At 46.4% G+C, this 284,513-nt stretch overlaps 12 protein-coding genes, 1 long non-coding RNA gene, 1 other non-coding gene and 1 pseudogene across 25 annotated transcripts in view; 4 read left to right on the top strand and 11 right to left on the bottom strand.

Annotated features, from left to right (window-relative positions):
• Positions 1 to 7,058, bottom strand: part of LOC125133307 (zinc finger protein 850-like) — a gene marked incomplete at its 3' end in the record, with an annotated part of 20,196 nt that extends 13,138 nt beyond the window's left edge. The window contains exons 1-2 of the mRNA XM_047791415.1: positions 6,695 to 7,058; positions 4,734 to 4,860 (exon numbers count right to left, since the gene is read on the bottom strand). Of these exons, the coding sequence (XP_047647371.1) occupies positions 4,734 to 4,860; positions 6,695 to 6,727 (160 nt within the window). The remainder of the gene's footprint in view (positions 1 to 4,733; positions 4,861 to 6,694) is intronic.
• An 18,615-nt stretch (positions 7,059 to 25,673) lies between these two features.
• On the bottom strand, positions 25,674 to 38,240 carry LOC125132956 (zinc finger protein 671-like). Its single transcript, XM_047790840.1, has 3 exons — positions 37,985 to 38,240; positions 29,462 to 29,588; positions 25,674 to 27,623 (listed from the first exon to the last, which is right to left on the bottom strand). Exons 1-3 carry the CDS (start codon positions 38,015 to 38,017, stop codon positions 26,398 to 26,400), a joined length of 1,386 nt encoding a protein of 461 aa, XP_047646796.1. The 5' UTR covers positions 38,018 to 38,240; the 3' UTR covers positions 25,674 to 26,397.
• LOC125133306 (thymidylate synthase-like) lies at positions 38,236 to 40,432 on the bottom strand (annotated as a pseudogene).
• Positions 40,433 to 43,143: 2,711 nt separating this feature from the next.
• LOC125133305 (protein BTG3-like) lies at positions 43,144 to 44,937 on the bottom strand. Its single transcript, XM_047791413.1, has 2 exons — positions 44,915 to 44,937; positions 43,144 to 43,660 (listed from the first exon to the last, which is right to left on the bottom strand). The coding sequence occupies exons 1-2, from the start codon at positions 44,935 to 44,937 to the stop codon at positions 43,144 to 43,146; spliced, it is 540 nt and encodes a 179-aa protein (XP_047647369.1).
• Positions 44,938 to 47,814: 2,877 nt separating this feature from the next.
• LOC125133434 (zinc finger protein 850-like) lies at positions 47,815 to 67,657 on the top strand. Of its 3 annotated transcripts, none has more exons than XM_047791553.1 (3): positions 47,815 to 47,992; positions 51,079 to 51,205; positions 63,629 to 67,657. In XM_047791553.1, exons 1-3 carry the CDS (start codon positions 47,960 to 47,962, stop codon positions 66,454 to 66,456), a joined length of 2,988 nt encoding a protein of 995 aa, XP_047647509.1. In that variant the 5' UTR covers positions 47,815 to 47,959; the 3' UTR covers positions 66,457 to 67,657. The 3 variants fall into 3 exon arrangements, with proteins under 3 accessions (XP_047647509.1, XP_047647508.1, XP_047647506.1); XM_047791552.1 differs by having other exon boundaries at positions 51,076 to 51,205; XM_047791550.1 differs by having other exon boundaries at positions 47,815 to 48,118; positions 51,076 to 51,205.
• Positions 67,658 to 77,652: 9,995 nt separating this feature from the next.
• On the top strand, positions 77,653 to 91,747 carry LOC125133614 (zinc finger protein 814-like). Of its 2 annotated transcripts, XM_047791945.1 has the most exons (3): positions 77,653 to 77,877; positions 81,809 to 81,935; positions 88,699 to 91,747. In XM_047791945.1, the coding sequence occupies exons 1-3, from the start codon at positions 77,848 to 77,850 to the stop codon at positions 91,128 to 91,130; spliced, it is 2,589 nt and encodes an 862-aa protein (XP_047647901.1). In that variant the 5' UTR covers positions 77,653 to 77,847; the 3' UTR covers positions 91,131 to 91,747. The 2 variants fall into 2 exon arrangements, with proteins under 2 accessions (XP_047647901.1, XP_047647902.1); XM_047791946.1 differs by lacking the exon at positions 81,809 to 81,935.
• Positions 91,748 to 116,179: 24,432 nt separating this feature from the next.
• LOC125134780 (small nucleolar RNA SNORA70) lies at positions 116,180 to 116,311 on the bottom strand. The gene has a single exon (XR_007136781.1). It is a non-coding gene; the product is annotated as a small nucleolar RNA SNORA70 (small nucleolar RNA).
• A 571-nt stretch (positions 116,312 to 116,882) lies between these two features.
• Positions 116,883 to 161,245, top strand: LOC125132948 (zinc finger protein 551-like). The gene is made up of 5 exons (XM_047790835.1): positions 116,883 to 117,157; positions 149,506 to 149,596; positions 154,774 to 155,094; positions 157,501 to 157,627; positions 158,392 to 161,245. Exons 3-5 carry the CDS (start codon positions 155,062 to 155,064, stop codon positions 159,696 to 159,698), a joined length of 1,467 nt encoding a protein of 488 aa, XP_047646791.1. The 5' UTR covers positions 116,883 to 117,157; positions 149,506 to 149,596; positions 154,774 to 155,061; the 3' UTR covers positions 159,699 to 161,245.
• Positions 161,246 to 167,893: 6,648 nt separating this feature from the next.
• Positions 167,894 to 200,690, bottom strand: LOC125133013 (zinc finger protein 154-like). 7 transcript variants are annotated; one of them, XM_047790965.1, is made up of 5 exons: positions 200,472 to 200,690; positions 177,824 to 177,950; positions 174,266 to 176,064; positions 173,409 to 173,499; positions 167,894 to 167,949 (listed from the first exon to the last, which is right to left on the bottom strand). In XM_047790965.1, exons 1-3 carry the CDS (start codon positions 200,673 to 200,675, stop codon positions 174,719 to 174,721), a joined length of 1,677 nt encoding a protein of 558 aa, XP_047646921.1. In that variant the 5' UTR covers positions 200,676 to 200,690; the 3' UTR covers positions 167,894 to 167,949; positions 173,409 to 173,499; positions 174,266 to 174,718. The 7 variants fall into 7 exon arrangements, with proteins under 7 accessions (XP_047646921.1, XP_047646924.1, XP_047646920.1 ...); XM_047790968.1 differs by lacking the exon at positions 167,894 to 167,949 and adding an exon at positions 191,119 to 191,241 and having other exon boundaries at positions 173,001 to 173,499; positions 200,472 to 200,534; XM_047790964.1 differs by lacking the exon at positions 167,894 to 167,949 and having other exon boundaries at positions 173,001 to 173,499.
• On the bottom strand, positions 180,938 to 187,662 carry LOC125132165 (zinc finger protein 883-like). The gene is made up of 2 exons (XM_047789069.1): positions 185,708 to 187,662; positions 180,938 to 181,054 (listed from the first exon to the last, which is right to left on the bottom strand). Exons 1-2 carry the CDS (start codon positions 186,221 to 186,223, stop codon positions 180,938 to 180,940), a joined length of 633 nt encoding a protein of 210 aa, XP_047645025.1. The 5' UTR covers positions 186,224 to 187,662.
• Positions 200,691 to 207,046: 6,356 nt separating the features above from the next.
• LOC125132793 (uncharacterized) lies at positions 207,047 to 209,346 on the bottom strand. Its single transcript, XR_007136323.1, has 2 exons — positions 208,766 to 209,346; positions 207,047 to 207,746 (listed from the first exon to the last, which is right to left on the bottom strand). It is a non-coding gene; the product is annotated as an uncharacterized LOC125132793 (long non-coding RNA).
• A 3,600-nt stretch (positions 209,347 to 212,946) lies between these two features.
• ZSCAN4 (zinc finger and SCAN domain containing 4) lies at positions 212,947 to 231,986 on the bottom strand. The gene is made up of 4 exons (XM_047792429.1): positions 231,923 to 231,986; positions 214,148 to 214,656; positions 213,857 to 214,022; positions 212,947 to 213,765 (listed from the first exon to the last, which is right to left on the bottom strand). Exons 2-4 carry the CDS (start codon positions 214,541 to 214,543, stop codon positions 213,008 to 213,010), a joined length of 1,320 nt encoding a protein of 439 aa, XP_047648385.1. The 5' UTR covers positions 214,544 to 214,656; positions 231,923 to 231,986; the 3' UTR covers positions 212,947 to 213,007.
• A 250-nt stretch (positions 231,987 to 232,236) lies between these two features.
• Positions 232,237 to 237,336, bottom strand: LOC125133837 (zinc finger protein 211-like). 2 transcript variants are annotated; one of them, XM_047792430.1, is made up of 2 exons: positions 237,002 to 237,336; positions 232,237 to 233,619 (listed from the first exon to the last, which is right to left on the bottom strand). In XM_047792430.1, exon 2 carries the CDS (start codon positions 233,286 to 233,288, stop codon positions 232,272 to 232,274), a length of 1,017 nt encoding a protein of 338 aa, XP_047648386.1. In that variant the 5' UTR covers positions 233,289 to 233,619; positions 237,002 to 237,336; the 3' UTR covers positions 232,237 to 232,271. The 2 variants fall into 2 exon arrangements, with proteins under 2 accessions (XP_047648386.1, XP_047648387.1); XM_047792431.1 differs by having other exon boundaries at positions 233,296 to 233,619.
• On the bottom strand, positions 237,288 to 241,962 carry LOC125133304 (vomeronasal type-1 receptor 1-like). The gene is given in 4 exon segments (XM_047791412.1): positions 237,288 to 237,386; positions 240,541 to 240,760; positions 240,762 to 240,867; positions 241,716 to 241,962. Coding segments are annotated over 4 exon segments (672 nt in total).
• A 14,778-nt stretch (positions 241,963 to 256,740) lies between these two features.
• LOC125133557 (zinc finger protein 211-like) lies at positions 256,741 to 272,497 on the top strand. 2 transcript variants are annotated; one of them, XM_047791821.1, is made up of 4 exons: positions 256,741 to 257,164; positions 257,723 to 257,761; positions 258,345 to 258,471; positions 270,463 to 272,497. In XM_047791821.1, exons 2-4 carry the CDS (start codon positions 257,729 to 257,731, stop codon positions 271,845 to 271,847), a joined length of 1,545 nt encoding a protein of 514 aa, XP_047647777.1. In that variant the 5' UTR covers positions 256,741 to 257,164; positions 257,723 to 257,728; the 3' UTR covers positions 271,848 to 272,497. The 2 variants fall into 2 exon arrangements, with proteins under 2 accessions (XP_047647777.1, XP_047647776.1); XM_047791820.1 differs by having other exon boundaries at positions 256,830 to 256,958.
• Positions 272,498 to 284,513: the final 12,016 nt, after the last annotated feature.

Genomic DNA, 284,513 nt, shown 5'->3' with positions numbered 1-284,513 from the left:
CTGTATGATCTTCGAAATAGACTCAGAAAAAGCACTCCCAAAAGTTCAGCATATTTTCATTCTGAAAACTCTCAACAAATTAGGTACAGAAGGAAATGAACTTGACCATGATATATGTCCTACATGACACCTCACGGCCTACTCCATATTCATGGTAAAAGCTAAAAGGTTCTTGATCCTCTGCAACCAAGGACAAAGACCAGCACTCTCTCATCACTTTTATTCAACACGGTACTCAAGTCTACCCAGACGAACTAGGCAACAATAAGAAAGAAAAGGCACCTAAATCCAAAAGGAGGAAGCAAAATCTTCTCTGCAGGCAACATAATTTTATGTACAGAAGACTAAAAGACTCCCACAGAGTCCTCTTGTGGAGCACTGGGTTCGGATCTGGCGTTTTCACTATGGCGGCTTGGGTTGCTGCTGAGATGCCAGTTTGATCGCTGGCCCAAGAACTTACGCAAGCTGTGGGCGAGGCCAAAAAATTAGGATTTCCCATTGTGGCTCAGAGGTAAGAAACCTGACTAGTATGCATGAGGATTTGGGTTCAATGCCTGGCCTCGCTCATGGGTTAAGTATCTGGCATTGCCATGTAGGTCACAGACGCAGATGGGATCTGGTGCCGCTGTGGCTGTGGTGTAGGCCAGCAGCTGCAGCTCCAATTTAACCCTTAGCCTAGGAACTTCCAAATGCTGCATGAGACGCCCTAAAAATTTTTTTTTATTTAAAAAATAAGAGTTGCCACTGTGGCACAGTGGGTTAAGAATCCAACTGCAGGAGCTCAGGTCACTGTGGAAGTGTGGGTTCAATCCCCAGCCTGATGCAGTGAGTTAAAGGATCCTGTGTTACTGCATCTGCAACTCAGATTCAATTCCTGGTCTAGCAACTTCTATATGCCATGGGTTCACGACACACACACACACACACACACACACACAAAGACTCTAACATCACACTGTTAGAATGAATAATCAAAACCAGAAAGTTGGAAGTTCCCATCGTGTCTCAGTGGTTAATGAATCCAACTAGGAACCATAAGGTTGTGGGTTCGATTCCTGGCCTTGTTCAGTGGGTTAAGGATCCGGTGTTACCGTGAGCTGTGGTATAGGTCGCAGACGTGGCTCGGATCCCTAATTGCTGTGGCTCTGGTGCAGGCTGGCGGCTACAGCTCCGATTCGACTCCTGGCCTGGGAACCTCCACATGAAGCAGGAGCGGTCCTAGAAAAGGCAAAAAAAAAAAACAAAAAAAACCCCAAAAAACCAAAAAAAACCCCAGAAGGTTGTAGAATACAAAATCAACACTTATAAAACACTTGCATTTCAGCACAATAACAATGGACTATCTAGAGAGAAAGGAAGAAAGCAATTGCACTAATAGAATCAAGACCAATAAAAAGGAAGCAAATTAACCAGGGAGTAGAAAAATGTGTACACTGAAAATGATAAAACAATAATAAAAGAAATTAAAGATGGAAACAAAGAGTTCCCCGGTGGCTCAGCAGATTAAGGATCTGGCCTTATCACTGCTGTGTGCACGGCCAAAAAAGAAAAAAAAAAAAAGTATGGTACTGGCATAAAAATAGACCAATGGAACAGACAGCTCAGAAGCAAACTCACACAAAGGCCGTCAACTAATCTTTGACAAGTGCACAGAAAATATGCAATAGAAAAAGGCAGTCTCTTTCACAAATAAGGTTGAGAAAACGGGATATCCACAAGCAAAAGAATGAAAGTGGATCCCCAGAGTACAGAACCAATGAAAATGAAATTGACGTGGATTAAAGAATTAAATGTAGGACCTAAAACCCTAAAACTCCGAGCAGAAAACACAGGAAAAAGGCTCTGTGTGCATCCCTGGTAATAATTTTTTAAAGGAGTTCCCATCGTGGCTCAGTGTAAATGAACCTGACTCAGCATCCTTGAGGTTGCGGGTTCGGTCCCTGCCCTTGCTCAGTGGGTTGACGATCCGGCGTTGCCGTGAGCTGTGGTGTAGGTTGCAGATGCGGCTCGGATCCCGTGCTGCTATGACTATGGCACAGGCCAGTGGCTATAGCTCCGATTGGACCCCTAGCCTGGGAACCTCCATATGCCATGGATATGGCCCTAAAAAGAAAAAAAAAAAAAAAAGAATTTGAAAATAGAACAACCATTTGATCTACCACATCCACTTCTGGGTATATAGCCCGAGGAAACAAAAATCCGTATCTGCATATTCACTGCAGCATTATTTACAGAGACAATATATGAAAACATTCTAAGGTGTGGATGAAGTAATAAAGAAAACGTAGACATATTCAGCCATAAAAGCAGGACTCACAACAACATAAGAAAACCTGGAGGACACAGTGCTAAGTGAAATAGTTCACTCCGAAAAAGACATATCTTACAGCAAAGGAAACCATAAACAGAATGGAAAGACAACATACAGAGTAGGAGAAAATATCTGCACATACCGCAACCAACAAGGGCTCAGTCTCCAAAATATACAGACAACTCATACAACCCAACAACAAAAAAAATAACTCAATGGAAAAATGGGCAGAAGACCTAAACAGACATTTCTCCAAAGAAGACATACACAAGGCCGGTAGGCAAATGGAAAGATACTAAACATCACTAGTTGTTATAGAAATGCAAATCAAAACTACCAAGAGGTACCACCTCACACCTATCAGAATGGCCATTATTAACAAGTCAAAAAATAACAAATGCTGGAGAGGGTGTGGAGAAAATGTATCCTCCTACACTCTTGGTGGGAATGTAAATTAGTACAACGACTATGGAAGACAGTATGGCAGTTCCTTAGAAAACTAAATATAAAACTTCCAATATGATTCATCGATCCCACTCCTGGACATATATAGACAAAACTACAATTCAAAAAGATACATGCACCCCTATGTTCACAGCCACACTATTCACTTTCTTTTTTTTTTTTTTGCTTTTTTAGGGCAGCACCTGTGGCATATGGAAGTTCTCAGGCTAGGGAATGAATCGGAGCTGCAGCTTGCAGCCTATGCCACAGCCACAGAAATGCCAGATTCGAGCCCCATCTGTGATCTACACCACAGCTCACAGCAACGCTGGATCCTTAACCCACTGAGCAAGGCCAGGGATCAAATCTGCATCCTTCAGGATACTAGTTGGGTTCATTACCGCTGAGCCACAACGGGAAATTCCAGCACTATTTAAACTAGCCAAAACATGGAAACAACCTAAATGTCCATCAACAGATGAATGGGTTAAAATGTGGTACATATATACAATGGAATACTACGCAATCATAAAAAAACAATAAAATAATAACATTTGCAGCAACACGGATGCAACTAGAGATTGTCATACTAAGTAGAGTGAGTGAGAAAGAGGACAAATACCATCTATCACTTACATGTGGAATCTATACATATGGCACAAATGAACCTATTTACAAAGCAGAATCAGTCTCACAGACATGAAGAACAGTTAAGGTTGCTAAGGGGGAGAGTGGAGGGAGTGGGATGGACGGGAATTGGGGATTAATAGGTGCATATGCAGGTTCCCAGGCTAGGGCTCAAATCAGAGCTACAGCTGCCGGCTTACACAACAGCCACGGCAACACAGGATCTGAGCTGCGTCTGCGACCTAAGCCACAGCTCACAGCAATGCCGGATCCTTAATCCACTGAGCAAGGCAAGGGATAGAACCTGCATTCTTATGGATACCAGTTGGGTTCGTTAACCACTGAGCCATGACAGGAACACCAATACTTTCATTATTAACTCATGAATTTCATTATATTTATAGTTAAACAATGGTCATCACAAACCAATTTTACAGCGTTTCCATCCCAAATACCCAGCCCATCCCCCCTTTAAAAAAAAGTTGTCTTTTTTTGTCTTTTCTAGGGCCACACCCATGGCACGTGGAGGTTCCCAAGCTAGGGGTCTAATCGGAGCTGTAGCCACCAGCCCACACCACAGCCACAGCAACATGGGATCCCAGCCGCATCTTCGACCTACACCACAGCTCAGGGCAACGCCGGTTCCTTAACCCACTGACCCACTGAGCAAGGCCAGGGATCAAACCCGAAACCTCATAGTTCCTAGTCAGATTCGTTAACTACCGAGCCACAACAGGAACTCCAAAAAAGTTTTATTTATTTTATTTTTGCTTTTTAGGGCCACACTCAAGGCATATGGAAGTTCCCAGGCCAGAGGTCGAATCTGAGCTGCATGTACCAACTACACCACAGCTCACCGCAATGCCAGACCCTTTAACTCACCGAGTGAGGCCAGATATTGAACCCGAGTCCTCATGGATGTTAGTTGGGTTCATTACTGCTGAGCCACAATGGGAATTCCTTAAATACTTTAAATACATAGAATTTTCCTCGTCACGTATACCTCAAAGCTAGGGTGGGAAGGAACAGGGAGAAAACACCATCAACACCATAAAAAGAACTAGAGGACAGAGTTGAATAATAGCCCATACAAGTATTCATCATAACAATGACGGCAACTCCATCAACAAGCACAAGGAAAAGGAGGGGCCGTAGAAATGGAACCAATCTGGAAACCTTGACCTATTCCAGGGAAAGGGCAAGCCAGCTTCTAGTTATAACTGCAGAGAAAACTGTGGGAGCAAGCAGTGCCTACCCCACGTGTGAGAAGGACAGAGAACCTCCTTTGGAAAGAGTGGTAAGGCAGCATACAGAGCCTCGTCCAGGTCACTGGGACAGGTGGGGGTCTTACCCAGGGAGGATATAAGTGTATAGTTGTCCAGCATCACATCGAGGTACAGGCGTCTTTGAGCCTCATCAAGGAGCCTCCATTCCCCACAGGAGAAGCGCACGGCAACGTCTGCGAAGGTCACACCACCCTGTCACGAAGAGGACAAATGAAAGCTTCAACCATCCCCCCAAGAATATACAATCCATCTCCTCACACACCTATTCCACAGTCAGGTGAGGAGCTCTGGTGGAGGATGACTGTGGAATAGATGTGTGAGATGCCTGCTGTCTCTTCACGGACTCATTACTGTGTACAGTCCTCAGTAATAACAGGCAGGAAGGCAGATGTCATCAAAGCTTAGGGCCTGGCCTGAAAGCCCCCATCCCTCCTGACAAGCAATTCCTCTGGGTCTCCCAAATGATACCTCCAAGACACAAGCTCATCTTTACTTGTAAGATTTCAAGACTGGGGCCCAGGAGCCATAACCTCACACTTCCTCTCTACATGCACAGAAGGCGGTACTACCTCATTCACATCTTCAGAGCCTAACTTGCTTTCTCGCAGCCCTGCCAACTTCCTGCTCCACTGCAGCCCTGCCAACTTCCTGCTCCACTCCGTAGGATTCTCCCTGGACACACCTATGTGCTTCAGATGAGGCTTGTACAGAGCTTGCAAAATTCAAACAGAATTCAGCACAACCAATTCTCTAATGGATCTCAATGCCAGGGAAAGCCTCAGATGCTGTTTAAGGGGAGTTCCTGTTGTGGCTCAGCGATAATGAATCCAGCTGGTACCCATGAGGATGCAGGTTCGATCCCTGGCCTCGCTCAGAGGGTTAGGATCCAGCGTTGCCGTGAGCAGTGGTATAGGTCGAAGATGTCCTGCATTGCTGTGGCTGTGGTGTAGGTCGGCAGCTTCGGCTCCAATTCGACCCCTGGCCTGGGAACGTCCATGTGCCGAGGGTGCGGCCCTAAAAAGGCAAAACAATCAAAATTAAAAAATAAAATGCTGGGAGTTCCCGTTGTGGCCCAGTGGTTAACAAATCCGACTAGGAACCATGAGGTTGCGGGTTCGGTCCCTGCCCTTGCTCAGTGGGTTAACGATCCGGCGTTGCCGTGAGCTGTGGTGTAGGTTGCAGATGCGGCTCGGATCCCGCGTTGCTGTGGCTCTGGCGTAGGCCGGTGGCTACAGCTCCGATTCAACCCCTAGCCTGGGAACCTCCATATGCCTCGGGAGCGGCCCAAGAAATAGCAGCAGCAACAACAACAAAAAAGACAAAAAGACAAAAAAAAATAATAATAAAATAAAATAAAATGCTGTTTAGGAGACCTCCCACCTGCCCCTATTCCCTGATTTAATTTTGTCCACACCCAGCCCCAGAAATGAATTTCAGATTCCCAGGACCCTCTTCCACTTCTGGGCAAAAAAAAAAAAGCCTGGAGGTCATTTCTGTCTACTTACTTTCTCTTGCCACCGGCAACACCCACAGTCTGGCTTATCCCTTCTCCAAAAATGGATCCAGAATTCAACCACTTCTTGTATATCAAAGGCAGTTATTCTGGTTGACCTACATTCACCTAGGCAATTAATCCTCTTGTGTTTCCTGCTTCCTCCCTTACCCCTCACAGACTATTTTCCTATCTGCAACTAGTTGGAGCTTCTTTTGGACGGGGTAAAATAGGTACCAACTTCTCAGGCAGCAACACTGCAGGCCTGATTCTGGCTCAGCTGCATCTTCCTTCTAACAGAAAGGAGAGTTGCTGTACTCAGTCCCGGCTCAATCCGACCTCCAAGCCTTTGCATCTCCGGGTCCCTGCACCTGTAACCTCTCCCACGCAGCATCAAACTGTTACAAACAGGTTCCCACTCACGACCATCTCACCGGCCTGCACACCGGGGCCTGGGCTGCAGGCAAGTGAGCAGGCGAGACTCTAGCGTCTGAAGGGGTGAGGGGCGGGGAGGAGCTGAGGACAAGCACTTACCTGAGGCGGGTCCCTCAGCGCGACCACCGCCATTGGAGTCTGTGGTCTGAGAGGGCCAGGAGCAGCGGTCCTCTTGCCAGGCTGCGTCTCAGAACCGCTGACACGCCTGGGTGCAGCGGGGAGAGCCTCCTCTCGGACCTTCCCGTTACCGACCCCAGGAGACAACAGGAGTGACGCTAAAATGAGGGCGACAGATGTGAGTATCTTCCTCCTCTCTCACTCTTTCATCAGGACATCGATCCAGAACTGAGGTCAACGTTACCACAACAGCGAACCCTACTCCGTGGCAGCCAAATAAAATGACGGCTGGAGAGGATGCCGGAAGTCCCGCCCCTGACGCATGCTCCTCCGGGGAAAGCCCGCGTTCCAGACCCGTCATTGGTTCATCACGGTGTCTCTCCGCCTATGCTCTTCCGAGTAATGTAGTTCCTAGAGCTTTGAGACCTCAAGAACGTGGCCTCCATCCGGTCCACCAAAGCTTTGGCTGCGAGGTACCCGGAGGAAGGCGGAGAAAACGGTGCTCCGACCCAGCGGGAGGGGCTTTGGTCGTTGTTAAAGGCGTGAAGAGACGTTATTCCAGACTCCTTCAAGCCTAGCCTGCTCTCAAAGGACAAAGACATTATTTTATATGTTTACGAATTCTATTAGTGTGTAGGCGGGGAAGGTTGCGAGCCATTCCAGTTCTAAGAGGAACGGGCCCCTGCTGCCATCCCCATAAGGTGTGCCTTGAGGGGAATTCAGGATCTAGAAAAATAGGAAGTAAGTCCATGCTTTGGACAATGGCCCTAGAGAGTTAAGATGCATATCTAAGGGCTGATTTCTTTCTTTTTTTGGCCTGCCTGGGGGGGAATGGAAGTTCCAGAACAGCAGGAGTTCCCACCCCCTTAGTGGCTCAGAGAAGCGAGTCTGACTAACTCCATTGAGGACACACGTTGGATCCCTGGCCTCACTCAGTGGGGCAGATGCTCTGATCTGGCATTGCTGTGGATGTGGTGTAGGCCAGCGGCTACAGCTCTGATTGGACCCCTAGCCTGGGAACTTCCATATGGTGCTTGTGCAGCCCTAAAAAAAAAAAAAAGTTCCACACAGGGATCAAACCTACATCACAGCATTGACCCAAGCCACTGTAGTGAATAAGGCAGGATCTTGGCCTGCTGCATCTCAGGAGAGCTCCAGAACTAATTTCCTATTTTCAAGGAGCCTAAGTTCTTGTATCTTCCCATACACAGAAAAGCAATGAAATCTTTAACTTGAGTTGTTTGTTCTTTGTGATCACCAGCAATCTTGTTGTTCAGCTACACTTTTTCCCCCCACCATAAACACTAGTCTATATCCTGGCTCCTCATTACCTCTAATGGAGCAGTTCCTTAGAGCTATCTGAGAGGCTGTCTCCAGAGCTATAGTCATGAGTAAGCTCCCTGAATAAAGGACACCTCAAAACTTTTAAGTTGTGCATTTTCTTCAGTCCACAACTGAGGTAAGTGGCACATCATTCTATAGAGCCATTCAGACATAAGTGAATCCATGAATATCTGGAAACTTGACGTTATTGCTCTTCCAATATTGTAGCCTGAAGCATTAGAGTCATTTTATGAGTTTCAGTGTGATCAGTTAGGAACAATAGAAAAGATCCCATACAGGTCCTGATCGGAAAGGAAGAAGAGGGACATGTTAAAAAAATTAAAAATCTGAGTTCCCATCGTGGCTCAGCGGAAAGAATCTGACTAGTATCCATGAGGACGCAGGTTTGATCTCTGGCTTCGCTCAGGGGTTAAGGATCTGGCGTTAACCTGAGCTGTGGTATAGGTCACTGACGCAGCTTGGATCCCTCGTTGCTGTGGTGATAGGCTGGTGGCTACAGCTCCAATTCGACCGCTAGCCTAGGAACCTCCATACGTCTTGGGTGCAGCCCTAAAAATGCAAAAAAAAAATTTGAGAGTTAGTGCTCTGGCATGCAGCAGGTTAAGGATCCGGTGTTATCTCTGCAGTAGTGTGGGTTCAATCCCCAGCTAGGTGCAGTGGGTTAATGATCCAGCATTGCCACAGTTGTGGCATAGGTCACAGCTGTGGCTCGGATTTCATCCCTAGACCAGTAACTTACGTGTGCTGCGGGCAAGGACAACAAACAGAAAAAAAGAAAAGAAATAACACACCCCAAACATACTCATTTAACCCTCGTGGCAGCAAACCACAACTTAATAGCATTTCAACCTTCTGAAGAAACCTAGTCAAGCAGTCTGGAATTATCTGGTTAGCATCTGCGTGGTAATTGGTCACCCAGGCCCTCTCCATCCCCCCCCCCACACACACAGGAAGAAGAGCAATCTACATGACAAAACCGTAGCCATTCCCTTTCTCCACCCCAAAGATGTTCTGGCTTTAAAAATAACTGTCTTTTGCTAATAGTTGCCTTGCCCAACGCCTTCCAATGAAAACCCTCCATTTGTACTAACCATCAGAGTGCTCCTCTAGTTGCCACATGGGGTGCTTCCATAGTAATTGCCTAATAAAGCCAGTTAGTTGAAGTTTGTTTATTAATACATGTAATAAGACGTTCCATCCTCTCCTGTATCATCACTTATCACTGCTGTGAATGAGGTCACTGCTGGGGGGCAGGTTCAGTCTCTGGCCCAGGAAATTCCACATGCCACAGGCTTAGCCAAAAAGAAAAGAAAAGAAAAGAAAAGAAAAGAAAAGAAAAATAAATGTGTAGAATGTTGAATTTTCTATTGTTTATTAATGGATTATACTCCTTTATAACCATAGAAGGTGAAAAGCCTCTAATCATTACACCTGGTACAGAAAAACTGTTTGCAGTATCTTTTAGAATTCCTTTTGCACATGGATGAATTGTTGTAGGTGTGTCAGTGTGTTCAAATATGTTCCCATACATATTATTTTTCTTAGTACAACAGTCATACTTTACCAATCTGCATTGTAATTTTCTCCATTATCCATATATCTTGGATAACCCAGTTGCTAATGAGTTTGGTCCTGATGTCTGCATGCTGCCACCAGAAGAGCCCAAGCAGCTGGACCTACGCTGCTCCAGTCTAACTATGGGGCAAGTGGGACTCAGGGCAGCAAGCTGTACCCTCGGAGGAGCCTGCAGACCATGAAGACTGTGCTGCTTTCCTCAAGGGCCTCCCCAGAGAACAGCAGCCCAGAACTCTTGGCAGGGCATCCCCTTCTATCAGTAGAAACTTCACCTCCAGAGGGAAAGGGAGAACTCAGCCCAGAGGGGCTGACCTAAATCACTTGGGCAGGGAGTTCCTGTTGTGGCACAGCAGAAACGAATCTGATTAGTATCCATGAGGATGATGGTTTGATCCCTGGCCTCGCTCAGTAGGTTAAGGATTCTACACTGCCGTGAGCTGTGGTATAGGTCACAGACCCGGCCTGGATCCCATGTAGCTGTGGCTGTGGTGTAGGCCAGCAGCTGTGGTGTAGGCTGCAATTTGACCCCTAGCTTGAGAACTTCCATATGCTGCTAATGCGGCCCTAAAAACCAAAACAAACAAAAAAATCATGGGCAAGGCACACACATTTCTATGTATCTACCTGTCCCCAGGCCACCACTGCCCTCATGCTCCACCAAGTTCTGCCTTAACCCTGCTCTGTGCCCCACCTGGCTTGCCCTTCCTCCTGTCCCCTGTGAGATTTGAACTCAGATCACACATGGCCCAGTGGCTTGGAACACATGGATCTCAGAAGATAAGGTCTCACCAGATTCACTCAGAAAGCTTCCTGTGTGGCCGTGGCTGCCGGAGGACCTTCCACCTCGTGTTCCTGGGCACCAGCCTTCACGAGTCCAGTTGGGATAGGAAGGCCCACAGAGACCCTGCCACCAGATTAGGGTGTCTGGAAAAGCAGCCCCAAGTGGTGGTGAACTCCATGAAGGGTAAATACCTATTGGAAGAGCTCCAGCTGTGGTGCAATGGGAATGGCAGTGCCTTGGGAGTACTGGGGTTCAATCCCTAGCTGGGCACAGTGGGTTAAGGATCTGGTGTCGCCACAGCTGCAGCTTAGATCATGGCTGTGGTATGGATCTGATCCCTGGCCCAGGAGCTCCATATGCCTGGGGCAGCCAAAAAATATAAAATAAACAAGGAAAAAACAAACAAACAAAAAAACCAAACCTATTGGAGACCATCAGTTAATAATTACAGAGTCAGTGTCGGAAAGTGAGACATGTGGACAAGGAGAAATCTCGACAAGGCTCTTTACTTGGAGTTCCCGTTGTGGCTCAGCTGTTAACAAATCTGACTAGGAACCATGAGGTTTCAGATTTGAACCCTGGCCTTGCTCAGTGGGTTAAGGATCTGGTGTTGCCATGACCTGTGGTGTAGGTTGCAGACGAGACTCAGATCCCGCGTTGCTGTGACTCTGGTGTAGGCCGGTGGCTACAGCTCCGATTGGACCCCTAGCCTGGGAACCTCCATGTGCCGCAGGAGCAAACCTAGAAAAGGCAAAAAGACAATAATTAGTAATAATTATTAGTAATAATTACAGAAAGGGGAAAAGAAAAGAATTTTGAAGAGCGTGTTCAGAGAGAGAACCTCTTACAAGGAATTTGATGAGCCCAGAGTGAAGGGGGTTGTGCAGGAGGTCTTTCCAGCCCCCTGGTTCCTCGCAACCCCCCTCCCGCTGTCTCTGTGGGGAGCTTGCTCCAGCACCAGATCACTACTAAGGCAAGGCCCTCAAGGTTTCTACCGACCCTCCCAGAGTGTTGAGAGAGGTCCCACCCCTCTGGCTGGGCAGGACTGTCTCCAGTCTATGAGGCCTCTGGAACCGCCAAACAGCCCGCAGCCCTGGAAGCTGCAGGTGACCTGATCTTGTAAAGGCTCTTCTAGCACGTGCCACGTTCAGTTTTCCACCAGACAGTCAAGGGACCCCAAGTGGAATTTTTCTGCTCCTTCTCTGAGCACAGCCCATTTTCATGGTGGGACAATTTATAAGTTAGAAACCGGCAGACACTACAAGCCATGGCTAGATTTATGATATTACTTAATACTTGGACTTAAGACAGTGATATCCATTATGCGAATGATGCAGACTAAACCTAAACATGTGTGATGTTTCTGTCTATAATATTGTACATGACGTAAAAAGTACAAGGGAAAAAAGGAAATACATTCGCAGTATTTAGTCCTGTTTTGGTTTGGTTTAGTTTTGCTGAACCCGAAACATGCAGAAGTTCCCAACCCAAGCTGCTGCACTGACAATGCCAGATCCTTACCCAACGGTTCCACAAGAGAACTTCATCTTCCCAGTATTTCAAAACAATTTTTCAGAGTTCCCACTGTGGCTCAGTGGGTTAACAACCTGACTAGTATCCATGAGGATGTGAGTTCAATCCTTGGCCTTGCTCAGTGGGTTAAGGGTCTGGTGCTGCTGCAAGCTGCAGCATAGGTTGCAGATGCAGCTCGAATGTGGTGTTGTTGTGGCTGTGGATAGGCCCGCAGCTGCAGCTCCTATTCAACCCCTAGCCAGGGAACTTCCATATGCTGCAGGTACAGTCCTACAAAAGAAGAAAAAAAAAGAACGAGTAAAATTCCAGAGTTCCCATTGTGGGTCAGGGGGTTAAGGACCCAACACAGTCTCGGTGAGGCTGTGGGTTTGATCCATGGCCCAGGAACTTGTATATGCCATAGGCATAGCCAAAATTAAAACCACACTGAGGAGTTCCCGTCGTGGCGCAGTGGTTAACGAATCCGACTAGGAACCATGAGGTTGCGGGTTCGGTCCCTGCCCTTGCTCAGTGGGTTAACGATCCGGCATTGCCGTGAGCTGTGGTGTAGGTTGCAGACACGGCTCGGATCCAGCGTTGCTGTGGCTCTGGCATAGGCCAGCGGCTACAGCTCCAATTCGACCCCTAGCCTGGGAACCTCCATATGCCGCGGGATCGGCCCAAGAAATAGCAAAAAAAGACAAAAAAAAAACCAATACACTGAGAGAGTTCCCACTGTGTTGCAGTGGGTCTGACACATCTCAGTCGTGTTGCTGCAAGCAATACTTGTGGCCTGGGATCACTGGCCTGGGGACTTCCATATGCTGTGGGTGTGGCCGGAAAAGGAAAAAACAAACAAACAAACCTCTGAGACAGCACTACACACTTAACTAAAAGGGCCAACATTAATGACTGACCATATCAAGTACTGGCACAGATGTAGAACTGGAACTCTCATATGCTGAAGGCAGAAATGCACAAGGGAAACTATTTTATTTTATTTTATTTTATTTTATTCTTTTCTTTTTAAGGCCACACCCACGACATATGGATGTTTCCAGGTTAGGGGTCGAATCAGAGCTGTAGCTGCCGGCCTATGCCACAGCCACAGCAACACAGGATTGGAACCATGTCTGTGACCTACACCACAGTTGAGGACAACGCCGAATTCTTAACCCCTGAGGAAGGCCAGGGATTGAAGCTGCTTCTTCACGGATCCTAGTTGGGTTCGTTAACTGCTGAGCCACGACGGGAACTCCCCATCATTTTATTTTTTACTTTATTTTTTTATGGCAGTACCTGAGGCATATGGATGTTCAGAGGGCCAGGGGTGATATCCAAGCCAGAGCTCTAATCTACCCCTCAGCCGCAGCAATGCTGAATCCTTTAACCTACTGCATCAGGCCCGGGGATCAAACCATGACCTCCTCAGTGACCTGAGCCGCTGCAGTCAGGTTGGTAACCCACTGTGTCACAGCAGGAACTCCAGAAGAATCATTTTAGATCAGTTGGTCTGTTTCTTAAACATTTTAATACTCACCCTACCCTGTGACTTAGGTATTGAGCTCTCAGATATGACAGAGGAGACATGAAACATCTGTCTTAACCACCTGAAGAATTTTTTTTTTTGGCCACAACTTCAGCATGCAGAAGTTCCAAGGCCAAGGATCAAGCCTCGCCACAGCAGTGACCAGAGTTACTGCAATGACAACACTGGATGCTTAATCTGCTGACCCACAAGGGAACTCCCACATGAAGAATTATAATGAAATGTTTGGAGCAGCTTTACTTTCAATAGGAAAAACTAGAAATAACCCAAATGCTCCAAATGTGAGGAATGGATAAGTAGTCACAGGTAAGTAATGGCATATATCCAGAGAATAAAACAGTTCCCAGCAATAAAACAGGTGAACTAGGAGTTTCCATTGTGGCTCAATAGTATCTATGACGATGTGAGTTCAACCCCTGGCCTCACTCAGTGGTTTAAAGATGTGGCGTTGCCTCAAGCTGTGATGTAGGTCACAAATTCAGCTCAAATCTGGCATTGCTGTGGCTGTGGAGTAGAATGGCAGCTGCACTCTGATGTGACCCTTAGCCTGGGAACTTCCATATGCTGTGGATGTGGCCCAAAAAAGAAAGAAAGAAAAAAAGAAACGTCTACAAAATGCAAACTAATCTGCTGTAAAGAAAGTAAATTGAGGAGTTCCTATCATGGTGCAGTGGTTAATGAATCCGACTAGGAACCATGAGGTGGCGGGTTTGATCCCTGGCCTTGCTCAGTGGGTTAAGGATCTGGCATTGCTGTGAGCTGTGGTTTAGGCCGGCGGCTACAGATCCGATTCGACCCCTAGCCTGGGAACCTCCATATGCCGCAAGAGTGGCCCTAAAAAAGGCAAAAAAAAAAAAGTAAATTGAGGAGGTTCTGCCATGGTGCAATAGGATCTGTGTCTATGGAGGTGGGACACAGATTTGATCCCCAACCTGGCAGTGGGTTAAGAATCTGGCATTGACTCAGCTGTGGCATAGGTCACAACTGTGACTGGGAGCAGATCCCTGGCCAAGGAACTTCATATGTTGAGGGAAGGCAAAAAAAGTGGAAAAAAAATTAACCAACAAGAGCATGAAGAGAGACTATAAAAGCACATGATGGGGAGTTCCCGTCGTGGCGCAGTGGTGAACGAATCCAACTAGGAACCATGAGGTTGCGGGTTCGGTCCCTGCCCTTGCTCAGTGGGTTAACGATCCGGCGTTGCCGTGAGCTGTGGTGTAGGTTGCAGACGCGGCTCGGATCCCGAGTTGCTGTGGCTCTGGCATAGGCTGGCAGCTACAGCTCCGATTGAACCCCTAGGCTGGGAACCTCCATATGCTGCGGGAGCGGCCCAAGAAATAGCAAAAAGACAAAAAAAAAAAAGCACATGATGGCCTAACTGTTAAGGATCCAGTGTTGTCACTGCTGTGGCACAGGATCAGTCCCTGGCCCAGGAGTGGCCAAAATATAAATAAGTAAAAATGAGTTAAAAAAAAAGGATAGAAGGTAAATATGCAAGTAACAGGTATGATAATCTAGTTTCACAGGCCCATATGTATGGTAAAACATCAAATTTTAAACACATGTACTTCAATTATACCTTATAATCAGAGGTATAATTATATACAATTACATAATATGACTTCCATATGCCAAAGGTGCAGCACTAAAAAGAAAAAAAAAATAGACCCCCCATTATTTTCATAAAATAAGTTTTGGAAACTGTATATTGACTCTGTAACCCACCCCACCTCCATTCTAGCCAGGTCAGTTTGTGTCCATTCCTAGAGTTCCTATTGTGGCTCAGCGGAGATGAACCTGACTAGTATCCATGAGGACGAAAGTTTGATCCCTGGCCTCGATCAGTGGGTTAAGGATCCGCTGTTGCCGTGAGCTATGGTGTAGGTTGCAGACGTGGCTTGGATGCAGCTTGGATTCCGAGTTGCTGTGGCTGTGGTATAGGCTGGCAGCTACAGCTCCGATTGAACTCTTAGCCTGGGAACTTTCATATGTCTTCGGTGCAGCCCCAAAAAGACAAAAAACGAAAAAATAAACAAAAGAAATCGATAACGGAGACTGCAAGATGCAGAGCCTGGATCCTTCCACGTAAGGCTCAAGGATAGCAGGGGTTAGGCATGTTCAAAGAGAGGCAGCGCACACACCTCAGCCCAGCCAACCACAGCACCCACCTAGGGAGCTGGGAAGGAAGCAGAGCCCATGGTCTTGATGTGAGAAGGACAGGCTTGTCTTGGGAGAGGAAAAGGGCAGAGACACTAGCTCAGGGCATGGTGATGGGTATGACGACCTTATCCAGGGAGGTTAGAAGTGTGAGATCTCCCATATCACAGAAACCATACAGGCATCTCTGAGCCTCATCAAGGAGTCCCCATTCCTCCCAGGAGTAATACACAGCCACATCTTCAAAAGTCATAACAGGGGACATGGAGTTCCTGTCATGGCTCAGCAGAAACCAATCTAACTAGCATCCATGAGGATGTAGGTTCAATCCCTGGCCTTGATCAGTGGGTTAAACATCTCGTGTTGCAATGAGCTGTGGTGTAGGTTGTAGACACGGCTTGGATCTGGCGTTGCTGTGGCTGCGGTGTAGGACAGTGACTGTGCTGTGGTGATCCCTAGCGTGGGAACCTCCATATGCCGTGGGTGCAGCCCTAAAGACACACAAACACAAAAATGTCATAAGAGGGGACAGACAAAATCCAGATCAGTCCCTCCCCAAGGCCCTACAATCCCTTTCCCCATATATCTGGCCCCATGGCCCATTCTCCCCCCAAGCTCTCCAGCTCAGAGGAAAAACCAGGCCATGGTGCCAATGGCCCCATGGTCTCCTCATGGATTCACTGGTCATGAAGTCCAGCCATCAGTAACAAGAGGCAGCTGGACATATCTAGGCTGTGGGCCTAGCACTGAGGATTCCACCACTCCCACCAGGCAATTCCCCTGGCCCAGGTCATGTAAGAGTCAACACCAGGGGACTGGGGCTGTCAGACAAACTCCTCCTCCAAGCGCACATTGTTTTTTTTTTTTTTCTCTCAGCGTAATTTTCATTACCAGCAAGTTATGAATAGCAGTCCTAAAGTTTAGGAAAAAGACCTGTGATTTACAATTTCAATAGATCTTTAGTTTCTTTCATTCCAATACTGGTGACAACTCTTTGCATGGCAAATATAGTTTCGTTTCTTAATATTAAGGAAACCTAGATACATTCCTCATAACAATCCTTTTGTGAACCATAAGAAAGTGCACATTCTTTAGAATGAACATCCATCACAGCACAGCCACAGGCCATGGCCGCTACTTTCTCACTGCCCTAAACCACAGGTCTTTCCCTGGCCTTTGTGTGTGTTGCAGTAATTTAGTCACCTCTCCACCCCACTGGTTAGGGTTGGATTCTGCCTAAGGTATGGAGACAGTCAAACATACAGCACCTGACACTGGACAGAGGAGACTGACAGCAGTTTAACGAATCTTGTATCTTCAGGGCTTAGGACAGGAGGATACCGCACACCACACAGGGCTATATGGGCGTTGAACTCTGCACAAGAGTGAAAAAACATTATTCTGTGGGACACAGACTTTGTAGTTATCAGCAGGGTGAGATGCCCCTGGATTCCAGTGAGAGGATGCAATGGCTGGTCTGAATAAATCATGGGCTGGTAGAGAACTGAAACCTAGAACAAAGGGATAAGGAGGAACCGTGTCTGGTATCCTCAATAAAAAGGTTTGGCCTGCAGTTCCCTGGTGGCCTAGCAGCTAAGGACCCAGCATTGTCACTGCTGTGTCCTGGGTTTGAGCCCTGGCCCAGGAACTTCACCCTGCCATAAACACAGCCAAAAAAAGTTATTTTTTAAAAATGTATTTAATGATCTTTATTTTTTCCATTATAGTTGGTTTACAGAGTTCTGTCCATTTTTATTGTACAGCAAAGCGACCCAGCCACGCACATATATACATACACTCTTTTTCCCACACTATCCTCCATCATATTCCATCATAAGTGACCAGATATAGTTCCCAGTGCTATACAGCAGGATCTCACTGCTTATCTACTCCAAATGCAATAGTTTGCATCTATTGATCTCAGGCTCTCTGTACATCCCACTCCCTTCCCCTCTCCCTTGGCAACCACAAGTCTGTTCTCCAAGTCCATGAGTTTGTTTTCTGTGGAAAGGCTCATTTGTGCCATATATTAGATTCCAGATATAAGTGACATCATATGGTATTTGTCTTTCTCTTTCTGACTTCACTTAGTTTGAAAATCTCTAGTTCCATCCATGTTGCAGCAAAGGGCATTATTTTGTTCTTTTTATGATTGCATTGTGTGTACGTACCACTTCTTCTTAATCCATTCTTCTGTTGATGGACATTTAGGTTGTCTCCATGTCTTGGCGATTGTGAACAGTGCTGCAAGGAACATACGGGTGCATGTATCTTTTTCAAGGAAAGTTTTGTCCCAATGTATGCCCAAGAGTGGGATTGCTGGGTCATATGGTAGTTCTATATTTATTTTTCTGTGGTGCCTGCATACTGTTTTCCATAGTGGTTGTACCAATTTACATTCCCACCAACAGTGTAGGAGGGTTCCCTTTTCTCCACACCCCCTCCAGCATTTGTTATTTTTTGACTTATTAATGATGGCCATTCTGACAGGTGTGAGGTGGTACCTCTTGGTAGTTTTGATTTGCATTTCTCTAATAACTAGTGATGTTGAGCATTTTTTCATGTGCCTGTTGGCCATCTGTATATCTTCTTTGGAGAAATGTCCATTTAGGTATTTTGCCCATTTTTCAATTGGGTTGTTGGTTTTTTTGCCGTTGCATAAGTTTGAGTTTGTGTAAGCTGTATGAGTTTGTATTAAAAAAAAAAAAAGTTTAGCTATCAGACCTTATTCCCAGTGTGGGAAGGGAATGATAATTGTCCTCAGGCTATCTCAGGCCCTCTACGTTTCACCAGCAGTCAATGCAGCACACAATAATGGCACTTAATGTTAGGCCTTACCCTATAACTTGGCAGAGAGCAACCAGAGCATGCCTGGCAAATTCAAATAGGATCCAAAATAACCAGATTTCTTGTTGCTCCCACTGGTGCTGACAGTGCTAAGTACTCCTACAAAGGCCTCCCTGACTGTTCCTTGCCTCAGACTGAAGCACACAGAACCCCACTGATCTGATCCCCGTGGCCCTCTTCCACTTGCGGGCTGCATTTGGTGTATCCTCCTCAGCAGTCTTAGCTTCCTCTGTTCACCTAACCTCATTCAAAGCCCAGCCCTAATGTCACCCACCTCAGGTCTAGTGACCCTCAGATGACCATGTGTCCCTGAACGAGTCCTTTAGGATGAACAAAACACCCCAGATCCCATCAAAACTGCTACAAAATTCTGGTAGGTGAACAGGATGGATAATAAGCATCAGCTCTGTGAGTTCCCATTGTGGCTCAGTAGAAATGAATCTGACTAGTATCCATGAGGATGTAGTTTCAATCCCTGGCCTCACTCAGTGGGATTTTTTTTTTTTCTCCTTTTCACCACTGCACCTGCAGCACATGGAAGTTCCCAGACTAAGGGTCCAATGCAAGCTGCAGCTGTGGTCTAATCTACGCCACAGCCATAGCAATACAGGATCCCAGCTGCATATGCGACCTGACCTTTGGGGCAGCTTGAGGCAATGTAGGATCCTTAACCCACTGGGCGAGGCCAGGGATGGAACCTGCACCCTCACAGAGACAACATCCTGTCCTTAACCTGCTAAGCCACAATGGGAAGGCCTAGCTGTGGCAATCTTGAACAAGGATTCAACCTCCTAGTGTCTCAATGTCCTCATCATTCATCAGGTGCCTGGCACTCGGGTCTTTAGTGTCTGGTACGGTGAGGGTGGTGAGGGCCCAGAAAACGAGCACTTTCCTGAGGCTTGTCCCTCAGATGGGCCATTGGACTCTGTGGGCAGAGCGAGGCCAGGAGAGGAGCGGGACAAGACCCTGGTGGTCTCTAGCCTGGGAGGCCAAGTGTGGGGCACCTGGGCAGCATCGCCCAATCTCAGACCTGCCTCTGTGCCCCAGGGACAGTGCCTACTCTCAGACATTCTTGGTCCTGTCACCTCGACAACCATAGAGGCTCAGAAACCTGAGACCACGTGAACGCACTTATGGCTCAGTGGTAACAAACCCAACTAGGATCTATGAGGACATGGGTTGCACCCCTCAGTAGGTTAAGGATCCGGCGTTGCCATGAGCTGTAGTGAAAGTCCCAGATATGGCTTGGATCTGGCATTGCTGTGGCTATGGTGTGGGCCAGCAGCTGCAGCTCTGATTCAACCCCTAGCCTGGGAACTTTCATATGTCGTGGGTGCAGCCCTCTAAAGAAAAGAAAAGAAAAAAAGAACTAAGGAAGAGGAGTTCCCTCTGTGGTGCAACAGGATTGGAGGTGTCTTGGGAGCACTGGGACATTGGTTCAATCCCCCGCTGGGCACCATGGGTTAAGGCTCCTGTGTTGCTGCAACTGGCCCCAGAACTCCACATACAGTGGGGCAGCCAAAAAAAAAAAAAAAAACCTAAGGTTGACTTTATGGAAGGTAAAGCCCCTGGGAAAAACAACTGGGGCACAACATTGTAAATCAACTATACTCTAATTAAATTGGAGGGAAAAAACTCAATTTGGTGTCTGCTTAGAGGGTTCACTGACAGCCTTTCCGGGTAAATATCGCCACCTCCTGACAGATATTTTGGCACCTTGAGAAAAGAATTCACCCAAATGTATAGATATTACTGGCAAAAATCTGATAGCAACCCCTTTGTGTGGCTTTCATTGCCTTGAAAAGTCCTAAAAGTTCAATCTGAGATTCTTTTTTTTCCCGTCTTTTGTCTTCTTAGGACCCCACTCATGGCACGCAGAGGTTCCCAAGCTAGAGGTCCAATTGGAGCCATAGCTGCCACAGCCACAGCCACAGCCACAGCCACAAGATCTGAGCCGCATCTGCGACCTACACCACAGCTCACGGCTACGCCGGATCCTTAACCCACTGATCGAGGCCAGGGATCGAACCTGCAACCTCACGGTTCCTAGTCAGATTCGTTTCCGCCGCACCATGAGGGGAACTCCCAATCTGAGATTCTTTATGAAAAGTTTCAGCAAAGCCAAATTTAAGAGTGTGTATTGGAGCCTCCACTTGGCTCAGTGGGTTAAGGATTGGCATGGTCAGTGCGGTGCCTCTGGTTACAACTGTGGAGCAAGTTTGATCCCTGGCTGTGGAACTTGTGTGTGCCATAGGCGTGGCCAGTAAAAAAAGAGCTTATATTAGCAATTATACACTTACGTATAATCAAGCCAAGTTTGTTGAAATCAAGACTTATCTTACAAACAAGTTAGTTGTGACTTGGCTGTATTTGGTGGAAATGAGGGTAATTTTAGGGAGAAAAAATACATTTCAGGGAGTTCCCATAGTGGCTCAGTGACAACAAACTCAACTAGGATCTATGAGGATGTGGGTTCCACCCCTGGTCTCTCTCAGTGAGTTAAGGATCTGGCATTGTGATGAGCTGTGGTGTAGGTTGCAGGTGTGATTCAGATCCCATGTTGCTGTGGCTGCGGTGTAGCCTGGGAACTTTCATGTGCTGTGGGTGCAGCCCTTGAAAGAACAGAAAAAAAAGAACTAAGGAAGAGGAGTTCCCTCTGTGGCACAACAGGATTGGCAGTGTCTTGGGAGCACTGGGACACTGGTTCAATTTGACCCCTCGTCTGATTTAACCCCTAGTCTAGGACCTTCCATATGCTGCGGGTGTGGCCCTAAACAAAACCAAATCAAAAAAGACAGCTGGTCTCTTGCCCTCCCTACATCCACATTGATCAGGCCCTGCTACATTCGCAAGGCTATCCAGTCCTCTTAATTATAAGGCTTAATCAGTAACTGCCTACGCGCCTGCCCCCACTTCAGCTGCTGGTTTCCCTGGTAACTGGTGAGCCAACCTGACATCAATCCCTCCTGTAAAAGGTACGCTCCTCCCCCAGCGGGTGAAGACTGCTGTCTGTATACTGTGGGGTGTTGTTGCTCCAGGACCCTTTGCTTCAAATCTGTGAGATCCCCTACCCAATAAACCATTGATGTCTGTCACAATCTCTAGGCTCTTTTTTCAGTCTCAAAGGTGAGCAACTATGAGGCTGGCAGGCCTCTGGAGCACAGCCCCACACATGGCAAGCCAGTCAGGAGGCTGGGCCAAGCCCTGTCAGTGCTGAGATGTTGAGAAATAAGGATGAATAGAAAGTGGCAGCAGTAATCCTGACACAGCCATCCACTAGCTAGCACGTGGGGCCCTGCGGCAGCTGACTACCAGAAGGGATGTCTTTCTTTTCCATTATAATAATGACATTTCATTACCTGCAAAGTGTCTTTTCAGTTTAAAAGCAGCAGCCCCATGCTTGTGGCTCATCTGACTGCCTGGAGATGGATGGTTAACACAGATAAAATGAAAGGACCTGAATTATCTATTAAATATTTGGGTTTTGGAGTTCCCATTGTGGCCCAGCGGAAATGAATTTTACTAGGAGACATGAGGTTGGGAGTTTGATCCCTGGCCTCACTCAGTGGGTTAAGGATCTGGCGTTGCCATGCGCTGTGGAGTATGTTGCAGACATGGCTCAGATCTGGTGTTGCTGTGGCTGTGGTGTAGACCAGCAGCTGTAGCCCTGATAAGAACCCTAGCCTGGGAACCTCCATAGGCCACATGTGTGGCCCTGAAAAGCCATAAATCCATCCATCCATCCATCCATACTTGGGTGGTACCTGGCCAGGTAAGACAAGCTTACCCCTGACATACCATCCTTAAACAATTACAGACGCAGTTTCAGGGGTATTAACTCAGGGAAAGGCTTGTGAGTTAGATGTGGCCAGTTACCTGGAAGGGTTTGGTTGGGTCTGAGGCAATGGCAGAATAAGAGGAGTACCCTTTGGCCTCTGCTATGGAAGGGGGCAGGCAGAGCGCTGATACCAGGTGATGGACCAACAGCTCTACGTCGTCCATGACGAATTTCGGCAAGTGGAAGACATTACAAAAGGCCTAGGTGAGCCACAGAGCATCAAGGAAAACCACTCTTCAGGGTGTGGCATAGCTGCATACAATATACAGGACCCCTGTGGGCACTGCTAGCGACAAGGGAACCCACTTTACTAGCCATGAAGTTCAGGAATGGGCTGGTAAGAATGACAGACTGGCATTTCTACGTGTCTCATATTCCCGCTGCGGCTAACTGAAAGGGTGACTGGCCTACGTAACAACAGTTGAGGCTCTCAACAAGCGGACACATCCCAGGAGCTGCCATCCCAGTGCCCACACCATGTTGACCCATAGGCACCAAGTCAACACAACCTGACTTCAACTGTTGACCACCAAACAACCACTGCCAGCTATCGGTCAAGACAGTAACTCTTCCCTTGCCACAAGGTCTAACCCCAGGGGAACATTAAAATGTGGCCCCGAGACTGGCAGGTAAATCCCTGGTAATTTGGCTTTGCTGCCTCAGTAGGGATGGGATTAGAAAGGAATTTAGGAGTTCCCGTCGTGGCACAGTGGAAACGAATCCGACTAGGAACCATGAGGTGGGGGGTTCGATCCCTGGCCTCGCTCAGTGGGTTAAGGATCCAGTGTTGCTGTGAGCTGTGGTGTAGCTCGCAGACACAGCTCAGATCTGGCATTGCTGTGGCTCTGGCGTAGGCCAGCAGCAACAGCTCCAATTAGACCCCTAGCCTGGGAACCTCCATATGCCACAAAGACATAAGACCAAAAAAAAAAAAAAAAAAGGGAATTTAGATCTCACTTGTTTTCTACAAGGCCCCACCTAAGACTATTAAGTTAGGAGTCCCCTTTGTGGCTCAGTGGTTAATGAACCCGACTAGGATCCATGAAGATGTGGGCTTCATCCCTGGCCTCACTCAGTGGGTTAAGGATCTGGAATTGCTGTGAGCTGTGGTGTAGGTCGCAGACACGGCTCGGATTCCCCATTGCTGTGACTATGGCAAAGGCCAGCAGCTGTAGCTCTGATTTGACCCCTACCCCGGGAACTTCCTTATGCCTCGGGTGCAGCCCTAAAAAGCAAAAACAAACAAAGAAACAAACAAAAAGACAAAAAAAAGACTATTAAGGTAATTAATCCAGGCCCCTTCCTGGACCCATTATGGAGCCTCTCCAATATTCAGCACCAGCTGTGGGGGCTGAGGGTGGACAGAGGGTGCAGCACTGCAGGGCAAGACAGAAAACATAGGCAGGGGTGGTTATTATCTCACAATGCAGTTACTGGTTGTATTTTGTTGAACAGTCACCCTCTTCCTTATACTGTGCCTGTTAAACATCTTATATTCTGTCCCTAGTCTAACTGGAGGGGCTATATTCTCAGACTGGGTGAGTGATGGCCTCACTGAGAAATGAGTTTGATCGCTGAGTCTACAGTGAGATACTGATGTCGCCGTCCTCGACTTCCATGAGAAACTGACCTGGTAAGTGCCTGGCTCCACGTTTGCCTACCTCTTGGGCTCTGTTGTGTGCTGTATTTGTGGTATTTGATTGCAGGACACCTCCACGTACCTGACCCCAGAGATGCTGTGGAAGAGCGGTGGACCTGCTGTCCTTATCTTAGCAAAGTGTCAAAGCCACAAGTCCCCAGAGAAAAAGCGAGAACTTTTCCAGCCTAGTTTTAAACAAATTCTATCTTCCATGAAAAAAATGCACAATATATCAAAATTTGTGGGATGCAGAGAAAATTACAGAATAAATGGCTACAGAAGGGAGTTCTCAAATGACACAGTCCACCTTAAGACAACAGAAAGGACCAATTAAATCCTATAGGCAGCCCCGTGTTTACTCCACTCTCTCTCCTCATGCCCTAGGAAACAGGGCAGCAAAAATGGGTAACCAACCAAAGTGCTCAAAACATGAGTCACCAAAAACACTGGATAAATCACAAAACTCACATCTCTGGGACCACAAATCTCCATTCTCTCAACCCCCATTTTCCTCCCTGCACAGCAACAGGCTTGACCTGAACCATCTAGAGTCTAAAGGAATCCACAAAGTGTTTTTTAGTTTGTTTGGTTTTAGGGTCACGCTTGTGGCAAATGGAAATTCCTGGGCTAGGGGTCAAATTGGAGCTGCAGCTGCCAGCCCATACCACAGCCACACAACGCCAGATCTGAGCCACATCTGCGACCTACATGGCAGTTTACAGCAATGCTGGATCCGGATACTTTTTTTGGTTTGTTTTTGTTTTTTGTCTTTTTAGGTCTGCACCCATGGCATATGGAGGTTCCTGGGCTAGGGGTCGAATTGGAGCTATAGCTGCCGGCCTATGCCACAGCCACAGCAACACCAGTTCTAAGCCGTGTCTGTGACCTACACCACAGCTCATGGCAACACCAGATCCTTAACCCACTGACTAAGGCCAAGGATCGAACCTGCGTCCTCGTGGATGCTAGTCAGATTCCTTAACCACTGAGCCACAATGGGAACTCCAACAATGCCAGATTCTTAACCCACTGAGTGAGTCCAGGGATCAAACCTGTATCCTCATGGATACTAGTTGGGTTCTTAACCTGCTGAGCCGCAATGGGAACTCCCACAAAATGTTTCGATCATCCTGCAAGTGACCCCGACATAGCTCTGGAGGTCCTGACAACTTTTGTACACTCTCGTCCTGCACAGCCATAATATGGGAGTATCTGGGCAGGTCCCTTTAGCAGGTATATCCCTCTAGGCTGTTGTAATCTCGCCAACTAATTATTATTCGCACCTGGTGTTTCTGTACCAAGATGGTTTCCACTTGGCTCCTGTAGGTCTTCCAGCCAGCGACACCTGCCTATTAAATTCTGAACTCAGGCTCCTCGGCAGGTACCAGAGGCCAACTGCCTCTTAATGATGCTTGGGAATATGAAGGATTCTATGGGAACAAGGCAATGACTGCCCCTCTTCATACTTACTTATGGACCCACAAGTAACACTAGCATGCAGACCACACGGTATGTCTTACAGAGCTCGACGTCTTTCCTAGAAGGCTTTGGGTAGCAATGCAAATTAGGCCAAAAGTGGACAGCTATTCAGTGCCATCATACTGTCCTTTCTGGGGCACAGAAAACTGGGACTCCCCATCAAATCTGTTTATCTTTCCCTACTGGCAGAACACAACTGTGTCCTCAACACACTCCACACAGTGAACAGAACCTTCAAGATCAATGGTGGCCCAAAGAACAAGGACTTTTTAATTGTCAAAACATGAGCGTATGTGGGGCATGCAGTCCATGGATGGGTGACCTGGAGACTGTACACATCCATAATGAGACCAAGAAACCCATGAAGGTAAATCTCTGCAACTATCTGGAGAACCCATCTTATGTGCTGATTTATTCCATGTCTAAACCAGTCAACAGTGTGAAAATAAGACCCTCTGTAGGCCACGAAGGCCAGTCATGCCTCCTTCCATGGGCTGGGGAGACAGCAGAGGTCTGCCTGCCGGAGCATGCTGGCCTAACTGCCACACACGGTGGGACTCTGCCAGAGGGAAAAGGAAGATGGCTTCTGCCACTGGCAAAGGCAACCAACAGTTCAGAATGTGCACCACAGCCCCTGAAAGCACCTCACATATGTGGCATTCGTGGGGAAGCTTTCTGCTGTGGAGATTTATGTGTATGAGGTTTCATTGCTGGCTGATGGCTCTCCCACAAAGCCTACACTCAGAGCTTCACTCTGGGGAGAGGTGTTAGGTTGAACAAGGAGACAGGACATTCCCTGTACTCTAAAACCTTTGTCCAGTGTGGACTAGGTGTGCCGAAGAGGCTTCGATCTTTGGGTAAGAGCTGTCCGGGGTCTGCTGCACTCACAAGCACTGCTAGGAATTCTCGAGTGTATGATAAGTTGGGAGCATTGGCTAAAAAATTTCGCACATTCACTGTACTCTTACGGCTTTTCTCCAATGTGAATCTTCTGGTGGAGAACAAGTGTGTGCTTGCGGTTGAACTCTTTCCCACAATCACTGCATACATAAGGCCTCTCTCCAGTATGAACCTTCCAGTGCCGAATAAGGTTTGGCCTCTGGGTGAAGGCTTTCCCACACTTGCTGCACTCGTAAGGCTTTTCTCCAGAGTGAACTTTCTGGTGCTGAATGAGTTTAGAGATGCAGCTAAAGGCCTTCCCACATCTGCTGCACTCATAATCACTGCTATGAATTCGCCAGTGTACATTAAGGTGGGAGCTTTGGCTAAAGCATTTTCCACATTCACTGCACTCATAAGGCCTTTCCCCAGTGTGAGTTCTCTGGTGCAGGATCAGCGTGTGTTTGCGGTTGAACTCTTTTCCACATTCATTGCATACATAAGGCCTTGCTCCTGTGTGAACTTCCTGGTGTCGAATGAGATTAGACTTGCTGCTAAAGAATTTTCCACAATTACTGCACTGATAGAGCCTCTCACCTGTGTGAACGCGCCTGTGTTCAATAAGGCCAGAGATCTGCCTAAAGAACTTCCCACATTCATTGCACTCATAAGGCCTTTCACCAGTGTGTATTGTCTGGTGTTTGAAAAGGTCACAGCTTTGGCTAAAGAATTTCCCACATTTGCTACACTCATAGGGCCTTTCTCCAGTGTGAATTCTCTGGTGCCTAGCAAGTGTGTCTTTTCGGGTGAATACTTTCCCACATTCACTACATTTGTGATGCTTCTGTCCAGTGCTAAGGGTTTCCCCAAACTCAGTGCTCTTATGGGGCTTTATCCTGCTGTGAGGGACCCAGTGGTGAAGGCCAGAGGTGGCTGGCAAGTCCATTCTGCTCTCACCGTGTATGCAGGTCTTGTCTGGCACAGAGGTTCTGCAGCTTTTCACGGAATCCCTGCCCTCATCCGTCCTGAAGAATTTCTCTCCACTCTGCTGCTTCTGGTGCCGGTGAAGGTCTGCACTGAACCAGAACGGCTTCCCACATGCCTCACACGTACGTGGTTCTGGACTGGCTTTTCCCCCCTGGTTTTCAGTCAGGTGCCTGATGTCTTTGAATACTGGGTCAGATGGGTCAGACACGTCACATGAGTAGGTCTTTAGATGTGCCATAGGAGTCCTGTGACACTGCGACACTCTTTCTAAAGAATCATTGTGTTCAGAGGATATAACCTCACCCTCAACTCCACACCAACAACCTGAAAGCAGAGAAGTGCCTCGTGAGATGCACGCTGACTTTGGTGGAAGGGCAACCCCATTATACATGTGTCTGGCACACCCACGATAAGTCCACGAGACAAGGACATGAGGAAAGAATGCAGCTTCCAGTAGGATGGTAGCTGCTGTGACAGGTGAGTGCCATGCGGAGGTACATGCCCAGGCCCAGGAATATCCAATTATAACTGAGGAGCTAGTGTTTAAAAACTATTTAAGGACACGCGCACATCTCCTGACACTTTCAGTGCAGGCCAGTGCTACAGAAGAGTGAGGACTGGACAGTAAAGAGGAATGGGTAGAAGGTAGACGCCAGGGCTAGAAGTCAGACAAAAATAAGTCACAGTGTCCAGAACAGAAGGAGAGGTACAGACCTATCCTTGTGTGGCGACAGGCCTTGAAACCAAACACTGGTGGGAATGGTCAGCATTTCTGGATTTGAACCCAGCCTTGACATCGTGCCCTTCCCTGGTGTCCATTCACCAGGTCCAGGTCCCTGCTGAGCCTCTTTCTCTGCAGCTGGAGTCACAGCCACCTGGGTAGGTATCCAGGGCCCTCCCCCTTGCTGCAGCTGCACGACTAAGTGTGATCTGGAGGATGCGATTCCTGGGGGAAACCCAGGATGGGTGAGTACTGGCTCAGAGCAACCCATCCTATGACAGACCACAGGATAAACAATATTACAGGAGCTCCTGCTGTGATACAAAGGGATTGGCGGCATCTCTGGAATGCTGGAATGCAGGTTCAATCCCCGGCCTGGCACAGTGGGTTAAAGATCTGGTGTTGCGGAGTTCCCGTCGTGGCGCAGTGGTTAACAAATCCGACTAAGAACCATGAGGTTGCGGGTTCGATCCCTGCCCTTGCTCAGTGGGTTAACGATCCGGCGTTGCCGTGAGCTGTGGTGTAGGTTGCAGACGCGGCTCGGATCCCGCGTTACTGTGGCTCTGGCGTAGGCCGGTGGCTACAGTTCCGATTGGACCCCTAGCCTGGGAACCTCCATAATGCCGAGGGAGCAGCCCAAGAAATATCAAAAAAAAAAGACAAAAAAAAAAAAGATCTGGTGTTGCCACACCTGTGGCATAGGTTGCAACTGTGGCTGGGATCTGATCCCTGGCCAGGAAATCCATATGCCACAGGATAATCAAATAAGAACAACAACAATAATATCACAAAAAGAACCTTAAAGGTAGGTAATACAGCAACTGTCCAAAGGTCTCCATAAGTAGTGACTATGTGAGTGCCTGTAACTCCTAATACAACTGGGCCCCGGAAAATGTCACGTAGAGGAAGGAGGCTGAATGTTGAGCACAGAGGTGTCACAATTCTGGACAGAGTCACCAGGCCAGAAAAGTGGTCAGGACCAGTGGGATCCATTCTTGCGACCCCCTAGATCTCTGGCTTGCAAAGCTTTGGGGCTGATCAGAAAGAGGTGAGGAGACCCTACAGAGCTTAGCCCTGGCAGCGAAGGCACCTATTTCAAGAAAGCAGTGTCCAGAGCTCCCATTGTGGCTCAGCGGAAACGAATCTGACTAGAGATTGTGAGGATGTGGGTTCAATCCCTGGCCTCACTCAGTGGGTCAGAGATCTGGCATTGCAGCGAGCTGTGGTGTAGGTCGCAGACATGGCTCGGATCCCAAGTCGCTGTGGCTGTGGCTGGTAGCTGTAGCTCCAATTTGACCCCTAGCCTGGGAACTTTCATAGGCCATGGCTGTGGCCCTAAAAAGCAGAAAAAGAAAGCAAGGCCCATGATCTGACTGTGGGAAGGACAGAGTCCTTCCTGGGGGAAAGGAGAAAGGAGATGGGGGTGGTGTGAGGCTCTTACCCAGGGAAGCTAAAAGTGCCAAGTTCTCCAGCATCACATCCCGGTACAGGCGTCTCTGAGCCTCGTCGAGTAGCTTCCATTCTTCCAGGGAGAAGTACACAAACACGCCCTCAGAAATTACACAGCCCTGCCAAAGGGGGACAGCAAGGGCGATGAAAAGTGTCCTGACGGAGGAGCCCCAGTCTACCTGCCCACAACCATGTCCTGCTCAGCCACGTCCCCAAGTCAAAGGAAGTTCCAGGCAAAGGAAGACCACTGGTCCTTGCTCTCTCCCCATTACACCCAGTGATGGCGGCGCCAGCCCACAGCCACAACGAGCACCTTGGGATGCCATTTAAGCTCTGAGCCTGGCCCTGTTCCCCGTGGGTACCGCATCTCAACTTCCTCCGCAGAAGCCCGGGCTCACTCTTTTCCCTTAAGCCCCGATAACAGGGTCCTAGACAATCAGTTTTCGCTCCTTCTTCTCACGCACGTCACTCCGGACCCTCACAGCTACCTACCCATCGGCAGCCTTCCGGCCCCCACCAGACATCACCCTGGCCTCCCCACAGGGCACCCTACACAGAGCAGGGAGAGGACACCTGAATGCTATTGGAGGCATGAATATGCGACGTGACACAGAATGGAAAGAAAAGGCTGGCACCACAGAGTGGCTGTAGAGGTCACTCTCTACAAAGTCTTGTGACTCTCTCGTGACCCTTGAGGCAAAACAAACGAGAACAACATCAAAGAACAGCATCTTGAAGACAAGACTGCAGAAGTACTGACGCTGCTGAGGGAAAACCATCAGCTCTGACTCTCCCAGGACTGGAGCCTTGGGGGATTTGTGGGAGAGGCCATAGATGGCTTGAAGCAGACAACACATTACTGCCTGGGAGGGCTCAAACATTTATGATTGCTTTATGCGCTTAGGAATGGCTGTCCTAGCGTATCTTGCTTCCAATCTGTTTGAAGTAAAATACCCATGTATCCCCTGCTCGTACAAGGAAGTAGAAAATCGTAAATAAAAACCATGAGTTGGCTCAGAGGGTTGCTATTGCCTCTTGAAGGCGGTAGCCCCCCCTCCCCACGCTATCGCTTTGTGTCTTTCTTCTTATTTCTGCGGCACCGCTGACATCGGGACCTGGGCTGGCGAGCAGGCCCCGTCAGGATGCCATCTTGTCCTACACTTGTCCTCAGTGCCCCCCATTGCCAAAGCCCCCGTTCCTGCTCCGAAGGCCTCCCAATCGGGCCCTTCTCCTTTCTTCAGTCGCAGGCACCCACAACCACATGCTGCCAGTTACTCTCAGCTGCCTTCCATTTCTTTTTCTTTCTTTTTTTTTTTTTTGTCTTTTTGGCTATTTCTTTGGGCTGCTCCCACGGCATATGGAGGTTCCCAGGCTAGGGGTTGAATCGGAGCTGTAGCCACTGGCCTACGCCAGAGCCACAGCAACACAGGATCCGAGCCGCGTCTGCAACCTACACCACAGCTCACGGCAACGCTGGATCGTTAACCCACTGAGCAAGGGCAGGGACCGAACCCGCAACCTCATGGTTCCTAGTCGGATTCGTTAACCACTGCGCCACGACGGGAACTCCTTGCCTTCCATTTCTCAGGTGCGCAGTGAATTAGTTTCTATGACTGCTCTAACAGGATACTCTAGCCTGCTGGCTTCAATCAAAACAAATTTATCTCTGGACATTTTAAGTCCCAAAGGGGCTTCGCCAGGCTAACATCAAGATGTCAGCAGGATATTCACTTCGGCAGTTCCCCAGAAGAAACTGCTTGTTCATCTTTAGCTTCTGAGAACCTCCTGCCTTCCTCGACTCTTTGCCCCTTCCTCTGTCTTCAAAGCCAGCAGCTAGCTCATTCCGACCTCTGTGTCCATCCTCAAATCTCAGATTCTGATCCTCCTGTGCTTACACTGGGCCCACTGGATATGCCCGGATAATCTGTCCATCTCCAGACCCTCAACTCAATCACACAATAAAGCCCCTGTCACAATGTGAGATAACAGATCCCAAGGTTCCAGGAGGTAGGAAACGGGCATCTCTGGGAGGCCCTTATTCTGCTTGGCACATGGTGCTGTCTCCACACCAGTCACAACTTGGCTACACGTAATCTTCTGAAAATAAACTTTTTTTGGTCTTTTTCAGGTCACACCTCAGCATATGGAGGTTCCGAGGCTAGGGGTCGAATCAGAGCTGTAGCTGCCAGCCTACGCCACAGCCACAGCAACTTGGGATCCGACCTTCGAGGCTAGGGATTGAACCTGTGTCCTCATGGATGTTAGATTCACTTCCACTGAGCCGCGATGGGAATTCCAAGACAAGTGTTGGTGGAAAGGAGGAAATCCTGTGTTCAGGAAGCCAGCAACCCGGGAAGGTGGGGGACTAACATGCGGAGACCATTTCCAAGTTGCCGGTTAGGAGACAAAGATCTTAAAGGCAGCGGGGGCGGGGGGGGGGCACCTGCGCTCGATGCTCACAGCAATTTTCATCTGGGCGGGCAGTGGGGGGGGGGGTGTCTACTTCTCTTAAAATCTCCAGCAGGATCTCTGTATCGTGAGCATGACACACTGGCCCTGGTTGTTTGGGAGGGTCATGGACTATAAATCCCAGCCTCGTCCCTCTGAATTTGAGACCCGAGGCCAGCACTTCACCTCCAGCATGGGAAATGTAAAAAACCTCCCTCACAGACCTCTGGGAAATTATTTCAACATTCCTTGAATGTAAACATCCATTAACTAAAATGGCAGAAAAAAAGAGTGCCCAGAGCTTGGTGAAGTTAAGTATCGCGTGTTGAAAACAGTGCAAGGTGTGCGATTAGTGCTGGACACATGGTAGTCACCACAAGCCTGGGCTCGCAGGTACTCATGTGGTGGGAGGTGAGTGAAGGCAGCCTACTCGTGGAGTTACAGGCAGTATCGGTCAAAATGCACATACACACAACTTGGACCTACGAGCAGCCTTAACAGGAATGATTAAAAATTTTACAAATGGGAGTTCCCGTTGTGGCTTAGCAATAACAAACCCGACTAGTATCCACGAGGATGTGGGTTCGATCCCTGGCCCCACTCAGTGGGTTAAGGATCCTTCGTCACTGTGAGAGATGGTGTAGGTCGCAGACATGGCTCAGACCCTGCATTGCTGTGGCTGTGGTGTAGGCAGGCAGCAAAGACTCTGATTCGACCTCTAGCCTGGGACCTTCCACATGCTGTGGGTTTGGCCCCCCCAATCATTTAAAAAAAAAAGGAAAAAAATTTTTCAAGATGACAGTGTGTACAATCTATGCTATTTAAACTTGTTCAAAGGAGTTCCCTGGTGGCTCAGTGAGTTAAGGATCTGGCACCGTCACTGCTACTGCTCAGGTTGCCGCTGTGGTGTGAGTTCAATCCCTGCCCGGAGAACTTTCACATGCCATTGGCACAGCCAAAAAATAATAAATAAGTAGGAGTTCCCATTGTGGCTCAGCAGTAACAAACCCGACTAGTATCCATGAGGACGCAGGTTCGATCTTAGCCCTGCTCAGTGGGTTAAGGATCCGGTGCTCCCGTAAGCTGTGGTGTAGGTCAGACTCAGCTCAGACATAGTGTTGCTGTGGCCAGCAGATACAGCTCTGATTTGACCCCTAGCCCGGGAACTTCCATATGCCTCAGGTGCAGCCCTAAAAAGGAAAAAAGAAAAGAAATAAGAAAAAGCATTTCAAGAAAAAACAATCTCACACACACAGCCTGACTTTATCAATTTCAAGTAGCCTGTTGCACACAGATACGTTCTCCCAGGCAAGATGATTCAAGATTTACAATTTAAGGAGTTTTCGGCATGGCTCAGCAGTTAGTGAACCTGACTAGCATCCATGAGGATGAGGGTTCGATCCCTGGACTTGATGAGTGAGTTAAGGATCCAGCATTGCCATGAGTTGTGGTGTAGGCTGCAGACACAGCTTGGATCCCACGTTGCTGTGGCTCTGATGTAGGCCAGCGGCTACAGCTCTGGTTGGACCCCTTGCCTGGGAACCTCCATATGCTGCGATGCAGCCATAAAAAGACAAAAAGACCAAATAAATAAATAAATAAATAACACCAATAAGTTTAACTTAAAAAAAAAAAAAAAAGATTTACAATTTGAGAAACCTTTTCCCTAAGGAGGAAGTACAACATAGGACTGTAGCACAATGCTTCACCTTACTTTCAAATTCGCAGACTTTGAACTTGCATTAGAACCAAGCACGTGACATTTGACTTCAAACTGGCAACAGGATCTACCACATGGTGTCTACCGCCTGACTTCAGGGCCTGAGCTCTAGGGGGAGGCTCACCTGGGTTTGCAGCTAGTAGCCCCATTATTGATTATGGCACCTCGGGCAGAAAGCCTCACTTCTCTAAACCTCAATTTCCTCCTTTTTATTATTATTTTTTTTGTCTTTTGTCTTTTTTAGGGCTGCACCTACGGCATATAGTTTCCCAGGCTAGGGATCTAATCGGAGCTACAGCTGCTGGCCGATACCACAGCCACAGCAACACAGGATCCAAGCCGAGTCTGTGACCTACACCACAGCTCACGGCAACGCCGGATCCTTAACCCTCTGAGCGAGGCCAGGGATCGAATCTGCAACCTCATGGTTCCTGTTCGGATTCGTTTCCTCTGCACCCCGACGGGAACTCCAATTTCCTCATTTTTGAAATGGGGACATGACAGCAGTCACAGCACATAGTTATTGAGATTATTACCTGGTGAATCAACTATGCCATCCTATAGTCATTCTCCCAAAAGCGTAGAGAGAAAATGTCTCCTGACCAAACGCGTTCTTTCTTTAATTTTTTTGCCACACCCATGCAAAATTACTCCGGGCTAGGGATCAGACCCAAGCCACAGCAGTGACAAGGCTGAATCCTAACCACTAGGCCACCAGGGAACTCCCGTATTCGCTCAACTTGAACCCTTAATTCAGAGGATTCCAGGTGCTCACCTCCTCCAGGAATCAGAACTTTACCCCCACAAGGCCTCCCCAACTATCCTGAGGAAACTGGCCCTCGGTAGATCTATATAGTAAATGGAAGCTCAGCCTAAATCCCGTGACTCCAGCTTACCAGGTTTATTTATCTATTTATTTTGTCTTTTTAGGGCTTCATCTGCCACATATACAGGTTCCTGGACCAGGAGTGGAATTGGAGCTGTAGCCGCCGGCCTGTGCCACAGCCACAGAAATGCGAGATCTGAGCCAAGTCTGTGACCAACACCACAGCTCACAGCAATGCTGAATCCTTAACCCACTGAGTGAGGCCAGGTTTGGAACCCGAATCCTCATGGATACTATTCAGGTTCACTACTGATAAGCCACAACAGGAACTCCTAAAATCACCAAATTCCATTGAAAAGACTGTACTATGTATTTAGATCGTCTTTCATTTCTCTCAGAAGAGGGTTTTATAGATCTCAACTAAACTTTGAAGTTTTCAGTACAACTGAAAACGTACTTTTGGGATTATGCCTGTGGTGCAGAGGGTTAAGGATCCGACTGCAGCAGCTTGGGTCACAGTGGAAGTGTGGGCTGGATCCCTGGCCCAGCACAGGGAATTAAGTATCCAGAGCTGCTGCAGCTACATTGTAGGTTGCAGCTTTGGCATGGGTTCACTCCCTAGCCTGGAATGTCTACATGCCATGGGTGCAGAAAAAAAAAAAAAGAAAGAAAGTTGGGAGTTGTATTTCTTGTCCTAATTAATACTATTTCAGAGTTCCCTTTGTGGCTCAGTGGTTAACAAACCCAACTAGGATCCACAAGAACTCGGATTCGATCCCTGGCCTTGCTCAGTGGGTTCAGTGGGTTAAGGATTCGATGTTGCTGTGAGCTATGGTGTTGGTTGCAGACCCAGCTCGGATCCCAAGTTGCTGTGGCTGTCATCTACAGCTCCAATTTGACCCCTAGCCTGGGAACCTCCATATGCCGAGGGTGGGGCCCCAAAACAGCAAAAAAAAAAAAAAAAAAAGAAAAGTATTATTTCCTTGCTTTTCTTTTGCCTGTCATTTTACTACAAATGTATTGCTCTTTGTTGAAGATGCTATATAAACTAGAAATCTAAGCCGCCAATTGGAGTTACTTTTGGTTTAGGTTTCTCCCATGTGTGGTGTGATACACATGTTATAAACTGTTTTTCGCCCATTGTCTTTTTTTTTCCATAAAGTCCCAGCTGAAAGCCTAAGATAGGAAGGGGCTGAGTTTTGCTTCCCTTACATGCATTAAAATCACAGATAATTTGGAGTTTTCATTGTGGCTCAGTGGGTTAAGGACCCAACATTGTCTCTGTGAGGATGTGGGTTTGATAGCTGGTCTCGCTCAGTGGGTTAAAGGAGCCAGCATTGCCACACGCTGCAGAGTAGGTCACAGATGTGGCTCAGATCGGGTGTTGCTGAGATGTAGGCTGGCAGCTGCAGTTCTGATTCAACCCCTGGCCTGGGAACTTCCCTATGCTGCAGATGGGGCCATAAAAAGAAAAAAAAATCACAGATAATTTATAGAAGTGGCGGGAGAATCACTTCCGGTGTGGGAATAACTCACATTAGAGGAATTCTTTGGTAGAAACTTCCTGGGAGGCAAGAAGCCTGTTTTCCCCGGAACATTTATTTTAGTCAAAAACACAAGGAGGCTGGGACACTATCATATGGCATTTGAGGTATTTTTGTGGTTTTCAAAAGACTACATTGGAATCACTCTTGGCACTGGAGGAGCTTTTCAGTGTGTGTTTCTCTTAGAACAGTCTGTTCAAAAGCAAGGATGACATCGTCAGAAAGCGACTTTACAGCACCCCCTCTGCTGGGCCAGGCTCTTCACACCCTCCCTACACAGCATTCTCCTCTTGCAGACACTGGATGGACAGAATATCCCTCCTCTCTGAGGGAAGTCTCAGAAATGCCCACCCTTTCTCCTCTGCCCACGGCCACAGCCCTCCCCTCTCACCCTAAGGGCCATCTGAAACAATACACTTAAGACTGCTATCCCGAAATCTGATCTCCAGGCCTTGACCTAGCTCAGACCACTCTCTACACGCTGTGGACATCTCCAGCCCAGACTCTTCTCCACAACCCCAGACCTTCTGTTCAGCTGCCCATGTGACACCTCCACCCTTGAGATGTCAGAATCAACCATGTTCATGCTGAAACCTGCCCCCTAGTTTGAATGCCTAATTTCCATTTTCAAGACATCCATGAAAAAAAAAATTAACTTGGTTTTTCACTCACTAGCAATCACAGCCACATCCAATGAAGCAGGAAGTACTGTTAGTTTTATCTTCAAAATCTATCCAGAATCTGCTCACTTCTTCCCCATCTCCTGTCACTACTCTGGTCCATCTACCATTAGAACATTCCTGTAAGCCGCTACAGTAACAGTAGTAGACTCTTTTTTTTTTTTTTTTGTCTTTTCGCCTTTTCTAGGGGGCTGCTCCCGCAGCATATGGAGGTTCCCAGGTGAAGGGTCGAATTGGAGCCATAGCCGCAGGCCTAAGGCCACAGCCACAGCAACGCTGGATCTGAGCCGCGTCTGCGACCTGCACCACAGCTTACAGCCACGCCGGATCCTTAACCCACTGAGCAAGACCAGGGATCGAACCTGCCACCTCGTGGTTCCTAATCAGATTCGTTAACCAGTGCGCCACGATGGGAACTCCACTAGCAGCCTTTTTACTGGTCTCCATCCTCACCGTCTGTGGCCCCCAACGGAATCTTTTTTTGTAGTTGTTTTTGTTTGTTTGTTTGTCTGTTGGCCATTCCAACGGCACGTGGAAGTTCCCCGGCGAGGGATGGAATCCGAGACACAGCAGTGATAACCGCAGATCCTTCACCCGCTGAGCCACCAGGGAACTACAATCTAATCTGTTTTGGCCGCCACAAAATGTGGGCTAATTTTAAACTCTCCACCCAGATCAAGTAGTTCTATTCAAAATCCTTATGGCTTCCGAGTTCCCGTCGTGGCTCAGTGGTTAACGAATCCGACTAGGAACCACTGAGGTTGCGACCCCTGCCCTTGCTCAGTGGGTTAAGGATCCGGTGTTGCCGTGAGCTGAGGTGTAGGTTGCAGACGCGGCTCGGATCCCGCGCGGCTGTGGCTCTGTGGCGGTCACAGCTCCGATTCGACCCCTAGCCTGGGAATCTCCATATGCCGCGGGAGCGGCCCAAGAAATGGCAAAAAGACAAAAAGAAAAACAAAATCCTTATGGCTTCCAGAGCCCTCAAAATGAAAGTACAACTCCTAAACCCAGGTGTGACTCTTCACCCCCTGCTCCGTGCTGACATGACGTGCATCCCAGGATCTCCAGAAAGCCTCTGGCTCAGCCCGACCTCCAAGCCTTTGCACCTGCGGGTCCCTCCCCTGTAGCCTCTCCCACGCGCCATCACACCGTCCGTCAGAAATAAGACCCCACCCACGACGGCCCCACCGCCCTAGACACCGGGGCCCGGGCTGTAGGCACGGGAGCAGGCGCCCCGCACTCGGGGCTTCAGTGTCTGGCGGGGGAGGGCGGGGAGGGCCTGCGGACGAGCGTTTACCTGAAGCGGGTCCCTCGGCTCGGCCGCCGCCATCGGGCTCTGCGGGCGGAGCGCGGCGAGAGAGGCCGACGTCCAGGTTGCGGACGCGAAGACCACTTTCCCGAGCACCACCCTGGCACCGAACAGCCGGGACGATGCCTCCTCACGCACTTCCCGAGTCCTCAACCAAGCAAAGAAGCGCCCAGGCGCCAGCAGATCCTCCCAGGAACCAACACAACGTCCGCTGGCGCGGAGGATGCCGGAAGTGCCGCTCAGACGTCTTCTGCACGCAGAGAAACTCCCCTCTCGTGGGCCTGCGCTGGACTACGGCGCACAGTCTTCTGGGTAATGTAGTTCGGGTAGTGTCCCCTTAGCGAGAGATTCAGGTTCTGGGCCTGGGCTCCTGGGGAAAGGGTGACTTACACCCTGACAGGGTTTGTAAGTGGTACCTCTAATCCGAAGGAATTAAATCTAATCCGATATCATCTTAAATCGACCACCAAGATTCCATGAAGTGTAGTCTGCACCACTTACAGAAATATTTGCAGATATTCCAGAAAGCCGCAAAACCAAAAGGACACTCCACACCGCTAACGTCTCTCTGTGTCTGTTTATACCTGTGAGCTAGTAACCATTAACCTGTTTTTTAAATACATATGAACTGAAGCTTTAGGCTCAGTGTTGTTACCTTCAGTTCTGGTCAGGGACAAGAGAGGAAAAATTCTAGACTGCGCCGTGGAATGGAAGCAGAAAGAGAAATGTTGAGCCACCCTGAAGCCAGTGGATAGATTTCCTCAGAAAACGTTTTTCCTGCCTGTATAATCAGTGATTATATTGAATCCAAGAATTAAAATATATGAGTGATATCATATGGTATCGCTTTACCTGGAATCTAATAAAAAATAACACGGAAGGAGTTCCCATTGTGGCACAGCGGAAATGAATTTGACTAGGAACCATGAGGTTGCGGGTTTGATCCCTGGCCTTGCTCACTGAGTTGAGGGTTCATGAGCTGTGGTGTAGATTGAAGATGCAGCTTGGACCCAGTATTGCTGTGGCTCTGACGTAGGCCAGCAGCAACAGCTCCAATTAGACCCCTAGGCTGGGAACCTCCATAAGCTGTGGGTGGAGCCCTGAAAAGACAAAGGACCAAAAAAAAAAAAATATATATATATATATATATATATATATATATATATATATATATATAGTTTGCCTTTTTAGGGCCACGCCTGTGACATATGGAAGTCCCCAGGCACAGCCACAGCCACAGCAATGCCAGATCTGAGCCATGTTGGCAACCTACACCGCAACTCACTACAATGCCAGATCCTTAACCCACTTGGCAAGGCTAGGGATTGAACCTGTGTTCTCATGGATACTGGTCAGATTCGTTTCCACTGAGGTACTACGGGAACTCCCCTTCCTCCTGTAAAGCAAAATGAACTTTTACCTAGGTGTAAATATCCGTAGACTGGCAGCTACAGCTCCGATTGGACCCATAGCCTGGGAAACTCCATATGTGCAGGTGTGGCCCTAAAAAAGACAAAAGACTAAATAAATAAATACTCTCTAAATTAGTCATTTCTATTTTAATAGTTGGATACGGTTGTAGCCTTCAATATAAAAGTCTTCAGTCTTGAAGTCATTGATTTTCTCAACTTTTCAAAGGATTTTGAGCTTTGGGAAAGGCCTTGGTCCTCACTGAAGCTCTATTTTCAGTGGTTCAATGCGATTTAGGCCAATGCGGGCATGTCCCGAAGTGTGTTCAAAGTCTATGGCTTCAGGCCTGTGATGTGTGGGATCATGTAGGTGAGCAAGGGGTAGCTGGCAATGTTGAAGTGCACGCCCAGACCCATGTCCCCCGACTCCTGGTACAGCAGGCAGGACAGCTCCCTGTTCAGTAGAACTTGCAAAGGGTGTGGCACAGGGCAGGGGGCTTGAGAGGGAGCTCTTTGGGATCCCAAGCACACAGGATGATTCTTCTGTCCTCAGAGTTGCTTTTGATTGTGTCCATACTTTTTGCAGTTGGTCTACTCCTTGGCCTGAGTAATCTGAATTCATATCTTTGTATGCAGCCCAAAATGCCTCCACTGAAAAGCCATAATCTGAAGGAGAATCTCAGGTTGTCCAAGAGGTCTAGGACCCATTTTCACTCCTTTGGAGGACAGTTCTTTAGCATTTGTGGATCCCTTGTTTGATAAACCAACAGCAACTCCTCCAAAATGCCGTTCCAGAAAACATGTTTGGTTGTCAGCAGAGGAAATTCATCTCTTGGGGTGTAGCAGGCCTGCATGCCAGACACAGTAGGGTGCCAGTGCCCATGCCCTCATCCTTCTGGAAGCTGCAGCGGAGGATCTGCCCTAGGTACTGCAGCTCTCCGTGGGGCAGCGGCCTTGGCTCAGGGCCCTGCTCCTGCCCTATGGGTGGTGACCTTGGGCGCTGCATCTTGGAGCAGGTGGTAGGCATGGCGTGGAAACCTGATGGCGGTGGCAGCAGTGGGCAAGGTAAGGCGGAACCTTGCAGCATATGATCTGGGCCAGGGATCAAACCCACATCTTCATGGATACTAGTTGTGTTCTTAACCCTCTGAGCCACAACAGGAACTTCCTGTTTGCTTGATCTTTCACAAGATTAGTAATGTTACTAACTTTCAAAAGCAAAGTACTGGAAAAAGGCTGAAATTAACAGGCTGATTTCCAGAGTGATGTGTATTGATGCATAGTTACCTCAAATAAAATGTGATTTTTAGGATTTTGTTAAAAGGCATTTTTTTTCCTTTCCTGAATTGAAAAAATAAGATTTTTTTTTTTGGTCTTTTCTAGGGCCTCACCCCTGGCATATGGAGGTTCCCAGGCTAGGCATCTAATCGGAGCTGTAGCTGCCGGCCTATGCCAGAGCCACAGCAACACCAGATTCAAGCCTCGTCTGCAATCTACACCATAGCTCACAGCAACGCCAGATCCTTAACGCACTGAGCAAGGCCAGGGATAGAACCTGCAACCTCATGGTTCCTCATCAGATTTGTTTCTGCTGTGCCATCATGGGAACTCCCAAAACCACTTTATTTATTTATTTATTTTTATTTTTTATTTTATTTTTTGCTATTTCTTGGGCCGCTCCCGCGGCATATGGATGGTCCCAGGCTAGGGGTCGAATTGGAACTGTAGCCGCTGGCCTACACCAGAGCCACAGCAACGCTGGATCCGAGCCGCATCTGCGACCTACACCACAGCTCATGGCAACGCCGGATGGTTAACCCACTGAGCAAGGGCAGGGATCAAATCCGCAACCTCATGGTTCCTAGTCGGATTCGTTAACCACTGCGCCACGACGGTAACTCCTGAAACCCCTTTTTAAGGCTTTATTAAGATTTAGCAATAGTGGAGTTACATCTGCAGGTTCGCTCCCTGGCCTGGCCCAGTGGGTTAACAATCCATCGTTGCTATGAGCTATGGTGTAGGGCATAGTCTTGGCTCGGAGCCCACATTGCTGTGGCTGTGGTGTAGGCTGGCAGCTGCAGGTCTGATTCAACTCCCAGTGGGGGAACTTCCATTAGCCGCTTGGATGGCTGTAAAAAGAAAAAAAAAAAAATTGCAGGAGTACCTTGATGGCTCGATAGCTTAAGGATTTAGCATTTCATAACTGGAGCATGCAGGAAATTACTCATACCATGGGCTGAGCAAAAAAAAAAAAAAAAAAGAAGAAGAATTGCATATTCATGCCAGCATCCCTTCCCACCCCACCCACCCCTGACCCCAGATTCACCAGAAAAATAGAGAAATCTGTCCTGTGGGGCCGCTGCTTTAGCCCCACTCATGTTCATGTAATAGGTGAACAAACACAAATGAAGCCACGTAAGCCTTATTTTTCACAATTTCTTTTTTTTTCTTTTTAAGATTTTTGTCCTTTATAGTTGATTTAGTATTTTTCACATTTTAGATATTTTATGTATTTATTTAATCTCTCTCTCCTTTTTTTTTATGGCCACACTCATAGCATATGGAAGTTCCCAGGTCAGGGATTAAATCTGGGCTGAAGCTGCAGCAACATTGGATCCTTTATAACCCACTGTGCCAGGCTGGGGATCTAACCTGAGCCTCCACAGCAACCCTAGCCATGGCAGTCAGATTCTTAACCCACTGTGCCACAGTGGGAACTCCTTTAATCTCTTTTTAAAATATATCTTAATTTAATTTTAACTGAAGTATAAATGATTTACAATGTTATGTTAGTTTTAGTTACGCAGCAAAGTGAGTCAGTTTTAGCAAAAATTATATATATGCATATATCATTCTTATTCAGATTCTTGTCCAATATAAATTATTAGAGACTATTGAGTAGACTTCCCTGTGCTATACAGTAGGTGTTTGTTGAGTATCTATTTTATATATAGTAGTATATATATATGTTCATCCCAAATTCCTAATTTACCCCTTCCACACACACACATTTCCCCTTTGGTAATCATAAGTTTGTTTTTGAAGTCAGTGGGTATGTTTCTAGTTGTTTTTGTTGTTTCTTTCTTTCTTTTTTGCCTCAAACTACTTTTTATTTGCACCTACGTGATTTCACGCAATTCTAAACAATGACATAAAATGGATTTCCTTGTGTATAAATAACTTACATACTCTCCATAGAGTAAATGCTCGAAGGTGCTAGAACATATCGCCCACTCCTATGGTGTTCTCATATCCAACAGAGTTGATGCACAATATATAAATATTCAAGTCCAATATGAAAAACTCAGGCACTTGACTAACTTTAATAAAGTTTCTCAAACTATATCAATATACCTAAGGTGCATGTATATATATATATATATTTTTTTTTGTCTTTTTGCTATTTCTTGGGCCGCTCCCGCGGCATATGGAGGTTCCCAGGCTAGGGATCTAATCGGAGCTATAGCCACCAACCTACGCCAGAGCCACAGCAACTCGGGATCTGATCCGCGTCTGCAACCTACACCACAGCTCACGGCAACGCCAGATCGTTAACCCACTGAGCAAGGGCAGGGACCGAACCCGCAACCTCATGGTTCCTAGTTGGATTCGTTAACCACTGCGCCACGACGGGAACTCCTAAGGTGCATGTATATTTCTAAAGAAAGATTATTTTCAATAACTTCTCTATGAAAATAAGTTTGATGGTTTGGCCTTTGAGACTTATTCTACCCTCTCTCAACATGACACCAACAGAATCCAAAGCGGCTGGTCGGGTGCTAACATGTGAGGATTAATCCAGTGCATTCCAGGAGGAGGTACCCATGTTACTGGAATTGGGCAATATGGTTTATTCTTCCTTCCCTGATTTGGATAACTAAATGGAGCAGGACGAGGGTAGTGACTTTGATGACCATTCCCTTGGGACATTCCTGGCTTTTTTCTGGGCAAAGGGTGCCACATTGGAAGAGGTGGGAATATCAGTTCTGAAATCTGTGACACAGGGCTAGTGGTCGAAGTCACTGAACGGGGTTTCATTTCTACTTCCTTACTTGTTTCTTCATCTGAAGAAGAGGATCCTGAATGATAATCAGAGGTAACCTCATCAAGGGCCCTGGTAACTTTCTTGGAAATCTCATCCTTGTTCTTGTCCTCGAAGCTGGCAGCAATGAATGCATTGTTTTTCTCTCCATAAGGACGGCAGACCTCATGCGGGTCCCCCCACAGGGTAAGTTTCTTTGGCGAGCCCAGGTCACTTATAAGACGCAGCTGTTCTTTTTCTTTCTTTCTTTCTTTTTTTTCTTTCTTTTTTTTTTTTTTTTTGGTCTCTTTGCCTTTTCTAGGGCCGCTCCTGCAGCATATGGATGTTCCCAGGCTAGGGGTCTAACCAGAGCTGAAGCCTCCCAGGCTAAGGGTCTAACCAGAGCTGTAGCCACCAGACTACAATACAGCCACAGCAACGTATGATCAGAGCCACGTCTGCAACCCACACTACAGCTCATGACAACACCAGATCCTTAACCCACTGAGCAAGGCCAGGGATCAAACCTGGGTCCTCATGGATACTACCCAGGTTCGTTTTTGATGAGCCACGACAGGAAGTCCAGTTTTGGGGTTTTTTTCTTTCGGAACTCTGGTTTTTTTGTGTGTTTTTTTTTCAGGGGGGGGTGGGTCTTTTTTGTCTTTTTAGGGCTGTACCCGCGACATATGGAGGTTCCCAGGCTAGGAGTCTAATAGGAGTTATAGATGCCAGCCTATGCCACAGCCACATCGATGCCAGATCCAAGCTGTGTCTGTGACCTACACCACAGATCACAGCAATGCCAGATACTTAACCCACTGAGCAAGGCCAGGAATCGAACCCGCAACCTCATGGTTACTAGTCAGATTTGTTTCCACTGTGCCACAAGGGGAACTCCAAACTATAACTTTTAATAAGTAATATCCTGTAACCTGCTTTCACTGACTAAGCTTGCTTTAATCATTCTTGCATATTACATACCCTCCAAGCTTCACCTAGTTTAGACAATATGTCAAAAAACCTTACAGATAACATCTCAAAATGGATTAAAGACCTAATACGATAAAACTATAGACAAAAACATAGGCTGAATACTCTCTGACATAACCTACAGCAATGTCTTCTCAGATTCACCTCCTAGAGTAATGACAATAAACACAAAAATAAATAAATGAGACCTAATTAAACTTATACATTTTTTTGCACAGCAAAGGAAACCCTAAACAAAATGAAAAGAGAACCCACATAATAGGAGAAAATATTTGCAAATAAAGTGGCTGACAGGGGACTAATCTCCAAAATGTATAAACACCTCCTGCTGCTCAATACAAAACAAACAAACAAACCACCCCATCAAAAAATGAGCAGAAGATCTAAACAGACAATTCTCCAAAGACGCACAGATGGCAAAAAAAAAAAAAAGATGTTCAACATCACTAATTTTATTAAAGAAATGCAAATCAAAACTACTGTGAGTTACCACACAACCTTATACCAGCTAGAATGGCCATCGTCAAAAAGTCTACAAACAAGGGAGTTCCCATCATGGCTCAGTGGTTAACAAAGCAGACTAGCATTCATGAGGTTGCAGGTTTGATCCCTGGCCTTGCTCGGTAAGTGGGTTAACGATCCAGTGTTGCCGTGAGCTATGGTGTAGTTCACAGCTGCAGCTCAGATCCCACATTGCTGTGGCTGTGGGGTAGGCTTGCAGCTGCAGTTCTGATTCAATCCCTAACCTGGGAATTTCCATATGCCATGGGTATAGCACTAAATAAAGACAAAAGACACAAAAAAAATATATGAGAGAAAAGTCTACAAACAGTAAGTGCTGGAGTTCCCGTTGTGGCGCAGTGGTTAACGAATCCGACTAGGAACCATGAGGTTGTGGGTTCGGTCCCTGCCCTTGCTCAGTGGATTAACGATCCGGCGTTGCCTTGAGCTGTGGTGTAGGTTGCAGATGTGGCTCAGATCCTGCATTGCTGTGGCTCTGGCGTAGGCCGGGGGCGACAGCTCCGATTGGACCCCTAGCCTGGGAACCTCCATATGCCGCGGGAGCAGTCCAAAGAAATAGCAAAAAGACAAAAATAAATAAATAAATAAATAAATAAATGCTGCAGAGGGTGTGGGAAAAAAGAGAAGGAACCCGATTACATTGTTGGTGGGATTATAAATTGCTGCAACCACTGTGGAAATCAGTATGGAGATGCCTTAAAAACTAAAAATAGAATTACCATAGGATGCAGCAATCCCACTCCTGGGCATCTATCCAGAGAAAACCATGAGTTGAAAACACATATGTACCCAATGTTCATTGCAGCACTATATACAATAGCCAAGACATGGAAGCAACCTAAATATGTATCAGCGGGGTAGTGAATAAAGAAAATGTGGTACATACACACAATGGAATATTACTCAGTCATAAAAAAGAGTGAAATAATGCCATTTGCAGCAACTTACATGGACCGAGAAATTATTATGCTAAGTGAAGTTAGTCAGATAGAGAGACACAAACTACCACTTATATGCGGAATCTAAAAAAACAGATACAATGTACTTATTTGCAGAACAGAATCCTGTTATTATGAAGGAGAGAAGAAAATACAGTCAACTGGAGCAGTGAGGTCCCAAGAAGCTTTTATTAACCAGAGAGATGGCCAGGAACACAGAGAGAGCCCCCACTTCCCCACTTTTTAGGGAGAGTTAGGTTTTATAGGGAAGGAGTTGTGTGTTGAGTCACAGAGTCATGGGATGGTGGCTGGAGTCTGTTCCAGGTGGTAGGATTAATCTTTAGCTGGCCAGAAGACTATCTTTATTCTAGGAAACTCAACCATCCAGATGGAAATGTCCAACAATATTCTGAAGCGTCGTAAGTTTGGGCTGGAGCAGATCTATACCTCATGATGACACTTTTATGGCTGCTTTTTTTTTTTTTTTTTGTCTTTTTGCTATTTCTTTGGGCCGCTCCCGCAGCATATGGAGGTTCCCAGGCTAGGGGTCGAATCGGAGCTGTAGCCACCGGCCTACACCAGAGCCACAGCAACGTGGGATCCGAGCCGCGTCTGCAACCTACACCACAGCTCACGGCAATGCCAGATCGTTAACCCACTGAGCAAGGGCAGGGACCGAACCCGCGATCTCATGGTTCCTAGTCGGATTCGTTAACCACTGTGCCACGATGGGAACTCCTATGGCTGCTTTGGTGTTCAGTGTTACCACCTAAGAAAATTGACTCAGATTCTGAAAAACTTATGTTTACCAAAGGAGACAGGTTTGGAAGGGAAGGATGGGCTGGGAGTTTGCAGTGGGAACGTTGTAAAATTAGGTTGTGATGATGGTTGTACAACTATAAATATAATAAAATTCATTGAATTTTTTTTAAGAGAAAGAAACTTGGAGACGGAGTTTCGGGTGAAGTAGAAAGGAGTAGATTTTAGACCACAGCAGGATAATGTCATGAAGATGATACCCTCATTTGGGAGAGAAGATGAAGTGGTCTCATAGTTTTGGGAGTAGAAAATGGACCACAGATAAGGATCAGGGTAGATGCAAGCTCTCATTCTTCTTGAAAGCTGGTGTCAGGCAGTCCAGCGACACATTCTGGTGGTCCTTGAGATTACCGCACAGTGACTTTCTTTCCGGATTAAAAAATGCTTAATCAAGTAGTAACATTTTCCATTCTTTGGGGATTTGAGTTCAGTAGAAAACCTCAAAGATGTTGTCATGCGCATCCCTTAAGGTGGAATCAGGACCCGACCCAGGAATGTACTCTTGTTTCTCAGCTGCTCCTCCCTTGTCTCTGCATCCCCCTCCTTTCCCTGATTAAACACTATTTGAATTTACCCTTTGAAACACAGGGACTGCCATGGAGGCTGAATGAAGCCTGTTTCCTACAAACCAAAATGGGGGACACCGGAACGCTTTTGTGGTCAGGAGCCCCATAGGGTCCTGCTGGGTTTCATTACTCTGTGCAGTGATGGAGCATTGAGATCAGTCCATTTGGGCATATCTCAAATAACAATTTTATTTCCTGGGCTGGCCTCCACGGAGTATGAAACTATGTCTTTCTCCTGCAATTCACAAGGAAAGCCCCTCCCTTGTTAGACGTAGGATGACCAGCCTCAAGCACTCCCTACGGTAGTGCAGGGAGGATGCTCTTGTAGTCAAGATGGAGCACACCCGTGCGCGGGAGAGGGGGGTGGTCTTCTCTGGAGCTCTAGGAACTACTTTACCCAGAAGATCAAGCACCGAGTTGAGCCAATGAAAGATCAGATGAAGGTATTTTTGTGCGTGCGCATGTCGTCGGGGCGGGACTTCCGGCGTCCTCTTCCAGGCGGCCATTTTTATTGCTTTCGTGTGTTTTCTGGCTCCGGGGCTCTCGGCACCGGGTTTCGGGACCGAGGAGTCTGAGTGGCGGCGCAGTCTCCGCTTCTCAGAGGCGGGCCTCAGGCTCGGTGACGCCGCCTGGAGGGCCCCGCATCAGGCCGGTACCCGCGCCCCCCTCCGCTCCCGCCGCTCTGTCCACAGAGTCAGATGGCGGCGGCCGCCCTGAGGGACAAGCCTCAGGTAAACGCTGGTCCTCCGGGCCCTCACCGCCCTCACCCCGCCAGACCCTATAGCCCCGAGTGCGGGGCGTCTTCTCACGTGCCTGACGTCCAGGCCCCGGTGTCCGGGACGGCGAGGCGGTCGTGGGTGAGGCCCTCTTTCTGATCAAGTCTGTGATGGCGCGTGGGAAAGGGTACGGGTGGAGGGAGCCGCAGGTGCAAAGGCTTGGAGATCGGGCAGAGCCCCGAGGATTCGGGAAACCTGGGGCCCATCTGATGTCTGCAGTAAATGCAGCGTGTGGGGTAGAGTGACGCCTGGATTGGCTGACAGGTTCTTTTATTCTGAGGGTCCTGGAAGCTGTGGAGGGTAGGCAACAGAAGAGTTTAAGAACCTGTATTAGGTTTCAAAAGTTTTCAAAAAGCCGATCAAAAAGAATTAACTGAAATGGTGAAAAGGACTGCGGCACAGAGAGCTGTAGGAAGCAGCACCGAAGACTGAGGCTTGGAGGTTAGTCGGTTAGCCCAAGGCCACCAGGATTCAGGGCTGGGCTTCGAAACAGGGGAGGCCTGACCTTACCTGTAGCCAAGCCTTAGTTGCTTTCCCCATTCCACAGGTTCTGAACGCGGGAAAGCACGTAGGAAATCTACACAAGGAGAGTGTCCCAGTCCTTCAGTGGCCTTGCACCACCCACACGTTGTCTGGGGCTGTGGTGTCTTGAACCTCTTCCCTTGCCGTTTTCCCTCCTTTTGGGTGGAGTGACCATTGGGATACCTCAAGCCCAGGGCCTTGAGTGCAGGCCAAGGGTCAGTGGAGGTGTTCTTCTTTCTGTCAGGCAGTGTAAACACATGTGAAAGGTTATGTCTCGAAGAGATACCCACATGTGCCAATGCTTGGAATCATGATTCTGGTGGAGACAGGGTACAACCAGTCTCCATTCTTTTTATTAGGAACAAAGAGCTGAGGGTTAAGAATCAGGCCCGTAATGTGCCTGTGCAGAATTTGGGCATTTGTTTTGGAGGTAATGAGAAGTTTGGATGAGAAGAGGTTATTCTTACCCATGTGTTAGTAGGTTCCATGGCTGCAGAGAAGAGACTGTGGGAGCAAGACAGGAGGCAGGGAGCCCAGGAGGGGGAATTTACAATAATCCAAATGAAGAGTTCCTCCGGTGGCTCAGTGGGTTAAGGATCTGGCATTGTCACTGCTGCTGTTCAGGTCTCTGCAGAGGCAAGTGTTTGTTCCCTGGCCCAGCACAGTGGGTTAAAGGATCCGACATTTCTACAGCTGTGGCCTACATTCAGTCCCTAGCCTGAGTGAGAACGTCCATTTAAAAAAAAAAAAAAAAAAGAGTTCCCACTGTGGCTCAGCAGGTTAAGAACCTGACTGGTATCCATGAGGATGCAGGTTCAATCCTCAGTGGGTTAAGGATTAGATGTTGCTGCAAACTTTGGTGTAGATCACGGATGCAGCTCGGATCTGGCATTGCTGTGGTTGTGACTCCTTTTCTACCTGTAGCCTGGGAACCTCCATATGCAGCGGGTGGGCCCTTAAAGAAAGAAAAAAATGGGGTCAAGTAAATTTTTGAATGTTGTGCATGAGGGAGAGAAAGGGAAGAGTCAGAGATGGCCCCAGTGTTTTTGATGTTAGGAGCTGATGGGATAGAATCTCCATCAACTGGGATGGGAAAGTTTTGTTTAATTTTTAGGGCTACCTGCAGTATTATGGAAGTTCCCAGGCTAGGGTTCAAATCAAAGCTGGAGCTGCTGACCTACACCATAGCCACGGCAGCACCAGATGTGAGCTCCATCTGTGACCTAGGCTGCAGCTGGCAGCAGTGCCAGATCCTTAACCCATTAAACAAGGCCAGGGATCGAACCCGCAGTCTCATGGATGCTAGTCAGGTTCTTACCCCACTGAGCCACCATGGGAACTCCTAGGATGGGGAAGTTTATGGTAGGTTAATTTTCTTTGGGGATATCAGATGTTTTGTTTTGGTCCTGTTAAGAGTCTGAGGTGTTTCAGAGAAGGAGAGTGGACACAGCAGACGGGTGTCCAGATAGCTAGGGAGGAAGGGGGCTGTGGTGCGGAACAGGGAGTTGTGGTCCCATGGGGGGAGGGGAATGCAGGTCATCCTGGCAGTGCTGTTCACTGCTCCGAAAGAGGAGGGTCCGTGATGAGTGGTTTCCCTGCTCCACACCTGAGTAGCCTTGCTGAGCACACAAATGTAGGTGAAGGACAGACGTGCACAGAGTAACCATATGGAAGAGATGGTATGACAGGTGCTAAAGGCTTTCCTGAGAGTAGTGGACATGTGGTGGCTCTAGAGACCTAGAAATAATTGAATCAAATGACAAGAAGGCCTGGACTCTTATTTATCTGTGAATGTACAACTTCACTGGAATTTTGTGGTGACGCTTGGTGGGTTCTGGGGTGTTTAGTCTTGATGGTGGATAGGTCTGGGGTAGATGTCATTTGTGAAAGTCACTGTGCCTTGTCCAGAGACCGTCAGGGCCAGGCTTCCAAGGAAGGTTAAGGGGAGAGGAGACAGTTGTGGCTGAGGGGACAGGGAGTGCATCACAGAAGTGGAAGTGGGTTTTCGGCATCTATAATTACATGTGCCTCTGGGCGGCTAAAATCGAACCAGGGATCAGTAAAGGAGTCCTTCAAAGCTGCATTTGGCTTTCCCCAAGTGCTTAGTTGTGGGAGCCAAAGATGTGAGAGAGGTGCAGTCTACCAGAATGCTGTGCACGTTTAAAGGAAGTGCTGGCTCATGGCCCCAGGGCATGGTCCTAGGGACTGATGGGGGAAGCGGGGAAGCCTCCGTCTGTTTCACAAGCCCCAGGGAAGTGGGAAACGGGGTGGATGGTACCCTGCAGGCCAGGACCAGAGCTTGGATGACATCTCTGTACTGTCCTGCCCGATGTTGCCAAAAGCTGAATGCAGTGACTAAAGGGACCCTGAGGATGGGGTGAGCATGAGGGGCACCTAGGCCTGGAATTCCTGTGAGGTGGTGAGCTCTGGAGGAGGATGAGGGTGGCAGAGCTTTGTGATGAGTTGGATTGTGGGATTGCAGAGAATGTTCACAGCTGACTCTGTCTCTGTCACAGCAGTGTAGTATGACCTTTGAGGACATTGCCGTGTACTTCTCTTGGGAAGAATGGAGGCTCCTTGATGAGACTCAGAGACGCCTGTACCTCGATGTGATGCTGGACAACTATGCCCTTATATCCTCCCTGGGTAAGACTCTCACAGCCGTCCCAGTGACTGGGACAAGGCTCTGTCCCCAGAGGGTGCTCTGCTCTCACATGTGCACTGTGGGCACTTCTTGCTTCCCGAACTTTCTGTGTAGTTGCTGCGGTAGATGGGGCTGGATTGTTTGCACTGCCCATTTCTTACCACTGCAACCCTGGTACCTGCTGCCCTGAATGGTTGTTAGGAAAAGGATTCAAAGCGACTCATATTGCAGTGAGCTTAATAGATTCTATGTGACTTGTTTTTTTTCTGGGTCGGTGTGTCCAGATCTATCTCATCTCTGTGTCCCAGGTTGTTTTTTTTGTTGTTTTTTGTTTTTTGCCTCTTTACGGCCACACCCTCAGCACGAGGAAGTTCCTAGGCTAGGGGTCCAATTGGAACTATAGCCGCCACAGCCACGGCAACTTGGGATCCGAGTCTTGTCTGTGACCTACACCACAGCTCATGGCTACTCCAGATCCTTAACCCACTGAGTGAGGCCAGGGATCGATCTTGTGTCCTCATGGATGTTAGTCAGGTTCATTAACTGCTAAGCCACAACGGGAACTCCTGTGTCCCAGGTTTTGATCCCTTTTAGCTGACATGTCCTTGTGCCATGCATGCAGGCATTGCCACGGTCATTACTTACTTGAACCACGAGGTACTTTTCAGGGCCCTTTTGCAGGGTTTGTAGTATTTAGATCTGTTTTCTTTCTTTCCTTTTCTTTTGTAGGATTTTTATTTTTTTCTGTTATAGTTGATTTACAATGTTCTGTCAGTTTCTGCTGTACAGCAGAATGACCCAGTCGTACATACACACATATATATATTCTTTTTCTCATATTATCCATCATGTTCCATCACACTTGACTAGATATAGTTCCCTGTGCTGTATAGCAGGATCTCGTTGCTTATCCACTCCAAATGCAATAGTTTGCATCTACTAACCCCAAACTTTGAGTCCATCCCACTCCTTCCCCCTCTTCCTTGGCAAGTCTGTTCTCCAAGTCCATGAGTTTGTTTCTTTTCTGTAGATGGGTTCATTGTGCCATTTATTAGATTCCAGATATGTGATATCATATGGTATTTGTTTTTCTCTTTCTGACTTATTTCGCTTAGTATGAGAGTCTCTAGTTCCATCCATGTTGCTGCAAATGGCATTATTTTGTACTTTGTTATGGCTGAGTAGTATTCCATTGTGTATACATACTGCATCTTCTTAATTCATTCATCTGTCAGTGGACCTTTAGCTTGTCTGCATGTCTTGGTTATTGTGAATAGTGCTGCAGTGAACATAGGAGTGCGTGTATTTTTTGTTTTTATTTATTTGCTTTTGAGGGCCAAACCTGCAGCACATGGAAATTCGCAGGCCAGGGATTGAATCTGCATCTTCATGGATACTAGTCCGGTTCATTACCACTGAGTCACAACAGGAACTCATGCATGTATCTTTTTCAATGAAAGCTTTGTCTTGATATGTGCCCAGGAATGGGATTGCTGAATCATATGGTAGTTATATATTTAGTTTTCTGAGGTACCTCGGTACTGTTTTTCACAGTGGTTGTACCAATTTACATTCCCACCAACAGTAAAGAAGGGTACCCTTTTCTCCACACCTACTCCAGCATTTATTATTTTTGTTTTGTTAATGATGGCCACCCTGACTGGTATGAGGTGATAACTCACTTTAGTTTTTTTTTTTGTCTTTTTTTGCTATTTCTTGGGCCGCTCCCACAGCATATCGAAGTTCCCAGGCTAGGGGTCGAATTGGAGCCTACGCCAGAGCCACAGCAACTCGGGATCCGAGCCACGTCTGCAGCCTACACCACAGCTCACGGCAACGCCGGATCGTTAACCCACTGAGCAAGGGCAGGGACCGAACCCGCAACCTCATGGTTCCTAGTTGGATTCGTTAACCACTGAGCCATGACAGGAACTCCTCACTTTAGTTTTGATTTTCATAGCGATGCTGAGCATTTTTTCATTGGCCTGTCGGCCGTCCATATGTCTTCTTTGGAGAAACGTCTGTTCAGGTCTTCTGCCCATTTTTCAATTGGGTTGTTTTTTTTGTTGTTGTTGTTGCAGAGTTGTATAAGTTGTTTGTATATTTTAGAGATTAAGCTCTTAGTAGTTGCATCATTTGAAACTATTTTCTCCCATTCTGTAGGTTTTTCTTTTTTTTGCGCTGTGCAAAAGCTTGTGAGTTTGGTTAGGTCTCATTGGTTTATTTTTGTTTTTATTTCTGTTGCTGTGGGAGACCTAAGAAAACATTAGTACGGTTGATGTCAGAGAATGTTTTGCCCATATTCTCTTCTAGGAGTTTTATGGTGTCTTGTCTTATGTTTAAGTCTTTAAGCCATTTTGAGTTTATTTTTGTGTAGATCTGCTTTTCCTTTTTTCCCCATTCTTTCTTTTCTTGCAGCCTTGTCAAGGTATAAAATTGTATATGTTAATGTTTATAAGTGATGACTTGGTATCTGTATACATTGTGAAGTAATTGCCACAGTGGAGTTAAACACCTATTACCTCATAAAGTTACATCATTATGAGTGTTGGTGTTATTGTTATTATTATTTTGGTAAGAATGCTTAAGATCTCTCAGTAAATTTATTTATTTTATTTATTTATTTATTTATTTATTTATTTATTTATTTATTTATTTTGTCCTTTAAGGGCCACACCCGCGGCATATGGAGGTTCCCAGGCTAGGGGTCCAATCAGAGCTATAGCCGCTGGCCTACGCCAGAGCCACAGGAACTCGGGATCCGAGCCGTGACTGCGACCTACACCACAGCTCATGGCAACGCCAGATCCTTAACCCACTGAGCAAGGCCAGGGATCAAACCCAAAAACTCAGTGGTTTCTAGTCGGATTTGTAAACCACTGAAACACGAAACCACGACAGGAACTCCTCTGAGTAAATTTGAAGTGTACAACGTCATTGTTAACATCATGGTGCATATTACATCCTCAGAACGTATTAACCTTATAACTGAACATTTGTACCTTTTGACAAACATCTCCCCATTTCCACTATTCCCCAACTCCTGTCACTTTACTTTCTGTTTCTGTGATTTAACCCTCCCCCCACCTTTTTTTTACACACATGTGGCATGTGGAAATTCCTGGGCTGGGATCGAACCCACTGCAGTGACAATGCGAGATCCTTAATTCATTGTACCACAAGGCAGCTCCTGATTTTGCCTATTGACAAAAACTTTTTATTTATTTTATTTTTTTAGGTTTTATTTTTTTCCTTTTTTAAAAGTTTTATTGAAGTATAGTTGATTTACAAGGTGGTGATAATTTCTGCTGTACAATAAAGTGATTCAGTTATACGTGTACACACATCCATTCTCTTTCAGATTGTTTCCCCGAATAGATTATCACAGAACATTGGGTAGATTTCTTTGCGGTACAGCAGGTCCTCATTGGTCAGTCATTCCACATACCTCATTGTGCACATGCAGATCCCCAGCTCATCCCCTCACTCCCAAACTATCCCCTTTGGTAACCCCAAGTGTTTCTGTGAGCCTTTTTCTTTTATGCAAATAAGTTCATTTTCACCAGGTTACGGCAGTTCAATGTAATGAAATGAAATGTTCATGGTCGACATTGTTGCAGAACTAGGTTGGGACTCCAGGTTTCCTAATGCCGAAATTGGGGTTCTTTTCATTGTATTGCACTAAATGCCTCAACGGGAACTCCCCCAATGCCATTTATTTTATTTTACTTTTACTTTTTTAAATTTTATTTTTTACTTTTATTTTTTGTCTTTTTTGACTTTTCTAGGGCCACTCCCATGGCATATGGAGGTTCCCAGGCTAGGGGTCTAATCAGAGCTATAGACGCCAGCCTATGCCAGAGCCACAGCAACTCGGGATCCGAGCCGCGTCTGCAACCTACACCACAGCTCACGGCAACACCGGATCCTTAACTCACTGAGCAAGACCAGGGATTGAACCCGCAACCTCATGGTTCCTAGTTGGATTTGTTAACCACTGAGCCACGACGGGAACTCCTTTATTACTTTATTTTTATTGTATTTTGTTTTATTTGCTTTTTTGCACCCACAGCATATGGACGTTCCCAGGCTAGGGGTCAAATCAGCGCTACAGCTGCTGGCCTGTGCCACAGCCACCGCCACAGCCATGCAGGGTCTGAGCCGAGTCTGCGACCTACACCACAGCTCACAGCAATGCCAGATCCCCAAACCACTGAGCAAGACCAGGGATCAAACCCACAACCTCATGGTTCCTAGTCAGATTCGTTCACCACTGAGCCACGACGGGAACTCCGAACTTTGATATTCTTGATCCAGTTGGTTTGGCTATTAAAGGACAGAGTCACAGCAGTGACAATGCTGGATCCTTAACCTACTAAGCTACTTTCCGGAACTATTTTGAATAGCAATGTTGTCTTATTCCCAGTCTTGTAAGATTTCACCTTTTTGTTGTACAACAGAAATTATCACAACCTTGTAAATCAACTATACTTCAATAAAACTTTAAAAAATGTGTTAAAAAAAATGTTTACGGAGTTCCCATCGTGGCGCAGTGGTTAACGAATCCAACTAGGAACCATGAGGTTGCGGGTTCGGTCCCTGCCCTTGCTCAGTGGGTTAACGATCCGGCGTTGCCGTGAGCTGTGGTGTAGGTTGCAGACGCGGCTCGGATCCCACGTTGCTGTGGCTCTGGTGTAGGCCGGTGGCTACAGCTCCGATTCGACCCCTAGCCTGGGAACCTCCATATGCTGCGGGAGCGGCCCAAAGAAATAGCAAAAAGACAAAAAAAAAAATGTTTACCTTTACACTGTTGGATATGCTGGTTGCTATGGGCTTATCATATATGACCTTTTTTTTTCTTTTTTTTTTTTTTTTGTCTTTTTGCCATTTCTTGGGCCGCTCTCGCGGCATATGGAGGTTCCCAGGCTAGGGGTCCAGTCGGAGCTGTAGCCACCGGCCTACGCCAGAGCCACAGCAACGCGGGATCCAACCACATCTGCAACCTACAGCACAGCTCACGGCAACGCTGGATCCCCAACCCACCGAGTAAGGGCGGGGCTCGAACCTGCAACCTCATGGTTCCTAGTTGGGCTCATCAACCACTGCGCCACGACAGGAACCCCCCATATGACCTTTTTGATAGAGGTCTATTCCTTCTTTTTGTAAGTTTTTGAGAAATTTTATCTTGGAAGTATTCTGAATTTTGTCAAATGCTTTTTCTGCATCTGTTAAGATAATCATGTATATTTTTCACCTTTATTCTGTTAAAGTGGGATAGCAGCCCATTTGTTGATTTGCTTATAATAGAACATTCTTGAATCCCAGGGATAAATTCACATGATCACTGTTATTGTTCTTTTCAAATACTGATGAGTGTCAAAAAAATTTTTTTTAAAAGTTAGGGAGTTCTCTGATGGCCAGTGAGTGGATTGAGGTTCCTGCATTCTCACTGCTGCAGCTCTGGTTGCTGATGCGTAGCACAGGTTACTTCTGCATACTATCTGTGTGGCAAAAAGGAAAAAACAAAACAAAAAAATAAAAGACCATGAGAGAACCTGAAATACACATTGCAACTTTCATTAAAAAAAAGTTAAAAAGAGGAGTTCCCGTCGTGGCGCAGTGGTTAACGAATCCGACTAGGAACCATGAGGTTGTGGGTTCGGTCCCTGCCCTTGCTCAGTGGGTTAACGATCCGGCGTTGCCGTGAGCTGTGGTGTAGGTTGCAGACGCGGCTCGGATCCCGCGTTGCTGTGGCTCTAGTGTAGGCCGGTGGCTACAGCTCCGATTCAACCCCTAGCCTGGGAACCTCCATATGCCACGGGAGCGGCCCAAGAAATAACAACAACAACAACAACAACAACAAAAGACCAAAAAAAAAAAAAAAAAGTTAAAAAGAGAAAAGAATAGACTGATAACAAGTAAGGAAATTACATCAGTAATCAGAAATCTCCCAGCAGCAATAATAGGCCATTACCAGATAGATTTCATTGGTGAAATCTAAGTTTTAGAAGGCATTAATGTTTTCCAAAAATTTGAAGAGGAAAGAGCATTTCCAAACTAATTGTAGAAGGCCAGTATATTACCTGACTCCAAATTCAGACAAGGACTGTGCAAGAAAAGTACAGGCCAGTATCCCTAATCATAGATGTAGAAAGGAAAACAACAAAATACTAACTAAAACCCTCCCCCCAAACAGTTTTTAGTGTTGTTAATCTTTTCATTGTTTTTAATAGTTTCTATTTCATTTGTTTCTGCTCTGATCTTTATTTTATTCTATATTCTGCTAACTTTATTCTTTCTCTCATTCCTCAAGGGGTAAAATTAGGTTGTTAATTTGAGATGTTTCTTTTTTCTTTTCCATTTATTTATTTATTTATTTATTTATTCATACATACATACTAGACCAGTGTCATTTGGAAGTTCCTGGCTCAGGGATTGAACCTGCACCAGAGTGATCCTCAGCTGCTGCAGTGACAGCCCTAGATCTTTAACCCACTGCACTACAAAGGAACTCTGCATTCTATATGTCCTACCTCCATTTTTGTCTCAAGATATGTTTTGATTTTCCTTTTGGTTTTTCCTTTGAAAGTCAGGAATGTATTAATGTTCACATCTCTCTAAAGTTTTTAGCTTCCCCCCATTGATGATTTCTAATTTTCTCCCTTGTGTTAGGAAAAGTTACTTGATATGGTTTCAGTTTTCTGAAATTTGTTGTCTTGTTTGACATAATATGATCTATCCTATGAATATTCTTTTTTTTTTTTCCCCTTTCCTTTTGACCACCCCATGGCATATGGAGTTCCCAGGCCAGGGATCAGATCCAAGCTACAGTTTTGATCTACACCTAAGCTTTTCCAACACCAGATCCTCTAACCCACTGTGCCAGACAGGGGATCAAACTTTTGTCCCAGTGCTTCAGAGATGCTGCCAATCCTGTCTCGCCAAAGTGGGAACTCTCTCTTATGAATATTCTTTGATCTATTCTAGAGAATATGCTTTGTGCACTTGAGAAGAGTGCATTCTGCTGTTGTAGGTTGGAATGTCCTGTATACTTCTGTTAGATCCATTTGGACTAAAGTGTTGTTTATTTCAAATATACCTTTACTTTCTTTTTCTTTTTTTCCTTTTTACAGCTGCACCTGTGACATATGAAAGTTCCCAGGCTAGGGGTTGGGTTAGGGCTGCAGCAGCCAGCCACAGCCACACCAGATCTGAGCTGTGTCTGTGACCTACACCACAGCTCACGGCAACGACTGATCCTTAACCCACTGAGCAAGGCCAGGGATCAAATCCACATCTTCATGGATAATAGTTGGATTTGTTTCTGCTGTGCCACAATGGGAACTCTGAATATACCCCTACTTTCTGTCTAGATACCCCATGCTGCAAGGATGATACTGGGGAGTTCTTGTTGTGGCTCAGCGGTTAACGAACCCAATTAGTATCTATGAGGACACGGGTTCGATCCCTGGCCTTGCTCAGTGTGTAAGGATCCTGCGTTGCCGTTAGCTGTGGTGTAGGTCACAGATTTGGCTCAGATCCTGTGTAGCTGTGTCTGTGGTGTAGGCCAGCAACTGCAGCTCCTATTCAATCCATAGCCTGGGAACCTCCATACGCCACATCTGTGGCCCTAAAAAGCAGAAAATAAATTAAAAAAGGAGGATACTGAACTTCTCTGTTAATATTGCTGTCTTTTCTGCCTTCAGATCTTGTCATATTTGTTTAATAGTTGATGTATGGTGAGTATGTATGTATAGTTATATATACATCCTCTTGGTAAATCAACTCCTTTATCATTATATAATGACTTTTGTCTCTTGTGAGTATTTTTGATTTAAAGTGTATTTTGTCTCAGTTAAGTATAGCTTACTGCTTCTCTTCCAGTTTCCATTTAAGTAGAATAGCTCTTTCAGTTTTTACACAATTAGCCTGTGTGTTAAAGCTGAACTTACTCTACTTTAGGCAGCATATAGTTAAGACTTGTTTTTCTGTTTTTGCTTTGCTGTTCAGCCAGTGTATGTTATTTGATTGGAGAATTATTTTAGGACCTTCTGTTGCCATCTTGTTAATTATTATCTGACTGTTTTGTAACTTCTTCTCTTTTTGCTATCTTCCTTTGTGATTTGATGATTTTCTGTGATGATATAATTTTATTCCTTTCTTCTTGTCTTTTGTGTGTCTGTTATAGATTTTGCTTTGTGGTTACCTTAAGGCTTACATAAAAGCCTTTTTATTGTGCATTATGTAACAATTAACAAGTTATTGTGGGTATAGTTACTTTTAATACTCTTTTGTGTTTTGGAGTTCCTGTCATGGTGCAGTGGAAACGAATCCGACTAGGAACCATGAGGTTGCGGGTTTGACCCCTGGCCTCAATCAGTGGGTTAATGATCCAGCGTTGCTGTGAGCTGTGGTGTAGGTTGCAGATGCTGCTTGGATCTGGCGTTGCTGTGGCTGTGGTGTAGGCTGGCAGCTACTGTTCCAATTAGACCCCTAGCCTGGGAACCTCCATGTGCCGCAGGTGCGACCCTCAAAAAAGACAAAAACAAAAAACACTCTTGTGTTTTGTTGGTTTTGACCATGCCCACAGCGTGTGGAAACCCCAGGGCCAGGAATTGAACCCACACCACAGCAACCCGAGCCACCACAGTGACAATAATGGATCCTCAACCTGCTGCACTGCAAGAGAATGCCAATACTCTTTTCTTTTAGCCTTTATAGTTGAATAATTAACACAGTGTTACCATGTTAGAGAATTCCGAATTTGACTGAATATTTACCTTTACCAGTGTATTTTATATTCTAGTTAGCATGTTTTTTGTTCTAGCTTGAGGAACTCTAGTCTTTTTTTTTTGTCTTTTGTTGGGCTGCACCCCCAGCATATGGAGGGTCCCAGGCTTGGGGTCCAGTTGGAGCAGTAGTCAATGGCCTATACCACAGCCACAGCAACTTGGGATCCAAGCCGCGTCTGCGACCTACACCATAGCTCATGGCAACGCTGGATCCTTAACCCACTGAGCGAGGCTAGGGATCGAACCTGCAATCTCATGGTTCCTAGTCAGATTTGTTAACCACTGAGCCACAGTGGGAACTCCAGAACTTTTTAGTCTTTGTCATTTCTTGTAGGATAGGTCATGTGGTCATAAATTTTCTCAGATTCCACTTGCCTGAGAAAGTGTTTCTCTTTCATTACTGAAGGACAGCTTTGCTGGTATTCTTTTTTTTTTTTGTCTTTTTGCTATTTCTTTGGGCCGCTTCTGCGGCCTATGGAGGTTCCCAGGCTAGGGGTCTAATCGGAGCCGTAGCCACCGGCCTACGCCAGAGCCACAGCAACGTGGGATCAGAGCCGCATCTGCAACCTACACCACAGCTCACGGCAACGCCGGATCGTCAACCCACTGAGCAGGCGCAGGGACTGAACCCGCAACCTCATGGTTCCTAGTCGGATTCGTTAACCACTGCGCCACGATGGGAACTCCTGGTATTCTTATTTATAGGGTTCCCCCCCACCAGCATTTAGAACATACCTCACCCTCATAGTATTCAGTGTTTCAGCTGAGAAAACCACTTGTATCTTTATGAAGATTCCCTTGTATGAGTGGATTTTCTTTTTCTCTTGAGTTTCGTGTTTTTTATGAAGTCCTCTGTAGATTGACTCTATTTGGGGATTTATGAGCATCATGTATCTGAATGTACACTTCTTTTACCAGATTTGCAAAGTTTTCATCCATTATTTCTGTAAGTAAACTTTTGCCCCTTCCTCTTTCTCTTCTCCTTCTAGGACCTCCATAATGCAAATATTGTTTTGTTTCATGATGTCCCACAATTCATGTAGACTTTCTTTAATCTTTTTAGTTGTATTGCCTTTTTTTTCTTTTGACTGGATGATTTCAAAAAACCTGCCCTCAGTTTCATATTCATTGTTTGATGCTCTATTGCATTTTTCATTTCATTCGTCATCTTCACCAAAATTTCTGTTTGGTTCTTCTTCATACTTTCGGTCTTTTGGTTTAAAACCTTATTTTTTTGTATATTGTTTTTGTTATTTTGTTGAATCATTGGTCTGTTTTCTAGGAGCTTACTGAGCTTCCTTGAAACAAATATCATGGATTCTTTTTTTTTTTTCTTTATTTATTTTTCCCCACTGTACAGCATGGAGACCCAGTTACACATACATGTATACACAATTTTTTCTCACATTGTCCTTCTGCATTGTAAGTATCTAGACATAGCTCTTAGTGCAGTACAGCAGGATCTCATTGTAAGTCCATTCCAAGAGCAATAGTTTGCATCCATTAACCACAAGTTCCCACTCCCTTCTCCCTCATGAATTCTTTAACACCTTGTAGATCTGCATTTCTTTGGGCTGACAAATAAATTGTGTTCCTTTGGGAGTGTCATATTTCCTTGATTTCATTTGTTTGTGTTTCCTGAAGCCTTGCACTGATATTAGTACATTTCACGAAGCAGTCATTTCTTCCAATCTTTTTTTTTGTCTTTTTTTTTTTTTTTTTTTTTTTTTGCTATTCCTTTGGGCCGCTTCTGCGGCATATGGAGGTTCCCAGGCTAGGGGTCTAATCGGAGCCGTAGCCACCGGCCTACGCCAGAGCCACAGCAACGCGGGATCCGAGCCGCGTCTGCAACCTACACCACAGCTCAAGGCAACGCCGGATCGTTAACCCACTGAGCAAGGGCAGGGATGGAACCCGCAACCTCATGGTTCCTAGTCGGATTCGTTAACCACTGCGCCACGACGGGAACTCCTCTTCCAATCTTGATATAAGGTTTTGCTGGGGAAGAGCTTCACCTGTGTGTGTGTATGTGAGCTAGCTTGGTGGGTAGTGGCTTACTGCCGGGCTTAGCAGTTCAGCATGTTCTCTGGCAGGTCCCCCTTGGTGATGACTGCTGTTTACTTTAGGGCAAGAGCTGCCAGACCCCTCTGCAGAGGAGGCAGCTGGGGTCCACACCTGTAAACAGTTCCCCTCCTCTCCTCTGCACACTTGGCTCTGCAGGGGTGGCACAGCCTGTTGAGGTTCTCTGAAGCAAAGGCTGCTGCTGCGTTCCTCACCAGAGCAGGCCATTAGGGAATGCGATGGCATCCTCCAGTTGGTTGATTCACATAGCCCCAGCTCTTCATTTTATTTCCTCTCCATGTCCAGGTGTCTGCTAAATTAATGTCTCCAACAGTCCTTTCTGTGTGATTATTTCTACTTTTGAATTTCTACTGTGTTACTACAGTAGCTTAATTGGATTCCAAAGCTCTCCTAGGGCCAATTTTGTTTGTAGTTAGTGGTCCAATTTTTGTTGGTGGTGAAGGCTAGTGTCCCTTGCTTTTATGCTGACATCACTGTCCTAGATCTCTTTTCTGGGTCTGTTGTCGGCTTCATTTCTCTGGAACAGTGCAGGCTGTTCATCTCTTTTGTTTTTCCCTTAGGATTTGTGTGCTGCATGTCCCATTTAGTTGCTCAACTAGGACTTAACGTATGTCCCAGGATGGAGAGGACTCCAGCCCATGGCAAATTGGGCTCAGAGTATACCTGGTCCTTGTGAATGGCAGCTGAGGAGAGTGTAACGTTAGATCTGTGTTCAGATCATAGCAGGAACCTATCTTTGTTGAGCCAGGGTTTTGGTGCCATTTCCAGTGGCCCTCCCTTATTTCTGTCATTCCTTTTCCACTGTTAACACTTTGCTGACCGTCAGTTCAATTGCTTGTCATTCTCACTGTGACTTCCAGCCCAGGGATAATTTCCACTTCTCTGGACTCCACATCTCACCCATTTTTCTCACCTGTCTTTAGGTAATACTTGCTAACATTGGTTGTGCTATGATCACATTCCCTTAAATTGGTTTTGAAAGGCAGGTAATTATTTTATTTAAGTACAGTTGACTTACAATGTTGTGTTAATGTCTACTATACAGCAAGGTGACTTGGTTGTACACACAAACATATATATTCATTTTCATATTCTTTTCCATTATGGTTTATCATGGGATATTGGATACAGTACTCTGTGCTGTACAATAGGATCTTGTTTCAGCTAATAGTTTCAGCTAATATGTCATAGTGGAATTTTTTTTTTTTATAGTGGAATTTTAATGAGCTTGGGTATACCCTTCTATGCAGTCCCAAATCAGCAGAAAAGACGCTTAGGAAACTGTTGGGAGAGAAATAAGTTGTAGACCCTGCCGTTATTTCTTGTGTCACACACCCTATCTCATATCCTTCCCCTGGTTAGGTCTCCACTGTTCTGTGACCTTGAGGCCCAGGAATGCACAACAGTCTGCTATTCCTTCCTCGGAATTCCCACTCTCCTGTGAGAAGCCTTCCATAGAACCCAAACCTGGATAAGACAGATGCACATTTGTGATGAGCTTGCCCTTCCCTATAGTCAGCATGTGCTTGACCAGCATTTCTTTCTGTCCAGGTTGCTGCTGTGGAGCAGAGGGTTCAGAGGCATCTTTTGAACAGATTGATTCTTTAGGAGCGTCAGAGGCCAGGACACCCAAGGCAGCTTTGTCTTCCCAGAAGACCCACCCCTGCGGGATGTGTGGTCCAGTCTTGAGAGACATTTTCCACTTGGCTGAGTCCCAGGAGGCAGAACACCACCAAAAACTGTTGAGGTGTGGAGCATGTGCAAAACAATTTTATTTTGATGCAAGTTTTGAACAGAACCAGGAGCAGCACATGGGAAAGGAAACCCTCAGAAACAGTGTGGGAAAGGCCTCATTTGTGAAGAGCAGCAGATTCCATGTGTCACAGAAGCCATTTATCTCTAGGGAGTTTGAAAAGGACTTCCCGATCATCATGGGACATCTGCAGCAACAGGCCACTCATGCTGTGGAGAAGCCAAACATAGTCACCCAGTGCGCATCAAGTTTACAAAGCAGGAAGAGTCATCACACCTGGGAAGGGTGCAAGAAAGCCCTCAGCCCTGAACACAGACTTGTTCAGGACCAAGGTGTCCACACTGGAAGACAGTGTTTTGTGTGCAGTGAATGTGGGAAAACATTCAGATACAAATCCTCATTTGTTGTTCACCAGAGAGTCCACACTGGAAAAAAGCTTCATGTGTGTGGTGAATGTGGAAAATCCTTTAGGCGAAGCTCAACCCTCAGTCAACATCAAAGAATTCATACTGGGACAAGGAAGTACAAGTGCAGCAAATGTGGGAAATCCTTAAGTCACAAATCTGTCATCATTTCTTCCCACACGTGGCGCAAAGGAGAAAACAGTTACATGTGCAGTGAATGTTCAGAATCTTTTAGCTATAGCCCACTGTTCATTCCACATAGAAGAGTTCAAACTGGAGAAAGGCCTTATAAGTGTAGTGACTGTGTGAAATCTTTTACTTCTTTGTCTGCACTTGGTTATCATCAGAGATCTCACACAGGAGAACGACCTTATGCATGCAGTGATTGTGGAAAATCTTTTATCTCTAGCTCTGACCTTCGTTATCATCAGAGAGTTCATTCTGGAGAAAGGCCTCATGAGTGCAGTGAATGTGGGAAATCTTTTATTACTCGTACTGCTCTTCGTTATCATCACAGAGTTCACACTGGAGAAAGGCCTTATGAGTGTAGTGAATGTGGGAAGTCTTTTACCCGAAAAAATAACCTAATTATACACCTAAGAGTACACTCTGGAGAAAGGCCTTATGAGTGTAATGAATGTGGAAAATCTTTTACCTTTAGCTCCAGCCTTCGTTATCATCACAGAGTTCACAGTGGAGAAAGACCTTATGAGTGCACTGAGTGTGGGAAATCTTTTAACAATAGGTGGACTCTCATTCGACACCGGAGAATTCACACAGGAGAAAAGCCTTATGTGTGCAATAAGTGCGGGAAGTCTTTTTCCTGTAGCTCCACCCTCCAATATCATGAGCGAGGTCACCTTGGAGAAAGGCCTTATGGGTGCAGTGAATGTGGGAGATCTTTTACCACTAGCTCTGCCCTCCGTTATCATCAGAGGATTCACACAGGAGAAAGGCCTTATGAGTGCAGTGAGTGTGAGAAATCTTTTATCTCTAGGTCTGACCTTCATTATCATCAGAGAGTTCATTCTGGAGAAAGGCCTTTTGAGTGTAGCGAATGTGGGAAATCCTTTATCCGAAGAAATAATCTCATTATACACCAGAGAGTTCACACAGGAGAAAGGCCTTACCAGTGTAGTGAGTGTGGGAAGTCTTTTAATAATAGGTGTACACTTATTCAACACCAGAGAGTTCACACAGGAGAAAAGCCTTATGTGTGCAGTGAATGTGGGAAATCTTTTACCTCTAGCTCCACCCTCTGTTATCATCAGAGAGTTCATGCAGGGAAAAGGCCTTATGAATGCAGTGAATGTGGGAAATCTTTTACCTCTAGCTCCACCCTCCGTTATCATCAAAGAGTTCATACAGGAGAAAGGCCTTATGAATGCAGTGAATGTGGGAAGTCTTTTACTTTTAGTGCCAGCCTCCGTTATCATCACAGAGTTCACACAGGAGAAAGGCCTTATGAGTGCAGTGAATGTGGGAAGTCCTTTAAGGACAGATCACAATTCAATAAACACCGGAGAGCTCACACTGGAGAAAGACCTTATGAGTGTAGTGAATGTGGGAAATCTTTCAGCCAAAAATCTTCCCTCTCAACGCACCAGAGAATTCATAATAAAGAACGATCTTATGAGTGTAGTGCATGTGGCAAGTCTTTTACCTCTATCTCTGGCCTTGGGTATCATCAGAGAGTTCACAGGGGAGAAAAGCCTTATCAGTGCAGTGAATGTGGGAAATCTTTTACCAATAGCTCTATACTGATTCGACACCACAGAGTTCACACAGGAGAAAGACCTTATGTGTGCAGTGAATGTGGGAAATCTTTTACTAGTAGTGCCACTCTCTCTTACCATCAGAGAGTTCATGCAGGGAAAAGGCCTTATGAATGCAGCAAATGTGGGAAATCGTTTACCTCTAGTTCCACCCTTCGTTATCATCAGAGAGTTCATGCAGGAGATAGGCCTTATGAGTGCAGAGAGTGTGGGAAATCTTTTATCTCTAGCTCCAAGCTTCGTTACCATCAGAGAGTTCACACAGGAGAAAGGCCTTATGTGTGCAGTGAATGTGGGAAATCCTTTAGGGATAGTTCCCAATTTAGTCAGCATCGGAGAGGTCACACTGGAGAAAAGCCTTATGAGTGTAGAGAATGTGGGAAACTTTTTATGCGAAAATCTACTCTTTCTCAACATCAGCGAGTTCATGATAGAGAAGTGCCTTAGATAGATAGAGGTTTTCTCATTCAATATAAGAGTATCAAAGGAAACTGAGCCACCATCTGTCTAAATTGACTTGGATATCTCAACACAGTGGGGAGATTCCCCATAAGTTTGTTATGTGGGAAGCATGTATGACTCTTGCACTTTCTAACCTGTCCAAGGCTGTTCCCAGATTTATGTCACTGCCATCTCTGTGCTCAGGACCGTTTCACCTCTACCACCTGCCATCTCTGCGATCAAGACCATTTCACCTCTACCACCTGGCAGCTCCACACAGTGGGTTAAGTCACCAGCTCAGTGCATTCAGGGAGCTGACTTCTGTTTTCCCATGAATTGGCCAATATAGGAGTAACCTGAGCCCTTATGGGGGGCAGCTTTCACTCCTTTTACTGTGAACCTGAGTTGGTGTTGGCCCAGAGTAACAGATTCTTGGCTGGCAGCTTGCAGAGTACAATTGCCTTTTTCAGGGATGTGTTGGTCTCACATGATACAGTAGTAAGTTTTTCCAGCTTCCAAATTGTGAGCCAGAGAACTGCTTGATGCTGATTGCTTTGGCTTGTACAATAAGGCTGTGCAAGCATTTAAGTCCTTTTTCATCTTGGATGTTCTATTTACTGTCAGGTGGTTTATAAACAGATTTGTGCTATACAAGTGTAAAGGGGATAACAGTTTTTAGGGGTCTCAGAATTGTGTCTGAGGAGGGACAGTATGATGGCAGACAGTAACTTGCCAGGTTTGACCAAATTTGCATTGCTGCCCACAGCCTCCTAGGAAAGACTGCAGGGATACTTGTATTTCATTTGAGACCTTGGAGTCTCACGGATGACCCCTGAGAAGCAGGCAACTGTAACAATCTCAAAATGTTTTTGAGAGCAGTGCAAGTTGTTCCCCTTACTCAAAGGAGAGATCACAGGTATGCCAGCATGGTGAGAGACCTATATTCCTTCATGGCCACAAATTACCTGGCTAATGTCACTGTAAGACCATTGGGTCCAGGGGAAACCACAATTGGTACAGAAACACTGGTTTAATAGCAGAAGAACCTGCAGCCAACAAGATGGCAATGTGCTGCTTCTAAAAGTGCATCCACAAATGTCTGTAAAAATGTGGAGGATCAGTTTGTGCACAAATCTCAGCCACTCCAGGCATATATATCTTGTGTAACTGAAGTCATCCGAGAAAATAAAAATAATTGAAAAGTTGTGTGTATTCCTTTAGCCTCTATAATGTCCATCTCAAGTCCATTACTGCACAGGCAGGAAGAATGACAGAAGGGGATTTGGGAGTTGCCTTTGTGGCTCAGCAACAGGTTAAGGATCCATTGTTGTCACTGCTGTGGTGAAGATTTGATCGCTGGCTTGGGATCTTCCATGTGCTGTGAGTACAGCCAAAAAAGGGTGGGCGGTGATCTGTAGTCCATGGATGTGGCTGTTGTAACCCAGACACCATTCCTGTTTCTTCCAGATGGAAATTCGCTTTTTGCATCCCGTACTTGCTGCCACTGAGGCATGGCTGCTGTCTGCCCACCATCCAAGGACTTAAGGGGAGAGATTATGGAATCAGTAAAGAGTTGCCCAGCCTATTTTTTTGAAAAGACTGGGACATACCTATCTTTAAGTCTTGAACTGTCTTTTATTTATTTATTTTTTATTTATTATTAGGGCATCTCCTGTGGCATGTGGAATTTCCCAGGGGTCGAATCGGAGCTACAGTTGCCAGCCTAAATACCACAGCCGTGGTAATGAGGGATCTGAGCAACGTCTGTGACCTATACCACAGCTCATGGCAACACTGGGTCCTTAACCTACCCAGTGAGGCCAGAGATTGAACCTTCATGCTCATGGATATTAACCAGATTTGTTTCTGCCACGCCAAAATGGGAATCCCCTTGAGCTTTTTTTTTTTTTTTTTTTGAAACAGCTTTACTAAGGTAAAATTTCCATGCACTAAACCGAATATATTTAAAGTGTACAATTTGATAGGTTTTCACATAGGTGTGAACCTCTGAGACCATCATCATAGTCCTAATAGTGGCCATATCTGTCATGGTATATTTACCTCATTCCTATTATAAACTCCATGCCTTTTGGACTTCTCCAAGTAACCAGTGATTTACTTAAAATAGATACCTTGCATTTTCTTGAATTTATGTGATTAAAATCATATGCTATTTACTGTACTTTTTTGTTTTCATTTGTGTATCATAATTACCTTGAGATCCATCGGTAATATATACAGAGTGGTGGTTTTTTGTTTTTTTGGGTTTTTTTGGCTAATATTTTTCGATATGCCAGTTTATCCATTTCCTTTATGGGTATTTGGCTTGTTTCTAGATTTTTGACTACTGAAAATAAAGCTTATATGAATATTGTGTTCTCCCTGTGAATGTATTTCTTTTAACTCTAGTCAGTAACTTAGAAGGTGTGAGTGATAACTTTTATTTATTTATTTTGCTTTTTAGGGCCGCACTCGAGGCACGTGGAGGTTCCCAGGCTAGGGGTCCAATCGGAGCCATAGATCCTGGCCTACACCACAGCCACAGCAACATCAGATCCAAGCCACATCTGTGACCTACACCACAGCTCACAGCAACACCGGATCCTTAACCCAATGAATGAGGCCAGGGATTGAACTCGCAACCTCATGATTCCTAATCGGATTCGTTTCCACTGCACTGCAATGGGAACTTCAGATACAATTACTTTAGATGATGTTACTTTCCTAAAAAGTAAAACAGTCTAGATACTCATATTGCAACAGAACAAAGGGTGGGGGAAAATGTATACGTGTAAGAATAACTTGATCCCTATGCTGTACAGCGGGAAAAAATTTTAAAAAAGTAAAACAGGAGTTCCTGTCATCATGACACAGTAGAAACGAATCTGACTAGGAACCATGAGGTTGCAGGTTTGATCCCTGGCCTCTCAGTGGGGTTAAGGATCTGGCGTTACTGTGAGCTGTGGTATAGGTTGCAGACATGGCTCGAATCTGGCAGTGCTGTGTCATAGGCCAGTAGCTGTAGTTCCAATTAGACACCTAGCCTGGGAACCTCCATATGCCAAGGGTGTGGCCCCAAAAAAGCAAATAAATAAATAGATAAAGTAATTGCAGCTTTTGCATCTTACCGGCAATGTATGAGAATTACATTTCTGCCACATTCTACTGAATATTAAATTTTAGCCTTTTAATTGAGTTTTTAGATTGATATTACTTTTTGTTTGAATTTCTCTAAGAATTTGTGATAAGCATTTTTTTCAGATGTCCATTTGCTATCTGTGTTAAAATGTCTGCTCAAACCTTATTCTGTACTGACCTTTGAGTGTTTTCCTTTAACAAAGATTTATGTTGGGATTTCACTCATATTTTAGTAATGTGAGTGACTTTTTTTTTTGGCCGCCCTATGGCACATGGAGCTTCCAGGCCAGGCATCAGATCCAAACCACAGACTCGACCTATCTGCAGCTGCGGTAACACCAAATCCTTAACCCACTGTGCCTGGCTGGAGTCAATCCTGCGTCCTATCGCTTTGAAGATGCTGCTGATCTCATTGTCCCACAGGGGTAACTCTTGAGTGACTTTGTTTTATTGGAAAAATTCAATACTGGCAGAATTTTTTAACTTCAAACTTTTTTTTTTTCACTATTCACAATGGAATGGACATCTAGCCATGCTCTTTTAAATTTAATCTTCATTGTTGATGTACTGTCTGTCCATCAAGTTCTTTTTTCTTTTCTTTCTTTTTTTTTTTTTGTCTTTTTGCCTTTTCTAGGGCTGCACCAGCGGCATGTGGAGGTTCCCAGGCTAGGGGTCTAATTTGAGCTGTAGCCGCTGGCCTATGTCACAGCCACAGCCATGTGGGATCCGAGCCACGTCTGTAACCCACACCACAGCTCACGGCAACGCCAGATCCTTAACCCACTGAGCAAGGCCAGGGATCGAACCCGCAACCCCATGGTTCCTAGTCGGATTCGTTAACCACTGAGGCACGACGGGAACTCCCAATGCAAGTATTTTTTATTTAATAACATTATGTAGGAAGTTCCTAAATTGGCACCTCATTGTGAATCAATGAAATATTAATTAAAAATAAAAATTAAAATATTGGCTATGTTCCCTGTGTTATATCCTTGTAGTGTATTTTATTTATTTATTGTAGCACGTGGAAGTTCCCTGGCCAGGGTTCAAACCCACACCACAGCAGCAACCCAAGCCACAGCAGTGACAACACCAGATCCTTAACTCATGGCACCACAAGGGATCTCCTCTTGTTTATTTTATACCTAATAGTTTTTATCTCTTATTCCCCTAACCCTGTATTGCCCCTGCCCTCTTCCCTCTCGCCTCTGGTAACCACTAGTTCTCTGTATTTGTGAGTTGATTTCTTTTTTGTTATATTCACTAGTTTATTGTATTTTTTAGATTTCACATATAAGTGATATCATACTATATCTTTCACTGTCTGACATTTCATTTCTCATATTGTACGAATGAGACTATTTCACATCTCTTTTTTGGTGGCAGCCTCAGCAGTGACAACACTATGAACTCCAAAATTTCACTCTTTTTGATGTCTGAGTAGTAGTATTCCATTGTACATATACACCACACTTTTATCCATTTGTTAGCTAAGTGTCTCTTGATGGACACTTAATGTTGCTTCCATATCTTGGTAATTGTAAATAGTGTTATGGGCAATGGCTACATGTACTTTTGGAATTCGTTTCTTTGGTTTTGCTTGTTTGTTTCCATTATATACTCAGGAGTGGACTTGCTTGGTCATATGTTAGTTCTATTTTTAGTTTTTTTGAGAAACCTCCATACTGTTTTCCGTAGTGCACTAATTTTCATTGCCAGCAGTGGTGTACAAGGGTTTTTTTTTCTCCACATCCTGGCCAATATTTTTATTTGTATTCTTTTTGATGATAGCCATTCTCATAGGATTGAGATATCTCATTTTGGTTTTGATTGTATTTGCCCAATAATTAGTGATACTGAGCATCTCTCCATGTGCTTTTTGGCCATCTGTACTTCCTCTTTGGAAAAATGTCTATTCAGTTCTGCCCTTTTGTTGGGGGGTGGGGGGCGTGCCCTTGGCATGGGGAAGTTCCTGAGCCAGGTATCAAACCCACACCATACTAGTGACCTGAGCCATAGCAGTGATGATGCCAGATCCCTTAACTGCTATGACACCAGGGAACTCTGTCCTAACCTTTTTTTTCTTTCTTTTTTTTTCCTCAGGGCTGAAACTGTGGCATATGAGAGTTCCCAGGCTAGAGGGGTCGAATCAGAGCTGCATCTGCTGGCCTGCACCACAGCCCCAGCAACTCGGGATCAGAGCCAAGTCTGTGACCTATACCACAGGTCTTGGCAAAGCCAGATCCTTAAGCACTGAGAAAGGCCGGTGATTGAACCCCAGTCCTCATGGATACTAGTCGGGTTTGTTACCTCTGAGCCACAAGGGGGAACTCCTGCCCAATTTTTTTTTTTCCTTTTCCTTTTCTTTCTCTCTTTCTTTTTCTTTCTTCCTTCCTTCCTCTTTTCTTTTGCTTTTTAGGGTAGCACTTGTGGCATATGGAACTTCCCAGGCTAGGGGTGGAAACCAAGCTGCAACTGCCAGCCTACACCACAGCCACAACGACACGGGATTCAAGCAGCATCTGCAACCTACACCATAGCTCATGGCAACACAGGATCCCCGACCCACTGAACAAGGCCAGGGATCAAACCCATATCCTCATGGATACTAGTAGGATTCATTTCTGCTGCACTACAACAGGAACTCCCATCTTTTTCTTTTCTTTTCTTTTTATGTCTACACCTGCAGCATGTGGAAGTTCCCAGGCCAGGGATTGAATCCTAGCCCTGGCTCCAACTTAGGCCACAGCTAAATAACTCCATTCTTTGTATGAAACATCTCATACCCTAAACATGACCAACAAGAAAACGGTATGTGCAGTGAGAATAACTCCCACTGCAGAACACCTGACACAGTTGATGGAGTTTCTATCCTTCCAGCTCTCAACACCAAAAATCCTGGTGTCATCCCTGACTCCAACCCTACTTTCTTTCTCTCAACAACACAATCAGAAAAAATTCTGGCTGGGTGAGGTGGCGTACACGGGTACTCCCAGCTACTTGGGAGACTGAAGCTGGAGGATTGCTTGAGCCCAGGAGTTGTGGCCTGCAGCAAGCTGTGCTGATCAGGCATCAGCACTAAGCTTGGCATCAATATGATGACCTCCCAGGAGCGGGGGACCACCAGGTTGCTTAAGGAGGGATGCACTGGCCCAGGGGAGAAACACCAGGCTGCTCTATTTAAAAAACTGATACAAGGGAGTTCCCATTGTGGCGCAGCAGAAACGAATCTGACTAGGAACCATGAGGTTGCGGGTTCGATCCCTGGCCCCCACTCAGTGGGTTAAGGATCCAGCGTTTCTATGGCTGTAGTGTAGTCCAGCAGCTGTAGCTCTGATTAGACCCCTAGCCTGGGAACTTCCACATGCCGTGAGTGTGGCCCTAAAAAGACAAAAACACACACACAAAAACTGATACAGGGGTTCCCATTGTGGTGCAGTAGAAATGAATCTGACTAGGACCCATGAAGTTGTGAGTTCAATCTCTGGCCTCTCTCAGTGGGTTAAGGATCCGGCTTTGCCGTGAGCTGTGGTGTAGGTTGCAGACTCGTCTTGTATCCTGTGTTGCTGTGGCTGGCAGCTGTAGCTCGGATTAGACAACCTAGCCTAGGAAACTCCATATGCCATGGGAGTGGGCCTAAAAAAAAGCAAATTAAAAAAAAAAAAAAAGGATACAAAATCCATCCACTTCTCCACCTCCACGAACAGTGCAATGATCCACACCACAAATACTCACCCCAATACCTTGGAAGTGGAGCCAACTGGAGCCCTGGAAGTGGGATTTCCACCAGGCTGATACCTGGGGCAGGCCTCATCCAGCACAGCTGCATGGACAGGAGTCCCAGTAGGTCTGGAAGGCAGAGTCTTGATTGATAGAGGGTTATTTTTGAGACGTAAGATCTTATGATGTTTGTCTTGCTAGATTTTGGCCTATTTGAGACTCTCACTCCTTTATTTCCCGTTTCTCCTTTTTCTAATGGAAATGTCTATCCTGTGCGTATCCTACTACTAATATGTATATGTACCTTTTTTCTTTTTTTCTGGCCACAACCATTGCATATTGAGGTTCCCAGGATGGGAATCTAATCCAAACCACAGCTGCAACCTGTGCTGCAGCTGTGTCATGCTGGATCCTTAACCCACTGCCCTGGGTGGGGAATTGAATCCGTGCCACTGCAGAGACAATGCCAGATCCTCAACTTGCTGTGTCACAGCAGGAACTCCCTACTATTATATTTTGGAAGCATGGAATATTTGATTTCATAATTGGAGAGCAGTATTGCCTCAAGATTAATTGTATCTTCAATCTCACTCATATCTGGCTTAGATGATATATAGATGAGTCTTTGAATTTTCTAATATCACATTATAATTTAATATAAAATTATATATTTTTTCTTCATGTTTCCTTTCTGTGTGATAGGTGCATGAACACAGGTTTTAATGTGTCATGGTTCTCATACAGCGAAAACTGCCCGATACTGAGTATATTTTTCTCAAAAAATATTCACCTCAAACTCTTGTTCACTTTTACTACTTTGGCTACTCTAAACATCCACTTCATTTATTTCTTCAAGCTGGTATTAATGTTTTCAAGCATTAAAAGCCCTATCAAAAATTCGCTGAGGTATTAAGTTTCTTCACATCATCTGGAGCTCCTGTCGTGGCGCAGTGCTTAACGAATCTGACTAGGAACCACGAGGTTGTGGGTTCAATCCGTGGCCTTGCTCAGTGGGTTAAGGATCGGGCGTTGCCATGAGCTGTGGTGTCTGTTGCAGATGCGGCCGGGATCTGGCATTGCTGTGGCTGTGGCATAGGCTGGCAGCTACAGCTCCGATTGGACCCCTAGCCTGGGAACCTCCAGATGTTGCAGGAGCAACCCTAGAAAAGGCAAAAAGTCAAAAAAAAAAAAAAAACCCTCTGATATCTCCTCACAGCTGTATCTGCACTGTCTTTAGATAACTATTATCAAGTCCAAATGCATTCTGCTTGCTGCATGACAGGCCAGTAAATCAGGAAATGAGTAGTTGGAAGAAGAAATTGCATCTTTATTTGGAAAGCCAGCTGATCAAGAAGATGTCAGACTAATGCTCTAGACAACCATCGCACCCCAGTCGGCAGTTGGCATCTTTTTTTTTTTTTTTTTAATTCACTTTTTAGGGCCACATCCATGGCATATGGACGTTCCCAGGCTAGGGGTCTAATTGAAGTTACAGCTGCCGGCCTACACCCTAGCCACAGCAAGGCCAGATCCAAGCCGCATCTGTGACCTACACTACAGCTCATGGCAACGCCAGATCTTTAACGCACTGAGCAAGGCCAGGGATCAAACCCAAAACCTCATGGTTCCTAGTTGGATTCATTTCCGCTGCACCATGACGGGAACTCCCATCTTTTATTTTAAAAAGGGAGATGGGTGGGGGTTTTTTTTGCAAATTTCTTTGTTTAGAATTCCTTTATTCTTGCAGCTGTCCATGAAGGTCTGGAAGTCAAGTCACAATGCTCCTGTAAACCTCCAACAAAACAAACGTTATTCTCTGTTCTGCAGCTTTTTATCTCAATATGAATGGAAATCTATTTTACTCTTAAAGGTCAGACCCCTGATACTAGGCTATCCTGTGTATTTCAGGCTATAGGCGAATCCTTTTTTTATTTTTATTTTTTTGTCTTTTTAAGGCCACACCCACAGCAACGCCAGATCCTTAACCCACTTGAGCAAGGCCAGGGATCCAACCCCAACTTCATGGTTCCTAGTCGCATTCATTAACCATTGAGCCACGACGGGAACTCCTCCAAAATTCTTTTTTAATTAATTCATTTTTGGCCACATCCAAAAGTTCCTGGGCATGTGAACGTTCCTGGGCCAGGGATTGAACCTTCCCCACAGCAATGACCCCAGCCACTGTAGTGACAACACAGGGTCCTTAATCTGCTGCACCGCAAGGGAACTCCTATGCAACTTTTTTTTTTTGTCTTTTTGCTATTTCTTTGGGCTGCTCCCGCGGCATATGGAGGTTCCCAGGCTAGGGGTCTAATCAGAGCTGTAGCTGCCAGCCTACGCCAGAGCCACAGCAACGCGGGATCCGAGCCGCGTCTGCAACCTACACCACAGCTCACGGCAACGCCGGATAGTTAACCCACTGAGCAAGGGCAGGGACCGAACCCGCAACCTCATGGTTCCTAGTCGGATTCGTTAACCACTGGGCCACGACGGGAACTCCGAGTTGTAATTTTTTTTTTTTTGTCTTTTTGCTATTTCGTGGGCCGCTCTCGTGGCATATGGAGGTTCCCAGGCTAGGGGTCTAATCAGAGCTGTAGCTGCCAGCCTACGCCAGAGCCACAGCAACGCAGGATCCGAGCCGCATCTGCGACCTACACCACAGCTCACGGCAACACCGGATCGTTAACCCACTGAGCAAGGGCAGGGATCGAACCCGCAATCTCATGGTTCCTAGTCAGATTTGTTAACCACTGAGCCACAACGGGAACTCCGAGTTGTAAGTTTTATTTGGGACAAAATAAGGAATATGGCCCAGGAGGCATCATTTCATAAAGCTCTGAAAAACCTCTCCACTGAGGTGGGTGGGACTGTCAGTATGTATGTGATTTTGCTGAAGGGGGGGAGGTACTTGCAATCAGGATCTTTTTGAGCTCTAGCCATCTTTCTGTGCATATGCAGTTAGTGAGGTGTCCTTGCTCTCAGGAGTGATTGATATGATCATCTTATGTTTTTACTCCAGCAGAGCTCAGTGCGGCTATGAACTTTCTCCTTGGAGTGTCAAAGACAAGCTAGGTAGGCCAATTTACTCAACCTAACAAGCCCCCCACCCTTTTTTTTTTTGCTTTTTAGGGCCTCACCCATGGCATGTGGAATTTCCCAGGCTAGGGTTTGAATCGGAAATACAGCTGCTGGCCTACACCACAGCCACAGCAATGCTGGATCCTTAACCCCCTGAGTGAGGCCAGGGTTTGAACCTGGACATTAGTCAGTTCTGTTTCTTTTTAATTTTTAAATTTTTTATTTTTATTTTTGGCTGGATCCAGGGCATGTGGAAGTTCCCAGGGCCAGGGATCAAACCTGAGCAGCTGGTAAGACCTGCACCAGAATTGTGGCAACACAGGATCTTTAACCCAGCCAGCCAGGAGGGAACTTCCAATAATATTTTTATCCTCTGGGAAGTGACTGAGCTTCACGAATTCTGAAATTATGTCTCTTTGTTGCACTTAACAAGAGACAGATCCTCTCCCTTCTTTGAAATGGGATGATTGCATTCTAATTCTTACATCCTTACAGGTGCCACATGGAAAAATTTCTGGTGGGTTAAGGACTCCTGAGAGTTCCTGCTGTGAGTTGGTGGGTATAAGAATCTGACTGCAGCAGCCCAGGTCTGCAGAGCCATGGTTTAGATTCCCCAGCCAGGCACAGAGGATTAAAAGATCTGGTGTTGCTGCAGCTGCAGCATAGGTTGCAACTTTGGCTTAGATTCAATCCTTGGCCTGGGACTTTCCAAATGCCTCCACTGTAGCAGTAAAAATTTAAAAAAAAGGCGCAGGGCACAGTGGAAACGAATCCGACTAGGAACCATGAGGTTGCAGGTTCGATCCCTGCCCTCGCTCAGTGGGTTAAGGATCCGTCGTTGCTGTGAGCTGTGGTGTAGCTCGGATCTGGCCTGCTGTGGCTCTATCTTAGGCCTGCAGCTGTAGCTTCGATTAGACCCCTAGCCTGGGAACCTCCACATGCCGCCGCGGGTGCGGCCCTAAAAAGACAAAAGACCAAAAAAAAAAAAAAAAGAGAGAGAGAGCGCACCCCGAGTTCTCTTGCGGCGCAGTGGATCCAGCGTTATCACTCTGGTTCAGTCGCTACGTGGACGTGTTTCCGATCCCTAGCCGGGGAACTTCCGCTTGCCTTGGGTGCCGCCACAAAAAGAAATAAACGAACACCTTTTGTGGGAAACCGCCAGAGCCAGGAGAACTACATTACCCAGAAGGACCTACGCTGGGGGGAGCCAATGAAAGGTTAGGGTAAGGCATTTCCGGGCAGGTTCCTCGCATAGGGGCGGGGCTTCCTGCCCCATCTGCTCAAGCCGCCATTCCGGCTACTCTGGGTCTGTTCTGGCTCCGCCGCGGTAGCGGAACAGAGGTGTCCTGACGGAGAAGGTTCAGGAGGAGGCGCTGTCCCCCAGGCCCCGCGACCCTGCCGGGGTGCCCGCGTCCGCCTCCTCGCCCGCCGCTACTGGCCTGTGTCACCCACAAGGGTCCGATGGCAGCGGTGCTGAAGGACCCGCCTCAGGTAAACGCTCGTCCTCAGGCCCTCCCCGCCCTCCCCCACCAGACACTAAAGGCTCGAGTGCGGGGCGCCTGCTCCCGTGCTTGCGGCCCAGGCCCCGGTGTCCAGAACCGCGAGGCGGTCGTGGATGCCGCCCAGTTTCTGAAGGCGGTGTGATGGCGCGTGGGAGAGGCTGCAGGGGAAGGGGCTGGTCGGTGTAAAGGCTTGGAAGGGACGCCAGGATCCGGGAAACCTGGGGTCCATCTGATGTCTGCAGGAAACAGAGTGAGGAGGAGTGGCTGTTTATTTTTCTGAGGGACTTGGAGGCCTTGAAGGTTAGTGTCAGAAGAAGGACACGTTACATGTTAGGGTTTTAAAAGTTACCAAAATGCTGCTGGGAAACGGAGCGGCCTGGAGGGTGCGTATTAGGCACAGTGAGGCACAGAGAGCTGGAATCCTTATTCAAAGTCAGAGATCTGATAAGAGGCGGCTCTGAAGAGATTAGTCAGTTAAAATGTGGTCACCAGGTTTCAGGGGTGGATGGGATTACACGGAAGTCCTGCACCCAAGGAGCCCAGCCATGGTTGCCTTCCCCTTCCCACAGGTTCTGACGGTTGAAAAAGCACTTAGGGATCTTAAAAAAGGCAGGAGAGGGTGACCCAGTGCCTCACTGAGTATTATGGTGTCTTGAGACCCTTCCTTTGATACAGTCTTAGCTCTTGGATATGGGGGCCCTGAGGGTATCCTCAAGCTCTGAGTGCAGGACAAGGGTAAGTAGAGGTGTTCCCATTCCTGACAACCAGTATCAACCGACATAGCTGGTTGTCTCAGGAACTGATCCAGCGTACACATGCTTGGAGGTGTGGCTGAACTGGAAACAGGGTACAGCAAGTGGCTTTTAATAACAAAGAGTAGGGGAGAGTTTCTGTTGGCTTAATGGGTTAAGAATCCAACTAGTGGAGTTCCCATCGTGGTGCAGTGGTTAACGAATCTGACTAGGAACCATGAGGTTGCAGGTTCCATCCCTGGCCTTGCTCAGTGGGTTAAGGATCCTGTGTTGCCATGAGCTGTGGTGTAGGTCACAGACGAGGCTTGGATCCCACGTTGCTGTGGCTGTGGCATAGGCCGGTGGCTATAGCTCCAATTAGACAACTAGCCTGAACTTCTGTATGCCGTTGGAGCGGCCCTAAAAAGAAAAAGAAGAAGTTCCCTTCATGTCTCAGTGGTTAAGGAACCCGGCTAGGATCCATGAGGATGTGGGTTCGATCCCTGGCCTTTCTCAGTGGGTTAAGGATCCAGCATTACCATGATCTGTGGTATAGGTTGCAGATGTGGCTTGGATCTGGTGTTGCTGTGGCTGTGGCCTAGGCCGGTAGCTGTAGCTCCCAGTGGGACCCTAGCCTGGGAACTTCTTTGTGCCACAGATGGGCCCTATAATGCAAAAAAAGAAAAAGAAAAAGAAAGAAAGAAGAAATGGGGCCAGGAGCCCAAGAGCAGGCTACTGCTATAATCGAGAAGAGTGCTGAAGGACCAGAACTGTGGCCATGTAGGTGGGAGACAAGTTTGGATTCTAGGTATGTTTTATTTTATTTTATTTTTTTGGCCATACCTGTGGCATGTGGAATTTCCCAGGCCAGGGATCAAATGCATACCACAGCAGTAACCTGAGTAGCAGTACTGGCAACACCAGATCCTTAACCCACTAAGCCACCAGGGAACTCCCAACTCTACATACCTCTTATTTTATTTATTTATTTTTTGTCTTTTTTTTTTTTAGGGCCGCACCCGCAGCATATGGAGGTTCCCAGGCTAGGGGTCTAATCGGAGCTGTAGCTGCCGGCCCACACCACAGCCACAGCAACACTGGATCCTTAACCCACTGATTGAGGCCAGGGATCGAATCCTCAACCTCATGGTTCCTAGTAGGATTTGTTAACCACTGAGGCATGACGGGAACTCCTCTAGGTACATTTTAATAAAAGGGCCAAGGGAGTTCCCTGGTGGTCTAGTGGTTAAGACAGAGCACTTTCATCTCTGTGGCTGGGGTTCAGTCCCTGGTCTGGGAGCAGAGATCCTAAATCAAGCTGATACATGCCATGGCCAAAAATAGATAAATACATTTCATGTTTCTTTAAAAAGAAGAAGATGCAAGTGGATAGTGGATGTTGCAATTGAGGGATTCTCTGAACTGCAGAGAGAATAAAGAGGTAGAGATTAGGAATGACTCTGGTGGTTTGGGTTCTAGCAGGTGAAGGGATGTATCCTTCATCAAATGGGAGGTAGCAGCTGTTGGTAGGTTTCTTTCCTGAGGAATCTCAGAAGTCTTGTTTTGGCCTGGTTTGGGGTCTGAGATGTTTCAGAGTACAGTGAGTGGAGGCGTCAGATGGACAGCTGGACACATCTGTTGAAGGGCTAAGGATGGAGACTCTCAAAAGTAGCGGCTCTTGTAAGGACCAGTGAATCTGTGGATGACATTTCTAAAATGGAGTGCAGGTTCTAGTTGTAATGCTGTTAGCAGGTCAGAAAGACTAGGGTGTGTGTTGAATAGTGGCTCGCTTCCTTTACACCTGGTTGACATTCCTGAGTATAACGAGCACAGGGGAGGGGCAGCCTGGAATGGTCTGGCAGGTGGCCAAGGTATCCACGAGATGAGGGGGTGCAAGGTGTGGCTTGGGAGACAGAGAAGTAATTCAGCCAAGTTCATACTGGGACCACGGCTCCTGCTAATTCACTGCAGTCCAGGTTCACCAGAGTTGCGCAATGAGCCTGGATAAGATCTGGGTGTTTCGGTCTTGCTGGTGGGTAAGGACTGGGGTGAATGTCATTTGTGAGAGTCCTTGTGCCTGGCAGGGAGACTGTAAGGGCTGGGGTTTTAAGGAAGGTTGAATAGAGAGCGCGGGGTTGTGACTGTTGAGGGGCAGATGTTACGTCACAAACGTAGAAGAGAGTCATGAGTGTCTGTAATCCACATGTGGTTCTGAGTGGCTAATATTGAAGCAAGGGTCAGAAGCAGGTGGGGAGGCCTTCAAAGCAGCACTCGGGCCTCTCCCTGGCCCTGGGATTCATCAGAGGTCTGGGGTGGTCCTGGATTGCGTTTGAATGTCAGTCCCTCTCTGGAAGCTCTGTGCCAAGGGTTGATTCCGGGGAGATGCCTTGTTGTAGAGCAGGGGGGCGGCAGACGTGTGGGAGTGTCACCTTGGGGAATGATGACCTTAGAGAGTCTCCAGAACGAAGTGCATGAACATGGGTCATGTGAGCTGACGGCCCCAAGGCCCTGCTCTTGGGGCCTTAGTGGTGAAGCATGAGCCCAGGTTGGACTGTGTCTTGTAGGTACAATGTGGGAGACCCCAGGGGCATCACCTGACAGGAGGAATGGGCTCGGCTCACCAGGCCCAGAGCTCACATGGCATCTCCATGTCCCCCTGTCGGTTACTGCTGAGGCTGAACATGGTGATTAGTGGGACCCGGAGGGGGAGTGGGCATCAGTGGCACCAGGGACTGGCATCTGCTCTGAGGTGGGGAGCTTGGAAGGAGGATGAGAGTGGGGTAGATGTGATGGACTGTGTCTTCATTTTTTTCTTTTTCTTTGCTTTCTTCTTCCTTTCCTTTCCTTTTTTTTTTTTTTTTTTGTCTTTTTATGGCCATACCCACAGCATATGGAGGTTCCCAGCCTAGGGGTTGAATCGGAGCTACAGCTGCTGGCCTACGACACAGCCACAGCAACACCATATCTGAGCCGCATCTGCGACCCAGACCACAGCTCACAGCAATGCTGGATCCTTAACCCACTGAGTGAGGCCGGGGATCGAACCTTTGTCCTCATGGATACTAGTCAGATTCATTTCTGCTGAGGAACTCTTGTTTTCTTGTTCTTTTTCTGTTTCTGTTTCTTTTTCTTTGGACTGGGTTTTCAGAGAGAGAAAATTCATCGTTTCATCTGTCCCCATGTTGACAGGACAGTGTGACCTTTGAAGATGTTGCCCTTTACTTCTCCCGGGATGAATGGAGGCTCCTTGATGAGGCTCAGAGACGCCTGTACCACGATGTGATGCTGCAAAACTTTTCACTTATATCCTCCCTGGGTAAGATGCTCATAGCCTTCCCAGTGCCCTGCACTAAGCTCTGTGTCCGGCCTCATCCCCTTTTCCCAGGCACACTCTGTCCCTATCGTGTGTGGAGCTCCAGCATTGCTTGTTTCCTCAGCTTTCTGGGAGTTGCTGTGGTCAGTAGCTGGTTGTTTGTACTCCCCCTCCTTTTTTTTTTTTTCCTTTTTATGGCCACCCCCACAGCATATGGAAGTTCCCGGGCCAGGGATAGAACCAGAGCCTTTGCAGCGACCCGAGCCTCTGCAGATGGAGTCTTAACCCATTATACCACAGAAGGGACTCATACTCTCTTCTCTCCCCTGCAACCGCAGTATCTGCAGTACTGAACCCTCAGAGGGAAGAATTTGCAGCCCGGAACCTTGAAGTGATTTTAGTAGACGACATCAGTCTTACAGTTGAATGTTTGTACCTTTTGAGCAACAGGCTCCCATTTCTCCCATCCTCCCCATTCTCTGCCATTCTGCTCTATTTCTGTGAGTTCAGCATTTTCTGTCCGTTAGTTTTAAATTCAATATACGCTTGGTATCACAGAGTATTTAGCCTAGTGCCCTCTAGGTTTATCTGTGTTGTTGCCTATGACAAGATTTGCTTTTTTTTTTTTTTTTAAGGGTCACACCTGCGGCATGTGGAAGTTCCCAGGCTAAGGGTCAAATTTGGAGCTGTAGATGCTGGATTACACCACAGCCACAGCAACACAGTATCCGAGCTGCATCTGCAACCTACAGCACAGCTCATGGCAATGCCAGATCATTAATCCACTGAGCAAGGCCAGGGTTTGAACCTGTGTCCTCATGGATACTGGTTGGGTTCATTACTACTGAGCCACAATGGGAACTCCAAGGTTTCCTATGTTTGTTTGTTTGATTTGTTCTTGGTTTTTTTTTTTGTTTTTGTCTTCTTGCTATTTCTTGGGCCGCTCCCGCGGCATATGGAGGTTCCCAGGCTAGGAGTCCAATTGGAGCTGCAGCCATCGGCCTACGCCAGAGCCGCAGCAACACCAGATCCGAGCCGCGTCTGTGACCCGCACCACAGCTCAAGACAACTCGGGATCCTTAACCCACTGAGCAAGGCCAGGGATCGAACCTGTGTCCTTATGGATGCTAGTCGGATTTGCTAGCCGAAGCCACATTGGGAACTCCTTTCCTTTTTTTTTAAGACTGAATAATATTCCAGGTGTGCATGTGTGTGTGTATACCATTTTTATTTTATCTGTTCATCTGTAGATGGGTGCTTATATTGTTTCCACATCTGATATATTGTCTTTGATGCTGCAGCAAACATAAGACCAAAAGTTGTCTCTCTCCCATATCTCATTTCTTTTGGCTCTATACCAAGAAGCGGGGATGCTTGATTATATGATAGTTCTATTTTGAATTCTTTGAAGAACATCCTATGCCACAGCTGTGGCAGTGCCCGATTCCTTAACCCACTGTGCCACAGCAGGAATTTCCTAATATTTATTGAAGAGACTATCCTTTTTCCATTGTTTTTTTGTTGTCATTGTCAAAGATCAGTTGACCATAGGTACCTGCGATTTCTTCTGTGTTCTTCATTCTATTCCATTCCTCCGTGTGTCTGTTTTGTTGTTTTTTTTTTTGTCTTTTTGTCTTTTGTTGTTGTTGTTGTTGTTGCTATTTCTTGGGCCGCTCCCGCAGCATATGGAGGTTCCCAGGCTAGGGGTTGAATCGGAGCTGTAGCCACAGCAACGCAGGATCCGAGCCGAGTCTGCAACCTACACCACAGCTCACGGCAACGCCAGATCTTTAACCCACTGAGCAAGGGCAGGGACCGAACCCGCAACCTCATGGTTCCTAGTCGGATTCGTTAACCACTGCGCCACGATGGGAACTCCCATTTTTTATTTTATTGAAAAATTCTTTTGGAATATTGGTAAGAATTGCATTGAATCTGTTCATTGCATTGAATAATATGGACATTTTAACATCACTAATTCTTCCATTACAAGAACATTGCATATCTTTTCATTTATTGGTGTAAATTTCTTTGATCAGTCTCTTATAGTTTTCAGAGTTCAAATTGTTTGTGTTTTTAAAATTGTTTTTTTTTTGGTCTTTTCTAGGGCTGCACCTGTGGCATATGGAGGTTCCCAGGCTAGGGGTCCAATTGGAGCTGTAGCTGCCCGCCTACACCACAGCCACAGCAAGGTGGGATCTGAGCTGTGTCTGCGACTTACACCACAGCTCATGGCAACGCCAGATTCTTAACCCACTGATCGAGACCAGGGATGGAACCAATAACCTCATGGTTCCTAGTCAGATTCGTTAACCACTGAGCCACGACGGGAGCTCCCAAATCTTCCACTTACAGTTTTGGGAGTGCAGATCTTTCATTTTTTATTCATATGTTGGAGTTCCTTGCTGGCTCATTGGGTTAAGGATTTGACATTATCATTGCAGTCACACAGGAAAAAACAAAATTATTCATGTTTTTTGTTTTGTTTTTTGTTTTGTTTTTTGTCTTTTTAGGGTTGCACCTGGGCATATGGAAGTTCCCAGGCTAGGGATCAAATCAGAGCTGTAGCTGCCAAACTATACCACAGCCACAGCAATGCCAGATCCAAGCCACACCTGCAACTACAGCACAGCTCATAGCAACACCCAGATCCTTAACACACTGATTGAGGCCAGGGATTGAGCTCTAATCGTCATGGATACTAGTTGCATTCGTTTATGTTGCGCCACAGTGCGAACTCCGTAAAGTATACTCAGTTTTAAGTGCTTGCTTTTTTGTTTTATTTAGATGATCATATGATTTTTGCCATTTGTTCTTTTAATGTTGTGTATCATGTTTATTGATTTGCATATGAGGAATTATCTTTGCATCCAAGGAAAAAAGTCACACTTGATCATAGTGTAAGATTGTTGAATGAGCAGTTGAGTATTTTGGGGAGGATTTTTCCTTTTATGTTCATCAAGGAAGTTGACATCAGATTTTCCTTTCTCGTAGTTTGTATATCTTGCATTGGTGTCAGAGTAATGGTCACCTTGGAAATTGAGTTTGGAAATGTTTTTTCTTCTTCAGTGTTTCGGGAGAGTGGATGTTAATTCTTAAAATCTTTGTTAGAATCACCAATGAATGTATCTGGTCTTGGGCTTTTCTTTATTGGGAGACTTATCATCAATTAATTGATTTTTTTATTGTTAATTTAGTATTGTGGATTATTAGAATATTGATTAATTTAATGACAAGTTATTATATGTTTAATATTAAATATATGATATTTAATGGAATTATTTAGCTTATCAAATTGTTATTCAATAAGATTAGTTATTTAATAAGTTGATTAAGTAATTAATTATATTTATATATTTAATTAAATATATTAATTTATAAATTTATATAATTTATAAACCTTAATATAGTTGATGTGTAATATATTAGTTTCAGTTGTACAACATAGTGATTTGATATTTTATGGTTATATTCCACTTAAAGTTAACATTAGTATATTCCTTGTACTAAATAATGTATTTCTGTTGCTTATCTTATTGGGAGATTGTTTTTTGTTCGTTTGTTTTTATAGGGCTTCACTGGTGGCATATGGAGGTTCCCAAGCTACTAGGGGTCTAATCGGAGCCACAGTTGCTGGCCTACACCACAGCCACAGCAACGCCAGATCTGAGCCCTGTCTGCAATCTACACCACAGCTCATGGCCAATGCTGGATCCTTGATCCACTGAGCAAGGCCAGGGGTCGAACCTGCAACCTCATGGTTCCCATTCCACGATGGGAACTCCCTGGAGATTTTTGTTTAATGACTTGGTTTCCTTACTTGCTGTTGACGTATTCAGATTTTCTATTTCTTCATGACTCAGTGTTCATATGTTATCTGTTTCAGAGAATTTATCCATTTTTTCTAGTTTGTCCAGTTTGTTGAGATTTAATTGTTCATAGTAATTTCTTTTGACATTTGTATTTCTGAAATATCAGTTGTAATGTCTCCTTCTTCATTTCTTTTTACTCTTTTCTTCTTGGCCATAACCAGGGCATTGGAAGTTCCTGGGCCAGGGCTCGAACCCTCAGCACGGTTCCAGCCTGTGCGAGGACCAGATTCTTTTTTTTTTTTTTTAATTTCTTGGGCTGCTGCCACGGCATATGGAGGTTCCCAGGCTAGGGGTCTAATTGGAGCTGTAGCCACCGGCCTACGCCAGAGCCACAGCAACATGGGATCCGAGCCGCATCTGCAACCTACACTACAGCTCACGGCAACGCCGGATCGTCAACCCACTGAGCAAGGGCAGGGACCGAACCCACAACCTCATGGTTCCTAGTCGGATTCGTTAACCACTGCGCCACGACGGGAACTCCGAAAGGTTTTGATTTAAAATCTAGTTTGTCTGTCATAAGTATAGGCTATTTAGGTTCCCTGGTGGTTCAGCAGGTTAAGATCTGACGGTGTCACTGCTGTGGCTCTGGTTACTGCTCTTAACTGTATAGGTTCACTTGTTGGCCCAGGAAGTTCTGGTTAGGCAGGTCAAATGCTGATAAACTCCCTCAACTTTATTTATGTAGAAAAGTCTTTATTTCACCTTCCTTTCTAAAGGGGCACTTTGCTGGATAAAACATTCTTAGTTGGCAGTTTTTTCCCTTCAGTATTTTATTTTTTATTTTTTGTTACACTCACAACATGTGGAAGTTCCTGGGCCAGGGGTTGAACCCGTGCCACAGCAGTAACCCAAGCCACAGCAGTGACAAAGCTGGATCCTTAACCTGCTGAGCCTCTAGGGATGCCCTCCCACCCCCCTTTAGTATTTTGAATTTAATATCCTACTCTCTCTCCTGACCTGCATGGTTTTGCTGAGAAGTCTACTTATGTCTTTATGGGGAGTCCCATGTATGTGATGAGTTTCTTTTCTTTTGCTATATGCAAAATTCTATTTTCCTTTGACATTTCAGACTTTTATTATAATGTGTCTCAGTCAAGATCCCTTTGGGTTGAATCTGTATGGGGACCTGCGATATCTACACCTCTTTTGATTTCCCTGTTTTGACCATTACCTCTTTATTTTATTATTATTATTATTTTTTTTTTTTTTTGCTTTTTTTTAGGGCTGCACCCATGGCCCATGGAGATTCTCAGGCTAGAGGTCCAATCGGAGCTACAGCTGCTGGCCTATGCCACAGCCACAGCAACCCAGGATCTGAGCCGTGTCTGTGACCTGCACCACAGTTCACAGCAATGCCGGATCCTAACCTTCTGAGTGAGGCCAGGGATCGAACCCACAACCTCATGGTTCCTAGTCGGATTGGTTTCTGCTGCGCCACAATAGGAACTCTGACCTTTACCTATTTAAATAGGCTTTCTGTTACTTTCTCCCTCATTTCTCCTTCTGGCACTCCCACAATGGGATATTATTCCCCTTGACGGTATCCCATAGTTCTACATAGGCATTTTTCTCCTCTGGCTGGATGATTTGAAATCACCTGATTCAGGATCACAGATTTTCCTCCTCCTTGATCAAGTTGGCAGTTGGCATTCCCTATTGCATTTTTCATTTAATTCATTGTGTTCTTTAGCTCAGGATTTGTTTAGTTCTTTTTTTTCCCTTTCCCCGTCTCAGAACATCTTGATTTGTGTATTATCTTCTTGGTTTCATCAAATTGTCTATATCCTCTTGGAATTGGCTGAGCTTCCTTAAAATAATTATTTTGAATTCTTTGTCCTGTAGCGTGCAGATCTGCATTTCTCTGGGTTCACTTGCTTGAAACTTATACTCCTTTGGAAATGTCATGTTTCCTTGATTTTTTAAGTTTCATAAAGCTGTTTTTTTAATCTTTTTGCATTTGGTGGATCATGCACTCCTTCCAGACTTCATGGGGTGGTTTTGATTGTGAAAGACCCACCTTGCATTGGTTGCTATTTGATTTGGTATGTGGAGTGTGGTGGTTTGGGCTCTGGGGAGGCACTAGCCATGTAATCACAATGCAGCTCTGTCAGCTTAGGTTAGGAGGCACCAAAGATGCTAAGGTTTCTCAATGGCCAAGGCTGGAAGGTGAAGTCACAGGTCCATGGCCTTGATGAAGCTCAGGAGGGTTTGATGTTAGGATTATGCTCAGATCATACCAGGAATGTTTCTAACCAGCATTTTTGGGTCATTTCCAGAGCCATAGCCCACTTCTGTTTTTTCTTCCCAGTGGTTTTTTGTTTTTTACTTTTTTTTCTTCTCTTTCAAAGCCTCCGATTTCCTTCCCAATTCTTGATGCTTTGCTGACTAGTCTGTTTTACAACCTTGTGACATCTCCTTTGACTTCCAGCCTAGGAATAGGCCCCCATCCTTCTGGACTTCATATCTTGGCCATTTCTCTCATACCTCCTCCTCTCTGGCTCTGCAGCACTAGCTCACAGGTGTCCATATATGGGCATCAAACAGCAACTGCTCTATTGCAATTGGTTTTTCCTGGGTTTGGACATAAGCTTTTACACGGCCTCACGTCATCAGCAGAACGGGTTCTGCAGGAATCCTTTGGCATGTGAACAAGTTCTAGAATATGCCTCTCTTCTCTGTGATGCACCCTACTCTTGTGTCCTTTCCATGGTGAAGGACACCATAGAGACCCAGAAATGCCCAGTAGGCACTTTTGCAATGGAATTATAACTCTCTTTTCTGGAAAAGCCTCCCATAGACTTATTCCTAGATGTGACGTGTCACATTTATGATGATGTTGCCCCCTCCCTGTGAAGTCAACACATCCTTCACCAGCATTTATTTGCATTCAGGTTGCTGCTGTGGAGCAGAGGATGCAGAGTCACCATTTCAACCAAGCATGTTTAGAGACGTGTCCCAGGCCAGGACTCTCAAGGCAGCTTCACTTTCCCAGAAGAACCACCCCTGTGAAAAGTGTAGTCTGGCCTTGGGAGGTATTTTTCGCTTGGCTGAGCTTGAAGAAACACAACACAGCCACAAAGAGTTCCAGTATAGAGTCTGTGTGAAACTATTTCATTTCAGTGCAAACCTTCAAAAACACCAGGAGCAGCACATGGAAGAGAAGTCCTTCAGAAATAGCATAGACAGGGCCTTGTTTGTGAAGAGCTACCAACTCCACGTTTCTGGGAAGCCTTTTACCTGTGAGGAAGTTGGGAAGGACTTTCTGGCCACCTCAGGACATCTCCACCACCAGGCCATTCACACCAAGGAGAAGCCAAACAAGACCACCCAGTGTGAGGCAACTTTACAAAGCAGAAAAAGTCATCACACCCAGGGAGAATGCAAGAAAGCCTTTGACCCCAAACATGCGCTTGTTCAGGACCAAGGTGTCCACACTGGAATACAATGTTTTGTGTGCCATGAATGTGGGGACACATTCAGGTACAAATCTTCATTGGTTCTACACCAGAGAGTGCACACTGGAGAAAGGTTTCATGAGTATGGTGAAGGTAGCAAGTCTTTCAGCCAGATTTCAATGCTCAGTCGGCATCACAAAGTTCTTCCTGGGGCAAAGCAGTACAAGTGCAGCAAGTGTGGGAAATTCTTTAACCAAAAATTTGTCCTCTTTTATCTCTGGAGAAGTCACACTGCAGAAAACTGTTACCTTTGCAGGGAATGTGCACACTCTTTTAGCCCTAGATCCTTCCTAATTCGACAACGGGTAGTTCATGATAGAGAGAAGCGTTATGAGTGTATGCATTGTGGGATATCTTTTAGACGAAAATTTTACCTCATTGTACACTGGAGAGTTCACACAGGAGAAAGGACTTATGATTGCAGCAAATGTGGTAAGTCTTTTACCAATAGCTTGGTGCTCATCCTACACCAGAGAGTACATAAAGGGGAAAGGCCTTTTGCATGTAGTGAATGTGGGAAATCTTTTCTCAATAGCTCAATACTCATTCTCCACCAGAGAGTTCACACAGGAAAAAGGCCTTATGAGTGCAGTGTGTGTTGGAAATGCTTTAGCTGTCAGTCTTACCTCTCTAAACACTGTAAAGTTCATGGTGGAAAAAGGTCTTACGAGTGTGGTGAATGTGGGAAGTCTTTTACCTCTTGCTCTGGCTTCCGTTATCATCAGAGAGTTCACAGTGGATCAAAACCTTATGAATGTAATGAATGTGGGAAATCCTTTATCCAGAAGTGTAAACTTCTTTTACACCAGAGGGTTCACACAGGAGAAAGACCTTATAAGTGCACTGTTTGTTGGAAAGCCTTCATCCATCAATCTCACCTCTCTGAACACTGGAAAGTTCATGGTCCAAAAAGGTCTTATGAGTGTGGTGAATGTGGGAAGTCTTTTACCTCTTGCTCTGGCTTCCGTTATCATCAGAGAGTTCACAGTGGATCAAAGCCTTATGAATGTAACGAATGTGGGAAATCCTTCATCCAGAAGTGTAAACTTCTTTTACACCAGAGGGTTCACACAGGAGAAAGGCCTTACAAGTGCAGCGTGTGTTGGAAATCCTTCATCCATCAATCTCACCTCTCTGAACACTGGAAGGTTCATGGTAGAGGAAAGCCTTATACATGCAGTGAATGTGGGAAGTCTTTTTTATCTCGACCCGGATTCCTTTATCACCAGGGTGTTCACACTGGGTCAAGACCTTTTGAGTGTAATGAATGTGGGAAATCTTTTGTGAAGCGCTATGTACTTGTTCAGCATCAAAGAGTTCACACAGGATCCAAACCTCATCAGTGTAAGGAATGTGGCAAGTCTTTTACCCAGAGATCAGCACTCATTCGACATGGAAGAGTTCACACAAGAGAAAGGCCTTATAAATGTAATGAATGTGGGAAATCCTTTATGGAGAGATGTCACCTTCTTGTACATGAGAGAGTTCACACAGGAGAAAGACCTTATAAATGTAATGAATGTGGGAAATCTTTTCACAGTCGGAAGAACTTTCGTTATCATCGAGGAATTCACACTGGAGAAAGGCATTATGAGTGCAGTGAATGTGGAAAATCTTTTAGATCCAATTCTTATTTCATTGACCACTGCAGAGCTCACGCTGGAGAAAAACCGTATAAATGCAGTGAATGTGGGAAGTCCTTTTTGTCTCGGGCTGGCTTTCATTATCATCAGAGGGTTCATGCAGGATTGAGGCCATATGAGTGTAGCGAGTGTGGGAAATCTTTTATCTCCAGTTCCACACTTCGTTCTCATCAGAGAGTTCACAAGAAAAGCTTTATTTGTGCTGGGAATTTGGGAAATTCCTGAAAAAAAAAATTCACCTCATTATACATGGTAGAGTTTACACTGGAGAAAGGCCTTAGATGTGCAAGGCAATGTGCAATATTCGTGTTGAGGGTAGCAACACTGGAATAAACTGAAGAGCCATCCCTTGGAGTCCAGTCTCCTATCTGCATTTGTCCACAGAGAGGAGATTCCTTTTATGTTTCAGTTATGCTGAGAACTTGTGTGACTGTTGCACTTTCTAACCTGTCCAGGGCTATTCCCAGATTTATGTCACTGCCATCTGTGCTGTTAAGGCCACTTCCCCTCTACCACCTGGCAGGTCCACATAGTGTGCATCAGTCACCACCTCACTTCATGCAGGGAAATTGACTTCTTCTGTGTGTTAGAACAAACTAGGAATAGCCCACCCCCTCCAGGGCTGGTGTTCCTTTCTGACTCCTCGTAAAAGAGCCTGAAGGAGTGTTGACCCAGAGAATATCACACGAGTTTGGCTGAGAACATGCAGAGGACCACTTTTTGCAGGGACATGTTCTCATCTGATGAATTTTTCCAGCCTCCAATTTAGCAACACAAACTATTGGACTTGTTTGTAACCACACACATTTCTTTGGTTTGTATAATACGAATGTCTTACTGTTTAAGGCCTCTTGTTTTGGGTGTTCAATTTACTGTGTGAGGTTTTTTATAAGAAGAGTTGGGCTCCACAGGCCTGAAGGGTGAACAGTTTTTGTGGAACTCTTCTGTGCCTCAGGGAGAATAGTCTGATGGCAAAAAAATGACTTGCCAGTTGGTGCCAAATTTATGTTGTTACCAGTGAGCTCCTAGGGATAAGGCGAGCTCCTGTTCCTTGCCTCTTGAGGAGCTGAAGGGCTGAGGTGCCCATTCCCTGTGAGTTGAGTGCACCTGTGATGACACTGAGGCCAGCCACCTCTCACTCCTGACTCTTGAGGTCTGAGCTGATGCTGTGGGGCCACCTTTAGAGAGGCCCATGCTGCCAGGCACTGAGTTCTAGTTTGGATTTCCCACCAGGGAATCTCTAAGTGACTTGCTGGAGCTCCCAGAGGCTCAGTTCCTGATTGAGACATGCAGATGATATGGCGTTTACCTTTTTTTTTTTTTTTGAGGATCATTAGAAAAAGAGACCAATGAGTTCCTGCTGTGGCACCATGGGATTGGCAGCATCTCTGGAGCACTGGGACGAAGGTTCAGTCCTCAGCCCAGCAGCACAGTGGGTTAGGGATCTGGCATTGCCATAACTGTGGTGTAGGTTGCAACTGGCTCGGACCTCATTCCTGACTGGGGAAGTCCATATGCTGCAAGGCGGCTGTAAAAGAAGAAAGAAAAAAAAAAAAGAAAGAGAAAGAGATCAACAAAAGAGGCAGACCACTTGAGATTGGTAGTTAGCAGTTTCAATCGGCCAGGAACTTTGGAAGTTTGTCTTGAGTGGCTGAGAGGTGTGTTGTTTTCCCTGTCTACCCACCAAATCTTATAAGTTTGTGGAGGGGCCCTAACTGAGTTCAGTCAGGTTTATGTCCAGGTAATCTCAACATCACATTTCTGTCTCAAGCCTGTATCCTGGGAGCCACTTCAGGGAGTGGGGAACACCAGCAAATGCACGTTCCGAGGATGAGTCAGGGTGAGGTCCAGTTTGGTCAGTGGGCAGTCAAATCCATTCAATGACTTCCAACACTTTGGCACCTATCTCCCCTTTCCCAGTGACCCTCTGCATTGTCATGAGCTTCCCTTTTCAACAGCATGCTCACATCAGCCAACCTGAGCTTTTGCTGGCATGGAGGTGGCTCCTTTGGCAGATACCTGGTTGCACTGAAGACAGATACAAGAAGAGATAACAATTCCACAATCACTGGTTATTTTTTCCACCAAAGACTCATGATCACTGGTGTCTGTCATTGTGTGATAAAATACACAAGACATTAGCCGACTTATTGGGGTGAACACAACATTCTGTGTGGATAATGGCACTCGTGTCTCCATATGAGACAAGAGACATGTCCAAAGCTGTCTTTGTTGGCTGTCCTTTGAGGCTGGCTGGATGAATTTATTAAAAGTTGGCTGGGTGCGCTCTCACATCCTCCAGTGTGATGGAGGTGATGGAAAAGCAGCCAAATGACCATACGAGTGAGAAACAGAGTGTACCCACCAAGAATTGAGAGGTTGGCAGTTGTTACTGTGAGATGGATTCTCCACTTTGCCCAGGAAAAACCCAGGGTGCAGCAACCCTACCACCTGGTGATAGCCATGGCCAGACATTTGTGTTGCACAAACATCAGGCCCCATTTGGGGCTTTGCCATAAATACTTGGCCAATACAACCAGCCAGTGACAAACCAGTTGCTATACTCTTGGCCGCTCCTGTGGCATGCTGAAGTTCCTGTGCCAGGCAGGCACTGAGACCATGCCACAGTCGTGACGCCATTGGATCCTTAACCCCCTGAGCCACCAGGGACTCCACCAGTTGCAACAGAAAGACTGCTCAATTCCAGTGATGTCTATCCTTTATCTCCTTTAAAATTAGATTGATTTTGTTTAGATTTTTCTCTTCCTAGCCTCAGGCTGCCTGGGTGTTCAAATGTTTATAACCTCAGGTAAACCACTCAAACGTCTCCAAATCTGAGCATGTTATTGAATGCAAGTCTGTGTGCCCGAGGCACAGTGAAGCCAAACAATACTGAAACGTCAGAGTTTGGAGCAGAGAAAAGCTTATTGCAGGGTCATGCCAGGAGATGGGTGGCTCATAACTTAAGGGAAACCTGAACAAATGAGAAGGCTTTCAGCAAATCCCTTTTTTTTGTTTTTATAATTTTTTGTCTTTTTAACGCCCCACCTCTGGCGTATGGAAGTTCCCTCGACTAGGGGTCAAATCAGATTCGCAGCTGCTGGCTTATGCCACAGCTACAGCTATAGCGATGCCAGAACTGAGCTGCATCTGTGACCTCTGCTGCAGTTTGGGGCAACTCTGGATCCTAAACCTGCATCCTCATGGATTCTGGTTGGCTACTTAACCCGCTAAACCACAACAGGAACTCCATGCAAATGCCATTTAAAGGCAACTTGAGGAGTTCCCATTGTGGCTTAGCAGAAACAAGCCCAACTAGTATCCATGAGGATGAGGTTTGATTCCTGGCCTTGCTCAGGGGGTTAAGGATCCAGTGTTCCTGCAAGCTGTAGCCTAGGTCACAGACACGACGGATCTGGCTTTGCTGTGGCTATGGCATAGGCTGGCGGCTACAGCTCTGATTTGACCCCCAGCCTGGGAGCTTCTATATGCTGTACCTGTGGCCCTAAAAAAAAAAAAAAGGCAAGGTGAGGGAGGGATGTTAGTTGTTGCAAGCTTGATATTGGATCCTTTGTTTTTGCAGCTATTCACATAGCTTTAGTCAGGATGTTCCTGTAAACCTCCAACAACGCAATGATTCTTTGTTCAGCAACTTTTTATCTAAAATTGCAATATTTTTCTTTTCTTTTCTTTTCTTTTTGGCTGCACCCACTGTACATGAAAGCCCCCAGGCCAGGAATCGAACCCACACCACACCACACCAGTGGCCCCATCTGCTGCAGTGATGATGCCAGATTCCAAACCTTCTGTTCCATGAGGGAACTCCTAAAAGTGTAATATTCTTTTTTTTTTTTTTTGTCTTTTTGCCATCTGTTGGGCCACTCCCTCGGCGGCATATGGAGGTTCCCAGGCTAGGGGTCTAATTGGAGCTGTTGACGCCAGCCTACGCCAGGGCCACAGCAACGCGGGATCCGAGCCGCGTCTGCAACCTACACCACAGCTCACGGCAACGCCGGATCGTCAACCCACTGAGCAACAAGGCCAGGGACCGAACCCGCAACCTCCTGGTTCCTAGTCGGATTCGTTAACCATTGCACCACGACGGGAACTCCAAAGTGTAATATTCTTAAAGGTAACAGTAGAAGAGACTCAAGGAGCATCCCACAGATGTCAGAGCAGGCTAATGTTTCGCCTGCAAGCTGGGCCAGAGGTCGCCTCCGCCTTTGTTGCTCCTCAGGGAATGTGTGGGCCGCTGCTCCCTGCAGGGCCACCTGGCTAGCTGTTGCCGAGAGCGCCGCTGTCCTGGCGCTTTTGCCAGCCGTGATAGCTACCTCATGGGCAGCCACCTACAGGGTGACTTTGCTGGCACATGGGTCAAGCCTTCAGATGGGGTCTAGATCTTGCTGACTGAGACCCAGGGAGACTTTGGCTTTGGGGACCACTGCTCCGCTGACTGTTGGCCAGGCAGGACCTTGTCTGGCCATGTGCCCGCCCTACCCCTTTTACAAGCATACCTACCAGGCTTTATTAGTAGGTTTTGTTTGTTTAGGCTACTTCCAGTCAAGTTGACAGGTTGTCTGTGTAGTTTAACAGGAAAAGAATACTCAGGCCCAGTGTTCCTGGTTGTGTGTGCCACAGGCCAGGTCTCTGGATCAGTGTTGATAATACCAGATTGTTGACTGAAACAGCTTTTCTCCAGTAAAGATGGGCTTCTTTGATAGCAGAGAGTTGCGAATCAGGGTGTGTAACTATAGCAAAGCACATGCAGGTTACTGCAGGGCAAGGGAAGGGGCTGCTTTTGAGGAGAGGAAAGGGAAGTTGGAGGGCTGTATTGAAGAGTCCTTGGCTTTTCATTGGCTGAGTCCTTGCTGGGAAAGGGGTCTTTCTTCTTCATGGTGGACATGGCAAGGCATGAGAGCTCGCTTTTCTGGTCTCCAAACTGTTTAATTAAGGCTTCTATTTATTAACTTTTTAAAAATTTCCCCTTTGATCAAGATCTTTCTCTGATGGTGTCACCAATCAAAAGGCAGGTTTTCCAGTTTTGGTGGCTTTTTGTCCCTCTGTATCAGGAAAGACCTTTACTTGGTGTAGTATTTCACATCAGAGGAAAAGTGCACAGATTAGAAACCTGTTTAGGTCACATTTGAATCTAATGCACTTTTTATCTAAAGTTGATGTATTTTCAAGGTCATAGACATTGGCGATCATACAAAAAGTAGTGCTATCACCAAAGTTTTGGTGACACACTTCCAATAACAGGCCTGATTGAGATATCTTGGGAAAGCTGTCTTATCAGATGTCCTCTGCTTCAGTTCTGGGAAATCTTTTTTTTTTTTTTTGTCTTTTTGCTATTTCTTGGGCAGCTCCCACAGCATATGGAGGTTCCCAGGCTAGGGGTTGAATTGGAGATGTAGCCACCGGCCTACGCCAGAGCCACAGCAACGTGGGATCCGAGCCGCGTCTGCAACCTACACCACAGCTCACGGCAACACCGGATCGTTAACCCACGGAGCAAGGGCAGGGACCAAACCCGCAACCTCATGGTTCCTAGTCGGATTCGTTAACCACTGTGCCACGACGGGAACTCCCAGTTCTGGGAAATCTTTATGCTCAAGTCACCTATTGATATGCAGATCCAGTGAGCATTTGGCACTTTAGGTGTCATGTGAATCCTGCGGTCTGTTACTTGGATTTTGGTAGCACAAGGGCTGGTTAGCAGTACTTCACAGGGACCTTCCTAGCCAGGTTGCAGAGTGTTCTGGAGGTGAAGAGCTTTTTCTCCAGGTTACAAAATATTATGCCTGAGGCCTTTGTTTCCTGAGGGCCCACTCTGAAAAGATTGCTCTCCTAACACTTGTTTGTGGTTTGTTTTTTTTTGTTTTTTTTTTTAATGGCCATGCTGATGGCATGTGAAGTTCACAGGCCAGGGATTGAACCTTTGCCATGGCAGTAACCTGAGTCACCAGGGAACTCCAGAACATGGCTGTTTTTATTTTCTTAAATTTTTTTTTGTGGGGGGCTCTTTTTAGGGCCACACCCCTAGCATATAGAAGTTCCCAGGCTAGGGGTCAAATTGAAGCTGTAGCTGCCAGCCTATGCCATAGCTCATGGCAATGCCAGATCCTTAACCACTGAGTAAGGCCGGAGGTATAACCCTTGTCCTGTTGGATACTAGTTGGATTTGTTACTGCTGAGCCACAGCGGGAACTCCAGAACATGGTTATTTTTAATGGGAGCCATCAGAACCATGCATTTTAGAGTATCTCTCCTTTCATCAGTCGTGGGTCAAAAGAAGCAGATGCCAAATGCATTGTGCATCCTGTGACTATCTCAGAGAGTGAGGGTTTATGAGTCCCAAAAGAGGTGAATCTGAGATTTATAAGGACCAACGACAGTGCTTGTACCCAAGGTATTCGAAGGGCTTCTACGAATCTTGCCAATTGAGTCTTAAAGCCGTTAGTGCGTTTGACTAAATTGAAGCTTTGAGATTGGTGAGCAGAGTGAAAGTTGTAGAACTGACCAAACGACACAGACATGTTGAAGCACCTGACCAGTAAAATGGGTTCCTCAGTCACTATGAAGCTTGAGTGGAGATACCCAGGGAGGCATAGTCTTTTCCAAAAGGACATTATCCACAAAGGAGGGCGTCTGCAAGGGAAGAATTCAGTCCAGTGAGAAACATAAAGACCATGACTGAAATATTTTAGGAGCTCCCATCGTGGGTCAGAGGAAATGAGTCTGACTATTATCCATAAGGATGCAGGTTTGATCTCTGGCCTGACTCAGTGGGTTAAGAATCTGGCGTTGCCATGAGCTGTAGGTCGCAGATGTGGCTCAGATCTGGCTTTGCTGTGGCTGTGTTGTATGCCGGCAGCCACAGCTCCAATTTGACCCCGAGCCTGGGAACCTCCATATATCCTAGGTGTGGCCCTAAAAAGACAAAAGACTGAAATGTTCATATCTGTTAAACAAAGGAAGTTGTATGAAATCCATCTGTTTCTTCAAGTGGTACATTAGGCCATTTAAAATATCCAGGAGTGGTACAATCGGCTTAGGTGGCTTATGCTTGGGAAAAGTGGGGCAAGTGAGGGAGGCACTTTTTTCTGCCTGGTTCATGTTTTCCCACCAATGTTGACTCATGAAGGCTCTGGTTTTTTCAGCAACCCAGTGATTCAGTGCATGGACAGTGGTAACCAGTGGGAATTTTAGCATCTCTCCTAGGTCTGGGTTGTTATTTGGTCCAAGCCAGAGCTTTCTCTTTTATGAAACCAGTTGTTGAATTTCCAATCTTGTTTTTCCTTTTCTGAGGCCAAATTCTGCCAACATCAGTTGGAGATTTTGTCCATAAGGAAAGTGGTAGCTGACTCAGTAGGGACAGATGGTCAGTGTTTCCAAAGTCTGCTCAAGTACCAGCAGAGATGCGACAAATCAAAGATCTTAAAGGGTCATTTAATTCACTGGTTACTTTGATGACTGCTGTAAAGTTCTATAATTATTTCCCTCTTTGGGGAGAAAAAAAATTCCAGCATGATACTCCTCTGTGAAGTCTCAGTGTGATAAATGGGTAGGGGTGGAGAAACTAAGGAAAGGGGGTCTATATCACTCACCCGAGCTAAACAAAAGGGAATTCCTTCAAAGACAGGAATCTTTTGAGGTTAGTCAGAGATCCCCAATACTAGAACTGAGTATTTCAAGGCAGGGGCTACTTTATAGCTGTGGAGCTGGGCACGGAGAGTGTGGCTCCAGGTCAGGACTGGAAGAGATGCGTCCCCAGTTGAAGTGTTCCTCCAAGGTGATTAAGAGGGGGGATTGGGAAAAAGCCTTTGTAGTTCCTTGGAGCCCTGTCACTGGGAATTAGAAGGACGTTGGAAAGGCTGGTTAGAGGGCTGAGCATGCCTCTAGTGATTGAATCGTTTCCAATGTCCTGGCTGTTTGTGACAATAGCAGGAATTAGGAAGGTTACGGTTTCATTTGGGAGCCTTCATTTGCTGGAGTTGAAGATAGAATTTTCCTTTTTCTTTTATTTTTTTTGCTTTTTAGAGTTGTACCCGTGGCATATGGAGGTTCTCAGGCTAGGGGTCGAATCGGAGCTACAGCCACCTGCCTATGGAAGAGCCACAGCAACCCGGGATCTGAGCCACGTCTGCGACTTACACCACAGCTCATGGCAGCACTGGATTCTTTTTTTTTTTTTTTGTCTTTTTGCTATTTCTTGGGCCGCTCCTGCGGCATATGGAGGTTCCCAGGCTAGGGGTCAAATTGGAGCTGCAGCCTCCGGCCTACGCCAGAGCCACAGCAACGCGGGATGCGAGCCGTGTCTTCGACGTCAACCCACTGAGCAAGGGCAGGGACCGAGCCCGCAACCTCATGGTTCCTGGTCGGATACGTAACCACTGTGCCACGACGGGAACTCCAGCACTGGATTCTTGACCTGCCGAGCAAGGCCAGTGATCAAACCTGTATCCTCATTGGATACTAGTCAGATTTGTTTCTGCTGTGCCATGATGGGAACTACCTGATAATAGAATTTTGATTGTCTTCCTTGGAGGTGGTTCATCTGGAGTCTGGGACCTGGTTTGCCAGACTAAAAAAATCCAAGTGGACGTAGTTTCCCATCCTATCCTGGTTCTTCCCATCCCCCCGCCCTGTGCCCTGCTTTTGGCTGCCCTGAAGCACAAGGAATTCCCAGATAAGGGATCAGATCTGAGCTGAAGTTGTGACCTAAGCTGCAGCTGCGACAAGGCCAGATCCTTAGCCTACCGTGCCTGGCTGGCTGTTGTACCACAGTGGTAACTCCTGGTTCTTTTTAGTAGAAGGGGAAGTTCCCAGTTTGGCCAATTATTAATGAACACAGAGTTAAGAGCTACCCAGGTGGAATTAGCATCTATTTTTTTTTTTTTTTTGCTTTTTGCCTTTTCTAGGGCCGCTTCCGCGGCATATGGAGATTCCCAGGCTAGGGGTCTAATCAGAGCTGTTGCTGCTGGCCTACACCACAGCCACAGCAACTTTGGATACAAGCTGCATCTACACGGCTCATGGCATTGCCGGATCCTTAACCCACTGAGCAAGGGCGGGGATCAAACCCGAAACCTCATGGTTCCTAGTTGGATTCATTAACCACTGCACCACGACGGGAACTCCTCCTTTCTTTTTTAAATAGGAAATATGTATGTATGTATATATGTATTTATATATTTTGGTCTCTTTGTCTTTTTAGGGCCACACCTGTGGCATATGAACGTTCCCAGTTTAGGGGTCTCATCGGAGCTCTAGCCGCCGGCCTAGGCCACAGCCACAGCCACAGCAACACCAGATCAGAGCCGTGTCTGCAACCTGCATCACAGCTCATGGCAACACTGGATTCTCGACCTGCTGAGCAAGGCCAGGGTTGGAACCCCCAACCTCATGGTTCCAAGTCAGATTCGTTTCCGCTGTGCCACAATGGGAACTCCAGGAAATACTTATTTTATTTTATTTTTATTTATTTATTTTGCCTTTTTTTGCCACTTTATTGGGCCGCTGTCACAGCATATGGAGGTTCCCAGGCTAGGGGTCTAATCGGAGCTGTAGCCACCGGCCTACGCCAGAGCCACAGCAACTCAGGATCCGAGCTGCGTCTGCAACCTACACCACACACAGCTCACGGCAATGCCGGATCGTTAACCTATTGAGCGAGGGATCGAACCTGCAACCTCATGGTTCTTAGTCGGATTCGTTAACCACTGCGCCACGATGGGAACTCCAAATACTCAAATTAAATAGTTAGTTTTGGGAATTCCCATTGTTGCTCAGTGGTTAATGAATCTGACTAGGAATCATGAGGTTGCGGGTTCGATCCCAGGCCTCGCTCAGTGGGTTAAGGATCCGGCGTTGCCGTGAACTGTGGTGTAGGTCACAGACGCGGCTCGGATCCTGAGTTGCTGTGGTTCTGGAGTAGGCCGACGGCTACAGCTCCGATTAGACCCCTATCCTGGGAACCTCCATGTGCCGTGGAAGTGGCCCTGGAAATGGAAAAAAGACAAAAAAAAATTTAAGTATTTATTATTTTTTGCTTTTTAGGGCCACATCTAAGGCATCTGGAGGTTCCCAGGCTAGGGGTCAAATAGGATTTACAGCTGCCGGCCTACACCACAGTCACAGCAACTTGGGATCTGAATCATGTCTGCAACCTACACCACAGCTCACAGCAATGCTGAATCCTCAATCCACTGAGCAAGGCCAAGGATCAAACCTGTGTCCCCATGGATGCCAGTTGGGTTTGTTAACCACTGAGCCACGACGGGAACTCCCTAAATATTTAGTTTTTGTTGTGCTAAGAACACTTTTCACAAGTTCTACCATTTTTTCCCTGTGGCTGCATCCGTAGGATGTAGAAGTTCCTTGGCCAGGGATTGAACCCAAGCCACAGAAATGACACACCAGATCCTTAATTGTTAGGCCACAGGGGAATTCCAGAATTTTCTTTAAAAACAATCTGAAGTCAGTTGTAACAGTCATGAAGAGGCTTACCAGCTTTTTGTGTACAAGTCTAAATTTTTTTCTAATCAATAGACTTTAGAAAAGCACTAGGACTTGCTCAGGGAAATCGCCCAACAGTTGCCTGAGCAAAGTTGTAATTCACTCAGTTGTAATTCTCCAGACATTTCGGACTTTTCTCATTAGTGCTTTTCACCCAATGCCAGGCCCGGCCTTCACTGACGAGCGTCTGAACTAACTGCCGTAAGTCAGAGAAGCCGTGTTGATGAGTTTCAGTCACTAAATTCCTCGCAAATCTTTATCTTCAGTTACTTGGGGGAAATCTTTGACTATAGCTTACAGCTCAGCTTTATTCCAGGGAGTGTAAGGTTTACCCTGAATCTTCAGAAAGCTTAATTTTTTTTTTTTAATTTTATGGCTGCCCCGGAGCCACATGGAAGTTCCTGGCCAGGTTTTGAATCCGAGTCACAGCTGTAACAACACCGGATCCTTTAATCTACTGCACTGGGCCAGGGATTGAACCCACACCTCTGCAGAGACCCTAGCTGCCGCAGTCAGATTCTTAACCCACTGAGCAAGGCCAGGGATTGAACCTACATCCCCAGAGACAAAGTTGGGTCCTTCACCTGCTGAGCCACAGCAAGAACTTTCCTGTAGAGTTTTTAAATATACAGTCAGCCAGAGTCTAGGGCTGGCTGGCAGGGCGGTCAGAGGAGGCGGGATGAAATAGAGATCCCATGCTCAGGGTTTTTTTTTTAAGAGCCACACCCTCATCTTAGGGAAGTTCCCAGGCTAGGGGTTGAATTGGAGCTACAGCTGCTGGCCGATACCACAGCCACAGCAACGGCAGACCTGAGCTGCATCTGCAACCTACACCACAGTCCATGGCAATGCCTGATCCTTAACCCACTGAGCAAGGCCAGGGATCAAACCATCATCCTCATGAATACTAGTCAGGTTTGTTACCTCTGAGCCACAACGGGAACTCTTTTTTTGCTTGTTTGTTTTTTGGGGGGTGGGCATATGGAACTTCTTGGGCTAGAGATTGAACCTGTGCTGCCCTTGCGACCTGAGCCATAGCTGCAGCAACACTGGATTCTTGATGCTCTGTGCCACAGGACCTTCCTAGGGTTTTTCTCTATAAAGAACAATTTTCAAATGGGGTAAGCAGCTTACAGCACAAATAGCTCAGTTCAAACCATTTCCAAGCCAGTTCCAGCTAATTCAAATGAAACAGCTTCGTTGTAGTGGAGCCAGCCCAGGGGCTCTTTCAGCTGGTTTCCAGAGACTAGCCCTTCCAAAGGAATAAGCCAAGGGCTGAAATATCCAGCAGCATTTCAGAGAAACAACTCCTGCTCCTGAAGGATTATGTCAAAGGATAGCCAGCTTCAGTGAAGCGGTCAGATCCGAAATCAGACTCACGTGCCGAAGGAGCACCACTACCGAACTCAACCTCCGAAGAGCAGACAACCCTATTAAAAAATGGCATTGGACCTGAATCCACGTGTTGCCAAAGAAGACATGCAGAGGCCCAACAGGCACAGAAAAGGATGCTCAGCATCGTTATCAGAGAAAAGGGCGTCAGAACCATGAGTTACCACTTTGTTTCTGTCAGCATAGCTCTCATCAAAAAGACCATAAGGACATTGGCAAGGATATGGAGAAAAGGGAGCCTCGTACACTCTTGGTGGAAAACCATATGGAAGTTTTTCAGAAAATTAAAACCAGAGTTAGCCTTAGAACTGGAGCCCCCTTTTCCAGTTAGCCTGCGCCGCTCATTGGGGATTTTAGACCATCTGGAAGGATTAGCCTTCATCCAGGGCTTGTGCATCTGTCAGAACCACATTAACCAGAACGTTCAGCATAAAACAAATAGCCAACAAATTCGCAGAAAGTAGGCAGATTTCATTTCAGGCACAGCTCGTAGGGGTGGGACTTCCTGCATCCTCACCGTGGGCCCTTCCCACTCCCCTCTGGATCCCTTCTGACTCGAGAGTGGTGTCCGGATCGATGTGACAGGACGAGGAGGGCGCTGTCCCCGCTGCACAGATGCCATCCAGGTGCTCACACCTGACCTGGGATAGGGACCGCGGTGCCCGTGTCCCCCTCCTCTCCTGCTGCTCCTGCTGCAGAGCCTGAGGGCAGCCTCGATGTGGGACCCACCTCAGGCCCTCACCCCCCTCACCCCAGCAGACACTAGAGCCCTGAGTACGTGGGGCGCCTGCTCCCGTGGTGCCTGCAGCCCAGGCCCCGGTGTCTGGAACTTCGAGGCAGTCGTGGGTGGGGCTCTATTTCTGATGGACAGTGTCATGTCATGTGGGAGAGGCTACAGGGGAGGGACTCGCAAGTGCAAAGGCCCGATGGTCAAATGCAAGGCAGGTGGATCCCAGAAGCCTGGAGTCCGTCTTTGTTTTTGTTTTTTGGGTTTTTTTTGTCTTTTTTCTTTTCTTTTTTTTTTTTTTTTTAGGGCCTAATCCTTGGCATATGGAAGTTCTCCAGGCTAGGGGTCGAATCAGAGCTGTAGCCGCTGGTCTACACCACAGCAACAGTAACACCAGATCTGAGCTTTGTCTGTGACCTACACCACAGCTCATGGCAATGCTGGATCCCTGACCCACTGAGCGAGGCCAGGGATTGAACCTGCGTCCTCATGGTTACTAGTCAGATTTGTTTCTGCTGAGCCATGACGGGAACTCCTGGAGTCCATCCTGTGCAAGACAGAATGTGAAGTGGACTCAGGCCTGGACTGTCGGTCTGAGGGTTGTTTCTTTGTTGTTAGGATCTATGAAGGAGAGATTCAAATGGAGAGATTTGAACAGAGAGAGCACAGGATTTACAATAGCTTTTTTTTTCTTTTGTGGTTCTGCCCTCTGCATATAGAAGACCCCAGGCCAGGGAGATGGAATCCCAGACACAGCTGTGGTGACTCCAGATCCAGTCCCCTGCACGGACTCCTACATTAGCATTTTATTTATTTTTAAACTTTTTTTTTTTTTGTCTTTTTAGGGCCACACCTGTGGCACATGGAGGTTCCCAGGCTAGGGGTTGAATCCTAGCTACAGCTGCTGACCTACGCCACAGCCACAGCCACGCCAGATCCAAGCCGTGTCTGCAACTTACACCACAGTTCATAGCAACGCCAGATCCTTAACCCACTGAGCGAGGCCAGGGATCGAACCTGCAACCTCACGGTTCCTAGTCAGATTCGTTTCCATTGTGCCACGACAGGAACTCTGGGAAACATTTAAAATGCTAATGTAGGAGTTCCCATTGTGGCACAGTGGAAACAAATCCAACTACTCACCATGAGGTTGCAGGTTCGATCCCTGGCCTCGCTCAGTGGGTTAAGGATCTGGCGTTGCTATGAACTGTGGTGTAGGTTGCAGACACGGTTTGGATCTGGTGTTGCTGTGGCTGTGGTGTAGGCCGGCAGTTGCAGCTCTGATTTGACCCCTAGCCTGGGAATCTCCATATGCCCCTGGTACAGCCCTGAGAAGCAAAAAACAAACAAACGAACAAACCAGACTTGTTTCTGCAGGCTGATGAGGACACTGAGGCATCAGGAAGTTGACTCTTTTTAGGTCACACCGCTGGCAGGGGTGTCACAGAGCACTGAGGGATAGTGGTTGGAGAACCAGCAGGTGGTCCTGGCAAGAGCACAGGGAGGTCTGCGCCCCTCGACCCTTCTATCCTAACGGCTGCAATCTTCGAAGTCCCTTCTCTTTCCACAGAGTCCCAAGGCTGCAAAGCAACCACGGACTCAGCAAGGGTATGTAGAGGGTTACTGGTTCCTTACTGGCTCCAGGGTTCCCTTGGATGTTTTCTGAATTGCGGTGTCCTGGGACTCTGACTTTGTTTGTTTTGTCTTCTTTTTTTTCTAGGGCCACACCTGCAGCATATGGAGGTTCCTAGGCTAGGGGGCAAATCAGAGCTGTAACCAGTGGTCTATACCACAGCTCACAGCAACGCTGCATCCTTAGCGAGGTCAGGGATCAAACCCGCAACCTCCTGTTTCCCAGTCGGGTTCGTTAACCCCTGTGCCACACACAGGAACTCCCATGCTGTTTTCTTAATCCTTGGGTCTGGGGATCTTAAAGAAAACCCAAGGCCAGTGTCTTCTGTCTCTACCAGGGCTTATATGGAGGTGGTCTTGTTTTTGGTGCCATTATCAAGAAGTGTGGAAGGTTAACCTTGTAGCTGGTACCAGGATGTGCAAATATTTAGAGTATAGCTGAGCTGGGAGTGTTAAAGAACCACGGGCCTCCTTTTCTGGTGCGAACAGAGAAGTGTCAAGGGGTCAGGACAAGAAGGATTGGGAAATTGGGCAACTATGCTGGAGGTATTGGAGGTTTGGATCACAGGAAGGAAGTGATATTATTACTAAGATCTAAAAAGGCTCCATCTGGAGTTCCCATCGTGGCTCAGTGGTTAATGAATCCAACTAGGAACCACGGGTTCAATCCCTGCCTTGCTCAGTGGGTTAACGATCTGGCGTTGCCGTGAGCTGGGGTGGAGGTCGCAGATGCGGCTCGGATCCCTCGTTGCTGTGGCTGTGGTGTAGGCCTGTGGCTACAGCTCCAATTCGACTCCTAGCTTGGGACCCTCCATGTGCCAAAAAAAAAAAAAAAAGGCTCCATCCGACTGTAAGATGAACAGCCCGTGAGGGAGGGGAGCAAGGAAAGTCAGGGGGGAGGCGATTGCACCTTCGAGGGCAGGGCCAGCGGGCGGGGCTGTGGTGGGAGACGTCTTTGGATTGTGAATGGATGCATGTTCTAAGAAGGGGCAACTAGGTTTTCTAGAATGGATGGTGAGAGAGAGAAACAGACCAATCTAGGGTGTTTGGTGTGAGCAGCTGTAGGGATGAGAGCTCCAGTTGAGATGAGAAAGTTGATCGTAGGGTCATAACAACTGGGCAAGTTCCCGTTATGGCTCAGTGGTAACAAACCCAACTAGTATCCCCGAGGATGCTGGTTGGACCTTTGGCCTTGCTCAGTGGGTTAAGGATCCGCGTTGCTATGAACTGTGGTGTAGGTCACAGACGTGGCTCAGATCCTGCGTTGCTATGGCTGGCTGGCAGCTGCAGCTCTGATTGGACCCCTAGCCTAGGAACTTCCATATGCCACAGGTGTGGCCCTAAAAAAAAAAAAAATCATTAAGAACACAAACTCAGGGAGTTCCCGTCATGGCTCAGTGGTTAACACACCCGACTAGGATCCAGAAGGATGCAGGTTCCATCCCTGGCCTCTCTCATTGGGTTAAGGATCCAGCGTTGCTGTGAGCTGTGGTATGGGTTGCAGATGTGGCTCTGATCCTGTGTTGCTGTGAGTGTGGTGTAGGCTTGGGGCTGTAGCTCTGATTTGACTCCTCCCCTGGGAACCTCCATCGATATGCCCCAGGTGTGGCCCTAAAATGCAAACAAAGAAAAAGAACACAAACTCAGCTAATTGATGCCCTGAGTAGCATCCCATGCAGCGAAGAGAAAGGAGCTCCACTGAGCTGTAGCACAGGTTTTTAAAAATGGAAAGGAGGTAGGAAGAGAAATTACTAGCAAAGAATACATTGTTTCCAGCGAAGTTGCCCTCGGAAGGGGAGCCAAAACAGCAGGGTTCTACTGGGCAGAACGCCTCATGCGTGCTGGCCAGGAGATTCCAGGGGACTGGTGAACTGTTGGGTTTCTGGAGGTTGAAACTGCAGTTCGATTAGGTATCAGGTCTTGGTTTGCTGGCACGGGCTTCAGCCCCGTGATTCCAGGTTCGTCTGCCGTCTCCTTTGTCACACTGCTTATCTCTTGAAGGGGTTTTCAGTTTTCTTCCAGCCTGCGGAGTTATTCCAGCAAGCCGTTTGCATCACCCTGTGGGAGCCAGGTCGTACCCTGACCTTTCAATCCTACAAAACTTCAACCACACCCGCCCCTCCCCATGATTCCTTCCACTGTTCCATGTTCACGTGGCCTTGTGTGGTGTGTGGCGACCTGATCTCCCAGGCTGTGCGTGTCTGTAATGAATGAACTGCTGTTGGTCTCATCTGTGCAGTGTCAGGTGTCACGTGTGCTGCATTGCCATAGCCCCAGGACAGGAGATCCCCCCACAGTGGGGTAAAAGGAGGTGATTCAGGGAGTTCCCGTCCTGGCGCAGCAAAAATGAATCTGACTAGCATCCCTGAGGACACAGGTTCGATCCCTGGCCTCGCTCAGTGGGCTAAGGGTCCAGCATTGCCGTGAGCTGTGGTGTGGGTTGCAGACGCAGCTCGGATCCCAAGTTGCTGTGGCTGTGGTGTAGGCTGGGAGCTGTAGCTCTGATTGGACCCCTAGCCTGGGAACCTCCATATACTGCAGGTGTGGCCCTCAAATAAAAAAATTAAAAAATTTTAAGAAAGGAGGTGATTCAAACAAAAGTAACACACAGGGAGGCGTGATGGCGACGGCCCTTGGCTTTGGTGTTCAGGAACGTGCAGTCTGAAATGATGTGTGCTCGGAGTTCCCTGGTGGTCTGGCAGTTAATGATCCAGTGTTGTCACTGCTGTAGCTTGGGCCACTGCTGTCCGGCCGGTTCAGTCCCTGGCCCGGGAGCTTTTTGGCATGTCATGGGTACGGCCCCACAAAATTTAGAAGTTAACAAAAAATGTAAAGGGATTTGTTCTTGGAGGAGGGCGTGCGATGGCCCAGGCCACTGGGATTGCGGCTTACGTGCCTTGATCACGTCGGGGAGCAGCTTGAGGAGCGGGTAGATGCGTCTTCGCCAGGCCCACAGCATAGACATCTGTTTCTGGGCCTGCCTCTTGAGGCCGATGCATGACCAGTGAGCCCATAAGGAGACAGCAGTGCCCGTGGCCCCAGGGCCCGGTCTGTCCCCCGAGTTGGGCGGCGTGGGCTGGATGTCTGCGGGCTGCATTGCGGGTCCTCAGGGCTGACACGGCAGGTGACCCCCGACGGTGGGTCGTGTGCTTCTGCCGAGGGGAGTGGGGTCTCCTCGATGAGTTTCAGAGGCACCTGCGCTGCCATGTGACAAACCTCCGCGCCCTGAGCTCTCGCGCGCTGGCGCCTTCGCCCCGCCCCGCCCGGGCCTGCCCTGCCCGCCTCGCAACCGCAACCGCAGCGGCGGCGGCTCCGTTCTCCAGGCCCTAAGCTTAGGGAGCTGGGGGGCCCTGGCGGAGGCGCCTGCACCGCCCCCTCCTCTCCTCCGGCCGCCCCCGCCCCGCCTTCCCCGCCGCACACGGAGGAGTCAGGCTCTGGCGTCTGCGCGGCCCTGGAACGCGTCCTGTTGGGCTCGCCGCCCTCTCCCTGGCCCGTAACTTTGTCCACGTGCTGCTGCTGCTGCTGCTGCTGCTGCTGACGACACCTCGTGCTGCCTGTGCCAGGAGCTGGCTGCGAGTTAGTGCTGTGGCTGTGACTTGACCCCTAGCCTGGGAACTTCCACATGACGCACGTGAGGCCCTAAAAAAAGCAAAAAAAAAAAAAAAAAAGAAGAAGAAGCTATAGAATAAGGCCAGCTATCTGCCTTGTCTCCAACAAACTGACATCTAGAACTGCAGAAGCAATTCACACCGGCCCCTTCCTGTTTCTAACCGGATCCCGAGGTGTTTCTCAGAACCAACAGAGCCAAGTGAAATGCAGCTAAAGCCTGCTGCAGAGGAGTTTGGTTTGGGTTTTGGGTTTTGTCTTTTTAGGGCTGCACCTGAGGCATATGGAGGTTCCCAGGCTAGGGCTGGAATCGGAACCGTAGCCACCGGCCTACACCCCAGCCCCAGCCACACCAGATCGGAGCTGTGCCTGGACCTACACCACAGCTCACGGCCACGCCAGATCCTTAACCCACCGAGCAAGGCCAGGGATGGAACCTGCAACCTTAGGGATACCAGTCAGATTTGTTTCTGCTGAGCCATTGTGGGGTCTCCGAGGAAATTTCAACCTAAAATAACACCTGGAACCAGAGTTTCTTCCTCGCCCACACCTCCCATTGAGCCTCCCACTGAGCTGGAGGCCTGGGTCGTGACAGGAACTTGGACACGTTGAGAAGCAAGGATTCTGCTCTCCAGGAAGCTCTCCTGTTGAAGCCCTGTCTCACTGTAAATGGCCCAGTTCAAGAGCCTCCATGGAAATCTGCCCTCTCCTGAGTCATAGACATTTGACTGGACCCCAGATGGGGGAGGCACGTTGGAGGGCCTTGCGTCTTGTCTCCTTGCTGGTCAGCCTCAACAGGAAGCTCCCTGTTTTCCTAAAAACCATTGTCATGTTTTTGGCCCCTGTGAGTGTCGGGCGTGAGCCTTTGCTCAGTAACAGTCTCAAGACATCAGTGCCATGCTCCCTCAGGTGTTAGGTATCTTTTTTTCTTTTTTCTTTTTTTTAATTAAAGTATAGTTGACTTACAATGTTCTGTCAATTTCTGCTGTAGAGCAAAGTGACCCAGTCGTGGAGTTCCCTTGTGAATCAGTGGGTTGAGAACCTGACTAGTATCCATGAGGAGGCAAGTTTGATCCTTGGCATCACTCAGTGGGTTAAGGATCCCATGATGCTGCAAGCTGCAGCTTAGGTCACAGATTCACTTCTCGAATCTGGTGTTGCTGTGGCTGTGGTGTAGGCCAGCAGTTGCAGCTCAGATTGAATCCCTAGCCTGGGAACTTCCATATGCCTCTGTTGTGGCCCTAAAAAGAAAAAAAAAAAAAAAAGCGAGCCAGTCATACACACACACATTCTTTCTTTTTCTCATTTTATCTCTTGTTTTAAACTTTTCTTTTAGGACTTAAGTTTCCTACAAGTTCTTTATCACTCAGTGGCAACCTTACACCTCTGCTGTTTGTAAAACAATTGAATTAACTAAAGCAAACATCAGTCCCTTTGACCCTGGAATAGTCACTCAGAATAAAATAAAATTTAGGAGTTCCCATCGTGACTTAGCAGTTAAGGAACCCAACTAGGATCCATGAAGATACGGGTTTGATCCCTAGCCTCACACAGTGGGTTAAGGATCCAATGTTGCCGTGAGCTGTGGTGTAGGTTGCAGACGCGGCTCGGATCCCGAGTTGCTGTGGCTGTGGTGTAGGCTGGCAGCTATACCTCTGATTGGACTCCTAGCCTGGGAACCTCCAGATGCCGCAAGTTCGGCAGTAAAAAGAAAAAGGCAAAATTTAAAGAGTTTCCTAAAGCACAGAAATTTGTAAGTGGAATAGAAAAAGTGAAAGTGAATCAAGAGTCTTTGGGATGAGATTAGGTGAAAGTTGCTGAATTTAGGGGAAAAAAATCTTAGGCAAAGTTTGAATTTTGAAGCTGATTAAATCACTTCGCAGCCCTGTTGTCTGAAATAATTATCTTGCGTAAGTTCATATTTCCTTGATTTAGGAGGGGAAGGAAGATTTTTCCTCCTCCACAAGTCACAAATTTTTTTCCTGTAGAAGCTCCGTCCTGATCTCTTAATTTCACCCTCATCCAGTTAGGGAAACATCAGTCATACTTCAGATGGTGTCTCATATCCTATTTTATAGTATTATATAGTGGTTTGCATTCGGGAAAATTAACTTTACTGATCCCCCCCTCTTTTTAAACATGAGTTCAAAAATACTGCAGATTTGGAGGGGACTGCTGTTAATTTTTTTGAAGTATAGTTGGTTTTCGGTATTATATTAGTTTCAGGCATATGGCATAGTGATTGAGGGGGCCTCTGTCATCATGAGAAACACAGCGACCTGATCCACAGAAACCACAATAGTATGATGGAATATTCTTGAACATGTGTCAGAATCGCCCAGAAGATGGTTCAAACACAGATTCTGGTGCCTGACGCCTCGCTCGGTTGGATTCTGAAGTGAGAATGAGCATTTCTAGTCAGTCCCTCGAAGCCTTGGGTAGTGGATGTTCAGGGATCAGACTTGAAAACCAGGGTTCTATGAAAAATTCAGGTGCCTGGTTCCAGGCCTTCAGGTACCAGAGTGGAAATCTGCAGACTCCTGGTAGCAGAGCCAGGGCTTCTCACACGCATCTCCTGAGTGTCTCTGTAGTGAGCAAGTCGGGCTAATGGCCAACTGGGCTGAGCTCCTAGATCCTCTGCTGCCAAGGAGCCCTTCCTCTCACCAAAGCTCTCTAGCTACCTGCTTATTCTGGCTAGAACTTATTCCAAAAATTCCTACATCCCCTCCACTTTTTTTTTTTTCTTTTTGGCCAACACCCCGCAGCATATGGACGTTCCCAGGCGAGGGGTCCAGTTGAAGCTGCAGCTGCCAGCCTATACCACAGCCACATCATCGCAGGATCTGAGCGGCATCTGCAGCCTACACGGCAGGTGGCAGCAATGCCGGATCCTTAACCCACTGAGTGAGACAGGGATTGAACCCTCATCCTTATGGATACTAGTCAGGTTCATTACTGCTGAGCCACAGTGGGACCTCCTCCTTCACATTTTCCTTCAGTGACCCTGTTTATCAAAGAGGCCCCCTTCCTGCACCATGTAATGTGAATTGCACACGTTACCTCTACGTACAGTCACCTTGTAGTCTTTCCATTATGCCGCTCACGTTGTGACATATAAATAGATGACTCAGCATTCCCTCTTTCATGATTCCTCTGTCCTCATTGAATGTAATGTAACCCCCAGGAGGGCAGGAGTCATTGCCCCTTTTGTATCCCAATGTCTCCCGTGCATCTACGATAACTTCTTTTTTTTTGTCTCATTAGAGCCCCACTTGCGGCATATGGAGGTTCCCAGGCTGGGGGTCGAATCGGAGGTCTAATCGATGGCCTGTGCATCTGCAACCTACACCGCAGCTCACAGCCACCAGGGATCGAACCTGAACCTCATGGCTCCTAGTTGGACTCGTTAACCATTGAGCCACAACGGGAACTCCCAAAGCCAAATATTTACTCATTGATCATTTGTAAGAACCATGAATAAACCAGACACTTCAGCTTCCCTGCTTATTTTTGCACTTCTGCCTGCTTTCAATGTCCCCTTTACCTTCTCTGAGTGCTGGTGTTGCGCTCAGCTTAATTGTATCTTTTCTGCTTCATTGCTACAACTTCTTTGAGGTTTTCACGTTTTTATCATCCACCGATACTCCCTCTGAGACATTTCTGACACAATTTCTGAATCACTACATAGTCATTAATAATTTCCTGTAATTCGTCTTTTGTAATTTTTTTCTCAGATAATATCAATTCTTCATGCAGAACATTCTCTGTAGTCACAGAGGAAATGATAACCATTCCCAATGATGAGACAAGATCTTGATTTAAGTTACCCTTTGCATTTTGGGGTTCAGAGCACCGTTCTTTTTTTTTTCTTTTTAGGGTCCACTTGCGGCATATGGAAGTTCCCAGGCTAGGGGTCAAATCAGAGCTGTAGCCCCCAGCCTACACCACAGCCACAGCAACACCGTATCCTAACCCACTGAGTGAGGCCAGGGTTCAAACCCACATCCTCCTGAATCCTAGTCGGGTTTGTTAACCACTGAGCCACGAAGGGGACTCCTAGCACCCTTCTCACACATGCTCCAGCTGTGAACATGACAGCTGCTGTCCTGTAATAAAATATCAAAATAGCATGTCTTCCATTGTTCAGTTTTGGAGACCGATGTCAGGTTCCCAAAAGGAAGTTTGGGAATCTGTCAGGCTATCCAAATTACTAAATGGATAAAAATATGGCTCACCAAGTTGGACACAGTAGTTTGCTATATGCTGTCAGAGGAAGTATTTTCTGCAGTGACTACAGAGTTCCACCTTTGTACTATTGTTTTAGGGAGCCCAGCATCCCTCTACTATCTGTCCTCTCATGGCCCATCTTTTTTTTTTTTTTGTCTTTTGTCTTTTGTGTTTTTTTTCAGGGCTGCACCCGCGGCAAATGGAAGTTCCCAGGTTAAATGTGGAATCGGAGCTGCAGGTGCCGGCATGTGCCACAGCCACAGCAACGCCAGATCCGATCCCCGCCTGCGACCTCCACCGCAGCTCACAGCCACACCAGATCCTTAACCCACTGAGTGCAGTCAGGGATCTAACTCGCATCCCCATGGCTACTAGTCAGGTTTGTTATCACTGAGCCACCATGGGAACTCCTGTCATGGCCCATCTTGAGTGTCTTTTTTCTTTTCCCTGACCAAAGGTACAGAGACTATTAAAACTGACTCTGGGAGTTCCTGTCCTGGCTCAGTGGTTAACAAACCCAACTAGGAACCATGACATTGCAGGTTCGATCCCTGGCCTTGCTCAGTATGTTAAGGATTCGGCATTGCTGCGAGTTGTGGTGTAGGTCACAGACTCGGCTCGGATCCTGCATTGCTATGGCTGTGGCGTAGGCCGGCGGCTACAGTTCTGCTTAGACCCCTGGCCTGGGAACCTCCATATGCCTCAGGTGTGGCCCTAGAATAGACCAAAAAAAAAAAAAAAACCTTCAAAAAACTGACTCTAACACTTCAAAGTGTATAGATTTCATTTGAAACATGGAAATGTTTATTTTTATTATTTATTTACGAATTTTTATTTCAGTATGGTTATTTTACAATATCACATTAGTTTCACATGTAGAACAGTGATTCAATACTTTTATAGAGTATACTGCATTTACAGTTGTTATAGAGGTTTCCTTGTGGCACAGTGAGTTAAGGCTCTGGCATTACACACAATGGTTATATTTCCCTGTGCTGCACGATTTATCCTAGTTGCTGATCTATTTTATTTTTTTTCTTTTTGGCCACACCCACAAAATGGGGAAGTTCCTGGGCCAATGATCAAATTCCAGCTACAGTAGTGACCCCAGCCTCTAGTGACAACACCAAATCCTTAACCCACTGCACCCCAAGGGAATGTCACTATTTTATTAACAGTGAAACAGAGCAAGACCCTGTGGGGCCTTCCCAAGGACGGACACCTCCAACTGCTTTGTCCCCTGACTTTTTATAGCGAAGCATTAGCCTCCTAGGTCTTCTCCCAGTTCCAAAGAGCAAAAAGGCACAAGTGAGAAAATGCAGAAGCAAAAGAAAGCAGTAAGACAACTTAGTAATAGTTTTGGCCAAAGACAAAGCTAAAGACATTTCTTTTCAAAGTTAAAGACATTTAGTTCTTCCTCAAAGCCTCAGCCATATCCTTTAATTGTTGCAGATGCTAAAGGTGCATGCTGGGAGTTTCTGTTGCAGCTTAGCTGTAATGAACCCAGCTAGTGTCCATGAGAACTAGAGAGTTCAATCCCTTGCCTCTCCCAGTGGATTGAGGGTCTGGCATTGCTGCAAGCTTTGGCATAGGTCAAACACACAGCTCGGATCTCGGTTGCTGTGGCTGTGGCATGGGCCAACAGCTGCCACTCCAATTTGACCCCTGGCCTGGGACCTTCCATATGCCATGGGTGTGCGGTAAGGGCCCTCCCAGAACAAAGGGAAGGCAACGTGACATAACCAGCGTCTGTGTCCGCATGAGTAACTCTGCAGCAGCAAGACATAATCACTGTCCATGTGCAACTCTGTAGCACAGACCATCCAACCAGAATTTACAGAATGCATGTTACCTTATAAGGGGGACAAAGGAACCAAAGTGTCAAAGAAAAAATAACAGAGGGTATATCAGATAGAACCCCGCTGCATTCAGGACTCAGCCTTTGGATGTGAATCCACTGAGCCAGTGTGGGCACAAATAAACCCTGCTTCCTGGCAAAAAGCCTTGGTGTCCTGTCTCTGTATGAGATTCCTACAACAGGTGCTGCCCTACAAAGAGAGAGAGGGAAAAAAAAAAAAAAGCTGCATGCTGATAACTAGCATTTATACCCCAGACTGGAGTCAGAAAACTGATAGTTGAGAATCTCAAAATATCACCCTGTTATCTCATCATCAACCAGAGAATTTTGCACAGGCTGATCACCCATCCTGCCACCTGGTCTTTAAAAATCGTCTCTTGAGGAGTTCCCTCGTGGTTTGTGCTGCAGTGGGATTAAGGGTCTGCTGTTGTCAATGCTGTAGCTTAATTCACTACTGTGGTGCAGGTTTGATCCATGGTCCAGGATGATGAGGGTGTGGCCAAAAAAAAGAAAGAAAGAAAGAAAAAAGAAAAAGGAAGGAAGGAAGAAAATCCTTCCTTGAAAGCCACTCTGGGGAGTTCAAGTCTTTTGATTTTTTTTTTTCCGTTTTAGGGCCAAACCCACAGTACATGGAGGTTCCCAGGCTAGGGGTTGAATTGGAGCTGTAGCCAGTGGCCTACACTACAGCCACAGCAATGCCAGATCCAAGCCGCGGTGACGACCTACACTATAGCTCAAAGCAACGCCAGATCCTTAACCCACTGAGCAAGTCCAGGGATGGAAACTGCATGCTCATGAATATTGGTCATATTTGTTTCGTGGCAACTTGAAGGGAACTCCGAGTTCATGTCTTTTGAGTATGAGCTGCCTAGTCTCCTTACTCGGTGTCTTTTTTTTTTTTTATATATAGGAAAGTAGGATTTATTGTTGAGCGTTAAGGAGGGGACAATGCCACCAAGGATCTCATGAGTGCAGGGCCTGGAATTTGCCCCGGGGGGCTGCGATTAGGGATGTATTTGACCCCACAGCCCTCCGAGATTTTCTGCCACCGTATTTTCAAATTCATCTGCATTGGCTTAGTAAATACCCACTCCTTAGAGATGTGGATCTTTTGGTGGCCAGGGAACTTGAACTTGGCTCTGCATAGTGCCTCAATCACATGCTCCTTATGCTGCAGTTTGATGTGGATGGACATTATGACTTGGCCAATGTGGACTCTGGCCACCGTGCCCTGGGGCTTTCCAAAGGCACTGCGCATGCCTGTCTGGAGCCTAGATTGGGACAGCATGCCAGTCATGAATGTCCACTGGAAAGGGCTGTCCCCAAGATCCCTTAGGGCAACCTAAGGCAACAGGCTGAATACACTACCAAGGAGGCTGTTTTTTGCAGCCTTTGCACACCGGGCCCTCATGGAGAAAAGAGCACGTTTGGCTTAATTGGCTGCCCTTACTCGGTGTCTTCACCATGATAGATAGATTGGATTTGCTGAGTCAGGTGTTCCAACCCAATTTTGGTTTGTTAAGAACAGTAGTTTGTATTTCTTAATCTCATACCCGTGTCATACCTCCTACTATGAAGTCTTTATTAGCTTCTCCTACCAATGGCCACATATTGTTTCTCAATCACTATGTATGATATGTGCGTTTGGATGTGTGTCCTCTGGAGCATCCAAAAAGATATATTTGGTCTCAGGGAGCACGATGAACTTCACAGAGTGTGAACTAAACCTCTCAAACATGGTTGAACATCTGCAGGCAACACAACAGTCCCTCAGAAAACTGAACTCTGCGCCTTTAAGAATGGACTATTTCCCCTTCTAAATCCTGGGCCCGGGAGACTCCATTTCCCAGCGCCTCTCGCGGGTGCAAGATTATTGCCCAGGGGCCCTGTGGGAGCGCCGTAGCCCTGGCGTGAGAACTACGTGGCCCAGAGTGCTCGGCGTCGATTGGCAGCCTTACTGAGCCAATGAAGGCTCAGAATAGAGGCGATTCCGTGCGTGTCACTCGCGTGGGCGGGACTTCCGGCGTCCTCCTCCGGGCGGTCATTTTGGCTGCTCGGGTGTGTTCATCCCTACAGAAGTTCGGGAGCGCTGAGTCGGGGCGGCCAGCACAGGACCGAGGAAGGGTCAAAGGCTTCTTTGTTCCAGCTGCACAAAGGCGAGTGTGAGGCTCGGCCGCGGCGTCGCGCGAGATGATACGCACCCGGGCCGGTTTAAGGACCGCCGGCCCTCTTCCTGCCCCGTTCCGCCCACAGGCCTGGATGGCGGCGGCCGCGCCGATGGACCCGGTTCAGGTAAGCGTGTCCTGCCGGCCCTCACCGCCTTCATCCCAGGAAACGCTAAAGCCCCGAGTGTTCTCGTTCCCGCAGCCGAGGCCTCGGTGTCCAGGACGGTTCGGCGTTTCTGACAGCGGCTGCGAATAAATGTAACCCTTGAGTTTTCCTGTTTAACTTCACTACCGGGAGTGTGATTAGATGTGCGAGAGGGTTACGGGCCCAGGAACCAGCATGTGCCAAGGCTCGGAGTTGGGACTGAGCCGTGAGAACTCGGGAAACCTGGGGTCCGCTGTGCCCGGCTGGGGAAAAGTTTGAGGCGGAGTCTCGCCTGGACTAGCCGGCTGAGGGCACTACTTATGTTCCCAGGACTCTTGAGAGCTATGGAGAATTTTTAAACCAAGGAAGCACGCGAACTGCAGTAAGTTTTTAAGTTTCCCAAAGGTTCTGTAACGGAGAAACAGACTGAAGGAGGGGAATGAAGACGTTGGGGCACCAGGAGGTTGGATCTTTGTTCAGGTACCCAGAGCTGGTAAGGTGAGACATGGAGGCACAGGAGGTAGACATCCAGCCCCAGTTCACTAGGCTCACGGGCCAGGCATGGGTACCCAGAGGCCTGAGGCCGTTGAAACGCGGTGTGAATATATATGGTTGTCACAATCCGTCGTCTGTCTCTTAAAACGTGGCTGCGGAAGTGCTTATGGAACCTGCATAGGTATGTGTTGGGTGTTTCCTTCTCTTACTGTTCCCTACCCTCACCCACATACTCTCTGTATTATGGTGTCCTGGAATTTTTTTTGTTTTTTGTTTTTTTTTTTTTTTGCCATTTCTTGGACCGCTCCCGCGGCATATGGAGGTTCCCAGGCTAGGGGTCGAATCGGAGCTGCAGCTGCCAGCCTACGCCAGAGCCACAGCAACGCAGGATCCGAGCCGTGTCTGCAACCTACACCACAGCTCACGGCAACACCGGATCGTTAACCCACTGAGCAAGGGCAGGGACCGAACCTGCAACCTCATGGTTCCTAGTCGGATTCGTTAACCACTCTGCCACGATGGGAACTCCCGTGTCCTGGGATTTTTTACGTTTCATTCCTCTAGACCTACGATCTGGGGACTCTGCAGAAACCTCAAGCCCAGGGGCTCGGGTCAGTACCAAGGATTATATGGAGGTATTTCCATTTCTGGCACCTGATGTAGACAAGTGTGAAAAGTTTATCCCAGTACCAGGGAGGGAAAAATGCTCAGAGGTAAAGCTCAGCTGGAATCATTAAGGTCTTCTTTCTTGTAAGAGCAAAGGAGCAGGAGAACGTGACTCAGAACTGGAATGGCAGCCTGAGAAGTTGCGTATCCATTCTGGAGTTGATGGGAAGTTTAGATCAGAGGAGGGGAATGATCTTACCTAGGTCTCAACAGGCTCCATCGGGTTGCAGAGTGGAGAAGAGATGGTAAGGCTGAGGGAAGAGGAGGGAAAACCGGGGTGGAGGTTTTTACAGTAGTCTGCTTAAGGGCTCATGGGACAGAGTGGTGGCTCAGAAGTGGCTGCATTCTGGATGTGTTTCTGTTAAGGGTTAACTAGATTTCCTACTGTGGAAGGAAAGTGTCTTGGTCTGCTTGTGTTCCCATTATAAAATACCATAAAGTAGGTGACTTAAAAACACCAGAAGGGAATTCCTGTTGTGGCTCAGCAGGTTAAGAACCCAACTAATATCCACGAGGATGCAGGATCTATCCCTGGCCTCAATCAGTGGGTTAAGGATCCAGTGTTACCGTGAGCTGTGGTGTAGGTTGCAGACATGGGTCAGATCTGGCGTTGCTGCGGCTGTGGTGTACACCAGCAGCTGCAGCTCCGATTTGACCCCTAGGCTTCGAACTTCCACGTGCTATTGGTGTGGTCCTAAAAAGACAAAACAGGAGTTCCCGTTGTGGCTCAGTGGTTAACAAATCCGACTAGGAATGATGAGGTTGTGGGTTCGATCCCTGGCCTCACTCAGTGGGTTAGGGATCCGCCGTTGCCGTGAGCTGTGGTGTAGGTCGAAGACGTGGCTCGGATCCCGAGTTGCTGTGGCTCTTCCATAGGCCGGTGGCTGTAGCTCCGATTCGACCCCTAGCCTGGGAACCTCCATATGCCATGGGAGTGGCCCTAGAAAAGGCAAAAAAATAAATAAATAAATCCAAAAAAATAAAAAGACAAAACAAAAAACAACAAGAAGAAGACCCAAACCCACGAGAAGTTTATTTCTTACAGTTCTGGAAGCTAGAAGTCCCAAGATTAGGACTGCATGGTTACATCATGTGTTTCCTGTGAGCCTGCTTCCTGGTTCATAGACACCGTCTGCTCACTGTGTCCTTACCTGGTGGAGAGAGGAACAAGCTTTTTACATTTATAAGCCTGCATAATTCCATTCATGTGGAGTTTACCGTCATGACCACATCTGATCCATGTTTCTTCCCACCAGCTTGTAATACCATGAGATTGGGAGGCAGTCTGTCAGCTGTGAGTTTGGGGGGAACATAAACATTCAGTCTGTTAACAATGAGAGTGAAGCAGAGGATTCAGAATTGATCCTGTGGCTGCACCTGTGGCATCTGAAACTTCCGGGGCCAGGGATCAAATCTAAGCCGCAGCTGCGGCAATGGCCTGCTGTGCCATAGTGGAAACTCCCTCCTCTCCCCCCCCAAGTTTAATTGACTTATATTAGTTTCAGTTGTACAGTATAATAAATAGATATTTTTATACATTATGAAATTATGACTATGTTAAGTCTTGTTTCCATCTGTCACTATGCAAAGTTAAAACAATATTATTGACTATATTCCCTATTCTGATCATTATATCCCTGTGGCTTATTTATTTTGTAAATGGAAGTTTGTACTTCTTTTTATTTATTTATTTATTTTATTTACTTTTTTTTTTTGCCATTTCTTGGGCCTCTCCCGAGGCATATGGAGGTTCCCAGGCTAGGGGTCGAATCGGAGCTGTAGCCACCGGCCTACGCCAGAGCCACAGCAACGCGGGATCCAGGCCAAGTCTGCAACCTACACCACAGCTCACGGCAACGCTGGATCCTTAACCCACTGAACGAGGCCAGGGATCAAACCTGCAACCTCACAGTTCCTAGTTGGATTTGTTAACCACTGAGTCACGACCGGAGCTCCAAGTTTGTACTTCATAATAATCTCTGTTCACCTCTTTCTTTCTTTCTTTCTTTCTTTCTTTCTTTCTTTCTTTCTTTCTTTCTTTCTTTCTTTCTTTTTTTTTTTTTCTTTTTAGGGCCACACCTGTGGCATATGGAAATTCCCAAGCTTTAGGGGTCACATCAGAGCTACAGCTGCCGGCCTGTGCCACAGCGAGAGCAACGTGGGATCTGAGCCGTGTTAGCAACCTGCACCACAGCTCACGGCAATGCCAATCCTTACCCCACCGAGCGAGGTCAGGGGTCAAATCCCCATCCTCATGGCTCCCAGTTGGATTCATTAACCTCTGAGCCACTAAGGGAACTCCTGAATTCATTAACCTCTGAGCCACTAAGGGAACTCCATTAATAATTATAAATGTTTCAGTACTTTCAGATAAAAGAGCTCAGTCATCACAGATATGTCATTTAAAACTCCCCAAACCCTGCTCACAAATTTACCCTGCACTCCTGTGCACATGTGTTGTTCTCTGGACCAGCTCTTTGTTATCTCCCTCTCTGGATTGCACTTCTTGGCTCAAAATATTCATTAAACTTTTGGCAGTGCCAACAAATCTTTTTTTTTTTTTTTTTTGTCTTTCTTCTTAGAGCCACACCTGTGGCATATGGAGGTTCCCAGGCTAGGGGTCCAGTTGGAGCTGCAGTCGCCAGTCTGTGCCACAGCCACAGCAACTTGGGATCTGAGCCTTGTCTGCAGCCTACACCACAGCTCATGGCAACGCCGGATCCTTAACCCACTGAGCGAGGCCAGGGATCGAACCTGCATCCTCATGGATGCCAGTTTCGTTAATCGCTGAGCCATGACGGGAACTCCAACAAATGTTGTTTGTTAGTTCATTACGTCTCCTTGTATTAATCTTCTCTGTCCTGATACTGGGCCCCTGTCCCCAACATGAAGAAGAAAGTCCACGATTTGGAAACACTTTCTGCTTCCTAACCTAGAACAAATCAGTTAACTCTCATGGACTGACTTTTATCAAAGTAGAAATTTGGGTCATTTACTAACTCGAGCTGAGGACCATGCCCCCATGTCTTAACTTCTCTTGGAACCGGTTTTTATCAAATGTCAAGACTGGTAACTAACCTATTATTTCTTCTTTTCTTTTTCTTTCTTTCTTTCTTTTTTTTTTTTCTTTTTGCTTTTTATGACTGTACCCAAGGCATATGGAAGTTCCCAGGGTAGGGGTTGAATTGGAGCTGTAGCCGCCAGCCTATGCCACAGCCACAGCAATTCGGGATCTGAGCTAAGTCTGTGACCTACACCACAGCTCAATGGCAACACCAGATCCTTAGCCCACTGAGCGAGGCCAGGCATCCAACCCACAACCTCGTGGTTCCTAATCGGATTCGTTTCTGCTGTGCCACGACAGGAACTCCCTGTACCACATCTTCTTTCTCTGTTCTTCTGTTGATGGACATTTTGGTTCCTTCCAGTCTGCTGTTGTAGGCAGTGCTGCAGTGAACATTGGGGTGCCTGTATCTTTTCAAATTATGGTTTTCTCCTGATACATGCCCAGTAGTGGGATTGCTGGATCAAATGGTAATTCTGTTTTTAGTTTTTTGAGGAATCTCCATGTTGTTTTCCATAGTGGTTGTACCAATTTACAATCCCACCAGCAGCATAAGAGGGTTCCCTTTTCTCCACACCCTCTCCGACATTTATTGTTTGTAGACTTTTTGATGATGGCCGTTCTTTCTGGTGTAAGGTGGCACCGCGTAGTAGTTTTAATTTGCATTTCTCTAGTAGCTAGTCAGGTTGAACTTCTTTCCATGTGTTTTTGGCCATCTCTATGTCTGCTTTGGAAAATTGTCTGTTTAGATCTTCTGCTCATTTTTTAAAAAACATTTTTTTGTTTGCCCATTTTTTGATTGGGTTGGTTTTGTGTGTGTGTGTGTGTGTGTTTATATTGAGCTGCAGGAGGTATTGATATATTTTGGAGGTTAATCCCTTGTCAGTTGCTTCATTTGCAAATATTTTCTCCCATTCTGTGAGTTGTCTTTTCATTTCATTTAGGGTTTCCTTTGCTGTGTTAAAACTTTTAAGTTTAATTAGGTCACATTTGGGGGGTTTTTTTGTTTGTTTTTTCTTTTGCTTTTTAGAGCTGTACCTACAGCTTATGGAGGTTCCCAGGCTAGGGGTCAAATTAGAGCTACAGCTGCTGGCCTATGCCACAGCCACAGCAAAGCAGCTGGTGTCTGCGACCTACACCACAGCTCATGGCAATACCAGATCCCTAACCCACTGAGTGAGGCCAGGGATCGAACCTGCAACCTCATGGTTCCTAGCAGATTCGTTTCCTCTGTGCCGCAGTGGGAACTCCTATTTGTTTATTTTTGTTTATCTTCTCAGGAGGTGGATCTGAGAAGATATTTCTGTGGTTTATGTCAGAGAGTGTTTGGCCTCTGTTTTCCTCTAAGAATATTATAGTATCTGCTCTTATATTTAGGTCTTCAATCCGTTTTGATTTTATTTTTGTGTTTGGTGTTAGGGAGTGTTCTAATTTCATTCTTCTACATGTAGCTGTCCAGTTTTCAGAGCATCAGTTATTAAAGGGACTGTCTTTTCGCCATTGTGGTTTTTGGGGGGGGGGGGAGGTTGGTTTTGCTTTTTAGGGCTGTACTAGCGGCCTATGGAGGTTCCCAGGCTAGGGGTCTAATCGGAAGTACAGCTGCCAGCCTATGCCACGGCCACAGCAACACCAGATCGGAGCTGCGTCTGCAGCCTGCACTGCACCGCATGACAATGCCAGATCCTTAACCCGCTGAGTGAAGCCAGGGATTGAACCTGAAAGCTCATGGTTCCTAGTCGGATTCATTTCTGCTGTGCCACGACAGGAACTCCTGCATTTTGTATTCTTGCTTCCTTTGTCGTAGATGAGTTGGCTATAGGTACGTGGGTTGAATTCTGGGCTTTCTGTCCTGTTTGAATGATCTATATTTCTGTTTTTGTGCCTGTACCATATAGTTTTGATGACTGTAGCTTTGTAGTATAGTTTGAAGACAGCCTGATTCCTCCAGCTCCACTTTTCTTTTTCAGGATGGCTTTGGCTATTCTGGGTCTTCTGTGCTTCCAAACAAACTTTTATTTATTTATTTATTTTTGGTCTTTTCCAGGGCCGCACCTGCGGCATATGGAGGTTCCCAGGCTAGGGATCTAATCAGAGCTATAGCTGCCAGCCTACACCACAGCCATAGCAACATGGGATCTGAGCCATATCTGTGACCTACACCACAGCTCACAGCAACGTCAGATCGTTAACCCACTGAGCCAGGCCAGGGATCAAATCCACAACCTCATGTTTCCTAGTTGGATTCGTTAACCACTGAGCCACAACGGGAACTCCCAAACAAACTTTAAAATGTTTTGTTCTTGCTCTGTGAAAAATGTCCTTGGTAATTTGATAGGGATTGCATTGAATCTGTAGATTGTCTCAGGTAGTATAGTCATTTTGACAATACTGATTCTTCCAATCCAAGAGTATGGTATATATTTCTATCTATTTGTGTTATCTTTGATTTCTTTCATCATTGTCTTATAGTTTTCAGAGTACAGATCTTTTTGTCTCTTTAGGTAGATTTGTTCCTAGGTATTTTATTCTTTTTGTTGCAATAGTAAATGGGATTGTTTCCTTCATTTTTCTTTGTGATCTTTTATTGTTAGTGTATAGAAATGCAGTCTATTTCTGTGTATTATTTCGTATCCTGCAATTTTACCAGATTCATGGATGAGCTCTAACAGTTTTCTGGTAGCATCATTAGGATTTTCTAGGTGTAGTATCATGTCATCTGCAAACAGTGATAGTTCTACTTCTTCCTTTCTAATTTGGATTCCTTTTTTCTTCTTTTTCTTCTCTGATTGCTGTGGCTAGGACTTCTAGAACTATGTTGAAGAGTAGTGGCGAGAGCGGACATCCTTGTCTTGTTCCTGATCTTAGCAGAATTCTTTCAGCTTTTCACCATTGAGAAGGTGTTACTTGTGGGTTTGTCAAATATGGCCTTTATTATGTTGAGGTAGGTGCTCCCTATGCCTATTTTCTGGTGGGTTTTTATCAGAAATGGGTGTTGTATTTTGCCAAAAGCTTTTTATGCATCTTTAAGAGGCTCATATGGTTTTTATTCTTCAGTTTGTTAATGTGGTGTATCACACTGATTTGTGGATATCGAAAAATACTTGAGGAGTTCCCGTCGTGGCGCAGTGGTTAACGAATCCGACTAGGAACCATGAGTTGCGGGTTCGGTCCCTGCCCTTGCTCAGTGGGTTAACGATCCGGCGTTGCCGTGAGCTGTGGTGTAGGTTGCAGACGTGGCTCGGATCCCGAGTTGCTGTGGCTCTGGCGTAGGCTGGCAGCTGCAGCTCTGATTAGACCCCTTGCCTGGGAACCTCCATATGCCGCAGGAGTGGCCCAAGAAATAGCAAAAAGACAGAAAAAAAAAAAAAGAAAAGAAAAAATACTTGGCATCCCTGGGATAAATTCTACTTGAATTTATGGTGCACAATCCTTTCTAACCTAAGATTTTTTTTTTTTTTTTTTGGTCTTTTTAGGGCCACACCTGTGGCACATGGAGGTTCCTAGGCTAGGGTTCGAATTGGAGCTGGAGCCACTGTCCTGCGCCACAGCCACAGCAACACCAGATCTAAGCTGCGTCTGCAACCTACACCACAGCTCATGTCAACGCCGGATCCTTAACCCACTGAGCAATGCCAAGGATCAAGCCTGCGTCCTCATAGGTTCAAGTCAGATTTGTTTCTGCTGAGCCATGACAGGAACTCCTACAATCCTATTAATGTATGAATAGGTTTGGTTTGCTAGTATTTTGTTGAGGGTTTTTGTGTCTATGTTCATAAGTGTTACTGGCCTGTAATTTTCTCTCTGTTTTTGGTCATATCTTTGTCTGGTTTTGGTATCGGAGTGATCATGGCCTCAAAGAATGAGTTTGGGAGTGTTTCATCTGCAGTTTTTTGGAAAAGTTTCAGAAGGATAGGTGTTAACTCTTCTAAATTTTTGATAGAATTTGTCTATGAACCCATCTCGTCCTGGACTTTTTTTTTTTTTTTTTTGGTCTTTTTAGGGCTACACCTGCAGCATACGGAGTTTCCCAGGCTAGGAGTTGAATCGGAGCTGTCGTCCCTGCCCTGTACCACAGCCACGGCAATGCCAGATCCAAGCCACGTCTGTGACCTGCACCATAGCTCACAGCATTGCCAGGTCCTTAACCCACTGAGCAAGGCCAGGGATTGACCGGATTCTAGTCACATTTGTTCCACTGAGCCACGATGGGAACTCCAGGGTCCTTGACTTGTGTTTGGTGAAATTTCAGTACTTACGTTGGGTCCGTTTATCCTTGTTTATTTTTTCTTGGTGTGGGCTTAGAAGATTGTTATTTTTCCTGAGGCTTCTCAGCCCGGCTGGGTGGGGACGGATTTTTCCAAAGCGGCCGCCTCCAGAGGCCTTCGCGCTGACCATCATCCCTGATGGCTTTGCCTCCCGGGTCCTTCCCCACCGCGAGCCGCAGTCACCGCCTGTTTTCCCAGGAGACCCTCCAAGAACTGCTGGCAGATGCGAAACCGAGTCTCTGCTCGGCCCTGGGACCCGGCGCGTATGAGAGCCTGTGTGCGCGTATGAGAGCCTGTGTGCGCCTTTGAAGAGTGGCGTCTTCGTTTCCCTCAGTCCGTGGCGCTCTTGAGCACAAGCCTCACTGGTCCTCAGCGCCACATGCTCTGGGGGCCCCTCCTCCCAATTCCAGATCCCCAGGCGTGTGAACCTGATGGAGGGCTTAGAACTTACTCCCATGGGTGAGCCTCTGTGACATAGTTCCTTTCCAGTCGGTGGCCCGCTCATCTGGCGGGTGTAGGTTGCTTATGTCGTGTGATTGCTTCTGCTGTCTCAGTGTGGCCTCCTGTTTGTCTTGTGGAGTAGGATATGGTTTTTGATAGTTTGCTGTCTTTTTTTTCCTTTTTTAGGGCCTCACCCTTGGTGTACGGAGGTTCCCAGACTAGGGGTCTAATCAGAGCTACAGCTGCTGGCCTACACCACAGCTAGAGCAACGCTGGATTCGAGCTGTGTCTGCGACCTACACCACAGCTCACGGCAACACCGGATCCTTAACCCACTGAGCGAGTTCAGGGATCAAACCCGCAACCTCGTGGTTCCTAGTCAGATTCATTAACCACTGCGCCACAATGGGAACTCCACATTCTTTTTCTGACGTCACATATCCAGTCATAAGAAATCCTATTGGCTGCACCCTCAGAATCTGTCAAGAGTCTGCCCATTTTCCATAACCACTTCTGCCACCAGCCTGGTCATGGCCAACATTCGCTTTTCCCGGGATTTCTTCAGTAGTTATCTAACTGGTCTCTGTGCTCCCACCCTTATTCTTCGGCAGTCTTTTGTCAACTTACTAGACAACACGGCCTTTCAATTTGTGAGACAAGAAATGTCAGTCTTTTGGTCAAAATTTTGTAATGACTACGATTTTTCTGAGAGAACCAAAATTCTCACCAGCACCCTGTGGAGCCTCGTGTTCCTTTCTGACCTCCTCTCCCAAACTTCCTGCCTCACCCAGCTGGTTACATGTGTCTGGACACCTGGCTTTGCCTGGGACAGGGTTTGACCCCAGCTGTTTCTTTTGCCTGGGTCACATGCCCGACATATTGACGTGGCTTATTCCTTCACCTCTATTCAAATTTTACCTGAAATATTCAATTGTCAACGAGGTCTCCCTGTGGGGACATTGAATACTGCAGCCCTTCCGTCTCCCTCCCACTAATTGGGCTCCATTTTATCCTGCGTTACCTTTCTCTTATTACATACTACATATTTTATTTATTTTAATTATTATCCAATGTCCACCTGTCTTGGTTCTCTGATCATGAGTCTCCTTTCCTGACACAGCTCCCAGATGAGGATAACGTCGCACCTGCTGAGGTGCTTAGTGCATGTTTATTGGCACAGTGAGTGAAGGTTCCCTCCTCACTTCGTGGTCCTTTCTAAGACTGACAGTTTTTGCTTAAGTGGTTCTTTCTTCTCCTCTAATCCAGGCTTGTAATTTTGCAAGGTTTTCCAAAATGAAAACTCACTGGCATCAAACTCCTTAAACTGGCCTTAGGCAGAGCCAAACCATTTGCTTAGATTCCTTTTCTCACTACTCTGACCTCACCTGTCATTTTCACCTGATCTTTTTCAGGCATCTCATATGTGGTGGTGCTCAGTATCATGGCTTATTCTGAAGATTTTGTACATGCTTCCAATTTTTTTTTTTCTTTTGTCCTTTTAGGGCCGCACCCGAAGCATATGGAGGTTCCCAGGCAAGGGGTCGAATCAGAGCTGGTCTACACCAGAGCCACAGCAATGTGGAATCCAAGCCACATCTGCGACCTATACCACAGCTCGCAGCAATGCCGGATCCTCAACCCACTGAGCAAGGCCAGGGAGCGAACCTGCAACCTCATGGTTCCTAGTTGGATTCATTAACCACTGAGCCACGACAGGAACTCCTACATGCTTCTAATATTTAACCATATTTATTTTTTTGAAAACCTGTAATTTGGGAAGAAATAAAAGTTGTGCATGAGGTAGTATCCTTTAATATACTGCATCTTTATTCATGAACGGTATCAGATACTGAGATAATTTGGGGATATTGGAAATCCATAGGTTTTCTTTTTTTTTTTCCCCCCACTGTACAGCTAGGGATCAAGTTATCCTTACATGTATACATTTTTTTCCCCCACCCTTTGTTCTGTTGCAATATGAGTATCTAGACATAGTTCTCAATGTTACTCAGCAGGATCTCCTTGTAAATCTATTCTAAGCTGTATCTGATAACCCCAAGCTCCCCATCCCTCCCACTCCCTCCCTATCCCATCAGGCAGCCACAAGTCTATTTTCCAAGTCCATGGTTTTTTCTGTGGAGATGTTCATTTGTGCTGGATATTAGATTCCAGTTATAAGTGATATCATATGGTATTTGTCTTTGTCTTTCTGACTCATTTCACTCAGTATGAGATTCTCTAGTTCCATCCATGTTGCTGCAAATGGCATTATGTCATTCTTCTTTATTGCTGCATAGTATTCCACTGTGTATATATACACCACATCTTCCTAATCCAATCATCTATTGATGGACATTTGGGTTGTTTCCATGTCCTGGCTATTGTGAATAGTGCTGCAATGAACATGCGGGTGCATGTGTCTCTTTTAAGTAGAGTTTTGTCTGGATATATGCCCAAGAGTGGGATTGTGGGGTCATATGGAAGTTCTATGTATAGATTTCTAAGGTATCTCCAAACTGTTCTCCATAGTGGCTGTACCAGTTCACGTTCCCACCAACAGTGCAGGAGGGTTCCTTTTTCTCCACAACCCCTCCAGCACTTGTTATTTGTGGGCTTATGAATGATGGCCATTCTGACTGGTGTGAGGTGGTATCTCATGGTAGTTTTGATTTGCATTTCTCTTATAATCAGTGATGTTGAGCATTTTTTCATATGTTCGCTGGCCATCTGTATATCTTCCTTGGAGAACAGTCTATTCAGGTCTTTTGCCCATTTTTCCATTGATTGATTGGCTTTTTTGCTGTTGAGTTGTGTAAGTTGCTTATATATTCTAGAGATTAAGCCCTTGTCCGTTGCATCGTTTGAAACTATTTTCTCCCATTCTGTAAGTCGTCTTTTTGTTTTCTTTTGGGTTTCCTTTGCTGTGCATAGGTTTTCTAATAATAAATATATATTTGCCTACATAGTGTTTTTAATTGAGCCATGTAAAAAATATTGTTATTTTAGGGAGTTCCCTCTGTGGCACAGTGGAAATGAATTTGACTAGGAACTGTGAGGTTGCGGGTTTGATCCCTGGCTTGGCTCAGTGCGGTAAGGATCCAGTGTTGCCATGAACTGTGGTGTAAGTCACAGATGCGGCTTGGATCTGGCATTGCTGTGGCTGTGGTATAGGCCGGCAGCTGTAGCTCTGATTCGACCCCTAGCTGGGGAACCTCCATATGCCTCGGGTGCGGCCCTAAAAAGACAATAAATAAATAAATAAAAATAAAAAACATTGTTATTTTAGGAGTTCTGTTGTGACTCAGTGGTAATGAAACCAACTGGTATCCATGAGGACTCAGGTTCGATCCCTGGCCTCACTTAGTGGGTTAAGAATCTGGCATTGCCATAAGGTGTGGTGTAAGTTGCAGTTGCAGCTTGGCTCTGGCATGGCTGTGGCTGTGGCTGGCAGCTACAGCTCCGATTTGACCCCTAGCCTGGGAACTTCCACATGCCTTGGAAGTGGCCCTAAAAAGACAAAAAAGTAAAAAAATTCTTATTTTAGGTAACAGTCTGTTTTGATGACCTGTAATAGAAGTGAAACCTTGGTGACAACTACAAAATAACCCACATAGTTGGGTTGTCCCTTCCTACTTTATGTTCCTGCCAGCCTGGAACTTCTTACTTCTCCATCTTACCTCTCCTGAGATTTAAAAGATTTGATATTTATAATTTTGCTAAAAAAAAATGATGAGAAATATAATAATATTAAGAGAATCCAATGCAGGAGTTCCTTGGTGGCACAGTGGGTTTTCAGATCTGGTGTTGTCCCTGCTTTTGCTCAGGTTGCAACTGTGGTTTGGGTTGCAGCTCAGGTTTGTAGTTTGTGGGTTTGGTCCTGGCCTGGGAACATTCTCATACTCTGGGTTTGGCCAAAAAAAAAAAAAAAAGAGAGAGAATCCGATGTTATCTGAACATGAGAGGTTATAAAATATAATACACTGCAGAATAAAAGGATGACATTAAAGCAAGTGGAAGACAAACTTAACATATTTAATTACTAACATAAAAATTTTTGGAGTTCCTGTCATGGCTCGATGGTTAATGAATCCGACTAGGAACCATGAGGTTGCAAGTTCGATCCCTGGCCTCGCTCAGTGGGTTAAGGATCTGGTGTTGCTGTGAGCTGTGTTGTAGGTCGCAGACGCGGCTCAGATCCCGCATTGCTGTGGCTCTGGTGTAGGCCGGTGGCTACAGCTCCAATTGGACCCCTAGCCTGGGAACCTCCACATGCTGTGGGAGCGGCCCAAGAAATGGCAAAAAGATAAAAATAAAAGAAAGTAAAAATTTTTGTTGTTCACTGGTGACTCAGGGAGTTCAGGATCTGACATTGTCCAAGCTCTGGCTTGGGTTTGATCCCTGGTCCAGGAACTTCTGCATGCTGCGAGCCTGGGCAGAAAAAATGTTCCACATGCTGAGGGTGTGGCCACAGGAAGTAACAAAACAAGTTCCCACTGTGGCTCAGCGGGTTAAGAACCCAGCCAGTACCCATGAGTATGTGGGTTTGATCCTTGGCCTCACTCAGTGGGTTAAAGATTTGGCATTGCCTCAAGCTATAGCATTGGTCACCAGTGTGGCTCAGATCCAGGGTTGCTGTGGCTGGTAGCTGCAGCTCCAGTTTGACCCCTAGCCTGGGAAGCTCATTATGCTGCAGGTGCAGCCCTAAGAAGAAAAAGTTTTTTAAAAAATTTACAGAATTTAAAAAAAATTCCTAATAAAATATAGAGGATAATTTAAAAAACCCCACAAGAACCCATCGTACAGCCGCAACTGATGTCGGACAGCTACAACCGTTTTGTCCACAGTCCTGTTCATCTCCCTCCAGCAAATGCTTGTGTTGAAGCTAACTCCAAGTGGTTAACGAATCTGACTAAGAACCATGAGGTTTCGGGTTCGATCCCTGGCCTTGCTCAGTGGGTTAAGGATCCAGTTAGTGTTGCCGTGAGCTGTGGTGCGGGTCGCAGACATGGCTCGGATCCCGAGTTGCTGTGGCTCTGGCGTAGGCTGGCGGCTACAGCTCCGATTCGACCCCTAGCCTGGGAACCTCCATATGCCGCAGGAGCGGCCCAAGAAAATGGCAAAAAGACAAAAAAAAACAAAAACCCAAAAACAAAAAAAAAGCAAACTCCAAAAGTCGCATCACTACAACCCTGCATACTTGAGTTAGTGTCCCTAATGAGCAAGGAATTTTTTTTTAACTCAATTGCAGTATCTTTATCATATGTAACTATAAACAATAATTCACTTTTTAATTTTTATTTTTAGGGCCACACCCTTGGCATATGGAAGTTCCCGAGCTAGGTGTGGAATTGAAGTTGTAGCTGCTGGCCTGTGCTGCAGCCACAGCCATGTCGGGGTCCAAGCTGCATCTGGGACCTATACCTCAGGTCGTGGCAACACTGGGTCCTTAACCCACTGAGCAAGGCCAGGGATCCAGTCTTCATCCTCATGGATACTAGTCAGGTTCTTAACCCACTCGCTGAGCCACAGTGGAAACTCCAGATCTTCCACATTAAATACTAAACAGTATTCAGATTTTCCTGAATAGTTTGACAGATTTGTTTAAAGAAACATGAAATCGGAGTTCCCGTCGTGGCGCAGTGGTTAACGAATCCGACTAGGAACCATGAGGTTGCAGGTTCGGTCCCTGCCCTTGCTCAGTGGGTTAACGATCCGGCGTTGCCGTGAGCTGTGGTGTAGGTTGCAGACGTGGCTCGGATCCCGAGTTGCTGTGGCTCTGGCGTAGGTTGGCAGCTGCAGCTCTGATTAGACCCCTTGCCTGGGAACCTCCATATGCCGCAGGAGTGGCCCAAGAAATAGCAAAAAGACAGAAAAAAAAAAAAAGAAAAGAAAAAATACTTGGCATCCCTGGGATAAATTCTACTTGAATTTATGGTGCACAATCCTTTCTAACCTAAGATTTTTTTTTTTTTTTTTTGGTCTTTTTAGGGCCACACCTGTGGCACATGGAGGTTCCTAGGCTAGGGTTCGAATTGGAGCTGGAGCCACTGTCCTGCGCCACAGCCACAGCAACACCAGATCTAAGCTGCGTCTGCAACCTACACCACAGCTCATGTCAACGCCGGATCCTTAACCCACTGAGCAATGCCAAGGATCAAGCCTGCGTCCTCATAGGTTCAAGTCAGATTTGTTTCTGCTGAGCCATGACAGGAACTCCTACAATCCTATTAATGTATGAATAGGTTTGGTTTGCTAGTATTTTGTTGAGGGTTTTTGTGTCTATGTTCATAAGTGTTACTGGCCTGTAATTTTCTCTCTGTTTTTGGTCATATCTTTGTCTGGTTTTGGTATCGGAGTGATCATGGCCTCAAAGAATGAGTTTGGGAGTGTTTCATCTGCAGTTTTTTGGAAAAGTTTCAGAAGGATAGGTGTTAACTCTTCTAAATTTTTGATAGAATTTGTCTATGAACCCATCTCGTCCTGGACTTTTTTTTTTTTTTTTTTGGTCTTTTTTAGGGCTACACCTGCAGCATACGGAGTTTCCCAGGCTAGGAGTTGAATCGGAGCTGTCGTCCCTGCCCTGTACCACAGCCACGGCAATGCCAGATCCAAGCCACGTCTGTGACCTGCACCATAGCTCACAGCATTGCCAGGTCCTTAACCCACTGAGCAAGGCCAGGGATTGACCGGATTCTAGTCACATTTGTTCCACTGAGCCACGATGGGAACTCCAGGGTCCTTGACTTGTGTTTGGTGAAATTTCAGTACTTACGTTGGGTCCGTTTATCCTTGTTTATTTTTTCTTGGTGTGGGCTTAGAAGATTGTTATTTTTCCTGAGGCTTCTCAGCCCGGCTGGGTGGGGACGGATTTTTCCAAAGCGGCCGCCTCCAGAGGCCTTCGCGCTGACCATCATCCCTGATGGCTTTGCCTCCCGGGTCCTTCCCCACCGCGAGCCGCAGTCACCGCCTGTTTTCCCAGGAGACCCTCCAAGAACTGCTGGCAGATGCGAAACCGAGTCTCTGCTCGGCCCTGGGACCCGGCGCGTATGAGAGCCTGTGTGCGCGTATGAGAGCCTGTGTGCGCCTTTGAAGAGTGGCGTCTTCGTTTCCCTCAGTCCGTGGCGCTCTTGAGCACAAGCCTCACTGGTCCTCAGCGCCACATGCTCTGGGGGCCCCTCCTCCCAATTCCAGATCCCCAGGCGTGTGAACCTGATGGAGGGGCTTAGAACTTACTCCCATGGGTGAGCCTCTGTGACATAGTTCCTTTCCAGTCGGTGGCCCGCTCATCTGGCGGGTGTAGGTTGCTTATGTCGTGTGATTGCTTCTGCTGTCTCAGTGTGGCCTCCTGTTTGTCTTGTGGAGTAGGATATGGTTTTTGATAGTTTGCTGTCTTTTTTTTCCTTTTTTAGGGCCTCACCCTTGGTGTACGGAGGTTCCCAGACTAGGGGTCTAATCAGAGCTACAGCTGCTGGCCTACACCACAGCTAGAGCAACGCTGGATTCGAGCTGTGTCTGCGACCTACACCACAGCTCACGGCAACACCGGATCCTTAACCCACTGAGCGAGTTCAGGGATCAAACCCGCAACCTCGTGGTTCCTAGTCAGATTCATTAACCACTGCGCCACAATGGGAACTCCACATTCTTTTTCTGACGTCACATATCCAGTCATAAGAAATCCTATTGGCTGCACCCTCAGAATCTGTCAAGAGTCTGCCCATTTTCCATAACCACTTCTGCCACCAGCCTGGTCATGGCCAACATTCGCTTTTTCCCGGGATTTCTTCAGTAGTTATCTAACTGGTCTCTGTGCTCCCACCCTTATTCTTCGGCAGTCTTTTGTCAACTTACTAGACAACACGGCCTTTCAATTTGTGAGACAAGAAATGTCAGTCTTTTGGTCAAAATTTTGTAATGACTACGATTTTTCTGAGAGAACCAAAATTCTCACCAGCACCCTGTGGAGCCTCGTGTTCCTTTCTGACCTCCTCTCCCAAACTTCCTGCCTCACCCAGCTGGTTACATGTGTCTGGACACCTGGCTTTGCCTGGGACAGGGTTTGACCCCAGCTGTTTCTTTTGCCTGGGTCACATGCCCGACATATTGACGTGGCTTATTCCTTCACCTCTATTCAAATTTTACCTGAAATATTCAATTGTCAACGAGGTCTCCCTGTGGGGACATTGAATACTGCAGCCCTTCCGTCTCCCTCCCACTAATTGGGCTCCATTTTATCCTGCGTTACCTTTCTCTTATTACATACTACATATTTTATTTATTTTAATTATTATCCAATGTCCACCTGTCTTGGTTCTCTGATCATGAGTCTCCTTTCCTGACACAGCTCCCAGATGAGGATAACGTCGCACCTGCTGAGGTGCTTAGTGCATGTTTATTGGCACAGTGAGTGAAGGTTCCCTCCTCACTTCGTGGTCCTTTCTAAGACTGACAGTTTTTTGCTTAAGTGGTTCTTTCTTCTCCTCTAATCCAGGCTTGTAATTTTGCAAGGTTTTCCAAAATGAAAACTCACTGGCATCAAACTCCTTAAACTGGCCTTAGGCAGAGCCAAACCATTTGCTTAGATTCCTTTTCTCACTACTCTGACCTCACCTGTCATTTTCACCTGATCTTTTTCAGGCATCTCATATGTGGTGGTGCTCAGTATCATGGCTTATTCTGAAGATTTTGTACATGCTTCCAATTTTTTTTTTTCTTTTGTCCTTTTAGGGCCGCACCCGAAGCATATGGAGGTTCCCAGGCAAGGGGTCGAATCAGAGCTGGTCTACACCAGAGCCACAGCAATGTGGAATCCAAGCCACATCTGCGACCTATACCACAGCTCGCAGCAATGCCGGATCCTCAACCCACTGAGCAAGGCCAGGGAGCGAACCTGCAACCTCATGGTTCCTAGTTGGATTCATTAACCACTGAGCCACGACAGGAACTCCTACATGCTTCTAATATTTAACCCATATTTATTTTTTTGAAAACCTGTAATTTGGGAAGAAATAAAAGTTGTGCATGAGGTAGTATCCTTTAATATACTGCATCTTTATTCATGAACGGTATCAGATACTGAGATAATTTGGGGATATTGGAAATCCATAGGTTTTCTTTTTTTTTTCCCCCCACTGTACAGCTAGGGATCAAGTTATCCTTACATGTATACATTTTTTTCCCCCACCCTTTGTTCTGTTGCAATATGAGTATCTAGACATAGTTCTCAATGTTACTCAGCAGGATCTCCTTGTAAATCTATTCTAAGCTGTATCTGATAACCCCAAGCTCCCCATCCCTCCCACTCCCTCCCTATCCCATCAGGCAGCCACAAGTCTATTTTCCAAGTCCATGGTTTTTTCTGTGGAGATGTTCATTTGTGCTGGATATTAGATTCCAGTTATAAGTGATATCATATGGTATTTGTCTTTGTCTTTCTGACTCATTTCACTCAGTATGAGATTCTCTAGTTCCATCCATGTTGCTGCAAATGGCATTATGTCATTCTTCTTTATTGCTGCATAGTATTCCACTGTGTATATATACACCACATCTTCCTAATCCAATCATCTATTGATGGACATTTGGGTTGTTTCCATGTCCTGGCTATTGTGAATAGTGCTGCAATGAACATGCGGGTGGCATGTGTCTCTTTTAGTAGAGTTTTTGTCTGGATATATGCCCAAGAGTGGATTGTGGGGTCATATGGAAGTTCTATGTATAGATTTCTAAGGTATCTCCAAACTGTTCTCCATAGTGGCTGTACCAGTTCACGTTCCCACCAACAGTGCAGGAGGGGTTCCTTTTCTCCACAACCCCTCCAGCACTTGTTATTTGTGGGCTTATGAATGATGGCCATTCTGACTGGTGTGAGGTGGTATCTCATGGTAGTTTTGATTTGCATTTCTCTTATAATCAGTGATGTTGAGCATTTTTTCATATGTTCGCTGGCCATCTGTATATCTTCCTTGGAGAACAGTCTATTCAGGTCTTTTGCCCATTTTTCCATTGATTGATTGGCTTTTTTGCTGTTGAGTTGTGTAAGTTGCTTATATATTCTAGAGATTAAGCCCTTGTCCGTTGCATCGTTTGAAACTATTTTCTCCCATTCTGTAAGTCGTCTTTTTTGTTTTCTTTGGGTTTCCTTTGCTGTGCATAGGTTTTCTAATAATAAATATATATTTGCCTACATAGTGTTTTTAATTGAGCCATGTAAAAAAATATTGTTATTTTAGGGAGTTCCCTCTGTGGCACAGTGGAAATGAATTTGACTAGGAACTGTGAGGTTGCGGGTTTGATCCCTGGCTTGGCTCAGTGCGGTAAGGATCCAGTGTTGCCATGAACTGTGGTGTAAGTCACAGATGCGGCTTGGATCTGGCATTGCTGTGGCTGTGGTATAGGCCGGCAGCTGTAGCTCTGATTCGACCCCTAGCTGGGGAACCTCCATATGCCTCGGGTGCGGCCCTAAAAAGACAATAAATAATAAATAAAAATAAAAAACATTGTTATTTTAGGAGTTTCTGTGGTGACTCAGTGGTAATGAACCAACTGGTATCCCATGAGGACTCAGGTTCGATCCCTGGCCTCACTTAGTGGGTTAAGAATCTGGCATTGCCATAAGGTGTGGTGTAAGTTGCAGTTGCAGCTTGGCTCTGGCATGGCTGGGGCTGTGGCTGGCAGCTACAGCTCTCGATTTGACCCCATAGCCTGGGAACTTCCACATGCCTTGGAAGTGGCCCTAAAAGAACAAAAAAGTAAAAAAAAATCTTATTTAGGTGTAACAGTCTGTTTTGATGACCTGTACATAGAAGTGAAACCTTGGTGACAACTACAAAATAACCCACATAGTTGGGTTGTCCCTTCCTACTTTATGTTCCCTGCCAGCCTGGACTTTCTTACTTCTCCATCTTACCTCTCCTGAGATTTAAAAAGATTTGATATTTATAATTTTGCTAAAAAAAAATGATGAGAAATATAATAATATTAAGAGAATCCAATGCAGGAGTTCCTTGGTGGCACAGTGGGTTTTCAGATCTGGTGTTGTCCCTGCTTTTTGCTCAGGTTGCAACTGTGGTTTGGGTTGCAGCTCAGGTTTGTAGTTTGTGGGTTTGGTCCTGGCCTGGGAACATTCTCATACTCTGGGTTTGGCCAAAAAAAAAAAAAAGAGAGAATCCGATGTTATCTGAACATGAGAGGTATAACATATAATACACTGCAGAATAAAAGGATGACATTAAAGCAGTGGAATACAAACTTACATATTTAATTACTAACATAAAAATTTTTGGAGTTCCTGTCATGGCTCGATGGTTAATGAATCCGACTAGGAACCATGAGGTTGCAAGTTCGATCCCTGGCCTCGCTCAGTGGGTTAAGGATCTGGTGTGCTGTGAGCGTGTTGTAGGTCGCAGACGCGGCTCAGATCCCGCATTGCTGTGGCTCTGGTGTAGGCCGGTGGCTACAGCTCCAATTGGACCCCTAGCCTGGGAACCTCCACATGCTGTGGGAGCGGCCCCAGAAATGGCAAAAAAGATAAAAATAAAAGAAAGTAAAAATTTTTGTTGTTCACTGGTGACTCAGGAGTTCAGGATCTGACATTGTCCAAGCTCTGGCTTGGGTTTGATCCCTGGTCCAGGAACTTCTGCATGCTGCGAGCCTGGGCAGAAAAAATGTTCCACATGCTGAGGGTGTGGCCACAGGAAGTAACAAAACAAGTTCCCACTGTGGCTCAGCGGGGTTAAGAACCCAGCCAGTACCCATGAGTATGTGGGTTTGATCCTTGGCCTCACTCAGTGGGTTAAAGATTTGGCATTGCCTCAAGCTATAGCATTGGTCACCAGTGTGGCTCAGATCCAGGGTTGCTGTGGCTGGTAGCTGCAGCTCCAGTTTGACCCCTAGCCTGGGAAGCTCATTATGCTGCAGGTGCAGCCCTAAGAAGAAAAAGTTTTTTAAAAAATTTACAGAATTTAAAAAACAATTCCTAATAAAATATAGAGATAATTTAAAAAACCCCACAGAACCAATCGTACAGCCGCAACTGATGTCGGACAGCTACAAACCGTTTTGTCCACAGTCCTGTTCATCTCCCTCCAGCAAATGCTTGTGTTGAAGCTAACTCCAAGTGGTTAACGAATCTGACTAAGAACCATGAGGTTTCGGGTTCGATCCCTGGCCTTGCTCAGTGGGTTAAGGATCCAGTTAGTGTTGCCGTGAGCTGTGGTGCGGGTCGCAGACATGGCTCGGATCCCGAGTTGCTGTGGCTCTGGCGTAGGCTGGCGGCTACAGCTCCGATTCGACCCCTTAGCCTGGGAACCTCCATATGCCGCAGGAGCGGCCCAAGAAATGGCAAAAAGACAAAAAAAAAACAAAACCCAAAAACAAAAAAAAAGCAAACTCCAAAAGTCGCAATCACTACAACCCTGCATACTGAGTTAGGTGTCCCTAAGGAGCAAGGAATTTTTTTTTAACTCAATTGCAGTATCTTTATCATATGTAACTATAAACAATAATTCACTTTTTATTTTATTTTAGGGCCACACCCTTGCATATGGAAGTTCCCGAGCTAGGTGTGGAATTGAAGTGTGTAGCTGCTGGCCTGTGCTGCAGCCACAGCCATGGCGGGTCCAAGCTGCATCTGGGACCTATACCTCAGGTCGTGGCAACACTGGGTCCTTAACCCACTGAGCAAGGCCAGGGATCCAGTCTTCATCCTCATGGATACTAGTCAGGTTCTTAACCCACTCGTGAAGCCACAGTGGAAACTCCAGATCTTCCACATTAAATACTAACATATTCAGATTTTCCTGAATAGTTTGACAGATTTGTTTAAAGAAACATGAATCGGAGTTCCCGTCGTGGCGCAGTGGTTAACGAATCCGACTAGGAACCATGAGTTTGCGGTTCGGTCCCTGCCCTTGCTCAGTGGGTTAACGATCCGGCGTTGCCGTGAGCTGTGGTGTAGGTTGCAGACGTGGCTCGGATCCGAGTTGCTGTGGCTCTGGCGTAGGTTGGCCAGCTGGCAGCTCTGATTAGACCCCTTGCCTGGGAACCTCCATATGCCGCAGGAGTGGCCCAAGAAATAGCAAAAAAGACAGAAAAAAAAAAAAGAAAAGAAAAAATACTTGGCATCCCTGGGATAAATTCTACTTGAATTTATGGTGCACAATCCTTTCTAACCTAAGATTTTTTTTTTTTTTTTTTGGTCTTTTTAGGGCCACACCTGTGGCACATGGAGGTTCCTAGGCTAGGGTTCGAATTGGAGCTGGAGCCACTGTCCTGCGCCACAGCCACAGCAACACCAGATCTAAGCTGCGTCTGCAACCTACACACAGCTCATGTCAACGCCGGATCCTTAACCCACTGAGCAATGCCAAGGATCAAGCCTGCGTCCTCATAGGTTCAAGTCAGATTGTTCTGCTGAGCCATGACAGGAACTCCTACAATCCTATTAATGTATGAATAGGTTGGTTTGCTAGTATTTTGTTGAGGGTTTTTGTGTCTATGTTCATAAGTGTTACTGGCCTGTAATTTTCTCTCTGTTTTTGGTCATATCTTTGTCTGGTTTTGGTATCGGAGTGATCATGGCCTCAAAGAATGAGTTTGGGAGTGTTTCATCTGCAGTTTTTTGGAAAAGTTTCAGAAGATAGGTGTTAACCTCTTCTAAATTTTTGATAGAATTTGTCTATGAACCCATCTCGTCCTGGACTTTTTTTTTTTTTTTTTTGGTCTTTTTAGGGCTACACCTGCAGCATACGGAGTTTCCCAGGCTAGGAGTTGAATCGGAGCTGTCGTCCCTGCCCTGTACCACAGCCACGGCAATGCCAGATCCAAGCCACGTCTGTGACCTGCACCATAGCTCACAGCATTGCCAGGTCCTTAACCCACTGAGCAAGGCCAGGGATTGACCGGATTCTAGTCACATTTGTTCCACTGAGCCACGATGGGAACTCCAGGGTCCTTGACTGTGTTTGGTGAAATTTCAGTACTTACGTTGGGTCCGTTTATCCTTGTTTATTTTTTCTTGGTGTGGGCTTAGAAGATTGTTATTTTTCCTGAGGCTTCTCAGCCGGCTGGGTGGGGACGGATTTTTCCAAAGCGGCCGCCTCCAGAGGCCTTCGCGCTGACCATCATCCCTGATGGCTTTGCCTCCCGGGTCTTCCCCACCGCGAGCCGCAGTCACCGCCTGTTTTCCCAGGAGACCCTCCAAGAACTGCTGGCAGATGCGAAACCGAGTCTCTGCTCGGCCCTGGGACCCGGCGGCGTATGAGAGCCTTGTGTGGCGCTATGAGAGCCTGTGTGCCGCCTTTGAAGAGTGGCGTCTTCGTTTCCCTCAGTCCGTGGCGCTCTTGAGCACAAGCCCTCACTGGTCCTCAGCGCCACATGCTCTGGGGGCCCCTCCTCCCAATTCCAGATCCCCAGGCGTGTGAACCTGATGGAGGGCTTAGAACTTACTCCCATGGGTGAGCCTCTGTGACATAGTTCCTTTCCAGTCGGTGGCCCGCTCATCTGGCGGGGTGTAGGTTTGCTTATGTCGTGTGATTGCTTCTGCTGTCTCACGTGTGGCCTCTGTTTGTCTTGTGGAGTAGGATATGGTTTTTGATAGTTTGCTGTCTTTTTTTTTCCTTTTTTAGGGCCTCACCCTTGGTGTACGGAGTTCCCAGACTAGGGGTCTAATCAGAGCTACAGCTGCTGCCTACACCACAGCTAGAGCAACGCTGGATTCGAGCTGTGTCTGCGACCTACACCACAGCTCACGGCAACACCGGATCCTTAACCCACTGAGCGAGTTCAGGGATCAAACCCGCAACCTCGTGGTTCCTAGTCAGATTCATTAACCACTGCGCCACAATGGGAACTCCACATTCTTTTTCTGACGTCACATATCCAGTCATAAGAAATCCTATTGGCTGCACCCTCAGAATCTGTCAAGAGTCTGCCCATTTTCCATAACCACTTCTGCCACCAGCCTGGTCATGGCCAACATTCGCTTTTCCCGGGATTTCTTCAGTAGTTATCTAACTGGTCTCTGTGCTCCCACCCTTATTCTTCGGCAGTCTTTTGTCAACTTACTAGACAACACGGCCTTTCAATTTGTGAGACAAGAAATGTCAGTCTTTTGGTCAAAATTTTGTAATGACTACGATTTTTTCTGAGAGAACCAAAATTCTCACCAGCACCCTGTGGAGCCTCGTGTTCCTTTCTGACCTCCTCTCCCAAACTTCCTGCCTCACCCAGCTGGTTACATGTGTCTGGACACCTGGCTTTGCCTGGGACAGGGTTTGACCCCAGCTGTTTCTTTTGCCTGGGTCACATGCCCGACATATTGACGTGGCTTATTCCTTCACCTCTATTCAAATTTTACCTGAAATATTCAATTGTCAACGAGGTCTCCCTGTGGGGACATTGAATACTGCAGCCCTTCCGTCTCCCTCCCACTAATTGGGCTCCATTTTATCCTGCGTTACCTTTCTCTTATTACATACTACATATTTTATTTATTTTAATTATTATCCAATGTCCACCTGTCTTGGTTCTCTGATCATGAGTCTCCTTTCCTGACACAGCTCCCAGATGAGGATAACGTCGCACCTGCTGAGGTGCTTAGTGCATGTTTATTGGCACAGTGAGTGAAGGTTCCCTCCTCACTTCGTGGTCCTTTCTAAGACTGACAGTTTTTGCTTAAGTGGTTCTTTCTTCTCCTCTAATCCAGGCTTGTAATTTTGCAAGGTTTCCAAAATGAAAACTCACTGGCATCAAACTCCTTAAACTGGCCTTAGGCAGAGCCAAACCATTTGCTTAGATTCCTTTTCTCACTACTCTGACCTCACCTGTCATTTTCACCTGATCTTTTTCAGGCATCTCATATGTGGTGGTGCTCAGTATCATGGCTTATTCTGAAGATTTTGTACATGCTTCCAATTTTTTTTTTTTCTTTTGTCCTTTTAGGGCCGCACCCGAAGCATATGGAGGTTCCCAGGCAAGGGGTCGAATCAGAGCTGGTCTACACCAGAGCCACAGCAATGTGGAATCCAAGCCACATCTGCGACCTATACCACAGCTCGCAGCAATGCCGGATCCTCAACCCACTGAGCAAGGCCAGGGAGCGAACCTGCAACCTCATGGTTCCTAGTTGGATTCATTAACCACTGAGCCACGACAGGAACTCCTACATGCTTCTAATATTTAACCATATTTATTTTTTTGAAAACCTGTAATTTGGGAAGAAATAAAAGTTGTGCATGAGGTAGTATCCTTTAATATACTGCATCTTTATTCATGAACGGTATCAGATACTGAGATAATTTGGGGATATTGGAAATCCATAGGTTTTCTTTTTTTTTTTCCCCCCACTGTACAGCTAGGGATCAAGTTATCCTTACATGTATACATTTTTTTCCCCCACCCTTTGTTCTGTTGCAATATGAGTATCTAGACATAGTTCTCAATGTTACTCAGCAGGATCTCCTTGTAAATCTATTCTAAGCTGTATCTGATAACCCCAAGCTCCCCATCCCTCCCACTCCCTCCCTATCCCATCAGGCAGCCACAAGTCTATTTTCCAAGTCCATGGTTTTTTCTGTGGAGATGTTCATTTGTGCTGGATATTAGATTCCAGTTATAAGTGATATCATATGGTATTTGTCTTTGTCTTTCTGACTCATTTCACTCAGTATGAGATTCTCTAGTTCCATCCATGTTGCTGCAAATGGCATTATGTCATTCTTCTTTATTGCTGCATAGTATTCCACTGTGTATATATACACCACATCTTCCTAATCCAATCATCTATTGATGGACATTGGGTTGTTTCCATGTCCTTGCTATTGTGAATAGTGCTGCAATGAACATGCGGGTGCATGTGTCTCTTTTAAGTAGAGTTTTGTCTGGATATATGCCCAAGAGTGGGATTGTGGGGTCATATGGAAGTTCTATGTATAGATTTCTAAGGTATCTCCAAACTGTTCTCCATAGTGGCTGTACCAGTTCACGTTCCCACCAACAGTGCAGGAGGGTTCCTTTTTCTCCACAACCCCTCCAGCACTTGTTATTTGTGGGCTTATGAATGATGGCCATTCTGACTGGTGTGAGGTGGTATCTCATGGTAGTTTTGATTTGCATTTCTCTTATAATCAGTGATGTTGAGCATTTTTTCATATGTTCGCTGGCCATCTGTATATCTTCCTTGGAGAACAGTCTATTCAGGTCTTTTGCCCATTTTTCCATTGATTGATTGGCTTTTTTGCTGTTGAGTTGTGTAAGTTGCTTATATATTCTAGAGATTAAGCCCTTGTCCGTTGCATCGTTTGAAAACTATTTTCTCCCATTCTGTAAGTCGTCTTTTTGTTTTCTTTTGGGTTTCCTTTGCTGTGCATAGGTTTTCTAATAATAAATATATATTTGCCTACATAGTGTTTTTAATTGAGCCATGTAAAAAATATTGTTATTTTAGGGAGTTCCCTCTGTGGCACAGTGGAAATGAATTTGACTAGGAACTGTGAGGTTGCGGGTTTGATCCCTGGCTTGGCTCAGTGCGGTAAGGATCCAGTGTTGCCATGAACTGTGGTGTAAGTCACAGATGCGGCTTGGATCTGGCATTGCTGTGGCTGTGGTATAGGCCGGCAGCTGTAGCTCTGATTCGACCCCTAGCTGGGGAACCTCCATATGCCTCGGGTGCGGCCCTAAAAAGACAATAAATAAATAAATAAAAATAAAAAAACATTGTTATTTTAGGAGTTCTGTTGTGACTCAGTGGTAATGAAACCAACTGGTATCCATGAGGACTCAGGTTCGATCCCTGGCCTCACTTAGTGGGTTAAGAATCTGGCATTGCCATAAGGTGTGGTGTAAGTTGCAGTTGCAGCTTGGCTCTGGCATGGCTGTGGCTGTGGCTGGCAGCTACAGCTCCGATTGACCCCTAGCCTGGGAACTTCCACATGCCTTGGAAGTGGCCCTAAAAAGACAAAAAAGTAAAAAAATTCTTATTTTAGGTAACAGTCTGTTTTGATGACCTGTAATAGAAGTGAAACCTTGGTGACAACTACAAAATAACCCACATAGTTGGGTTGTCCCTTCCTACTTTATGTTCCTGCCAGCCTGGAACTTCTTACTTCTCCATCTTACCTCTCCTGAGATTTAAAAGATTTGATATTTATAATTTTGCTAAAAAAAAATGATGAGAAATATAATAATATTAAGAGAATCCAATGCAGGAGTTCCTTGGTGGCACAGTGGGTTTTCAGATCTGGTGTTTGTCCCTGCTTTTGCTCAGGTTGCAACTGTGGTTTGGGTTGCAGCTCAGGTTTGTAGTTTGTGGGTTTGGTCCTGGCCTGGGAACATTCTCATACTCTGGGTTTGGCCAAAAAAAAAAAAAAAGAGAGAATCCGATGTTATCTGAACATGAGAGGTTATAAAATATAATACACTGCAGAATAAAAGGATGACATTAAAGCAAGTGGAAGACAAACTTAACATATTTAATTACTAACATAAAAATTTTTGGAGTTCCTGTCATGGCTCGATGGTTAATGAATCCGACTAGGAACCATGAGGTTGCAAGTTCGATCCCTGGCCTCGCTCAGTGGGTTAAGGATCTGGTGTTGCTGTGAGCTGTGTTGTAGGTCGCAGACGCGGCTCAGATCCCGCATTGCTGTGGCTCTGGTGTAGGCGGTGGCTACAGCTCCAATTGGACCCCTAGCCTGGGAACCTCCACATGCTGTGGGAGCGGCCCAAGAAATGGCAAAAAGATAAAAATAAAAGAAAGTAAAAATTTTTGTTGTTCACTGGTGACTCAGGGAGTTCAGGATCTGACATTGTCCAAGCTCTGGCTTGGGTTTGATCCCTGGTCCAGGAACTTCTGCATGCTGCGAGCCTGGGCAGAAAAAATGTTCCACATGCTGAGGGTGTGGCCACAGGAAGTAACAAAACAAGTTCCCACTGTGGCTCAGCGGGTTAAGAACCCAGCCAGTACCCATGAGTATGTGGGTTTGATCCTTGGCCTCACTCAGTGGGTTAAAGATTTGGCATTGCCTCAAGCTATAGCATTGGTCACCAGTGTGGCTCAGATCCAGGGTTGCTGTGGCTGGTAGCTGCAGCTCCAGTTTGACCCCTAGCCTGGGAAGCTCATTATGCTGCAGGTGCAGCCCTAAGAAGAAAAAGTTTTTTAAAAAATTTACAGAATTTAAAAAAATTCCTAATAAAATATAGAGGATAATTTAAAAAACCCCACAAGAACCCATCGTACAGCCGCAACTGATGTCGGACAGCTACAACCGTTTTGTCCACAGTCCTGTTCATCTCCCTCCAGCAAATGCTTGTGTTGAAGCTAACTCCAAGTGGTTAACGAATCTGACTAAGAACCATGAGGTTTCGGGTTCGATCCCTGGCCTTGCTCAGTGGGTTAAGGATCCAGTTAGTGTTGCCGTGAGCTGTGGTGCGGGTCGCAGACATGGCTCGGATCCCGCGTTGCTGTGGCTCTGGCGTAGGCTGGCGGCTACAGCTCCGATTCGACCCCTAGCCTGGGAACCTCCATATGCCGCAGGAGCGGCCCAAGAAAATGGCAAAAAGACAAAAAAAAAACAAAAACCCAAAAACAAAAAAAAAGCAAACTCCAAAAGTCGCATCACTACAACCCTGCATACTTGAGTTAGTGTCCCTAATGAGCAAGGAATTTTTTTTTAACTCAATTGCAGTATCTTTATCATATGTAACTATAAACAATAATTCACTTTTTAATTTTTATTTTTAGGGCCACACCCTTGGCATATGGAAGTTCCCGAGCTAGGTGTGGAATTGAAGTTGTAGCTGCTGGCCTGTGCTGCAGCCACAGCCATGTCGGGGTCCAAGCTGCATCTGGGACCTATACCTCAGGTCGTGGCAACACTGGGTCCTTAACCCACTGAGCAAGGCCAGGGATCCAGTCTTCATCCTCATGGATACTAGTCAGGTTCTTAACCCACTCGCTGAGCCACAGTGGAAACTCCAGATCTTCCACATTAAATACTAAACAGTATTCAGATTTTCCTGAATAGTTTGACAGATTTGTTTAAAGAAACATGAAATCGGAGTTCCCGTCGTGGCGCAGTGGTTAACGAATCCGACTAGGAACCATGAGGTTGCAGGTTCGGTCCCTGCCCTTGCTCAGTGGGTTGACGGTCCGGCGTTGCCGTGAGCTGTGGTGTAGGTTGCAGACACGGCTCGGATCCTGCGTTGCTGTGGCTCTGGCGTAGGCCGGTGGCTACAGCTCCAATTAGACCCCTAGCCTGGGAACCTCCATATGCCGCGGGAGCAGCCCAAGAAATGGCAAAAAGACAAAAAAAAAAAAAGAAACATGAAATCATTTCTTATTTTATATCTTTTTTTTTTTTTTTGGTCTTTTGTCTTTTTAGGACCACACCAGCTGCATATGGAGGTTCCCAGGCTAGGGGTCTAATCGGCGCTATAGCCACTGGCCTACATCAGAGCCACAGCAACTTGGGATCTGAGCCACATCTGCAACCTACACCACAGCTCACAGCAACCCCGGATCCTTAACCCACGGAGCAAGGCCAGGTATCGAACCCGTGACCTCATGGTTCCTAGTCGGATTTGTTTCATACTGTTAATGTGCTTTATGTTTTGTTCAAAAAGGTAATTATTTCACTTATTTATTTATTTATTTTTGACTGCCCCAGGCCATGTGGAAGTTCGTGGGCCAGGGATGGAATCTTAGCCACAGCCATGACAAGGCTGAATACTTAACTGGCTAGTCCACCAGGGAACTCCAAAGAGGTAGTTATTTTAGAGATGAGATCAGATTCAGAATTATTCACATGTGTCAAGGTCTACTTTTTACATCCATCATAAAGCAGGTAAATCTCATTTTTCTCTTTTGTACGATTACCATCAGTGTCGTCAGAGCGTTAACTATACCTGAATCCCTCTGTCTGCCGAGAGCTTTGACAGTCACTGATGACCATCGCCTGTGCCGTCAGTATAGGTGCTGGAGAGTTCCTGCGGAGCAGCGAGTTAAGGATCTGCTTTTGTCACTGCAGTGGCTTTGGTTGCTGCTGTGGAGTGGGTTTGATCCCCAACCTGGGAGTTTCCTCGGGCCGCAAGTGCAGCCAATAAGAAAAAGAAAAAAACAAGTATATGTGATTATCTAAACAAGGAGGTTACTGAAGGAGAAGTTCATAAAACGCAAAAACATCTTGATTCTTTTTAATTCTCTTTTCCTTTTGGCTGCGCCCATGGCATGCAGACCTTACCCAGCAGTGACAACACCCGATCTGTATCCCACAAGGCCGCCAGGGAACTCCAGTTTTCCTTTCTTAGTGTGATGCTTTTGTCTTTTGACATTCTCCACATTGAGGGCATTTTGTTCCTGTAGTAGTAGTAGTAAACAGGATTTTTACAGATTTATGTTTTAATCCGTTGTAAATACAGTTGACCCTTAAAACTTGTGGGAATTAGAGATGCTGAGACCCTGCACGGTCTTTTGACTGCCCCAGAATGTAAATACCAATAGCGTCCTGTTGCCCAACGCATATGTTATATGCTATATTCTTACAAAAATGGAGGTTAGAGAAAAGAAGATAATGTTGAGAAAGTCATAAGGAATAAAACACTTTCAGAATTTATGGATGGCCAACAGACAAATGGAAAGATGCTCTACATAGTTAATCATCAAAGAAATGCACATGAGAACCCCAGAGAGGGAGCACGTCCTACCTGTCACAACGCCCATCATGAAAAAGCCCACCAGTGATACGAGTTGGTGAGGATGTGGGGAAAAGGAAACCGGCACTCACTTTGGGTAGAATGTAAATTGGTCTCACCACTGTGGAATAGAGTATGGAGGTTCCGCAGAAGAACTGAAAATAGAACTATCTTGTGGGCTTTCCCTGGTGGATCAGCGGGTTCAGGATCCGGCATTGTCACTGCTGTGGCATGTATTTGATCCCATGCAGGAACTCCAAGATCCGTATCTTTTTTTTTTTTTTTTTTTAAATTTTTCTTTTTAGGGCCGCACCCATGGCATATGGACAGTCCCAGGCTGGGGGTTTTATTGGAGCTGCAGCTGCCAGCCTGCACCACAGCCACAGCCACGCCAGATCGGAACTGCGTCTGCGACCTACACCACAGCTCAGGGCAACGTGGGATCCCTGACCCACTGAGTGAGGCCAGGGGTCAAACCCTCATCCTCATGGATGCTAGTTAGGTTTGTTGCCGCAGAGCTACGATGGGGACTCCTGTCCTTCTTGCCTAAAATCCCGGTGCTTGCTTCTCTTTTTCACTAATAAATGTCCTTTGTGGTACTATGCATGATATTCTGATCATTTTTTTTTAGAAGGTTAGATTCAGCCGTAGAGTAAAGTCCCTGCTCATGCCCGCAGCCTCCTGATGTTTATTATGAGGACGGTTTCCCACTAATGGATCCTGGGTTGATGAGTCTTTGTTATTACAAAGCAGTCTATGCAGAATAGCCTTGTTATTGCCAAAGACTCAATTATTACGAAATTAAAAGTTTGTTATGTGAGCAAAGGAATGTTCTGGTACAGTGATAGTTAGTTACCCAGTATCTCTCTCTATCTTTTTTTTTTTTTTTTGGGTCACTAGATTCCCTGATTCAAATAAAAGCAGCCTTTAATATAGTTAATACATTGATGGAGTAGTTTCTGCTAACTTAAATTTGGATCTGGGTTGGGGTGTTTGGAAATTCCTCACTCTTTATAACTTTGTAACTCAAATTGGGGCGTGCATGGAGACGTCTCTGGGTCATCTGGTGTTTGGTAACAAGTTGGTTCTTTCTCTTAAGGGGTGAACATCTACCGATGGCAGGTTTGGGATCGCATGAAGCTGGACGTGAGCATATCTGCTGTTTACACAGATCGGGCGTGGGGCTTTCCTCCAGCGTGACCTGCCTACTGAGTAGGGTCTTGGCCGTTAGGCTTTGTCTCAGGACCTCTTAGCTCCATCCACTGACTGCATTGCCTTCTTCTACTTTTTTTTTCTTTCTAGGGCCATACCCGCAGCATATGGAAGTTCCCAGGCTAGGCATCGAATTGAGCTATAGCCAGCAGCCTATGCCACAGCAACACTGGGTTCCCAACCCACTAAGCCGAGGCCAAGGATCAAACCCACATCCTTATGGATACTAGTCAGATTCTTTTCCACTGCACCATGATGGGAGCTCCCACATGGGCTTCTTCTGTTTCTTCTACTGGATCCTGAAACTCCTATTATGTATTGGCATTCGTAAGAAAGTGACGAACAGAAACGGAAGTATGGGCAAGAAATGTCTGCATATTTTCCTGGGACATGCCGGGCGGATTGAGAGGAAACGGAGTCAGCGTCTGTGATGTTGATGGAATGTGTTTGAGCCTTGTGGTCTGGGCTGATGGCTCCATGGTCTTTGTTCTTTACAGATACAAGCAGTAAGTCCAGTACGTTCTCAGCAATAGACTTTCATCTGGATTTTCTGATGAAGCCAGAGCCACATGCCCCATCCTGAACCTGGTGAGCATGTTTTTTGTCTTTGTTTTTGCTTTTGTGTTTTCACTTACTCACTTCTAGTTTGTCCTTTTTGGATAGCCCTGGTTTTATGTTTATAGTCTTACAGCCTATGCCAGGTAATGTGTTGCATTCACTATTGAATAATAATTATAATAACTCACAACAGTCCTAGGATACAGAAGAAACCATTGTGTAGATAATTTATTCAAAGATGTTGCTCTAAGTTATGTGTTGTTATTTTAGGGAATTTCACGAAAATGTGATGTATAGCTTTTTCAGGTTTGGGAAGTTTGACAGTGGAAATCGAATGCTGCTTTTAGGCTAACACTGAAAAAAAAGTTTTTTTTAAGGGCCATACATGTAGCATTTGGAAGTTCCCAGGCTAGGGGTCAAATCAGAGGTGCAGCTGCAAGCCACAGCCACAGCAATGTGGGAATCCAAGCCACATCTGTGACTTCCACCCCAGCTCACAGCATTGTCAGATTGCTGATCCACTGAACAAGGCCAGGGATCGAACCTGCAATGTTAGAGTTACTAGTCGGATTCATTTCTGCTGCACCACAGTGGGAACTCCCATCTTCACAGAATTTACATAAGCACTCAGTGGCTTAAATTATATGGCTTTGTTTTTTTGTCTTTTTAGGGCCCAGCCCTGGGCATAGGGAGGTTCCCAGGCTACGGGTCTAATCAGAGCCTACGCCACAGCCATGTGGGATCCAAGCCTTACCTGCGACCTATGCTACAGCTCACTGGCATAATGTCTTTTCGTTAGAGTCCTTTCTTGACGACCCTAGTTTAAATCATAATACTAATAGCTCCTAGGCAGTTGTCTTGATTTTCTATTTATAGAATGAAAAATGTACTCTTTCTAAGGTGAAGGTCTGTATGTTTTGACAGCACACATGATCATAAATACATCACTAAAATATACAGAACAGCCCCACTTCTACCCAGACCCTCCTATCTCCTTTGTGTACAGTTACCCCCCATTCTCAGCACGCTGAAACCGAAACCTACAGCGTGATCTATGTCCCTCAGGCTTTAGGCACAGTTTTCCAGTGTCAGGTTAAGGGAATCAAACACCATGTTTTTGTTTTGTTTTGTTTTTGTCTTTTTAGGGCTGCACCCATAGTATATGGAAGTTCCCAGGCTGGGGGGGGTCGAATTGGAGCTGTAGCTGCCAGCCTACAGCACAGCCACAGCAATGTGGGATCCAAGCCACATCTGTGACCTACACCACAGCTCATGGCAATGCCTGATCCCTAACCTACTGAGTGGGGCCAGGGATTGAACCTGCATCCTCATGGATACTAGTTAGATTTGTTTCTGCTGAGCCACGACAGAAACTTCCCTACGTGGCTCTTTGACTTGGGCTCCATTACCTGGAATAAAAAACCTGTAAATTGCTTCCCCAAGGAAATTAAAAGGTTTAAAATGTTTTCTAAATCAAGATCCCAAAAGTTATCCTTGGTGCAACTCTTGCATTTTTTTCAAGAATTCGTATATTGTAGAATGTTCTTTGTGCTTATCGAATCATGCAATAGTTTGTGCATGCACACACAGTTGTATGGAGGGCTTGTCCTTTTCAGCTGCCTCAGTTTACATGTATTTTTAGTGAGAACCTTTTAGCATCTTTCCTACTAAATGATTTATACATGCAGATTAGCAAATCACCATCATTAAATCATTCTCATGGAGAGTGGGTGTGATCTTTGGCAACTCAGTTCAAGAGTAAATACCTAAGAGTATCCTTAAAGATTTTATATCTTCTCCCATTTAAACTCACCAAGTACATAAAATGTACATTGAGGAGTATTCACAGCTTTAATTGAAATGCACTCAGTACATCAGAACTGCCTCAGTACAGGAATGGGCATGTGCTCTTTTGCTTCTCTATTCTCAGCCCTTGCATGAGTATCCCTTTACACTTTTAGTGGGGTCTACATCAACAACAACAACATAACGATAATAATAGAAAAAGGCCAACCTCAAAAGCCATATAAGCTGGCTTGGATCCTGTGTTGCTGTGGCTGTGGCATAGGCCAGCAGCTGTAGCTCCGATTCAGCTGCTAGCCTGGGAACCTCCATATGCTGCGGATGCAGCCCTAAAAAGACAAAAGACCAAGGAAAACAAAAAAAGTGCATTGAAAATTAGGTTTTTGAGACGCTTAGGATCACTTCAGAGGTTAAGGATCTGGCATTGCTGTAAACTGTGTCTTAGGTTGCGACTGAGGCTTGGATCTGATCCCTGGCCCAGGAATACCGTATGATTCAGGGCAACCAAAAAAGAAAAAAAAATTGTGTTTTTCTCCACTTTTTGCCCAGGAGTGGGATTGCTAGATCATAGGATAGTTCTATGTTCAGTTTTTTGTTTGACTGGGCCTACAGCATGTGGGATTTCCTGGGCCAAGGATAGAACCTATTTCAAAATTGCACCACATCTGTGGCAACACTGGATCCTTAACCTGCTGCACCATAAGGGAACTTCCTATTTTTAGTTTTTGAGGAACTCCATATGGTTTTCCATTGTGGTCGTATCAAGTTATATCCCCACCAGCAGTGTAGGAGGGTTCCCTTTTCTCTGCACCCTCTCCAGCTTTTATTCTTTGTAGACTTTCTGATGATGGCCATTCTGATTGGTATGACTTGATACCTCATAGTAGTTTTAATTTGTATTTCTTTAGTAATTAGCAGTGTTGAGCTTTTTTTTTTTTTTTTTTTTTGCTTTTTAGGGCAGCACTTGTGACATACTGAGGTTCCCAGGCTAGGGATCAAATCGGAGCTGCAGCTGCTGGCCTATACCACAGCAGTGCGGGATCCAAGCCACATCGGGGACCTACACCACAGCTCTTGGCAACTCTGGATCCTAACCCACTGAGCAAGGCCAGGGAACAAACCCATATCCTCATGGATCCTAGTCGAGTTCGTTAACCACTGAGCCATGAAGGGAACCCCCTTGAACATCTTCTTACATACTTTTTGGCTGTCTGTATGTTGTCTTTGGAGAAATTTCTATTTAGAGCTTCTGCACATTTTTTGATTGGGTTTGTTTGGGTTTTTTTTGATACTGAGCTGTATGAGTAGTTTGTACATTTTGGAGTTTATTTTCATTACTGTAGGAGGTGGATCCAAAAAGATGTTGCTGTGTGGTTTATTTCAGAGAGTGTTCGGCCTGTGTTTCCTCTAAGGGTTTTACAGTATCTGATATTATATTTAGGTCTTTAATCCTTTTTTCCTTTTGTTTTGCTTTTTAGGGCCGTACCCATGGCACATGGAAGTTCCCAGGCTAGGGGTCGAATCAGCTGCAGCTGCCAGCCTATGCCACAACAGCTTGGGATCCAAGCTGCATCTGTGATCTCTACCACAGCTCACAGCAACACTGGATCCTTAACCCACTGAATGAGGCCAGGGATCAAACCCGTATCCTCTTGGATCCTAGTTGGATCCACTGAGCCATGAAGCGAACTCCAGATCCATTTTGAGTTTATTTTTGTGTATCATGTTAAACAATATTCTTTTTTTTTGTTTGTTTTGTTTTTTTTAGGGCCGCAGCTGAGATATATGGAGGTTCCCAGGCTAGAGGTCCAATCAGAGCTGTAGCTGCCAGCCTACACCACAGCCACAACACCAGATCCGAGCCGCGTCTGCAGTCTACACCACAGCTCACAGCCACGCCGGATCCTTAACCTCCTGAGCAAGGCCAGGGATCAAACCCACAACCTTATGGTTCCTAGTTGGATTCATTTCCACTGTGCCACAATGGAACCTCCGTGACCATACTGTTTTGATGACTATAGCTTTGTAGAATAGTCTGAAGTCAGAGAGGCTGATTCCTCCAGCTCTTTTCCTTTCTCAGGATTGCTTTGGCTATTTGGGATCTTCTGTGTTTCCATAGAAAGCTAAAAATTTTTTGTTCTAGTATCTTTCCATCTGTGTCATCTTTAATTTTTTTCAACAGCATCTTATAGTTTGCATAGTACAAGTCTTTTATGTCCTTATGTAGGTTTATTTCTAGGTATTTTACTCTTTTTGGTAGAATGGTATGTAGAATTGTTTCCCTAATTTCTCTTTCTGATCTTTCATTGTTAGTGTATAGAAATGCAAGATATTTCTGTGTATTAATTTTGTATCCTGCAGCCTTACCAAATTCATTGATGAGCTCTAGTAGTTTTCTGGTAGCATCTTTAGGGTTTTCTATGTATAGTAAGTATCATGTTGTCTGCACACAGTGACATTTTTACTTCTTACCCAATTTGGATTTCTTTCATTTCTCTTTTTCTGACTGCCATGGCAAGGACTTCCAGAAGTATGTTGACTAAAAGTGGTAAGAGTGGACATCTTTTTCTTGTTCCTGATCTTAGCGGAAATTTCACTGTTGAGAATGATGTTAGCTGTGGCTATGTCATATATGGCCTTTATTATGTTGAGGTAGGTTCCCTCTATGCCTACTTTCTGAAGGGATTTTATCAGAAATGGACATGGATAATATCAAAAATTTTTTCCGGATCTATTTATTCTCTCTATAAGTGACTGGAAAATTGAACAAAGTGTAGGAAGTAACTGCTTTCTAATTTGTGGGAAAAAAGCACTGGGCTGAGAAAGTGAAAGCATAGTAGGTGAGGTCACATTCTCCCCAGCTTCTTGTAGAGGTCTTTTTCTACCTTGACCCTGTGAAATATGCTGAAATTCATAAACAGTTTAGGCCACAAAACTGACTGTTGTGCACAAGAGCAACAGTAAGATTTGTGGAAGTTCCATGTGTGCAGCACATTAAGGATCCAGCATTGCCGCAGCTGGGGTGCAGGTCCACTTGTGGTGGACTGTGGTGTGGGTTGGTTCCCTGGCCTGGGAACTTAACGTGTGCCCCTGGTTCAGTACCCCCCAACCCCCACAAGGGAAAAAAAGGTAAGGTTTATTTTCAGCTACAAGTGGACAGACTGTGTGACTGTGGAATGTTATGTCCATTTGGATTTAGGGCGTATCTGAAAAAATACTTAAAGCTTCTGGGAGGGTGCTAAAAGTGATCAGTTGCAGACAATTCCCCGGGAATCTGGACATGGCCCCTTTAAGAAGGAACAAAGCCCCTCCCCTGGCCTTGGAACCTGGGCCCCCTCCCCCGGCCTTGGAACCTGGGCCCCTTTCCTATCAGCCCTCATGGTGCCTCTTTGCCTCTGTCCCAGGATGTTCCAGTGTGGAGCACCCTTGCTGAGCCCTGCGGAGTTGTGGGAGCTGCATCGCCCAAAGGACCTTGCGCTGGTGAAGTCACGTCAGCCTGGAGCCAATGAAGGTCCAGGACAAGGGCATTTCTGTTGGTGCCATCGTGTTAGGGCAGAACTTCTTGTGTCTTCGTAGTGGTGGTCTGTTTCCAATTCAGAGGTTCCGGAGCCCTGGGTCGTGTCCGAGGTGACAGACCGAGGAGAGTCTGAGGTGTTGGGCCACTCCTGGCCCAGCTCCGCCTGCAGAGTCCAATGGCGGCAGCCACACTGACGGACAAGCCTCAGGTAAATGCTCGTCTTCCGGGTCCTCACTGCTCTCACCCCATCAGACACTAAAGCTCTGAGTGCAGGGCCCCTGCTCCCATGCCTGGAGCCCTGGCCCAAGTGTCCAGGACAGCGAAGTGGCCATGTGTGGGTCCCTATTAATGAGGGACGGAGTGATGGCACGTGGGAGAGGGTACAGGGGGAGGGACCTGCAGGAGCAAAGCCTTGGGGGTCAGATTGAGCCTGGAGTATTCAGGAAACCCATTTCTTTAGGGAAACAGAATTGAGATGGTGTGCCACCTGGATTTTCTGAAGGCCCTGGGACCCTTGGGAGATTTCATTGCAGGAGACACATGGTCCGAGGGATATCAGCTTCCCAAAAGGCTCCTTAAATTAGGAAGAAGAGACTGGAGAGAGTTGATGGAAGTGAGGCTCACAGGGAGACAGTCCTTGTGCAGGGCACACAGCTGGTAAGAGTCAGCACTGAGGACTGATTCCCTGAGTGTAGATTGAGGTCTCTTGCTCCAGATGTGGGCAGGGGTACAAGGAGACCAGACAGAGCCCATGGAGCTCCCCATGGTTACTTGCTTCCACTGACATTTCACCACTGGTTCCCATAACAGTTGAAGCACTTTTGGAATCTATACAAGTAAGGGGAGGGTGTCCCAGGGCCTTACTGGTCGTGACCCTATCCATATGGCGTTCGGGGTTATGGTATCCTGGGGTTCTTTACCTGAGCCTGGGACCCTGGAGTAACATGAGACTGAGGCTAGAGGTTATATGGAGGTGGTCCCAGTTCTGGAGATAAAGTGAAGTTGTCATGGGCACAGGTACCAGTATGTGCATGATGCTTGAAGGTGAGGCTAAACCGGGAGTGTTCAGGGAAATATAAGTCTCCTTTTGATGGGAACAAAGCAGGGAGGCAGGACTCAGGCCTGCAATGCCTCCCTGAGACCTGAGTGTCGATTTTGAGGTGTTAGGAGCAAGGGGAGGTTTTGGATCATAAGATGGAAGTGGCATTACTCATGCCTTAAGGAGTTGAGATGGGTGTAAGTTGTCATCATGGGGGTGGAGAAGTTGTTGGATTTTAGCTTAATTTTTTTAAAGTAGAGCCAAGTAGATTTCCTACTTTGGAGAATGAGGAAGAGAATAGGAAGAGTGCGTGATGAACATTTATCTTTACATCACAACACATAAGATCTCTAGTAATAGGACTGGAGAAGTCAGGAGAGGGAGTGGGAGTAATTTCTATTGATGATTCTAGGAGTTTTGGCCATGTTGAAAGCCTAACATGTTTCAGAAAACACAGAATGGAGGCATCACATGGCTAGAGGCCAAGGAAAAAGAAGGTAGGTGCTGATTCTGGTGCTCTTGCTTGGGCACTTGGTTGAAGGAAGTGGCCTCAGATACGCAAAGGGCTCTAAGAGGGGTGGTCATAAAGTTGGTGGGGAGCGGATATTCTAGCATGTGGCCATGGCTTCCAGAAGAGTGGATGAGATGACTGCAGAGGCATAGGAGTGATTGAGGTAAGATGACCCTGAGGCTGGGGCTGCTGTGTAGTCACCATTTTAGACTCACCAGAATTTTGTGGTGACTGGTAAATGAGCAAATGAAGCAGATAGGGTCATTGTGAGTTACCTGGCCCTGTGTTATGGGCAGAGCCAGGGATTGAGACTGCAGACAAAACGAAGCCTGGCAGCACTTTAATGATGGTACCTGAGTTTGCAAAACTGTCAGAAAACAAATTTTTGTTGTTTAAGGCATCCACTAGGTGGTGCTTTGTTATGATAGCCCTAGGAACTTAATACACCTGAGGAGGGCCATTGGGGCTGGGCTTTGAATGAGGGGAGGTGGAAAGAAAAGGTCTGTGACTAGTGAGGGGAGAGAAAGTGCAAAGGGGGAAGAGGACCATGGGTATCTAAGATCATGGTGCTGGCTGCCTGAGATTGAAGCAAACATCAGAGGCAGACAAGGAGGCCTAAATTTAAGGCTGTGCTGGGAAGTGGGGTCCAGCTAATGTGAGAAGACAAATGGGATTCCTGTAGCTGTAGGGATGCACTTCTGGGACACGAAAATTCACCGAGAGGCATTACAATCTGATAATTCCACATCCTCGGTATTAGGGACTTGAGAGTGAAAGTCGAGTCCATGTTTGGTTTTATGTGGGAGGAACGCTCTCAGGGATCCCAGGGGTGTTGCATGACTGGGGCCCTCGGCCAGGCCCTGAACTTAGATTACGTCTGTTGACCCACCTGCCTTTTATTGCTGAGGGCTGGACACAGCACTTAATGATTAATGGGACCATGAGGAGAGTGACATCAGTGGCACCAGGGCCTGGTACCTTGAAAAGCTTAGGATGGATGTGTGGGTAAGGGATCGTGGTCCTTCGGAGAGAGACTGTGGTTTCATCTGTCCCCATCATGGCAGGGTAGTGTGACCTTTGAAGACGTGGTTGTGTACTTCTCCTGGGAGGAATGGGGTCTCCTTGATGAGACTCAGAGATGCCTGTACCACGATGTGATGCTGGAGAACTTTGCACTTGTGACCTCACTGGGTAAGGCCCTCATACTCCTTCCAGTGCCTTGTGGGATCTGCTTCCTTTCCTGGTTCTCTGGCTTAGGTGGAGTGATCTGTACTTATGTGCCCTGGCTGGGTAACTTTCCAGAACCATGGCTGGGTAACTTTCCAGAACCATGGCTCCTCTGCCCAGGTTTTTTCCTCCTTCCTCTCTGTTGATGGCCTATCTGTGCCAGCATTTCCTGATACATTGACTACCTTTGGGGACCGTGGGCTATTCCTATAAGATGCCCCGCTGAGGTTCTTTTTGTAATACTTAGTTTTGTTTCCTCTTGTGTGTCATGTACAGAACAATAGAACTGTGTTCAGAACATACCAGGGACCTGTCCTATGTCCACCAGTGTGTTGATGCCAGTGCCACTTACGCCACCATATTTCTACCCTTCACCCTTCCATATGCCACTTTTTCCTTTATTGTTCCCTCTGTAGTGCTCCCTGGCATTAAGTTCCACATGTGTTGCAAGGCCTGCACTTCTCCTTAAAGAGACTTTGGATACCATATTTCCCTGGGCCTGGACATAAACTTACAGCAATCTCACCCATATCATCCTTTATCTTGTAAGGCCTCTTTAATTCTTAGAACTTTCAGAATCTCAGTATTGCAAAGCAGCCTTTTTATCAACCAAACCTTCAAAACAATCCAATAGACTCATTCTTTGGGGAGTCCTACATACATTTGTGGTGGGTCTGCCCCCTCCCACCAAAGACAACACGCATTCACCAACATTTCTATGCTTTCAGGTTGTTGGTATGGAATGGAGGATGAGGAGGCTTTTTCTGTGCAGAGTGTTTCTGTAGAACAAATGTCACTGGGCAAGACTCCAAATTTGGATCCATCCATTCAGAAGACTCACCCCTGTGAGAAGTGTGACATGGCTGGGAGAAACATTTTGTACCTAGCTGAGTACCAAGGATTGCATCCTGGACAGAAATCATACACCTGTGAGGCATGCAGCAAACAGTTCTGGTTCAGCCCAAACCTTCACCAGCACCAGAAACACAGTGAAGAGAAGCCATTCAAAAGGGATGTAGATAGGGCCTCATTTGTGAGGAGTTACAAATTCCATGTTTCAGGGAAGCCCTTCACTTGTGAAGATGTTGGGAAAGATTTCCTAGCTGTGTTGAATCTTCTCCAGCATCAGGCTACTCTTAAAGGGGTGAAGCCACATAGCAGCTTCGGGTATGGGGAGCCTTTTCATGGTGGAAAAAGTCATTACAAGTACAGTGAGTATGAGAAATTGTTCAGCTATGAATACACACTTTATCAGCATCAGCAAATTCACACTAGAGAAAGTTACTGTGACTATGATGACTGTGAGAAACCTTTTAACCAAAGCTCCACTGTTACTGATTGCCAGAGAGCTCACACAGGAGCAAGGTCTTATGAGTGCAACGAATGTGGGAAATCCTTTAGCCAAAGCTACAGACTCATTCAACACCACAGAATTCACACTGGCGCAAGGCCTTATAAATGCAATGTATGTGGGAAAGCCTTCAGCTACAAATTAAGACTTGTGCAACACCTACAGATTCACACTAAAGTGAGGCCTTATGAGTGTGGCGAATGTGGGAAGTCCTTTAGCTACAGCTCTACTCTCATTAAACACCAGAGAGTTCACACTGGAGCCAAACCTTACAAGTGTGGTGAGTGTGGAAATTCCTTTAGCCAAAGTTCCAACCTCATTCAACACCAGAAGATTCACAGCGGGGCGAGGCCTTATAAATGCAGTGAATGTGGAAAATCTTTCAGCTACAAATGCAAACTTGTGCAGCACCTGCGAATTCACACTGGAGAACGGCCTTACGAGTGTGGCGAATGTGGGAAATCCTTTAGCCACAGCTCTACTCTCAATCAACACCAGAGAATTCACACTGGAGCAAGACCTTATAAGTGTGATGAGTGTGACAAATCCTTTAGCCAAAAGTCTAATCTCATTCAGCACCGGAGAGTCCACACAGGAGAAAAGCCTTATGAGTGTGGGGAATGCGGGAAATCCTTTAGTCAAAGCTCCCACATCATCCAACACAGAAAACTTCATACCAGATAACCTCATGAATGCAATGACTGTGAGAAAACCAGCTGCAGCCAGTGTTCTTTATCTCAACATGAAAAGTTTATAGCAAATTTGGGAAAACCTTAATGTAAAGGTCTTTCTGTCCATCTGTGGGGAGCATGGGTTTTCGTTGCTTGGCATAATAGAACTAGAGAGGCTTTGTGCTTGATGGTGGAACCTCATATATCAGTCATCCACAGTGGGAACATTGTAGGTTTGTGGTATTCTTTTAGGAGATTTTTTACATATATGCTACTGCTGGCTCCCTTGCCTGAATTATGTCCCATCCAGTTTCTGCGGCAGAAGCCTCACCTCCACCTCCTAGCCAGTCCCAGGTTCCAACAGTATGGCCGTCAGAGAAGGCACATGTCTCTTCCCTACAGAGTAGGAATAATTGTTTTTTGTTTTTTGTCTTTTCTAGGGCTGTTCCCACAGCGTATGGAGGCTCCCAGGCTAGGGGTCGAATCAGAGCTATTGCTGCTGGCCTACGCCAGAGCAACATGGGATCCAAGCCACATCTGTGACCTCCTACGAGCCACGATGGGAACTCCTCCAGAGCAGAAATAATTTTCAGGGATGCCTCATTCCCTCTCCTCTAATTAGGTCTTGATCCTGACCCAGTTTTAGCAAAGATCACTCTGTGTGTGTAATGTTAGCACCAAAAGATTTGCCCTTTTCCAGTTGTGGTCTAACTTGCATTGCTGACAATCATGTGCCTTCTATCTAGAGTTGTATTTTCTGGTGTCACCGCTTGTAACACTACAGGGGTGAGGCTGAAATCTTAATTCATACAGAAACACAGGATGTGATTAACTTGCACTGGAAGGCACCATGGCAAGAGAGGATGTACCTCCACATCCCATGTTCCTCCTGTAGTTGAGGTTTTTGTCAGAGCTCTGTTTTTTCTTGTAGCCTTTGGATTGTCCACCTCAAGGATACTTGCTGCATTGACAAGAAATGAGAATAGACAGAAGGGAGACCCTGTAATAAGCCCAGGATATAGCTTTTGTGACCCTACAACTGTTCCTGCCAACTCAGATGAAATATCTTTGCCAGTACTTCCTTCCCCTAAATACAGGGCTGCCCCTCCCAAGGTTGCTAAACCTGCAGTTGTGAAAAAAGGAGAATCAGATTTCTGTTTGAACAGGTTTTTATATATATATACCTATAACAAATTTTATTCAGGTATATTTGATTTAAAATGTATAATACAATTAGTTTTTGGTTTGGTTTGGTTTTGGCTGCACCTACAGCATCTGGAAGTTCCCGGGCCAGAGATGGATCATTATTAGCCTGTTGTGCAACAAGGGATTATGATTAGAATCCATAAAAGTATTTACTTTTTAAAAATTGTGCTTTCCTTCCTGCTACATAATTATTTTGTGATTCATAAATGTTACTTATTGTAAATACTTCATCCTTATTACAACTGAGTATTATCCTGTGTAGTAGATATACCAAGATTGGTTGATTTGTTTACTCACTTGCCAGCTTGTTTCCAGTTCTTGGCTGTTTACAAATAAAGCCTTATGTAAACACAAGTGGAGAGGAACGCAGTGATGAAAAGTCATTCCACTAGAATTTAAAACAGTCTAGATATGGTTTATTGGCTCCCTTTGTGGCTAGTGAACATGCTGACCTGTTCTCCTCCCCCATGATCCTGTATATTAGATACTGAAGAGATAAAGGTGAGAGACTAGAAGTGCCTAATGTGGGATCTGAGGGGGTTATTTTTTTTTAAACCTTTTTACCTTTTCTAGGGCTGCTTCCCATGGCATACGGAGGTTCCCAAGCTAGGGGTCCAATCGGAGCCGTAGCCACCACAACACAGGATCCAAGTCAAGTCTGCAACCTACACCACAGCAACACTGGATCCTTAACCCACTGAGCAAAGCCAGGGATCGACTCTGCAACCTCATGGTTCCTAGTCGGATTCGTTAACCACTGAGCCATGACAGGAACTCCTCAGGATGTTATTTTAGTGGACTAAAAACATTTCTTTCAAAACAGTCCAAAAGTAGGAGTTCCCACTGCGGTGCCACAGGATCTGTGGTGTCTCTGGAGTGCTGGGTACAGGTTTGATTCCCAGCCCAGCATAGTAGGTTAAGGGTCAAGGATCCAGAAACTCCTTATGCCATAGGGGCAGCCAAAACAAAACAGACCATAGGAGCTCCCCAGCATTGTGGCTACATCTCTGGCCTGGGAACACAAGCACAGCCCCCACCCCCAAGTCATGCTTAACTAGGGAATATTTAACTGGTTTTTTTGATTCGTAAGATATCTGTTTCAAAGACATCATCGACGTACTGCCAACTGTATGTCACAGCTGCCAGATTAGAGGACAAATGAGGAACTAGACAACACACACCCATGAAGTTCCCCTTTTGGCAAACCCTAGGCGATTTAGATAACAGACTGCTTGAGAAGCCCTCCTACACCCCCTTCCTTCACTTACACTTTAAATTTGCCAAAGAGTGACCCTGTGAAATCTGAGACACCCCACCCCTTAGACCCTAGTTAAAAAAAGTACTATATGTCCATACTCCCTCTTCACCACAAGGGCAGGGACAGCCACAACATTGACTCCTGTGGTAGGAGGAATGTCAGTGGGCTCATGGTGAAGTTACAAGAATCTGGATGAACCTGGGGCATTCCTGGATAAAAGCATCACTGCCAGTAGCCTGGGACCAACAGAATGTATTATTAGCCTCAGCAAGTTCAAAGTTGAAAAGCGTTCCCCTGTCCTACTTGTGGAAGACTTGATAATAGTCCTTCCTGGATAGTTTTCATTAGGTATTCAGTCTTCACTTGTTCCAGTCAGATGACCTAGTTCTTGAGTCAATTTTGGTACTTTGCATCTTCCTGGGAATTCATCTATTTTATCTAAATTGTCTAGTACTTTTGCATCTACTGGTCCATAATATTCCATTACACTCTATTTCATTAATTTGTACACTGATTTTTATATTCTTACTTGCTTTAGGATGCTCTTTTTCCTGGTGCATTACGATGGAAGGTTACAGTCTTAACTGGGAAACATGATTATTACTTTTTTGTCTTTTTGCTATTTCTTGGGCCACTCCCGCGGCATATGGAGGTCCCCAGGCTAGGGGTCGAATCGGAGCTGTAGCCACTGGCCTACGCCAGAGCCACAGCAACTGGGGATCCGAGCCGCCTCTGTGACCTACACCACAGTTCACGGCAACGCCGGATCGTTAACCCACTGAACAAGGGCAGGGATCAAATCCACAACCTCATGGTTCCTAATCGGATTCGTTAACCACTGCGCCACGACGGGAACTCCTGGGAAACGTCTTAAGATAGGCATTACAACTAGAAATGTCTTAAGTGTTGCTTCTGCTGTACCCCATAAATTTCGGGATGTTGTCCTTATTTTCATTAGTCTCAAGTTATTGTGGCACACCAGAGCCTCTCGCACACACATAGCCCTAGGAGTAACCCGAGTCCACAAGTGAGTTAAAATTGCACGTGACTATTGGGTCCCACAATTCACATGAGTTCTTGCAGTTGTCTACAAATTCTCAGCTGAATTCAGTGCTCAGAATTTGAGATGCCTTTAGGAATGAGCCTAAGGCTCCTCAAGCACCTAGTGTTTTTGGCCTCAGAGACCCGAACACTTGAGTTTAAAAGGTTGCAGGGACCCTGGGGCTGTGTCCTAACCTGGCTGGGGGGTTGGGGGGGCGGGTCATGCAACATAAATGCCTAATTGGCACCGTACCACGCCTAGGGCAGGGAAAATTTGACCAGGAGGTCAAGAGACTGGTACCAGAATTCCCGTTGTGGCTCAGTGGTACCGAACCCAACTAGCAACCGCGAGGACGAGGGTTGGATCCCTAGCCTGGCTCAGTGGGTTGAGAATTCGTCCTTACCGCGAGCTCTCTGGCACAGCTGTGGTAGCTCAGGTTCCATTTGACCCCCTAAGCCTGGGAACTTATACATGTTGCACTGGGGGCCTAGAAAAGAAGGAAAAAAACAAAAATAGGCGGACTCACATCCTTCTCAGACTCACCAGAGGAGAGCAGCTCAGGCTCAGGTTGGTTGACTAAGGCACTGAGTCCTATCTGCCCTCAAAGGCCTGGAGGTACAATCTCCAGAGAGAGCAGAGGCCTTTACTCCTCGCGCACGCCCGGGACATTCCCACTAGCAACCGAGGCCTCCTGGAACTATGCTTCGGGCATCGCAGCCATATGAACCGTTGAGGTCTCCGGAGGCCCCGGAGGGAAGAGACATAAATGTGGCCGCTAGGTGGCGCCCGATAACGTTAGCGGGATGGATCCAAATCGCCGGTTCCCAAGGGTAAACCATATGGACTGCTCAGAGTAGCATCAATGAGTTCCTAGGCTCCTGGGAGGACTTAGAAAAATTCAGCAGCGGGCGGTGTACAAATAAAACCATAGAAGTATTCATAGGACAACAATAGATGAATGTTTTAATTCTATCATTTTGAGCAAAGGTCTTTCTAAAGCATAAAAGGCCCAGAAACCATAAAGGAAATAACTTTTAAACTTGACCACATACCAGTTTTAAAATCTGTCTATGCACAGACAGTAACAGAGTTCAAAGACAAAAAACGATCTGGGGAACATTAGTGCTAATGCACATGGAGTGATAGGGATACTAATTTCAGCATTATTAGAAAAAAATTGGGGGGGGCAACAATTTATAGCTCTTTACTTAATAAATTCCAGCACAGTGTGTGTTTGAAATGAGGTAAATATTGACAGTAAACTGTTCCATGAAATATTTTTTAAAGGTGCAGAACTTAGTTTTGGTTTGGTTTGGGCCACACCCACAGCATGTGGAAGTTCGTGGACTAGGGATGGAACCCAGGTTACAGCAGTGACAATGCTGGATCCTTAACCAGCTGTGCCACAAGGGAACCAACTCATTATTTATTTATTTATTTAGTCTTTTTAGGGTGCACCCGCAGCATATAGAGGCTCCCAGGCTAGGGGTCTCATTGGAGCTGCAGCTGCCAACCTAGGTCAGAGCCACAGCAATGCCAGATCCAAGCCGCGTCTGTGACATATACCACAGCTCATGGCAACACCGGCTCCTTAACCCACTGAGTGAGGCCAGGGATTGAACCCTCGACCTCATGGTTCCTAGTCGGATTTGTTTCTGCTGTGCCATGATGGGAACTCCCTGTGTGTGTGTGTGTATATATATATAATATATATATATATTTTATATATATATATTTTTTAAAGTACACAAGACACGATCAATGGAATACAACACAGGTTTGGAAGAATATGCCCAAGCCCAACTGATTTTTCGGCCAAATGTACAAAAGGAATTCACTGGAGGAAAAGAGGTCTTCTCCATAAAATGGAAATAAAGCAATTGGACATCCACAGCAAAACTCAAAAGCAAGGAAGGAAACAAAAACTCTTAACCTAAACAAGTTAAACCCACACCCAGTACAAATGAATTAGAAACGGATTACACACTTTGATGAAAAATGTAAAACATTAGGACACATTTCAAGGGGAAAATTCTAAAAAAACTTTTATAATTTGACACCGTAATTGTTAACCATAAAAAGAGATGGAAACATTGAACTTTGTCAAAACTGAGCATCGAGGCTCTGAGAAACACCCTCTGAAGAGGATGAGAGGGTCAAGGACAGAGGCTGAAGAAAACATTTACAAATGTCACATCATATTATGAATATGAGAGAACTCTCAAAACTCAGCTTTCACCACACTTGCAGCATGTGGAAGTTTCCAGATCGTGGATCGAACCAGAGGCACAGAATTGACAACAAAATTCTTAACTGCTCGGCCACCAGGGGACTCCCAATGCTATCTTTTTAAAAAAATCCAAATACAAAATAGACAAAAGACACAGAACACGCATTCACCCAAGAGGAGGAGCTACAATTGTGCTGGAAATAAGCACGTGAAAAGATGTGAGGCATTTCCTAGGAATGCAAATGACAATCATAGTGAAAATGAGTGAGAAATCTGGACACATCCATCAGAACATGTTACACAAACATGAATGATATAAAAATGCTTGTGGAGAAACCCTGTTGTTCATGCATCACTGGCGTTGTAAAGTGGTACAGCTTCTGTAGAAAAGTGTGGTTTCCAAACACACCAATAACAACAAAAAATGCAAGTTTTGTTTTGGGCTCTGCTCCCCCAGCAATCACTCACAACCCACTGATCTTCTTACCCTCTCCATACTTTTCTTTCTGGAATGTCATATATAGTTGGAAACACATTATGTCAAATTTTCAGACTGCTTTCTTTCCATCTCTTCATAACTCCATGGCTGCTCATTTCTTCTGAGCAACAAATAACATTCCATTGCATGAATGTGCCCCAATCTGTGTCCATTTACCTCCTGAATGACATCTTGGTTCTCTCCTAGTTGTGACAGTTAGGACTAAAGCTCCCATTAACATCTGCATGCAGGTTTCTACGTGGAGGTAAGTGTTCAACTCATTTTGGGTAATAAATACCATGGAATGCAACTGCTAGAACCTATGGATGAGAGGATGTTTAGTTTTGATAAAACCATCCATATTCCCAGAGTTTAAGATGGCAGCTGAATGCCTGCCAGTATTCTACAGAATAAGCCAATGAAGGAATTACAAGATGCTGGAAAGGAGGCGGTCACTAAGGGAAAACGCTACCTCCACTCTCTTAGGGGTCATGGCTACATCTGAGAATTAAAATGAACACCAGACAGATTAAGAAAGAAGCTTACAAATTTATTTCCTGTAAGGTTTACATATGGCACCCCTCCAAAGGAAACAAAGAGCGAAAGAAGTGGCAAACAAAACATAAATGCATTTTTTGGCCTCACATGCAGCATGTGGAAGTTCCCCGGCCAGGGACTGGACCTGCCCCACAGCAGCAACTGGAGCTGCAGGAGGGACAAAGTCAACCTTAACCTACTGAGCCATATGGGAACTCGCCATGATTGTTTACCATTGAACTAATAAAGTTAACACAAGGAGGATGTGAATGTACTTCGTCCCAGTATTAAACAGAATTTTATATTTAAACCATAATTCAAAAAAGAAAAAAAGCACCCTGTCCTTGACTTGGAGTAAGGGGGTTCCTGGGTCTGCTGGAAAGGGTCATCAGCATTGTGGTGAAGAAAAGTGTCAGCAATTCAAAATATTTTCTTCTGGAGTTCCCGTCGTGGCTCAGTGGTTAATGAATCCCACTAGGAACCATGAGGTTACAGGTTCGATCCCTGGCCTTGCTCAGTGGGTTGAGGATCCGGCGTTGCCGTGAGCTGTGGTGTAGGTCGCAGACTCGGCTCGGATCCCGCGTTGCTGTGGCTCTAGCATAGGCCAGTGGCTGTAGCTCCGATTAGATCCCTGGTCTGGTAACCTCCATATGCTGCAGGAGCGGCCCTAGAAAAGGCAAAAAGACAAACAAAAAAACCCTTTTTGTTGTTTTTTAAAGGCAGCACCTGAAGCATATGGAAGTTCCTGGCCCAGGAAGTGAATCCAAGCTGCAACTGTTATACACATCACAGCTGTGGCAATGCAGGATCCTTAACCCACTGCACATGACTACCTGACTAGGGATAGAACCCATGCCTCTATAGCAGGTTTTGTTTTTTGTTTTTGTTTTTTTGCTTTTTAGGGCCACACTCTCCGCATATGGAGGTCCCCAGGCTAGGGGTCTGATCGGAATTACAGCTGCCAGCCTACACCACAGCCACAGCAATGTGGACCCAAGCTGAGTCTGAGACCTACACCACAGCCCATGGCAATGCCCGATCCCTGAGCCACTGAGAGAAGCCAGGGATCAAACCTGCATCCTCCTGGATACTAGTCAGATTCGTTTACGCTGCACCATGAGAGGAACTCACTGCAGTTGGATTCTTAACACTGTGCCACAGCAGGAACTCCAAGCTGCAAGTGTTTGCTCAGCTCAGCTAAGACTCTGGGCTATGTTTTTTGTTTTTTTTGTTTTTTGGCCACACCCAAGGCACAGAATGGGCCAGGGATTGAACCTTTGCCACATCAGCAACTGAGCCACTGCAGAGATAACAGATACTTAAACCCCAGAGACAAAAGAGAAGTCCTGTTGTCAAGGCTTTTGCCAGTGCCCACATCCAGATCGTGTGCGATCCCAATGGGTTACAGACTGGGGCAGAGGAAGCGTTTGGGGTTTATGTCCATGTTTTAACAGGTGTCGGGAGGAAAAATTATATTCTTGCCAGGACCCTTCTTCATTCTTAGCTGAGACCCCTGTAACAAAAAGACAGATCAAGAAAAAACAGGAGTTCCCATTGTGGCTCAGCAGGTTAGGAACCAGACTAATATCCATGAGGATGTGGATTCAACCCCCGGCCTTGCTCAGTGGGTTACGGATCCAGTGTTGTTGAAGCTGCAGAGTAGGCCAGCAGCTGCAGCTCCAATTTGACCCCTACCCTGGGAATTTTCACATGCCGTGGGTTCAGCCCTAAAAAGAAAAACAAAAAAATTCCCACTGTGGTGCAGTGGTTTAAGAATCTGGATGGTAGCAGAAACACAGGTTGATCCATGGCCTGGGGCAGTGGATTAATGGATCCACCATTGTTGCAGCTGCAGGAGAGGTTCCAACTGCAGTTCAAAGTTGATCTCTGGCCCGGGAGCTTCCATATGCTGCAGGTGCCACAAAAAACAAGTATGTTTAAATTCAGAATATAGGAGTTCCCATCCTGGCGCGGTAGAAACAAATCCGACTAGGAACCATGAGGTTGTGGGTTCCATCCCTGGCATTGCTTAGAAGGGTCCAGCATTGCAATGAGCTGTGGTGTGGGTCCCAGATGTGGCTCAGACCTGGTGTTGCTGTGGCTCTGGTGTAGGCTGGCAGCTGTAGCTCCAATTAGACCTCTAGCCTGGGAACCTCCATATGCTGCAGGTGCAGCCCTAAAAAGACAAAAAACAAAAAACAAACAAACAAACAAAAATTCAGAATATACACCACCAACAGTAAACCTAATATGAACTACATGGACTATGAATGATTAAAAAACACATAAATGTGCAGTTCCCACTGTGGTGCAATGGGATCGGTAGCACCTCTGCAGATCCAGGATGCTGGTTTGATCCTTGCCCGGCATGATGCATTCAGGATCTGGCATTGCCCTAGCTGTGGCTCAGATCCCTGGTCCAAGAACTCCATATGCCACAGGGTGGCCAAAAACAAACAAGTAAGTATCGGTGTCTACTGGTTCATCAATTATAAGTACCAATCCGGTGGGGGATGATGACCATGGAAGAGGTGATGCATGTGTGTTGGAGGGCAGAGTACCTCCCTCTTAATTTGGTTATGAACCTAAAACTGCTCTAAAAATTGTCTTTAGGAGCTCCCTGGCAGCTCAGCAAGTTAAGGCTCTGGCGTCACTGCTCTGGCTTGAGTTCTACCCCTTGCCTCAGAATTTCCACGTGCCTCCAGAACAGCCACAAAGAAAAAGTCTGTAAGTAAAAACCTTAAAATAAAAATATGAAACACAACAAAACATTGGACCCAGGGGTTACTAAGTCTGGGTTTACTTCCAGTCCTGCTAGTAACTAGCTGTGTAAGTCACTCACTTCCTCTTCCTTGGCCCTAATTTACATATCTGCCAAATGGATAAGTAAATTATTCCTCTCTTTCTTATTCTAACTTTCTATAATTAATGCTATTTGTTTCTTTCTACTTTAAATCTAAAAAGGACCCTTGAAACACAAAGAGGATTTTGTACATCAGATCAAATAAAATGGAATAATATGGCCACAGAGACTCAAAAAATATTAAAATTAAGACACAAAGATCAGGAAGCGACAAGTATTGAATATTTCCTTTAACAGTTTAGTTCAGGTGTGACTGACTTAATCTGTTTGAATTTATAATATACATTTTAACATGTACTTTTTGGTTCTTTTTTTTTAGGGCCGCACACAAGTCATAGAGGACTTCCTAGACTAGGGGTCAAATTGGAACTACAGCTGCTGGCCTATGCCAAAGCCACAGCAACAGTAGATCCAAGCTGAGCCTTCCTCTTACACTGAAGCTTGTTGTAATGCTGGATCCTTTAACCCACTAAGTGAGGCTAGGGATCAAACCTGCATCCTCATGGATACTAGTCAGATTCTTAACCCATGGAGCCACAACAGGAATTCCCCATTTATACGCTTAAAACATTGAAACTAAAAGGTTTTTGGTTTTTTTCTTTTTTGGTCTTTTTAGGGCCACACCTGCAGCATATGGAGGTTCCCAGGCTAGGGGTTGAATCAGAGCTATAGCTGCTGGCCTATACCACAGCCATAGATAGCAACTTGGAATCTGAGCCGCGTCTGTGACCTACACCACAGCTTGTGGCAATGCTGGATCCTTAACCCACTAAGTGAGGCCAGGGTTTGAACCTGAATCCTCATGAATACTAGTCGGGTTTGTTAACCTCTGAGCCATGACGGGAACTCTTCATCTGGCCCTTTTAAATTTATCCCTCACCACATGAAATTACTCTGATGGCACATACTCTACCCCTTGTAATGGCTGTTTTCAAATCTATCCAAAATTGGAAAAGACTACTAGGAAGTTAATTATTCTGTGATTATTTATTTTGTTCTTATCTTTTCTATTCCCATAAATTTAGTGGTTTATTTTATTTATAATCATAGACATCATGGAGTTCCCACTGTGGGGCCGTGGAAACGCATCCGACTAGTATTCATGAGGAGGTGGGTTTGATCCCTGGCCTCGATCAGTGAGTTAAGGATCCGGCGTTGCCCTGAGCTGTGGTGTAGGTCCCAGACTTGGCTCGGATCCAGTGTTGCTGTGGCTGTAACGTAGACCAGCAGCTACAGCTCTGATTGGACCCCTAGCCTGGGAACCTCCATATGCCACAGGCATGGCCCTAAAAAGACAAAAAAAAAAAAAAAAAGCCAAAAACACGAAAAAACCCACAAGTGATATAAAGCTTTACATTTACTAAAAGAGTCAAAATTTTAAAAGCTAACCATATCCACTGTTAGTTAGACTATGGGAGAAATAGAACTTGGCTCGGATCCCGAGTTTGCTGTGGCTGTGGTGTAGGCCAGCAGCTGTAGCTCTGATTAGACCCCTAGTCTGGGAACTTCCATATGTCAGGGTCCGGCCCTAAAAAGCAAAAAACAAAACACACAAAAAAAGAATACAAAAGAGAATTTGTCATTTTGGATGACAATTCGACATATCTTTAAAAATTACATATTCAGGAGTTCCCTTTGTGGCTCAGTGGTTAATGAACCTGACGAGGATCCATGAGGATGTGCCTTTGATCCCTGGTCTCGCTCAGTGGGTTAAGGATCTGGAGGTGTTGTGAGCTGTGGAGTAGGTTGCAGACACAGCTCAGATCCCGTGTTGCTGTCACTGTGGCATAGGATGACAGGTGAAGTCCAATTCGACCCCTAGCATGGGAAGTTCCATATGTTGTGGGTGTGCCCCCCCCCCAAAAAAAGTTATATATTCACACACACTCTGATTCAGGTATTGCATTATGAAGCACTGACACAGGAAAATGGAAACATCAATATGAGGAATTGTATCCAATTTCCATAGCGCTTTTATTTATAATAGCCAATTAATTGGAAACAATTAAAATATCCATGAACAGATGAATGAATAAATAATGGTATAGCAATAAAATACACTTCTCAATAATATAAAAACAATGAACTCCTCATATAAGCACCATTGTTGAATTTCCAAATAAATGTCACACAAGGGCACCCAAGGAAAAGACTAAACACTTTTAATTTCAGTCATATCAAATTCTAGAAAATGCAGGAGTTCCTGTTGTGGCGCAGTGGTTAACGAATCCAACTAGGAACCATGAGGTGGCAGGTTCAGTCCCTGCCCTTGCTCAGTGGGTTAACGATCCGGCATTGCCGTGAGCTGTGGTGTAGGTTGCAGATGCAGTTCGGATCCCGTGTTGCTGTGGCTCTGGCGTAGGCCGGTGGCTACAGCTTCGATTCGACCCCTAGCCTGGGAACCTCCATATGCCGCGGAAGTGGCCCAAAGAAATAGCAAAAAGACAAAAAAAAAAAAATTCTAGAAAATGCAAATTAATCTAATACGAAGAAAAGAAAATCAATGGCTACTTGGAGGACAAAGAAATAAAAGGACACAAGGTAAGTATGGGGGTGACAGAATGTTTATTGTGACTGATGGTTTCATGGATTTATATAAATACCAAAAATTATCAAATTGTGTAGCTTAAGTATAAACATTCTGCTGTATAAATTTATACTTATTAAAACTTTAAAAATATGACTCAAATAAAAAGTCTAGATTACCTATTCTAGCAAATCAGGTTTGGCAACCCTACTGACTCAACATGTAGGTTTGGCACTTTTAGTGGCAACAAAAATAGGTGAGCAAATTTTCTTGGGCCACACCCAAGCATGCAAAAGTTCCCAGGTCAGGGATGAAACCTGCACCAGGAGTTCCCGTCGTGGCGCAGTGGTTAACGAATCCGACTAGGAACCATGAGGTTGTGGGTTTGGTCCCTGGCCTTGCTCAGTGGGTTAAGGATCTGGTGTTGCTGTGAGCTGTGGTGTAGGATGCAGACGCGGCTTGCATCCCGCGTTGCTGTGGCCCTTGCATAGGCTGGTGGCTACAGCTCCGATTGGACCCCTAGCCTGGGAATCTCCGTATGCCGAGGGAGCGGCCCAAGAAATAGCAAAAAGATAAAAACAAACAAACAAAACAAAAAAACAAAAAAACTGCACCACAACAGCAAGCCAAGCCACTGCAGTGACATCGATGGATCCTTAAGCCAGTGGGCCCCAGAAGAATTACCAAAGTGACCCATTTTTGAAGTAAAATCAAAGGGTGTTTCCACTTCATTTAAAAGGGATACGGTATAGGTAAAAAAGACCACATCACTGGACTAAGGATCACTCTTCTATCTTTGTTTTCCTTTCTACACAGCAATGGCCTTAGGTGAACAGGCTAGACAGGCCACAGGAATCCACAAAACTTTTATATACTTATTAATTTTCTTCTTTTGGGGGGAGCACACCCATGGTACATGGAAGTTCCCAGGCTAGGGGTTGAATCAGAGCTGCAGCTGGGGCCTACGCTACAGCCACTTAACCACAGACTGGGGCCGGGGATCAAGCCCTCATCTTCATGGATAATAGTCGGGTTCATAACCTGCTGAGCCACACACCAGAAATCCACAAAACTTCTAGAATATTTTCTCTAACAAGGCCCTCAGATACACAAGATATACATTTCTGAAGTCCTGAGAATTTCTTTTCTTTTCTTTTTTTTTTTTTTTTTTTTGGTCTTTTGAGGGCCGCACCCGAGGGACACAGAGATTCCCAGGCTATTGGTCTAATCAGGGTTGTAGCCACAGGCCATGCCAGATCCTAGCTATGTCTTTGACCTACACCACAGCTCACAGCAACACCGGATCTTTAACCCACTGAGCGAGGCCAGGGATTGAACCCGCAACCTCATGGTTCCTAGTTGGATTCGTTTCCACTGCACCATGATGAGAACTCCTGGAAGTCCTAAGAATTTCTGTAGCAGATCATCCTTCATAACAATAGTGATTAAACATTATGAATGACATTTTAAAAGAGGCACAATCTATCCAGAATGTGTCATTTCCTCTGCTCCCTATTAATTCAGTGTTTCTGTAACAATTACATTCCCCTGACCCCTAAAATCTTAAAATCGGTGATATTACCCTACAGAATCAGGATACCAGGGCAACGGCTCCACTGCAGGACTTGGGGAACAGATGTCCCTCACCAGTGCTGAGCACAATGCGATATTGCCTGTGAACAAGAGAACGAGTTTAGGTTGCTCTCAGAAGCAATAAAGGTAATCACAACAACAAGGCCCCTTCCTCAGTTTAAACTCCAAACCTACAAAATACCATGGCATCTGAGCTATAAATTAGGACCCCCAAAGCCCTGCAGTGCTTCTTTGAAGGCTCTGAGCAGCAGTGCAACCCAAGCCAAAACTGGAGTGGCATATTCTGCCATCAGCCTGTCTCTGCTGAGGCACGGACTTTAGGATCCTGACCAGAGGCTGTTGGTCCCTCCATACTAGCAAATCCAATTAACCTCAAACCACCCTATATGGTGAAGACAACCCTTAAGGTTAATGGTGGCTTAAATAATAAGGCCTTTATTATTGTACAACAAAGAGCAGACTATTTCCCAGGTTGGCAACCTGGGGATTAGAAAATTCCATTACTAGAGTCTCATGAGACCAATAATATTCCTAAAAAATGTAGTCCATCTTTTCAAATCACCATCAGAGTCCTCTAGGCCCAAACCAGGTAAAGTCCATGCTTTAACTTTCAAGAGGACAAGTAATGGGGAAAGACTAAGTGCTCAAGCCACTCATGAATCATCCTGCAAATGGGAGAGCACTGCTGTCTCCCTCCCTGAACACACTAGGATGGGTGGATGTGGTACCCTATGGGCATCTGCCAGGTAGTTAGAGGTGAAATAACTTCTGCTACAAATGTGGTAGTGACCTAAATTTCACAAGGTCACTGGATAGGTTAAAAAGTGCAATGTAGTTCCCACATACCTGGAATTTAAGTAGATGTTTAGATGTATGAGGTTCAATACAGGCAAATGGCATCTTCAGAAGGGATCTCTTCCAGTGTTGTTGCATTGATCAGAGAAATCATATACACCTGCATAACGAAGGTAGTTCTCCCTTTTGAAATTTGTGGTATCTGATGAGGTAAATTCTTCAGCTGGATGCTTTCTCACATTCACTTATTAAGGCTTTTCTTCACTGGGAATTGTCTGGAGTATAATGAGGTTAGGCTTTGGCTAAATGATTTCCCACATTTGCCACACTCATAAGGCTTTTATCCAAGGTGACATTATAGTGTTTTAGGAGGATAGGGTTACAGGTAAAATAATTTCCCATATTCAAATACTCATAAAAACTTTCTCCAGTATCGACACTCTAGCACTCACTGAAGTTGGACCTAAGGCTAAGCAAATTCCTAAAGTGAATGCACTCACGCCTTTAACCAGTGTGAACTCTTCGGTGTTTAATGAGGCTGGAGCTATGGCTAAAAGATTTCCCACATTCACTGCATTCATAAGGCCTTTCACCAGTGTGAATTCTCCTGTGTTTAATGAGGCTGGAGTTTTGAGTAAAAGATTTCCCACATTCACTACACTCATAAGGTCTCGATCCTGTGTGAACTCTCTGGTGTTTTAAGAGACTGGAGCTGTAAGTAAAGAATTTCCCACATTCACTGCACTCATAAGGCCTTTCTCCAGTATGAACCCTCCGATGTTGCAGAAGTGCAGAGCTTTGGCTAAAAGATTTTCCACATTCACTGCACTTATAAGGCCTTTCTCCACTATGAACTCTACGGTGTTCAATGAGGCTAGAGTTCTGAGTAAAAGATTTTCCACATTCACTGCACTCATAGGGCCTTGATCCAGAATGAACTCTCTGGTGTTTTATGAGACTGGAGTGGTATGTAAAGAACTTCCCACATTCACTGCACTCATAAGGCCTTTCTCCAGTGTGAACACTGCGGTGTTGAAGGAGTGCAGAGCTTTCACTAAAGGATTTCCCACATTCACTACACTCATATGGCCTTTCTCCAGTATGAATTCTCCGATGTTTAATGAGGTTGGATTTGTTGCTAAATAATTTCCCACATTCATCACACTCATGAGGCCTTGCTCCAGTGTGAACTCTACGGTGCTGAATGAGGCTCGAGCTTTGCCTAAAAGATTTCCCACATTCCCCACACTCATAAGGCTTTTCCCCAGTATGAACTCTCCAATGGTCATTGAGGCTGTAACTCTTGCTAAAAGATTTCCCACATTCACTACACATGTAACATTTTTCTCTAGTGGAGACTCTTTGTTGCTGAACAAGTATGTGTTTGCAAGTGAAGTCTTTTGTGCATTCTCCAGAGTTGTACTGGGTTTTTCCCCTGTGAAAGGCTGCTCCACACTCACTTCTCCTCATTGACTTCTCCCTGGTGTGTGTGGGCTCCCCACAGGAAACGGACCTCCCCAACACAAAAAACTTGCAGTCTTTCACAAATGAGGCTCTGCCCATGTTGCCTCTGAAGCATTTCTCTCCAATGTGCTGCTTCTGGTGCTGAAGTTTTGCACTGAAATACAACTGTTTTCCCCTTGCCCCAATATCATTCAGTTTCTGCTCACAGTGTGTTCTCTGGTGCTCAGTCAAGTGCAAAATGTCTCCCAAGTCCGGGCCACATATCTCACAAAAATGGGTGTTCTTGAGGAACACACCTGTCTTGACACTGTGAGACTGTGACACTCTTTGTACATAAATGCCCTGTTCAGAAGGTGCCTCTTCATCCTCTGTTCCACGCCAATAACCTAAAAGCAAGTAATGCTGTTGAAGTGCACAATGACTTTGGTAGGAGGGGGCAGCTACTACACAAGTATGTGTAACAAACCTAGGAACCCATCCATGGGATTGCTTGCAGGAGCAAGGACTTGGTTCCAGTTGAGGACGAGGCTGCATAGCAGAACTGGGTTATAAACATCATAGAATGGGAAAGGCCTCATGAGGTGAAGGACACAACCATGTGGTGGACACAAAGAGGAGAGACAGGATTTGCAATTCATTTCTCTGCAAACAACTTTCAAAAGAAACTTGTGTGCTGGGGACACATGAATGCTGTATAAGATGGGTTGTATCAAGACCCCAAAAAATAAGCCTGTAACAAGGCAGTTGGTATTTAAAGACTGTTTAAGAATGTGTGCACATTTCATGATACAATACACAGGGGCTAGATGGAATGGTGAATGGGTAAGAGAGGAGTCCAGAGATGTGAGGCTGGAACTAAGAATAGGCATGACAATAGGAGTTCCCACTGTGGCCCACTGGGATTGTTGGGTTTGATCCCTGGCCTAGCACAGTGGGTTAAGGGTCTGGCATTATCACAGCCATAGCTTGGGTCACAACTGAGGCTCAGATTCTATCCCTGGCCCAGGAACTCCATGTGCCGTTGGGCAGCCAAAAAAGAAAAAAGAAAAAAAAAAGTGACAATAGAGATAATGAATCAGCAAAGTGTCAAGAAAGGGGAAGGAAAGACAGAAATGAAGTATGGCCATTGGCACTGGCATCCAAATACTAGTTAAACACAAGAGGTTTCTAGCATGATCTGAACACAGCATTTTCATCATTTCCTCCTCCATGTGATACTCTGCAGGGCCAGGCTCCCTCTAAACCACCTTGCTTAATTCATACACTTCCTGGCACTTCTGTGGGTTCTCCAACCCAACCCTACTCCTGCAATAATCAAAGATACGGCACCTTGATGATACAAAAACTAAGGGGATGACAGAACAGATGAATAGATAAATACCCAAACAACTTAGCTATGATAACTCACAGGAAAGAAAACTAAATATTACACAGGACCTTCAGAAGAAGGTCTTGCAGGAATATCCTATAGGCCATTTAAGCATTAATGGTGTCAGTGACAGCAATTCTTAGAACAGGTACATGAAAGAAAATGTCAGCTAGAGGAAGGAGACAGACCCTAAAGCACACATGTATCCTGAAACTGGACAAAGTCACTCGTCAGGGAAAAGAGAAGTTAGGTGGTATACAAGACTCATGACTCTGATTTCTTCCATGTAAGTCAACAGGTAAGCTAGCGCTGGGCCTGCTATAAAGGAGGGAGAGGGCGCTGCACAAACCTCAGTCCAACCAACCACAGAAGGTGCCCGTGGAAACAGGAAAGGAAGTAGAAACCATGGTCCTTTTTTTTTTTTTGTCTTTTTGCTATTTCTTTGGGCTGCTTCCTCGGCATATGGAGATCCCCAGGCTTGGGGTCTAATCGGAGCTGTAGCCACTGGCCTACGCCAGAGCCACAGCAACGCGGGATCCCAGCCGCGTCTGCAACCTACACCACAGCTCACGGCAACGCCGGATTGTTAACCCACTGAGCAAGGGCAGGGACCGAACCCACAACCTCATGGTTCCTAGTCGGATTCGTTAACCACTGCGCCACGACGGGAACTCCCGAAACCATGGTCCTGATGTGAAAACAGACCATGCCTCCTGGAGGGCAAAAAGGAAGGGTAGAGACTAGCTTAAGGCACAAAGGTGGTTTCAGAGCCTTACCCAAGGAGGTTATAAGTGCCAAGTTCTCCAGCATCACATTGTGGTACAGGCGTTTCTGAGACTCTTCAAGGAGATCCCATTCCTCCGAGGAGAAGTACACGGCCACATCTTCAAAGGTCACACTGCCCTGACAAGATGGAGACAGATGAAACCATAAATATGCCACTTCTCAAGGACAACAATCCATCCCCCCTCCAATTTTCCTCATACTCATCCCCCTCTCAAGCTTTCCAACTCAGAGGTGAAACCAGGCCCTGTCTCCATTGATACCTTGGTCTTCTAATGGTCCCACTGATCACTGGGGCCAGCCATCAACAAGAGGCAGGTGGACAAGTAAGTATCTAAGTTGTGCACCTGGCATAGAGAGACCCATATTCTCACACTGGCCTATTCTGCTGAGGTAGCCAAAGTTACATAAATCTCAATACCAGGGCCCTGGGGTCATCAAGCATACTCCCTCGCCAAATATACACAACCCTTGAGACTGGACCTAATAGTCACATGCCTATGGTCACCATCTCCCTCTCCACACCCCAGACTTCCAGATCTGTGTATTTAGCTGCTTGCTTAATGCATCCACCTGGTGCCCTCAAAAACATCTCAGAGGAGTTCCCATTGTGTGTCAGTGGTTAACGAACCCGGCTAGTATCCATGAAGACACAGAATCCCTGGCCTTGCTCAGTGGGTTAAGGATCCAGCATTGCCGTGAACTGTGGTGTAGGTTGCAGACATGGCTCAGATCCTGTGTTGCTGTGGCTGTGGTGTAGGCCGGCAGCTACAGCTCCAATTCAACTCCTAGCCTGGGAACCTCCATATGCAATGGGTGCGGCCCTAAAAAGACAAAAGACAAAGACAAAAACAAAAAAACAAACAAAAAACCAAGAAAAAAACCATCTCAGAAGCTCCTGCTATCTTTGGGAAATATTACGCCTACTACCAACTTTGCCATTTCAGTTGACGGAGCTCCTGTTCCCACAGCTGCTAAGAAAAAAACCCCTAAGAATACTTCTGAATCCTGCTCACTCTCTCATGGTCCACATTAGAAAATACAGCTGTCACTTTTTAAAACACACATCCAAGAGTTCCCGTGGTGGCTCAGTAACGAACCTGAAACAGCATCCATGAGGACACAAATTCTATCCCTGGCCTAGCTCAGTGGGTGAAGGATCTGGTGTTGCCATGAGCTGTGGTGCAGGCTGCAGACGCAGCGCTGGCAGCTATAGCTCCAACCCATAGCTTGGGAACTTCCATATGCCGTAGGTGTGGCCCTAAGACAAAAAACAAAAAAACACACATCCAGAATCTAACCACATCTCCTAAACTATGACTCTGGTTCACTGATCCTCACCTCAATTATGGCAGTAGGCTTCACCCTTATCTTTCTTACTCCTCCCTCAAACCCATAGTTCATACTTCATGCAATACCCAGATGGAGCCAAATAAGACCTTGGTAATATAACCTCCCTCAATTGAAATTTTCCATCACCAACTGAACAGACACCCAACTTCTCAGGTAATCATTCATCCTGATTCCTGTCCCCTATCTGAAAGAAAAGAGGGAGTTCCCACTGTGGCACAATGGGAGTGGTGGTCTCTGCAGGACCAAGGATGCAGGTTCGATCCCCAGGCCCAGGACAGTATGGGTTAAAGGATCCTGCATTGCCGTAGGCCACAACTGCAGCTCAGATCTGATCCCTGGCCTGGGAACTCTATATGCCATGGGGTGGAAATGAAAGAAAATACTTATCCTGGGGAATTCCCAATGAGAGCCACAGTAATAAGGACCCAATATAATATCTGAAGATCTGAGTTTGATCTCTGGCCTCACTTAGTGGGTTAAAGATCCAGTGTTGCCTAGGAACTTCCACATGCAGCTGGTGTGGCCGAAAAAAGAAAAAAAAAAAAAAAAGACCTGTCCTGGAGTTCTCTTTGTGGTTGAGCAGGGGTAAAGAACCCAACAGTGTCTGTGAGGGTGCAGGTTCTATCCCTGGCCTTGCTCAGTGGGTTAATGATCTAGCCCATTCAATCCCTAGCAGCCCTGGGAATTTCATATGGCACAGGTGTGGCTCCAAAAAAAAAAAAAAAAAGATAAAAGAAAAAAACACAAAACACTTGTCCTTACTTGGAAACCCCCAACTCAATTTTATCTCAAACATGTGTCACCAGTTTCTGGGATAACCTTCCACACCGGTTTACACAGGCTGCCAGAAACAGAAAAACCTTCATGTAACTCCTGGCATGGACTTATGACCCTGGCCCTTGGGTTTTCTCCAGGGTCTCCAGACCCCAAACTAGAAGCATGGCACTTAAGAGTTGCAAGAAAGGAGTCTCCTAGTGGCTTGGCAATTAAGGATCCAATGCTGTCACTGCTGTGGCACCGGCTAGATCCCTGGCTGGGCAAATTCCTCCCGCTGGGGTCGCAAAAAACCACAATCCGGATAACACGTGGGTTGAGGCGAGGGCCAGTGAGGGAAGAGGACACCCTCCACCTGGCTGTGTTGGTTCCACAGCGCCTCTGCAGCCGTGGGAAAAGCGGACAAAGGCACGTCTTCGAAGAATGAGTCTACGGCGGGGTTCCATGGACTCAGGCCTCCCGGTACCTCCGCCTGGCCTTGAAGACTGGGACTGGGCTAGCTACTCAACCTCTATGTCTAAGGGCTCAGTGCGCCTTTTATCAGGGGTCCCTCCCCTGTACCCTCTCCCACGCGCCAACACTGCCCATCAGAAATAAGGCCCCAGCCTCGCCGTCCTGGACTCCGGGGCCTGGGCTGCAGGCACGGGAACAGACGCCCGGCACTCAGGACCTTGGTGTCGCTGAGGTGCGCGCGGACAGGGCTCGGAGGACGAGCGTTTACCTGAGGCTTGTCCCTCAGCTCGGCCGCCGCCATCGGGCTCTGTGGCGACGCGGGGCCGGAAGCGGAGGACCTTTCGCGGGGCGCCCTGGGCTGCGGCTGTCACCCTCGGACCCGTTTCTGTGCAGCGGGGACAGCGCCTCTGACTTTCTCTATTCAGTCACCTCAAGCTCGACCCACAATTTCCGAACCTCTCACACTGGTTGAACAAAACCGGGAGCGCCTAACATGGTCGCCGGGGAGGAAACTGGAAGTCCCGCCCTCACGTCACGTAGCCTCCTCTTCCTAAGCTCTCATTGGGTAGCGCTGCTGCTCGATTCGGAACATCCTGGGCAATGTAGTTCCGACAATTTACAGATTGAGGAGATCTGACTTTTGGCTGCAAAGGACAAGCTCTGCCAGGAGGGGCGTTGAGGAACGGCACACCCAGATGAGGCTCACTCCCTCTTTAAAAGGACCTTCATCATATTCCTGCCAGGTGCTCTCTAGAGCTCATCACTCAAGTGTTTGGAGACAAACTGTTTGAGAGTCCATCCCAGCGATTCCCTTGGCAGGATCCCAGAGGAGCAAAATACCATTTCAGATGCTTCCAAAGGCCACAAATCCAAAGAAACATACATTTATGTTTATAAAAATAATCAAAAATAGTAAAAGTAAGAACTTGTTTGGAAACAATTCATTTTATTGCTTTTAAAATTTTTTATTTTTTGCTTTTTAGGGCAGCACCTGCAGCATATGGAAGTTCCCAGGCTAGGGTTCGAATGGGAGCTAGGCTGCCAGCCTACACCACAGCAACAAGGGATCCAGTTCATGACAACGCTGGATCATTAACCCACTGAGTGAAGCCAGGGATCGAACCCTCATCTTCATGGATAATAGGTTCGTTTCTGCTGAGCCACGAGGGGAACTCTGATTTTATTGCTTTTAAAAAATTTTTAAAGTATTTTTGGCTGGGCAGGCAGCAAGTGGAAGGTCCCTGGCCAGGCATAGAATCCACTACACAGCAGTGACCTCTAAATCACGTTTGTGACAATGCTGAATCCTTAAACCCCTGGGCCACAAAGAAACTCCAGAAACAAATGATTTTAGAAGAATGCACGAACTGTCTCTACACTGCTGTTCTAATCTAGATACTGGACTCAAGCTGCAGCATTTCCAGCTGCCAGCTAAACTGGCTCACTTCAGGGAGTTCCCATCATGGCGCAGCTGAAATGAATACGATTAGGAAACATGAGGTTGCAGGTTCAATCCCTGGCCTTGCTCAGCGGGTTAAGGATCCGGCATTGCCGTGAGATGTGGTGTAGGTCACAGACGTGGCTCCGATCTGGTGTTGCTGTGGCTCTGGCATAAGCCAGCAGCTATAGCTCCAATTAGACCCCTAGCCTGGGACCCTCCATATGCCGCACGTAGGGCCCTACAAAGACAGAAAAATAAAAAAATGAACTGGCTCGCTTCATACTGGCCCTCACCATATGAATTAGCTCTTGCCAACCTATCCTGTTACTATTTGTCCTGACATCAGTAATTTTTGTATACTGACAGACTCCTTGGTTTATCTCATCTGAAGTCAAGGGGATATTCTCACAGCAACCAAGGACCTTTGTTCAGTCTGAGTTTTTCCCCAATTGCAGGGCTTGTACCTATACTTGTGTATCAAAGGAAAGAGTTATACCATCCCTTAGATTTTCTCTGTGAGTATATTATGCTGTGTTTAATACATTGCACCTTTAAAGGTGTCTATGTATCTTTTTTAAACTTTAAGGTATAGCTGACTTATAATGTTGCACCAATTTCTGATGTACAACATGTCTATGTATCTTTATTTAAAAAAATCTGGGGAGTTCCCATCGTGGGTTTGGTGGTTAACGAACCCGACTAGGGACCATGAGGTTGCGGGTTTGATCCCTGTCCTCACTCAGTGGGTTGAGGATCCGGTGTTGCCGTGAGCTGTGGTGTAGGTCGAAGACTTGGCTCAGATCCCGCATAGCTGTGGCTGTGGCATAGGCCGGCGGCTACAGCTCTGATTAGACCCCTAGCCTGGTAAACTCGATATGCCATAGGTGCGGCCCCAGAAAAGACAAAAAGACAAAAAAAATCTGGACATATGGCCAGCATTGTTTGATAGTGAAATTTAAATGTTAATAAAATAGCATATTGGAGTCCCCATTGTGGCTCAGTGGTAATGAACCCAACTAGTATCCATGAGGACGTGGGTTCATCAATCCCTGGCCTCACTCAGTGGATTAAGGATCTGGTGTTGCCATGAGCTGTGGTGTAGGCCAGGGGCTACAGCTCCAATTTGACTCCTAGCCTGGGAACTTTCAAATGCTGTGGGTGCAACCCTCAAAAAGACAAATAAAATAAAATAGTACATCAAAAAATAAAAATAAAAAAGTGTTTAAAAAATATACTCAAACAATACTTTAAAATTTTTGGATTCCCAATTACTTTTTTTTTTAAGATTTTTTTTTGTCTTTTGTCTTTTTTTGTTGTTGTTGTTGTTGTTGCTACTTATTGGGCCGCTCCCGCGGCATATGGAGGTTCCCAGGCTAGGGGTTGAATTGGAGCGGTAGCCACCGGCCTACGCCAGAGCCACAGCAACGCGGGATCCGAGCCCCGTCTGTAACCTACACCACAGCTCACGGCAACGCCGGATCGTTAACCCACTGAGCAAGGGCAGGGACCGAACCCGCAACCTCATGGTTCCTAGTCGGATTCGTTAACCACTGCGCCACGACGGGAACTCCCCCCAGTTACTTCTTGAACAATAGAGAACCATGTCAAAATGTTTTGTCAACAGAAGTCCAGAGAGGCAAAGAGAAAAAAAAGCTAGGAGTTCCTGTTGTGGCTCATCGGTAACAAACACAACTAGTACCTGTTGCAAGACATGTTTCCTTGAAAACTCCATCTTGTCCTTCTTTACTTTATCCCATCTTCTTGTCTTACTTTATCCCATCTTCCTGCTTTGAAAAACAGTCACAGTGCTGGTAAATGACTTAAGCTTAAGAGCAAAGACCTAAAGGCATAAGTGACTTAAGCTTATGTGCCTAGAGGTCAGAGTAAGAGCTTAACCCTTTACCACCTAAGTGGCTTTCTAAATAGTAAAAGAACTTATATAATAGTAAACAAACCCTGTATCATCCACCCATAGCCACTCCTCACTTGATCTCATCTAAAGATCACAATAAAAGCAGTGTGGATTCTTGAGGGGCGCTTGGTCCCTGAGACCTTGAGTTCCCTGGCTCCCACCTTTACTTAAGATAAATGTCTCTGTGTCTTGTTTTATGTTAACTATTTTTCCTTAAGGTCCACAGCACCCGTTCTCCAGCTCCATCCTGCTGAGCTGGCCCCGGCAAACAGGCCTTTACAAAAGACCATGAACCAGAGCAAGTGCAGGAAGAAGTTTCTAGGTTAGTAAATTAGAACGTGGAAAAGTTCATCCTAAGTATGATGTGAGAGTAATAATAACCTTGAAAAAGGGAGTCCTTCAGCAAGCTGAGGGTGGGTAGATCCTTTGGGCTGAAAAAGGGTCAGGTCCATTCCTTAAAATCAGAGAGAAAGAAATGAGGATACTGCTGAGGACTTAGGCTATGTATTATTTCCTCAAGCAAGTGGAGTGTTGTAGGATTTTCATACAGGGAGACAGGACACTGAGGCCTTTTTGCAAGGAAGCAGCATTTATGCATGCTGGCACTGGCTCAGTGGATTCATATCCAAAGGCTGAGCCCCGAACGCAGCAGGGCATCACTTTATATATCCCATAAGGTTTTCTGTTACATCTAAATTTCTTTGTCCCCCTTATAAGATATTCTATAATTTTTGAGCACACAGCTATAGATACACCTGTGCTCATGGATATAGGTTATGCTACACTGTTGCAGAACTGGGCATGCACACACAGATGCTGGTTTTGCATGTTGCCTTTCCTTTGTTCTAGGAGGGCCCTTCCCACTCCCCACTACAGGGGAACACAGAGGTCAACTTCCCTAAGCCTCCTGGAGTGGCAACTGATGTACACTGTGTAGATGTGCCAAGTAGTAGAAGTGAAATGGCTTCAGTCACAGAAAATGGCAGTGACATAAATGTGACAACAGCTCTGAGCAGGTTACAAAGTACAACAGATCTCCTTAAAGTGTCTCATATAACTGAAACTTATGCAGAACCTTGTATGATATGTGTTTGTAGAAAAGAGGTTTAAATTCAGGTAAATGGCTCTCATACAGAGGTGTCTCCAATGTTGCTCTACTGAGTCAGGAAAGAAAACATTCCATGCACTTTTCTAGAGTGAACTGTCCTGTGTCTAAGGAGGTTAGGTTTGTGGCTAAAGGGTTTCCCACATTCACTGCATTCATAAGGTCTTGTGCCAATATGAATTCTCTGGTGTTGAATGAGGACACATTTATGGGTAAAGGATTTCCCACATTCACTACACCCATAAGGTCTTTCTCCAGTGTGAACTCTCTGATGTTGAATGAGGATATATTTGTGACTGAAGGATTTTCCACAAACATTGCACTTATATGATTTTACTCCAGCATGGACATTCCGGTGTCACATAAGGTTAGAAAACTGTCTAAAGGACTTTCCACATTCACTGCATGTATAAGGCCTTTCTCCACTGTGAATTCTCTGGTGTTGAACAAGCTCAGCTTTGCAGCTAAAAGATTTCCTGCACTTACTACACTCATAAAGTGTTTCTCCAGTGTGAACTCTACTATGGCGAAAGAGATTAAAAATTTGTCTAGGAGTTCCCATTGTGGCTCAATGGTTAATGAATCCAACTAGGAACCATGAGGTTATGGGTTCAATCCCTGGCCTTGCTCAGTGGGTTAAGGATCTGGAATTGCCCTGAGCTGTGGTGTAGGTTGCAGACATGGCTTGGATCCCGAGTTGCTGTGGCTCTGGCATAGGCCAGCGGCTACAACTCCAATTAGACCCCTAGCCTGTGAACTTCCACATGCTGTGGGTGCGGCCCTAGAAAAGGCAAAAAAGACAAAATAAATAAATAAATAAATAAAATTTGTCTAAAGGCTTTCCCACATTCACTGCACTCATAAGGCTTTTTTTCAGTGTGAACTCTCTGGTGTCGGACAAGGCTAGAACTGTGTATAAAGGACTTCCCACATTCACTGCATTCATAAGGTCTTTCTTTAGTGTGAACTCTCTGGTGTTCAATGAGGTTGGATTTGTAGCTAAAGGACTTTTCATCTTCATCACGCTTATAATGCATTCCTCCAGTGTATTGTCTCTGGTGGTGAATGAGTTTGGATTTGTGGTTAAAGGCTTTCCCACATTCATTGCATTCATAAGTTCCTTTTCCTCTGTGAACTCTCCAGTGTTTTTTAAGACTAAAGATGTGGGTAAATATTTTTCCACATTCTGGGCATTTGTTAGACTTCGTACCACTGTGAATTTTCTGGTGTTTAACAAGGCCAGAAATTTGGCTCAAGAATTTCCCACATTCACCATACTCATATGGCCTTTGTCCAGGGTGAATTTTCTGGTGCTGAACGAGTCTGTAGTTGCCATTGCCATTTGTTAAATTCATAAAGTGCTTCTTCAGAGCAGACCCTTTGGTCTTGAATAAGTGTGTGGTTGTGGCTGGCAACTTTTTCACATTTATCCCACTTATTGTGAGGACTTTTTTCACTGTGAAAGGCCTGCCCACTTTCACTGCCACTCTGTGGCTCCTCACTGTTGGGAATGACCTGTTGCTGGAGAAGGCCCAAGGTGGCTGGAAAGTTATCCCCAAATTCCCTACAGGTGAAAAGCTTCTCTGACACAAGGAAGCTGCAGCTTCTCACAAATGAGGCCTTGTCCACATTGTCTTTTCCCGGGCTTCTCTCCACTGTCATGCCTGTTGCCATTGAAGATTTGCACAGAAACAGAAGCATCTCATACACGTGCCACCCAAGTGTTGTTTGTGCAAAAAGTGTATTGTTTGGTGTTCAGTTTGGTGCAAAATATCATTTAAGACTGAAACATACATTTCACAGGGGTGGGTCTTCTGGGTGGATGGACCTGCCTTAGAAGCCCTGACCTGTGACTCTCCTTCTACAGATGTACTCTGCTCAGAAGAGGCCTCCTCATCTTCTGTTCCATGCCAACAACTTGAAAGCAGAGAAACGCTAAAGAAATGCATGTTGACTTTGGTAGGAGGTAAGAGAGGGAATCCTCATTACAAAGGTGTGTCAGACACAACAAAGAATGAGTCAGAGGTTTTTTCTAAAAACAGGGGATTTGGTGGCAGACTGAGGAAGCAGCTGCTTGGCATCAGTGGGCAGGCCTTTGAAGATCGTAGAATAGGGGGGACCTCACCAGACAAAGGACATGAGAATGGGATACATATCATGTGGAGTTGAGGCAAGGTCTCCAACTTGTTCCTCCACCAACCATCTTCAGCTGTAGGCAAGGCTGGTTGTGTCATACCACGGTAAAATTCAACTGGAACTGAGTAGCTGGTGTTCAAGGACTATTTAAGGATATGTGTACAACTCATGATACATGTGCAGAGGGAGAACATTGCAGAGGGAGCAGTGCAGAAGTGACCAAGAGAGGCCACAAAGGTAAAGGCAGACAGGAGCCAGAACTGACAGATGAAATGACGATTCTGCTAAGTGTCAAGTATGAGAAGGCAGAAATGAGGTGTGGCCAGTGGCAACTGCACCAAGGACACTACAGGGCAGGCTCCTGGTATGATGTGAATACAGCTGTGATGTTATGTTCCTCCCCCAGTTGCCACTCACCAGGCCCAGGCCTCCTCTCCTCTAAGAACATCTCACCATGTCTAGTCTGTAAAACAACCAGGGTTCTCCCTGCACCTGCCATTGTGCGGCTACTCAAAACCTGAATAATGCAAGACTTAATGAAAGATAGCGTAAGTGTGTCCAACACTGACCCAGAGTAACTTGGCCTATGACAGTATCAGGGTAAAACATTACAAAAAAACAACTAAAGGAGAGCCTTAAAAGAAAAGCCTATGATTCATGTGAGAGATGACCATGACCTGGCACAAGCAGTTACAAAAAATTGTTACCTAGAGGAAGGGAGAAGAACTGAAGATCATGGATCTGGACAGTCTCTCCACCAGGGAGAGGGCAAGTGAGTGGGATTTATCAAGCTGACTGTGAGATTCCTGACTCTCAGACCCATACCCGCACTTTGGAGGTAATAGGCACTAAGGCTGCTTGAGGAGTCCACTGCTCAGGGCACTCACTACACATGGCTTGGTGCTGGCACCCACAGCATAAATGCAAAAAAGTGGAGGAAATCAACAGAGCCCATGGCCCAGCTGTGGAGACGACCAAGCTAACTCTGGGGAAGAAAGGAAGAACAGGACATTAACTCAGGACACTAGAAATGTTGTGAAGGTCTTACCCGGGGAAGCTACAAGTGCAAAGTTTTCCAGCATCATATTGTAGTACAGAAGTCTCTGAGCCTCATCAAGGATCACCCACTCCTCCTGGGAGAAGTCAATGGCCACATCCTCAAAGTTCATACCCTGTCATGGAGACAGTTCATTCCATGACCAGCTTCTCGCCAAGGATTTCAATCTCCTCATACAACACCCCCTGCCCCCATGTATCCTCTGCCCACTCTATTCCCCACCTCAGAGGAGATACCAGGCCTTGGTGCCATTAGAGTCACTCTCTCCTTATATTCCCATTGATACTGCATCTTCCCCTATCAGTAGGCAGATGAGCAGAAAGATGCTATCAGAGCTCTGAGCCTGCATGTAGGCCACATTGCCTCTTGTCAATATGATGCATGTCACATAGGTTAGGGAGAGAGGATGGCCACCGAGAGAGTGCAAGTGATCTGACACTGGTCTTTTTTTCACCTTTACGACCCCAACTCCAGGATCTGGGGGCCATTAGTTCACACTATCTCTTCACATGAACATTTTTTTTTGGCTGTGCCTGTGGCATTTGCAAGTTCCCAGGCCAGGGATCAAACCTACATCACAGCAGCAATCAGGGCTGCTGCAGTGACAATGCTGGATCCTTAACCAGCTATGCCACCAGGGAGCTTCCTGCACATCATTCTTTGAACCACACTTTGCTCTTATAGCTACATTCCCACAGGTACAATTTCAAAAGTCACACAGCCTTGCCATGATGCGGATAGTTCATTTCATGACCAGATTTCCCCTGAGGATTCTAATTTCACCACCTCCCCAATCTATCACCTGCTTACCCACCTCCCTTCCCCATATCAGTAATGACTTCCAAGCCAGGTGGAACCAATACCCATTGTTTCATCATGTTTCTACTGATCACCGTGTCAACTTTCAACGACAACAGGCAGGTGAGCAGATAGATGTTATCTAAGCTCTGGATCTTTCATATAAAGCCACAAATCCCCCTCTTTTCAGGCAACTTCCCCAAGTCTCCCCAAATCATTTCTCCCAGACACCACTAACCATGGGCTCACCATCCACTCCTATGTCCTGGGGGTCATGAGTTCACGGTCCCTCTGCATGTGTACATTACTCTTTGCATCACAACTCTCTCACAACTGCACTCTCACAGCCACAGGCCCTTCCTGCCATATAACATAATCATCTCCTTGGCCTATTTGTTACTCAGCGTATGTCCACAGAATGCTTGGCAAATTCAAACAGGATCAAGTACTACCCTTGAGGCTAATGGTCCCTACTGAAAAAGAGAGCCTTGAGTCCTGCTATGAGGTCCTCCTTCCTTGCCTGTTCTTTGTTTCAACCTCTCCTGCTGAGAAGGAAAAGAGATCTCAGATACGCTTGGCCCTCCTCCACTAATACATTAGATCTCAGATACCCTTGGCCCTCCTCCACTCATGCTGCACTTGATGAACCCTCACCAGTCATGGCTTTCCTCTCTCCACCTAACCCTCATTCAAGGCACAGCCCCTGGTCCTCTACCCCATCTGTGAGTCTCCTAAATGACCACTTGGGTCCATGGTAATCCACCAGCCTGACTAGAGCCACTCAGGTCCCATCAAAGGTTACAACAAAGTCCTGGTGAGTCTGCAGAGCACTTAAAAAGCACCGTCTTGTTTGCATTACTCCTGATGATGCCTCTACATCCATCTCATATCCACCGATCCCTTCGAGGCTTTGGTCACATGCCAAACCCATCCTCTCCATGATCACCTCCCTCACCTGCTGTGATACTCACCTCTCAAAACCGTGGGCCGAAGCAGGAAACTTAGTCCCCAAACCTACTCTCTCCTTCCTGGGCTATTATGACCATTATCATCCTGACCAGGATTCCCCCCATTAAGGTAACCTGGTCCACACACTCCCCACTAACTTTTGGATTAGTCTCCATCCCAAACTCCACCTCAGAGTTCCAAATACCCACAGACCACCCCCTGAAACATCTCATAATATTTTTCTTGGTCATGCCTGTGACATGTGGAAGTTCCTGGGCCAGGGATCAGACCCAAGCTACTGCAGCAACAATGATGAATCTTTATCCCACTACACCACAAGGGAACTCCAAACATCTCATTATCTTAATTTTTTTTTGTCTTTTTGCCATTTCCTGGGCCGTTCCCGGGGCACATGGAGGTTCCCAAGGTAGGGGTCTAATCGGAGCTGCAGCTGCCAGCCTACGCCAGAGCCACAGCAACATGGGATCCGAGCCGCATCTGCGACCTACACCACAGCTCACAACAATGCTGGATCGTTAACCCACTGAGCAAGACCAGGGATCAAACCCACAACCTCATGGTTCCTAGTTGGATTCGTTAACCACTGCACCACGACGGGAACTCTGAAATATCTCATTATCTTGAGAGACCATAAATAAAACTTCTGATATCCCCAATGAAAATTACCCTCTCTCTTTTTCCCTTTTTTCTTTTTAGGGCTGCACCCTGGGCATATGGTAGTTCCCAGGCTAGAGGTCAAATCGGAGCTATAGCTGCCAGCCTATGCCACAGCCACAGCCACGCCAGATCTGAGCGATGCCTGTGACCTACACCCCAGCTCATGGCAATGCCAGATCCTTAACCCACTAAGTGGGACCAGGGATTGAGCCCAAGTCCTAATGGATACTAGTCAGATTAACCCACTGAGCTACAACGGGAACTCCGAAAATTGCTCTTACTATGGACTTTCTCATCTCAGTTGATAGAATTTCCATCCTTCCGGATACTAAAACCAAACCCTCACTTCATCCTTGACTCAATCTTTTTCTCAATCTCAAAATTAGAAAATCCAGGTTTGGGAGTTCCCATTGTGGCTCAGTGGGCTAAGAACCTGATATAGTGTCCCTGAGGATGTAGGTTCAATCCCTGACCTCCCTCACTGGGTTAAGGATCTGGTGGTGTCCCGAGCTGCTGCATAGGCCTGCAGCTGTAGCTCTAATTCGACTGCTGGCCCAGGAATTTCCATATGCCACAATGTGGCCTTAGAAAATAAAATAAAAAGGAAAAGGAAAGAAATCCAGGTTGCCATACTTAAAACAACAAACCAGAATCCAGCTACTTCTTCCACCTCCACAGTCACCACTCAGGTCCAGCAGGATGTTCACTCAGACTTTCTTCATCTGTGGTCTTCCTACCACCTCCCTCGTATCCATGCTGCAACCAAAGGGAGCCTGATGAGACCTGGGTCAGCACACCTCCCTCTACTGTTCCACATCTCTCATTGCTCTCATCACCTCCAGAAGAGACACTCAATTGCTCAAAAGGCTGTTCCAGAACTGACTCCTGCTTCACTGCTCCCAGACGCCATGAGAAAGAAAAGATACCTGCAGGTTCCTGAACAAGCTCAGCCTCCCTTCTGTACTTTGCACATTCTAGTACCCATCCACATCTTACCTGGTACCTTCCACATCTCAATCGGATCTTTGTCAAAAACAGGAACCACTCCATATAACCCTAGGCCTGGTGTTTACTCAAGGTCCCCAAGCTCAAGGGCCGAAAGAGTAACAGAGCAGTACCAGGACACTATTATCCCAGAGACCCTAAGGGTGGGGGTAGGACCAATGAGGCTCTATAATAAGCTCCACAAACCAGTATCCCTAGGCAAATCCAATGGTTACAACATTCTGTGGAAAAGAGGAGGTCGTTTGAGAGTTTGAAAACCACAGGCCAGCATGCTTGGGCTCAGGCGGCTAAGTACTCCTGCCAACCCAGGAGCCAGGTGAGCTCCCGATGTCTAAATGACCTCTGGGCCTCAGTTCTCAGAAGTGACCCCCCCCCCCAAAAAAAAAGAAAAAAGAAAATAACAACAAAAAAGAAGTGACTCTTCCCAACTATGCAAACTCTTACAAGATTCAACCTTCCCGTATATCTTATGGCCTCTCTTCTCATCTGCACTTCCCCTGAGCAGCTTTTGGAGAAACTTTTAGAATCCTATCGCAGGCAGGGACCCTCCTTCGTTCACAGCCCCGAGAATGAAAGTCAAACTCCTCAGACACAACTCCACCTCCTATTTTTGGCCTGCAGACCTCAGACGGAACCCAGGTTTCCCGAATCCTCGAGTCTCAGCCCAATCGCCAAGCCTTTGCACCCGCGGGACGTCCCTCTGCCTGTAACCTCTTCCACAAACCAGCACACTATCCATCAGAAACAGGGCCCCATCCATGACGGCCTCACTGTCCTGGACGCAGGGGCCTGGGCTGCAGGCACAAGAGCAGGGGTTCTGCCCCCGGGGCTTTAGTGTCTGGCAGGGGGAGAGTCTGAGGACGAGCATTTACCCGAGGTGGGTCCCTCAGCACGGCCACTAGCATCGGGCTCTGCAGGCGGAGTTGGGGAGACACTGAGGTCTTGATCCCAGCCTGTTGCAGGTCACTCCGAGGTGCACCGCCACCAAGCCTAGGGCCCAAATCTGTGGATGCCTCTGGCACCTTCTTGTTCAGAAACCTCCGGCTCCTGAGCCTCCAAGTGGGTAAACTGACCTGAGAAGCCAAAACGACCGCCACGAGGACGACACCAGAAGTCCCACCCCCAACAAGATGCGCATGCACCGAAATGCCCCGACCCTGGGCTTTCACTGGCTCAACTGCTGCCACCACTGGGTACATTGCCCTCTGGGTAGTGTAGTTCCCACACCTGCAACGGTGCAGGTAGCGGTCCTAGTCCACCTTGGCAAGATCTGCCTGGCACAAACATGGCCATTACTTTGTAATAACTTTAAAGGGAGTATAATCTAACTATACTTTAATAAAAGTTTTAAAACTTAAAAAGAGGAGTTCCCTTTGTGGCTCAGCGGTTAACGAACCCAACTAGGATCCATAAGGATGCAGGTCCGATCCATGGCCTCGCTCAGTGGGTTAGGATGTGGAGTTGCCATGAGCTGTGGTCTAGGTCCCAGATGTGGCTTGGATCCTGCATTGCTGTGGTGTAAGCCAGCAGCTGCAACTCCGATTGGATCCCTGGCCTGGGAACTTGAATATGCCACAGGTGTGGCTCAAAAAAAAAAAAAATTATTTTTATCTCTCAGGTGACTGGGAAAACCAGTTTGACTTGTGACAAGTGGAATTTGGCCATGTATTTCAAAATACAAGGAAATGAAAATAATGCTCTTAAGTGCTAGGGATCTCATGGGGTTTGCCCAGGGTGTTCCCTCTATTGAAAAGGGAAATGGGAAATGACTAAGTTATGGGAGTGCAGAGAACCCAGACTTCCTCCTGAAAGCAGCAAGGGAAGCAAGAAAAAGTGATCAACTTTCTTAGGTGTGTACACACACCACCAGATGCTTTTCACCAGGGTGGTTATTTAACAGACACCTGTGGAGCAACGACAGCAAGAATCTTCCCTAGGGTGCTGCCTGACTCATCTTCTTCTCTGACACAATGCATCATGCTGATAACTGGGCTGAGGGGACATCTGACCCAGCTAGGCCTGGCCAATCTGTTCCCACCTGGTGGGCTATGTGACATGGATATCAGGTGTGGCCAAAGTGTGAGGGCCACCGGGTTAAGCTTGTATTCATAGCAGTATGTACCTACCTGGAGATCCTGGTAGAGACAGGGAGACAGAGGGATGAGGGCTCCTTCCAGGTGGCATTTTCTTGACCTAACAGGCTTTGACTGAGGACAGCATGAGGGAGGCTGCAGAGGCCCTGCATGGAGGAGAGGTGAGCCACCATCCCACGTCTCCAGCATCACTTCTGAATACAAGGTCTTGTGGTTCCTACCTAGCTGTCCCTATGCCTCCAGGTAAACATCTGAGTCATGTGCCCCCAAACAGCTGAATAGTCAAATTGAAGCAAGCCACTGACCACTGAGTAGTTGGATGGTTTCAAAGCCAGGCACCCAAGTGGATCAGGAAGACCCAGAAAGACCCAGGCCCAGATCACCAAGGTCTCCTGGGGGCCAACCGGTGTAGACATAATGCAACTGTGGCCCAAAGCAAAGTCCTTCACGGAGGAAGCCACTGGAGATGACACAATGGCTCTCCTCTAGGACTGAGGGAGGAGAAGCAGATATTAACTGCTCTGGGACATCCACAGAATGGGAAAATGATCCCAATAATTCCAACAATAACAGCAGCAGCAGCTGAGTCTGAACCTTGCTGTGCATCTGTCCTCAGCTTAGGGCTTTCCATGTCGTGAAAAAAGGATGTCCCCAGTTCTGTAGCTAGACTCCCACGTTTGAGTCCAGCCTCTAGAATCTGACACTGTGGTGTGACTTTGGGGAACTCACTTCATCTTTCTGATCCTGGATTTCCTCAGCAACACAATTACAGTCCCCATTGCCCAGAGCACTGTGAGGATTACAAAGAAATGTTCAGGAGTTCCTGTCATGGTGCAGTGGAAATGAATCCAATTAGGAACCATGAGGTTGCGGGTTTGATCCCTTGCCTCGCTCAGTGTTGGTTAAGGATCCGGCGCTGCCATGAGCTGTGGTGTAGGTTGCAGATGCGGCTCAGATCTAGCGTTGCTGTGGCTCTGGAATAGGCCAGCAGCTACAGCTCGGATAAACCCCTAGCCTGGGAACCTCCAAATGCCATGGGTGCGGCCCTAAAAATGGACAAAAGACAAAAAAAAAAAAAAAGAAAGAAAGAAAGAAAAGAAATGTTCAAAATGCAAGCCCCAGTTCCCACTGTGGCTTGGTGGGTTACAAATCCAATTACTATCCGTGAGGATGCAGATTCAATCCCTGGCCTTGCTCAGTGGGTTAAGGATCTGGCATTGTAAACGATTATTCCATAAAGCAAGAATCACTTGTTATTCAAAGAGTGAAAATGGGTAACATTCCAATCTATCTTTGTTGCTGCTCTGTCCTACTCATTAAAGAAAAACAGCCCCAACTCATAAAGAAAAATATCCCAAATGACAGGAGCACACATTTTATCAAAGACATTCACACTCCAAACAATGCTCATTATGAATCCTTAAAGAAATGCAATTAAAGCAATAGTGAGATAGCATGACACACTTATTAAGAGAGCTAACACTGGAGTTCCCTTGTGGTTCGTCAGTTTAAGGATCTGGTGTTGTCACTTTTGTGGCTGAGGTCACTGCTGTGCCTTGAGTTTGATCCCTGACCCAGGAACTTCTGCATACTATATGCTGTGGGGACTGCCCCCCCAAAAAAAATGAGAGCTAAAATTAAAATAATTGAACAACTCAGGATTCACTAGGATGTGAAGAAATGAAATTCTCATACACTGCCAGTAATAATGCAAAAAGTAGTCAGTCATTTTATTTTTCATATCTTGGCCACTCCTGTGACATATGAAAGTTCTTGGAGTCAAGGATCAAACCCATGTCACAGCAGCAACCCAAGCTACTGCAGTAACAATGCCAACCCTTAACCCACTGTGCCACAAGAGAACCCTGGTAGTTAAGAGATTTTAGATCAAAACTTGTTAGTTTCTTCAAAAGTTAAACATTCATCTACCCTGTGACTCAAACACTACTCTAAGTTATTGACAAAAGATAAAATATATCCATTTGGGAGTTCTCATTGTGGCTTAGCAGTAATGAACCCAACTAATATCCATGAGGATGTGGGTTCAATCCCTGGCTATGCTCAGTGGGTTAAAGATCTGGCATTGCCATGAACTGTGATATAGGTCAAAGTCAAGGCTTGGATCCCACATTGCTGTGGCTGTGGTCTAGGTCTATCAGCTTCTGGCCTGATAACTTCCATATGCCACGGATGTGGCCCTAAAAAAAGTATATATATATAACACATCCATTTGAAGAAATATATACAAATGTTTGTATCATGTTTATTTTTAAATTGTCAAAACCTGGAAACAACCCAAATGCCCATAAACAGATGAATGAATAGTGATCTATCCAAAGATCACTCAATGACAAAAAAGGATGAACTATTCACACATCAATGATAAATCTCTAAGTAGCTATATACCACACAGTAAACCAAGAAAAAAAGAGTAAACATTTAATGATTCCAGCCATGTAAATTCTAGAAAATGCGTAAGTTTCAATTTTAAGTGGAGGGAGGGAAGGGTAGGGAGAGATTATAAAAGGACATGAGATAAATATACAATGATGGATATGGCATTATGACTATGATGATGGTTTCAAAGGTTCATATCTACATCAAAACTTTAAATGTGTATACTTTTTTTGTCTTTTTAGGGATGCATGTGCAGCACATGGAAGTTCCTGGGTTAGGGGTTGAATGAGAGTTGCAGCTTCTGGCCTATGCCACAGCCACAGCCTCATGAGATCCAAGCCACATCTTTGACCTATGCCACAGCTTGCTGCAATGCTGGCTCTTTAAGCCAGTGAGGGAGGCCAGGGATCAAATCTGCATCCTTATGGTTACTATTTGGGTTCTTAACCAACTAAGCCACAGGGGGATTCTTAAAACATCACTGAGATCACAGGAATCCACAAACCTTTACTTGGAGGACCAGAGGTCAGCTTCCCTGAGTGGACTGGAGTGATGACTGATGCAGACTGTGGGGACATACCAGGCAATTGACCATAGCTTTTTTTTTAATTTTTCTTTTTTCGCTTGAGGCGTGCAGAAGATCCTGGGCCAGGGATCAAACCTGCACCACAGTAGTGACAACATCAGATCCTTAACCTCTAAACCACCAGGGAACTCCCAAGGCCAGAGAAGTTGGCAGTGACATAAATCTGGCAAGAGACTTGGGCAATTAGAGCCACATACATTTTCCTATAACTCAAACTTACAGAGGATTGTCTGTGAACATTTGTACAAAATTTAACTCAGACAGATGGCTCTTTCAGTGCCATTATACTGAACAGGACAATTGTACAGTTCCTAAAAAGATAAGACCTTTACATGGTGTAAACTCTTCAATGTCAAAAGAAGGTAGTTTTTTTCCTGAAGGATTTCCCACATTACACTTACAAGGTGTTTCACCAGTGTGAACTTTCTCGTGATGATGAAGGCTAGAGCTCAAGGTAAAAGACTTCCCACATTCATTGCACTTACAAGGTGTTTCTCTTGCATGAACTCTGATGATCCTGGAGGCCAGACCTAGCAGTAAAAGACTTCCCACATTCACTGCACCCATAAGGCCTTTCTCCTGAGTGATCTCTCTGATGATAATGGAGGCCAGTGTAATTGGTAAAAGATTTCCCACATTTACTACACCCATAAAGCCTTTCTCCAGTGTGAACTCTCTGATGATCACAGAGGCCACATGTACCAGTAAATGATTTCCCACATTCACTGCACCCATAAGGCCTTTCTCCTGAGTGAACTCTCTGATGATAACTGGTAAGATTTTCCACATTCACTGCACCCATAAGGCCTTTTTCCAGTATGAACTTTCTGATGAACATGGAGAACACCTCTACCAGTAGAAGAATTCCCACATTCATAGCACTGATAAGACCTTTCTTCACCATGAACCCTCTGATGATTATGGAGGCCAATGCTATGGTAAAAAATTTCCCACATTCACTGCATTCATAAGGCATCTCTCCAGTGTGAACTTTCCAATGATGTTGGAAAGTAGACCTCACAGTAAAAGTTTTCCCACATTCAATGAACTTATACAGCATTTTTCCAGTGTGAATGCTCTGTTGTTGAATAAGGATGGAACAATTAAAACTAAAAGACGGTGCACACTCACTGCAAAGGTAATATTTTTGTTACCTTTAAGTAATAAAAAGGTAAGCTATAGCTCCGATTCGACCCCTAGCCTGGGAATCTCCATGTGCCGTAGGTGCGGTCCTAGAAAAAGACAAAAATAAATAAATAAATAAAAATTAAAAAAAATAAAAATGGACCTATGGAGTTCCCATTGTGGCTCAGCAGTATCAAACCAGACTAGGATCCATGAGGATGCAGGTTCGAGCCCTGGCCTCACTCAATGGGTTAAGGATCTGATGTTGCTGTGAGCTATGGTGTAGGTCATAGACAGAACTCACAGCTGGCATTGATGTGGCTCTGGTGTAGGCCAGCAGCTGCAGCTCTGATTCAATCCTTAGCCATGGAACTTCCGTATGCCAGTGGTGCAGTTCTTAAAAGATAAAAATTAAAAAATTACAAATAAATAAAAATGGAACTAGACTTCAAGCTTTTCTCCCTCCACCATGGTCACACTTTGGTCCATCAACACTCATCTAGATTTTAGCAGTAGCCTCCTCCTAGATTCCCTGCCACCTACATTAACCCCATAATCTCTTCTTCATAGTGTAGCCTGATGGAGCTTTTTTTTTTTTTTTTCTCCTTTTTTGAGTCACACCTGTGACATATGGAGGTTCCTGAGGTAGGGATCAAATGAGAGCTGCAGCTGCTGGCCTATGTCACACCCATGGCAACATCAGATCTGAGTCGCATCTGTGACCTTAACCCACTGAGTGAAGCCTGGGATTGAACCTGGATCCTCACTGATACTAGTCCCATTCTTAACCCACTGAGCCACAATGGGAACTCCTGGATGAAGTATTTCTTTTCTTTTTTTGCTTTTTAGGGCTGCACCTGCAGCATATGGAGGTTCCCAGGCCAGGAGTCAAATCAAAGCCACAGCAACACAAGATCCTACACCACAGCTCACAGCAACACTAGATCCTTAATTCATTGAGTGAGGTCAGGGATCGAACCCATATCCTCATGAATCCCAGTCGGGCTCCCGTTAACCGCTGAACTATGAAAGGAACTCCCTGGACTAACCACTGAACTATTGTAGGAGAAAATGTCCCAATAAAATGTAGAAAGGAGAGACCCCAGACATGATGACTAAGCAAAGTCTAGCCAACTGTCCCAACCAGTCCTCCCCCATGCATCTGCTTCTGTAAATTTGTTTCCACATCTACTCCCTTGCCTGATGTCACTCCAGTCCAACTAGCCAAGCTTGGACCCGGAAGAGGGAGCCCATAAAAGCCTTGTGAAACCCTTCTTCCGGGCTCAGACTCTGGAGAGCGATTTCCTCTGAGCCCGCCGGCATCATAAACCTGAGTTCTCCACCTCTCCGAGTGCCCGCTTGGTTTCTCGCCGGGTAAAAGAGCTAATCCACTGCAGCCACAGAGCTGCTGGAGCTGGTACGCTACAGCCACGGGGGTGTCACCAGAGCTGATACGCTGCAGCACAGGGCTGCTGGGTATCCGCCGTAACACTATGAAGGAACTCCTTTTAAACCTAGTTAAGATTCTCCTTCCTCTTATACAAATCTCTAACTCCATAATAAAGATGCCCAGATTCTCAGGCAACCACAGTACAGGCTTGATTTTTTTTCCCCCCTTTTTAGGGCGGCACCCGCAGCATTTGAAAGTTCCCAGGATAGGGGTCATATTGGAGCTACAGCTGCCGGCCTACACCACTGCAATACCCGAACTGAGCCTCGTCTGGGACCTACACCACAACTCCTGGCAACACCGGATCCTTGACCCACTGATGGAGGCCAGGGATCCAACCTGCATCCTCATGGATACTACTTGGGTTCGTTACTGCTGAGCTACGAAGGCAACTCCCCTGGCTTGATCCTTGATTCCTGCTTTGTTCTTAACAGAAAGAATGGAAACATGCTGTACCCTGTTCCCAACTCAGTCACACCGCCAAGCATTTGCTCATGCTGCTATGTGTGTTCCTGGAATAATGTGCACATCTATTTACATTTGTTGCCAAAAATGGCTAGGCCTCTGTTACCTTTGGCTTTCACTGGGGTTCTCCCAGGGTCCCCATACAGGCAAGAGCTAGAAAAACAGAAAGGGAAGTGTCTCAAGACAACACAATACCAGCCACTAGGCAGGTGGTGTCAGGACCAGTGAGGGCCTCAGGCATCCTCTTTCCTTGTTCCCAAAATTCTTTTTCAACCTTCAGAACATATGGGAAGAGGAAGGCAGCCATGGCTGGGCTTCAGGCGTGCAGTACCACCCCGTATCCCCACCCGGTCCTGGAACCAGGTGGCCTGGGGTCAACTTAGTACCCTCTGTGTTCCAGTCTTCAAAGCTATCTCTTACTAGATCTGTAACCGTGAACAAGGGCTTCGCTTCTCTGGGCCTCACTGTTCTCACCACCTTCAAGTCTGTTCCCCCTCTGAGCAGCTTTTTGGTAAGCTTTTAAATCCCTAATGCAGACTGTCCTCTTCCGTTCCTACCCTCCGTAGCTCCCAGGTCCCTCCGTTTGCAGTCCAGGCGTGACTCCACCTCACATTCAAAGTTTCCTGAAGACACAGGATGCACCTCGGGTTTCCCGTATCCTCCCGGCCCTGCCCGACCTCCAAGCCTTGGCACCTGCCGACCCCTCCACCTGTACCCTCTCCCATGAGCCATGACACCGCCAGAAACTAGGCCTCACCCACGACCGCCTCACCATCCTGGACACTGGGCCTGGGCTGCAGACATGTGAGCAGGCGCCCCGCACTCGGGGTGGGGGCTGTGAGGGGCCCGAAGGACCAGCATTTACCTGAAGCGGGTGCCTGGGCGCGGCGGCAGCCGTCTGTGGGCGGAGAGGCGCAGGGTGTAGCTGTCCCCACCCCGACACTGGCCTCAGAGCCTCTGTCCGGGGAGCAACACTGAGAAACCATAGTGGCCGCCACCAGGGGGCTACCGGAAGTCCAGCCTTAACAGGATTCCTGGGCACGGAAATACCCCTGTCCTGGTCTTTCATTGGAGAAACATTACCCAGAACACACTGTCCTTCCGGTGCAGTGTGTTCTGGGTAGTGTAGGCCCCACAGCGCTTCAGGGCCAGAGAAGGGGTGGTGCTCAGCCAGGCCCCGCGGAGCTAAGTCACTGGTTACGTAGAGAGACTCTGGGAAAAGGCATCTACGCTTCAAGGGCTGGGGAGGAGTTTCCTTCTTAAATGCGCCAAAGGCTAACTGTACGGGAGTGTTGTTTGCAATTGATCAGCAAAGTGGTTAGAGATAGAGGGGAGGAAACTTCCTCTACATAGTTCTTAACATTTCAGCTCAGGCTTAGTAAGTAAAGGCAGTAACAAGAGAAAAACAAACAGGAGTTTACTAACATGTATTGTACATAAAGAGTTCCGCTGTGGCGCAGTGGGTTAAGGGTCCTACTTGTTTTCGTGGAGGCACAGGTTGAATCCCCAGCCTTGCGCGGTGGATTAAAGATCACCCTGCGTTGCTTCAGCTGTAGAGTAGGTCGCAGCTCCAGCTCTGATTGAATCCCTGCCCCGAGAACTTCCATGTGGTAGGGTGCGCCCAAAAAAGAAAATCAAACAAATGTATTACCTACCTAAACATCCTTGTGGGAGCGAATTCACATTTTATGATGTTGCTACCTAAGAATCTGGAGAAAGCTCAGTAACATTTGGTTTTTGTCCCCTTTCTTGGCACAGAGCTCCTCAGACACGTGGACAGTTCCTGAATTATAGAAGTACAGTATCTTTTTTTTTTTTTCTTCTTAGGCCTGCACCTGTGGCATATGGAAGTTTCCAGGCTAGGGGTGAAATCATAGCTACAGCTGCCAGCCTACACCACAGCCACAGCAATGCCAGATCCTTAACCCAATGAGTGAGGCCAGGGGTCTAACTGGCATTCTCAGGGATACTAGTCAAATTTGTTTCCACTGAGCCACAAGGGCAACTGCCTGGAAGTATCTTTTGTCATTCACTTTTTAGGTTTGTGCTGCTTAGGTGACTAGAGTGGGGCCCCTCGATAGCCTGGGGATGGGGCTAATCCCCTTGGAAACCTAGAAATTAGAGTTGGAATTTTCAGCCCCACCCAAGACCTCTGGGAAGGAGTGCAGATTAAGCTTTATAACAATTCTTGGAGTTCCCATCATGGCTCAATGGTTAACGATCCACTAGGAACCTTTGTAGGAGAAAATGCCCCAATAAAAATGTAGAAAGGAGAGACCCCGGCCATGATGACTAAGCAAAGTCTAGCCAACTGTCCCAACCACCCTCTCCGACACATCTGCTTCTGTAAATTTGTTTCCACATCTACTCCCTTGCCTGACGTCACTCCAGTCCAACTAGCCAAGCTTGGACCCGGAAGAGGGAGCCCATAAAAGCCTTGTGAAACCCTTCTTCCGGGCTCAGACTCTGGAGAGCGATTTCCTCTGAGCCCGCCGGCATCATAAACCTGAGTTCTCCACCTCTCCGAGTGCTTGCTTGGTTTCTCGCCGGGTGAAAGAGCTAATCCACTGCAGCCACAGAGCTGCTGGAGCTGGTATGCTATAGACAGGGCTGTTGCCAGAGCTGAATCGCTGCAGCGCAGGGCTGCTGGGTAGCTGCTGTAACACCATGAGGTTGTGGGTTCGGTCCCTGCCCTTGCTCAGCGGGTTAAGGATCCAGCATTGCTGTGAGCTGTGGTGTAGGTTGCAGATGCGGCTCGGTTCCCGCATTGCTGTGGCTCTGGCATAGACCGGTGGCTACGGCTCCGATTAGACCCCCAGCCTGGGAACCTCAAGACTTGGGAGCAGCCCAAGAAATGGCAAAAAAAAAAAGTAAAGAAAGAAAGAAATGAAAAGAAAAATAGTAAGCTTTATAACAATTCTTGAACAAGATTTGATCAGCATCCAGATCATGAACATATGCTGGGAGGGTGAGGTGCCCCGGTCCCATGGGGACAGAATCTCCTCATTCACAGCCATTCCAGACTGCAGTCTATATACCTCTTCCTCTGGCTGCTCATCTGTATCCTTCATAATATCCTTTTTAAAAATTTGTAAATGTTTCTCCAATTTCTGTAGCCTCTCTAGCAAATTAATCAACCCCAGGAAAGGAGTTACTGGAAACTGTTAACTATAGCCTAAAGATCACTGGATTTGCAATTGGTATCTGAGGTGAAGGGCAATCTTGCGGGCTTGAGCCCTTGATTTGTGGGATCTAACCTTATCTCCAAGTAGATAGTGTCAGAATTTAGTTCATTGCTTGGAGGTGTTGGAAAACACACATTAGACCTGGAGGAAGGAGGCTTTTGAGCATTTGTGTGGGAATGAAAAATGGTGCCTGCCATATCAGCAAAGAAAGGTTTCTGCCATCATCAAGCCATTAAGCCACTACCACCACCCCAAGGCTGAGCATGAGGAGACTAGGACTCAGACAAATGGGCTTCCCCAGGCAACTCCCAGATAGCTGAGGTACATATCAAAGAAAAGACTCTTAGAGCTTCCAAAACAAAGAAAAGCTTTTTTTTTTTTTTTTTTTGTCTTTTCTAGGGCCACACCCTCAGCATATGGAGGTTCCCAGGCTAGGGGTTTAATTAGAGCTGCAGCCGCAGGCCTACGCCACAGCCACGGCAATGTAGGATCCTTAACCCACTGAGCAAAGCCAGTGGTTCCTAGTCGGATTCGTTAACCACTGAGCTGTGATGGAAACTCCCCACAAAGAAAAGCTTTAAAATCAGGTTCTGACTACCTGGACTTTGTTTCAAATCTCACATATATCTTGGCTCCACCCGTTTCTCTTTCGAGAGGTCTCTCAGAACCATCTGAGAGACTGTCTTCTAGGGCTTGAAATCCTTGGGAAGTTCACCAAATAAAACATATTTCTCAGAGTTCCCATTGTGGCTCAATGGTTTAACAAATCCGACTTGGAACCATGAGGTTGCAGGTTCAATCCCTGGCCTCGCTCAGTGGGTAAAGGATCCGGTGTTGCCGTGACCTGTGGTGTAGGTCGCAGATGTGGCTCAGATCTGGAGTTGCTGTGGCTGTGGGGTAGGTTGCAGGTGCAGCTCAGATCTGGCATTGCTGTGGCTGTGGTGTAGGCCAGCAGCTGTAGCTCCAACTCAACCTGTAGCTTGGGAACTTCCACATGCCATGGGTGTGGCTCTAAAAAGCAAAGCAAAACAAAACAAAACAAAGCCATATTTCGCAATCTGTGGATTGTGCTTTTTTTTTCTTTCAGTCAACACGTGTGTGTAGAGCCCTTCGCTTTCCATTTAGTTCTCATTTAGACCAATTTCTTGGACAACCGGCTGTATGCTAGGCTCAAGGGGGGAGGCGGACACAGCCTTGAAGATGACTTTTGAACATAATGCAATTGTGCTGAGAAAAATGCCTCCCATGGGAAGGGAGGGCCATGAGAGATGACAAATGATGGTGTTCCTTTTGAAAAAGGAGGGAAGGGGACAGGGCACAACCTTCAGAAGAATGACGTGGCTGTTGAAGATATGAAATAAACTGGTTAGAACGGATGGTGAAAAGTTTGACTCTCAGTAGACCTAAATCGTCACTATAGTCTCATGGTCATACATTAGCTAAATGACAGGCTCACAGTGCTATGACAGTTCTGAGGCCAGCCATAAAAGGCACAAAAGTGGGCAGAACCCAGTTCCTGGGTATTGTGCTCCCCCCGCCAATGTTTGTAATAATCCTCCCACTCATTAGTGTATGAAATTACCCAGCCCATAAAAACTCATAACCTCATATTTTGGGGGCCTCTTGCCTTCTGAAATGACCAATACCGCTACCAGAAATAGGTTACCAGAATCTAGGCTCTTGTTCACGGAGCAAAGAATGAACTTCACAAACACACAGGCAGCAAGCAAGCAAAAGTCTTTGCCACAGGAAGGCAGACAGCTCCCAGCAGAGACACTGGGAGTGGGAGGAAGAGTTCCCATCCTCTAATCTTCTAAGGAGGTTTTGTCTTTGAAGGCAGGGGTACCAACGTGGGGTCCTGCTCTCAGCCTCTTCCCAATTCGCCTTGTCCAGCACCTATATTGGGCCGTGTCTGCTGGGAGCCGAGTTTCAAGAAGACATTTTCAAGAAGAGAACCTGCCTGATGGCAAAGTCCAGGGGATTCTGAAGAAAGGCTGCAAAGCAGCACGTCCGCCAGCACACAGAAAGCATGAGGCTGTTATGCCTGAGAAAACAAGTTTCTAAATCTCTGTCCTTCCTGTTTTAACAATGACTCTGTGCTCTGTTTATCGTGCCTTAACTCCTCGTTCCTTGCCTTAAAGAAAAAACTCATTAACTTGTTATCTAAATCTTGGGAGTCGTTCTTGCTTGCTAAATGTTTGGGAAATGAACTCTGTTTTCTACACCTAAACTATGTGAGTTTTTAGAAAGATTCCTTTTCCTTCTAAGAGAATCACAGATAACAATGGTATTTGCTAACTGTAGTTTTAAAATAAGTTTTATATAGTTGGAAGCATTTAGAGTTGTTAATTAGTTCGATAAGTTGTTTTTCGTTAGCTGATTTATTAATCTATAAAAAGAAAATAGGCGTAAAGGCCTGTTGTTGATTGTTAAATACAAGTTAGAAAAACAGGTTGTGGTTGCTGCATTACTAGCCAAGTGCCTGCCCTAAAGACACGATGCACTTGTGGTGAATCACAGAGGTCCCGAGATGTCTTACACCTCTGACGTTTGTGGCCAGTGTGATCTATTAGTCCTACCTGGTTATCTCTTAATGGGTTTAGAGCACACCCTGCCTGGGCAGTGCATCTTTAACTCTTACTGCTTCTGCAAGTTAAGAGTCTTTTCTCCTATTTAAGTCACTGCTATCCAGAAATAAAGTTGAGACTGCGTGAACACTGCTCAAGAGTGTGTGTCTCGGTTATTCCTGCGCCTGCCGCCCTCCTCTTCGGGAAATTCTCTGGCTGCTGGAGCTGGACTCTGGCACTTGTCCGTCAGGGGCACAGAGTTAGTGATACCGGCACCCCTGGATGCGATGGGACACTGCCTCATGTATTAGACAAGGTCTTGCACTAGGCGCCAATCCCCATTAGGCTTTTGTACTCCCAATATAGGGGTGTGACAGGGGTTGTTACATTCGCTTAATAAGACCTGTTCCTTTAGGTTGTTTATGATTGTTTTAAGTCCCCATCATGCCTCAGGTTTCAGAGGATACTCTTTTTGGCAAGGGAAGAAATTTTGATCTTTAAGAGTTATTTTTACTGGTTGAGCATTTTTGGCTCTTCCTATTTTTCCTCCTGTGGCCCAGACTTCTGGGTCAGTATCTACTTCCATCAAAGGCAGGCATAAACCTTGATTAGGCTTCATTGTCATGTGAATTGAGGCTTTAACCTTTGACAAAATATCTCTTCCTAAAAGAGGAGTTGGGCTCTCTGAAACAATCAGAAAAGCATGAGAAAAGAAAATAGATTCCCAGTCACAGCTAAAGGCTGTGTAAAAAATTTTGTAACTGGCTTGCCAAAAATACCACGAATGGTGACAGATTTGAGGGGGGGTCCCAGGGTTGGAGAGGACTGAAAAGGTGGCTCCCATGTCCAAGAGGAAGTTGATAGGCTGTCTTCCTACATTTAGTTACCCGGGGCTCCTGGGTGGTGATGAGAACATGAGCCAGTACAGAAAGCCCTGGGTCTCATCAGTCTTGATCCTGGGCTTGAGGGTTGACCCCAGGGACCTTCAACTTTGAGGGCCATCCTCCTTCCAGTGATCTCCTTAACATATGGGACACGGCCTAGGTGGTGGGGTCTGAGCCTTGGGGCATTCCCATTTAAAGTGTCTCTCTTTTCCAGGAGGAAACAGGCTCCGGGCATAGGTCTCTGCCCTAATCTTCTCCCCTTGGAAGCTCCCAATTTGACTCCCTGTAAAGCCATAACCAGAGCCCCAGCTTTTTCTCTGTCTCTCCTGTGTCCCTTTTGTTCTTCCTGGTCCTGATTATGTTGCTACTCTAAGGAGATGCTCCAGGTTCTGATCAGGGCCAAAAGCCAATTTTTGGAGCTTTCTCTGTATATCTGGTGCTGACTGAATTATAAATGTGTCTTTAAGAATTATTTGCCCCCCCATTGATTCTGGGTCCAATGGTGTATATTTTCTCAATGCCTCTCTGAGTCTAAGAAAGCTGATGGACTTTTTTGTTTCCCTTGACAAACCTCTGACAGTTTGGAGATAGTTTGGAGAAGTTAACAGGCTTTACTCTTGCAGCTTTTAGTCTCTCAACTATACAGGTAATAAAGTGATGTCTACGCCAATTGTCTTTACCTCCCTCATCAGAAAGACCAGTTGGGATGCTCAGAGGAACTGCCCGACACCCCATGGGGAATCCTGTTCATTCCTCTTCTCATCTGCCTCTGGCAATTATAGCATACCAAGTCATCTCTCCAGCTTTGAGCATTTTCTAAGACTTTATTTTTTTCACTTATAGTCAATGTCTGTTCTAGTAATAACATGACGTCCTTCCAGGCTAACTCAAAGGATTGTGTGAGACCCTGAAAGACCTCAATATATCTATCTGGGTCATCAGCAAATTTCCCTAAATCTGTCTTTATCTGCCTTAAGTCCTGAAGTGAAAAAGGCACATGGACCCGTATTGGTCCCCATTCTCCATTTGCTACTTCTTGCAAAGGGAGTAGAGAGGGATATAACTTTGGCACTGGAGTGGGAAGAGGAGGCGCCTTGGGCAGTGTTGGAGAAGGCTGATTCACTTCTGGAGGGTCTGACCCAGTTGAGCCAGGATATGGTGGGCACCTAGGTCCTGAGGGAGTTGGCATAACGCACTGAGAAAGTCCATAAGCCTTCCTCAGTGTAGCGTCTTCCCTCATTGTAAAGAAGATCGAACGTAAGGCACCTCTGACCATCCCCCTTCACGTCTACCAAATAGGTCTCGTTGGAGAAGAGTATTATCAGCTAGAGAGCTTTCAGATGGCCATCGCTCTCCATCTGACAGGTTATATAGTGGCCAGGCTTTCATGCAAAAGAAAACTAAACGTTTCTTTTTCAGGGTCAAACTTTTTCCAGTTCTTCAAGGCACAGGTCAGGGGAGTTGCTATTGAGCCATGCACCAGGCTCGAGGAAGTGGCTTCCATCTGAAAAAGAGAAAAGACCAGCGTCTGGCACCTATTGTCCTTTCTCAGCCATATGAGGGTGTCCCCTCTCCTATGGAGTGAATAGACATTAGGGGTCAAATGTCCCATCCGGCCTCAGGCTGACTGGAATGAACCCCTCTTTACCAGCAGAGCCTCTCTTCCCACCATCCCTCTCCACTGCCTGTCTCTTCAGAGGTGAAAAAAACCCAGGCATACAGGTCCTGCCCTGAGTTTTCAAATCCTAAGATGCTCACTCTGATATGCCCTCTCTTAGTATCAGGAAAGTTCCTAAGCCACAGTTAACAGGTTAAATTGGATAAACCAGTTGTCAGCTTCTCCAACCAGGGCGAAAGTACCTAGCAAAGAGCAAAACTGACTATACCGAGGATCTGAGGCTAAGCACTTGCCCTAAATTAGATGAATACTAGGTATTAACTCCATCTCCCCCACGGGCATGGTAACAACTCAGGGGCGTCTTAACACCTAGAGGTCTGTTTCCTTTGCCCCCATGGCTCTCTTTGAGGTAATAGCAAAGGAAATGATAAAGGATCAGATTAGTTTTACACCATAACCTCCAGAAAATCCTTTCTGAAATCTTTGCCTGGATTTCTGGGTTAGGTCCCACCCTGAGTACCGGTGCTGTATCTGCAGGTGGTTTAGAATCTGGGATGGGAGTTCCTGGAGGCCTGGGGGCAAGGTCAAGTTAGATTATCTCCTTGGAGGAATTTATGGCCCAAGTGGTGGGAGCACAGGGGTCTCTGGCTCATGGGCTTCTGGGTTAGGTCCCACCCCATGTGGCCGCCCTGTGCTGGTGTCGCAGACAAAACAAGGAAGGGTGCCCCCTTTCAGATGTCCGCCTGACCCCCCCCCCCCCAGGAGTTTAGGTGCCTCTTACCAATTGGTTGGTTCGTATAAGCCCCGACCTTGGATTGGACTTGCAGGGAGGGAAGAGAACCCTCAGAGACTGATGCAGCCATAAGCCGTATGAGGTTACCTTGGAACTGCAGGTTAGGACCCACCTGGACTCCGTAGCCGCTAAGGCCGTGGAGAAGGCCGTGGAGCCACAAACTTGAACCTGAAGCGCAAGAGAAACAGGCTGCACATTCACTCACACACGCACTCAGAGGTTATCACAGTGCCTCCTGTCTCCCGGGAAGTTATTTTTCTCCCTTTTATCACCCTTTAAAATTCACAAAAACAACATTTTGTTTCTTACATGCTTTTTAACAATTGCTAACCTTCAGAAACACAGTAACTGTGATTTTCCAGATATTTTACAAAGGCGATAGTACAGAGAAAGAGGAGATTTCAGAGCAGAGGGAATGGGAAGGAAAGTGTGCCTCACAACGCATCCATTTCTGGCCCGCCACGCCCTCATTCGCACATTCACCTGTGATTCAGAGGCAAATGAAACTGAAAAGAAGTAGAAAGTGCAGGCTTGTTGCCGCTTACCTTGTGAGTGCAGATGGATTGGATTGGATCCCGGGTGAGACCCCAAAGATGATACCAGAAAGATGATAGCAGAATCCAGGTTCGTGTTCACGCAATCGAAGAATGAACTCCACACACACAGGCAGGAAGCAAGCAAGCAAAGTCTTTAAAAAAGAAAAGCAAATAGCTCCCAGGACAGGCTGGGAGGGGGAGAAGAGCCCCATTTCTCTATTGTCCTTTAGGGGTTTTTATTTCTTAAGGAGGGCGGGGCACCAACGTGGGGTCCAGAAAGATGTGGTTTTCTCCCATCGGCCTTGTTTAATTACCTGTATCAGTCCTTGTCCAATACGGCTTTTAGGGTTGGAAATGTCCTCTGTAAGTTTTATGGTTACAATAGCGCCTCCTTTGCATCTGGTAAGAGGCCCCTCCTTCTTAGGGGGTCAAACTCAGACAGTCATGGTGCTTATTCAGTAAGCAGAATGGTGGTAACATGTTAAAATGTGTTGAATCATCTCAGGTTTCCATATAATGAGGGTTTCCTTTTTTGTTTTTTTTTTTTTTTTGGTCTTTTTGCCATTTCTTGGGCTGCTCCGGTGGCATATGGAGGTTCCCAGGCTAGGGGTCGAATCGGAGCTGTAGCCACTGGCCTACACCAGAGCCACAGCCAAGTGGGATCCCAGCAGCATCTGCAACCTACACCACAGCTCCTGGCAACGCCAGATCCTTAACCCACTGAGCAAGGGCAGGGATCGAACCCGCAACCTCATGGTTCCTAGTTGGATTTGTTAACCACTGCACCATGACCGGAACTCTTCCTACTTTTTTTTTTTTTTTTTTTTAAGGGCTACACTCACAGCATATGGAGGTTCCTAGGCTAGGGATCAAATTAGAGCTGCACCACCAGCCGCCACCACAGCCACAGCAATGCTGGATCCTTAATCCACTGAGCAAGGCCAGGGATTGAACCTGGGTCCTCATGGATACTAGTCAGATTTGTCTCTGCTGAGCCACGACAGGAACTCTGAGGGTTTCCTACTTTGGAATCACCTTTCCCTTAAGTTCCTGTCCTTGGTCCTAAAGATTGTTACCTTGCTGAGCGTGAATGCAGGCTTCATTTCGTCTTTCCCTTCATGACTTGAGGCAGTGCTACTATTTATGGTTTTACAGGGTTGATTTTTTTTGTGATATTTTAAGAAATCTATTTATTTATTTAGCTGCTGTATGCAGGGGCTTGATATGGGATTTCAGTTCCCAGGTCAAGGGCTGAACCCAGGCTGCAGGCTGAACCCAGGCTGCGGGGGTGAATGAGCCAAATCCTAACTACTGAACCACCAGGGAATTCCTAAATTTGCAATTGTTGAACATTATCTTTTGGAAAACTTACAGATTTTAGTTTGACTCAATGTCAGTACTATAAACAACAGGCAGACGTTGCTACACATGTTTGCTTCTAATGGGAAAGGCAAAAGTTACTGATTATGATGTAGGGTAGAGTTACATGATCTTCCAAAAGCGTCTGACCAGTATTCTCCAAGAAACAAATTGCCATTTCATTTTTTTTCTACTTTTTTTTCTTCTCCTTGGGAATAAAAGAGAGAAACCCATTGCTAAAACAAATACAAATGGCTCATCTCCATTTGTTTTCAAAGAATTTAGCATGATGTGGAGTTCCCATCTCGGCACAGCAGAAATGAATCCGACTAGGAACCATGAGGCTTCGGGTTCAATCTCTGGCCTCACTCAGTGGGTTAAGGATCTGGCGTTGTCATGAGCTGTGGTGTAGGTCGCAGGCATAGCTCAGGTCTGGCGTTGCTGTGGCTCTGGCACAGGCCGGCAGCTACAGCTCCAATTAGACCCCTAGCCTGGGAACCTCCATATGCCGTGTGTGCGGCCCTAAAAAGACAAAAAAAGAAAAAAAAAAGAATTTAGCATGTAGGTAATAAAACCTCACAAAATCATTTTTACGGTGAAGGCCACTACCATGTGGTTAATAAACTCTGTCACTGATCTTCTAGCTACTTAGACAAAACGCCCCCTTCTCGGTGCAGCAGTTTGTTCATCTACGAAGTCGGGGTGGAGTGACAATGGCCTTAGAGAACTATCGGAGGCCATCACTTTCCCACGTAGAATGGGCTGGGGTGAGGAACGCTGGAGGGTATGGTGCACGGGACCCATTCTTCTGTTCGTCTTAACTCCATCAAATTCCACCTGAAAAACTGTAAGGTCCTGGTTGTGGCGTGTAGACGTCTATGTTCCATGGTGTGGCCACTGCCAAAACACCAGGCTTGACGGAAGCAAAACTCCAGGCCGGCGTCGGGGAAGGGATAAGGATCCCACCCTAAGAAGTCAGGATGGTGTTCAGGGAGTTCCCTCCACCAAGATTGGAGATGCCACACAAACGTGTCGGAGGACTGTCAAGGTGGCGGATGTGGGGGGACCACTGCAGATGTCCCCGTGAGGGCTCCGATGAGGTTAATCGTTCCCATGGCTTCAGAAGGGCCCCTTCTCATGCCAGATGTGACGGACACAGTTCGATGGCGCCGCTGCAGGTTGGCTCCCTTAGAGCCGGGGTACTTGGTGACAGCCTTGGAGCTCCTGGGGCAGCAGCAGGCAGGCGCCCAGCCACCTGGATCTCCCGGGATGTGATGGTCAAGTGCCAGGTGCAACGCCTCGCCCGCGATGAGCTCCAAGACGTTGACACGGGTTCACGATGCCCGTGGCCTTGGACGAGATGCTGGTGTCTGGGGGCACCTGCGTCAGCACCTCCTACATGAACAGTGAGGAGCTCTCCTCGTGGCTGCACTTGCGCTCCTCGCTGTCCTTCTGAGTCCTTCTGTGCCTTGGCCACTGCCTTCTTGGAGCCCTTCTTCGGGCTGGAGCAGACGTGGAGGGCTGGGGCATGGTCAGGAGTTAATTGCGAAAAGCCCCTACGGTTTTATAGTTAAGCAAAAACCTGCTTCTTTCCAAGATGTTGGGATGGCTCTCTTGAGTGATGGTTCACTTACGGTGGTCTCCCCAAAATTCCCCAGGTTCCCCTCTCTAACTACGGTCACCTACTGGGACTTCTACAGCTACCTGTGTAACCATCCTACTCTCGCCCTATCATTTTGGCTGGTTAGACTTGTGGACAAAACCCAGCCTCTGTACCTTAGCACCAATTAAGTCTTGGAGGCCGAGGGAGCACGGGTGTGTGTGTGTGTGCGTGTGTGTGTCCGATGAGGCCAGACAAGCACAGAGGGAGCCCTGGAAACCTACAGGCAGTTTCCCTGCCCTAGGGGGACCCAAGATGTAGGAAAAAACCTGGCATCTATACCCGGGCACCAGTTAAGTCTCAGAGACAAGGCAACCAGGGATCAGAACCAAGTCTGTGACCTACAGTGCAGCTTGTGGCAACATGGGATCCTTAACCCACTGAGCCAGGCCAGGGATCAAACCCAGATCCTCAAGGATACTAGCTGAGTTCTCAACCCTCTGAGCCACAACTGGACTCAAAAATGTGCATGTTAGGATTTATTCATTCTTAAGTATATTCTAAATAGTAAAGTACACTGGAAATACTCTCTCATATACATATTAATATAGGTATATGGAGGCCACAGCCAAGGAAGGTTTTGGTGTGGATAAACCTTTTTTTTTGTTGTTGTTTTTAGGGCCACACCCCCAGCATATGGAGACTCCCAGGCTAGGGGCCAAATCAGAGCTGTAGCTGCCAGTCTACACCACAGCCACAGCAACACGGGATCCGAGCCGTGTCTGTGACCTACACCACAGCTCACAGCAATGCTGATCCTTAACCCACTGAGCAAGGCCAGGGATCGAACCTGCATTCCTCAGATTCGTTTCCGCTGAGCCACGACAGGAACTCCGGACAAATCACCTTTGAGGGCCAGCTTCTGGTGACTCTTCAGGTGGCGGTTGTAGGTGGATGACTGGCGGTAGCGCCTCTGGCAAAAGGAACACAAATAGGGCTTCTCTCCCGTGTGGATTCTCTCATGAGCCCGGAGGTTGGTTTTGTGGCTGAAGGGCCTTTTACACGTGCTGCACTGGAAAGGCTTCTCCTTCGTGTGGATCCTCTGATGCACACGTAGGTCTGATGTCTGGAAGAAGCCTTTTTTGCACTTGGCGCAAACAAATGGCCTCTCATCATTGTGTCTCCTCTGATGGACTTTCAACCGAGAGAGATACTGGAAGACCTGGGAACACTTCTCACATGGGAAGACTTTCTGGGCTCCGGGGAGCCCTTCTGGGCTCTTCCCACGTGCAGGGTTCCCTTCCAGGCTCGGGTGGGCAGAAACAGGCTCAAGCGTGACCTGGTCTGGCCTGGAGAGAAACCCTGGTTCCGCCTCCAGATGGACATCTCCACCAAAGGGTCCTTCCGGGGACCCCTCCTGGGACCCAGCGGGGCCTGGCTCTGCTGTTCTGGAGCCGAGTGGGTTCTCCAGAGAAACACCTGCCTCTTCAAGCCCAGGACAGGTCTCTTCCGGGATGATGAGCAGGGAGGGCGTCTGACTGCCCTGCCACGTGAGACTTTCAGTGACTGGACAAGTTTTCTGAGAAGTGTTGCCGCCACGTTCTTTACCTTCATTTTCTGTGAAGGTGAACAAGTGACTTGGTGAGGTTGTGCCCAAGAAGGGGTTTGCACGGGCCACCCCTCTGGAAGCTGGGTGCCCGTCACTCACCTTGTCCTGTTTCCAGGGAAGCATCTCGAGGAGTCCAGAGAGGTACCTTCGTGTTTTCTCCCGTTTGGGTTGCTGTCGCCAAGTGCTTCCTGAAATGAACGAGGACCTCTCTTAAGGGCATATTCTCAGAAAAGAGGGCTTCCTGTCCTTGCATGTGGACATGGACCTGTAAACAAATCTTGATTACAACCTGTAATAACTCTTCTTTCTCTACTTTCGTGAAACACCAACAGACTACTCATTCCTCATACCCCCTCGCTCCTCACCAGGGTGTCAGACCCCTCTACTCACGAAGCCAGGCTGCTTCATGCCATCGTCTGTCAGGTCTTCCATGAACTTCTCCAGGTTTCTGCCACTTGCATTCCATTTCTCTTGTAAAGTGGATCTGTCACTGCAGTGGCCATTGATCACGAACTGTTCGAGGACCAAACGAGAAATCATCTCATCCTTGCTGTGTTTTTCTGGCTGCAGCCATGAGTGAAACAGATTATAGAGTCTTTGCAGTTCCCGCCTAGCAAATGAGTTACTGCTGTTTTGGAACAAGCTGAGCCGAGTGTTTGGGAACTCAGAGATTCCCTCTCCATCCCGTATGACATAGCCTTGGCTGGCTTTAAGTGCTAAATTTTCTGACCCAGGGTCATTCCTGGATGGTTCACCTTGAAAGGAGAGTCTGAGATCTAAATCCATTCTTAACAAGAATTCTCAGCGGGATGTAACTTCAGGAATTCAACCCCTGCTGTCTTGTCTCCTGGGGAGGGGGGATCTGTTTCAACAACAGGTGGATGTTTGAAGATTGCAAACTAGAAACGGAAGAGATATATAATTAACAACAACACTGGTATCACTGAAAAGAAAAACAAAATTCAGGTTCGTTGAGTTCATGGATGAATTCTACTAGATATTTAGTGAATAAACAAATGAAGAAAAGTGTAGCCCATTAATCACCCCCGAAATGCAAAATAATACTACAAAACATGATATAAAATATCCACTGGAATGACTAAAATCAAATAGGGTGAGGGTTGGCATGGATTGGAGCACCTGGAACTCTTTCTCTTGGCCGCACCTGCAGCATGGGGAAGTTCCTGGGCCAAGGACGGAACCTGCGCCACAGTTGCAATCTTTACCATAGGTGTAGCAACGCCAGACCCTTAACCTGCTGTGCCACACGGGAAGTTCCTGGAGCACCTGCAACTCTCTACTGCTGGTGAGTACTCACTCTGGAAACCCGTATTTATGCATTTCCTGCGAGCCATCAATTATACTCTCTGGGATATACTCAGCAGAAAAATACACTCACGTGCAACAAAGACCTATACATAATTCATAATAGTCTCATGATGCAAACGTTCTAAATGTCCAAGATTTAATGTGACAGGTTACAATTAATTGATGTACAGGCATGTTTGACAGCAGTGCGAATGAATGAACCTCTTTATGCAACAGTGTGGAATAACCACAGAAACACAAATCAGAAGTGCCCTGGTGGCTCCACAGGTTAAGGCACTGGCGTTGTCCCTGTTGTGGTGTGGGTTTGATCCCCAGCCCAGAAACTTCCACATGGCGCAGGTGTAGCCGCGCATACACATACACTCATCAAGTGAAACAATCTAGGCATGAAACACCTATTTTGTTTATTTCCATTTATGTTAATTGAAGAGCATACAAATATTACTGTTATTATTTAGGTTGTTGGTTGAAATTTTGGAAACAATAGTAGATACTGGGACAGGTACATGTGAAGGGCTCCACAGGAGGAACCAATCCCAGTTTGCCTGGGACTAGAGACCCTGGGAGGTTATACTTTCAGTTTCAGCTGGCAATGTCCCACCTCTCGATCTTGGAGGTAATTACACAGGAGTGTTTTTCTGTAAAAATCCACCAACCTATATATTTTACTTTTTCATTTCTTGTATGTGCATTGCATTATTAAAAATGGTCAATTCTAAATAGTAAATGGGGTGGTTCCCATTGTGGCTAAGCAGGCTGAGGACCTCAGAGTCTCTGTGAGGACAGAGGCTCAATCCCTGGCTCACACGGAACTGGCATTGCCACAAGCAAGCTGTGGCGTAGGTCACAGATGCAGCTCAGATCTGTGTTGCCACAGCTGCCAGAGCATGGGCCTTAGCTGTGGCTCTGATTCAACCTCTAGCCTGGGAACCTCCATGTGCTGCGGTGAGGCCAGGTAAGGCCATAAAAAGGTAGATAAGTAAATACTAAGTAGGGTCTTAAATTGTAATTGAACAAAATGTAACTGAATGAAGGCAATGATCTAGTACGAATATGTTCTTTCAGTCACTATAGGAAAACTAAATATTAGGAGTTCCCACTGTGGCTCAGCAGTAACAAGCCCAACTGGTATCCATGAGGAGTCAGGTTCGATCCCTGACCTCGCTCAGTGGGTTAAGGATCTGGCGTTGCTGTGAGCTGTGGTGTAGGTCACAGACGCGGCTCAGATCCCACATTGCTGGCTGTGGCGCAGGCCGGCAACTATAGCTCCAGTTCAATCCCTAGCTTGGGAGCCTCCATATGCCACAGGTGCAGCCACAAGAAGCAAAAATAAAATAAAATAAAAAATTTACAGTAAAGTGAATGGAATAGGACAGGCTGAAATCCATACACAGGATTGATCTGATCTTCGTAGATTCCAACAAACTGATGTACAGGTATATGTGACAGCAATGAGAATTGTGTTGGAAACTCCTACGTCACCCACAAACATCTGCAGAACCAACCCAGCTACAACCCACGTCAGCCCCAGATCCATTCCTCAGGAAATTTTCCCTTTACTTCCACCTCTATAGTCTCGCTGTTTCCCATCAACAATTTCTCTTCCTTATGAAAAAAATTTTTCCTTGCTTCACTGATTTTTTTTTGGTCTTTTTAGGGCCACATCCGAGGCATATGGAGGTTATGGCGGGCCTATGCCACGGCCACAGCCACGCAGGATCCAAGCTGCATCTGTGACCTACACCACAGCTCAGGACCTACACGACGTCCCACGGCAACGCCAGATCCTTTTTTTTTTTTTTTTTTTTGTCTTTTCTAGGGCCGCATCCACAGCATAAGGAGGTTCCCAGGCTAGGGGTCTAATTGGAGCTGTAGCCGCCAGCTTACACCACAGCCACAGCAATTCAGGATCCGAGCCCCATCTTCGACCTACACCACAGTGCAGGGCAACACCGGATCCTTAACCCACTGAGCAAGGCCAGGGATAGAACCTGCAACCTCATGGTTCCTAGTCAGATTCGTTAACCCCTGAGCCACAACGGGAACTCCAGTGCAGGATCCTTAACCCACTGAGTGAGGCCAGGGATCGAACCTGCAACATCATGGTTCCTAGTTGGATTGGTTTCCGCTGCACCACATGTGCCACGATGGAATTCCCACTTGCTTCATTGATTTTATCAAAGTTATAATTTTATTATTGACCTGTTTTTTTTTTCTTTTTAAATTTTTTGCTTTTTAGGTCTGCATTTGAGGCATATGAAACTTCCCAGGCTAGAGGTTGCATCGGAGCTACAGCTGTGGCCTACAATTCAGCCACAGCAACTCGAGATCCGAGCCTCGTCTGTGACTTACACCACAGCTCACGGCAATGCTGAATCCTTTCCTAACCCACTGAGCGAGGCCAGGGATCAAACCCGCATCCTCATGGATCCTAGTCAGGTTCGTTAACAGCTGAGCCACAAAGAGAACTCCGTATATTGACCTGTTTTTCATGCCTATCCTTTTCTACTAGCGTGTAGGATTCAGAAGTGAAACAGACTGCATTGCTCAATGGTGATCTGTGACTGCCAATCACATCTTCTGATCAAGCACAGGCACATCTCTTAGCACATCAAATAGATTAAACCTCTTTCTGTATCATTGCTCTACTTTTACTTTTGTATACAGTTAACATTTCAAAGATTGCTTTTTGCTTTTTAGGGCTGTGCCTGTGGCATATGGAAGTTCCCAGGCTAGGGCTTGAATTGGAGCTGCAGCTGCTGGCCTGCACCACAGCCGCAGCAACGCTGGATCCCAGGCACATCTGCAACCTATGCTGCAACTTGTAGCAATGATGGGTCCTTAACCCACCCAGCGAGGCCAGGGATGCAACCGGCATCGGCATGGATACTAGGTGGGTTCTTAATGAGGTGAGCCACAACGGGAACTCCAACCTCACGGTTCCTAGTCAGATTCATTAACCACTGTGCCACGATGGGAACTCCAAGACTGCTATTTTTTAAAAAGCAAATATCTGGAGAACCTCCCACTGTGGGGGCACAGTAGAAACGAATCTGACTAGGAACCATGAGGTTGGGGGTTTGATCCCTGGCCTTGCTCGGTGGGTTAAGGATCCGGCGTTGCTGTGAGCTGTGGGGTAGGTCGCAGACGCGGCTCCGTTCCTGCACTGCTGTGGTGTAGGCCAGCAGCTACAGTTGCAATTTGACCTTAGCCTGGGAACCTCCATCTGCCAAGGGTGTGGCCCTAAAAAGCAAAAATAAAATAAGATAAAATAAAATAAATAAAAAGCAAATGTCAGGCCACAAAATCAGAAAACGTGGGTATTTGGCACATGCTATTATGCTGGCCCCCAACACCTAACTCCTTTCTGTCCGTTGGTGTCTTTCCCTTCATGCTTTGAATCCACCTCCCTGGTCTGATCAGACTGGCCACCCTGATCTCATCAATTAACAAGGAAAGCGATTCTAGGAAAAGCCCTACAGGAGAAAAGGAACACACGCGTGCCTTTCCCTAATCCATTTATCACACCTTCCCAGCCAATCCTTTTCAAACACAATCTGCTCAGGCCCCGCTCCCCGGCTCCAGTTAATTCCCTCCACAGCTGCCTGCTGCTCTCAGGAAAAAGGATCAAGTCCTTCCTGGTCCCACTAGCCTTCGCCTGGGCCTGTTCTCACCCCTCCCACCCCACCTTAGGGTGTCATGGCTGATTATCTACATCTGGTCTCTTTCTTGCTTTTCCTGTAAAATTCATGCCTCTCCCTTCCTCCGGGCCTCCCTACGGTGTCTCTTTCTAGAAGACCCCAGGCACACACACACCATAGGGTCGCACTTGCAGACATGCGCTCAATTGCAAACAGACAAGGCTGCAGCGCGTTATTATGGCCCCGATCTTGAAATTTGAAATTGCCGGTTAAGAATACTCACCACCACAAAAGACATGTAATCATGCGTGCTGATGAATTAGTAACTAGCCTGACTGTGGCCATCTCAAAGTGAATGCAAATATTGACTCATGTGCCTCTGAAGCTAGTTACATGTCAATTCCATTCCAATAAAAAAACTAAACACAACCAAAAAATCCCCAGACTGCCAGTGTTCTTGGTCTGGGGCCTGGCATTTATAAGCTGTGTGACCCCAGACTCATTACCCATCAGGCCTCCAACTTTGTCATGGGGGCTCTGATCGCCAGTGATACCGGAGCTCAAGAATGAAGAGATACAAAGCACAGGGAGTATTCAGTAAGAGTCTGTTCAGTAACACACACCCTGTAATTTTAGCCCCACCCTCACTCAAGTCAGCCATGGACCTACACTTCCACGAGATGCAATAAAAATGAATTCCTAGGAGTAACTATTGTGGCTCAGCCTTAACCAACCCAACTAGTGCCCATGAGGACTTGGGCTTGATCCCTGGCCCCAAAAAGTGGGTTATGATCTGGTGTTGCCGTGAGCTGTGGTAGGTCCAAGGTGAGGCTCGGATCCCGCATTGCTGTGGCTGTAACTGTAGCACAAGCCGGCGGCTACAGCTCTGATTGGACCTGGGAACTTCCATACGCCAAGGGTGCAGCCTAACCCCCCCCAAACAGGGGCTTTCCTAGGAGATGTCTACTTAGGTCAGGCCAGATTTTGCACAACCCGAGCAGCTGTCACACTAGACGCTCCCCATTCCTGAAAGACAGCGATACCTTTGTACTAGGAATTTTCTCCCCATAGCCATGCATACACAGGCCATGCACACTCACACATACGAAATTGGAAAATTTCCCTTTTGTTCAGGAAACTCACCTCCTCCAAAAGACTGAACCTCCAACTGGGTAATGTTGGGCTGAAGGCTGAGCGGCTGTGTGGCTTCCTTTCTGAACTGAGTTCATCTCATGTGCCCTCCCAAGGCCCTTCTCCTTTTATAGGCTCTGAGACAGTGATGTGTTTAAAGACATGATTGGATAAAATCTGCCTGTTGATGGAATCTCCATCCAGCGCAGCTCCAACTTTCCAATAGGTACCATACAACACCGTATTGCCTGGGGCAACTGACCACAATCAAACACTAATATCTCTGCAGTGAAATGTAACAACGTGAACAATAAGTGGGGGAAATTAAGTTTATTCTCACAGATGTTCTGGTCACGTTTTGTCCGAGGTGAGTCTCACACAAACATGCTAACACTTCTCCATTTTGCCACGTTGTGGATTACAAGGAAAGCAGAGAACGAGATTAATATTCTCACCTCCCATGCACTGATAAGGCTGGTGAGCCAGAGAGCACCTCAGGGAAGTTCCTAGTCCAAGAAAAAAAATCACAAAGGCTGAAATTACGATCATTCACTGGAAAGATCTCGTTGTGGTACAGTAAGTTAATGATCCAGCTTGTCTCTGTGGGAGGTGCTGGTTTGATCCTGGCCCAGCACCGTGGATTAGGATCAGGCATTGCTGCAGCCGTGGTGTAGGTGGGAGCTCTGGCTTGGATTCCACCCCTGCCCAGGAACTTCCATATGCCGCAGGGGGGAGCCGAAAAAAATCATTTAGTGGAAAGGGAAAGAGCAGAACATTGCTCACCCCCTTTGTTCTTGGCTGTGCCCACAGCATGCAGAAACTCCCCGCCAGCAATCAAATTCTCGCCACAGCCTCAACCTGAGTCACAGCATTGACAATGCCACGTCCTTAATCCCCTGAAGCACCAGGGAACGCCCTATTTTTTTTTTTTTTGCCATTTCTTGGGCCGCTTTTGCAGCATATGGAGGTTCCCAGGCTAGGGGTCTAATCGAAGCTGTAGTCTCGGGTCTACGCCAGAGCCACAGCAACGTGGGATCCGAGTCGAGTTTCCGACCTACACCACAGCTCACGGCAACACAGGATCCTTAACCCACTGAGCAAGGGCAGGGACTGAACCCGCAACCTCATGGTTCCTAGTCTCCTAGTCGGATTTGTTAACCACTAAGCCACAACGGGAACTCCCCCCTATGATTTCTTAACCATTCATATGTAGGTGGATGTTTTTCGTTTTTGCTGTTACCTAGTTTTTGGCTTCAAAGAATAAAGCTGCTGGAAATGTGCAAACATGAAGAAGTATTTCTGTGGACACAGGTTTCCATTTCTCCCGCAGTTATAATTCAGGAATAAGGCTACGTCACATGATGAGAGGATGATTAACTTCATCCTGTCATATGACTAACCTGATCATGTTACACGATTAATTTCATTCATGTCACATGGTAAGTGAATGATTAACTTCATTAACTGCCCGTGTCTTCCAATTTTTTTTTTTTTTTTTTTGCTTTTTAGGGGCCGCACTTGTGGCATATGGAGGTTCCCAGGCTAGGGGTCAAATCGGAGCTACAGCTAATGGCCTCTGCCACAGCCACAGCAATGCAGGATCCAAGCTGAGTCTGTGACCTACATCACAGCTCACGGCAACGCCAGATCCTTAACCCACTGAGGCCAGGGATCGAACACGAAACCTCATGGTTCCTGGTTGGATTCGTTTCTGCTGCACCACAACGGGAACTCCCCCAATTTATTTTTACTATTTTACATTCTTACCTGCAATGTATTAGAGTTGCAATTTTTTTCATATCTTCAAAAACTAGGTGTTGTCAGTCTTTTAATGTTACCTATTGAAATGAGTGTACAGTGGGATGGGAACTAAACTAAATGTGCTGCTTGATGGGAACTCCAAGAATTTTTTTTTCTTTTGTCTTTTTGGGGTCATACCCACAGCATACGATAGGGGTCAAATCGGAGCTGTAACTGTCAGCCTAACCACAGCCACAGCAACGCCAGATCCAAGACACGTCTGCGAGCTACACAACAACTCACGGTGACGCTGGATCCTTAATCCAATGAGCAAGGCCAGGGATTAAACCTGAGTCCTCATGGATACTAGTCAGATTCATTTCTGTTGAGCCACGATGGGAACTCCCCAAGAATTTTTAATTCTATTAAAACCTAGTTTATCATAGTTTCCTTTTAGGTTTGTGGGGTCTTCTTCCTATGCAAGAAATCTTGGCCTAAAACAAGGACAAAGAGCACTCTCCCTGTGTTATATTTAAGATGGTATATATTTTTATCTTTCTTTTTCATTTTTTGCCTTTTTAGGGCCCCATTGCAGTATGAGGAAGTTCCCAGGCTAGGGGTCTAAGTGGAGTTGCAGCTGTCGGCCTACACCACAGCCACAGCCATGAGGGATCCAAGCCGCATCTACGACCTATAGCACAACTCACTGCAATGCCGGATCCCTGACCCATTGAGGGAGGCCAGGATTGTACCCGAGTCCTCAGGCACACTAGTCGAGTTCCTTACCCTAAAAAGCAAAAAAAAAGAAAAATTGTTGAAAATATTGTACTTTCGATTTTGAATTACTTTGCAACAGTGTGGAAGATAAACGAATGATTTGCCTGCGCCTCTGTCTGGACCCCTGCACTGCTCTACTGTCTTAGCTTTTCATCAGTAACACAACGTCCCTTTAGTGGGTTACGGATTTGGCCTTGCTGTGAGCTGTACTATAAGTTGCAGACTCGGATCTGGTGTTGCTGTGACTGTGGGGTAGGCTGGCCGCTGTAGCTTTGATTAGACCCCTAGCCTGGGAACCTCCATATGCTGCAGGTGCAGCTCTAAAAAAAAAAATGAGAGAGACATAAAGTCCAAATTTGTTCCACTTGAGAAAATGGAAAATACTTGGCTTTTTTATTTTTTGAAAATGTTTTGACTATTATAAGCCTTTAAAAAAAAAATGATGACGCTTGAACCTGAATCGCTTGGCCTTGTATCTTTTCTCAGTTGATAGGTGAAGTACCTTTGAGGGCTAGCAGCTTAGCACTTGGACTCTGGGGGAAGATTGGGATTCCAACTCATTTGAGCTGTGCCATCTCCCAGTTGGCTAACTTTGGTCATGTCTCTTCTCCCCAGGATGCAGGATTCATGTCAGGAAATGTTGGAAAATGGACATCAAACTGTACTGCAAAGTAAGGGCAGCAGGCAGTATATAAGGGGCGATATAAAGCAACCCACTGAAGACCCCATCCAGAAGCAGAGACTCCCTGCAAAGAGAAAAGCACGTTCCAACTCCCCAGGGTCAGTAAGAGCTTGGTTGGTTGCTGGAATATGCGAAGGCCTGCAGGGGAGGGTGCCATGTGGCCAGGGCAATGGAGAAAGGGGTGGGCACATGGTTTGGAGTCTATGAGGAGAAATTTGGATGTTATTCTAACTGCTCTGGGAAGATGTGGGGATTTAGCAAGATAGACACCTGATCTATTTTTTTTCCAAAAAAATTTTTTTGGCCACACCCATGGCACGTGGAAGTTCCTGGACTGAACCTTCGCCACACCAGCGACCTGAGATGATGCAGTGACATCACTGGATCCATAACCTGCTGTGCCACCAGGGAACTCCTATGCACTTTTATCACACGTATAAAGTCATGTAACCAAAACCACAATCGAGACACAGAATTTAGGAGTACCCGTTGTGGCTCAGCAGGTCAACAAACTGGCTTGTATCCACGAGGCTGCGGGTTCAATCCCTGGCCTTGCTCAGTGGGTCAAGGATCTGACATTGCCTTGAGCTGTGGTGTAGGTTGTGGATGCAGCTCAGATCTGGTGTTGCTGTGGCTGTAGCATAGGCTGGCAGCTGCAGCGACAATTCAACCCCTAGCCTGGGAACTTCCATATGCTGTGGGTATAACCCTAAAGAGAGAGAGAGAGACACACACACACACACACACACACACACACGAAGATACAGAATTTTTTTTGGCAGGAGGCAAAAAGAGTACATGCAGCCCCGAAAGCAGACAGTATGTCATATTAAGAGAGGAGAGTCTGATATGGAGGATATGCCAGCAGAAGTGACGAGTTTTTAGGAAAATAAACCCAATGCTCCTTAGGGGCTAAAACCTTGAAACAGGAATTTGACATGAGCAACCAAGAACTGATAATGTTGCGGTAGGAATCTTGGTCAGGACCTCAGAGTGATCACTCTGAATGGCTGGAGTTCCTATTTTATTTTATTATGGCTGCACCTGTGGCACATCACAGTTTCCAGGCTAGAAGTCGAATCGAAGTCACAGCTGCCAGCCTACACCACAGCCACGGCAACACTGGATCCGAGCCACGTCTGTGACCTACACCCCAGCTCACAGCAACACCGGGTCCTCAACCCACGGAGCAAGGCCAGGGATCGAACCCATGCCCTCATGGATCCTAGTCAGGTTCGTTAACCGCTGAGCCACGACGGGAGCTCCTTGAGTTTGTGTTTTAAAGGGACGGCCAGGAGAACAGTTGAAGGAGTTTAGGTTTGGAAACGTGGCCAAACAGCTCAACGAGGCCTGGGTGTGCGATGATCAAATTTTCTTAGATCAGCTGGATGGGCTGCAACCCAGCCAGGCAGCCGAGCAGGAGCCTTATAACATATTCACCTGCACGGAATGTTGCCACTGAGAGGGAACCACAGTACAGAGTCAACTACTGGTTAGCTGTGGAAGGAATGCTCAAGAGGCCGGGTGTCAAATGCGGCAAGAGAGAGCCAAGGAACCACCGCATCACCATGTAGGGGTGTTCATGCCTGGCAGTGTCCCTGGCCTAGGATGTTATTTACCCAAAGCGGGTGGCACCAAGCTACAAAAAGCCAGGCAACCTAGCTTTGGTTCCATGGGTGCCCTAACCTGAGCCAACAAGCGCCCACTGAAGTATGGGCACCGTGTGGAACAGGGGACATTCCTATTTCAGGTCTGCAGGGTTGCAGGGAGCCCGCAACCCGTGAGATGAGCCCAATTTTATTTTTTTCATTTCGTTTGTAGGAACCGCACCCACAGCACATGGGAGTTCCCAGGCTAGGGGTCATCTCGGAGCTGCAGCTTCTGGCCTACGCCACAGCCACAGCCACGCCAGATCCAAGCTGCATCTATGACCTAGACCGCAGCTCATGGCAACACTAAATGCTTAACCCACTGCACGAGGCCAGGAAATGAACCTGCATCCTCATGTATGCTAGTCGGGTTTGTTACCACGAGCCACAAGGGGAACTCTGAGACAAGCCCAGTGTTAATTTTTCTTGGCTTCTCTGCTTATTCACACTGTTAGGGGTGTGGGTCCTGAAGCCATGATCTTACTTCCTGAGTTGTTGTGTTTTTTTTGTTTTTTTTTGGTTGTGTTGGTGGCATATGGATGTTTCTGGGTTTGAACTTGCACCACACCAAGGACCCAAGCCATTGCAGTGACATTAGATCCGTAACTGCGCCATAAAAGCACTCCCCGAGCGAGATTATTATGGGACTAGTGCATTTGGGTGGGAGCAGAGGGCCCAAGGGCTGGGAATTTAGTACAATGAGATCCAGTGGCCAGAGGGAGGCCTGTGTATAGGGTCTTATTTTATACGGCCATAAGGTTTGTTTAAATAAGCTACTGCAGCACACTGTGAGACCAGCAGCCTGGAACTGATGGGGAAGGTGAAATCTCTAATGAATGATTTGTGCTGGGGGAAGAGCTTTGCTTGCTGAGGATAAGGGGCAGAACTCTGAAGGGAAGGAGGACTGCTCTTTTTTTTTTAAGGGCCGCACCCGTGGCATATGGAAGTTCTCAGACTAAGGGTCGAATCAGAGCCACAGCTGCGGCCTACCCCACAGCCATAGCGATGCCAGATCTGAGCTGTGTCTGAGACCTACACCACAGCTCATGGCAATGCTGGATCCTAACCCACTGACTGGGGCCAGGGATTGAACCCATAGCAGAAACTCCCTGGACTGTTTCTGTGAGGCTCCGCATGGAGGCTTCGACAGCGGCCTATCTGGTGGAGTGGTCAAGTGAGATATCCAGAGGTAGCTGCCACTGTCAAGTCTCAGGAAGTGGCACTAGCAGCGGGGGATGGTGGCCTGATGTCGATTTGCCAGGGACTCTAGCAGTGAGATGCCCCTGGGATGGCATACCTCCATGTCTTTACTAATGACACGTGTTCACACATGGAGGGCACTGACTTGTCACCATGCTGATGGTGGCAGAGGAATGGAAAAGCCATTTGTGTGCAGCCCAAGCTTCAAGGAAAGAGGTTCCTGTATGACTGTTCTATGAGTGCACTGGGCCACAGGTGGCATGGGGAGGGTCATCTGACAAAGTTTTTGAGTTTTTAAAATTTGTCCTAAACTTGGAAATTCAAATGGATTAAGCTGTCTGAGCCATGGTGTGGGGAAAGATGTATGCAACTTTAATCTGTACCTTTGGAGTAAAATGTTTGTTTGTCTTGCCACACTTGCAGCATGCAAAATTTCTGGGGCCAGGGATCAAACCCATGCCACAGCAGTGCCAATGCCAGATCCTTAACCTGCTGTGCCACCAGGGAACTCCAGAATGGCCTTGTTCATGTGAATTATATGAGGTAGAGGGGCCTCAAGGGATGGGATCAACATAGCAATGGCCACCACGAGATGCCATTCCCCCTGGGACCCTGAACATGTACGGTGCTATCTCAGGTCTGAAGAAAACTGGTTACTTCCACTTCAAGTTCCTGAACCCAATTTGTATGTTAAAGACATTTTGAGGAGTTCCTACCGTGGTGCAGTGGGTTAAGGATCTGGTGTTGCTGCAGCTGCAGCCTAGGTGGCAAAAAAAAAAATCCTAGTTTATATGCACTGGGTCACTTCAGAAATTAGGGGCTATGGAGTTCTCTTGTGGCTTATCAGGTAAAGGATCCAGTATTGTCACTGCAGTGGCTCAGGTCACTGCCATGGTGCAGGTCTGATCCTTGGCCCAGGAACTTCCAAAAGCTGCAGGTGAAGCAGAAAAAAAAAAATTAAAATTTGCTCCTCTGTTAACTGTGGGTGATAATATTGAGAATATCTAGAGATAATAACACCGTTGTGGTGCAGCAGAAACGAATCCGACTAGTATCCATTAGGATGTGGGTTCGATTGCTGGCCTCGCTCAGTGGGTTAAGGATCAGGCGTTGCTGTGAGCTGTGGTGCAGGTCACAGACACAGCTCGGATCTGGCATTGCTCTGGCTGTGGCGTAGGCCGGCAGCTGCAGCTCCAATTCAACCCCTAGCCTGTGAACCTCAATATGCCACAGGTGTGCCCTAAAAAGAAACATTTTCAAAGTTGGGGTTTGTTCTAGAATTCCCTTGTGGTGCAGTGGGTTAAGGATTCCACTTTGTCGCTACTGAGGCTCAGGTCACTGCTATGGTGCAGGTTCAATCCCTGACTCAGGAACTTCTGCAAAAGTTTTTTTTTTTTTTTCTCACAAGAATTGTCTGTACTTCAAGTGTCTTGCCTGTTCTGCTTCTGTTTCTTATATAATTTAAGTATTTAACTGAATAATTTAACAGAATAAGTGCCATTATTATATATTGTCTTTCGTCTCCTATGAAAATTTTGGTTTCACAGATATAAGAATGTATCAAAACATCAAACATACATCTTAAATATGAGTACTTTATATGTTCAATTACACCTTCATTAAAGAAATATTCAAAACATGTCACTTCCTAATAAAGTTACTATTTAATTATCATCTGTGTCTTACTGTAGCTACTGGTCCTATACGGCAGAATTAGAATGACATGCCTCCAGTAACTCTTCCTAACTCCATGTTCAGTGACATTATGCTGGCACTTTTGAAATTGCCCTTGGCTTCAGCAAGAGGTGCTGGAAAGACTGGACAGCTGCATGTAAACCAATGAAACTATAACATGCCCTCACACCATGCACAGTTTAAAAATAAGCTCAAAATGGCTTAAAGACATAAACATTAGACACCGTAAAACTCCTAGAAGAGAACACAAGGAAAACACTCTCTGACATCAACCGTACACATGTTTTCTTAGGTCAGACTCCAAAGGCAATAGAAATAAAAACAAAAACCAGTGGGACCTAATCAAACTTAGAAGCTTTTGCACGGCAAAGGAAACCGAAAAAAACAAAGACAACCTATGGAATGGGAGAAAAGAGGTGCAAGTGATGCAACCAACAAGGACTTAGTCTCCAAAATATACAAATGACTCATACAACTCAACAGCAAACAATAAACAACCCAATCAAAAAATGGGCAGAAGACCTAAAGAGACATTTCTTCAAAGAAGACATATGGATGGCCAGTAGGCACATGAAAAAATGCTCAACATCACTAATTAGTAGAGAAACGCAAATTAAAACCACAATGAGGTACCACCTTGCACCAGTCAGAACTGATATCATTAATAAGTCTACAAATAACAAATGCCGGAGAGGGTATGGAGCAAAGGGAACCCTCTTACACTGCTGGTGGGAATGTAAATTGGTACAACCACTATGGAAAACAGTATGGAGGTTCCTCCGAAAACTAAATACAGAACTAGCATATGATCCAGCAATCCCAAACCTGGGCATATATCCAGACAAAAGTACAATTCAAAAAAATACATGCACCTGAGTGTTCATAGCAGCACTATCCACAAAAGAGAAGACACTGAAACGATGTCTGTTGACAGATGAATGGATTAAGAAGAAGTGGTATATATATACAAGGGACTACTACTCAGCCATAAAAATGAACAAAATAATGCCATTTCAGCAACATGGATGCAACCAGAGATTCTCATACTTTTTTTTTTTTTTTGGTCTTTTTGGGGGCCACACCCATAGCATATGGAAGTTCCCAGACTAGGGGTTGAACTGGAGCTACAGTTGCCAGCCTACACCACAGCCATGGCCATGAAAGAACCAAGCTGTGTCTGCAACCTACACCACAGCTCTCAGCAATGCCAGATGCTTAATCCCCTGAACGAGGCCAGGGACTGAACACTTGTCCTCATGGACACTAGTGGACACTAATCGGAGGAGTTACCACTGAGCCACTACTGGAACTCCTAGAGATTCTCACACTAAGTGAAGTCAGATAGAGAAAGACAAATACCATGTGACACCACTTATAGGTGGAATCTAAAATGTGGCACAAATGAACCTAATTACAGGACAGAAACAGACTCACAGAATGGAGGACAGACTTGTGGTTGCCAAGGGAGGGAGAAGTTCTGGGGACTGGGTTTGTAGATGCAAAGTATTACATTTAGAATGGTTAAGCAGTGGAGTCCTGCTGTACAGCACAGGGAACTCTATCCAATCTCTTGTGATGGAACATGATGGAAGATAATATGAGAAAAAATATACATACATGGGTATGACTTGGTCACTTTGCTGTATAGCAGAAATTGACACAACATTGTAAATCAACTATCCCTTTAAGAAAAAAAATTTAACAAAAGAAACTGGCCATAGTGGGAATATTTATATCAGGGGAATTGGAAAACACTACTAACTAGGACTTAACTATATTATTGAAAGACTAGACTGAAGAATATATGAACAATGCATTTTAAACTTATAAGTATATTGTGTATGTGGTAATTACACTGTATAGAATGCAGTGTTCCACAAAAATTGAGGAACAAAAATAAGCTGATTACTTGCTAATGAAAAGGAACATATTCCCAACATAGAAAAGTAAAATAAGCATAAGATATGAACAGACATTTTACCCAGAAGAAACATAGGAGTTCCTATGGTAGCACAGCAGAAATGAATCCAACTAGGAACCATGAGTTTTCGGATTCAATCCCTGACCTCACTTAGTGGGTTAAGGATCCGGCATTGCTGTGAGCTATGGTGTAGGTCGCAGACACGGCTTGGATCCTGCACTGCTGTGGCTGTGGAGTAGGCCGGCAGCTGTAGCTCCAAATGGACCCCTAGCCTGGGAACTTCCATATGCCGCAGGTGTGTCCCTGCAAAGACAAACAAACAAACAAAAAAAAAGCTTTACAAAATGGTTCAAAAGATAAATCTAGATATTCCACTCTTTTCAGAAAATCAGGTCTGGCAATCCTATACTGCCCCTTTTCTGATGACCTCGGAGAAGCCTTGCCCTAGTGGTATCAAATACTGATGAGCAATGGATCCCTTCCCACCTGCATTAAGAGAAATGCTGGCTGGTCACACAGACACACTGTGGAGTAAAGGATCTAATCTCTATATGTCTGTTTCTCTGCCTGCGCAGCAATGGCCTTTAGCTGAATATCCCAGAGAGGCTACAGGAATCCACAAAACCAGAGCTTACTTTCTCTGACAGTGATCTCAGCCACAAAAGATACATATGCCTAGAGGTTTTGAGAATTTCTGTGCATCTGTGCACAGTGATACTGCACAGTCACAGGAGCATTTGCTGATGCAATTTTATTTTTTTCATATTACTGCTGCAACTGCAGCATATGGAAGTTTCAGAGCCAGGGGCTGAATTGAAGGTGTGGCTGCCAGCCTACAACACAGCCACAGCAATACCAGATCCAAGCCACATCTGCAACCTCTGCTGCTAAAATGCAGTGGGAAATCCTTAACCCACTAAGCAAGGCCAGAGATTGCACCCACATCCTCACGGACACTATGTCGTGTTCTTAACAGACTGAGCCACAACAGGAACTCCTGATGCAATTTTAGAAGAGGCACACTCTGTCTACTTCACTACAGTCTCTTCCGCTCCAGTGTTACTTTACCAATACGGTTCCCCTGACCCTAGTCTTACAGTGGCACTATCTAGTGAATTCTGGGGATCAGTGCATGTAGCTCTTTTGCAGGATAACTGCGAAGCATATTATGGGATATTCCCTGTGAACAAGAAAAACAATACATGTTGTTCCCAGAAGCACTGGAAGTTGCCAAAACTTCCCAGCTCCTCAGGGTTCTCTGAGCACACACACAAAAATTCCTGATACACAGTCCTGTATGGCTGTGGCTGTGGTGTAGGCCGGCAGCGGTAGCTCCGATTGAACCCCTAGCCTGGGAACCTCCATATACCACAGGTACGGCCCTAAAAATAAAAACACTAGAGCCCTCAGACTTCCTGTGTGTCTCCGCAGTATAACTACTTGGCGTTGCTTCCACAGTCCACTAATTAGGACCACAAAGCTCTGAAGTTCTTCCTAGGAGACCCTGGGCAACAATGCATATTGGGCAAAAACCAGAGAGTTATATTCTTCAATCATACTGACATGTGAGGCACACGAAGCAGGGGACCCCTATGAAAACTGTGTGGTCCTAAATGCTGGTAGAGTCCTGCTGTTTTCAGATCACCTCACAGTGAATAGAACCCCAAGACCAAAAGTGGCTCAAGCATTAACGCTTTATTATCGCAAAATGCAAAGCAATATACCGCATGCAGTTTCCAGGCTGGGGACTTGGAGGCTGGGGAAGATCCAAGATCAATGTCACTAGAAACTAACATGTCCTTGGAGTTCCCGTCATGGCTCAGTGGTGACGAACCCAACTAATATCTATGAGGACACAGGTTCGATCCCAAGCCTCATTCAGTGGGTTAAGGATCTGGCATTGCTGGGAGCTGTGGTGTAGGTCACAGACGAGGCTCGGATCTCGAGCTGCTGTGCCTGTGGTGTAGGCTGGCAGCTGCAGCTCTGATTTGACCCTTAGACTTTCACATGCCACAGGAGTAGCCCTAAAAAGACACACACACACACACACACATATTACTAACATGTCCTTGAAAATGCAATCTTTCCTGGCAAGTCACCAACAGAACTCAGATTGGGTCCACTGGGCCAAAACTGGGTCAGGTCCATGCCTTCATTCGGAAGTGAGAAGGGAATGAGGACCCCACTTTTAAGACTACACGTTATTTCCCCCTAAAAATGGGGATGATACAAAGGTCAGCTTCCCTGAGCAGACTGGGAGGTAACGTTTGCATACTATGAGGACCTGCCAGGAGGCAGAGGTGAAATGAACTGTGCCATAGAACTGGCAGTGACATGATGTGGCAAGGATCCTGGGCAGGTGCGACAGTATTACACCGGTCCTTAAAGGTTCTCACATACCTGGGACTTAAGGGGAATCTCCGCATTTCAGATTTTCAGATGTAGGGATTTAATTTAGGTAGATGGCTCCGTGACAACTTCTCTCCTTCTATGTAATTACACTAGAAGGAAACTGCATATCCCAGCATATCTAAGGCCGTTCACTATTGTGAAGTCTCTGGTATTGAATGAGATCAGATGAGCAGCTAAGGGATTTCCCACATTCATTGCACTCATAAGACATATTTTCTAGTGCGAACTTTCTGCTGCTAAATGTGGCTAAAGGATTCTCCACACTCCTTCATCCAGTGTGAACTCTCAGGTGTTTAACAACACGTTAGATTTGCAGCTAAGTGATTTTCCACACTCTTCACTGATGAGGTCGTTCCCCACTGTGAATGCTCCAGTGGTAAATGAGGCTGAACTTTCGGCTGAAAGACTTCCCACAGTCTTTGCAGCCATAAGGCCTTTCTCCACTATGAATTTTCTGATGTTGAAGGAAGATGGATCTTTGACTAAAGGATTTCCCACACTCTCCACAATCATAAGGCCTTTCTCCACTATGCATTCTCTGATGTTGAAGGAGGATGGATCTTTGACTAAAGGATTTCCCACACTCTCCACAATCATAAGGCCTTTCTCCAGGGTGACCTCTTAGGTGATCAATGAGGTTCGATTTGCAGCTAAAGGATTTTTCACACTCTTGACATTCATAAGGCTTTTCTCCAGTATGAACTCTCAGGTAGATAATGAGGTGAGGTTTGCAGCTAAATGATTTTCCACATTCTCTACACTTATAAGGCCTTTCTCCTGTGTGGACTTTTCGATGTGAACTGAGACTGGAGCTTTGCTTAAAGGATTTCCCACATTTACTGCACTCATAAGGCCTTTCTCCAGTATGAAGTCTCCTGTGGTGAATGAGCATGGAGCTTCGGCTGAAGGATTTTCCACAATCACCACGCTGATAAAGCCTTTCTCCAGGTTGACCTTTCTGATGATGTATGAGGTTGGATCTTTGAGTAAAAGATTTTTCACATTCCCTGTATTCATAAGCTTTTTCTCCAGTATGAACTTTCCAATGGCTATTAAGGCTATAGCTTTGGCTAGAAGATTTCCCACATTCATGACACTCATAAGGTCTTTCTCCAGTGTGGACTTTCTGGTACTGAATGAGGTTACATCTTCGGCTACAGGCTTTTCCACATTTGCTGCACTCATAAAGCACTTCTCTAGTGAGGAGTCTTTGGTCCTCAACTAGTGTTTCTGCGTAGCTGAAGGCTTCATTGCCTTCTCCCACCGTGAAAGGCAGCCTCACGGTGGGAGAGGCTGTCTCATTACTGTCCTTTGTCTCTTCAGTGTGAGTCACTGGTTGATGGAAGAATTCCATGCTGGCTAAGAAGTCGTTGCCAATCTCCCCACAGGAAAAGGGTCTCCCTGACACATGCGTTGTGCAGCTCTTTACCAACAAGGCTCTGTGCACAGAACTTCTGAAGGGTATCTCTCTAAAGTGCTGTCTCTGGTACTGCTGAAGCTTGGCAGGGAAATTCTGATGCCAAGTTCAGGCAAGTGCAAGATATCTCTCAGGAGTGGGCCACACATCTCAAAGGCCTGGGCCTTCTGGGGAGATGAATCTGCCTTGATGGTCCTGATCTGTGATACTCCTACAGAAATGCTCTGTTCAGAAGATGCTTCCTTATCTTCCGTTCCAGGCCAACAACCTGAAAGCAAAGAAGTGATGGTGAAATATATGTTAATGTTCTTGGGAGGGGACAAAACGTAATTTTTTTTTTTTTTTTTTTACAAATTCACATTTGTAAAACGTGAATGTAATTCAACACATGAAAGAATCAGTCCAGGAAAGAGTTCTCAGGAAAACAGAGTTGGGGAGTTCCCGTCGTGGCTCACCGGATATGAATCTGACTACTGTCCATGAGGATGCAGGTTCAATCCCTAGCCTTGCTCAGTGGGTTAAGGATCCGGCATTGCAGTGAGTTATGGTGTAGGCTGCAGGTGTGGCTTAGATCTCGCCTTGCTGCAGCTGTGGCACAGGCTGGGCAGCTGCAGCTCCAATTCAACCCCTAGCCTGGGAACCTCCATGTGCTACGGGTGCAGCCTTAAACACACACGCGCACACACACACACACAAAAGGAAGAGAGTTGGGGTTAGCTTGAGGAAGCAACTGCTGTTCTTCCTGGGTCCTTAAGATCACAGAATGGTGCAGGTCTCACCTGCCACAGGACACTAGGAAAGGGTGTGGCCCAGGGAGAAAAGTATGTTCTATAGCTCCATCTTCTGTCAATGGCTTTTAGTAGGATTTTAACTGCTGATGACATGTGATGTTGCGCAGAAGTCTAGTTCAGATCCAGAAGAATCTGACTGAAAAGGTGGTAAGTGGTATTTAAGGACTGATGACATGTGCACACTTTAGGACATTACAAAACTGGAAAGCAGTGAGGTGGGAACAGTGTGAGGACGAGTGAGATAAGCAGTCCAGAGAGGTGAGGAGTAGGTCTCAGCAGGAGTCAGAATACAAATAACTAGTAGAAATGACAAGTTGGCAAAGTGTCAAGAAAGGAGAAAGACTGAAGTGGGGTGTGGCCACTGGCAATGGCATCACCAAAATACCAGTAAAACAGGACTGGTATTGGCATCACCAAATGTCGATGGCATCACCAAAATACTAGTAAAACAGGACAGGTTCTTCATATGATTTCAACCAGGCCCTGAAGTCATGTCCATTCTGGGAAGAACAGGATATTCTTCCTCTAGTCCTAGCTGAGCTACTACTGCATGAGACGGATGATTCAATTCCTAAGAGAAGAATAGGACAGCTCAGTATCCAATACTGGCCTAGACAACGCAGCATATGAGATAACACAAGAAAGTTATTTTATTATCACTATTGTTATTGTTATTGTCTTTATAGGGCTGTAACCTCATCATATCAAAGTTCCCAGGCTGGGGATCTAATTGGAGCTGTAGCTGCTGACCTATACCACAGCCACAACAACGCCAGATCCGAGTTGCATCTGCAACTTACATCACAGTTGACAGCAACGCTGAATTCTTGACCCACTGAGGGAGGCCAGAGATGGATCGCCCATCCTATTGGCTACTAGTAGGGTCTGTTACTGCTGAGCCACACTGGGAACCCTCAGGAATGTTTTTTTTTATTTTATTTTATTTTTTAGGAACATTTTAAAAATATTACAAAAAGTACCAATTAATGGGCACAGCTAGAACAAAGATGGCAGAGTAGTAAAACCAGGCGTTTCCCCACTGGGCAATAACTACACTGGTAGAATCAACGCGATGTAACAACTATGCAATGCTAAATTGCTTTAATTAGATTAAATGGAGCTCTTGTCGTTATCCCAATATTGAAAAACAGATAAAGATACTACAAGAAATGACATCTGCAGGCCAACACATATGATGATTACTGGTGAAAAATTAATCAACACAATACTAGCAAACTGTATTCAGCAGTATAGTAAAGAGATTATACACCACAAACAATTGGGACTTATTTTTAAAATGCCAGGATGGTTCAACATACAAAATCTGATCAATGTAATATGTCACTTTAACAAAATGAGGAAAAAAAACAACACATCAATCAATGCGCAGAAACCATTCCATGATGAAAATACTTATCAACAAACGTTAAACAGGTTAACATAAAGCAAGAAAAATTTAAAAACCACAGCAAATATTATACTCAATAGTGAAAGACTGAAAACTATTCCTCCAAGATCAGTAAGAAGAAAAGCATGACAGCTTCCACTGCTACTATTCAACATAGTATTGGAACTTCTACCAGGGCAATTAGGCAAGAAAGACAAATAAATAAAGGGCATCCAAAAGAGAAACGAAGTGAAATCACCACAGCTCATGAATTCTTTTCAATTGTTTTTTTTTTTTTTTTCTTTTTAGGGCTGCACCTGTGGCATATGGAAGTTCCCAGGCTAGGGGTCAAATTGGAGCTGCAGCTGTTGGCCTACGCCGCAGCCACACAAGATCTCAGCTGCATTTGTGACCTACACGACAGTTCATGGCAACACCGGGTCCTTAACCCAATGAGTGAGGCCAGAGATCGAACCCACACCCTCATGGATACTAGTCAGGTTCATTACCCCTGAGCCACAATAGAAACTCCAAAATCTTAAAGATTTCACCACAAAACTGCTAGAATAAATGAATATAGTCAAGGAGGAAGATATAAATAGAAGATGGAAAATTTCTATAAACTAAACAATGAATAATCCGAGCAAGAAACAAAGAAAAGAATTTCATGATAAAAGTATCTGTCAAAAAAAATAAAATACTTGGAGTTCCCGTCGTGGCACAGTGGTTAACAAATCCGACTAGGAACTGTGAGGTTGCGGGTTCAATCCCTGGCCTTGCTCAGTGGGTTAAGGATCCGGCGTTGCCGTGAGCTGTGGTGTAGGTCCCAGACATGGCTCGGATCCCGCGTTGCTGTGGCTCTGGCGTAGGCCGATGGCTATAGCTCCGATTAGACCCCTAGCCTGGGAAACTCCATATGCTGTGGGAACGGCCCAAGAAATGGCAAAAAAGACCAAAAAATAAAAAAGTAAAAATAAATAAAATACTTAAGATAAACTTAACCAAGGAAATAAGACTTGTACAATAAAAAGTGTAAAATATTGCTGGAGTTGCCCTTGTGGCTCAGCGGTTTTTGAACCTGACTAGCATCCATGAGGATGCAGCTTCAATCCTTAGCCTCACTCAGTGGGTTAAGCATCCGACGATGCTGTGAGCTGTGGTGTAGGTCGCAGATGCAGGTCGGATCTGGTGTCTGGCGGGTGAGGGCTGGGAGGCCCGAGCACGAGCGTTTCCCCGGGGGCGGGTCCCTCAGCGCGGCCGCCGCCCCCGGACCCACTGGGCGGGGCGGAGAGGGGAAGGGAGGGTCAACTCCTCGGCCTGGCACCACATGGGCCACTCTCCGCAAACTCCGTCCCTTGCAGAAGCAACATGGACCCCGGGTTCCGCCAACCCTCCAGGCTCGGCCCGACCTCCAAGCCTCTGCACCCGCCGGTCCCTCCGCCTGCAACGGCTGCCGCCCACCACCGCCTCACCGTCCTGGACCGGCTGCAGGCACGCGAGCAGGCGCCCCGCGCTCGGGGCCTCGGTGTCTGGCGGGTGAGGGCTGGGAGGCCCGAGCACGAGCGTTTCCCCGGGGGCGGGTCCCTCAGCGCGGCCGCCGCCCCCGGACCCACTGGGCGGGGCGGAGAGGGGACAGCCGAGCGTCGCGAGAGGCCCCGACGCCGCTGTCTCCCGCCGGCCTCGCATGCGGCGATGTCCCCGACCCTAAAAGTGCCTCTGTTCACTGGACAAAGCCTTTCATTGTGCCATCACCGTCTGTTACTTCCATCCCCAGCCTGCGGTAACGGCCTTCAGTCCCAGCAAACCGCCAAAGTGACCGCCTCGAAAACGCCGGAAGTCCCGCCTTCGCCCGTCACCCTTCCGGAAATGCCAAGCGTCTGAGTACTCATTGGGTGGCCTTCGCTGCCGCTCAACGCCTCGCATTATGGGTTGTGGAGTTTGGTCCGCTTTACAGTCCGGTAGGCGGGCGCTTTTGCTGGAAAGAGTCCTGCTGTCCCCTGTGATTTCCCTGAACTGACCTCCTTATTTTAGGTCGGGGAGAAACTTAACTTACTCTTCAAGTGGGGAAGGCCATTTAAAGGCCGTCAAAGCTATTGATGTCTGAATTATTTACACGTTAATTCACATTCCGCGAAGCCTTCTCTAGTGAACATCCGCTGCTCTAGATGCATGAGATTATACATTATCTTATTGCTCTTCAAATGCACGGCAATGGAAGCATTAAAGTGACTTTTGTAACTTTTAGTAGGTTTTAACTTAAAAAAAGCCATCTTGGAGTTCCCGTCGTGGCTCAGTGGTTAATGAATCCAACTAGGAACCACGAGGTCACGGGTTTGATCCCTGGCCTTGCTCAGTGGGTTAAGGATCCGGCGTTGCCATGAGCTGAGGTGTAGGTCGCAGACGTGGCTCGGATCCCGCGTTGCTGTGGCTCTGGCATAGGCTTGGCAGCTATAGCTCCGATTAGACCCCTAGCCTGGGAACCTCCATGTGCGGTGGGTGCGGCCCCAGAAAAGGCAAAAAAGACACACACACACACACACACACAGAAAAAAACAACAATAAGAAAAACCAATAAAGTTAAAAAAAAAAAAAAGCCGTCTTGGCTCTAATGGACTACTGAGATGAGGCATATTAGGCAGCTCCGAAGGAGATGGGCCTGGTGCGGTCTGTGCTTGTTCACGTAAGTCAGTGATTGTCGCCAGTTCAGTAAGAGACACCGTCATATCCGTTAAACACAAAATTATTGTATCTAAAAATCAAAACTCTTTGTACATGCACGTTCCACTTTATAATATACAATTGATGTTTTTAGTGTATAAAAATCACATTAGCTCGTGTTTATTAAAGAGTATTACTCTCTGTACTTTTTTTGTTGTTTTTTGTTTTGTCTTTTTAGGGCCGCATGCGAGGCCTATGGAAGTTCCCATGCTAGGTGTTGAATTGGAGCCATAGCTGCCTGCATATACCACAGCCCCAGCAATGTGGGATCTGACCTACGCTACACCTAATAGCAACGCTGTATCCCTAACGCACTTAAGGCCAGGGATGAAACCCGAGTCCTCATGGATAACAGTCGGGTTCATTACCGCTGAGCCAGGACGGGAACTCCTCAACAATTTTAAAATAGTTGTTGCAAAACAAAATTCAAGAGTTCCTGCTGTGATGTAGTGCACGACTGGAGTGGCTCAGGTTGGATAAGGTGCAATTTTGATCCCCTGTCCAGTGCAGTTGGTTAAAGAATTGGTTATAGCATATGTCCCAAGTGCAGCCTTAAACAAAAAAAAATTCAACTGAGTACATTTTAAATATCTATGTGGCTTTATTGAGTGATTCATGAATCTGGCAGCATCCCACCTAGCAAATAGAGAGGAGCCCCAAAAGCTACAGAAAGGGAAAGTTTTAAAGGTACCACAAAAAAATCATAAACAGAAAAAATGATTATTTCTCATAAAGTCCTCTCCCTTTGGAGAAAAAGGCTCTATTTCGTCTTCCTTTGAGGTGTAGAGAGAGACCACGTGACAGATTGTCCCCTTGGAACTGACCAGAAAATTCCTCGCTGACCACTGAGGATTACATTTCTGGAAAAGGTTGTAACTGCATTTATATTAGGTATTAAGTCTTGGTTTTAACACAGGTGACTCCACTTAGAGCCTGGTTTTTTGTTTTTTGGGTTTTTTTCTGTCTTTTTGTCTTTTCTAGGGCCACACCCATGGCATATGGAGGTTCCCAGGCTAGGGGTCCAGTCAGAGCTGTAGCCACCGGCCTACGCCCGAGCCACAGCAAGAGGGATCTGAGCCGCATCTGCCACCTACACCACAGCTCCCGGCAATGCTGGAACCTTAACCCACTGACCCAAGGCCAGGGATCGAACCCGCAACCTCATGGTTCCTAGTCGGATTCGTTAACCACTGAGCCATGACAGGAACTCCAGTTGTTTCTTGTTTAACAGAGTTAAAAGTCTTGGTCATTCTTTCTCCTTGATCAAAGCACTGTTTACACCTGGTAACTTTTTGGAATTCTGTCTGAACATGAATGAATCTTTGTGTTTGCCTGTGCATTCACACACACACACACACACACACATATTCCTATACCATTTTTCAGTTTGGTTAGTAAAAGGGAATTCATAATTTGGGTATAGATCTGTTATTTGCTCACTTAATAAGAGTTGTTCTTGGAGTTCTGTTGCCCTGGCTGTTCAAGATCCAGCGTTGTCACTCCTGTGGTGTAGAATTGATCCCTGGCTTGAGAACTTCCACACACCTTGGGCACCCCCAAAAAAGCCTCTCAGAATCCCTGGCGCTGTACTTCATCTTGTCTGATAGGTGCATATGCCGCAAAGAAGACCCCTGAGCCAGACCAAATATGGGCCAAGAAAGGCAAGTGGCCAGAGACAATCGAGAAACGAACACCATTCCCATAAAACCTGAGACTGTAAAGCCACGCAACAGAGCAGTTCTCCTGGGTTCATTGCACTGCTGTTCTTTACCTGGGTGCCTCTACCCAATAAAGTTTTTTCTTTGTCAGAAATAAAAGGAGTTATTTGGAGTTCCCATCGTGGCTCAATGGTTAACAAATCCTACTAGGAACCATGAGGTTGCGGGTTCGGTCCCTGGCCTTGCTCAGCGGGTTAAGGATCTGGCATTGCCGTGAGCTGGGGTGTAGGTTGCAGACTCGGCTCGGATCCCGCGTTGCTGTGGCTCCGGTGTAGGCCAGTGGCTACAGCTCCGATTAGACCCCTATCCTGGGAATCTCCATATGCCGAGGGAGTGGCCCAAGAAATAGCAAAAAGACAAAAAAAAAAAAGGAGTTATTCTTATTCACCATTATATCACAAATTCTAGCAGAATAATTTGGACCGAAAACCATCTAGTTTAAATAATTAAAAATGCAAATTGATAATTGATCGATTATTAATATCAACTGCAGAAATCAAAAGAAGTGTAACTGTTGAGCTAGACGATGAAGAAACTGTTTTTCTGGTGCAGAAATCAAGGAAGAAGTGAGAGACACGGGAGTCACTGCCGAGGAGCACAAAGGGGCTGAAAGCAGAGAAACATGATGCTAGTAGCACAGAGATAACCCTCAGCCACTGGTTTGGATTCACAATAAGACTAACGCAAAGAGTCAAAATGGAAGAGGTACAATAACAGTAGACAAAGCGGCTCACCAGGATCAGGGTGGTGCATGTAGCTCTGGCCTCGTGGGAAGGTCTGGGGGAAAGTCTTCCTGTGAATGTGTTGGACTTTTTGCTTGTGCCTGTGCAGGACAAAGAGCATGTACCCATGAGTCCATATCACACAGCCCAAACATACAACATCAACCAAAAACAGCACAACTACACGTGATAAGCAGATGAATTTGTCTGGTGTGAGTGAGGAACAGTACCCATAATAAGTCTTAACACTTATGTTTTTGCCACTTCTTGGGCCAGTTATTCTAATAGGAACGCAGACATTTACCACGAGTTGTAGGATCCAGAAAAGAAAACTACAGAAGCCAATGGACTTTGGACATTGAATTCTTTTTTTTTTTTTTGTCTTTTCTCTTTTTTGTTGTTGTTGTTGTTGCTATTTCTTGGGCCGCTCCCGCGGCATATGGAGGTTCCCAGGCTAGGGGTCGAATCGGAGCTGTAGCCACCGGCCTACGCCAGAGCCACAGCAACGCGGGATCCGAGCCGCGTCTGCAACCTACACCACAGTTCACGGCAACGACGGATCGTTAACCCACTGAGCAAGGGCAGGGACCGAACCCTCAACCTCATGGTTCCTAGTCGGATTCATTAACCACTGCGCCACGACGGGAACTCCTGGACATTGAATTCTGAAGTCTATCCACCAAGAGTTTCTGGAACAAAACTTAAGGGCCTGGAAGCCACTCAGAAGGCAGGTTGTGGAGTTCCTGTCTTGGCGCAGTGGTGAACGAATCCGACTAGGAACCATGAGGTTGCAGGTTCGGTCCCTGCTCTTGCTCAGTGGGTTAACCATCCGGCGTTGCCGTGAGCTGTGGTGTAGGTTGCAGACGCGGCTCGGATCCTGTGTTGCTGTGGCTCTGGCGTAGGCCAGTGGCTACAGCTCCGATTCGACCCCTAGCCTGGGAACCTCCATATGCCGCGGGAGCGGCCCAAAGAAATAGCAAAAAGACAAAAAAAAAAAAAAAAAGAAGGCAGGTTGTGCTGATCGAAACCCCTCTGGCCACAGAAGACAAGTTTACATCCAGCCTCATCTGGGAAATATTTCATTCCAAAAGCTGCCGTTGTCTGTGGGATCCCTCTGGAGAAGAGAACCAAGACGCTGGCTTAGGCAAGTTGGTTGGCTATCTGATCTGTGGGTCTCGTCTTGGATCCGGTCAACAAAGTGAGGTTGTAAAGACAAAGGAGGGAGGAGTTTCCCAGAATTCCAGCTCCCGTCTGAGTGAGGAAGAGAATTTCCATCTCCAGGTTCGCCTGCCCTTCACTTCATATCTGGCAGACATCGATTTTAATTTGAGACAGAATAATTCTAGGAAGATTAATGAACAAAAATATGCCACCTTCTTCGGCTCAGCTCTATCTACTGCTGAACATAATACATGATTTCCTCTATTGCTAACACATTTTCGTACTTGGAGTGGATTTTACGAGTATGTTGCTGGAGTTTCCTGATGGAGCAGTGGTTATGCCTCAGTTTTTTCACCACTGTGGCCTGAGTTCAGACCCTGCTCTGGGAACTAAGATCCCACATCAAGCCAAGGCCAAAAACCAAAAAAGTACATGTTTAAGGATGCAGTGTAAGGATTCAGTGTTGCCACAGCTGTGGGGTAGATTGCAGCTGCAGTTTGGATTTGATCATTGGCCTGGGAACTTCCATACGCCACAGGTGTGGCAAAAAACCACTTATTATATAATCAAGCAACGTGTTCATTTGCTGGAAGATTTTGAATAAACAATGCAGCATTCACATATTCTCCTGCAGCTATGAACTGAATGAAGACCATCTTCATCCATGTATGAAGTTACTTTAGGATATATTCTTCTTTTTTTTTTTTCCACTTTTTAGTGCCGCATCTGCGGCATATGGAGGTTCCCGGGCTAGGAGTCTAATCGGAGCTACAGCTGCCCGCCTACACCACAGCCACAGCAACACCAGATCCTTAACCCACTGAGCCAGGCCAGGGATCAAACCCACAACCTCGTGGTCCCTAGTCGGATTCGTTTCTGCTGCGCCATGACAGGAACTCCAAGGATATATTCTTATGTGAGAAGAGTCAGGTGGGTCAAAGGGTGTTTAGTATTCTTCAATTATTCTTCTTTTTGGGAAGGAATAAGAATATAAATAAGCAAATACACATTATCCCTCTACCTATCTGTTATATTATAAACATCTACAAATACAATTAAAAACTGTTACAAAATGGGAGTTCCCATCGTGGCTCAGCAGTAACAAACACAACTAGTATACATGAGGACTCAGGTTCGATCCATGGCCTCACTCAATGGGTTAAGGATCCCGCATTGCTGTGAGCTTGGTGTAGGTACCAGATGTGGCTTGGATCATTTGCTGCTGTGGCTGTAGGGTTGGCCGGCTTCTACAGCTCCAATTCAACCCCTAGCCTGGGAACTTCCATATACGCAGGGCACAGCCCCAAAAAGACAAATAAATGATAAACCTTTTTAAATAAAAATTAAAAAAAACTGTTACAGAGTGACCTATAAGTTTCAATGAATGATGACAGAGAGAGGCAGAGATGAACCATAGTAGAGCAACAAGAATAGCACCTGGAAATGTCTGAATTAACTTACCTCAGTTATAGTTTTCACTTTCGGGCAAACATAAATATTTTACATATTTATCAAACAACATTATATAATAACATAATTAAAACAATCAAATTTAATCACAAGCATTCCCATCGTGGCTCAGCAGAAACAAGTTGACTAGCATCCATGAGGACACAGGTTGGATCCTTGGCTTTGCTCAGTGGGTTAACGATCTGGCGATGGGGTGAGCTGTGGTGTAGGTCGCAGACATGATTCAGATCCCCTATTGCTGTGGCTGTGGTGTAGGCTGGCAGGTGCAGCTCCCGTTCGACCCCTAGCCTGGGAACCTCCATGTGTCATGGGTGTGGTCCTAGAAAGATTTTAAAAAATAATAAAAATTAAAAATTTAATCACAAAAGTAAACCAAATATATAAATCTCACAATGTAATAAAGTTATACTATATCCATAAAAATCGCAGTGTTTCAGCTGCATTTTAAATTTTTCTAAAATTTTTTATTAAAATGTGGTTGATTTACAATGTGTCAATTTCTACTGTACAGCAAAATGGCCCAGTCATACATATATATATACATTCTTTTTCTCTTATTATTTTCTATCATGTTCTATCACAAGAGATTAGATATAGTTCCCTGTGCAAAACAATAGGACCTCTTTGCCCGTCCATTCTTTTTATTTATTTATTTATTTATTTTAGGGCTGCACCTGAGATATGGAGGGCTAGGGGTCGAGTTGGAGGTACAGCTGCTGGCCTACACCACAGCCAAAGCAACATCAGATCCTTAATCCACTGAGCAAGACCAGGGATCGCACCTGCATTCTCATGTTCTTAACCCACTGAGCCACAACGGGTACTCCAGGTCTATCCATTCTAACTGTAATAGTTTGCATATACTAATCCCACCTCCTAGTCCATCCCATTCCTTCCCCCTTGGCAACCACAAGTCTGTTCTCCATGTCTTTGAGTCTGTTTCTGTTCTGTAGATAGGTTCATTTCAGCAACATTTTAGATTCCACATGAATGGTATTCCACATGACTTACTTCCCTTACTGTGAGAATCTCTGGTTGCATCTACTGCTGCAAATGTCATTATTTCATTCTTTTCAATGACTAAATAGTATTCCATTGTGTATATATATTTTTTCCTTTTATCTTTTTAGGGCTCCATCCACAGCATATGGAGGTTCCCAGGCTAGGGGTCTTAATCAGAGCTACAGCTGCCAGCCTACGCCACAGCCGCAGCAACAGCAACGCACACCACACCACAGCTCTCAGCGACACCGGATCCTTAACCCACTGAGCGAAGCCAGGTTTCAAACTTGCAACCTCATGGTTCCTAGTCGGATTCGTTTCCACTGAGCCATGATGGGAACTCCCTATGTACATATTCTTAACCCATTCATCTTCTAGGGACATTCAGTTTGTTTCCAGCAATTACATTTTTTAGTTGTTTTTTTTTTTTTTTCCTTTCTCAGATGCACCTGTGGCATATGGAAGCCCCTGGGACAGTGACCAAATTCGAGCAACATCGGCAACCTATACCACAGCTGTGGCAATCCTGGATCCTCTGGATCCTTACAGAAACAAGCTTGATCACTCCCCTGTACCACAGTGGGAATTCCTAAAAAAAGATTTTTTTTTTTTGGTGGTCTTTTTGTCTTTCCTAGGGCCGTACCCGCGGCATATGGAGGTTCCCAGGCTAAGGGTCTAATCAGAGCTACAGCTGCGGGCCTACAGTACAGCTCACAGCAACACCAGACCCGAGCCACGTCTTTGACCTACACCACAGCTCACAGCAACGCCAGATCCTTAACCCACTGAGCGAGGCCAGGGGTTCAACCCGCAGCCACATGGTTCCTAGTCGGAGTTGTTAACCACTGAGCCACGGGAACCCTGGAATTCCTAAAAAAAAGATTTGAGTGTACATTTCTACTGAAACAGAACTATGCAAAATAACTACAAAGATTTTACTAACTTAATCATATATATTCTAATAAAACATTGACTATTAACCTCAATAAGTACATTATATAAGAGATTATTCACAGTTTGGTTAAAAAGATAGAAAAATTGAAAAGCAACCAATTTAGTAAAAATTTTATATATATAGGCTAGGGGTTGACTCGGAGCTGAAGCCACTGGCCTACACCACAGCCACAGCAACGCAGGATCTGAGCTACGTCTGCGACCTACACCACAGTTCATGCCAACGCCGGATCCTTAACCCACTGAGTGAGGCCAGGCATCGGTATCAGTTGCATTCTCATGGATGCCAGTTGGATTTGTTTCTGCTGCGCCACAACAGGAATTCTGAGTATATGTCTTTCCATTAAACAGATCTATAGATAATAGCCCTATCCTGAGTAAGTATCACACGAGTTACTCAGACCGTGTTCTCGAAATGCAGGTTCTCATAAAAGAATATACTGTCTTTTAAAAAATGGACAATTCCAGATCTAGGGCAGGAAATGACCAAGATGGAACATCTATTTCAACCAGGACCCAAGGACAACAGGGGTCCCCTGAGAATGAGGAAAGCACAGGCTTCAAGTTGAAAAGAACTCTACTCCACAGTAAGGAAACGAATTAAGTCTCCAAAAAAAGTCCCTGGGTAGAACTTAAATACATCAGGAACTTTAAATATCCACATGCTCCTAATGATAGAAAGCCACAGTCACAAGTCTCTCAGAAAGTTAAGGAGCTGACTAGTTATTCTGGAAGCTAAAAAATGAAAGGAAATATAAATAATTTCTCCTCTCTTTCCAGTGCAGACTAGTTAAGGGTAATCGAATAGAGAATGAGGAAAAGTTCTTTGCAGATGAATTCTAAGTGCAAGTGCGGAAATGCTAATAGAATATGAACATTTTGCTTCCTCTAGAATATCAGTGGGTCTACAGAATGGTCGTCAGTGACAGGTGAAACCACGAGAGGACAGGTTGTGGGAAAATGGCTCTGGGGCACGTATCCTTCTGATCAATCCTCATGGCACAGAAATCAATCTTCCTGTCACACCCCGGCATAATGGTCCCCAGTTGCAGGCAATGAGAAGAACATAGTACTGGATTCTGAGGTATCCTTTTTTTTTTGGTAGGGCCACCCCCAATGCATACAGAGGTTTGCAAGGTAGGGATTGAATCAGAGCTGCAGCTGATGGCCTACACTGCAGCTCACAGCAACTCTGGATGCTTAACCCACTGGGTGGGACCAGGGATCAAACCTGTGTCCTCATGGATAATGGTCAGGTTTGTCACTGCTGTGTCACAGCGGGAACACCCTGAAGTATCCTTAGCAAAAAGATGAACTTGAATTAGAATTAGATTATTCTGTAGAGCAAACTACACATTTATTTGCAATTTGAGAGAATAAGTTACACAATATCAAAAGGCTTTGATTAGCTAGTTGAATGATGAAAATGATCCTATAAAAATGATTCATTTACTTCTTCACAAAAATAAATAAAAAGTTGTAAAGAAGGTAGAAACTTAAATTAAAAATTGGAGTTCCAGGAGTTTCCGTTGTGGCGCAGTGGTTAACGAATCTGCCTAGGAACCATGAGGTTGCAGGTTCGATCCCTGCCCTTGCTCAGTGGGTTAACGATCCGGCGTTGCCGTGAGCTGTGGTGTAGGTTGCAGACGCGGCTCGGATCCCGCGTTGCTGTGGCTCTGGCATAGGCTGGCAGCTACAGCTCCAATTCGATCCCTAGCCCAGGAACCCCCATATGCCGCAGGAGCGGCCCAAGAAATGGCAAAAAAAAAAAAAAAAAAATTGGAGTTCCTGTCGTGGCTCAGTGGTTAACGAATCTGACTAGGAACCATGAGGTGTGGGTTCGATTCCTGGCCTTGCTCAGTGGGTTAAGGATCCAGTATTGCTGTGAGCTGTGGTGCAGGTCGCAGACGTGGCTCGGATCCTGAGTGGCTGTGGCTGTGGAGTAGGCCGGTGGCTACACCTCCAATTGGACCCCTAGCCTGGGAACCTCCATATGCTGTGGCTGTGGCCCTAAAAGGACAAAAGACAAAAAAAAAAAAAAAGAAATCTGGAAAAGCTTTATTACTTTTATTTCGGACTTCACAATAAGGAAGACTATCAGGCATAAGGGGGACGGGGATGACAATATGATAAAAATGTCATTCCCGATAAACAACAAGGTCCTATTGTATAGAAGAGGGAATTATATTCAATATTCTGTAATAAACCATATGGGAAAGAATATGAAAAAGAATATATAGGTACAACCGAATCACTCTGCTGTAGAGCAGAAACAAATAAAACATTGTAAGTCAACTATACTTCAATAAAATAAATTTTTTAAAAAAATGGTCATACCTGGAGTTCCCACTGTGGCACAACAGGCTTGGTGGCATCTCTGCAGCGCCAGGACACACTTGCAATCCCCGGGTCAGCACAGCGGGTTAAGGATCTAGCATTGCTGCAGTTGCAGTATAGGTTGCAACTGCGGCTTGGGTTGGATCCCTGGCCCAGGAACCCCGAATGCCTCAAGGCGGCCAAACAAGGGGAAAAAAAAAAGGTCGTTCCTTCTAGAATGTTTAAAAATCTTAACTGTGTATGTGCCAAACAAGAGAGCGTCAAATACATGAGGCAAAAAGTGATAGAATTGGAAAGAGAAATGGACGAATCCAATCTTAATGCTGGAAACATCATCATGGCTTTTTCGGTAACTAGCATAATAGACGGGCAGAAAATTCCAAAGAATAAAGAAGACCTGACCAGCACTGTCAGCTAGCTGACCTGAATTGACTCTTACAGAACACTCCATCCAACAAGAGCAGGGTGCTATTCTTCTCACTTTATATGGAACATTCACCAAGACAGATGACAGTCTGAGCCATAAAACAACCTTAACAAATATAAAAGATGTGAAATCATACAAAGTGCATAGTAGAAATCAATACACAGAGATAGCTGGTAAATTCTCAAGTATCTTTTTTTTTTTTCAGTGAAGCAACAATCTTCTAAACAGCCCAGGGATCAAAGAATAAGTTTTGAGAGAAATTATAAAATATTTTTAACTAAGTGAACATGAAAACACAACTAAAGAAAGTTAATGACTACAGACAAGGCAACTATAGAGGGTAATTTATAGAATAAATGCGTAAGTGAAAGGTCTAAAATCGATAGCCTACGCTTACACTTTACTAAAATGGAGAGGGACTAGCAAATTAAACATAAAGGATGCAGTAGGAACTAAAAAATAGAGTCTAAATCAATGACGTTGAAAACAGGTAAAGAGTAGAGAAAAATAATGAATCACAAAGATAATTTGAAGATTATAGGAGTTCCCATCGTGGCTCCGAGGTTCACGAACCTGACTAGTGTCCATGAGGACGTGGGTTTGATCCCTGGCCTTGCTCAGTGGGTTAAGGATCCAGCATTGCCTTGCCCTGTGGTTTAGGTCACAGACGCTGTCTCAGATCCTGCATTGCTGTGGCTCTGGCATAGGCCGGCGGCTGCAGTTCTATTGGACCCCTAGCCTGGCAACCTCCTTATGCCACAAGTGTGGCCCTAAAAAGACCAAAAAAAAAAAGAAAAGAAAAGAAAGAAAAAAAAGAAAAATCTTCCCAGAAGAGTTTGCTCCATGCTTTTTGCCCCTGGGAATTTAAGACTCAGGCCAGTGTTAAGAGCTTGTGTCTAGGCTTAGATACAGAGCGCCTGTCGTGGAAACGAATCTGACGAGCATCCATGAGGACATAGGTTCAATCCCTGGCCTCACTCAGTGGGTTAAAGATCCCGGCATTGCCCTGAGCTATGGTGTAGGTGGCAGATGTGGCTCAGATCTGGCGTTGCTCCCGCATGGCGTAGACCAGCGACTACAGCTTGGATTCAACCCCTAGCCTGGGAATCATATGCCACTAAACAAAAAACAAGCAAACAAAAAAACCCACTTATGTCCAAGGAAGTTCACCAGAAACACTGTAGTTAGGCGGTAACTGTACAAAAGGAAATACAAAGCTTCAAGACAAAATTAGTGGAGAAACTGTTACATTGTAACAGCAAAACATATCTTCCCTGTTTCTTATTCTATCCCACACCTGTGCTAAAGATAGAATGTGCTGAAAATAGGAAATAGCCCTTGCCCTGTATCACTGGTTGCTCCCTAAGCGGAGCCCGAGCTCTCTCCATTCAACGCTCCCTGCTACTCAGCTGGTGCAGCAACCTGCTGGAGGTCTCGCTGCTCCCTCCTCACCGCCGGGTTTCTGCCAGAATTGGTGCCAGAACGCGGGAGGGTTCCCCGGCCCTCCTTTTCCGTGCCTCCGCCTCCGCCAGCACTCTCGGGACCCCGAAGACACCAGCCGGGACTACACTCTGGGGTGTTGCGAGCGAGTCCTTTCCCTCCCGCTCCTCCCCACCCTAAGGATGCCTGTGTGTGCTCGAGACGCGGCCCGGACCCGAAGCGAGGGCGGGGTCCCATCCGCTGTTCTGCCGATGCCCGGCGGTGCCTTCATGTGGCATAAGGACCCAGGTGGTAGGAGAGATCTGGTCGGAGGTCTGTACCCACCTGCCAGCTCGGAAGCACCGACTGGGCCCCCCCTCCCCGCCCCCCAGGGAGCGGGCCGGAGCCGGACGGAGCGATTCTGTAGGGACGGAGGGACCGCCCCTGCCCTCGGGACCAAGGGTCTGAGATCTCGAGCGCCTCTGATGATTTGGGTCTCAGCACCTCCAACACGGGTCACAGCCGTCAGGCAGAAGGTGAGTGACTCCTCACTTTCGCGTTGTCGCCTCATTCACGTTCCCTCCTTTTCTCAGTCCAGGTGCATTTCCCCCTCCGCTGACGTCACCAAACACCTGTCAGTCATTTGGACTCACTTGCCTGGTTCCCAAGGGGCCAGACACACGTCCCTGCCAAAGAGACGTCATTTACGGATCCCAGACCTCTTAGGGGGACGCCCCTTTGAGGACCTGGGGGACCCCTTGTTTCCAACCTCCCCCACTCACCGGAAGGGACGTCTGTCTGCAATCTGGGATGGGAAACTCCATTGCTTTTTTTTTTTTTTAATCTTTCTCTTATCTTTTTGCTCTTTCTTGGCCTGCTTCCCACGGCACATGGGGGTTCCCAGGCTAGGGGTCGAGTCGGAGCCATAGCCACCAGCCTACGCCAGAGCCACAGCAATGCGGGATCCGAGCCACGTCTGCAACCTACACCACAGCTCACGGCAACTCCGAATCCTTAACCCACTGAGCAAGGCCAAGGACTGAACCCACAACCTCATGGTTCCTAGTCGGATTCGTTAACCACTGCGCCACGACGGGAACTCCTGAAACTCCATTGCTTCTACTGCACACTCTGCCCTCCAGCAAAAAAAAAAAAACGGGCTCTGCCACTTGGCGGCCACCTCGGGACTCCCCGCTGGGCTGTCGCCTACAAAATCTCTCCTCGCTGGGTCTCAAACAAGACACACGACCCAAACGTCTCATTTTCTTTTGTAATGTGGCCTGGTCCCAGTATGAGCCAGATGACCTGAAAATGCAACATTCGATTTTCAGATTCGGAGGAATTTGGGGAATTTTCTTAGACCCGATGGAAAATGGTCAGAGGTTCCCCACATAGACGCTTTCATGCTTCTCTGCCCTAAGCTCTCCTCATGCACTAGGAGTGAGTCACACAGTTTTCTCTGATTACGGGAACCCCCCTCCCTGTCTTCTAAACCCTGCCGATGACTTTGATCCTTCTGATGCAGCTGCCCCACCTACAACAAGTCACTCAACACCTGCCCGGCTTTCACAGACACACCTTCATGATATAAACAAACTTTCTATCCCTACTGTCTCTGTTACCATAGAGGATGAAACAAAACCTCCCTTTCGGAATGGGAAAATGAAGCCTCTGTTTTACTTGTTTGTGTGAATCTTTGTGTGTGTTGTGCAAGTGTGGCTTTGCCAAAATTAATTAATGAAAGAGCTCTACTTAACTGGCTTAAGGGAAATTAAAGGCTTACATAAATCTTCAAAATACATAAGGTAAATTAATTTTAGGTTCTTGTGAACAGGAAACTATTCAGGATTAAACGAATATCTAATACTAAAGTTTGTGGATCTAATTAATATAGATATGTCTTTGGAGTCAGGAACATAAGTATCGTAACTTATTGTACCTAGATTTGATAGAAGTCAAATGAGATACTGAGACTTAAGTTACTAAACAGAAAAACCAAAGTCATTTAAGACTATTAATCGGTGGGTTTGGTGCCACCCTGAGATGTTCTCTATAAGAAAGCACATGTTTTTAAAAATTTCTAAAAGACAATCCATGGTAGCTCTCAAAAAGTGGGATGTGTGTTTTCAGTAAAGAAGTCCACAGGAATGAAATTACTCTTTTCTTTATTTTTTTTTAAGGCTACATCTTCGGCATAAGGAGGTTCTCAGGCTAGGGGTCACATTGGACCTGCAGCTGCAGGCCTACGCCACAGCCGCAGCCACGCCAGATCCGAGCCGCATCTGTGACCTACACCACAGCCCAGGGCAAAGCTGGGTCTTTGACCTGCTGAGCAAGGCCAGGGATTGAACCTGAGTCCTCATGGTTACTAGTCAGATTCATTTCCGCTGAGCCACAATGGGAACTCTGGAATTACATTTTATTAAGGAAAACGATAGTAAATCTGTTTCATGGCTTGGTATTTTGAATGGAAAGATAGGGGTTGATAATATGGATACAGAAAGTAATGAAAGGTTTGTGGGAAGTGGACACTGAGAGAAGAATGTTGAACATGGTTGGGACTGACTAAGGTTAAAATTAAGTTTAATGGAGCAAACTCATTTTAACAGTAAGATAAAACTTGAAACATTTGAATTTGGATTCAGTCTGTTAAAAGAAGTTTTTCTTAAAATGCTGCTTTTGATAACAGATCATGTGAATTTCTTTGCCTTTGATTTGTTTGCTTTTAAAATCCTTTGTTACTTTGGTTGAATGAATAAGTAATGTTAAACAATAATCTATGATTCTGTTTGACCAGATGTTTTTGAGTCATCCCAGAAAAAAATTACTGAATCTACTAGGATTATTTGGTAGATTAAATCACAAGGAAAATATTGTCAAATCAAAGGTAAAAACAAAATCCGTAGAGATCGTGGCACATGGAAATAAAGTGCATTCTACTTCTGCAACAAGTCACCCCTCGTTGTCAGATTTTTGCCATCCCGATGCCCTTGTATCATGACAAGGGTCGGCTCCTGAATCACAGATGTTAAGATTGGTAAACAATGACTGTGAATTAAACAGTCGGGGCTGTGGGAATCCGAGACGGCCGCTTGCTTCTTCCTGGCTCTCTGACAAACCCAGTAATAATAATAACAGTAATAGGAGTTCCCATCCTGGCGCAGTGGTTAACGAATCCGACTGGGAACCATGAGGTCACGGGTTCGGTCCCTGCCCTTGCTCAGTGGGTTAACGATCCGGCGTTGCCGTGAGCTGTGGTGTAGGTTGCAGACGCGGCTCGGATCCCGCGTTGCTGTGGCTCTGGCGTAGGCCGGTGGCTACAGCTCTGATTCAACCCCTAGCCTGGGAACCTCCATATGCCGCGGGAGCGGCCCAAGAAATAACAACAATAACAACAAAAAAGACAAAATAATAATAATAATAATAACAGTAATAATAATAATAATAAATGGTTAGAAAATGTGATTTCTACAATGTTAATTTGGCTGTATCTGTTAAAGATGAGGGTAATTTTAAAGAAAAAGACTGTTTTGACTCCTACGCTAGTTTTGTGTATTGAGGTTAGTGTTTACTGTCTAAAACTCATCTACCAGATAGTCCTTTGCTGTTATGTTACATTATAGTCAATCTTAACTGAGCTATTAAGAAAATATTCTGCTCTTGTGAAGCCGATTGCTGTAATCTGCCTTTGACGTCCCATGATAACCAGGGGACTATACATTCTGGAAAAGTATCATTTAAAGTGTTGTCTCTGGAGTTCCCGTCATGGTGCAGTGGTTAGCGAATCCGACTAGGAACCATGAGGTTGCGGGTTCGGTCCCTGCCCTTGCTCAGTGGGTTAAGGATCCGGCGTTGCCGTGAGCTGTGGTGTAGGTTGCAGATGTGGCTCAGATCCTGCGTTGCTGTGGCTCTGGCGTAGGCCAGTGGCTACAGCTCCGACTGGACCCCTAGCCTGGGAACCTCCATATGCCGCGGGAGCGGCCCAAAGAGACAGCAAAAAGACAAATAAATAAATAAATAAATAAATAAATAAAGTGTTGTCTCCATGGAGTTCCCATTGTGGCACAGTTGTTAACGAATCTGACTAGGAACCATGAGGTTGCGGGATCGATGCCTGGCCTTGCTCAGTGGGTTAAGGACCCGGCATTGCCCTGAGCTGTGGTGTAGGTTGCAGATGCGGCTCGGATCCCGCGCTGCTGTGGCTGTGGTGCAGGCTGGTGGCTACAGCTGCGATTTGACTCCTAGCCTGGGAACCTCCATATGCCGTGAGAGCGGCCCTAGAAAAGGCAAAAAGACAAAAATAAATAAATAAATAAAGTGTTGTCTCCATGGAGATCCTGTCGTGGCTCAGTGGTTAACAAACCCACCTAGCATCTGCGAAGACGAGGGTTCGATCCCCGGCCTCGCTTAGTGAATTAAGGATCCAATATTGCCACAAGCTGTGTCGTGGGTCGCAGATGCGGCTCAGATCCCTACTTGCTGTGGCTGTGGTGTAGGTTGGCTGCAGCTCTGCTTCCACCCCAGCCCAGGAACTTCCATGTGCCGCAGGTGCAGTTGTAAAAAAGAAAAAACAGACAAACTAAAAAGTCCTTGGAAGCCTTGTTCATACTAATCTGACACATTCTCCGTCCACCAAGGATGTCAGCTCTCCTTGTTGATCAACGTATTCCTAAGTCTGTAATCATCACTCTCTCTCTATCATCTTTGTATTTACTTATCTAGTTGTCCATATATCCATCCATTTACCTACCTACATATCTTTACTTGTCATTAATTTAATGCAAATGATAAGCTTAACTGATACTGATAAAAACCTTCCTAAAGATTTACTGAATTCTTAGAAATTTGATGATATGAAGGAGTGATTTACATTTAGTTTTATCAATATATACTGTAAAGCTAAGTGAAAATGTCTTTTTCTTTCTTTTTTTGCTATTTAAGTCTGCACCCATGCATATGGAGGTTCCCAAGCTAGGGGTCTAATCGGAGCTATAGCTGCTGGTCTACACCACATTGGTTTCATCCCAGACCAAGGAAATGTTAGGCCATACCCTGATCAGGGCCAAAAAAATATATATATTATTTTTGCTGTTGTTTATTAAAGAGTATTACTGTGTACATTTATAAAAACTGTCGGAGTTTCTGTAGTGGTCATCGGGTTAAGAACCTGACATAGTGTCCATGAGGATACAGACTCAATCCCTGGCCTTGCTCAGTGGAAGGTTCCAGTGTTGCTGTGGCTTAGACTGGCATTTGCAGCACCAATTTGACCCCTACCCTGGGAATTTCCAAATGCAGCAGGTGGTGTAGGCCAGCGACTACAGCTCTGATTAGACCCCTAGCCTGGGAACCTCCACATGCCATAGGAGCAGCCCTAGAAAAGGTAAAAAAACAAACAAACTAACAGTTATTCTTTTTTTTTTTTTTTGCTGTTTCTTGGGCCGCTCCCGCGGCATATGGAGGTTCCCAGGCTAGGGGTCCAGTCGGAGCTGTAGCCACCAGCCTACGCCAGAGCCACAGCAACGCGGGATCCGAGCCGCGTCTGCAACCTACACCACAGCTCACAGCAATGCTGGATCGTTAACCCACTGAGCAGGGGCAGGGACCGAACCCGCAACCTCATGGTTCCTAGTCGGATTCGTTAACCACCGTGCCACGACGGGAACTCCCCAACAGTTATTCTTATTCACCATTATATCACAAATTCTAGCAGAATAATTTGACCTGAAAATCATGTAACTTAAATAATTAAAAATACAAATTAGTAATTGATCCAACTGGAAGTTCCGATCGTGGCTCAGCAGTAACTCGACAACTAGTATCCATGAGGATGCGGATTTGACCCCTGGCTCCACTAGAGGCTTAATATCTGGCCTCACCATGAGCTGCAGTGTAGGTCACAGACACAGCTTGGATCTGGCGTTGCTGTGGCTGTGGTGTAGGCCAGCAGCTGCAGATCCGATTCAACCCTGGCCTGGGAACTTCCATATCCTGCATGTGTGCCTCCGCCACCCCCCCCCCCCGAAAGATACCACATTTGGTAATTTTTTTGTTTTTAGGGGCACACCCTCGGCATATGGGTGTTCCCCTGCTAGGGGTCTAATCGGAGCTACACCTGCCAGCCTATGCCAGATCTGAGCCGTGTCTGTGACCTATACCAACAGCTCATGGCAATGCCAGATCCTTGACCCACTGAGAGAGACCAGGGATTGAACTCGCAACCTCATGGTTCCTAGTTAGATTCGTTTCCCCTGTGCCACGATGGGAACTCCTGCATTTGGTAATTATTAATGCAAGAACCATTAAAATTGTTATGTAATTTAATAATCATTTGCAACAGGAGTTCCCATCGTGGCACAGTGGTTAACGAATCCGACTAGGAACCATGAGGTTGCGGGTTCGGTCCCTGCCCCTGCTCAGTGGGTTAACGATCCGGCGTTGCCGTGAGCTGTGGTGTAGGTTGCAGACGCGGCTCAGATCCCGCGTTGCTGTGGCTCTGGCGTAGGCTGGTGGCTACAGCTCCGACTGGACCCCTAGCCTGGGAACCTCCACATGCCGCAGGGGCGGCCCAAGAAATAGTAAAAAAAGACAAAAAAAATCATTTGCAACAGCTGAGAAAGAAAAGGAATCGTGAAATCAGCAAATAGCTTCATTAGCACCACATTTAGCCAAACTTATTTCATGTATAAATATAATCCTACCCAATTTCCATGAAATTCAACAAAAGTTTAACAACTTATCCCGTTGAAAGAAAAAGACAGAGTTCCCGTTGCACTGCAGCGGAAACAAATCCGACTAAGAACCATGAGGTTGTGGGTTCGATTCCTGGCTTCCCTCAGTGGGTTAAGGATCTGACGTTGCCGTGAGCTTTGGCTTGGATCCCGCGTTGCTATGGCACGAAGTTTCTCTCCCACTGGAAGAATTCAGCGCTCAGTTCTGAGCAGCCCAGGGACACTACTGGCCCCTTCTCTTGGAGGATGACTGCCAGGAGCCTCAGTAGGCTGGTGAGCGGCGAGAACTACATTTCCCAGAATGCCAGGCGTTGAGCGGCAGCGAAGGCCACCCAATAAGCATTCAGAAGTTCACCATTTCCTGAAGGGCACACGGGTGAAGGCGGGACTTCCGTTTTGGGGGTTTGTGTGGGTGTGGGTGTTTGTGGTCGTTTTGGCGATATTGTGGGTCAGGAAGTCGAGGACTCAGGCTGGGGATTCAAGTGACAGGGAAGACCGGAGCAGGGGCTTTCTCCCAAGGGAAGAGAGGCGGGTCTAAGGTCGGGGACGTCGCCGCATGCGAGGCCGGCGGGAGACAGCGGCGTCGGGGCCTCTCGCGACGCTCGGCTGTCCCCTCTCCGCCCCGCCCAGTGGGTCCGGGGGCGGCGGCCGCGCTGAGGGACCCGCCCCCGGGGAAACGCTCGTGCTCGGGCCTCCCAGCCCTCACCCGCCAGACACCGAGGCCCCGAGCGCGGGGCGCCTGCTCGCGTGCCTGCAGCCGGTCCAGGACGGTGAGGCGGTGGTGGGCGGCAGCCGTTGCAGGCGGAGGGACCGGCGGGTGCAGAGGCTTGGAGGTCGGGCCGAGCCTGGAGGGTTGGCGGAACCCGGGGTCCATGTTGCTTCTGCAAGGGACGGAGTTTGCGGAGAGTGGCCCATGTGGTGCCAGGCCGAGGAGTTGACCCTTCCTTCCTGAGACCCTTGGAGCCATGGAAGTTGTGTGAGGAAAGGAGACATGATCTGAGTTAGATTCGGAACCCCCCCCCCCGCCCCGAGTGTGTTCAATAGACCAGATTGAAGGGCCGCTGAGGACATTGACCAGAGGGAGGTGGGGTCCCTCCCCCGCCAAGGACACACGACGGCTGAGAGTCAATACAGAGGTTAGGCAGTAGGGGAGTTCCCGTCGTGGCTCAGTGGTACGAATCCGACTAGGAACCAGGAGGTTGCAGGTTCGATCCCTGGCTTCACTCCGTGGGTTAAGGATCCGGCGTTGCCATGAGCTGTGATGCAGGTTGGAGTCACAGCTCGGATCCCGTGTTGGCTGTGACTGTGGGGTAGGCGGGCAGCTACAGCTCTGATTGGACCCCCTAGCCTGGGAACCTCCATATGCCGCAGGTGCGGCCCTAGAAACGACAAAAAAAAAAAAAGAGAGAGAGAGATTAGACAGTAGGCCGGAGGACAGATCCCTGGCTGGGTGCCTCCCAGGGGTGCAGAGAAGGCCTGAGCCCCTGGAAAATCGCCATGCTCCCATGCCTCTAAGACCTGCCTCTTCCCGCAGGTTTCCATGGCTGCGGAGGTGCTATTGGAACCTCCTCAGGTAAGTGGAGGTGTCCTCATCCCTCACTGGTGGCAGCCCCTGTTTCCTCCAGAAAGTTGTGATGAGGTGAGACTTGTCCCCTGGCAGTTTCCCAGCCCTTGGGCGTGGGTGGAGACCCTGGAGAATGCTAGGTCAGGGTCCTGAGTGGAGTCCAGGGGTTGTGTGGAAGGGTTCCCACTTGAGGCCAGCAGTGGAAAGAGGTGTGGAAGCTGAGGAGAGAAATGGGAAGTGTCTGGAGGTCTCCTCTCTTTGCAGGTGGGGAGTAGGTCAGACTTGGAGTGACTGCCTGTGAAGTTAGGGCTGTGTTCCGGAGGCCGTGGGGGGTCTGGACGGGCTGAGGGAGGTGATGTGTTCTGGGTCTTCACAGGCTGCCTCTGGCTGCAGAGTGGCCAGCAGAGTGACCACAGTGGGGAGTGGGAGTGAGAGGAGAGAGCGGACAGCCCCAGGGGCCCCAGGATCTGGACTCTCCTCTGATTTGGGCCTCTTAAGAGGCAGGCTGGCCACGGGTGGATGTGTGAGGAGGCGGACTGTGGGTCCCCCGGAATGAGGCTGTTGCAGGTCTCATCTGTCTCTGTGCTGGCAGGGCCCTGTGACCTTTGAGGACGTGGCGCTGTACTTCTCCTGGGAGGAGTGGAATCTCCTCGATGAGGCTCAGAGATGCCTGTACCAGGATGTGATGCTGGAGACCTTTGCGCTTGCATCCTCCCTGGGTAAGGTCTTAGACGTGCCCCTCGGGCCTGGGCAGGGCTCTACCTTTCTCTTTTCTCCAGGCTCAGGTACGTCTCCATCTAAACCATAGGCACTGCTTCCACTAGGGAACTCCAGTGTATATTACTTTTTTTTTTTGTCTTTTTGTCTTTGTTGTTGTTGTTGTTGTTGCTATTTCTTGGGCCGCTCCCTCGGCATATGGAGGTTCCCAGGCTAGGGGTCGAATCGGAGCTGTAGCCACCGGCCTACGCCAGAGCCACAGCAACGTGGGATCCGAGCCGCGTCTGCAACCTACACCACAGCTCACGGCAACGCCGGATCGTTAACCCACTGAGCAAGGGCAGGGACCGAACCCGCAACCTCATGGTTCCTAGTCGGATTCGTTAACCACTGCGCCACGACGGGAACTCCTGTATATTACTTTTTAAAAATATTCTTTCCCATTAGGGCTTAAATTGAAGTAGAGTCGATTTACAGTTGTTAGTTTTTGGTGTACAGCAAAATGATTCGGTTATACTTGCTTGTTTTTTTGTTGTTGAATTTTTATAATTCTCTCTGTATTCTGGATATTAACCCTTTATCCGATAGCTGTTTTGCAAATATTTTCTCCCATATTGTGAATTGCCTTTTAACTATGTTCATAACATCCTCTGATGCATCAAAGTTTTTATTTTGATGAAATTCTTTTCTCTTGTGTTTCTAGTGTCTTTGATGTCATATACAAGTAATCATTGCCAAATGCATATCACGAAACTTTTCCTTTTTGCTTTCTTTTAAGAGTTTTATAGTCAGAGCTCTTAACTTTATATATGTATTTTTTTAAGGGCCGCTCCCGTGGAATGTGGAGGTTCCCAGGATAGGGGTTGAATCGGAGCTGTAGCCACCGGCCTACGCCGGAGCCACAGCAACGTGGGATCCGAGCCTGGTCTGCCACCTACACCACAGCTCATGGCAACGCTGGATCCTTAACCCACTGAGCGAGGCCAGGGTAGAACCCACAACCTCATGGTTCCTAGTTGGATTCGTTAACCATTGAGCCACCATGGGAACTCCCTAGAAATACAACTTTTTAATTTATATCCTCTTCTTTTGCTGAATTCATTTATTGTAACAATTTTGTGGGGGAATCTTTTTGTTTTTTTTTGTCTTTGCCTTTTCTAGGGCCTCTCCCATGGCATATGAAGGTTCTCAGGCTAGGGGTCCAGTCGGAGCTGAAGCTGGCGGCCTACACCACAGCCACAGCAACTTTGGATCCCAGCCACATCTGCAACCTACAGCACAGCTCACGGCAACGCCAGGACCTTAACCCACTGAGCAAGGCCAGGGATCGAATCCGCAACCTCATGGTTCCTAGTCAGATTCGTTAACCACTGAGCCACGACGGGAACTCCTGTGGGGAAATCTTTGTTTCATGAGTTGTTATAATTTACTTCTTCCTTTCTCTTTTGTCTTCTTCTTATTTCTCTTTCTTGCCTAATTGCTCTGTCTAGAATTTCCAATATTCTGTTGAATTAAGTAGTTGTGGACGCTGGAATTCTTTTCTTGTTCTTTACCTTGGAGAAGGAGTTTTCATTCATCATCATTGCATATAATATTAGCCATGCATTTTAAATCCTTTGCTTTCACTTCATTAATAGTAAGTTCAGTATTTTCATCATAAGTGGGTATGAAATTTTGTTTGGTGATTTTTCTGCATTGAAGAGGTGCTATGATTTTTTTTTCCTCATTCTGTTAATGTGACATCTGACATTGAATTTTGTATGCTTAACAATCCTTGTATTCTAAGAGTAAATCCCAGTTGCTCACAGTGTTTAATCCTTTTAATATCCTGCTGAGTTCAATTTGGTAGTATTTTGTTGATTATTTTTGCACCAGTAATCATCAAATATATTGGTCCAGTTTTGCTTTAGTGTTTGCTTTTTTGATGGTTTGTTTCCCCATTTTTGGCTGCACCATAGCATATGAAGCTCCTGGGTCAGATCTGAGCCACAGTTGTGACCTAAGCTGCAGCTGCAGCAGTTCCTACTTTAATATTTCATTTTAGTAATGCTTAGAGTCTTCTAATTTTTTTCTTTTTTAGTCAGTCTTGTTTAAGGAGTCTCAATTTTTTTTTTCTTCATCCACGTCGAGACATGAGGACGTTCCTAGGCCAGGGATCTAACCTGAGCCACAGCAGCAACTCAAGCTGCTGCAGTAATAATGCCAGATACCTAACCCACTGCACCACAGAAGAACTCCAAGTTAGCATGTGGAGTTTCCCAGGCTAGGGGTCAAATCCTGGCAGCACCTGCCAGCCTGTGCCACAGCTGCAGCAATGTGGGATTTGAGCCACATCTGCGAACTATACCACAACTCATGGCAACACTGGATCCCCGACCCACTGAGTGGGCCATGGGTTGAACCCAAATTCTCATGTTTACTAGTCACATTCGTTTCTGCTGTTCTACAGTGGGAACTCCCCGAGTATTCTCAATTGTGATAGCCTTTTCAAAGGGCCAACTTTGGGTTTTGTTGATTTTATTTTTTTTTTCTTCTCTGTTGTATTTATCTCAGTCTTAATGTTGATTTCTTCCTTTTGCTAGTTTTGCTTTTTTTTTTTTTTTTTTTTTTTTTTTTTTTAGGGGTGTACCCACAACATATGGAAGTTCCCAGGCTAGTGGTCGAATTAGAGCTATAGCTGCCGGCCTACACCACAGCCTCAGCAACACCAGATCCGAGCCGCGTCTGAAATCTACACCACAACTCACAGCAACACTGGATAACCCACTGTTCGAGGCCCGCAACCTCATGATTCCTAGTCAGATTCGTTTCTGCTGCACCCCGATGGGAACTCCCTTTTTCTAGTTTTGAACTTAGTTTTTTCTTTTTGTAGTTACCTAAGTTGTAAATTTAGGTGGTTGAGTTCTTTTTCCCTTTTTATTTGTTTTTTTTTTTTTTTGTCTTTTTGCTATTTCTTTGGGCCGCTCCCGCGGCATATGGAGGTTCCCAGGCTAGGGGTCGAATCTGAGCTGTAGCCACTGGCCTACGCCAGAGCCACAGCAACGCAGGATCCGAGCCGTGTCTGCAACCTGCACCACAGCTCACGGCAACGCCGGATCGTTAAGCCACTGAGCAAGGGCAGGGACCGAACCGACAACCTCATGGTTCCTAGTCGGATTTGTTAACCACTGCGCCACGACGGGAACTCCTCTTTTTCCCTTTTTAATGTGGTTGTAGCTATTTCCCATTTAGTTTTGCTTTGGCTTCATTTCATAATTTTTGCTATATTGTGTGTTCCTTTTCTCTTGCTTCTAAGTATAGTCTGATTTCCTTTGGGATTCTTCTTTGACCCATTGGTTGTTTAAGAGTGTGTTTTTTAGGAGTTCCTGTTGGGGCTCAATGCTAAGGAACCCGACTAGTGTCCATGAGGATGCAGGTTCAATCCCTGGCCTTGATCAGTGGGTTAAGGATCCTGCCTTGCTGTGGCTGTAGTGTAGGCCAGCAGCTATAGCTCCAATTCAACCCTGGGAATTTTTATTTGCAGTGGGTATGGCCCTAGAAAGACTAAAAAATAAATAAGTAAATAAGAATGTGTTCTTTAGGGAGTTCCCTTGGGGGTCACTGGGTTATGGTCTGGTGTTGTCACTGCCGTGGCTTAGGTGGCTACTGTGGGGATGGTGTATTCTCTGGCCCAGAACCTTCCACATGCCACAGGCACCACCAAAAATGAAAAAGAGTTTGTTATTTAATTCCACAATTTTGTGGCTTTTTTTTTTTTTTCTTAGTTTCTTATTTCTAACTTCATTCCACAGGGGTCAGAAAAGACACTTTTTATGATATCTTTTTTCTGAATGAGGCTTAACTTGTGGCCTGATATATTACAGTTAATCCTGCAAAATGTTCAATCAGCAAAATATATATGACTTTTTGTTGGATAGAGTGTTCTCTATACCTTGTTAGTTGGTTTATTTTGTTGTTCAGATTTATTATTTCTGTGTGTTTATTCTTTCTACTATTGATAGTGGGATATTTATGTCTCCAGCTATTATTATAGAACAGTGTTTCTCCTTTCAATTCTGTCAGTTTTTTTCTTCATATATTTTCATGGTCTGTTTTGAGGTACATAAAATGCTTTGAATTGTCGTTTCGTCTATAGCGGCTACAGCTCTGATTAGACCCCTAGCCTGGGAACCTCCATATGCCACAGATGTGGCCCTGAAGACAAAAAAAAAAATTGTTCTTTGTCTCTTGTAGTTTTTTTTTTTTTTTGATGTAAAGTGTATTGTCTGAAATTAATGATAGCCACTCCTGCTCTCTTTGGGTTACTATTTACTTGGACTATCGTTTTCCAAGCCTTCACTTTCAACTTATTTGTGTCTTTGGGTGTAAAGTGAGTTGTTTCTTGTGTACAGCATATAATTGGGTTATGTTCTTTTATCCATTCTGCCACTTTGTCTCTTGCTCAGAAAGTTTATTTCATTGACAATTAGAGTACTTACTAATGAGGAAGGATATACTTCTGCCATTTTGTTGTTTTTTTCTATATCTTAGGTCTCTTTTGTCCCTCATTTCTTGTGTTACTGTGTTTTGTGTTCAGTGGATTTTTTTGGTGGTGAGGGGAACTGCACCTGGTGCCGTTGGGTGTTCCTGGGTCAGGGATTAAACCCGAGCCATGGCAGTCACTGCAGTGACAGTGATGGGTCCTTAACCTGCTGAGTCTCAAGGAAACTCTTCAGTTGATTTTTTTGTAGTGAAGTCTTTAAATTCCTTTGTGTATTTTCTTTAGCTATTTCTTCTTTGTAATTACCATGGAGATTATGTTTATGAGGCTAAAATTATAACGCATAATTTTAATTTATACCAGTTCAGCTTCAAAAATATTAAAACAAATGCTTTGCTTCTATATAGCGCCGTCCCCACCCCTTTCAGGTTTTTGCTTTTTTTTTTTTTTTGGCTGTGTCCAAGGCAGGCAGAAGTTCCTGGGCCAGGGATAAAACTGTGCCACAGCTATGACCTGAGCCACAGTAGTGACAATGCCGGATCCTTAACCGCTGAGCCACCAGGGAATTCTACCTTTAGATATTGATGTCACGGAATTACATCTTTATGAGTTGTGTATCCAAACACTTAGAGTAGTAGTTGTTTTTTATGCATTAATCTCTTAAATATGATCCCAAGTTATAATGATCCCAAGTTATAATAAGACTGCTTTTACAATTGTCTATGTATTTAACTTTGTCTGAAACCTTTGTTTCTTCATGTTGCTATCTAATATCCTTTCATTTCAATCTGAAAGAGTCTGCTTAATACTACTTGTTAATATTAAAATTATATGTGTTGGAGTTCCCGTCATGGCACAGTGGTTAACAAATCTGACTAGGAACCATGAGGCTGCAGGTTCGATCCCTGGCCTTGCTCAGTGGGTTGAGGATCCAGTGTTGTCGTGAGCTGTGGTGTAGGTCGCAGACAAGGCTCGGATCCCGTGTTGCTGTGGCTCTGGCGGAGGCCAGTGGCTACAGCTCTGATTCGACCCCTAGCCTGGGAACCTCCATATGCTGCGGGAGCAGCCCTAGAAAAGGCAAAAGACAAAAAATAAATAAATAAAATAAAATAAAATAAAATAAAATGTGTTAAAATCATAAGCAATACTTCAGGAGTTCTTATGATGGCTCAGCAGTAATAATTAGTATCTATGAGGACACGAGTTTGATCACCAACCGCACTCAATGCATTAAGGATCCGGCATTGCCATGAGCTGTGGTGTAGGTCACAGACAAGGCTCAGATCCTGTGTTGCTGTGGCTGCAGCATTGGCTTACAGCTGTAGCTCCATTTTGGACCCCAAGCCTGGGAATTTCATATGCCTTGGGTGTGGACCTAAACAAACAAGACAAGAATACTGGCGTTCCCGGCGTGGCGCAGTGGTTAACGAATCCGACTAGGAACCATGAGGTTGCGGGTTCGGTCCCTGCCCTTGCTCAGTGGCTTAATGATCCGGCGTTGCCGTGAGCTGTGGTATAGGTCGCAGACGCGGCTCGGATCCCACGTTGCTGTGGCTCTGGTGTAGGCCGGTGGCTACAGCTCTGATTCGACCCTTAGCCTGGGAACCTCCATATGCCGCAGGAGCGGCCCAAAGAAATAGCAAAAAGACAAAAAAAAAAAGACAAGAGTACTTCATTTTTTGTAGGGCACATCTAGAGGTAAAGAATGCCCTCGGGGGAGTTCCTTTTGTGGCTCACTGGTAACAAACCCGACCAGGATCCATGGGACTCGGGTTTGATTCCCTAGCCTTGCTCAGTGAGTTAAGGAGCCAGCCTTGCCTTGAGCTGCAGTGTAAGTCACAGACAGAGCTCGGATTCTGCATTGCTGAGGTGTAAGCCGGCAGCTGCAGCTCCAATTCAGCCCCTAGCCTGGGAACTTCTGTATGTTGAGAGTGAGGCCCTTAAAAAAAAAAAAAAAAAAAGAACGCCCTTGGTTTTTGTTTATCTGTGATGTCTTAACTTATTTTTTCTCCTTTGTTTTTGAAGAACAGTTTTACTTAATATAGAATTCTTGGTTGACCTTTCCCCCCCCATTTCAACACTTGGAATATATCTACCCCCTGCCTTCTGGCCTCTGTGGTTTCTGATGAATTTCTCATACACTTTTTGGGGATCTCTTGTATTGTAATGTGTGCTTCTCACTTGCTGCTTATCAGTCCAACACCAGCTGCCCCAAAGCCTCCCGAGGAAGGATTTGCTATCACTGTTCTTGAGGTCAGCCTAATGGATCCCACCTGTCTTGCCCGCTCCCAGGCTGGATGACCCCATGGGTCTGAAGTTTGGCTCCCTTCTTATACTTTGCATTTATTTGTGCCTGACTGCCTGGAATTGTAGTCACTTATGTAGTCACTACTTACAGAAGTGTTTTTGCAAGCTCCTTTGGAAAGTTCTCCTGTTATTATTATTATTATTTTTTTAATTTATTTTTTTTATTTTTTACTGTGCCCACAGCATATAGAAGTTCCCAGGCTAGGGGTGGACCTGTGCCATAGCAACAAAGAGGCACTGCAGTGACAACAGCAGATTCTTAACCTGCTTCGCCATAAGCATACTCCTGCTTTCCAAATTTTTTTTTTAATGGCCATACCTGAGGCATGTGGAATTTCCCAGGCTAGGGACTAAACCTGCACTTCTGCATCAACCTGAGCTGCTGCAGTTGGATTCCTAACCCCCCTGCTGCAGTGGGAACTCCCTGACTTGCTGCTTTTAAGACTTTCTTTGCGAGTTCTCACTGTGGTGCAGCAGGTTAAGATCTATTGTTGTCTCTGTGGTGGTGCAGGAAGTGGCTTAAGGATCCAGCGTTGCTGCAGCTGCAGCATAGGTTGTAGCTGTAGCACAGATTTGATACCTGGCCCAGGAACTTTCATATGCCTTGGGTGCATCCAGAAAAGAAGAGGAGGAGTTCCTGTCATGGCACAGTGGAAACAAATCCGACTAAGAACCATGAGGTTGCGGGTTTGATCTCTGGCCTTGCTCAGTGGGTTAAGGATCTGGCATTGCTATGAGCTGTGGTGTAGATCACAGACGCGGCTCAGATCTGGTGTTGCTGTGGCTGTGGTGTAGGCCGGCAGCTACAGCTCCAATTAGACCCCTAGCCTGGGAACCTCCATATGCCTCGGGTGTGGCCCTAAAAAAGACAAAAAAACAACAAAAAAAAAACAGAAAAGAAGAGGAAAAAAAGAGACTCTCTTTGCCTTTGGCTTTTGAAATTTGATTATAATGTGCTGTATGGTTGGTGAATTTATCCTGCTTGGAGTATGCTGAGCTTCTTAGATGTTAATATTTGTGTATTTCATCAGATTGCGTTGGTATTGGCTGTTATTTCTTCACATATGCTCTCTGTCTTTGTGTCTCTTCCTTCTGGATTTGCACATTGCACTTGGTGGTCCACTTGGTGGTATCCCACGGGAGCTTATGCTCTGCTTGCTTCTGTTCAGTGCCTATTCTTCCTCAGATTTGATACCTTCAAGTTCACTGATTGTTTCTTCTTTCTGCTTAAATCTGCTTTTGAATCGCTGTGGTGACCTTTTCATTTAGTTATATTGTAGTTTTCAGCTCCAGTATTTATTTCTTTCTTTCTGTCTGTCTGTCTTTTTTTTTTTTTAGGGCCATACCTGTAGCATATAGAAATTCCCAGGCTAGGGGTTGAATTGGAGCTATAGCTGCCGGCCTGCACCATAGCCACAGCAACACCAGATCTGAGCTGCTTCTGCAACTATGCCACAGCTGGCAGAGGCCACGCTGGATCCTTAACCCACTGAGCGAGGCCAGAGATCGAACCCATATACTCATGGATCCTAGTCAGGTTCTTTTTATTAGTTTGTTTGTTTTAGGGCCATACCTGCAGTATATGGAAGTCCTCAGGCTAGGAGTTGAATCAGAGCTGCAGCTGCTGACCTACGCCACAACCATAGCAACATCAGATCCAAGCTGCGTCTGTGACCTACATGGCAGCTCATGGCAACGCCGGATCCTTAACCCATTGAGGTGGGCCAGGGATCAAACTCACATCCTCATGGATACTAGTTGGGTTTGTTTCTCCTGAGCCACAATGGGAACTCCTGTTTTTGGTTTTTTGGTTTTTGGCCACCCCATGGCATATGGCCACATCAGGCCAAGGATCAGGTCCATGCTGCAGTTGTGACGTAAGCTGTAGCTGTGACAATACCTGATCCATAACCCACTGAAGGAGGCCAGGGACTGAACCCGAGTCCTCATGGATAATGGTCAGATTTGTTTACACTGTGCCACAACGGGAACTCCTGATTCTTTTTTGTTTCCCCTATAGTGATATGTCCACTTTGTTCATGCAACATTTTCTTGACTTTATCCACGTTTCCTCTTTGATCATATTTTAAAACAGTTGATTTAAAGTTTTATCTAAGGCCAACAAAAAAAAAAATAAAAAATAATAAAAAAAAGGAGTTCCCGTCATGGCGCAGTGGTTAACGAATCCGACTAGGAACCATGAGGTTGTGGGTTCGGTCCCTGCCCTTGCTCAGTGGGTTAACGATCCGGCGTTGCCGTGAGCTGTGGTGTAGGTTGCAGACGCGGCTCGGATCCTGCGTTGCTGTGGCTCTGGCGTAGGCCAGCGGCTACAGCTCCGATTAGACCCCTAGCCTGGGAACCTCCATATGCCACGGGAGTGGCCCAAAGAAATAGCAAAAAGACAAAAAAAATAATAATAAAAAAAATAAAAAATAAAGTTTTCCTCTAACAAGTATGCCATTTGGCCCTAAGAATGGTTTCTGTTGATTTGGTTTTTTTCTTTAGAATGGGCCATACTTTCCTGTTGATATGTATGTCCTGTGATTTTTTTGTTGAAAGACTGGTGTCTGTGTCTTACATCATGGTAACTTGAGATCCAGTTCTCCCTCTTGCTAGGGTTTGCTGAGTTTGTTTTGCTTAGTTTTTGGGTGTGGGGTGGTTTGTGTTTTTTGTTTGGTATTTGTGTAATGGTTGTAGTGTGTCTCTGTCCTGGAGATCAATCCACAGTATTGAAGGTCCTCTTAGGTTTTTCTGAGCCTAGATATGCATGGTGACTTTCTAAGTTCCTCTGTATATGTGATTGATTTTGAATGTCCTAGTCCTTGCATATGTGCCTGTCAAAAGGGGACTAAGAGAAGAATGTTGTAAGAGCAGGGGAGGGAATAGCTGTCTGCCCTGTAAATCCCCTGTGACATTGCTCCACCCAGTGAGGAGAGGGCCTTTGCAACAATGATAGTGTGGTTTGAAACAATGGCTGCCCCTACTCTGGCACCTCCACCTTCAGAAGCAGCAAATAGGGCACAGATGTCTCATTTATTTATTTACTTACTTATTTAGTCTTTTGTCTATGTAGGGCCACACCCACAGCATATGGAGTTCCCAGGCTAGGGGTCCAATCAGAGCTGCAGCCTCTGGCCTGTGCCAGAGCCACAGCAACACAGGATCCAAGCTGTGTCTGTGGCCTATACCACAGCTCACGGAAGTGCTGGATCTTTAACCTACTAAGCAAGGCCAGGGATTGGACTCTCGTCCTCATGGATGCTAGTTGGGTTCGTTAACCACTGAACCACGATGGGAACTCCAGATCTCTCATATTTAGAGAGATCTTATGGCCTTCCTTGGTTCCTGGAAGCCGCTCCAGGAGCCTGCACATGGTGCCTGCCTCAGGGCTCATAAATTAGGGGAGTTGGAGGTTGAATAACATTATCATGCTAAGACTTGAAAGTGAATAAAATTAAAGCAGTTTAGCATTGCAGAGTGGTTACAGCAGATTGATTCTACAGTTTAGCTGTCCAGGAGGAAAGATAGATTCCTGGTTCTTAACTACTCTGCTGTCTTCCCTATAGCTGTGCCCTTAGGTACTTTTTATAATGTTTTAAACTCTCTTGGAGTTCCCTGGTGGATCAGCAAGTTAAGGGTCACGCATTGTCACTGCCTTGGCATGGGTTTGATCCCTGGTCTATATGCCATGGGTGTGGCCAAAAAAAAAAAAATCCTAAGAGTACTCCCGTGGAACAGTGAGATAAGGATCCGGCATTGTCACTGCAGTGGCTTATGTCACGGCTGTGGCATTGATTTGATCCCTGGCCTGGGAACTTTCACATAAAATCATGTTCATAAAACATTAAATGAAAAAAATCTTTCCAGTGGTCTGTTGTGTGCTGAGTTGTGTGTGTAGGTATTGGCTGTTGACTTGTCCTATCCTTTCCTTAAGATTTCAGAGTTCCTCATCTCATGTACTTCCTCAGCTAGGGCTAGAGAAAAAGTCCTCTGTGCTTTGCAGGATGGACATGACTCCAGTTCTCCATCTTTCTCCACAAGATGGGCTCAGAGGGGTCCTGACCCAGATAAATGGCACTTGGGGGAGGGCACGATTTCAGGGCTTCGTTGATATTGTATCAAGATCCTGTCCTGGAGTTCTCGTCGTGGCGCAGTGGTTAACGAATCCGACTAGGATCCATGAGGTTGCGGGTTCGGTCCCTGCCCTTGCTCAGTGGGTTAACGATCCGGCGTTGCCGTGAGCTGTGGTGTAGGTTGCAGACGTGGCTCGGATCCCACGTTGCTGTGGCTCTGGCGTAGGCCGGTGGCTACAGCTCCGATTCAACCCCTAGCCTGGGAACCTCCATATGCCACGGGAGCGGCCCAAGAAATAGCAACAACAACAACAACAGTAACAACAACAACAAAAAGACAAAAAAAAAAAAGATCCTGTCCTATTTGTGTTTTGGTGCTATTGCCGATGACACATCACTTCTCCTTTCCCCCTCCATTCTTTTTTTTTTTTTTGGCCACACCCTTGATATATGGAAATTCCTAGGCCAGGGATCCAATCTAAGCTGCAGCTACAGCAATGCCTGATCCTCAGCCTGCACCTCAGCGGCATCCTGAATTGCAGCAGAGATAATTCCTGATCCTAAATCCACTGGGCCATAGCAGGAACTCCTCCCTTCTCTATTCTTGACACTTTGCTGACTTATCATTTCTACTCATCTTTTCCAACCCAGGGCTACTCTGGACCTACTTCCCACAGACAGCTTATCTCACTCATTCCTCACACTGTTCCCGCCTCAGTGCTTTTCTACACTGTTTGTCCTAATGTGTGCACATATTTGGTAAACCTTGAACACCTGTTCACTTTGTTCCAGTCAGATATTTCTGGGCCTGGGATGGACTTCTGCACAGCATCACGTGTCATCAGCAGATAGAATCCTGCTAAAAGCCATTGACAGAAGATGGAGCTATAGAGCATACCTTTCTCCCTGGGTCACACCCTTCCTGAGTGTCCTGTGGCTGGTGAGGCCTGAACCATTCTGTGATCTTAAGGACCCAGGAAGAACAGCAGTTGCTTCCTCAAGCTAACCCCAACTCTCTTTTCTTGAGAAATGTTTCCCAGACTGATTCTTTGATGTGTTGAATTACATTTGTGTGGGTTTTGCACCCCCCAAGAACATTAACATATATTTCACCATCACTTCTTTGCTTTCAGGTTGTTGGCCTGGAGCAGAAGATAAGGAAGCATCTTCTGAACAGAGCATTTCTGTAGGAGTATCACAGATCAGGACCATCAAGGCAGATTCATCTCCCCAGAAGGCCCAGGCCTTTGAGATGTGTGGCCCACTCCTGAGAGATATCTTGCACTTGCCTGAACACCAAGGAACACATCTTGGGCAGAAGCCATACACGGATGGGCATCAGAATTTCCCTGCCAAGCTTCAGCAGTACCAGAGACAGCACTTTAGAGAGATACCCTTCAGAAGTTCTGTGCACAGAGCCTTGTTGGTAAAGAGCTGCACAGCGCATGTGTCAGGGAGATCCTTTTCCTGTGGGGAGATTGGCAACGACTTCTTAGCCAGCGTGGAATTCTTCCATCAACCAGTGACTCACACTGAAGAGACAAAGAACAGTAATGAGTGTGAGGCTGCCTTTCATGATGGAAAAAGGCATCAGAACTGGGGAGAAGGCAATGAAGCCTTCAGCTACACAGAAACACTAGTTGAGGACCAAAGACTCCTCACTAGAGAAGTGCTCTATGAGTGCAGCAAATGTGGAAAAGCCTGTAGCCGAAGATGTAACCTCATTCAGCACCAGAAAGTCCACACTGGAGAAAGACCTTATGAGTGCCATGAATGTGGAAAATTGTTTACCTACCTCTCCAGTTTTATTATACATCAGAGAGTTCATACTGGAGAAAGGCCTTATGAGTGCAGCGAATGTGGGAAATCCTTTAGCCAAAGCTACAGCCTCAATAGCCATAAGAAAGTTCACACGGGAGAAAAACCTTATGAGTGCAGGGAATGTGGGAAATCTTTCAGTCAAAGATCTAACCTTATTCAGCATCAGAGGGTTCACACAGGAGAGAAGCCTTATGAGTGCAGTGAATGTGGTAAAGCTTTCAGCCAAAACTTTAGCCTCATTTACCACCGTAGAGTTCACACTGGAGAAAGGCCCCATCAGTGCAGTGAATGTGGAAAGTCCTTTAGCCGCAGCTCCAGCCTCATTCACCACAGGAGACTTCATACCGGAGAAAGGCCTTATGAATGCAGTAAATGTGGGAAATCCTTTAAGCAAAGCTCAAGCTTCAGTTCACATCGGAAAGTCCACACAGGTGAAAGGCCTTATGAATGTGGAGACTGTGGAAAATCATTTAGCCATAGCTCCAACCTTAAGAATCACTGGAGAGTTCACACTGGAGAAAGGCCTATTGAGTGCAGTGAATGTGGAAAATCGTTTAGCTGCAAATCTAACCTAGTTAAACATCTAAGAGTTCACACTGGAGAAAGGCCTTATGAGTGTCGGGACTGTGGAAAATCCTTTAGCCAAAGTTCCAGCCTCATACAACACCAGAGAGTTCACACTAGAAAAAGGTCCTGAGTGTAGTCAATGTGGGATAAATCCTTCAGTTGCAAGTAGGACCTCATTCAACACTAGAGACCTGACAGTAGTGAAAGGCCTTAGGTATTCTGGGATGTGCAATTTGCTTCTAGTATAATTACACTGGAGGAGAGAAATTATGAGGGAGCCACCTAATACACCTGAAAATTCGCCATGGGAGATCCCCCTTAGGTCCCAGGTATGTGAGAATCCTTACGGACTGGCATTAGACTTTTGTACATGGGCTTTTGATCTGGATCCTTGCCAGATTTACGTCACTGCCTGTTCTGTGGCAGTATTCATTGCACCTCTACCTCCTGGCAGGTCCACACAGTCAAAAGTACCTTCCAACCTGCTCAGGGAAGCTGACCTGTCTCATCCCCATTTGCCAGGGGAAGTAATACGTGGTGTTAGCCGTGGGGTCCTCATTCCCTTCTCACTTCCAAATGGAGGCATGGACCTGACCCACTTTTGGCCCAGTGGACCCAATCTGAGTTCTGTTGGTGGCTTGCCAGCAAAGACTGCATTTTTAAGGACATATTAGTTTCTAGTGACGTGTATTTTGGATTTTCCCAGTGTCTATGTCTGGGAACTGCATACTGCATATTGCTTTGCATTTTGCAATAGTAAAGGCATTAATGCTTAACCCACCTTTCGTCCTAGGGTTCTACTCACTGTGAGGTGATCTGAAAACAGCTGGGCTCGAAGTTCTACTTGTGGCTCAGCAGTATTGAACCCAGTTAGTATCCATGAGGACATGGGTTTGATCCCTGGCCTCTTTCAGTGGGTTAAGGATCCGACGTTGCCGTGATTTGTAGTGTGGGTTGCAGCCGCAGTTCAGTTCAGGCGTGCTTTGGCTGTGGCATAGGCTGGCAGCTTAGCTCAGTTTGACCCCTAGCCTGGGAACCTCCAAAAAGAAAACAGCTGGGCTATACCAGCATTAAGGACCACACAGCTTTCATAGGGGTCCCATGCTTTGTGTGCCTCACGTGATGAAAGAATATAACTTTTTTTTAGGGCCACACCCATCATATGGAGGTTCAAATCAGAACTATCCCAGCTGGTATTCATCACAGCCACTGTAATGCAGTATCCAAGCCGTGTCTGTGACCTACACCACAGCTCATGGCAACGCCGGATCCTTAATCCACTAAGCAAGGCTAGGGATCCCATCTGTGTCATCATGGGTGCCACTCAGATTTGTTTCTGCTGAGCCATGATGGGAACTCCATAACTTTCTGTTTTGGCCCAAAGTATATTGTTCCCAGGGTCTCCTAGGAAAAACTGCAGAGCTTTGTGGTCCTAAATTGTGGACTGCATATCAGATTTTTTTTTGTGGGCTCAGAGAACACCTGAGGAGCTGGGAAGATGTGACAACCTCCAGTGCTTCTGGGAACAATGCATTGTTTTTCTTGTTCACAGGGAATATCAGATAATGCTCAGCAGTTATCCTGCAAAAGAGCCACATGTCCTGATCCCCAGAATTCCCTAGATAGTGCCACTGTAACACTATAGAATCAAGGGAACCGTATTGGTAAAGTAACACTGGAGCAGAAGAGACTGCAGTGAAGTAGATGGAGTGTCCTCTCTCAAACTGCATCAGCAAATGCTCCAGTGACCGTGACTGTGCAGTACCAGCGTGCACGCAGGCACAGAACGCAGAACCTCCGAGGCGTGTGCATCTTTTCTGACTGAGGTCAGGGTCAAAAGAAATAAGATCTTAGTTTTAGGGATTCTGTAGTCTCTGGCATGTTCAGCTAAAGGCCATTGCTGCGCAGGCAGAGAAACAAGCGTAGAGAGGAGTTCTCCTAGTTCACAGCATGGATTGGTGACCAGCCAGCCTTCCTTTAATCAGATCCATTGCTCACCAGTATCTGCTACCACTAAGGCAAGGCCGCTCCTCCTCGGTCATCAGACAAGAGGGGCAATATAGGATTGCCAGACCTGGTTTTCTGAAAAGAGAGACCTAGGTTTCTCATCTGAACCATTTTATTTATCTTTTGACTGCATCTGCTGCATGTGGAAGTTCCCAGGCCCCTGATTGAACCCACACCACAGATGCAACCAAGCTGCTACAGTGAAAACACCAGATCCTTAACCAGCTCCTTTGAACTATTTTATACATTTTTATTCAAGTATAATTGGCACGCAATATACTGTATCTATTTGAAGTGTATAATCTAGTTTTACATACGGGAGTTCCCGTTGTGGCACAGTGGTTAACGAATCCGACTGGGAACCATGAGGTTGTGGGTTTGATCCCTCCCCTTGCTCAGTGGGTTAAGGATCCAGCATTGCCGTGAGCTGTGGTGTAGGTTGCAGATGGGGCTCAGATCCTGCGTTGCTGTGGCTCTGGCGTAGGCCAGCGGCTGTCGCGCCCATTCAACCCCTGGCCTGGGAACCTCCATATGCTGTGGGAGCGGCCCTAGGAAAAGGCAAAAAGACAAATAAAAGTAAAGTTTTACATACATATAAACCTACAAAGACTTCTCATAATCATGGCAATGAATATGTCTATCATCCCCAATTTACCCCGTGCCATTTTGTAATTTGTCTTTCTCTGTCCCATTATTTATAGTGGATTAGTTGGTATTTTCTAGAAGTTTGTATGACTTTATTCTTGAAATGTTTGGTTTGGATTTTTCCGCCTGGTTTCATTCATGATGATAAAATATTTTGAGATTCTTTAGTGATCTGTAATAAGTAATTCATAATTTTTTTTTTTTTTTTTTGCTTTTTAGGGCCATACTCACAGCATACGGAAGTTCCCAGGCTAGGTGTTGAATCGAAGCTACAGCTGCCAGCCTACCCGGTAGCCACAGCAACATGGGATCCAAGCCTTGTCTGTGACCTACACCACAGCTCACAGTAATGCTGGATCCCTATCCCACTGAGCAAGGCCAGGGATCGAACCTGCAACCTCATGGTTCCTAGTCAAGATTCATTTCCTCTACACCGCGATGGGAACTCTAACTTTTTTTTAGTTATCATGGGTATTGCATTTAATATCCTAAAGCTAAAGTGTCTTTATACACATTCAAGATAAACCTGCATTATCAATATACATTCCCTCAATCTTAAGTCTAGACATTCAAAACACAGTAAATCAAGCTCTGGTTGGTAGTGTTTGCCAGTTTCACTGTTGTAAGTACTCATAACCTAGTTCGTGTCAGATTCCAAACAGGAGGAATTCCCTTCGTGGCTCAGCAGTTAACAGACCCATAAGGATGCATGTTCGATCCCTGGCCTTGCTCAGTGGGTTATGGATCTGGCGTTGCCGTGAGCTGTGATGTAGGTCACAGACGTGGCTCAGATCAGGTAGGTATTGCTGTGGCTGTGGTGTAGGCCGGCAGCTGTAGCTCCAATTCCACCCCTGGCCTGGGAACCTCCATATGCCGCGGGTGCGGCCCTACAAAGCAAAAATAAAGTCCTAGATGTCATGCCACTGAATGTGTACCTTCCTTGTTCTAAAATCACAGAGTCTTTTCATAACTCTGGTAAGTATTACACCTAAAAGTAATCTAAATATTAGTCCATTTCAGCACAACCGTGGGAAGCGTCTGACAGGTGTCGAATGCTGATATGCTGTAATACATCAGCAACAGGGACCACTTTTCCTCCTGTGGCTGAGAGCATGGAGGAGATCCAAAGAGAGTCTGACTACCAAAGAAGGAGTCCTGGAGACCTACGGGAAGTTTCCCTGCCCTGGAGGAGGGATCCTGAGGGGACCTATGGGACACTGGTAGCCCAGAGCCAAACTGCACAAGAAAAGGGACAGTAATTCAGGCCCTAAAGGAAGGAGGGAGCTTGTGGTTGGACCCGAGGGCACAGTCAGATGCTGTCAGGAGTAAGGTGAGGAAGTCGATGGAGGTGTTCAAAATAGGTGAAGTGAGGCAACCAAACTACAGATCTGTATACAAAGTATGACTTCATTTTTACTAAACAAAAAATAACTTGTGTCTGAATATATATGGCCAGGTAGCCACACAGAGACGGGTCTTATCTATGTACTGAAAGGGTTATAGAAATATAGCATGGTGGAGTTCCCTTTTGGCTCAGTGGGTTAAGGATCAAGCACTGTCACAGCTGTGACTCCAATCACTGATGTGGCTTGGGTTTAATCCCTGGCCCCAGAACTTTCCCATGCTGTGGGCTCAGCCAAACAAAAACAAAACAAAACAAAAAACCCTTGCTGCAAACATTGTGTTTTTCCATGTCATTTTTCACTTTTGTTTTTGGTTTTTAGGGGATATGGAGGTTCTCAGGCTAGGGTCTAATCAGAGCTACAGCTGCCAGTCTACACCACGGCAGTAGCAACGCCAGATCTGAGCTGTGTCTTCGACCTACACCACAGCTCATGGCAACACCAGATCCTTAACCCACTGATTGAAGCCAGGGACCAAACCCGAAAAACACTATGGTTCCTAGTTGGATTTGTTTCCGCTGCACCATGACGGGAACTCCATTTTTCACTTTCTTTTTCCTAATTCCATATGCTTTAGTACAGCTTTATTATCAATACTCATTTTCAGGGAGTTCTGTTGCGGGTCAGTGGGTTAAGAACAGCACTGTCTCCATGAGGATATGGGCTCAACCCCTGGCATCATGCAGTGGGTTAAGGATCCAGCATTGCTGCAGGCTGAGGAATAGTTGACAGGTGAGGCTTGGATCCGGTGTGGCTGTGGTGTAGGTGACCCCTGGCTTGGGAACGTCCCTACTGCCAGTTTGGCTGAAAAAGAAAAAACTATACAGCAAAACTATAGTCACTTTGCTATTTCATTCATTTGAAGTTACAGTGTGTATCGAAGAACAAATGTTCTTGTAAAACTGGGCGTAAATCAGTGGTTGCGCCGGAAGCCTTGTAATTGTGCAGCTTCAAGACCAAAGAAAGGGCCCAGAGACAGTGACAGAGACAGCAATGCGTTAATGGATATGGGCTCTTGTCCAAAGTAAGGTCCTGGATGGACTTCCCGTCATGGCTCAGCGGAAACAAATCTGACAAGTATCCGTGAGGAGGCAGGTTCAATCCCTGGCCTTTCACAGGGATCTGGTGTTTCCGAGAGCTGTGGTGTAGGTGGCAGATGTGGCTCATATCTGGTGTCGCTGTGACTGTGGCTTGGGCTTGTAGCAGCAGCTCTGGTTCGCCCCCTAGCCTGGGACCCTCCATATGCCATGGGTGTGGCCCTAAAAAAAAAAAGACAAAAATCAAAGTAAGGTCCTGGAGCAGTGACACCCCACCCTGGTTTGCAGGCAGCAGGCAGGAAGTAGCAGCCTTCTTCTCAGCTGGGGAGGAGAGGGAGGTTACCAGCTTTTGATGGAACTGACACCAGGTTGAGTCACCTGTTTACAGGGACACCAGCCAAGGTGCACACCCCTCACAGCCCATTTGATAAACGTCAAAGTGAAGATACACTTCTTTTGTGTGTGGTCTTTTTAGTCCTGCAGCTGTGGCATATGGATCTTTCCAGGCCAGGGGGTTGGATCAGAGCTGTAGCCACTGTCCTACACCACAGCCATAGCAATGCCAGATCCAAGCTAAGTCTTTGACCTACACCGCAGCTTACAGCACTGCTGGCTCCTTAAACCTCTGATTGATTGAGGCCAAGGGTTGAACCTTTATCCTCATGGATACTATTCGGATTCATTTCCAGTGAGCCTTGATGGGAACTGCAAAGTGAAGATATTATTATTATTATTATTTGGAAAACTGGCCTCATATAGCATATCAACGAAATTGGATACTTTTTTTTTTTTTGTCTTTTTGCCATTTCTTGGGCCGCTCTCGCAGATATGGAGGTTCCCAGGCTAGGGGTCTAATCAGACCTGCAGCTGCCAGCCTACGCCAGAGCCACAGCAACTCAGGATCCAAGCCGTGTCTGCAACCTACACCACAGCCCACGGCAACGCTGGATCATTAACCCACTGAACAAGTGCAGGGATCGAACCTGCAACCTCATGGTTCCTAGTCGGATTCGTTAACCACTGCACCACAACGGGAACTCCCAAAGTGAAGATATTATGACCTAAAGATTAGGATAATCACTAGCTGTGGCCAGGGCAAATAAGTAGGCATTTACTAATCTGGCTCTTTGACTTATATGGACGGTCAATCATGTATGTAGGGTATAGAGAATTAGGGACTGGTGGAGTCAGAGTTGTAGAAAAAGCTAGAGAATAGCCATCTTGGCCTGATCACACGTCAGTGTTTCTCACTGAGTTAGGCACAATCATTCACTCTTCAGGCAAGAGAGCCTTTTCTGCAGGTATCAGCAGTGAAACTGAGGAGTTCCTGTTGTGGCTCAGCGGAAATGAATCTGTCTAGTATCCATGAGGATGCAGGTTTGACCCCTGGCCTCGCTCAGTGGGTCAGGGATCCGGCATTGTCATGAGCTGTGGGGTAGGTAGCAGACAAGGCTCTGATCTGGCAATGCTGTGGCTGTAGTAGCTCTGAGTCAACCCATGGCCTAGGAACTTCCATATGATGCAGGTGCAGCCCTAAAAACCTTAAAAAAAAAAAAAAAAAAAAAAAGAAGAAGAAGAAGTGAAACTGAGCATGGCCCTCTGGGACTCCTGGGTGCAGAAGCCTTTCTGTGCCCCCATTTCTTGTTCTTAGGACATGGGCCTCATTCAGCCACCATGAACTTCCCTGAGTTCCTAAGGACAGGTTCAGACAGGCAGTTGCTGATCAGGGAAGGGAGGGGATGCAGAGACCCGGGAAGAGCAGTTAAGAACAATAGCGCAGATTTGGGGCAGGATCCTGGTTCCTTCTCAAGGAATACACATAATAATACAGGCATATTATATACCTAAGAGATAAGTTATATTCTTTACGCTTCTTTTAGAAATTAATACTTTAAGACTGAGCAGCTTAGAGTCCTTGTCCTTCTCCCCGGCTTAATTGCAACCTAAACAAAATCACCCATAACTTAAAAATTAGGCACCCTGGGAGTTCCTGTCATGGCTCAGCCGTTAACGAACCCAACTATCATCCATGAGGATGTGGGTTCAATCTTTGGCCTTGCTCAGTGGGTTAAGGATCTGGCATTGCCGTAAGCTGGCATTGCAGACGTGGCTCAGATCCCACATTGCTGTGGTTCTGGCATAGGCCAGAGGCTACAGCTCTAATTGGACCCCTAGCCTGGGAACTACATATGGCTCGGGTATGGCCCTAAAAAAGGACCCCCCCAAAAAAAAAGATTAGGCACCCTGAGCAAAATTGCCTGTGGGTTAAAGATTATTAGTGCATGATGTTTTTCAGGAACTTTCCTAGTTCTCATCTCTGATCAGTATGCCCTTTTCCCAAGTACTGTTTATTCTAGGCAATAACCCAGAAGACTGCCATCATGATCATACTGAGATCTCCCGACTCCAGCTCTGATGACTAAGATTCCCCCAAAGAACATGCATGTTTGTCCCGATTCTAATTGCTATCTGAAAACCTCTTTTTCTCCTTTTTACTATAAAACTCCTTGCAATTCTTTCTAAGGTGGGAGGGGGGCACAATCTTTAGGGAATTAGCCTGCTGTTGACCCTCCTTTACCTGGCAAAGCAATAAAGCTTTTTTTTTTTTTTTTCTCTTTTCCCAAAAACACTGTCTCTGCATTTCAATACCTGCAGACAGAGGCTGAATTTCGGTAACAGAATCAGCGTTCTCCTTGTCCCTATGCTTCAGGACTCCCCCATATCTCTTCTCCATATTCCCAAGCAGGGTTCTTTCTCCTACTTGTCCCTGACCAAAGCTTGCAAAATGACTCTAATACTTCAGGATGCATGTATTTCAAGAGCACAAGGATAATGTTTATTTTCTTCCAGTTAGCAGTGGGTGTCCATTTGTTGGCTTCCTGGAATCTGAGGTAACATTGAAAAACTTCTGTGAACAGGAGTAACAAAGACTCTACACGCTCTCCGCAAAGATGTCCCCGACCAGTTAAGAAAAATGGGGCCCTTCCCCCAGGGTAGAGGTCATTTCAAGGCACTGCTCCTAGTTCAGGTTGTCGCCCTTCCCTCCCCCAATTCAGGTGCAGGACAACGGCTCCTTGAGGCGTATGAACTACATTACCCAGAACATATTGCGCTAAGACAGCAAAGTTAATCCAATGAAAATCCAAAAAGGGCGCATTTCCGGGAGGGAGAAGCTCCTGGAGCGGGACTTCCGGCGTTTTGTGGCGGACAGTTTGATTGCTGTTGAGTCTGTAGAGCTGGTGCGAAGCTCGTCTGTGCGGCGTTGGGAGCGAGGTGCCGGGCTTCGAAGGCGCCGGAGAAGGCTCTGCGCGCACCGCCCAGGGCGGGCCTGCGGGTCCGGACACCGCCGCCTGCGGGGAGTCTCGGTGCCGCGTCCCGCCCGGTCGCTGGGCCGTGGTCGCTCCGCTCCGGCCGGAGGCGCCGACGGCGGCGGCCGCGCCGAGGGACCCGGCCGAGGTAAACGCTGCGGGCCCCGGGCGGTGCCCTGCCCGTTTCCCCAGCCGACTAGGAGGGGCCCGAGGGAGCGGCGCCTGGTCCCGGACCGGGAGGCCGGCAGGGGTGGTCTCCGGGTTTCCGACGCTCAGGGTCACGTGGAGTGGGGGAGGCGTGGAGATGCCAGTGAGTCGGGACCTCGGGGGAGGCCGGAGTCCGCCTCGTTTCTGCGAGGAAGGGGGTTTGAGGCCGTGCTGCCCCTGGAGCGGCGGACGAGTGGTTGTACCTTCTTGGGTCCCTGGGACCTTGGCGGGTTTTGGCAAAGGAAGGACACGATCCGAGTTAGACTTTTTTTTTTTTTCTTTTAGGGGCCGCACCCTTGGCATATGGAGATTCCCAGGCTAGGGGTCTAATCGGAGCTGTAGCTGCCGGCCTACGCCAGGGCCACAGCAACACCAGATCTGAGCCGCAGCTGCGACCTACACCACAGCTCACGGCAACGCGGCATCCTTCACCCACTGAGCAAGGCTGGGGATTGAACCTACAACCTCATGGTTCCTAGTCAGATTCGTTTCCGCTGTGCCCCGACAGGAACTCCTGAGTTAGGCTTTTTAAAATTCTTCAAAGCCAAATTCCCGTTGTGGCTCAGCAGTAACGAACCCAACTAGTATCCGTGAGGATGCAGGTTCTATCCCTAGTCCTACTCAGTGGGTTAAATATCCGGCGTTACTGTGAACTGTGAGGTAGGTCCCAGATGCGGCTTGGATCTGACGTTGCTGTAGCTGTGGTGGAGGCCGGCAGCTGCAGCACTGATTGGAACTCTAACCTGGGAGCTTCTATATGCTGCAGAGGTGGCCCTAAAAAGACCAAAAAACAAATAAAACCCCCCCAAAGCCTGTTCAATGGAAGAACAGATGGTAGGTGGCTATGAGGACATTGAGCAGAGGGAAGTTGTGGCTTTTTTCCAAGGTCACAGCTTTTAAGAGGTAGCACTGGGGACGGAATCATGGAGGTTAGCCGGTCAGCCCCAGGTTACCTGGCTCCAGGACCTGGCACAGGGGCAGGGAAAGCTTGCACCCCTGGAGCACGGCCATGGTCACTTTCATTCCTGACCTGCCTGTTCCCATAGATGCCCAGGGCTGCAGCAGCACGTTGGGTAGGTGAAGGTTGTCCCAGTCCCTCACTGGTTCTGAGCCCCTCGCACACATTTTTTGTATTTGATGTGTGTTGGGTACCTTCCCCTGCCATTCGCCCAGCCCTTTGGTTTGGGGACCTTGGAGAACCCCACATTCAGAGTCTTAAGAGCAGGCCAGGTTCTATGGAGCAGATTCCCATTTCCCACTACTAGTGGGAGAAGGTATCAAGGCTACTCTTGGGACATAGCTGGCAGTGCTTTGAGGTGAGCCTGAGCTGGTTTAGGTAAGAGCAGGTCTCCTTTCTTTCTGGTGGGCCGTAAAGAGCAGGAGTTAGGCTTGAAATGACTGCCCGTGTGTTCTGGAGGCAGTGGGAGGTTCAGATCAGAGGAGGGATCTCAAGAGGCTCCATCTGGTTGGGCGGTGTGGGGGGGTGTGTGTGTGGGAAGATGGGCTGTGGGTTTTCGGGAGTGAGCCTGTTCATGGTTTCATTTGTCCCTGTTACAGCAGGGCAGTGTGACCTTTGAGGATGTGGCCGTGTACTTCTCCTGGGAGGAATGGTGTCTTCTTGATGAGGTCCAGATACCCCTGTGCCTTGATGTCATGCTGGAGAACTTAGCACTTGTGCCCAAGCTGGGTAAGAGCCTCACAGCACCCGCATCCTCTGAGCCAGGCTGTGTCTTTCTCCTTTTCCCCAGGGACGGCTTTGTCCTTCTTACCTCTGGACCATGGGCCCTGCTTTCTTTTTAAATTCTTTGCGTATACTCTGTGGATGCTGGGCTAGGCTGAGTGCATCCTTGCTCTGTAGTGTATGAACACCTGTATCCCAAAGTCTTGCAGGGAAGGACTCAGGGTTAGTGGTCTTGCAGTCAGCCCTCTGGATCCCTCCTTGCTGGCCTTCTCTTTGGCCTGGTGATTGTCCAAACGCATTTTACCCGTTTTGTTTCATTCCTGTACCTGACATTTCTTTTTGGGTGATCGTGCAACAAAATGTTGACACTGACTTGGTTATTGGTAAAACAGACCAAGGTTCTTGCAAGACCCTTTCCCAAGGTTCCAATTTCTCTACACCCATGACAGCACCTGTTTGGTTTTTTGTTTGTTTGTTTGTTTGTCTTTTTGCATTTTCTTGGGCTGCTCCTGTGGCATATGGAGGTTCCCAGGCTAGGGGTGGAATCTGTGCTGTAGCCTCTGGCGTACACCAGAGTCACAGCAATGCAGGATCCGAGCCGTGTCTGCGACCTATACCACAGGTCATGGCAACACCGGATCCTTAATGCACTGAGTGAGGCCGGGGATCGAACTCACACCTCATGGTTCCTAGTCGGGTTTGTTAACCACTGAGCCACGATGGGAACTCCAACACCACCTGTTATTTTAATATCCATCCTAGTGGATGGGAAATGTTACATCTTTATTATTTCAATGCATTTCTCTCCTGGTGTGCTTATTGGCCATTTGTATATTTTAGAAAAATATCCAGGAGTCCCTGTTGTGGTTCAGTGGTAGTGAACCTGACTAGTATCCATGAGGACACGGGTTCAGTCCCTGGCCTTGCTCAGTGGGTTAAGGATCCAATGTTGCTGTGAGCTGTGGTGTAGGTCACAGACACAGCTCAGATCCTGCATTGCTCTGGCTGTGGTGTAGACCAGCAGCCTGGCCTCCGAATTGGCCCCTAGCTTGGGAACTTCTATATGCCATGCGCACGGCCCTAAAAAGCCGAAAAAGAAAAGAAAAAATATCCATTCAAGTCCTTTTTCTATTTTTTGATCAGGCTGTTTTCTTGTTCATTGTTGAGTTTTGGGCTTTATCCATATATTCTGGATATTAATCCCTGTTGTATATCTGAGACGCAGCTATTTTCTGCCATTCTGTCAGTGCCATTTTGCTGTGTTCATAGTTTCCTCTGATGTACAGAAGTTGTTTTGTTTTTTTCCTCCATCTTTCCTGAGATAAAATTGCTATGTAATATCGTGTGAGTTAAAGATACACAGCAAAAGTTGTTTTTCTTCTTTTGCCGGCACCTAAGCTTGCAGAAGCTCCTGAACCAGGGCTTAAACCATGGCCAAAGCAGGGACAATGCTAGATTCTTAACCCACCAGAGAACTCCAAAAATTGTTCATTTTTATGAGGTCCAGTTTGTTTATTTTCTTTTGCTGCTTGTGCCTTGTCGCGGTTAAGAACGGCTGTAGCCAACATTTTGAACCTTCTCCCCTGTGTTTTTTCCACGGAATGTTATAGTTGCAATCTTGCATTTATACCTTGGTGTGTTTTTTTAATTTTTTTTTTTTTTTGGTCTTTTTGCCATTTCTTGGATCACTCCCACGGTACATGGAGGTTCCCAGGCTGGGGGTCCAATCGGAGCTGTAGCCACTAGCCTATACCAGAGCCACAGCAACTCGGGATCCAAGCTGCATCTGCAAACTGCACCACAGCTCACGGCAACGCCGGATCCTTAACCCACTGAGCAAGGGCAGGGATCAAACCCGCAACGTCATAGTTCCCAGTTGGATCTGTTAACCACTGAGCCACGACGGGAACTCCACCTTGGTGTGTTTTAAGTTATGCTTTGTATATGGTGTTGGTAAGGATCCATCTTCACCCTTGTGCCTGTGAGTATAGAGATTTTCCAGCCCCATTGTTGAAAAGATTGTCTTCATCGAATGGAAATGGCCCTCTTTCAAAAATTATCTGATCACGGGAGTTCCTGCTGTGGCTCAGCTGGTTACAAACCCAACTAGTATCCAGGAGGATGCAGGTTTGATCCCTGGCCTTGCTCGTTAAGGATCTGGTGTTGCCATGAGCTTCGGTATAGATGCAGCTTGGATCTGGCATTGGTGTGGTTGTGGTGTAGGCTGGCAGCTGCAGTGCGGTTTGACCCCTAGAGTAGGAACTTCGATATACCACAGGTGCAGCCCTAAATTTGAAAAAAAAAAAAATTATTTGATCATATATTTGAGCGCTATTGTTTTAGGATTTTTAATCTCTGTTCTGTTCCATTGGAGTATGTACTGTCTCTATGCCCGTACCATGCTATTTTGTTTAGTGTAGCTTTGGGAATTTTTTTTTGGTCATGCCCGAGGCGTGAGGAAGTTTCTTTATGAGGGTTTTAATCCAGGCCACTGCTGGAGCAATGCCA

The sequence above is a fragment of the Phacochoerus africanus genome, chromosome 8 (genome assembly GCF_016906955.1).
Source record: "Phacochoerus africanus isolate WHEZ1 chromosome 8, ROS_Pafr_v1, whole genome shotgun sequence".
NCBI lineage: Eukaryota > Metazoa > Chordata > Mammalia > Artiodactyla > Suidae > Phacochoerus > Phacochoerus africanus.
The sequence above is the reverse complement of the archived record's forward strand: the minus strand, read 5'-3'. Positions and strand labels throughout refer to the sequence as shown.

Excerpts from the sequence above, each read along its gene's own strand:
- LOC125132948 (XM_047790835.1), top strand. The coding sequence starts at position 155,062 with ATGGCGGCAGCCACACTGACGGACAAGCCTCAG. Across the intron at positions 155,095-157,500 it reads CACTGACGGACAAGCCTCAG|GGTAGTGTGACCTTTGAAGA; the intron begins GTAAATGCTCGT and ends CCATCATGGCAG. Across the intron at positions 157,628-158,391 it reads TGCACTTGTGACCTCACTGG|GTTGTTGGTATGGAATGGAG; the intron begins GTAAGGCCCTCA and ends CTATGCTTTCAG.
- LOC125132165 (XM_047789069.1), bottom strand. The coding sequence starts at position 186,223 with ATGAATTTAACAAATGGCAATGGCAACTACAGACTCGTTCAGCACCAG. Across the intron at positions 181,055-185,707 it reads AGTGCAGTGAATGTGGGAAA|CCAAAAGTCAGATCTCCTCA; the intron begins GCCTTTAGACAA and ends TGTCCTTTGCAG.
- LOC125133557 (XM_047791821.1), top strand. The coding sequence starts at position 257,729 with ATGGCTGCGGAGGTGCTATTGGAACCTCCTCAG. Across the intron at positions 257,762-258,344 it reads TGCTATTGGAACCTCCTCAG|GGCCCTGTGACCTTTGAGGA; the intron begins GTAAGTGGAGGT and ends CTGTGCTGGCAG. Across the intron at positions 258,472-270,462 it reads TGCGCTTGCATCCTCCCTGG|GTTGTTGGCCTGGAGCAGAA; the intron begins GTAAGGTCTTAG and ends CTTTGCTTTCAG.
- LOC125133837 (XM_047792430.1), bottom strand. The coding sequence starts at position 233,288 with ATGGAATTCTTCCATCAACCAGTGACTCACACTGAAGAGACAAAGGAC.
- LOC125133305 (XM_047791413.1), bottom strand. The coding sequence starts at position 44,937 with ATGGCCATTCTAGCTGGTATAAG. Across the intron at positions 43,661-44,914 it reads GCCATTCTAGCTGGTATAAG|TGACCTGGGCTCGCCAAAGA; the intron begins GTTGTGTGGTAA and ends GCGTCTTATAAG.
- LOC125133013 (XM_047790965.1), bottom strand. The coding sequence starts at position 200,675 with ATGAAAGACCAGGACAGGGGTATTTCCGTGCCCAGGAATCCTGTTAAG. Across the intron at positions 177,951-200,471 it reads CGCCCAGGCACCCGCTTCAG|GGCAGTGTGACCTTTGAAGA; the intron begins GTAAATGCTGGT and ends CCATCTTGTCAG. Across the intron at positions 176,065-177,823 it reads GGCACTTATAACCTCCTTGG|GTTATTGGCGTGGAACAGAG; the intron begins GTAAGGCTCTGA and ends ACTTGCTTTTAG.
- LOC125133434 (XM_047791550.1), top strand. The coding sequence starts at position 47,960 with ATGGCGGCGGCCGCCCTGAGGGACAAGCCTCAGGTAAACGCTGGTCCT. Across the intron at positions 48,119-51,075 it reads GGACGGCGAGGCGGTCGTGG|CAGTGTAGTATGACCTTTGA; the intron begins GTGAGGCCCTCT and ends TCTCTGTCACAG. Across the intron at positions 51,206-63,628 it reads TGCCCTTATATCCTCCCTGG|GTTGCTGCTGTGGAGCAGAG; the intron begins GTAAGACTCTCA and ends CTTTCTGTCCAG.
- LOC125133614 (XM_047791945.1), top strand. The coding sequence starts at position 77,848 with ATGGCAGCGGTGCTGAAGGACCCGCCTCAG. Across the intron at positions 77,878-81,808 it reads TGCTGAAGGACCCGCCTCAG|GACAGTGTGACCTTTGAAGA; the intron begins GTAAACGCTCGT and ends CCATGTTGACAG. Across the intron at positions 81,936-88,698 it reads TTCACTTATATCCTCCCTGG|GTTGCTGCTGTGGAGCAGAG; the intron begins GTAAGATGCTCA and ends ATTTGCATTCAG.
- ZSCAN4 (XM_047792429.1), bottom strand. The coding sequence starts at position 214,543 with ATGGATTTAGATCTCAGACTCTCCTTTCAAGGTGAACCATCCAGGAAT. Across the intron at positions 214,023-214,147 it reads GCATGAAGCAGCCTGGCTTC|GTCCATGTCCACATGCAAGG; the intron begins GTGAGTAGAGGG and ends ATTTGTTTACAG. Across the intron at positions 213,766-213,856 it reads TTCCCTGGAAACAGGACAAG|AAAATGAAGGTAAAGAACGT; the intron begins GTGAGTGACGGG and ends TCACCTTCACAG.
- LOC125132956 (XM_047790840.1), bottom strand. The coding sequence starts at position 38,017 with ATGGCGGCGGCCGAGCCGAGGGACCCGCTTCAG. Across the intron at positions 29,589-37,984 it reads AGCCGAGGGACCCGCTTCAG|GGCTGTGTAATTTCTGAGGG; the intron begins GTAAACGCTCGT and ends CCCCTTTGGCAG. Across the intron at positions 27,624-29,461 it reads GGCACTTTTAGCTTCCCTGG|GTTGTTGGTGTGGAGTTGAG; the intron begins GTAAGAGCCTCA and ends CTCTGCTTTCAG.